General features: G+C 31.9%; 27 protein-coding genes, 1 long non-coding RNA gene, 1 other non-coding gene and 10 pseudogenes across 52 annotated transcripts; 30 read left to right on the plus strand and 9 right to left on the minus strand.

Annotated features, from left to right (window-relative positions):
* Nucleotides 1-14967: 14967 nt before the first annotated feature.
* LOC111308903 (uncharacterized) lies at nucleotides 14968-18496 on the plus strand. Its single transcript, XR_016329288.1, has 4 exons — nucleotides 14968-15225; nucleotides 15316-15362; nucleotides 15456-15583; nucleotides 18232-18496. It is a non-coding gene; the product is annotated as an uncharacterized LOC111308903 (long non-coding RNA).
* LOC111308900 (B3 domain-containing transcription factor VRN1-like) lies at nucleotides 16750-20809 on the minus strand. 3 transcript variants are annotated; one of them, XM_089746521.1, is made up of 5 exons: nucleotides 19918-20809; nucleotides 18060-18687; nucleotides 17776-17984; nucleotides 17379-17685; nucleotides 16750-17005 (listed from the first exon to the last, which is right to left on the minus strand). In XM_089746521.1, exons 1-4 carry the CDS (start codon nucleotides 20065-20067, stop codon nucleotides 17416-17418), a joined length of 1257 nt encoding a protein of 418 aa, XP_089602647.1. In that variant the 5' UTR covers nucleotides 20068-20809; the 3' UTR covers nucleotides 16750-17005; nucleotides 17379-17415. The 3 variants fall into 3 exon arrangements, with proteins under 3 accessions (XP_089602647.1, XP_022763315.2, XP_022763314.2); XM_022907580.2 differs by having other exon boundaries at nucleotides 17776-17978; nucleotides 19918-20789; XM_022907579.2 differs by having other exon boundaries at nucleotides 17776-18687; nucleotides 19918-20794.
* Nucleotides 20810-22183: 1374 nt separating this feature from the next.
* Nucleotides 22184-25557, minus strand: LOC111308901 (B3 domain-containing transcription factor VRN1-like). Of its 2 annotated transcripts, none has more exons than XM_022907584.2 (5): nucleotides 25215-25557; nucleotides 23239-23683; nucleotides 23112-23168; nucleotides 22828-23027; nucleotides 22184-22737 (listed from the first exon to the last, which is right to left on the minus strand). In XM_022907584.2, exons 1-5 carry the CDS (start codon nucleotides 25272-25274, stop codon nucleotides 22465-22467), a joined length of 1035 nt encoding a protein of 344 aa, XP_022763319.1. In that variant the 5' UTR covers nucleotides 25275-25557; the 3' UTR covers nucleotides 22184-22464. The 2 variants fall into 2 exon arrangements, with proteins under 2 accessions (XP_022763319.1, XP_022763318.1); XM_022907583.2 differs by having other exon boundaries at nucleotides 23112-23186.
* Nucleotides 25558-29123: 3566 nt separating this feature from the next.
* LOC111308031 (uncharacterized) lies at nucleotides 29124-31381 on the plus strand (annotated as a pseudogene). Its single transcript, XR_016331904.1, has 4 exons — nucleotides 29124-29541; nucleotides 29805-30146; nucleotides 30849-30956; nucleotides 31041-31381. The product of XR_016331904.1 is annotated as an uncharacterized LOC111308031 (transcript).
* Nucleotides 30717-33503, minus strand: LOC111308032 (uncharacterized). Its single transcript, XM_089746553.1, has 4 exons — nucleotides 32979-33503; nucleotides 32511-32882; nucleotides 32297-32426; nucleotides 30717-32136 (listed from the first exon to the last, which is right to left on the minus strand). The coding sequence occupies exons 2-4, from the start codon at nucleotides 32711-32713 to the stop codon at nucleotides 31855-31857; spliced, it is 615 nt and encodes a 204-aa protein (XP_089602679.1). The 5' UTR covers nucleotides 32714-32882; nucleotides 32979-33503; the 3' UTR covers nucleotides 30717-31854.
* Nucleotides 33504-33640: 137 nt separating this feature from the next.
* LOC111308904 (uncharacterized) lies at nucleotides 33641-41941 on the minus strand. Of its 4 annotated transcripts, XM_089746491.1 has the most exons (16): nucleotides 41404-41790; nucleotides 40644-41046; nucleotides 40375-40552; nucleotides 40137-40276; nucleotides 39138-39730; nucleotides 38875-39011; nucleotides 38587-38687; nucleotides 38259-38403; nucleotides 38110-38178; nucleotides 37968-38013; nucleotides 36359-36825; nucleotides 35865-35944; nucleotides 35118-35253; nucleotides 34698-34890; nucleotides 34264-34346; nucleotides 33641-34154 (listed from the first exon to the last, which is right to left on the minus strand). In XM_089746491.1, the coding sequence occupies exons 1-16, from the start codon at nucleotides 41492-41494 to the stop codon at nucleotides 34041-34043; spliced, it is 2976 nt and encodes a 991-aa protein (XP_089602617.1). In that variant the 5' UTR covers nucleotides 41495-41790; the 3' UTR covers nucleotides 33641-34040. The 4 variants fall into 4 exon arrangements, 2 of the variants coding, with proteins under 2 accessions (XP_089602617.1, XP_022763320.2); XR_016329239.1 differs by having other exon boundaries at nucleotides 35131-35253; nucleotides 38875-39730; nucleotides 41404-41796; XM_022907585.2 differs by having other exon boundaries at nucleotides 38875-39730; nucleotides 41404-41941.
* Nucleotides 41942-42820: 879 nt separating this feature from the next.
* MEE14 (maternal effect embryo arrest 14) lies at nucleotides 42821-44365 on the plus strand. The gene is given in 4 exon segments (XM_022907595.2): nucleotides 42821-43307; nucleotides 43401-43474; nucleotides 43807-44099; nucleotides 44101-44365. Coding segments are annotated over 4 exon segments (624 nt in total). The 5' UTR covers nucleotides 42821-43075; the 3' UTR covers nucleotides 44126-44365.
* Nucleotides 44366-44478: 113 nt separating this feature from the next.
* LOC111308905 (pollen-specific leucine-rich repeat extensin-like protein 4 pseudogene) lies at nucleotides 44479-47931 on the plus strand (annotated as a pseudogene). The gene has a single exon (XR_016329244.1). The product of XR_016329244.1 is annotated as a pollen-specific leucine-rich repeat extensin-like protein 4 pseudogene (transcript).
* Nucleotides 47932-49150: 1219 nt separating this feature from the next.
* On the plus strand, nucleotides 49151-52585 carry LOC111308033 (uncharacterized). The gene is made up of 7 exons (XM_089751463.1): nucleotides 49151-49655; nucleotides 49768-50238; nucleotides 50365-50490; nucleotides 50644-50966; nucleotides 51054-51248; nucleotides 51326-51455; nucleotides 51549-52585. The coding sequence occupies exons 1-7, from the start codon at nucleotides 49151-49153 to the stop codon at nucleotides 52583-52585; spliced, it is 2787 nt and encodes a 928-aa protein (XP_089607589.1).
* Nucleotides 52586-53302: 717 nt separating this feature from the next.
* On the minus strand, nucleotides 53303-55127 carry LOC111308908 (putative inactive receptor kinase At2g26730). The gene is made up of 2 exons (XM_022907594.2): nucleotides 54065-55127; nucleotides 53303-53841 (listed from the first exon to the last, which is right to left on the minus strand). Exons 1-2 carry the CDS (start codon nucleotides 54552-54554, stop codon nucleotides 53303-53305), a joined length of 1029 nt encoding a protein of 342 aa, XP_022763329.2. The 5' UTR covers nucleotides 54555-55127.
* Nucleotides 55128-55153: 26 nt separating this feature from the next.
* Nucleotides 55154-65647, plus strand: LOC111308906 (BAT2 domain protein). Of its 2 annotated transcripts, none has more exons than XM_022907591.2 (10): nucleotides 55154-55243; nucleotides 55395-55645; nucleotides 56997-57188; nucleotides 57415-57512; nucleotides 58026-58110; nucleotides 58184-58387; nucleotides 58469-58725; nucleotides 64634-64724; nucleotides 64826-65042; nucleotides 65194-65647. In XM_022907591.2, exons 2-10 carry the CDS (start codon nucleotides 55409-55411, stop codon nucleotides 65403-65405), a joined length of 1593 nt encoding a protein of 530 aa, XP_022763326.2. In that variant the 5' UTR covers nucleotides 55154-55243; nucleotides 55395-55408; the 3' UTR covers nucleotides 65406-65647. The 2 variants fall into 2 exon arrangements, with proteins under 2 accessions (XP_022763326.2, XP_022763327.2); XM_022907592.2 differs by having other exon boundaries at nucleotides 55402-55645.
* Nucleotides 62724-64124, minus strand: LOC149519895 (uncharacterized). The gene has a single exon (XM_089757364.1). It carries the CDS (start codon nucleotides 63951-63953, stop codon nucleotides 62724-62726), a length of 1230 nt encoding a protein of 409 aa, XP_089613490.1. The 5' UTR covers nucleotides 63954-64124.
* A 448-nt stretch (nucleotides 65648-66095) lies between the features above and the next one.
* On the plus strand, nucleotides 66096-67417 carry LOC111308909 (protein LATERAL BRANCHING OXIDOREDUCTASE 1-like; annotated as a pseudogene).
* Nucleotides 67418-69504: 2087 nt separating this feature from the next.
* LOC111308907 (jasmonate-induced oxygenase 2-like) lies at nucleotides 69505-71365 on the plus strand. The gene is made up of 3 exons (XM_022907593.2): nucleotides 69505-70175; nucleotides 70359-70686; nucleotides 70885-71365. Exons 1-3 carry the CDS (start codon nucleotides 69703-69705, stop codon nucleotides 71179-71181), a joined length of 1098 nt encoding a protein of 365 aa, XP_022763328.1. The 5' UTR covers nucleotides 69505-69702; the 3' UTR covers nucleotides 71182-71365.
* Nucleotides 71366-72695: 1330 nt separating this feature from the next.
* Nucleotides 72696-74404, plus strand: LOC111308034 (methyl jasmonate esterase 1-like). Its single transcript, XM_022906394.2, has 3 exons — nucleotides 72696-73650; nucleotides 73821-73952; nucleotides 74060-74404. The coding sequence occupies exons 1-3, from the start codon at nucleotides 73210-73212 to the stop codon at nucleotides 74354-74356; spliced, it is 870 nt and encodes a 289-aa protein (XP_022762129.2). The 5' UTR covers nucleotides 72696-73209; the 3' UTR covers nucleotides 74357-74404.
* A 10582-nt stretch (nucleotides 74405-84986) lies between these two features.
* On the plus strand, nucleotides 84987-88009 carry EMB1273 (embryo defective 1273). 5 transcript variants are annotated; one of them, XM_089746599.1, is made up of 4 exons: nucleotides 84987-85372; nucleotides 86386-86814; nucleotides 87156-87405; nucleotides 87716-88009. In XM_089746599.1, exons 1-3 carry the CDS (start codon nucleotides 85262-85264, stop codon nucleotides 87381-87383), a joined length of 768 nt encoding a protein of 255 aa, XP_089602725.1. In that variant the 5' UTR covers nucleotides 84987-85261; the 3' UTR covers nucleotides 87384-87405; nucleotides 87716-88009. The 5 variants fall into 5 exon arrangements, with proteins under 5 accessions (XP_089602725.1, XP_022763337.1, XP_022763334.1 ...); XM_022907602.2 differs by having other exon boundaries at nucleotides 87156-87399; XM_022907599.2 differs by having other exon boundaries at nucleotides 85129-85372; nucleotides 86383-86814; nucleotides 87156-87399.
* Nucleotides 88010-88254: 245 nt separating this feature from the next.
* On the minus strand, nucleotides 88255-92648 carry LOC111308912 (serine/threonine-protein kinase SRK2E). 3 transcript variants are annotated; one of them, XM_022907596.2, is made up of 10 exons: nucleotides 92130-92648; nucleotides 91869-92058; nucleotides 91285-91359; nucleotides 91103-91204; nucleotides 90960-91013; nucleotides 90781-90873; nucleotides 90452-90544; nucleotides 89318-89422; nucleotides 89141-89239; nucleotides 88255-88900 (listed from the first exon to the last, which is right to left on the minus strand). In XM_022907596.2, the coding sequence occupies exons 2-10, from the start codon at nucleotides 92043-92045 to the stop codon at nucleotides 88607-88609; spliced, it is 1092 nt and encodes a 363-aa protein (XP_022763331.2). In that variant the 5' UTR covers nucleotides 92046-92058; nucleotides 92130-92648; the 3' UTR covers nucleotides 88255-88606. The 3 variants fall into 3 exon arrangements, with proteins under 3 accessions (XP_022763331.2, XP_022763332.2, XP_089602711.1); XM_022907597.2 differs by having other exon boundaries at nucleotides 91869-92079; nucleotides 92130-92452; XM_089746585.1 differs by having other exon boundaries at nucleotides 91877-92058; nucleotides 92130-92406.
* Nucleotides 92649-94776: 2128 nt separating this feature from the next.
* Nucleotides 94777-97672, plus strand: LOC111308915 (pentatricopeptide repeat-containing protein At2g15820, chloroplastic pseudogene; annotated as a pseudogene).
* A 356-nt stretch (nucleotides 97673-98028) lies between these two features.
* LOC111308914 (SWIB complex BAF60b domain-containing protein) lies at nucleotides 98029-104182 on the plus strand. Its single transcript, XM_089746605.1, has 9 exons — nucleotides 98029-98482; nucleotides 98817-98934; nucleotides 99046-99220; nucleotides 100136-100307; nucleotides 100612-100726; nucleotides 100860-101034; nucleotides 102811-102864; nucleotides 103011-103186; nucleotides 103908-104182. Exons 1-9 carry the CDS (start codon nucleotides 98199-98201, stop codon nucleotides 104025-104027), a joined length of 1389 nt encoding a protein of 462 aa, XP_089602731.1. The 5' UTR covers nucleotides 98029-98198; the 3' UTR covers nucleotides 104028-104182.
* An 11163-nt stretch (nucleotides 104183-115345) lies between these two features.
* Nucleotides 115346-117940, plus strand: LOC111308271 (transcription factor HHO6-like; annotated as a pseudogene). The gene is made up of 5 exons (XR_016329303.1): nucleotides 115346-115687; nucleotides 115941-116200; nucleotides 116308-116683; nucleotides 117161-117237; nucleotides 117396-117940. The product of XR_016329303.1 is annotated as a transcription factor HHO6-like (transcript).
* A 2778-nt stretch (nucleotides 117941-120718) lies between these two features.
* LOC111308272 (la-related protein 6C-like) lies at nucleotides 120719-124159 on the plus strand. Its single transcript, XM_022906588.2, has 10 exons — nucleotides 120719-121457; nucleotides 122142-122223; nucleotides 122305-122399; nucleotides 122512-122583; nucleotides 122684-122763; nucleotides 122855-122933; nucleotides 123030-123077; nucleotides 123186-123254; nucleotides 123365-123490; nucleotides 123618-124159. Exons 1-10 carry the CDS (start codon nucleotides 121083-121085, stop codon nucleotides 123849-123851), a joined length of 1260 nt encoding a protein of 419 aa, XP_022762323.1. The 5' UTR covers nucleotides 120719-121082; the 3' UTR covers nucleotides 123852-124159.
* A 421-nt stretch (nucleotides 124160-124580) lies between these two features.
* TRNAI-AAU (transfer RNA isoleucine (anticodon AAU)) lies at nucleotides 124581-124654 on the plus strand. Its single transcript has one exon. It is a non-coding gene; the product is annotated as a tRNA-Ile (tRNA).
* A 1758-nt stretch (nucleotides 124655-126412) lies between these two features.
* On the plus strand, nucleotides 126413-129959 carry LOC111308273 (peroxidase 10-like). The gene is made up of 4 exons (XM_022906589.2): nucleotides 126413-127102; nucleotides 128135-128326; nucleotides 128442-128607; nucleotides 129017-129959. The coding sequence occupies exons 1-4, from the start codon at nucleotides 126869-126871 to the stop codon at nucleotides 129427-129429; spliced, it is 1005 nt and encodes a 334-aa protein (XP_022762324.1). The 5' UTR covers nucleotides 126413-126868; the 3' UTR covers nucleotides 129430-129959.
* Nucleotides 129960-131462: 1503 nt separating this feature from the next.
* Nucleotides 131463-132334, plus strand: LOC149519896 (uncharacterized). Its single transcript, XM_089742479.1, has one exon. It carries the CDS (start codon nucleotides 131818-131820, stop codon nucleotides 132187-132189), a length of 372 nt encoding a protein of 123 aa, XP_089598605.1. The 5' UTR covers nucleotides 131463-131817; the 3' UTR covers nucleotides 132190-132334.
* Nucleotides 132335-139256: 6922 nt separating this feature from the next.
* Nucleotides 139257-142096, plus strand: LOC111308274 (peptidyl-prolyl cis-trans isomerase CYP40-like; annotated as a pseudogene). The gene is made up of 8 exons (XR_016329306.1): nucleotides 139257-139736; nucleotides 139923-140010; nucleotides 140116-140168; nucleotides 140499-140602; nucleotides 140829-140904; nucleotides 141238-141275; nucleotides 141366-141429; nucleotides 141637-142096. The product of XR_016329306.1 is annotated as a peptidyl-prolyl cis-trans isomerase CYP40-like (transcript).
* A 232-nt stretch (nucleotides 142097-142328) lies between these two features.
* Nucleotides 142329-151087, minus strand: LOC111308035 (RING/U-box superfamily protein). Its single transcript, XM_089751470.1, is given in 6 exon segments — nucleotides 142329-142468; nucleotides 142645-142697; nucleotides 149076-149176; nucleotides 149528-149727; nucleotides 150799-150931; nucleotides 151043-151087. Coding segments are annotated over 6 exon segments (672 nt in total).
* Nucleotides 151088-153671: 2584 nt separating this feature from the next.
* Nucleotides 153672-162926, plus strand: LOC111308036 (alkane hydroxylase MAH1-like; annotated as a pseudogene).
* Nucleotides 162927-167143: 4217 nt separating this feature from the next.
* On the plus strand, nucleotides 167144-168076 carry LOC149519897 (uncharacterized). The gene is made up of 2 exons (XM_089742484.1): nucleotides 167144-167455; nucleotides 167550-168076. Exons 1-2 carry the CDS (start codon nucleotides 167215-167217, stop codon nucleotides 167807-167809), a joined length of 501 nt encoding a protein of 166 aa, XP_089598610.1. The 5' UTR covers nucleotides 167144-167214; the 3' UTR covers nucleotides 167810-168076.
* A 9170-nt stretch (nucleotides 168077-177246) lies between these two features.
* On the plus strand, nucleotides 177247-178323 carry LOC149519898 (GDSL esterase/lipase At1g74460 pseudogene; annotated as a pseudogene).
* Nucleotides 178324-178852: 529 nt separating this feature from the next.
* On the plus strand, nucleotides 178853-179950 carry LOC111308917 (uncharacterized). Its single transcript, XM_089742488.1, has 2 exons — nucleotides 178853-179166; nucleotides 179284-179950. The coding sequence occupies exons 1-2, from the start codon at nucleotides 178908-178910 to the stop codon at nucleotides 179541-179543; spliced, it is 519 nt and encodes a 172-aa protein (XP_089598614.1). The 5' UTR covers nucleotides 178853-178907; the 3' UTR covers nucleotides 179544-179950.
* A 2946-nt stretch (nucleotides 179951-182896) lies between these two features.
* Nucleotides 182897-183832, plus strand: LOC111308916 (uncharacterized). The gene is made up of 2 exons (XM_022907607.2): nucleotides 182897-183221; nucleotides 183338-183832. The coding sequence occupies exons 1-2, from the start codon at nucleotides 182951-182953 to the stop codon at nucleotides 183595-183597; spliced, it is 531 nt and encodes a 176-aa protein (XP_022763342.2). The 5' UTR covers nucleotides 182897-182950; the 3' UTR covers nucleotides 183598-183832.
* A 27488-nt stretch (nucleotides 183833-211320) lies between these two features.
* Nucleotides 211321-212127, plus strand: LOC149519899 (uncharacterized; annotated as a pseudogene). The gene is made up of 2 exons (XR_016326896.1): nucleotides 211321-211640; nucleotides 211769-212127. The product of XR_016326896.1 is annotated as an uncharacterized LOC149519899 (transcript).
* Nucleotides 212128-215468: 3341 nt separating this feature from the next.
* Nucleotides 215469-216389, plus strand: LOC149519900 (noroxomaritidine synthase 2-like; annotated as a pseudogene).
* A 1095-nt stretch (nucleotides 216390-217484) lies between these two features.
* On the plus strand, nucleotides 217485-218420 carry LOC111308275 (uncharacterized). The gene is made up of 2 exons (XM_022906590.2): nucleotides 217485-217798; nucleotides 217909-218420. Exons 1-2 carry the CDS (start codon nucleotides 217546-217548, stop codon nucleotides 218166-218168), a joined length of 513 nt encoding a protein of 170 aa, XP_022762325.1. The 5' UTR covers nucleotides 217485-217545; the 3' UTR covers nucleotides 218169-218420.
* Nucleotides 218421-218801: 381 nt separating this feature from the next.
* LOC111308918 (uncharacterized) lies at nucleotides 218802-221452 on the plus strand. Its single transcript, XM_022907610.2, has 3 exons — nucleotides 218802-219061; nucleotides 219744-220187; nucleotides 220362-221452. Exons 1-3 carry the CDS (start codon nucleotides 218807-218809, stop codon nucleotides 220404-220406), a joined length of 744 nt encoding a protein of 247 aa, XP_022763345.2. The 5' UTR covers nucleotides 218802-218806; the 3' UTR covers nucleotides 220407-221452.
* Nucleotides 221453-225291: 3839 nt separating this feature from the next.
* On the plus strand, nucleotides 225292-231591 carry LOC111308920 (CDPK-related kinase 5-like). Of its 3 annotated transcripts, XM_022907614.2 has the most exons (12): nucleotides 225292-226137; nucleotides 228096-228226; nucleotides 228507-228548; nucleotides 228654-228762; nucleotides 229149-229227; nucleotides 229307-229375; nucleotides 229478-229603; nucleotides 229686-229798; nucleotides 230319-230441; nucleotides 230551-230613; nucleotides 230723-230890; nucleotides 231089-231591. In XM_022907614.2, the coding sequence occupies exons 1-12, from the start codon at nucleotides 225640-225642 to the stop codon at nucleotides 231227-231229; spliced, it is 1662 nt and encodes a 553-aa protein (XP_022763349.2). In that variant the 5' UTR covers nucleotides 225292-225639; the 3' UTR covers nucleotides 231230-231591. The 3 variants fall into 3 exon arrangements, with proteins under 3 accessions (XP_022763349.2, XP_022763347.2, XP_022763348.2); XM_022907612.2 differs by having other exon boundaries at nucleotides 225295-226137; nucleotides 229307-229603; XM_022907613.2 differs by having other exon boundaries at nucleotides 225299-226137; nucleotides 229307-229603; nucleotides 230337-230441.
* A 962-nt stretch (nucleotides 231592-232553) lies between these two features.
* EMB2745 (Tetratricopeptide repeat (TPR)-like superfamily protein) lies at nucleotides 232554-235746 on the plus strand. The gene is made up of 2 exons (XM_089746617.1): nucleotides 232554-235133; nucleotides 235212-235746. The coding sequence occupies exon 1, from the start codon at nucleotides 232658-232660 to the stop codon at nucleotides 234890-234892; it is 2235 nt and encodes a 744-aa protein (XP_089602743.1). The 5' UTR covers nucleotides 232554-232657; the 3' UTR covers nucleotides 234893-235133; nucleotides 235212-235746.
* A 4217-nt stretch (nucleotides 235747-239963) lies between these two features.
* On the plus strand, nucleotides 239964-244576 carry LOC111308923 (C2H2 and C2HC zinc fingers superfamily protein). Of its 4 annotated transcripts, XR_016329326.1 has the most exons (7): nucleotides 239986-240241; nucleotides 240502-240702; nucleotides 240799-240880; nucleotides 242225-242320; nucleotides 242432-242842; nucleotides 243435-243517; nucleotides 244069-244576. XR_016329326.1 is itself a non-coding variant. In XM_089746633.1 (6 exons), exons 1-5 carry the CDS (start codon nucleotides 240233-240235, stop codon nucleotides 242794-242796), a joined length of 753 nt encoding a protein of 250 aa, XP_089602759.1. In that variant the 5' UTR covers nucleotides 239985-240232; the 3' UTR covers nucleotides 242797-242842; nucleotides 243227-243420. The 4 variants fall into 4 exon arrangements, 3 of the variants coding, with proteins under 3 accessions (XP_089602755.1, XP_089602759.1, XP_022763352.2); XM_089746633.1 differs by lacking the exons at nucleotides 243435-243517; nucleotides 244069-244576 and adding an exon at nucleotides 243227-243420 and having other exon boundaries at nucleotides 239985-240241; XM_022907617.2 differs by lacking the exon at nucleotides 244069-244576 and having other exon boundaries at nucleotides 243435-243745.
* Nucleotides 244577-260375: 15799 nt separating this feature from the next.
* Nucleotides 260376-261779, minus strand: LOC111308276 (uncharacterized). Its single transcript, XM_022906591.2, has one exon. The coding sequence runs from the start codon at nucleotides 261668-261670 to the stop codon at nucleotides 260492-260494; it is 1179 nt and encodes a 392-aa protein (XP_022762326.2). The 5' UTR covers nucleotides 261671-261779; the 3' UTR covers nucleotides 260376-260491.
* Between the last annotated feature and the right edge of the window lie 5289 nt (nucleotides 261780-267068).

Below are 267068 nucleotides of genomic sequence, written 5' to 3' on the forward strand. Positions count from 1 at the left end.
TATATTTATTGATATATTTTATTTATTATTTATCTATTCATTTTTTTTTGCTGAGATTAAAGGATATTGATCAGAAAGTTGGAATTTTACCGTGAATTTGGGATTCAATCAGAGTCTAGATTGGATTCAAAGATTAAATCCCAATCCAAGAAGGAATTGAAATTGATCAGAAACTCTTCTGATCAATTCTTATAAATAGGTCTACAAAGATCACACGAAAAACACAACGGGGAGGAAACAAAAGCTAAAAAGGTTTTGGGGCATTAGAAATAACTTTAGGAATTTGTGAAATTTTTTTTTTTCAAAATTTTTGAAGTTTTTTTGAAAAATTTTTTGAAAATTTTTCAGAATTCGATGAATTTTTTTGGCTACATTTGAATTTTTCGATGACTTTTCTAACCAAATTTGAAGTTTCTAGCAAGTTTTTGCCAGATTTCGGTGGAGTTTCAATCGAAATATAGGTTCAGATAGAGAGAGGGAGGAGGAAAAGAAGGGAAAAGAGAGAGAGGGAATAGGAGATCTGGTGAAAAAATAGAGGTATTTGCCTTTTATACCCTGTTAAAACGACATCGTTTTGTGCTTAAGAAAACCTTAGGATCCGCGCGTTCTCATTCGGACGACCCTACCGTAGCGCATCTGATCCAGCGACCCGTTTCTCCACCTGGGTTCGAGCCGAGCCGAAGCCGAGTCGAGCCGAGCTGCGTACTCCCAAGCCGAGCCATTCCAAGGTTTTATTTTTATTTTATTTATTATTATTATTATTTATTGATTAGATTAGAATTACTTAGTATTTATTATTTTATTTATTTTTTTAAATAATTTTCTTTAAATAAAATTTCAAAAAAATATTTATGAGAAAAAGTTGAAAGTATCAATTTTCCTGAAAAATAAAAAGATTTAAAAAATATATATTTTTAAGGAAAAGTTGAAAGTATCAATTTTTTTAAAAAATAAAATTTTTTTTAAAAAAAATTTTAAGAAAAGTTGAAAGTATCAATTTTCCTTGTATGAAAGCAATGAGTTTTTTTTTTTTTTTTTTTAAAGAAAAGACTTATATCAAAGATTGAATCATTATTCTTTTCTTTCTTTTCTTGAAATTTTTTTATGTTAAATAATCCGACGATGGAGCCTCTGCAAGTGAAACAGTAGTTTCTTTGCATACTCCTGAGGTGAGGAAATTTTTTCAATTTTCTGTTAAAAGTATTAGAGTCAATTGAGAATAATTTTTAATAATTAATTACTTGATAAATTTTTAAGGCTTATTGGATAACACAAAATTAAGTTGGTACTATCTTTCGATGGGTATTGTAAGGGTGCTATAACCTTTCTAGCACGTAACCGTACTTTCAAATCTTTTTTTGGTCAACAAACCTGAACCTATTCTTTTAGGGACCTTTAAGTTTATGTGTTCCTTGAAAGGATAGATTCCTTAGGTGGCCAATCGCACATAGATAAAAAAAGATTGGTGGCGACTCCTAAAGCTAATGTCCAGCGATAAATCTCTGGATCTAGACGTTATGATAGTTTGATGACTCCACTGGAGACGTCTGAGAGTCAAGCCAACAAATAAATTTGTGTTATCCAAAAGCCTAATAAAATTGAACCTTTTGTATAGATTTTTTTTCCATTCATGTTAATTTACATTATTAATTATGTCATTCATATGCATGTGCATAACATGAGCTCTATAGCTGAGTTCCGTCCCTCTATGAGGGAGTAAGTACCTATTACTTTCGTGAAGTTTAATGCCTCCGCAGTGGCTAGCGAAATACTCCCACTCAAATTGAACTTTTTTCGCTCGTAGCCTATAATGGGTGAGGATTAGGGTGCCTTACTTGTCTGTAATAGACAATGATGTAAAGTGCAATTTGGGAACCTTTAGACTTTAACCTCAAACCACATATAGTGAACCTTAAGAGTGCCTAACCTATAGACAGAACCATCATCTTTCCCTTTTAGAATTGATCAAAAGTATAGGGTTCATTCCTCTTATTTTGTATGATATTTTAATTTACTCAGTTATTTAATTATTCTTTGTTTTGGGCATACTAACATTTTCTCTCATTCTTTTGCATTGGTTCATGCTCATATCATAAAGTTGCATAAAGAACATTTTCTTGAAAGACGGTCTTCAACAAAAATTTTTCATGGACTCCACAGAACAACTAGTTTGTTCTTTATCTGTATTAGCTCCTTGTGAGTCACCCAACGAAGTAAAGGTCCAGTAAAAAAAGATTCAACTGAAGATGGAAGATTGTTTACCAATCGGCTACGATTCTACCTTTTCTCAAGAAACATCTATCCTTTTCAAACAAAATAATCTAGAAGAATTGGTTGATATATGAAAAAAGATGGGCCCAACTAGACAAGAGAAGTTTTGCCAAAGACACGGGCATATAGCACACCTTCTTATAATAGTTATTGACGATCAACTAATCAGAGCTACAACATAATTTTGAGATCCTGCATACAAGTGTTTCATCTTCAATGAAATTGATATGACACCAATCATTGAAGAATATTCAACTTTATTGGGTTTGCACCTTAAGGCTCCTGATAAGATATATGTCAAAAAATACAAGTTAGGATTTCATAAGGGTTTGGCTCAACTCATGGGAATAGATAAAGAAGTTATGGATTCTTATACAAAGAAGAAACAAGAATAGGTTTACCTACCGTGGAAGTTCTTTCATGAGGTTTTAGTGTAACATGCCAACGAAGAATGGGGGTTAGATGTATTTACCTTAGCCATATACGAAATGATGATATTTCCAAAGGTTTTAGGTTATATTGAAATAGCGATGGTTGACTTCTTTGAGAGTGTGATCAATGACTGTAACCTTTCAACGATAATATTAGCAGAGGCTATAAAATTTTTGAGTTACTGTCGTAGGAATGGAAGACATTTTATAAGTTACATACAGTTATTATACTTATGGATGAAAAGCCACTTCGAATGGAAAAAAGGTGCTTTCTCGAAGCTTTATGTCCGTAATCAAGCTTCGATCAAAGAATTCTGTGAAAGTGGGTGGTCAGAACAAAAGTCTAAAAAGGAATGGATAGCTTTCTTACAAAAATTGACTAGTGCTGAAGTAAGATGGTTGGTTCCATGGATGAATCGTGAACCTCTATTGTATCAGTGTAGGGATAATACAGTGGTCCCACTTTTGGGTTTATGAGGAGTAACAAATTATGCACCACTCCTAGTGAGAAGGTAATTTGGGGCAGAATAGTTCATTCCTATGACCTGTGGGTTCATCAGTTAGATTTCTCTTACAGCAAGCCAAAAATATTTTAGAGGATAAATGAAATGACTAAAGCATGGAAAAATTCATGATGAGTGAGTCCTAAATTGTTTACTGATAAAGTCACTCTAGGGTATTTACCTTGGAGAGTAAAACAAAGATAAAAAATAGTATTCACTTATGAAAGCTTTCAACCACCAACAGGAGGAAAGCTTGAAGAGACACCATCAGAATTAGAGCTTGCGACAAAAGAGTTTGAGTCTGAAAAGGATAAGTTAAAGCAAGAAATTTGAAAGCTTCAAGAAGAAAAATATCAGTGAAAAGATAGAGTTGAAAGACATGAAGCCAGAGTTTACAAGATTGTTAGAGAACGTGATACAACTGTTAAAGACTTAGCAGAGCTACACCAAGAACATAAGAGGTTATGTGTGAGAGAAAGGGTTAAAGAGATAACAATTGTTAAGCTGACTGAAGAGAATGCAAGATTGAAACAAGAATATGTTGAATTGGAAGAAGAAAGTACTTAAGTACAAATAAAAAATAGCATGTTGAATAGCTACCTAAGCAAGTTGAATGAACAAAAAAACCATATTGCTGCATTGGTTAGAGAGCATACCATACCAAGTCTGGTGTGATAAAAGAGAGAACTTAAGAAGATAAAAATACATTGAGCACCTAACAACCTAAATTTGTAAAGGGGTATGCAAAGTAAAAGAGATGGTAGAAGAGACAGAAGCATTAAAACAAGTGGTGGCCTAAGTAAAAAAATATGGGTAGCGTCTATTGAACTTCATTGAAGAAGCAAAGGCCCAATATGAGTAGATCAAATGATTTTATGGTTATAACTCTAGGATGATAAACTCAATGTAAATAAAAGTTTTTTGAAATAAATGAAATCTTTTAGTTAAATACCGTTGTAAGGTAAATGTTCTTTGCATACATGCATTTTCATTCATTACATTCTCATTCATTACACTTAATAAAGTAACCATGAGATAGTCATATAAATTTACTAATTCTAAGATATGGTATTTAAGGTTCAATGATAGCTCCATCTAACGAGAATCTTGTTTATCGATATAACACAAGAGCCAGAGCCAGACAAATGGAGTAAAAAAATTTTCACAGATTTGAAAAGCTGGAGAAAGCACAAAAAAAGATTGAGAATGAGTTAAGCAAGATTTTAGATGCTCTCAATAAGCTGAACAAGAGAAAAAGAATAGAAAAAAATACAAGTCAACAAGGCCTCCCATCACAAGAAGTGGTCGACCCTTTATATCTTCTAGGTTTTGGTCCATAACAAATCCAGTCCACACAGGATATTTCATCCCAATAGTTCACATATCTTGTATACCCCAGAATACCATCAACTTCGAATCCAAGCCATTACCATAGCTATGTAAATCTTGTCTTTACTGAAAAGATAGTAGAATCGATTCTTGATCTAGATGATTTAAAAAAGAAAGAGAAAGAAAAAGTAAAGGTGGTGGAGTCTCAAGAAGATCTAAAGATTAGTATGCTTGAACAAAGATTACGGGCCGTAGAAGAGATTGGATTTTATAGTTCTATTCATGCTATTAGGCTGTGCTTAGTCTCAAATGTAGTCATTCCACCAAAATTTAAAGTACCAAAATTTGAGAAATATGATGGTATGAAGTGCCCAAAAATCCATATCACCATGTATTGTCGGAAGATGGCAGCCCATGCCCATAATGAAAAATTACTAATGCATGTTTTTCAAGATAACCTTACAGGCTCTGCTGCCAGGTGGTATGTCCAGCTGGATAGAACTCGCATTCATTCTTGGAGTGATATGGCTTATGATTTCATCAGTCAATATCGACATATTATAAATCTAGCTCCTGATTGTCTGTCTTTACAAAACTTAAAAAAAAAAGATAAATGAGTCTTTTAAGGAATACACCCAGAGATGGAGAGATATAACTTTTCAGGTACAATCTTCTCTGACTAAGATAAAAACTATAGTGTTATTTGTTAGCACTTTAAAACCTCCATATTATGAAAAGATGATAGGGAATGTAACTTAAAATTTTACTGATATGATAATTTTGAGAGAAATTATTGAGAGTGTCATCAAGAATGGTAAGTTGGAAAAAGGTGAAGCATCCAACAAAAAGCCCCAAAGAAGAAAGAGACTGAAGCTCAGGCTATGAGCTTTGATAGACAGTAATTTGGGCATTATCAATCTTACTCACCATAAGGATACATTCCATATTATCTTGTTGTAAATAACACTTCTCTTTACCCATACCAATCATTCGCACAGTCATCTTATCTCCAAACATATCAACCTCCTCTCAGATCTCAGAATGTCACATACAGTCTCAACATTCAACCTATCTCAAGATTTCAAACTCGTTTAGCCAGCCCAATGAGAGGTTCTTGAGAGCAACGAACCATTCGTGAAAAGCCTGTATTTGACCCAATCCCTATGACCTATACGAAGTTATATCGTGAGCTTTACAACAATCATCTGATTATTCCTAGTAAATTAGAGCCACTCAAGTCACCTTACCTTAATAGTATGATCCCACAGCCCATTGTGACTATCACTATAGGATTGTTGGTCACTCTACTAAAAATTATACTATCTTGAAACATAAAATGCAATGACTGATCAAGGATGAAATTATTAATTTTGATACATGAAGGATAACTGCACCAAATATTAGCGGTAATCATTTGCCTAATCACAATGTGAATACCCTGAGTAATGAACAAAAGTGCTATCTGAAAAGAAAAGTGATAGATATTAAGACACCTCTTAGTCAGTTATTTGATATTTTATGAAAAGTTGATATGATACAACTAGTGAGTTTGTACAGCTATCATGGAGTATATATAGAAGGCACTAGTTGTAAATATCATAATGGGGTAATTGGTCACCCTATCGAAACTTGTGAGCAATTTCTCTAAGAGGTGCAAAAGCTCTTACATTTATACCAGTTGAAAGTCTATGAAGAGGAAAAAGTTTCAAGAAGTGTTGAAGTATCCATGACAGATAAGCTTGCAAAGCTATTTCCAAAATCGGTGACGATTCATTATGGAAATAAGCCAAAGTCAGTCCTAGATAAACTCATTCCCAGGCTGATAACTTTTAAAGTTTCAATTTTATTCCCATATAAGGATGATAAAGTTGTACCTTGGAAATATGACTGTGATACAGTAGTTCAGGGGCAAGAAAGAGATGTCTTTAAAGTTGACGCCTCTAATATAACTAGTGTATGAGGTATTACCCGAAGTAAAAGATGCTACACTCCAGAAATATTAGAGAAAGCTAAAAAAAAGAAAGCCAAGGTAGGAGAAAGATGAAATAACCCTGAAATAGAACCTAAAAAAGATCGTCTGAAGTCAGTGTAAGAAAAAAAAGCTTGTAAGTTTTTGAAGTTGGTAAAATATAGTGAATACTCAATTGTTGAATAGTTAAACAGTTGAACAAAATGCCAGCATGAATCTCATTATTATCACTATTATTGAATTCGAAACCACATCGAAATGCCCTACTGAAAATATTGAACTAGGCATATGTAGCACATAATGTATCTATTGAATATGTGAACCATCTGATTGGAAATCTAGTCATGTCAAATTACATTTCATTCAGTGATGATGAGATTCCCTCGGAGGGAAGAGAAAATGTCAAGGCTTTGCATATCACGGTCAAGTGCAAAAGCCATATCATAGCCAGGATTTTTATTGATAATGGCTCTGCTATCAATGTCAAGCCTATATCAACTTTGGCAAGGCTACCCATGGACTACTTTCATATGAAAGGTAGTCAAATGATCATGAGAGCTTTTGATGGGATTAAAAGAGAAGTCTTAAGAGATATCGAGATGCCCTTACAAATTGAGTCGTGTACTTTTAATGTGAAGTTTCAAGTGATGAATATTTTTCCATCTTACAGCTGTCTACTGAAAAGGCCATGGATTCACATGACAGGTGCTATGCCTTATACCTTGCACCAAAAGATCAAGTTTAATATAAAAGGTCAATTGGTAATGGTAGTTGAAGAGAAAAACATGCTAGTGATCCAACCGTTGAATGCTCCATATGTAAAAGTTATCGAAGAAGTAATAGAATGCTCCTATTGATCTTTTGAACTAGTTAATTCTGTAGGTGAAAGACTTAAATACTAATTTTTTCAAGAATAATGATGAGCCAAGTCATCAATAAGGGCTGGGCAAGAACTTACAAGGAATAAGAGAACCTCCGACAATGGTAGACAATAGTGAAAGGCTAGGTCTAAGATATGAAATAACAAAATGAGAGATCAAGAGAAGGCCAGCAGGTAAAACAGTAAGACTAATGGTTTTCTCATACCTGTACGAAACTTTCAGACTTGGAAGATTCATGTTCTCAGGTACAGAAAAAAGAATGGAAAGAGCTTTTACCCAGTTAACCATTCATGCTATTGAAGATAAAGTGGGGCTTAATCAAGAAGGGTGGATTCATCTTTGTTCGTCAGATTATGAGCTGAACAATTGGAGTGCCATTAAAATGCTTTTGACCTTTGAAACTAATTCAATGTAATTGTACATCCCAATAGTTATTACCTAAGGTATTGGGGTGATCTTTCTTGTTTGAGCCATTTATCTTATATTATTTTAATAAATATTAAGAAGGATGTATTTTCGTTCATTTCCTCTTATGTCTTCATTATTACCATTTTTTCAAACACATCTTGCCAACATATCCCATTTCATTCAATTTCAAGTCTTTAAATGAACATAAAGATAATTATGATAGCAATCAAGAGGTTAGTTTTAAGAAATCAATTAACACGATGAGCTTGACAATGAAGAGAATTCTGAGGAATATGTTATGTCTCCAGACCTAATGAGATTGATTGAACAAGAAAATAAGCCAATTGAATCTCATCAGGAGATAATTGACTTAGTGAATCTAAGAGATAAAGAGAATAAGAAAGATATCAGAATTGGCACTTCACTTTCATCAGGAGATAGGTAACGCTTGGCAGATCTACTTCGAGAATTCGTAAATGTGTTTACTTGGTCGTACCAAGATATGTCAGGGTTGAGCACAAAAATAGTAAAGCATAGATTACCTCTAAAGCCAGAATGTAAGCCAATTCAGCAAAAACTGAGGTGAATGAAGCCTAAAATACTACTAAAGATTAAGGAAGAGGTGAAGAAACAATTTAATGTAAGTTTTCTACAAGTGGCTAAGTATCCAGAGTGGGTAGCTAATATAGTACTAGTTTTTAAAAAAGATGAAAATGTATAAATATGTGTAGACTATCGTAATTTGAATAAGGCTAGTCCAAAGGATAACTTTTCTTTGCCTCATATCAATACACTAGTAGATAACACGGCTAAACATTCAATGTTTTCAATATGGATGGGTTCTCAGGGTATAATCAAATAAAAATAGTTATAGATGATATAGAAAAGACCACTTTCGTGATCATGTGAGGAACCTTTTATTATAAAATCATGCCTTTTGGGTTAAAGAATGCTGAGGTAACATATCAAAGAGCTATGATAACACTCTTCTATGATATGATGCATAAAGAGATTGAAGTGTATGTAGATGATATGATTATAAAATCTCAAGAAGGTGAAGATCATGTCACTAATCTCAAAAAGCTATTTGAGAGGTTGAGGAGATTTCAGCTCAAGTTAAACCCAGCCAAGTGCACTTTTGAAGTAAAGTCAGGAAAGTTACTAAGATTTGTGGTCAGTGAAAAAGGGATTGAAATTGATCCAAACAAGATACGAGCCATTCAAAATTTATCACCTCTGAGTACACCAAAAGAAGTTCAAGGTTTTTTGAAAAGATTGAATTACATTTCTCGGTTCATCTCTCAACTTACCTATAAATGTGATCCCATATTTAAGCTTTTCTATAAGAATAATCCTGAAAAATGAAATGAGGAATGTCAAGTGGCTTTTGATAAAATTAAGCAATACTTGTCAAACCCTCCAGTGTTGGTGTCACTTGTTCTAAGAAAACCTTTAATTCTATACTTGACAGTGTGTAAAAATTTAATGCAATGTGTACTGGGGCAATAAGATGAGTCTAGCTGAAAAGAGAGAGTTATTTACTATCTGAGTAAAAAGTTCACAGAATATGAATTCAAGTATTTCTTATTGGAGAAAATGTGTTGTGCATTAGCGTAGACTGCTAAAAGACTCAAACAGTATATACTCTATCATATCAAATGGCTCATAGCAAAACTGAATCTAATTAAATACATCTTCGAGAAGCCTTTTTTGTCTGAAAAAATTGCTAGATGATAAGTAATGCTTTCAGAATATGATATTATATATGTAAGCTAAAAGATAATAAAATATGGTGCTATAGTGAAGTTCCTTGCAGATCGTGCTACTAAAAAATATGAACCAATAAGGTTGGAATTCTCTAATGAAGATCTAATGACTATTTTTCAACTGAAGAAGAGGAAGCATGAAGAAAAATGTTGGAGAATGTATTTTGATGGAGCTGCCAATGCCTTGGGACATAGAATTGAAGCGATTCTAATCTCTCCAAAAGAACAATACTGTCCTGTAACAGCGATGTTAAATTTTAATTGCACAAATAATATCGCTGAATATGAGGCATGTGTCATAGGCTTACAAGCTGCTATAGATAGAAGAGTGAAAGCATTAAAAGTGTTTGGGGACTCAGCTCTAGTTATATATCAATTGAAAGAAAAATGAGAGATGAGAGATTCAAAACTCATCCTATATCATAAGTATATTTTAGAGTTGATAAAGTAATTTAAAGATATCCAGTTTGACCATTTACCTTGAGAAAATGACAATACTGACATTCAACTTATCAGGCTAGATGTTAAAAATATGTCAGCTCATTGCTCTAATGTAGAAGAGAGAGAGGATGGGAACCCCTGGTGTTATGATATCTTATAGTATATTAAAAATCAATAAAACCTAGTTCAAGCAATAGAGAACGATAAAAGAGTTATCCGAAGATTAACTATGAGGTTTTTCTTGGATGAGGATGTTCTGTACAAAAAAAGTCATGATCAAGTATTACTAAGACGCGTAAGTAAGGTTGAAGCAAAGAAAATCATTGAAGAGATGCATGATGGAATATATGGCGCACATGTCAGTGGACATATGATGGTGAGACAGATCATAAAAGTAGGATACTACTAGTTGACAATGAAGAGTGATTGCATTGACTATGCTCGTAAATGCCATAAATGCCAGATATATGCTGATAAGATCCATGCTCTACCATCTGCTTTACATGTTATGATGCCACCTTGGTCATTTTCAATGTGGGGCATGAATGTCATTGGTCATATCACCCTAAAGGCTTTTAATGGGCATAGGTTTATTTTTGTGATGATAGATTACTTCACAAAATAGGTGGAGACAGCATCATATGCAAATGTAACATGATCTGTGATTTGTAAGTTCATAAAGAGAGAGATTATCTGTAGATATGAACTTTTAGAAAGAATTATTTCAGACAATGTCAAAAATTTAAATAGTAAGATGATGCAAGAAATATGTGCCCAATACAAGATCAAGCATCATAACTCGACACCATACCGTCCGAAAATGATGAGGCAGTTAAGGTAGCCAACAAGAACATAAAAAGAATTCTTGAGAAAATGACCGAGACTTATAAATATTGGCATGAAAAGTTACCATTTGCATTGCATGCATATCGAACATCAGTGCATACCTTTACTGGGGCAACTCTATTTTTTTTTATTTATGGGATGAAAGCTGTACTACCAGTGAAAATGGAGATCCCATCTTTAAGGGTTCTAAAAGAAGTTGGATTGGAAGAAGCTGAAGGAATTAGAGAATGCTATGAATAGTTAAATTTTATAGAAGAAAAGAGATTGACTGTATTGTGCCATAGTCAGCTATATCAAAGAAGAATGATAAGGGCTCATGATAAAAAGGTTCGACCTCGTTACTTTCGAGAATGAGAGTTGGTTTTGAAGAAAATCATCCCAAACTAGCACGGTAATAGAAGAAAATAGACTCCAAATTGGAAATGATCGTATGTGGTGAAATGGACTTTCTTAGGTGGAGCACTGATATTGACTGAGATGGATGGAAATGATTTGTCTCATCCTATAAATTCTGATGCTGTGAAGAAATATTATGCTTAAAAGAAAAAAAAAAGAAAAAAAATGGAATGAAAAAGAAAGACTCAAGGTGAAAACCCTAAAAAGATGGTTTGAGTCATAGGGGGTTTATCTAAGTTAAAAACCTGAAAATGCAGCTTAGATAAGGAAAATACAGCATCAAATCTGAAAATTCATTGACAGGGAGGCTAGCAAATTTAGAGGAGCTCTAAGTTATTAAGTGCATCATATGATTAAGTTTTCAAAAGAATCTTAAAATGTGTTATCATGATTGTCTGATTGTTCATTTTTGGGCATTGTCTCCTTATGCTTATTTTTGTAATTTTTTCTTGGCCAAATTTAGAGGAGCTCTAAGTTATTAAGTGCATCATATGATTAAGTTTTCAAAAGAATCTTAAGATGTGTTATCATGATTGTCTGATTGTTCATTTTTGGGCATTGTCTCATTATGCTTATTTTTGTAATTCTTTCTTGGCCAAAGTTTGCCAACATTTTCACTAATAAAAGACATTCTACTTCACTCTTTGTGTGCCTTTTGTTGACTATTTCCTAACCATTCATATTTTTCTCTCCTTAATACCTTATAATGGAAGAAATGTGCAAATGCATTCTTACTTTTTGAGTTTGAAATAATAAATAATGGCATGAAAGATTTCTACATTACATTGAAGAAGTTAAGAGTGATAAAGGCAAATTTGAGATGTTCAGTTCTTGATAAGGACAGTAAATTTGGAAAGAGATTTTTTACAAAAAAAAATGTGAGAAAAGAGATGATTGAGAGTTACACTGGCTCGATATTGAAAGAATGGCATAACTTGGTCTTTGAAGAATCAAGGGTTCGAGGCCTAAGAAAAGAGCTTGAAAAACTTGAGTACCACAATTAAATGAGAATTAATTAGCCAGCATTTGCATAGCATGCATGCGCACACATTGCACTGCATAACATATACTACATTCAAGAAAATATAATGTATAAATTCAAGAAGCAGGGGTATTCCAAAATCTCACATAAGGAAGATAGATGTGAAGATATTTTTAAATTTGAGAAAAAGCTTGTCAGGTAAGTTTCTAATCCTTGAAATAGGATATTTCTTGGTATCAGGATTGATTTGTAAGACCTTTGAGCATAATCTCCTGAAATTCTTTCAAACACGATTTTTAACTCCTTTGAACATGATCGTCAAGGAGCATTTACTTTTTCAAAGTTGTGATGCCTGTGTTTAGAGGAGCAATTTACTTTCCAAAAGTGGTTGAGCCTCTGATTAGAGGAGCCATTTATTTTTTCAAAGTTGTGGTGCCTCTGTTTAGAGGAGCAATTTACTTTTTAAAAGTAGTTGAGCCTCTAGTTAGAGGAGCCGTTTATTTTTCTAAAGTCGTTAAGCCTTTGACTAAATGAGCCATTTATTTTCAAGGTCATGGAGCCCTTGTTTAGAGAAGCTTTGTTTATTTTTAAAGTTATTGAGTCTCTACTTAAAGGAGCCTTGATCAAAATTTTAACAAAAAAAAAAGCAAAAAAAAAATTGTCAAGTTAACTCTTGAATGGGTGTCTACGTCTTTGCACAATTCATGTTTCATAGAAAATGTGCAAAGAGGGGCAGCTGTAGACATCTAATTTGGTCCAGGCCCGAATCAATTAGGCCTGGTCCAAATGGGTAAGCCCATTTTATTTTATTTTATTTTTTAATTTTTTGTATCTTAGTTATTTATTTATTTATTGCTATTATTATTTATTAATATATTTATTTATTTATTAATATATATTATTATTTATCTATTAATGTATATAAATTTTTATTATTAACTATTATCTATTATTTATCTATTAATATATATATATATATCTTTTATTGATATATTTTATTTATTATTTATCTATTCATTTTTTTTGCTGGGATTAAATGATATTGATTAGAAAGTTGAAATTTTATTGTGAATTTGGGATTCAATCAGAGTTCAGATTGGATTCAAAGATTGAATCCCAATCCAAGAGGGAATTGGGATTGATCAAAAACTCTTCTGATCAATCCCTATAAATAGGTCTATAAAAATCACACGAAAAACACAACAGGGAAGAATCAAAAGCTAAAAAGGTTCTGGGGCATTAGAAATAACTTTAGGAATTTGTGGAATTTTTTTTTTCAAAAATTTTGAAGTTTTTCTGGAAAATTTTTGAAAATTTTTCAGAATCTGGTGAATTTTTTCAATGACATTTGAATTTTTTTATGATTTTTTTGACTAAATTTGAAGTTTTCGGTAAGTTTTTACCAGATTCCAATGAAGTTTCAACCGAAATCTGGGTTCGGGTAGAGAAAGGGAGGAGGAAAAGAATGGAAGAGAGAGAGAGGAAAGGGAGATCTGGTGAAAAAATGAAGGTATTTGCCTTTTATACCCTGTTAAAACGACGTTGATTTGTGCTTAAGAAAACCCAGGATCCGCGCGTTCCCATTTGGGTGACCTGACCCGTAGTGCATCCGATCCAAAGACCCGCTTCTCCACCTGAGTTCAAGCCAAGCCGAGCCGCGAACTCCCAAATCGTGTTCTTTGAGCCATTTTTTTCCTTAAGCCGAGCCGAGCCATTCTAAGGTTTTATTTTTATTTTTATTTTTATTTATTGATTAGATTAGAATTACTTAGTATTCTTTATTTTATTTATTTTATTATTTTATTTTATTTATTTATTTAAATGATTTTCTTTAAATAAAATTTCAAAAAAATATTTTTGAAGAAAAGTTGAAAATATCAATTTTCCTTGAAAATAAATTTTTTAAAAAATATTTTTGAGGAAAAGTTGAAAGTATCAATTTTTTTTGAAAAATAAAAAGATTTAAAATATATATATTTTTAAGAAAAAGTTGAAAGTATCAATTTTCCTTAAAAATAAAATTTTCAAAAAAAAAACAAACATTTTAGGGAAAGTTGAAAGTATTAATTTCCCTTGAAAAAATTTTTCAAATGCTTTAAAGAAAAAGTTGAAAGTATCAATTTTTCTTAAAAATAAAATTTCCAAAAACATTTTAGGGAAAGTTGAAAGTATCAATTTCTCTAGAAAATAAAATTTTCAAATGCTTTAAGAAAAAGTTGAAAGTATCGATTTTTCTTGTATGAAAGCGATGAGTATTTTTTTTTAAAAAAAAAGGAAAGGACTTATATCAAAGATTGAATCATTATTCTTTTCTTTCTTTTCTTGAATTTTTTTATGTTAAATAATCCTATGATGGAGCCTCTGCAAGTGAAACAGTAGTTTTTTTGCATACTCCTAAGGTGAGAAAATTTTTTCAATTTTTTCAATTTTTTGCTAAAAGTATTAGAGTCAATTGAGAATAATTTTCAATAATTAATTAATTGATAAATTTTTAAGGCTTTTGGATAACACAAAATCAAGCTGAAACCATCTTTCGATGGACGTTGTGAGAGTACTATAACTTTTCTCACACGTAACCATACTTTCGAGCTCTATTTTGGTCAACAGACCTGAACCTTTTCTTTTAGGGACCTTTAAGTTTATATGTTCCTTGAAAGGATAGATTCTTTAGGTGGTCAATCGTACTCAGATAAAAAAAGATTAGTGACGATTCCTAAAACTGATGTGTAACGATAAATCTCTAAATCTAGACGTTATGACAGGCATGATTGAGTGGATAATGTTTGGTGATCAATGCTTATCTTGTACTTGGCTGCAATGCTATCTTGATTCACCTAATAGGCTGCAATGCTGTCTTGATTCACCTAGCCTTGACCATTTCCACATTACACTTTTAATGGTAACTCTCTTTTTTTTTTCTTAAGAGAAACAAAAGAAATCACGAAACCAGGATTCTTAGGCTTGGACATGTTGACAGCCCTGATAGCCCTCTCTTGATCTTGGTATGTAAAAGAACTAAAAAATTTCCTACTAACAAATATTTTAATTTCTTCATCTTGCATTGAGCTGTGCTGGCTCTTGTTTTCCTGCAGTTAGGTATTATCGATGAAGAATTAAGAAACAAATTTTCTGTTTTTAGGTAGGCAATATGCAGAGAAGATCATATAACTATGAAATGCTTAGCAGATTTTTTTTTTTTTTTATATTTGCTTATTTGCCTTGTACTTGCAAGCTTTGTTGAATGGCTGCGTTGCAGATTAGCTCTTCCCATCAAACTGCCACTTCAGGTCTTGAAGTTGAACAGATATATCCGGATCATGTAAACCCTCAGCATTCTGATTCATCAGGTGACTCTTCTTGGTACGCAAGCTGCATCTTTCTTTTTCCTTCAAATTAATTTGCTTTGGCTCATTGAAATTATTAACGATCCCTTCAACCTTTGGTCTTTTGCATCTAGTCAATTTGGCATGTTTAACTTCAGAATTCTTGTGTGAAGCAGCATTTCTTTGAGGCTTCCTCACCAAATTCTTCTGATCAGATGATGCATTGTGCTTTCTGCTAATTGCTTCTCGGTTTGCCCTTTCATCCAAATTCGGAGTTTTGGCACCTCAAACCTCAATTTCCTTGTCCTCTTCTGTTTCACTATCTTGGTGAACTGAGTTTTTCTCATCCTCGCCATCGTTGAGCTCTTCATCATCATTTGAACATAACTAGGATAGTCAACCTCAAATCATTCTTACCGAATACTTAAAAACAAATGGAAATTGGAATTTCTTTCATATCTAAAGACCAGAAAATGCCCAGAGAGGATTGAATAATGCTAAGCAAATTCATTTCAACCTCCATCAACCCAAATCACACATCAGCCTTTGTTAATCCTATCTCCCAATTTATTCCATTGGGAACAATGAAAGTAGCAACATTGGGAAGTTCATGCCCAAATTTCCCAGCAAACTTTTTTGGAATTTTCTGCATATACCAAGTTGAGAATAACAGCTATTGTCATAGACATGTCTGACCCATGTCAAAGATGATGAATCCCATATGGAAAAATTAATTTTATTTACCCAACTGTATTATATCAGTCAAAAAACAAACATGCATCAACCCATAGAATAATAGGATTGCTTCAAAGATGTATGCGTTGGTTTCACTTAAAATTATAGTTTCATTTTTTTTTGACAAACTTAAAACAACTATACGTCAATTAATAGAAAACTTCCAATGAATTAGTTCATATACTCGTCTTGATCTGCAACGATGAAGGTGAAATTACATACATAGTTCTTACGTGTCATGTCATGTTTGTTGACTATCAAATTTGTAATCTTTATTTCTTCTTTTTTCTTAATAATTAATTAATATTATTAATTATTTTATATACTTATATTAGACATAAATACCTTTTTAACCATTCTTGCCCCCTTTTCAAATCTCACTTTCTCATTATAAAAAAAAAAAAAAAAATCCTTCTTACTAAAACACATTACTACCTTATTCCAATTCAAGAGGCTGAGCAAGGCTAATAACAGAAAATGGTGCATTAAGAGTACATTGCTGGGAAAATATGAAACATTTACAACACAAACTTCCAAGTATAGCTTTGTACACATTAGGCTACAATCATATACACTCAACCTAGTTCCCCTTTTATCTTCACATTCACACATCAAAAAGCATTCTAAGAGACATAAAAAGGATAATCACTCATCCTAATCTGCTTTTTTTTCAGATTCAAGCACCTATAAAGCATTGATATACTGAGACAAGTACAGCCAGCTCCTGCAAAAACCAGGAAGGCCATTCAATTTCGTTAGATATCATTGAGTATTTCACACTAATGAACTCATATTGCTAAATTGAACATAGAACATAGCAGAGCAGATTTTGGTCAATTGCTTCCAACCAATAATGCAGCCAAAACATATAATATGATAAGTAAAACCTTTAGCCCGATTCCTTCTATCCTTGAAATCTTAGCAAAGTTATTACTTGAATCTCCCCATAAATATACAACAAATTTACACTGTCCCAGTCAAGTTTGATATTGGTCTTATTATTTATTATCATCAATTCACACTTCTCAGTGTCAAAAGTCACCAAAAAAAAATTTACATTCTCCTGCATGCTGTCCACAAGGAAAAGAAAGATGTACCTGATAGCATTTGCTAGTCAAAGAACCAATTACTAGACTATAGCTGTTTCACCGCTACTGCATCGTCAAGAACACGGAATATGGTAACTTTCAGCACAATCTCCTTTGTGTTAATCAGCTCAAATACACAAACATCCCCTTCGTCTAAATTATTATCCAAGACAAATTCAGCCCATCCTTTGCTAAACTTTAAACTTCCATGAGCATAAATACATCGAACAGGCCACTCTTTCCCTTCAGATACCTGAAGTGTGATAGTCCCGTCAACTCCATTCAGATATTTCTGAGCAAAGATGCGTGGAATATGCTGCAGAAACAAAAGGATGACAACCTTAGTCAACGAATATTTTGTAGCTGAATCAACAAATTATATCAAAGCACTATTTTAAGGGCTTACAAGAAGTATTCCCTTGTAGACATAGGATGGTCGCAAGATAATCCGGCAGAAAGGATTATCAGGCTTGAACATTGCAGCTGCACGAAATGCACTCTGTTTTTCTTCTGTTGTCACATCTCTCCACCTCCTGGAAACACTTCTTGGAGAGTTCATGGCTGGAAACTCTTCTTTCACTTCAAATTTGCCTAATGACTCATGTTTGACTATATCTTTCAATGAATTAGGAAGAGTAAAGTCAATTAGGAATACCCTATAAAGAAAGCATTTAAGTTCATGGAGCTTACTCGGTTCAGTTTCTTGTTTTATTTTTTTGGTGATTTGTTGTGTTTCATCCAAGAAAAACAGTCCACCTTCATCTACAGTACTTGTAAGCTCAACCCCACTAAACTGAATGCCTTTGTCTTGAGTAGATTGAAACGTTGCTTGTAAATCATGCACATTGTTTTTCTGGTGCAGGTTTTTCAGATCAGCCCCACATGTAGAGTTCTTATATTTCTTCCTATCATGATCTAGACTTTCATCAAAACCTTTATAACTTAAAAAGTTTGAACTGGAACATGTAAGCTGAGAACCCATAAACTCAGCAATGTCACCATCTTCTATGCCTTTTACATGCTTACCGTGACCAGGTTCTAGCGAATTACTTAGACTACTAGACAGATAATTTATTTCCGAAGTTTTCAGATCATATATATGAACATTGAAATGTGAATTCCCTTCATATCTGAAGATCAAGAAATACCCAATGCAGATGGAATAGTATTCAACAAATACATTCCAACCACAGTCAAACCACATTCTTTTGTTATCTTTTGTCAATTCCACTAGCCAGAGACGACCACTGGGAACAGTAAGTGTAGCAATTGAAGAGAGTTCATCACCAAATTTCTTAACAAACTTATATGGGATCCTCTGTGAGTACAAAAACCAAGTCAAAGTCTGTTTCAACATAGATTAGACTGGAAAAAAAGAGGAAGTTTGCCATGATACAGAACCAAGGAGACAGAACATATTACTGGTTCATCATTCAGTTTTATTGCTACAGAAACAACACAACATGTTCTTATTGCTGGAATATTGCGGCTGAAAAATAAAAAAGTGCCAAGGCTAACTTGTCCTAGTTTATGAAGTTAAAATAAATGGAAAGGCTTAGTAGTTAGAAAAAAAGGTGGCAATATTTGAGAAAGATAATACTAGAGTTTGAGCTGTATAATGCTTGTAACAGTCATTGATGATGATTAAATCAATGCGGCCATTACGATAATCGCAACATGCAAGTCACTTGCATTACTTAAATAAAAATCATTGATGGACAGTACCTAAAGAACAGCTTTCTGCAGGCAAAAAAAAAAAAAGGAAAAATCCCATGTTATGTAGAGGTCCAAAGCCAAAAAATTAAATACAGAGGAAAGGTACAGTGATTATAGACAAAAGGAAAAGAAAATACAGAATAGTCAAGGCCAAAAGCAATTTAAAAAGATTACTAGGAGTCCAACTAAGTGAAGAGATGAATACGATATATATATAAGATAAGCAAGCAAAAGTGAGTCTGTAGTCTGTACCCAAATTATGCCAACTAAAAAGCACAAAAAAGAAACACAATATATATATATATATGTGTGTGTGTGTGTGTGTGTGTATGTATGTATGTATGTATGTATCCCACAGGATATAGGACCCAAGTCACCCCACCCCACACACCCAAAAAACAAAGGTAAAGTAGCAATGTGAACAATTCAATCTTTCAGTTCAGCTTTTTCCAGGAACCAAATAAAGTTTAAACTTTCAAGTATTTTGCTCTTCCTCTTTAATTACAGCCCCCTAGGGAAAATACTAGATGATCCAAGCCATTCTTGAAACTCGGAAATGTATAGGCCAAAATGGGTTCAATTTTAATGCAAAAACCCAAAATTTCTCATCTTTAACTCCCATGCCAACTAAACAAAATTCAACATTTGTTATCAACCAAACAGAAAAGAACCTTCCATGCAAACAAGTCAACATCTTGCCCCAAAACCAATGAAAGAAAATAAGGGAAAATTAAAAAAAAAAAAAAAGGAACAGAAAATAAATTTGTAAAAGATGTAAACTTTCCCAGAGACCAAACAGAAAGTGGAAAGTAGGAAGATAGGAGAACTTAACCAGCTTCTTGTCTTGAAGAATGGAGGCCACCACTAACTTGTAGAAGATGCAGGATTTCTTCTCAGGCAAAGCTGGACCCACCGGCTGTGACATTGTTTTGTTTGGAGTAGCTGGGAATTGTTTGACCATCAGACACTCAGACAATGACATAATTGATCAAATAATTTTGGGAGCGTTCCTTTGATACTTTCTATGCTATGCAGTAGATATTTTTATTTTTTATTTTTTACCAACTCCCAAGCATACCCTGTTGTGGGGTCCAACCACAAGTGAAGCTATAATCAGATACAATCAAATCTAGTTGGGATTTGGGTAGTTCACAATACAATTTTCATATGATAAAAGTTTAGCTAGTTGGCTCTTATTAATCATTAAAATTTTCTGTATACCCTTTTTTCCTTGCCTCCCACCCTATATATTGTTTTTCCTATATTTTTAAAGGGCAAATTACATTCAACTCCTTCAATTTTTCCCCTAGTTACAATCAAATCCAATACTTTAGAAATTCTACATCTTGCCCCGAATGATTGTAGTTGGCTGTAATTAAGGGAAACCGAAAGAGTTGGATGTAATTTTCCCTTTTATAAAATTTATAGCATACTTTATTTAGAATATATGTGCACCCTTTAGTAAATGCATGTTATTCCTAAAATAAATTTTTTTATAGAAAAAAGGGGTAGTTTATAAAAATGAGCTTTAAAAGCAAGGAGAATTGATTAGTAGGGCCAAGTAGAAAAGAAAAGAAGAGAAAGAGGGTAGCCGAAAGGGAAAAAGAAAGACAGCAGGAGAGGGTCCAGGCACAAACCCGTAAAAAATCCCACTTGATGCTCTCACCACATATTAGATTTTAATCTTCCCATGAACAAGAGAAAGCATTTGATCACTTTTTTTTTTTTTTTTGGGTTTCAGTTTATTTAAAAAAATAAATGAACTGCCAAGAGATAGTATATTTCATATAAAGTAGGTACTCAAAAAACGTATAAATTGGAAAAGAGTTTTGATTTTCATGATATCTGTGTCTATCAATTTAACCTGTACTTTCTCTTCTGTTGTGCTTGATATAGAAATTAGAAATGCAGAGTGTAGCTGTCTTGTCTTTCAGCTGGTTATCAAGATCAGTTGCAAGACAAGAGGGGGTCAAAAGGGTTGAAATTGTTCTACAAATGTTGAAAAGGATGGAGAACTTAAATCCCATTAAATCATTATTGCCATTTGGATTGGCTCTGCCACAATCAAAACTCCTGCTCTTCCCAAACATCCCAAAGTTGACTATTTTGATCTGTCATAATGTAACTGGGCTTTCTCTTTCCTACTTGGGTACGATAGTATGGCTTGACTGTCACTAATTCCATAAATCAACTTGATGCAAGAAAGATTCTAGTACAAGTCAAAGATTATGTCAATAATTATATCAAAAGATTCAAAGCCTAACCCTTTGATAAGAATAAGATAATTAAACAAAATAAAAAAGCCAGGAACTCCGTTCTCATGCCAAACCACCCAAGAAGGCCGAGATATGCAATAACCTGATGCTAAACCAGAAGATGATAATTCAGAATTCAATGACAACATGCTTTTTAGTCATATTTTTGCTAAAAAGTCTTGAAATTTCCTGGGTGTAATCGTTGTTCTCGTTTTCCACCTAACTACCAGAAAACATGGAGAAGAAAGTCCTTGCATTTAAGTTTGCAGTGAAGAGAATAAAATGGCAAGGCAACAAAAGCAAGAAATTTGTAGCTCTCAGGCACAATAACCATCTACATCACCTGCAACTCAAAACCCAACAAAAGCAATATGCAATTCAAAACCCAGGGAGATGGAAGTAACCATTTCCGTAGCCATGGTTTTGCTTTCCAACCAAAAGTGTACCTCATGCATAGGTCTATACACAACAAATGCATGACTTCTAATTTCCTTCAATCCAAAAAGCCTAAGATCCTGTGTTGAAATATAGGCAGTAGAACAAGAAAACAAAATGAGAGTTTGCTCCAATTTTTGTAAAACATCTTTTAACATGCAAATGCATATCAATGACAACTATCACAGAAGTACCTGGGAAGATGAATTCAAAGATAGAAACATCTGATTCACATCGATGAAGAGAGGTACTATGTTCTCCACGGTGATGTGAAACAGATGCTGCATGTTTTCTCTTGTAAACTCAGAAGGAAAAACTCAAGGCAATATATAAGACTACAGCAAGAAAGCAGCAAGAGGAATTCAAACCAAGCAGTGAATGAAAAATTCAAACCAATCAAACAGACCATAAAATGAAGTCTCAGACCCATTTTTCCAATCCGGTTCAACATCAACTTCATTGGACAATCTATTTACAGACCTAGTCAAGCCACAAAATTTTTGTATCCTAAAACAGCTCAAAAGTCCCATTAAAGCTTATGGACATCAAAATGGCACAGCAGCTAAATTTCTTATGAAGAACCCAGATCAGTTACACGTCACCTGAAAAGGAAGAGTTACTTAACAGAGTTTTGACATTCCTGAAATTACCAGCCATTATACTATAGCTGGTTTCACTCAGCTGGCATTTTATTGAGACCGGTGCATTAGTCCAGTGCTTTCCATTACACGGAATACAGTAACTTTTAGCACAAATTCCCTCGATCTGAGCAGCTCAAAGACACAGACATCTCCTTCCCCTATATTATTCTCCAAAGTAAATTCATACCATCCCTGGCTGAACTTAGCTCGGCCTCCTTTATAAAGACATCGCACAGGCCACTGTTTCCCATCAGGAAGCTGAAGTTTAATGAATCCTGAAACCCCACTTAGATGCTTCTCAGCAAAGCATGATGGCAAGTACTGCAAGAGAAAAAATCAAAATGTACACTTGAGGCATGCTACAGGATGAAGCCAGAAGGACATGTACGGCACGTCATAATCAATGCTCACCATAATACATCCCCTGTATAGATATGAAGGTCGCAAGACAACCCTACAAAAAGGGTTGGTCGGCTCAAATGCTTTGGCAGCATTAATAGCCCTTTCTCTTTCTTCAGCTGTCACAGTTCTCTTTCTGGCTGAAGCACTTTCATAAAATCTAAAGCGCATTTCCCCATCATCTTCATGTCCAGCAGATGAATCCTGTTCATCTACATTTCATTGGACAACTCATGAAAATTTCCAAATCCTTACACACTGCAAAGCAAACAAAAAACTTGGTTAAGAGGACTTACTAGGATCAAACTTCCGCTTTTTCCTCCCAGGCTTTTTTGGTTTTGGTAGCTCTGCACCTGAAGAATGCAATTTCACTTCATTAGTAGAATTTTTTTAAGTTCAAATGCATTAAATGGAGAGCCATACCTCGAATAGGTTGATTATTCACACCCTTTGATGTGTGAAGGTTGACTTCACCACTCCAGTTTATGCAGTTGTTAAGTTTAGGCGCACCAAACAAATTCTGCAGTGCTGGAGAGATGCATTCATCATCTTCAAGTTCTTCAAATGGATATAGTTTTCCATGGTTGTATTGAGTACCAACAAGAGCATTAGTCTGATAGTTTATTTCAGAGTTGTACAAATTAAATATGCTAACACTGAAACCGGAATTTCCTTCATATCTGAAAATCAATAAGTAGCCAACACGGATATAGTAACGTTCTACAAATTCCTGCCAACCCTCCTGAAACCAAATCTTGTTGTCAGCTTTCTTTATTCCTACACGCCAAACATGACCATCAGGAACGGTGAGAGCAGCAGCAACAGAAAGTTCATCCCTGAATTTCTTAACAAAGTTATCAGGGATCCTCTGCAGACACCCCAAATCAAGTTAGGCTTATTTATGTGATGAATAATAAAATTGGGATTCAAATGGTTTTAGTGAACAATTTGTAGATTTAATAACAAAGGGACATTAAACCTCATGTTAGATGAATAAAACTACTACTCCATCCTCTTAACTAAAGTAATACTAGCATCCAAATGAGAAGTTTGAATCATTTCAAAAATAAGTATATGCATCGGCACATAGTCATCAAATTCCAAATCTAAGTAACATACACCAAGAATGAAGAGTGAAATACAAAACACAACCGGTATTATCTTGCAATTTTCAAAATTAATACAGGTCACCTTCTACAAGCTCATTTCTTCATCTGAAAGTTATGTAAATAATAAAGCCATGTCTGATGGGATCCTTTCAGAATATTTGATATATAGATCCCGTTGCACTCCTAATTTTCTGGTTCTTGTAGATTTCAATTGAAATAGAAACATGCATCTTTTTACCCCAAAAGAATAAAGAAGAGGGAAATAAAGTACTTTATTTCACTGTCATATAGACTTGCTGTGTCTTCCCCACTCCCCGTTTACACTAAACAATGTATACAGGAAGATCAAAGCAAATGTATACCCACTTTAAAACATGGCAGATCAGTCCAACTTTCACTCACATGCAGGGAGATCATGGGAAGGTAAACTAAAATGTTACATGGAGAATTAATTAAAATTACACCATTCAACTTTTTTTTAACGAAGTCCATTAAAATGAATCATAACAACACTTTAAATGAGTGAAAATTTTAAGCAAAACAAAGTAATAACTATTCAGCAAGAAGCATTTCACTCGAATTGTCCAAGACACAGTATTTCCTGCAAAATTGAACCCGGAAAAACATATATTTTCTTCTAGTATAATACAAATACTCTCAGATATCTCAATAGAATTACTAAAATGAGGCAAAAACACATCACGCATCTTTAATTGATTTCAAAAAGTATCTCCATCGCTTCACTATACTACCTATCTGGTAAAAAGACTTTGCATGAAAATTAAGATCTTGTGTTTCTTCCACTTCCTTCTACTTTACCCAGTTCATCCAGTAGCCAAACAATCTTCTAGGATTACTTAATCAAAATCATATCACACAAGCTACTAAACCCTTAAACTAACTTTTCAATTCTTCCTAGTCTTCCTCTAATTCCATCAACCAAACATCTCTAGCAGGTCTGAACATTCAAATTTCATCTCGAAGTGTCAAAAACACACTTCAAAACACAAAAGAAAGAAAGAAAAAAAAGAAACCCACAATCCCAAAAAAGAAAAAAAAACACATAACAAACAAAACCCATAATATATTTCATCATCCTCTGATTTTCCAAGAATAAAACTTTGGCAAAAAAAGAAAAAAAAAAAACTCTTCTTCAAATCATAAATTACCATACCAAAAAAAAAAATTTTTTTGGCTCTCCCTAATTTTGGCCAACAAAAACATAAGCAATGAACAAAATCATAAAAGAAGATGAAGAAGACGAAGAAGATTTGGGTTGTGAGTATTTACCAGTTTCTTGTCCATTAGAGTAGAGGAGAGAATAAGCTTATGAAAGAAAGGGCGTGGCATTTTGGAGAAATGGTCAGATCATATAATATGTTCAATTTGTGAGAGAGGGTTGAGTTTTTTTTTTTTTTTTCTGAGTTTTCAAAGAGTATGTATGTATGTATCTTTCTAATTCTACTCTTTTATGTATCTATAAATCTCTCTCTCACTGATTAAAAGGACAAGACTTTGTTGAGTGCTTAGAGATAGAACAAGACAGTGATAAACAAAAACTAAACTCAACACACAGAGAGAAAGAACAGAGTTTTCAGATCTGGGTCTCCCCTTCCTCTTCTGCTTCCCCACTGGTTTTTTTTAGTCAAATAGTGCTTTTAAAACCTTAAAAAAAGAAACCCCTCAACTTGACCTAAAAGGTGAACTGAGTTTGTTTAACACAGTCACTCACTGAGTTATAATGTAGACTGCTTAAAAACTGAGGCACCCTCCGTGTGTCCCACCGACTCCCCCTTTCGTCCCTTTGTTTTTAAGGGGTTTTGTTTTTGTCCTGACCCACCAACTCACCAACAGGTGAACTCAAGCGCACTTTTACAACAACATTTTAAATCATAATTAATTGAATTTTTTATGCCAATTCTTCAACAACAAACAACAATCAAGCTGTACTAATTCATAGTATATATAAAAAATTGATACTCCTTCTATTTTTTTGTCTTTTTTTAAAGATATCTTAAAATTATGTTATTTTTTAACATCTAAAATTTTTATTTTTTATATTTTAAAATTATATTTTAAAATTTTTTTACATTAACAATAATGAAACTTAAATTTTGTAAAAAAAATTTTAGATTTCAATATTAAATACATTAAAATTAAATTTTTTAAAATTTTCATGAAAATTAATACATAACAAATAATATAAAATGAAAAAAAAAAATTTTTTAAAGAGAGTCCAGCCCATTTTATAGTTATATTTTAAATCTACTCCTAGTATATACTATATAATAAAATTAGGATTTGACAGTATACCATAACCTAATAAATCAATAATAATAATAATAGTAGTAGTAGTAGCATGCAACTTGTACTATATCCCAAAATTTGACAATGACTAAATAATTGATTAATATGTTAGCATATTTTTCCTTTTAAATATGAAAAAGATGGACATTTAAATTATATTAATACTATAAATTAAGTTATTTTTATAAGTTAATTAACTTATATAATTATTTTTAAAATTAATATTTAATTTGATATACAAATTTAACACCTACAATTATGCTTTTATAAAAAAAAAGTCAATCAAATAAAAAAATAATAAGAAAATTATTTAAAACGAATAAAATGCAAAACTCATAATTATCCAAAATTTTTTATTAATGTCAAAGAAAATATGATTTATACTCACTTTTTTTTATTTTTTGTACATAATTTTTTGTATTATATAAGAGAGAATATTACAATCTAATTTAAAAATTATAAAAGAAAAATTATTTTTAACTTTAAAAAAGATGTGTAGTTAAAGATTAAGTTTTTTAAAACAAAAGAAAATTGTTAAAGAAAGATTCTAGACTAATTAAACAACAACAATGGTGAGTTTGGTTAAACTCACTGTGGTCACTGGGTTGAGTCAGTAAATAAAGGAAAGGAAGCACTGAGTCAAAAGGCAAAAGAAGTCGTGACCCCAGCAATTCCCAAAGGATCCTTATATTTATTCCATTCGTTTAGGACAAGGTTTGCGGACACGTGTCAAGCCAGGGTGGATGGGACCACACTCAGAATCACATGCACAGCAAAATGAAGAAATAGAAGAAGCTACCTTTTATTACAACTTCATCACTTCATTGCTCCCTTAATGCTAAAAAATTGTTGGGCTCCAAATAATTCATTCATCTTTGTTTTTTCTGCTCTTCTAATTCAAACCCAAATTTTCTTTTTTTTTTTTTTAACCCATTTGGATAATTGGGTTAATGTTTCATCATATTTTCTATTTACATTTATGTAAAATAGTTTATTATCTTATTATCTTTAAAAAATTATTTTTAATAAATTTAAAATTTAAATTTTAGTATTATAATTTTTTATTAGAAAAATAATTAAATTTATTAATAACTATTTATGTTATCCAAAAGGAAAACAACAATAATGAACTAGGATTGCTAACGTGTAATGTAGGCTCGCATTTTGGACGATTCTGCCTAGCTAGAAGGAAGAGGCTGGATTTTCCTTTAATTTTATCGGTAAAACGGACAGCGGAAGGTCTCAAGTTTCAAAATGTAGCTCAAAATTACCTAAAACAATATGTACTGTAAAACAGAAAAGGAAGGAGAAAGAAAGAAAACTCACAGAGAAAATGTATGCTCCAAAAAAAAAAAAAAAAAGTCTATTATATACATCCATCTTTTTTTTTTTTTTTTGTCAGGAAAAAGTTTAAGAATTACTCATTTTCATTATTAGGAAAAATCATCGATTCACGAAAAATTTTATAAATTTTTAAAGATTTTTAATATACAAATTACTTAACAAAAAAAAATAAAATTCGAATTTGAGTGTTTTGCATCCAAACTATAAATCTTAACCACTTGAGCCAATATCTTTTGGCAATCCATCATCCTCTATTTTCCAAGGCTAAACTTTCCCCCCACCATAATATAATAGAGCAATTCATATTTATAAAAACATGCATGACTGCTTGGTTTGCAACCAAAAGAAAAAGGGACAGAAAAATAACCTAGCATTGCCCTTAAGCTGGATGATCTTGAAGAAGCAAGGCCGGTTGTTATAGTCAGGGAGATAGCTTTCGTCATCCCTTGAGCTCTTTTTCATCTTTTTCTTATTTGACTCCAAATGCCTTTGCATTTGGACAACAAGGGTACTATAACAAAAAGAGTCGCAGAGAGATAGTTGATGGATACATAGCCTTATATCAGCAGCTTAATTTACTTGATATTATCCCTTATAGATTCAAACTTTGTCAAAACAGTTCCTCCTCTCTCTCTGATTTCTAGTTAATTTCAATTATTTCCTCATGTAACAATATTTTCCAAGCTTCAGACAAATAAAAAGTTTTGTCAGAAACATATACAAGTCAGCCTGTAATAATATAATGAATCATCTGGTGATGATAGATCATAGAAGCAATTAATCCAACTTCTTCAATTTCAAGTTCTGAGCATTGACATGAACGTTTGAATGATCTTAACTATTTCAGAACAGCATGCTTATATGGTTCTTCACCAATAACTCCTTTTTGAGGTCCATGCAAAAAGTTCACTAGATTTGGAATAAAGATAGCATTGTTAATATATAAAAAAAGGGATTGAAAGCAACTGGCTACTTGTCATATAGTAGTATAATTATTAATCTTATGGTCAAAATTAGAAATACCGCCCTGCACAAGAAATTGTATAAAAACAATACGGCCCTCCCTGAAATAGGCATGCCATTAAGATACATAATTGACAATTACTTCAAAATACTTTTAACAGTCAAAATTTGCTTAGGCTCAATTTGATGAACCAGGAGGAAAAATAAAGAAATAGTTCATGTTGAATTTTATTTCTGTATCAAATGCATAATTCAGTTTTAATATGAAAGTGTGCAACCTTTAGCATTTATTAACAAATTCTTGAGCTCTTAAAAGATTTTATAAAAGAAACTTTTGTTATGGATTTATCAAAAGACCAAAAAAAAAAGAAAGGAAAAACCAAAGATTTGATTGCTTTATTAATGGTTGTACCTTGTAAGATTTCAGGCAATGACAAAAATGAATAGGACAAAGGAGGAAACATTTTCAAATAATTCGTGGACCAATTGATTTTCACGTCCATTTTTTTGTTTTCAGGCTAAACTGATTTCGTGCACTCAAGGCTTGTGTCTTGCCTGCTTAAAAACAATGGCAAAGGATTGTCCTTTTTTCACGCCCAACTTCCATGTAAGTTATAACCGTTTTCAGGGACAAAGATCCACCAGGCCTGCCGATTTAACCACTTGTACGCGTCCTAGGTTACTTCCCATGAACATCAAAAACCCCATCAATTGTCTCATCCAATTCTTTCACCAAAACAAACACAATCTGATTAACTTTTTTCTTCACCCCATCTCTCTTTTTCCTTCTAATTCACAAAATTTAGAGAAAAAAAATTATAATTGAGTTTTAAGACCATTTTTAGTTCCTCTAAAAATGTTCAGTTTTATACAGACATGCTGATATGGTTTTGGTCTTTGCTATTTCTTTATAAATTTTAATGTTGGTTCCTTCATTAGCTGGAACATGAATTCTATAGTTTCTGGATCCTTAATTTTTGTTAGTCTTTGTATTATTGTCATGGTAAGTTTGGTTTAGAATTTATATAGATTTAATTTGGTTTGATATCTTCTCTCTCCTTTTATTTTTTTTCGTGTTATGATTCCTTCGCATGTAAATTTTCTTTGTTAGTGAAGGGTTTTGTTTTTCTTCTTTGGAATTTAGTATTAGCATTGAGTTTTTGTTTTTTTTTTTCTTTGTTATCATCACCAAACAATGCAATTAATTATTCTCTAGATTAATTGAGTTTCCAAGCCAAAATCTCAAAATTTCCACAATCTTTGCAGAGCTGAGAAGAATTGGGGAAGGTAATTGTGCCCATCATGAGGATTAAAATGATCATGGTAACACAAATGACATTGGTGATAATGATGATGAGGATGATGATTGCTGCAATTGCAGATGATACTAATGGTGTTTTCAGTCCTTGTGAGGATTCAAAAGTACAGAAATCAGATGGATTTACCTTTGGTCTTGCATTTTCAAAGAAGGAATTTTTCTTCTTTGATAATATTCAGCTTTCCCCCTGTGATAATCGCCTTGCCTTAGGTAGTAAAATGGCTCAACTAGCAGTTTTTAGGCCAAAGGTCGACGAGATTTCTCTTCTCACCATCAATGGCAGCATTCCTGTTAAGTATCTACATCTCTTAAAGTTCTTTATTTTTACCCTCTTTTTAGATGGCAAGTGGAAAGAAATTTTCTATTGTATCTTTTACCATAGACAAATGACAGAGATTGTTTAGCACACCGTTTTTATATTGATGTTTTGTCCATTTATAGTTTGATATTTATTGCAACATTTGGCATTTCTTTCTTGGTTCTGCCTTTATATTGTGTTGGACAATGATGTTTGAACCATTACTGATTACTGACATTTTCTTTTATTCACTTTTCATATGCTAATTTTAATCATATTTTATAGAAATCCTCGAAAAAAATCATATCATGTCTTGACTAAAGAAAAATTTTCTGTATGCCTAATGCCCTCCGGCATTTCAAGGGTTTATTTTATCCTTAGGTATCCAAAATTTATGACCTAATATTCTTTTATTTATATTCTATCGTGTATCTCTAGCTTTGAATTTCAAGTAGGGCAAAGAAAATATTTATCCTTACACCTTGTGCTCTTTGAGGAAAGTTGACATTTAACAATCTTCTTGGGTTTATAGAATTGCTAGGACAAGAACAGTGGGAAGCAGTTAAAAGTTTTTAACACTTCTGCTGCTTATTCATACTCAAACTCAATCATAATCTAGTTTTCTGATGAGAAAATTTACAATGTACTTCAACGAAAATGTTAATCTAAACACTTGATATTGAAAAAATTTCAGCTTGCGGCAGGTGGATCCATGGTAGCATTTGCAGGAAGGAAGTATGCAGCGAGGTCATTCCCAGCAATGGTTGCTGATGACCAAAACACCATAACTAGTTTCACTTTGGTATGCTCATTAAAGATTGGCTTATTTCTTCCCTCTTGCTCCGCTGGGATCACAATATGGAGTTTGTATTTTGCTGTTCCATAGGTTCTTGAATTCCAAGAAGGAACTCTACAAAATTTATACCGGAAAAGTTTTGGTTGTGATTCATGTTCTGGGGAATCTGTTGTTTGCCTCAACAAACAAGACTGTGCAATACCAACCCCAAAATGCGGGCCCACAGGCTGCAGCTTGGGCATACAGTTAGCATTTTCTGGCACAGACAAAACCTTGAAGCACTGAATTCATGGTATGAAGTGAACAACCTCCGCCAATATTCTCTCTATAGACTATTCTCAGATCTGCGTGATTCTATTACTGGTTCTATTACTGGTTCTATTCCTGGTTTTGGTCCTGGCTCTTTTCCTGGTTCTGTTCCCGGCCAATAGCAAGCTTTTCTAAGCCTGTTTGCTGGTTCATTCAACAGCAGATCATGTATGACGATGTCCCCCATTTTGCTAGGCCAACAACTATCTAAAGATGATGAAGATACTGCTTAAGCTTGAAAGTTCAGGATTTTACAGGTTCCACACAATCATATGATTATACCATCTAACAGAAATTGGAAATCATGCTAACAATCTTTGGGACTCAAAACCTGTAATACTGTGGCCATTACTTTGTACCCAAAAGACTTTGGTTACATCAAGGCATGCATAAAGACCTTTTTTTTTCTCTCTCAGCAAAATGGACCAACCTTCCAAAAGCTATAATTTACTTCTTGCCCCTGTATACATCTGCAGAAAATTATAACCCTTGCTCGCAAAAGGAACCACTACTCTTGAAAGAAAGAAGTCCCCTGATCTTTGTAGCCTATTCATACTTTAGCTTCATTAAAATTCTATGTTCATCATGCTTCCTTTTATTTTAACTTGCCATCGGTATCAGCACCATCATTATCATTATTGCTATCTAAGCAATGCAGTTCCTTTACCTCCTCTTGCTTGCCATCTTCACATTCCTCACCTAAAGGCCTTGGGGATCCATCAGTGTGCTCGTCAATATCTATAGCTTCATTCAGCAAAGAATGTGGTGATCCTGCATCTGTTAAGAGCTCTGCAGAAACCAAACTTTCCATATTCACTTGACCACAATAAGTCTGGATGAGGTAATGGGCAACAGACTTAAAACCCAGCCTATTAACCTAAAGCATCATCACAATTCACAAGTTCGTAAGCAACTACATGCATTCCCAGATATGCCATGTATATTCTTTTGGCTTTTTATTAGTCCTTCAGAATACTAAACTACAGAACCCATAATCCAAACAAAGGAGCAAAGTTTCAATGTGTTATATATATAACCTTTCTGTAGATAGAACCAGGTGGTCTCCACCCTTTTTGCTGGCAGCAAAGACTGCAGCTGCAAATTCGACGACAAACAGGACAAATCCAGTTGGGATTTTGGTTTACTTCAATCACATTCTCCCCATACCTGTACAAATAGAACCAAATTTGATTAATTCTGAGGAAGTAAACAGTATTACTAAAATGGTATAAAAATAAAATACTTAATTACCTTGTATATAAGCAATCTCCAGAGAGTTGGCCTTGGACCAACTTGCATTGGCTGCAATGTGTATGGAGACCAAGAGTTTTGTATCCGCAAAAAAAGGAAAGAAGGGGTTGAAAATGGAGAAAATGAATTAAATTACCGGCATTGATGACATTTTTATCCATTGACAGGATCAAATATGCGTTTCCCATCACTTCCAAACCCATCTACAAGCAGATTCAAACTCGTTTCACAATCACCGAATAGAATTTCGTGTTCATGGGTATATATCTCCGGTTTCCAACCTTCTTCTAAGTGAATCTCAATTTCATCGTTGTCAAAAGGCTTGCGTTTGGGGTTTTTGTTACATATCTGACTGGAGCCAATGTCTTCAACCTAAAAAAAACGAAAAGATAATTAGTATAATAATAATAACAAAAAAGGACTTCAAACGGTAAAAATAGGAAAAAAAAAAAAAAAAGAAAAAGACACCGAGAAGAGCGTCTTAGGGGGCTGCTGGGAAACGGGAAGAGGAATGTGGGTTTTGTCGTTAGAAGAGTTTCTTGGGATTTTTAAGGAAGGGGATTGGCTTTAGTGTGAGTTTCAGGGAGAGGTTCAAAACGCCAAGGTTCTGCATCCTCTGCTTGTTCTCTTTGATCTTCTGCTCTCTCAACTTCTCGTACCTTCCTCCGTTTCCCTTCTCTGCGCTTCTCTTTCTCTTGCATAACATTGCTCTCTCTCTCTCTCGCCAGGATCGGGACTTCTGACTAGTGAACTGAGAAGTAGTGAATGATTGTGTAGGAAACAATGAGACATTAATCGAGGGCCACAACACCCAATCACCCATAGTGAGCGACACGAAACGCTCCCTTCTAAATTTTCTTTACTTGAATTACCTACCATTTTTTTTTCTGTACTTCCACATTCTTTTATGAACCGAACTTAGCATATTCTGCGTGTTCTAAGTTTTAAGAACTAAACGACTAAAAATTTCAAAACCGCAAACTCTGCTTAAAATAAGATGATTGATACGATCATCTTTAAAATATCAGTAAACATATCAACACATTAGTATTCAAATCTCAATAATTTAACTCCTCTTTCCATCAGGTGGAGTGTCCTGTATACCAAAAAAATTCCAAAACCTCTCGTCGTAAGAATGAATAACAAAATATCACTTACTGTTTCCTTCAATGTCCCAAAACAAATCAACACAAAATTCCTAGCTCCTACTGAATAGCTATACAAACTAAATCTACATTCTCTGTACATTTGGAATGTGAAACGAATACAACATATTTCCTTTTCTCTGAGTACAGGGGGTTCTCTGAGTACAAATCAGCATATATCCTAAATCTCAAAAAAAGATCCCATATGGTACTTGCAGTGATTTGTATAAGTGAATATCACAGGCACAGCCACTGAGACAGATGATGCTTAATGACTATTTCGTTCTTCAGGTTCCTCGAAACAATTTCCTTTCTAAGCCTTCATTGTTCATTCAGACAAAAATCTGCTATCTTAACAGAACCAGAAACCTCAATCCAAAGCTACTTAAATATGTTTCTTGCCATGAAGTTCCATCACAAGATCCCGTAGCTCAGGGAATACTGATATGAGTACAAGTTCTAATATTGCATAAGCAAGTTGCTTTATACATATAGTAGACTGCAATGAATAATGACACATAAACATAATCAGAATTATTGAAATAAAAAAGAAAGTAGGAGAAAAATATCAACGTCATACTACAGGCAGCAAAGGATAAAAACTCAACCTGAGTAAAATAATAAATGTCTCTTGCACACCGTCTGTATTGCTTATGCCCAATTAAGCTAACTAAGGTTGTTGGAGCTCCATCTGACAAAAAGGTCAATCTTTTAGCGATTTTCAGCATTGCTGAAGTACTAGCTCCAAGCAAAATACATGTGTATATACAAATAAATTGATCATGAACTATTTTAACAATAAACATGTTCAATGATTTTCACAACATAAACTATCTTAATAAACAAGTTATTATTGAAAACTAGAAATGGAAGGACTTCAGAATTAGAAATATAATCATAGAACTCTGGACCAAAGGAATTAAACCCTTTGAAGTAATGATCAAGTGAATTACAAGCATGTCAACCATAGTTCAAAAGTCATGGCAGATCTTCACACTGATCTGACAACGACAAGATATCAATAACATAAAAACATACTTACCAAAAAGCATTTTTTTTATGTCACTTGCCCTACGAGTAGCCTCAAGTTGTTGCTCAAAGGACCCAGGTTTAGAGACATTACTCCCACCAAATTGGCTAGAGTTCTGCGAAGGTGTCTGGTCAAGATGAGAATCATCAAATTTGCTCTGAGCGTTCCCTATTTTTGTAAAGAATGTACCACCCGGCCAGAGAACCTAGGAGAAGGAAGAGGCAATTAGAAGAAACAGAAAACTTGTGCATGGCTCTTCAAGAGTCTTTTGACTAGGTGACTAGTGAAAGTGGACCATTGATCTCAAGATTGAGGTACAGCTGACAGCTAAGCCTCAGTTGGTCACAGTTCCCAATCAGAGACTGATTTCAGATGCTGAGCCAGTTAACACTAAAATTAAATTATGATGTTTCTAATGTGTTCAGCCCTTACATCTTGAACCCACCGTATCCCTTGGGCAACAGTGTCCCCACTTCGAAGCCAATAAATCTGCCTTAAAAGCCAGTCATCAATGGCATCTTCCATCACCAGCTGTAATATTTGCTTAGATATCCAAAAGACCTGTCTTCTGCATCAATTAAAACATGCACATGTTTATGCCAAATTATTCTGGAAATAAGTCGTTTAGAACACAACATGCCATTAAAGTTTTAACCGGATCACAAAGTCTGAAAGACCAGACAGTTGCCACTGGCTAAAAGGCAATAAGGAAAAAGGCTTGAAGCAGTAACTGACCACTCACAATACCATGCCAGTAATCTAAAGCCTCTAAACCCATGCTAGATTAGTATTTCATCATGAAACCTTTTTCAGAACTTAAACAGACACAGTAGCCACTAGTCACAATACTACCCGTTTAAAAGATTGAACAACAGAAAACTCAACAAGACATTATATGATTTGCTAGTTCCAAGATAGGTAATCAACTCACTATATCAGCCAATGTATGCTTGGAAAAAACAATGTATACTACTTAAATATATGACCAACTATGCCCTTTTAATAATCAACCTAAACAAAACTCACTGCAAAATTTACTAATCAATCAAAATGATAAGTAAAAAAAATTAGTAACACCAAAGTACACAGTACAAAACAATTTTACAAGAATCTTTCCAAATTATAGTAACGGAATGGTAGAATACAATTAATCAATTCACATAAGGCAAAATAGCTCACCTTAGCCAACCTCTTCTCTTAAGTTGAAACACCTTATCAACTAGATTCAGCAAAGGAACACTCACATTAGGCGGTGTCCACTGCACAAAATTCAATTGTTAAACATTAAAAACAATTCCAAATAGATAACAGGAATGGTCTTCCTAAAATGGAGTGACCTAACTAAACTGAAACTATTCAATCAAAAGTTCATAATAATAGGGATGGATCATGGCCAGAGAGACACCAAAAAAAAGGTCATAGCAGCTAGAGAATATTTGCAACCAACCAAGAAAATCGAATACCTAATAATGATGCTTACCTTTGGTTTACATTCTTATGAATGCAATCCCAAATTTTATTAACAGAGTTGCAAAGTTGTCAGTTTAGAGGAGTGCACTCACAGGAACATACACTAAACTAAATATTGGTCGACAAACAAACAATTTCTATTAGAATATACCAAAATCTTACTAGCAAAAAGAACTAAAAAATACAGAGCTAAAGCATGATACCTCAGGGGGCATTCCAACTGGATCCTCCAAATGGCTGGACGTTGCTGAAAATTTTACTGACTGAGATCCACTATGGCCAACCAATTCAGGTTTCACACCTAAATTATGTTTCTCAGAAACTAAATTGCCAAACTCTCCACCACGCTCTAACACCTGTGGTGGCAAACTCTTTGAATTCAATTCATTGTCTGAATGCCAACCATGACCACCTGAACCAGATCTGTAATCCTCATTAGCACGGCTACCATCTTTGTCACCTTCATTATCAGAAGCGCTATTCACTGTAACTAAGTTACTTTGCCTTGAAATGTCTTTAGCCTTCTCATCTGCATTCCATGACAAGGTCCTGCCAGTGACTGAAGAAGAAGCTTCATTAGGGGAAGAAGATGATACAACTTTGTGAGTTAAGCCATCAGATTCTCCTCTAAATTGGCGCACAATATCGTCCACAGCATCATCCACATTGACTGTTCATAAGCAAGACAATGGAAAGTGTCAGACAGTAATCTGAAATAAAAAAAAAATGTTCATTATATGCAAGAAATTAGCCAAGTTAAAACCAAATCATAAACCATAGCGGTAGAATCAAACCAATAACCAAAAGATCCATGCATGATTTTCAGAAAATTGGACATAGGATATGATCCTTCATCATTTATCATACTAAGATAATATGCCATAAGATCATCAAGTTGACATGACAGCTGTCTTTCCAAAATGAGGGGGAAAAGGAAGTGACCCATATGGGAATGGATGATTTCCTATAAGTATACTTAAGAGTTCACAATGATGCCTGAGCATTTGGAAATATATGTAGGAACTAGGAACGAATAAAACTTCTCGCTGTTAAAAATAATTGAGAAAATAAATTTAAAAAAAAAAAACAAAAAGAAGAAATACCAAGCAAATTCAGCTCAAGTGCACAAAAAATGTAAGGATAATAAACAAAAATAGGTTATCTTTATTTTGAAATCACTTAAAGTTAACAGTAAACCATCTTAACATGTAAAATGGAGAAGACGAACTGCACCCAACAATTGACTAAGGTAGGAGCATGAATCCCTGCTCAAAGAGCGAGGTCAAAATCCTCCTTCCCCAATAAAAAATAAAAAATAATTGACAAAATAAGCCAAAGAAAAAGATGGAAGTAATCCAACTGTGAGGCATTTCCAGAAAAGTAAAATCAAAGAAAAAGGCCAGAGTAATCAGATTAACTGAATACCATGTAAAGCAAGAAAAGATGATGAAGTATTTATAAAAGACTTGGAGATAAAAGAATTTTAAGCAAGTAACAAGATACATAAATCTCTGAAAGCTGGTATAGGTAACACACATCAGTGTAAAAGATGAAACCTGTAATACAGCTAAACATCATGTAACAGACATGTAATGACAGATGGAAAGTTGATGCACGTGAGTGCATCCCTAAACTTATAGTTGCCCATTTGGAGCATCTCTAAACCTTTTTTTCTTCTCTTCTGGAAGATCTTGATGTGTTGAAGTAGTAGCACCACAATGTAAAACATAATCTAATGTTGGCAGCAGCTTACAGCTGGAACCCAAACATATAAAAGCAAGAATGGCATAATAACCAACAGAAACAACATACCAGCAAGTGTTCTCATCACCGATGAAGATTTTCCAAAAGAGTAATTCTTCAAAAGCAAAAGACAACCACAACTAGAATCAGATGTCATTCATCCTACCCATAAAAAATAAAGCAGCACCCAATGTCAAGAAGATATACACACCTTTGAGGAAACGCTTAAAAAATCCCACACTTCATGCTGTTCAGCCACATTGGCTATAGACAACAGATCCTGCAAAAGGGTAGCTTAGTTGATGCAACAGGTTTAAATATAAACATCCTACAAAAAAGACTGACTAGGAAGTAAATTACTTGCAAATACTTGTCAAGCTGAATGCAGCGCTGATGAACAAAAGCGTCTTCGGTGCTTGACGAAAATATCCTTTTGGGAGGCAAATGTAATGTATAATTAGGAATTTCTTTAAGATGTCGATGCAACAGTTCGAAATTCCTGTATCTGCAGATTTCAAAAATTAAATAATTAAAGAAAAAAATAAATCAAATTTTCAGGAGCTTTCAGTTGTTCTGTTGAGATGAATACATAACCTTTAAAACTTTAAAATATCAGAAGGACATTCAGCTAAGTAATGGTTATTAAAAAAAATAATAATTATAAAAAAAAAGTTGGGTGAGATGAAACCTTCTCTTGACAAACCAAGTTCTTTTTTCCGCATCTGTCACAGCAATTGAATAAACTGCAAAAGATTTTGATCTAAGTTTCTCAAAGTATGCTCCGATAACCTGTAGAGGTAGACAGGGAATAGCAAATTCAATTACATTTCACAGAAAATGTCCATGACAACAATTAAACACCACCAAGCTAAAATAGCTGATTTAATCTATATTATATCCCGTCACATATGAATTCAGCTGGCAGTTCAAATTTCAAATTGGCACAACTCGCAGCAAAATTGAAAGGAATGCTCACCCGGCACCTAAGCTTGGGAACATGTGGCCCCTCATTGCGAAGTACTATATTTGAGGCAATCTTACCCCTATATTGTTCACTATGCCTGCCAAAATCAGGGCTGTAGAACTCTGAAATAATAGGCCCTCCGACATCTCCTGTAAGTGCCTTCTTTGTATCAGGTTCAACTTTCAAATCAGAGGTACTACTGGATCTCTTCAGCCTACTTTTATTTCTATCAGCAGCTTGCTCACTAGCATCATTAAATTTGTTAACAAGATTACCTCCTTCAAATGATGATAACTTGTTAAACTCCGGATCTAACTTTGTACCAGTCGTGCTATCATCACATAATTGAGTGTCAAGACTTAAGGCAGGAATTAGCCGCATCACAGTTTGCTCTTCCCCTCCTATATAAGTTCCAATCTTGTTGGTAGAGATTTCACTTCCTGAATTCCCAGTCAATAGAGCACTCTTTGTCACAGAACCCTTTGGAATACATTCTTGAACTCCATATTTTACATATTTTTTCTCCTTCTTTTTGTAGTTTCTTCCTTTTGTCCACATGTTTTCAAGATTTTCAGGAGCAAGAACTTCAGTTCTTCTCTGAGTTGCTGCCTCTAATATTCGAGCCCAATCAGCTTGTTGAGGCTGCACTGATTCTTCTGCGTATTTATTGCAATCTGAATATGTTTCTTTCTGAATGTCAATTCTAGCCAAAGTCAAATCAGTTCCTTGACTGTTTAAGGGTGAAATTTTGCTTGTGGTAGAATCATCAGCATGCACTCCCACTGAAGACTGATCAAAACCTACCATCACCTTATTCATATCATCTTTAATGGCAAGCAGAATATATTCAATCACTTCATTGATATACCTGACAATAAGACATAAATGGGAAAAAAGAAAGAATAAGGAATATTTATTAAGGCAAGAACCAAGCTTGTACTTAGGAAAATTGAAGTGTTTGTAAATTTATTATGAGTAACCTTTCAAACATTCTCCACCTATTCTTTACCTACGTTGGTCAAGAGTAAGATTCTAATCAAGAAGCCACTCCAATTGTTAAAATGCCATTCCATGCAGCATGGCCCATATTGTAATCATTCCACACTTTTTAAGAACCAAATAAACACTAAATAAGAATACATTTCAAATCAACAGCCAAATTCTAAACCTAAAAGTTTAGACTAACTCAAGCCCAAAAGGAACTAAAATTACTTTTTCTTTTTTTTTGCTATCTTAAAATTAAACAAAAAACAAATTGGCACTCAATAACTTACCCAGGGCTTGCCAAATTTAAAAGAGGTTGCACTACTGAGCAAGTTACAATCTCACGAGCAATAGTTCGAACCAAAGGACATTGAGCTTCTCGTGGCCTCAATACTATGGCTAAAACTCCACCAATAAGCCGCTGAATAACCTGAAAAAAAAAAAAAAAAAAAGTATTAAGGAATTGAGAAAAGCAAACCATAAAATGCAAGGGTAAAATGTGTTTTCATCGGAACACTCCTCTCACACCTTGTACTCACTCTCTGGTGAAATCAGCGCAGGATGAAGCTCTTCAGAAACAATAAGATGGTGTTTCAATCTTTCATCCCTCTCCTCAGATGACAATGTTACCATAACATCAACGCCTATTGCAGCTTGGTTTCTTCTAAAAAGATCCAAGTGATCTCCTATCAAATCAACTACATCCCTGAAACATTGGACAACCATTCGAAATCCTTGAGCTTTTAAAAACGTCAAATTTTTTTCAACTAACATACCATCCTAAACTAAAAACCTACCTTGTTAGCAAATCAACAACGTTTATCTCTTTCAGCCTTACTGATATTTCACCAATAGCATCCAAAATCACAGCGCGCATCAACTCAGGGGCCTCCCTATCTGGAGTAATCTCTGAATACCACAAATCAACAACAAAATCCCTAAGAATTTTATCAATAAACTCATTGACAGCAGCCTCCACCATAGGAGAATCAATTTTCCGCTTCCACTTGGGCGGAGGTGGTGAACTAGAAAGCCGAGAATCATTCACTGACAATCGTTTCTTTTCCAAATGAGATAAATAAGTTTGCAGATGAACTGATTTAACTTTCCATTTAAACTCAACCTCATTACTTAAAATTCGCAATGCGGAAACAATAAGAATTGCTATAGGTAAATTCATCCACATAGATGTACTTGTATCTGCATCAATTAACAACAGCAGAAAAACAAAACTTAGTAAAACTTCAAAAAAAAAAAAAAACTTATAATCAGTTCCTATTAGAAGAAATTAAATCACGTTAATGCAAAATACTAATAGAAAAACCCTAACTTAATCAATTAATAAAAATATAAATTCTAATGTTTAATTGATGCCAAATAAACCGGAATTGTCTAAAAAATTCCAAGAAAAAACAATTCCAGGAGAATTAACTATCCAGATGAAGTAAAATCAAAGAATTCACCAAAAAGACTAAAAAAAACCCCAAAATTAAATAGCTAAAAGAAAAACGAACATAGAGCAAATAATTCTTTTTGGAATCTTATCAGTTAACTTACGAGACAAGAAGTAAGTGACGGCAAACAGAGCAATGGCCCACCAAACCGTCCGTACTTTGGCTTCGTCGATCAGATCCTGTATCGTCTCCATCGGCTTCTTTTCTCTTAATTTTTTCTCCCTCGGATTCTTTTTTCTAATTCCCGAATCCAATTTCTTTAATTTCAGAAATTTTCAATTCTTTCTTAACATGGAAGAAAAGTAATCGCCGTAGACGAAACAGAGAATAGTTGAATTTTCCTTTTTTTTTTTTTTTTGTGTTCTTCGATCAGCTTAACTTCAACGGTGTTTAATTTGGAATTACAAAGAAAAAAATAGTGAAACAATAGAGAGGAAAAGAGACTATACGGAATTTGGTTTTTTTTTTTTAAATAAATATAGTACAGTCAAGCCATAAACTTGGTCAAAAAAAAAAAAAAAAAAGAAACAAAAGACAGCAGACAGAGACAGAGTGATAAAAAGCGAGGAAAAAATAAAGAAGTGTTTTTCTTTTGTTATTTATTTTTTAATCAAATCTTGGCAAAAAAAAAGACATTAATCAAACGGAAACGGTAAAACATTCGTCTGAGTGCTTTAAACTGACTTTCTCGTGGGCATTGGGCCCAAAGGCCATATATAAGTGGGCTCAGGACTCTGAATAATTGTGCAAACCTACTCGGTTGACAATGCTGGCGAAGGCTCCAATATGGGTTTGGACTAGACGTGAATCGGATTGATCTACTTATAAAAGCTCTTTTTTTGTTTAAATTTAATATTAAAATATTAAAAATATTTTTATAATAATATTTAATATTAAAACAATCTCACGGTTTGAGTTGAACTGGAAAAATCTTGATCAAAGCTGAATTTGAATCAGACAAATTACTCTAACTAGAAACATTTCAATTTTCAAAAGTAGAATTATTGTGCATAGTTTTAAATTGACATTATTAAAAAAAAAAAAAAAGAAACTTGGGGGTTAATAAATAATATAAAAATTAAAAAGCAAGATTTAGTTAATAGAAAGTATGGATGATATATTTGTCTTTTGCTCTTAAAAGAATTAACCAAAAAATAATAAAAATAAAAAAATATTTTTTTTATATTTTAATTTTATATTTGGATTTATTATATTTCGATTACAATTTTAATTAATTATATTAATTTTATTATTAAATTAAATTAATCAAAAATTAAAAATTTTAAAACTTATTTTTAATAATTTATTAAAATGAATTTAATAATCAATCTGTTAATCAATTATTAATTTGATTTAAACCAATGACGGTATCCTAAGCAAAAATATCTTTTATATATACAAAAATAATTTTTTTTCTTTGTTTATTAGCAGAAGACTCCTCTTTTGACGAGAAGACAACTTATCTACAAAACAAGCGATCCAACAAGTGCAAAACCGGTGGGCGGTCCAGCTGCTGCACCATTCTTCTTTGCCAATCACGAAACATCCCCTCCAACGACTCTCATTTTAAGATGAGACCCAAGCAGACCAAAATCAACGGCTACGATCTGTCTGTCACTCCACATGCACCAAAAATATCATTCCATTAAAATATCCTGGATCCTTATCCAGTTCGGTCCACTATTTAACCACATCGCCAGACCGTCCCAAACGCTGCGAAACAAGTAATTAGCAGAGTTAAAGAATCTCAGTTATTTTGTATACGTTTGGTTACAATGATAAATTCGATCCTACTCCGTTCCTCTTCATCCCCTATTCTTGTGGATGTTAAGGATATCGACCATACGGGATTACCACCGTCGTCGAAAACGAGATTCGCTTCGACGATTCGTTGTTCTTCGAGCAGAGACGTCTACATACCGAAGCTAGCGCCTTTTAACAGCACAAAACTCGAGCGTTACCTTAAAGAGCCTCCCTTGATTGAAAAAACCAAGAACGAGCTCACTGGTACGTAAATTAATTGTACAGCCTTTTTTAAAAAATAAGTGATCAGTAGTCGTAATTTTTATTGATTTTTGTTGGTGATTTTGTTATTTTCAGATTATTGTACGACACTTGAAGGAGACGATTGTTATCGTTGCTGGAGAGCTTATTTCGAACTGAAAGATCTCGAGGCAATTTTTTTTATAGATTTAAATTTTAAATAATTAAGATGGTAGTGTAAATTAAATTGTTTTTTCTTAGTTTGGTTAATATCTGTTTGGTTTCTTAGAAAATAAATTAAGGTGGGAAAAGAATAATTAAACTCAAGCATTTTTTTATGGCATATTTTAAGAAAAATTATCTCATCCATAGCTTTAGCAAGGCCTGACATGTATCCCTTTGCTATATTAAAAATAAAAAATTAATTAAAAAAGTAGGACATGAGACATATTATTGGCAACTTATGAAATTAACAAACCCTAGTATTGTTCTGATATTTTTCTTTTCCATGATTGCATAACAGAGAGAGATGCCGAAAGAAGATTTAGAGAAGTTAATTCTTAAAGCAGAGAGTGTCGAGTCATTGATCGGATTCGTACATGGAGTTGCTTCCATCTACAACAAGGGAAACGACAATTGGCTTTCTAGTATGGCTAAGCCATTGCATTCTGAAGATGAAGGGAAGAAATTCTTTCATATCCCAGATGGGTTGCCTAAATCTGCAGAAGAAATAGAGGAGGAAGAGAGAGCAACAATGCCTGATTCCCCATATACCAGATTTCTTAGAGTTAAAGGCCCATTTCCTGCTTGGTACTCTCGCACCTGACCACGAAACCGATTGATAAATAGAAAGGTTGTAATTATCGAGTAGCATATGCTAGCTTTATTGTAGATAAAATGTGTGGGGAGGTTTTTGAGTCAGTTTGGTTTTTGGCAAAAAGGGTTTTCTTGGTCTTGACATGTGAGGCTATGAGCTGTGTGATACAGGGGTTTGCTTTGAAGAGTTGTTTAAAGTTTGCCTGTATTTCCAGAACAATATTGTTCATTGCTAACTTTTGTAAAAATAGTAAAATTTTCTTTTATTTTGCATTGCCATGTGAACGAGTAGTTTACTACGATTATATTTTCTACTAGGTAGATTTAACAATATGAAAAATGATAAAAAAGTGATATAATAATTATATATAAATTTAATAAAATCAAAAAATAAAAGAAGATATGAGTTTATAAATTTTAATATTTAATAGTTTATATGATATGAAAATACGAATAAATACATCTTCTACTAAAAACTGAAGAAATGTGGGTTCCTTCTCCTCACCCCGTCATTTTGGAACTGAGAAAAGTTTTATAATTTATAATGTTGTCGTTACTTTGAGGCTCACATGATAAAATGGTGTCATTTTGAGATTAATCCCAATAAAATAAGTACATAATATCATAATAAAAATCACTTGTCATCGGCCATTCAAATAAATCATTATGGATCATTCAAATGAATCATTAATCAATTCTTCCATGCTTAGTGCTTATAACTAAGGTCATATGTTGTATTTAACTCCAATTTTCAATAATTGTAAAAGTAATATAAATGGCATTCAGAAGCATTGCAGGAAAATTTTCACATTCTTGAATCCTAGCAGTGTTTGAAGATAAATAGTGAACATGAATCTTGTGAAAGTCGCGTTGGATTACTTCACTGTCATTCTGTTGATTATACATTAATTCTCCTCTGATTACCACAACCATGAAGTTGAAAGAAGGGGAAAAATAGCTAATCCATTGTGTTTGAGAAATAAGTATACTGCCAATTGTCAGGATTTTGCAACATTATGTCCAGACATGAAGTTGATATTCTGGCACGCACGAGTTATACGTTGCAAAGAGGACTTGGTCAATTGTTTGTTTTTAGCTATGCTGTTCTGGTTTCATCCCGCGAAGCAAGAAATCCCACTTTCTAAATTTGTCTCTTAAAATTAGAGGCAAGTCTAAATTTGTGTGGTGTTTAAATGAATCTAACAGATTTTCCGGTGCTAAAACAGGAGCCAACTTCCCACAACTTCTCAATGGCTGTTAAACCGTACCTTCCTTTCCCCTTAATATAATCCTCTCCTCTTCAGTACCCTCTGCATCCTATAAGCAGCCTTGGGCCTACCAAGGTGGTCAGCAATGGCTAAACCTCAAAAATTACAGGCCTTTGGCTGCTTTCTTTTCTTCTTTTGTTTTTTCTCTTCATTATCAACTTCTACTTTTGCATTGTCTGATGCTGAAGTATCGTATATCGCTCATCGCCAGCTCCTAGCCCTTCCTGAAAATGGCGAACTTCCTGAGGATTACGAATATGAAGTCAAAATAATTGAAACTTTTGCAAATCAAAGGCTGAAGAGGGCTTACATTGGCCTTCAGGCCTGGAAAAAGGCTATGTACTCGGATCCGTTGAACACAACTGGCAATTGGGTTGGTCCGAATGTGTGTGCTTACACTGGTGTCTTTTGTGCTCCAGCATTGGATGATCCCAAATTGAGTGTTGTGGCTGGCGTTGATCTTAATCACGCTGACATTGCTGGATACATTCCAGCAGAGTTGGGGTTGATGACTGATCTTGCATTGTTCCACATAAATTCTAACAGGTTTTGCGGGATTATACCCAATAGCTTGTCTAAGCTTACGCTTATGTATGAGTTTGATATCAGCAACAACCGCTTTGTTGGTCCTTTCCCAGATGTTGCTCTATCATGGCCAGGCCTCAAGTACCTTGACGTCAGATTCAATGATTTTGAAGGCAAAATACCCTTTGGGATTTTCGAAAGGAACCTTGATGCATTGTTCTTGAACAACAACAGGTTCACCTCCACCATTCCTGAAACTATTGGCAAATCCACCGTGTCTGTTGTGACATTTGCCAATAACAAATTCCAAGGATGCATTCCACACAGCATTGGCAAGATGGCGAACCTGAATGAGATTGTTTTCATGAACAATGACCTTGGTGGTTGCTTCCCAGCAGAGGTTGGTTTGCTTGGCAACGTTACTGTCTTCGACGCCAGCTTTAACTCATTTACAGGTATCTTGCCACAAAGCTTTTCAGGCTTGAAGAAGCTTGACCTCTTGGATATTTCCCACAACAAGCTGACAGGAATTGTACCCGAAAATGTTTGCAAGTTGTCAAGCTTGTCTAATTTCACATTCTCTCACAACTACTTCAAGGGAGAGGCCAATGCTTGCATACCACATTCAAGGAGGGACGTTGTTTTGGATGACACCAGCAACTGTTTGGCTGGTAGGCCAAAGCAAAAGTCAACCAAGGAATGTCAACCCGTGCTGAGTCGCCCTGTGGATTGTAGCAAGGACAAGTGTGCTGGAGGCTCTTCATCTCCCAAACCACAGCCACCTTCGAAATCTAGCCCATCCAAGCCACAGTCAAAACCACAGGTCACAGCTCCTCCAACGCCAAAGCCACAGCCAAAACCACCGGTCACAGCTCCTCCAACGCCGAAGCCACAGCCAACACCACCGGTCACAGTTCCTCCAACGCCAAAGACGCAATCAAAACCACCTGTCACAGCTCCTACAACACCAAAGCCACAGCCAAAACGTCCAGTCACAGCTCCTCCAACGCCAAAGCCAATACCATCCACACCAGATGACCCATACGGACTGTCTCCAGTAAACCCGCTCCGTAAACCACCAGCACCAGCACCATTACCTGATCCACATCATAAATCTCCAGTGAATCCTACTAGGCCAGCAGCACCTGAGAACCCAACACCGGAGCCACCAAAACCAACGCCAGCAACTAAGAAACCAACTCCCAAGTCACCAAAACCAACAGCAGCACCAGAGAATCCAATTTCCCAACCACCAGAATCAGCTCCAATGCATTCCCCTGACCCACATGGTAGATCTCCTGTTGGAGGGGTTCGCTCACCTCCACCACTAGTTCAATCTCCACCCCCACTCGTCCAGTCACCCTCGCCACCTGTCCATTCACCACCACCCCCTCCACCTGTCTACTCACCACCACCACCTGTCAATTCACCACCTCCCCCAGTCCACTCACCACCACCTCCTGTCTACTCGCCACCACCACCAGTCTACTCCCCTCCACCACCCGTCCATTCTCCACCTCCACCAGTTTTCTCACCACCACCACCCGTCCATTCTCCACCTCCACCAGTTTTCTCACCACCACCACCCGTCTACTCTCCACCTCCACCTCCACCAGTATACTCACCACCACCACCAATCTACTCACCACCTCCACCAGTATATTCACCACCACCACCCGTACAATCCCCACCTCCACCGGTTTACTCACCACCACCACCACCACGATCTCCAACTCCATCTCCTCCTCCTGCTGTTGCTTCTACACCGCCACCTACCGAGGAATTTGTCCTCCCTCCAAACTTAGGATTCCAGTACTCATCGCCACCTCCACCAATGTTCCCAGGCTACTAAATAGTATAATTTTGACATCTTTATATTGTATATTCTCCTTTTTGGGCATAAAAAAGAAGAAAAGAAAAAGAGGCCATGTACACATCCATATTGTTAGCTTAACTTCTCATTGGATTTGGAATTTCCATTCATATTGTGACATGATTGTTTGAGAAGTTCTTATATATAAATGAATCTCCATTACATCCGATCAGTTTCCTCTATCTGTCTCTTTTATTAATAATATTTGAAATCTTTCATGATGTTAGCTTAACTTTTCCATGTTATAAACAGCTATAAATTAACATCAGAAGAATGAAATAATGAGCAAGAACTTTTGTTGCATCCTGTGATATTCTCTTTCTGATGGTACATATTTAGGCTTAGACAGTTCCTGGTATGCCAAATTGTCATTAACTACATCAAGTGAAATCAAAAGTTTCACCATTTTATTGTGATTTCATACGTTTATTACTTTACAAATCAAAGGAAATATATATCCATGCCGGGGATAGCGCATGTTTAGGAAAAGCTCTCCGCTCACGTTAGCAGGCATATCTTGAGCTGAGGATTCTCGTCCAACTGACAATTTTCTCAATTAATCGCTAATTTTCCTGCATTTTCTTTTGCTCACTATTGTTTTTATTGTTACATACTTGAACAAATTCTTTGATTCCTTAATTGTTTGAGTTTGTTGCGATTAGGGATACACAAGCTCTGCTGCAAAGGCTTCAAGGAAGATGCCTACTGGTCAATAATCTTTAACGAATGGAAGATCTGGTCTGATGACTGGTTTCAGAAGGGAGCAAGGCCGTGTAACGGTGATCAAGTCGCAAGGTACGAGGGATGAGGTAGGGACTGAGAGGAAGGAAATTGTAGCAAACTGGAGAAGCTTGTTTGGGGCTCCTACAGATCAGTCCTTACAGTTCTACCTCGCAGAATGACAATGGAAAGATCTTGGTAAAGCCAGCAGATGAGGTGTTTGAAGAAGGGATTCAGCAATGGCAGAATTCACTAGTAGCTCAGTTCATCGGTAGGGTTCCTAATTTTAGTCAATTTCAAAGGCTGGTGAACATGATTCGGGGAAAAGAAGGCCTGGTTGAAATTAAACCTGCGGGAGACAATTTATTCATTTTGCAATTTTCATCGAAACAAAATCGAGACAGAGTATTGGAGTCAGGACCACGGCACATACAAAATAAACCAATTATTGTAAGGAGGTGGGAGCCTGACATGAAATCGTTGGATTTCAAGATGAATTAAATGCCAATTTGTGTACAACTGGGAAATATTCCGTTGGAATTGTTCTCCAAGAAGGGATTGAGCTACATTGTCAGTGCTCTAGGCAATCCCTTATACTTGGACAGAATTAGGCAAAGCAAGAAAGGCTGGCTTATGCCAAAATATGAGTGGAAGTTGATGTGAATATGGATATTCCTCGTTTTATTGATGTAATGCTTCGTAATGGTACTATCACTTCTATTTCTGTAACGGTTCCATGGATGCCACCAAAGTGCCAGCATTGTAAGGTGTATGGTCACAGCGAGAAGACATGCCCGCATAAGGCCTTGGTTGTAGAAACAAAAGTGTGGCTACCAAAGCGGAAGAATGATGGGAAAACATCGAATAACTCTGAAGTGGAAGTCAAAAAGAAGGTGGGAGACGAGATTTCTCCTAAGAGGGTTCGGAGAGGAGTTGTATCTACTAGGGAGTTGAAGCTGGCGGTAACATCTGGATCGACAAACAGATTTGAAGTATTGGATAAGGTTGATGAGGTTAAGGCCAATGCTGAGACGAATCAGAATGATACTGCCAGGCCAGAGTTGCATGAGACAATGTTAGAAGAGGTTGTAGTCAACTCACCAAGGAGGACTCGAGCAGCTTCAGCGGGGGTTGCGGAGTTAATGAAGCAATTGAAGAATAAAAAGAGAGGTCCCATTGATAAAGGAAAAAAAAAAAGCAAGTGAAGGTGGATCATCCTACATCAGGAGGTAATTGTTCCTCTTCTCTTTCATTATGAAGTTACTTAGCTGGAATGTTATAGGACTTAATGCTCCTCTGAAGCAAAAAGAGTTTATAGTTAGGATTAGAACATTACAGGTAGATATTTCTTGTTTGTTGGAAACGAGAGTAAAACAGAATAATATGAATCAAGTATTGAGTAATCATTTTGCTACTTGGTCGGTATTCCATAATTATTCAACAGCCTATAATGGGAGGATTTGGTTCCTATGGAAATCAGAGTTGAATGTGGAACTAGTTGCTGATAAGGATCAGAGTATTACATGTGGTGTACAGTATGGTACTCAGAACGTTTATGTGACTACCATTTATGGGTGTGATAGTGAGAAAGACAGGAGGAGGCTTTGGACGCATCTGCTCACACTCCATAATAGGATTGCTGATGGTGTATGGATTCTAGCTGGAGACTTCAATATTGTGGCCCACCCTTCAGAGAGCTCGGATTTTAATGGTTCCCAGGTTGCGAGCTTAAGTGTCAGAGAATTCCAAAATTGTATGAAAAAGCTGTGAGTTATACATCATCCGTTCACTGGACCTGTGTTTACTTGGGGTAACCACACACTGTCAAAGAAGCTCGAAAGAGTTCTGATAAATGACAATTGGCTTACGCAAATACCAGATTCTACAGTTGAATTTTTGCCTCCTGAAGTGTCAGATCAGTGTTTAGCTTTGATTAACATGAATGTGCCAAGGCAATCTGTGCCCAAGCCATTCAAGTTTTTAACTTCTGGACAAGGCACATACAGTTTTTGAAGATAGTTGAGGAATCTTGGAGGCTGCCAACCCATGGTTCACCAATGGCTATTTTGCATAAAAAGTTTAAAAGGTTGAAAATTGTTTTAAATGAATTCAACTTCGCACATTTTGGTGGATTAAGTGAGAAGGTAAAAGCTAAGAGGGAAGAGGGAAGAGTTGGCAGCTGCACAAATAGCTGCACTAACTCAACCTGCCAGAGGTGATGCTAGAAGGGAGACAAAGCTTATATCGGAGCTCCATGAATTGTTGAAAGCTGAAAAAAGCTTATTGAGGAAGAAGTCAAGGATACAATGGAGCAAAGAAGAAGACATGAACACGGGGTCTTTTCACAGAATGGTGGCAGCTAAGCAGAAGAAAAGCACAATAAAGGTTTTGTATGACGGTGAGGGAAACAGGCTGGATACATTTTCACAAATTTCAGAGGAAGTTGTAGAGTTTTTTAAGCAATTGTTAGGCACTGTAGATGTAAATGTTGAAGGCTGCTCAAAGGAGATACTTGATGATATTCTACAGGATTTTTTGTCTGACGAATAGCAGAATGCATTATCACAGGATATTACAAGAGAGGAAATAAATAAAGCTATATTTTCTCAGCACAGTGGCAAAGCAGTAGGGCCTGCTGGTTACAATGCTCACTTTATTAAGTTTGCATGGAGCATAGTAGGGGAGGATGTTGCTAGAACCATTGCAAATTTCTTTCAAAATGGAGAATTGCTACTAGCTTTCAACTATACTATTATTGCTTTGGTGCCAAAAAGTCAATCTCATCTCCAACCAGCATAACTGATTTCAGACCCATCTCGTGTTGCTCTGTTATTTACAAGAGCATTACAAGGATATTGGTGAGTAGATTGCAACAGGTGCTGCCAACGCTGGTCAGCAAGAATCGAAGTGCCTTCATCAAAGGGAGGAGCATCACAGATAATGTATTACTGGCACAGGAACTGGTGAGAGGTTATAGCAGAACAATGCTTTCTTCAAGATGCGCATTAAAAATAGATTTAAAGAAAGCTTTTGATTCTTTAAATTGGGATTTGCTGATCATAGTGCTTGAGGCTATGAGGTTTCCATGGAGATTTATCAACTGGGTTAAAAGTTGTATCACCATGCCATTATTCTCATTGTCAATTAATGGAGGATTGGTTGGGTATTTTAAGGGAGCTAGAGGAGTAAGGCAAGAGGACCCTATGTTACCCTCCTTATTTGTTGTAGCAATGAATGTTGTCTTGAGGCTTTTGGATACAGCAGCAGCTCATAGAGTCTTTTCTTATCACCCAAAGTGTAAGAAGATCCAACTGACACGCTTGAGCTTTGCAGATGACCTGCTAATCTTCACAAAATGGAACCTGAAGTCCATACAGAAGGTACTAGAGCTATTTTACTCATTTTCAGACCTCCAGCTGAATTTTACAAAGAGTGAGTTATATTGCACAGGAGTTTCAAGGGACAAGATAGATGAAATACTGGTTGCAGCAAGGTTCAAGCATGGTTCTCTTCCAGTTAGATACCTAGGGGTACCACTGGTTACCCGCAGGCTTAGTGTTGGAGACTGTACGCCACTCGTTCAAAAGATCACAGCGAGAATTCAATGTTGGGCAACAAGACACCTGGCTTATGCTGGTCGGTTACAGTTAATCCAGTCTGTTATCTTCAGTCTCCATAATTACTGGTGTAGGCACTTTATTTTGCCTAAACAGATTCTTAAGAAGATTACTCAGCTTTGCCTAAGGTTCTTCTGGAAAGGGCAAACCAGCATAATAAAGGGGGCTCAAGTCATTTGGCAAGTAATTTGTAGGCCCAAGTCTAAGGGAGGGCTTGAATTAAAAGACATAGAGGTATGGCATCAAGTTTGTGTGCTAAGACGTCTTTGGTCTATATTTACACAGGCTGGCTCTCTATGGATAGCATGGATTCAGAGTTATGTGCTAAAAGGGAGAAGCATATGGGAGATTCCAATCTCCCATAGCTGCAGTTGGGGATTGAAAAAGATGCTTAAGCTTAGAAGTATTGCTTCCAAATTCTTAACACACACAGAGAATGGACTAATATGGAAAGTTCCTAACTACTCTACTGCCAGTGTGTGAGAGGAAATACGGAATAAGCAGTTGAAGGTCACTTTGCACGGACTTATCTGGTGCAAATTACATGTCCCTAAACTCTCTATAATAGCTTGGATGGCCATCCTTATCAGGCTTCCTACTAAGGATAGGCTGATCTCATGGGGGATTCCTATGGATGTGGGATGTGTGTTATGTAAGCAGGAAAACGAGAGCAGGAGTCGCATTTTCTTCAGCTGTACATACTCCAAAGCTGTCTGGAAACAGGTGCTACGGTTATGTAATCTGCAGAGGAAGATAACTAACTGGGAAGAAGAGTTCCAATGGGCAGTATGCAAGCTGAAAGGGAAAGCACTAGTTTCAGTTATATTGAGGTTGGCCCGGGGATCATATATTTACTTGATTTGGGCAGAAAGGAATAGAAGACTTTTTAGATCAGAAGAAAGCACATGCGAGCAGATCTTGGAGCAAGTAAAACAAATAGTAAGACTAAGATTAGTAGGATAAAAAATATAGAATATGACCCAATTAATCAAGTGCTAAGTGAGAAATGGGAGCTAGGTAGAGCAATATTTGTATAAAAATTGAACAGTGTTGTACTGGTTACTCGGTAGCAGCGATTGCTGCTTCTTGGATAATAAATTTATTACTTATAAAAAAAAAAAAGATACAAGACAATGTAGCTTTACAATGTAATTGGTTCCTATCTCCAAAGTGAAAACAAAACGCTCAAAAAGGTTGTATTTAGTACAAGGTTTGGATTGTCTGCCCTACATCATCCATGGAAGGCCTATCTTGTGGATTGCGTGACAGACAATGCCTGGCAATTTCAATCATTCCGACCATGTTTTCATTCACCTTTCCCATTTTCTTATCACATATACTATTCAGTCCTTTCCTTTTCTTCTCTAGCATGTACTCTGCCAGGTTGGTCAATGAAGGTCTCTCCCCAGTAATTAGCTCTAACAGCAGTATTCCAAAGCTGTAAACATCAGACTTCTGTGTAAACATTTTTCGATGATTCTTTAGTTCAGGCGCTACACGGCCAGGATTTCTTTTGATTATCATTTCTGGGGGTACTAGGTAAGGCGTTTCGTAGCTAGAAAGACATGCAGAAAAATCCATTCGGATCAAGATGTTTGAAGACTTAATCACCCCACAAACAAGTGCTTCCCCATCATCAGTTACTCGGCTATGAATTGAGGCAACTGCCTGAGCAGCACAGAATGCTATCTGTTTCCTAATTCCCCAGTTTAATGGAGTGAACTGAATCCCTTCGCTGCCTACATATTTGCAACTGATAGTCAATTAAAACTGTCTCTAACATCATCTAAATATTTGTAGCTATTTCAATAAGCTGCCAATAGTATCTGAGTTTCTTCTTCTCTAATAATTCTAACGCACTTTGTTAACATGTTTAAGAGTTCCAAGTAATAGTTCAACAAATATAACCCAGAAAATGGATTTTAAAATAAGGTTAAGATAAAGGAAGAAATCATAGCTTACCATGTAACAGCTCATCCAAACTCCCCAAGATCAAATAGTCGTACAAAATGAAAGCTTCTCCACCATACCAAAAACTGAAATGTATTGGCAAGAGCCAATCATCCCGGATTCCTCCAAAGAAGTTAATCAACAACTCGAGATTAGCTGCATTCATGATCAACCCTTCTCGAATCTTTCGGATTGTGACAACTGAACCACATTTAAGAACAACCTTAAATAATGTCCCCAAGGTACCTTCACCAAGCCTAGTTTTTGGAATTTGAGCCAGTTCTGGTGGATCATATTTCTTGGCTACTGTTATATCCCCAACTATTACCCTCATAGGAAGAGTCACCTTAACTTCCAGCAATGAAACTGGGGTTGTAGTTGTCACTTTTCCATCACTGGATTTGGGCTTCTTTTTTCTAACTCTGGTGCACATCAAAACAACGAGGGCAATAACTGCAAGTACCATGCTCGTATAAATGAACACGTGGAGATTTTCCAACATCCAGAATAGATTAAAAGCAACCCCCGGTGCCGCTTTGTCAGGAAACCTGATAGACTTTGATTTTCAATGTTTTCTTCATGAAATGTTAAAGAATAGAAGTATTATATTTTTTTCCCTGTTTTCAATTTTGTATTATTTTAGCTTATAAATTTGTAATAGTTCATAGTTTTTTTCACCATTGATCTTGGGATCATCAATCAGCCACACGGGACTTGATTAGATTTAGTTGTAAAAAGATTAAAATCAGGGCAATTCTATATCAAAGAAAGCACCCATCAATCAGAATCGTCCATTTTCTTTATTGATTAATCAAGCTGCTGCTGAATCAAGTGCATTGCAATTATATTTAGTCAAAAACACCTTATAAACTTTGACATTTGTGATTATAACTTTATTATGATCAAAAAGTAAAAACAATAGCAAAACTTTGTAAGTAAAATTTAAAACCGACAATGGGTCGAGAATGTGAATAGGTTTGGTCCGTTTGGCAGGAGAGACAGGAGAATTAAAAGTCTGGCCCAATGACCCCCAGCCCCTAATCAACCGCAAAACGTAAGCGTTTAATTTGCTTATAGTTTGACGGTATTGCCTTCGAACGCACGTTGAGTCACGGTTTCATGGTCCATTTTCGACTGAAAACAGCCGCTACCCCATCCTCAAGTCTCAACTCTGAACAACTTGAATTTCCTGTATCCTTATACAGATCTCACTCAATCTTTTCTCTGTTAAAACTTTAAAATACCAGAAAATCAAAACCAAAGATAACCTTTTTTTTAAGATTCTTTCTTTCTATATACAAACTTTTAATTTGTTCTGCATTTTTTTTTTTTTTGATACGAGAACAAAGAAACGAAATGGAAGATACCAAGAACCCACCACCACAACAAACGGAAGATAAAGAAAAACAGGAATCTCCACAAAAGGAAGAACAAGGAAAAGAAGAAGAACCCTTGAAGGAGGAGCGACGACCAGCTTCAACTACAGCACCAAAGAGTGGAGGAGGATGGGGCGGTTGGGGTTTCTCTGCTTTCTCTGTTCTCTCAGATCTTCAAAAGGCTGCCACTGTTGCCGCTGAGGAGATTTCTCGCAATGTATGCTTCATTTTATCTCTTAATATTTGTTTATGTATGTAATCAATTTATAGGATTTGTTTTTTTTTTCTTGTATTGCTTTTCGTATTCCAATTAAAGATTGTTTCTTTTATTATGTTTGGGCATGTGGGTTTGAGTCAATTCAGATCTCGGATTGAAATTTGTTGTTTTGGGGTTTTTTTGGAATAACCATTTTGAAGAAAGAGTCATTTTGTTGTTGAATTTAGTAGGTTTCTTAATACTGTGGAAGCCGTATTCACTATGGGTTTAGTTAGTAGAGAATTTTGGTTTGGTTGAATTAAACCTCTGTCTTTGATATGTGAAGCATTGGAAGTGTAGGAAGGAAAAAATGAAGCTCACTGTTCAAAGACCTAATCTTGTGTGAAAATTCACAATCTAGGTGTTGCGTTTGTATATTCTGAAGGTTGACACTACATCTAAAAAAATTAACTCCATTAGAATTCCTTACTTGCCCCACCTTTTGTTGAATTCCCATATTGATAAAATGTTTTTGATGTACAAAACCCAATTTGATTATGCCAAAGAAAATATGTATTATTTATCTATAATGAACTCTTTTTTTAACTTTTCAGGAGCCTTTTGTGATTTGCTTTAAATGCATTTTCTCAAATATGTAGCTCACTGTTCAAGGACCTAGTCAGTTGCCATTATAGTCTTTTATTCATTATGTTTAGACATGCTTGTAGTTTCCTGCCGGTAGTAGAAAATATCACTAAGTTTCCAATAGATACTAGATACTATAAATATTGCTGAAATTATTGTATGCATTCCTTATGAAGAACTCTCTTCACTATTATTGGTGAAAAGATTGTCCATCTCATCATTTGAAAATGAGTCTTGTCAAACTTGCAACTATTCCATATTTTGCTTAAGAAGTCTGAGTTCAATATTTCCTCTTCCTATTTGGTTTAAGGGATCACTTGCATTTAGCTTATCCTATGCTAACTATTACCATTTTATCCTTCGGGAAGCTGGAAATGTTGAAAAGGACAAAGGTATAACAATATTAAGATCAAAATAAGTGTCCCTTTGAGGTCAATAATTTTTATATTTTATCTTTTGACTGTCCTCTTAGCACTTTCAGTTTGTGCCTTATGAGTGTATGTAGTAAGTGATAGGGCATCTTTAAACATTTCAAATGGTTACTTGAAACTTCCTTGTTTCTAGAAGTGAGAATCCTTGTTACGGTATCCGGTGTTGAGAATTATCTTTCAAGGAACATTCTGAATAACATAAAATGATAATTATAAGAATTACATGCAATAGCTACTTATGTAATGATCATAACAGGCAATTTTCTCTTTTGTTAAGCAGTGGTTTCTGGATGCAGGCTTCTGTGGTTGCAGAGAAGGCTGCCAAGAGCATTGCAGATATGCAACTTGCTGAAGACTCAGAATCTTCTAAGGAGGAAGAAGTAGAAGAATCTCCAACTGAAAAGGAAAGTGAAGACGAGAATGACAAGCTACGAAAGTCTGCTCTGGATAAGTTAGAGAAAGCAAGTGATGATTCTTTCCTTGGCCAGGCAAGTCTTTTTTATCCATTTTGATATTATGTGTACTAGTACTTGCTGCATAAATCTGGGATGATGGTAATCCTGCAGGCTTTGCTTTTTTTGTCTGTGTTTGAATCTCTGTGCTTTATTTCTGCAGACACACCAGTGTGCACTGACAGTTGTATCATATCATTATGATGGACCAGAATCAATATTTGGTTTTTTATTTATTATGTCCTACTTTCATTGTTTGCAGGGTTTGATGGTTTTTGACAACTCTATGGAGAATTTGGCTTCTGGTGCATGGCAGGCACTAGGGAGTGCATGGAAAGGGGGTACCAATCTTGTTCAGAAGTATGTTTCATGGCATTTCAATGTATCCTTTTTTTGGCACTTGTTATTAATTGCACCTGGGAGAAGATTGATCGTTCAAGTTTCAAGCTAGGTAGAGTTTGGTTTTTAAATAATTAGTTGATTCCCCGGAGCTAACCAACAAAAATAGAAAATGAATGATTGATGCTTGTTAATTGCAATGCATCTTCAAAAATTTTGGATGCGAATATTTTTAATTTCTAAACCAATGGGTTCTGGGTTCTATCTTCATAGAATATTTGCTTGTATGTTGGATCTTCCCCACTCCTCTGTGGAAGCCGTGACTATGTTCAAGACAATAACCACTAATGTTTTGCATGAGACTTTTAGAAGTTTCCTAGCATTTAGAATATTCAAATGTCGTGCTTATTGTACGGTTTCCCTCTATTTTCTCCTGATGTAGTACCATTCCACAGTTGTTGTCATGGAACTCAAGAAATGGATACTCTTGAAACATTTATGCACTAATAAGTTTTTCTCTCTTTTGTTGTCTAGGCTTGAGCATTCTGCTGCAAACATTGCGGGTTCTATTCAGCATGGAGGTTTACCAGCTGGTTCAGTTGCACCATCATTAATTGAGGTTTGTCATTGTGCAGTCCTTATATCTTGTTTGGTCATGTCATGATCTCTTGTTTGTCATCTTTATTTTGCAGACTGGAAAAGCATTTACAACAAAGGGAATGCAAGTGCTTGAATATGTGGGGAAGGAGACTATGGATTTACTGATCACTGAAACTGGTATAGAAGTTGAAAAGAACCCTAAGGGCTCTGAACAGCCATTTGACGAGGATCACTTATTTGAGGATGTTAGTTTTGATCGATGCTTCTACATATATGGAGGTCCAGAGCAGTTGGAGGTTAACTTCTTATCCTTGAAATTGATATTTGATGATTGGAATGATTATATCTTTCAAGTTGCTGAACTATAATGCTGTCAGGAACTGGAAGCATTGTCCAGCCATTATGCCCTTCTATTTAATCGAAGAAAAGCAAAATTACCATCAGAACAGAAATCTGTGTATGAGGGAAAGCTTAAACAAATCCAGCAAATATTCAGTTTAGATGCTGAAATGGATGGAAATGGTCCTGAGTTGGCCAAAGGAAAGAAAATAGAGACTGGAACTGAGGGCAGTAATGATGAGATGAAAATTTTACATGATTCAAGTGTCAGCAAGGCTGCTGATATGGCTGCTGGGTAATTTGCTGAACACTGTTTCTTTTCATTTACCCTAGCTTAGAAAATTTCCGCACCTAATTATTACTGGCTAATGGCTATATAATGTGGTTCTCTGATTGTCTTCACTACTTACAGGTATCTTCCATTTGGGCTTTTATTCAGGAGCTGATCTAGTTCTAATTAGTAAATTTGAATTTCCTTTAACTGAGTTGATTTTGTTTGTTTCCATATGGTTAGTGGCCTCTGCTTGATAACTACTCCATTTTCATCCTATCAAATTTAAATCTTACACATGCTTCGGAATACAAAAAAATGGATTAGGTTAATGTTGTGAATGGCCCCTAAACTATAGTGAAATATTCGATGTGGTACTTGAACTTTAAAAATCTTTAATATAGTATCTAAACTATGAATCTGTTAACTGATATGGTATTTGGAGGATTATTTGTCTGCCACTTGTCATCATTTGAAGCTAGCCATGTTGGGGATGAGTACTACTTTAGTTAACAGATTCATAGTTCAGGTACCACATTAAAGATTTTTAAAGTTTAGGTATCACATTGAACATTTCACTATAATTTAGGGACCATGGCATGGTTGTAAGTGTGTTGGGTTTCTTGATCCAGTATGAACTCAGAATGGATATACTGTTATTTGTCATCTTTTTTCTTTTTCTGATAAGCATAGTATTATTTGTAATTGATGCTGCTCTGTTAATAATTCCTGTGGAAAAATGAGAGTATATTGAAAACTTGTATTTTGAATCATACAAACACCATAGATTTAAATACAACTAACTGGAGAGTAAACTAAGAAACTAAATATTCCTAAATCTAATCCCTATAATCAAGGAATTGTTTATCCTGATATTCTGTCATTAATTCTAGAGATACAAATTCTCAATTTTAGGGATACAGATATATACAGATTACAATCAGTAGATTACAAAATACAACCACTTGTAACTAAATGTTTTCCCACACTCCCCCTCAAGCTGGTGAATAGGTGTTTTCCATTCCCAGCTTGGAAATAATTTCCTGAAATGTCGCACTGTTGAGGCCTTTAGTCAACACATCTGCAAGTTGACCCTTGGTTGATACATATGGGGTGCAAATCAATCCACTGTCTAGCTTTTCCTTTATGAAGTGCCGGTCTACTTCAATGTGTTTTGTTCTGTCATGTTGCACAGGATTGTGTGCAATGCTTATTGCAGATTTATTATCACAGTAAAGTCTCATTGGTCCATCCCATTTGATCTTCAAGTCTTCTAGAATAATCTTTAACCATAGTAGTTCACAAATTCCTTGAGCCATTGCCCTAAACTCTGCTTCAGCACTTGATCTTACCACCACATTCTGTTTTTTACTCCTCCAAGTTACAAGATTACCACCTAGAAAAGTGCAGTAGCCTGAGGTAGATCTTCTGTCAGTTACTGAACCTGCATAATCAGCATCTGTATATGCCTCTAGTACCAACCCTGAATTTCTTTTAAACAAGATACCTCTCCCAGGATTGGCCTTCAAATAGTGTGGTACACGGTAGACAGCCTGTAGGTGTATTTTTTTAGGGCTATGCATAAATTGACTTATCACACTCACAGATATGCTATGTCAAGTCTAGTATGTGAGAGATAAATAAGTCTTCCAACTAATCTCTGGTACATCTCCCTATCTACAGCAGTATCTTCATTAGCTTCTCCAAGCTTATGATTAGGATCTATAGGGGTACTTGCAGGTTTACATGCGAGCTTCCCAGTTTCCTTCAAAAGATCCATCACATATTTCTGTTGTGAGATAAAAATACCATGACGTGAGTGGGCTACTTCAATTCCTAGGAAGTACTTCAATCTCCCTAGCTCTTTTATCTCGAATTCTCTGGCCAAACACTGTTTTAGAGACTCTCTTTCTTTTTCATCATCTCCAGTTACAATTATATCATCAACATATACTAATAGAATTGTGACCTTACCCGAATCTGAGTGCTTGATAAACAGTGTGATCCCCTTGACTCTGTTTATATTTCATTTCTAGCATCACTTTGGCAAATCTCCCGAACCAGGCCCTAGGAGACTGTTTAAGGCCATATAAAGCCTTTTTTAGCTTGCATACTTTTTGTGCTTCTAGATGACCCCCAAATCCCGGTGGAACTTTCATATATATTTCTTCTTCCAAATCACCATGTAAAAAGGCATTCTTTACATCAAATTGTTGAAGCTGCCAATTGTAATTTGGCGCCAAGGATAATAAAATCCTAACTGTATTCATCTTGGCAACTGGAGCAAAAGTTTCCTGATAATCCACTCCATAAGTTTGAGTGTAGCCCTTAGCCACCAACCTGGCCTTGTATCTTTCAATAGTACCATCTGCCTTATACTTTACAGTGAAAACCCATTTACACCCAACTGGATGTTTTCCTGCAGGCAACTCTACCAGTTCCCATGTCTTATTTTTCTCTAAGGCCTCCATTTCTGTTTTCATCGCCTGCCTCCATTTCTCATTGGATAATGCCTCAGATAATGTAGTTGGAATAGAAATAGTGTCTAGGTTCACAAGAAAATTTTTATGAGATGGTGAAAACTTTTCAAATGACACAAAATTAGAGATTGGGTATAATGGATGTTTAGTACATTCTCTAGTTCCTTTCCTAATGGCAATAGGTAGATCATAATCACTAATTTTAGGAGAGTCATGCTCATTTTGAGAAATAGAATCAGAAACTGTAATTACCTCATTTCCAGAGTTAGGATCAGGTTCTTGGATTTGCACCGGTTCAGGAGCTGGAACTTTCTTTCTTGAGTACACCTGTAATTCTTTCACAGAATCAAGAATAGTATTATCTTTAGTCACAACTTCTGTGTTTGGAATGGGTTCAAATTTAGAATCAGTGTTTGACTTGGACTCTGAAGAAATGGGTTTAGGTTCAAAAGAATTAATGGGTGAAACTGTTTTGGAGGAGGATGACAAGTCAAGCAAAAAGAAGTCTTTATCCTTATCTTCTATAAATGTTGTCTCCCCCTGAAGATAAGGTTGAATAAAAAATGGTTTACTTTCTTCAAAAGTGACATCTGCAGACACATAGAACTTTTTGGTAGGAGGATGATAGCACTTATACCCTTTCTGAGTTGATGAATACCCCACAAAGATACACTTAATTGCTCTCGGATCCAACTTTCCCCTATTATGACTGTGAACATGAACAAATGATGTACAACTGAATATCCTAGGTGTGAGGCTGTTTGTGGTATTAAGGTTGGGATAGAATTGTGAGAGTAGTTCCATAGGAGTTTTAAATCCCAAAACCCTTGAAGGTAACCTATTTATAATGTGTGTAGCAGTGAGAACAGCTTCCCTCCAGTAAGATTTGGGCACATTTGCTTGAAAAAGGAAGGCTCGGGTTGTGGCTAGTAAATGACTGTTTTTTCTCTCTGCCACTCCATTTTGCTGTGGGTATTAACACAAGATGACTCATGGATAATCCCCTCATTTTGGAAATAGGTGGATAGACTCTGGTTGAAATAGTCTTTTGCATTATCAGATCTAAATCTCTTGACTCTCACTCCAAATTGATTTTGGATCATGTTTTGGAAGCTAAAAAACATACTATTCACATCTGATTTGGATTTAAGTAAAAAAACCCAAGAAACCCTGGTACAATCATCTATGAATGACACAAACCATCTTGCCCCAGAAATATTAGGAACTGTAGAGGGACCCCAAATGTCACTATGAATCAAGTAAAAGGGAGTAGAACTTCTTTTGTTACTAATTGGAAAAGATACACGTCTGTGTTTTGCAAGTTCACAAACATCACAATGAAACTCTTCAACGTTTAATCCTTTGAACAAAGAAGGAAACATGTTTTTCAAAGTTCCAAAAAAAGGGTGTCCAAAACGAAAATGATAAAGCCAGATTATGTCTTTATTAGAAGATTGTTCAGAAAGAAATGACAAAGGTAAACTATTCTTGATATTACTTATGTTGTTGGATGTCTCAAGATAGTATAGTCCATCCTTCTCCTTAGCAAGTCCAATCCTTCTCCTTAGCAAGTCCAATCCTCTTCCCCGAACCCTGGTCCTGAAATTCACAGTAAGAGGGATAAAAAGTCACATTGCAGTTCATGTCTCTAGTAAGTCTTTGTATAGATATCAGATTAGTAGACAATCTAGGAACATGAAGAACATTTTTAAGAATGAATGAGGGATTAATTTGAACATCTCCTAATCCTGCCACTGTAGTAAGTGAACCATCTGCAACAGTAATTTTCTTAGTACCAGGACATAGGGTATATGTACTAAACTTTTGTGAAGAATGTGTCATGTGGTCTGTGGCTCCTGAGTCAATGACCCAAGAACTCTTAATGGACTTATCTGAGACATTTAATCCATGAGAATTAGAGACTTTACCTGCACCAGAGTCCTTACCTGAGTGTGCCAAGGAGCATACACCAGTAGCCTTTTCAAGAGTTCCCAATAGGCTTCTCAGTTTCTCAATCTCTTTTTTATCCAACTCTCCTTGTTCCTGAGACTTCTCCTGGTTTAACTCCATTGCAGTCATGTTAGCTTGTCCTTGATTTCTTGGCTGTCCTCCTTTATAACCCCATTCTTTGCTTGAAGTTGAAGGTTTTCCATGTAGTTTCCAGCAACGATCTCTGGTGTGCCTTGGCTTCTTGCAATAGGTGCACCAAAGATTGTCGCGATTTGAAGTTTTAGCCGAATCACCCTTCCCATTCTCACTGACTGGTAATTGTTCTAAGCTTTGGTTCTTCCCACCATTAGAGACCATAGCAGATCCTTCTACATGCACACTGTCAAGCATCACTCCTCTTCTGCTCTCTTCTGCTCTAACCATGGATATCACTTCATTTAAAGAGGGCAGATCCTGTTTTCCCAGAATTTGGACTCTGACTTGATCAAACTCAACATTCAGTCCAGCAAGAAAATCATAGACTCGATCTTTTTCAATAAATTTCTTCAAAGTTGTTGCATCTTCACTGCACTTCATTTCTATGCACCGGTAGTGATCCATCTCTTGCCAAAGAATTTTAAGAAGAATAGCATACTCTGTGACTGACTTATTCCCTTGTTTGAGAGCTGCAGTCTTGATCTTGACCTCATAGACTTGAGCAGCATCTTTAACTTTGGAATAGGTTTGACGAATTGATTCCCAAATGTCTTTGGCCGTGGACAAAAACATACAAGTGTCACTAATAACTGGCATCATAGAATTCCACAGCCATGACATAACCATAGAATCCTCTTCATCCCAAGCCTCAAATTTTGGATCTCCTTTCTCAGGACCAGTGCCAAGAAGATGGCTCAATTTTCCTTTCCCTTTTAGAAAGGTTTGAACCAACTGAGACCACTTCAAGTAGTTCTTTCCATTCAACCTGTATGCAGCTTGGATATTCTGTAATTCCGCTGTGGTTTGGCCAGTTGTTACTTCTCCAAATCGAGTAGTAGCGGCAGATTCTGCTATTTCTGACATGATTACCTTTCTCAGGACTGAAACAAGTATAGGCAATGAAGGCCAAAAAAAGAGGAACAAAATAAAAGTATGATAGACTTAACAGAATTTGGCTATGAAGGCCTAAAAATTCAGCAATGAAGGCTGAGAAATTTTCTTCCCAAGAAGAGTCTAAAGCTCTGATACCATGTGGAAAAATGAGAGTATATTGAAAACTTGTATTTTGAATCATACAAACACCATAGATTTAAATACAACTAACTGGAGAGTAAACTAAGAAACTAAATATTCCTAAATCTAATCCCTATAATCAAGGAATTGTCTATCCTGATATTCTGTCCTTAATTCTAGAGATACAAATTCTCAATTTTAGGGATACAGATATATACAGATTACAATCAGTAGATTACAAAATACAACCACTTGTAACTAAATGTTTTCCCACAATTCCACAACATTTTCAGGTTCACAAATGCATTGGTAGGATTAGCTGTTAATGATGTAATTCAAAGAACTTCTGGAAGGCTGGAGTCGCTGCACTCAGAGGGGGTTCATGTATTGAGATATCTTTGAATTCTTTTTGGCAATTGTTTTTGGATATAATCTTTATTATGTGTACCTTGGTGAATATAAAACGACCATGCATATCTATGCAGAGGCTTTCAGAAATGTGCTGTTTTGCGGTGTCTCAGCTCCTGATGCTTGGTAAATCTGTCATATCTGGTGCTAACAAAGTTCAAGATGAAGATGCTGATGGTGATATGATGAATACTGACTGGCCTGAAGATTCCATTGAGAAGGCTAAACTAATCAGAGTAAAGGCACAATCAATGACTGGATACATGGAAGCTGTATCCAGCAGCTTTATCACAGGTTAGTTTCCTTGAACTCCTTTCTTAACCCTCCCCCCCCCCCCCCCCCCCTGCATATCCCTTTATTCTTTTCTTAGATCAGTTATATATTTGCATTGGTACATGTGAGTACAGATAACCGAGGGTGATTTTCTTTTAAATGTGTTCTTCAGGCATATCTGATGTAGCTGAAACTTATCTGGCGACTATTAAGAGTGCTGATTCAGATTCACATGAAGCACTTCCTCAGGCATCAATCCAGGAGAAAGCTAATTCCTTCTCTGAACATCTCCGTGGTGATCAGACCATTGCAGTGAGCAAAATCCAGGATGGACTCCAATATTTGTCTTATGTAGTCCTTTCGACCTCAATGGCAGCTGCTTGAAAACTCAAATTCTCTACATTTCTTGTTAGTTTGCACGTAAATAGTTGCACTTTAGATGAGTTCAACCCCCAGTCTCACCAAACTTATTATGGTACACCATTGAAACCAAACTCATTTTTAAGCAGGGGGAAAGAAGTTTCTTTTGTGTAGAATTCTGTGTGTTAAACTTGAATGCTAATCTGGAATGTTGAACAGTCTATTTCCACATTAAGGATAAAAAAAAAAACATGAGTTTTCAGAAATTTTCTTGGTCTTGATTCTATGTTTAGCATTTTGGAAAATCGAACTGGAAATAGCAGAAAGATGTATCCTGCGAGACGCCCAAGCTTGTACGCAATACTGAGCCGCACCCTTGAAAAAGTTTTGAAAAATGTCTTTATTTATATATGTTTGTGTTCAATTTTAAACGCATGGAACAATTTTTCAAAGGGCTTTTAAAGTTTGATTATATATATATATATATATATATATATATATATATATGTAGGGTGGTTTAAAGGTTAGAGCTTTGTACTCGCTTATGCCATGATACCCCCCAATTAAACCACCAACCAATTTGTTTTATATAGGAAAATGGTCCAATGTTCAACGTATAGAAAATATAAAAACAAGTTATTGGTTTAATTGAATAAAATTTATTTTTTTCAATGAAAAATTTTTGAATTTGACTCTTATTGATGACCTTTTGTTGAGTTAATTTCAAATGCACAATTTATAATCACTTGTCTTAAATTATCAAGTACAGCATCTGACTTTAAAAATTGAACAACTTATATATTTCAGATTGATTTGAAAAATTGAATAATCTATTTATATAAGATTTTTTTTAAAAAAAAAAAAAAACATGCCAAGATAAATTATATGGACACTGGCTCTCGTTCCAAAGATAAGACTGCAACTATTATTATGTCAACTATCTAACTACCGCACATACAAGGTATCACCATGGGAGAGATTGATCAAGTTTTTATCCAGGAACCAGAACACAGACCAAAATTAAGTACAATCGAAGTGGAGGAAATCCCAGTAATCGACCTGTCGGTTTCCAACGCTGGAGACACCCAACAGCTTGCTTCTGAGATTGGAAATGCATGCAAAAACTGGGGATTTTTTCAAGTGATCAATCATGGGGTGCCTTGTGAATTACGCCGAAGGGTTGAGAAGGTGGCTAAAACGTTCTTTGATCTGCCCATAGAGGAAAAGTGGAAGGTTAAACGAGATGAATTGAATTTTACAGGGTACCATGATAAGGAGCATACTAAAAATGTCAGAGACTGGAAGGAGGTTTTTGATATGTTGATCCAGGACCCGACGGTTCTCCCAGCAACCCCAGAGCCTGATGATGATGATATGGCTTTCAAGTTGTTGGAACTCATTTCTCCAAGCTTAGGCTTGCCTGCTAATCGGTTGAGTGACTACTTTAAACACCAGACTGATATGTTGAGGCTTAATTATTATCCCCCTTGCCCTTCCCCTGAGTTGGCACTTGGCATTGGTCGACATAGGGACGGTGGTGCGCCTTAACTGTCCTTGCTCAAGATGCTGTTGGAGGGTTACAAATCAAGAGGCAATCAGATGGAGAGTGGGTTCCTGTTAAACCAATCCCAAATGCCTACATCATTAACGTTGCTGATTCTCTTCAGGTACCATGGCTTTTGGTATGTCTTTAATTATACCTACAAATAAACAGCATATCGTAAAACAAATGGTGTTTTTGCAGGTTTTGAGTAACGATCTATTCCATTCTTTTTCTTGCCTTCCCACTATGTCACAGTGAAGCCTCTAGAGGAGCTATTGAATGAGCAAAATCCAGCAAAATATAAAGAATATAACTGGGGAAAGTATTATGTCAATAGAACCAGCAGCAATTACAAGAAACTTGATGCTGTAAACATTCAAATTCATCATTTTAAGACATCAGAGTAACTGTTGCTCTAATCATTTCAGCTTCAAATTGTTATTTTTCATCACATAAACTCATCAATACAATCAATATATTTATATTAAATTTATCCCAACTTAATAGAAAGCTCAATTTTTAGACAAGTGGGATGGGTGATTAAAGTTGGTTTGAGGGGTATTTGCAATAGTAGTTATAATTTTTAGGGTTAAATTTGATTTTTGGTCCATAAATTTGGGGTTAATTAAGTTATGACATCAAAATTTTTTAATTTTCATTTACATTGTTAAGGGTCAAATACAAGTTAATATTATTGACTTTATATTATAGTTGAATATATTATGTATGTAATTTGAAAAAAAATACGGTTTTGTTAAAAGATAATCTCAATTCAAAGTGAGAATCATTTTAAATAATTTTAATTAATTTATTGATGCTTGTGTGTTAATATCTATATTTTTTATATAATTATTATAATTATATTACTTTTTATTTAATTATACATGCATATATTTTATTATTTTTATATTTATATTTTACTTATTTATATATTACATGTTATTGATATAGAATTTTAAAATCAAATGAATATAAAACTTTTGTTTCTGAAATGCAGGCATTCTTCTAGAAAAAAAAAATTAAAACTCTGTTTGGTTTAAGAAAATATTTTTATTTTTATTTTCTAAAAAAATGTAATTAGTAAATAAAAATAAAAATTGTTTTCTAAAACTAGAAAAATAAGGAAATAAATAAAATATTAAATGATATTATTGTTAATGACATTTAATTATAAATATAATAAATATTTATTAATTAATAATATTAAAAAATGTTTAAATATAATAACTTACAAAATACAAAGAAAAAAATAATATAGATATCTTATTTTTACAATTAAAACTATCTTTTTTTGTTTCATATTTCAATTCATTTTTATTTTTATTTTTTTAAAATTTTCTTTTATTTTTAAAATGCAAACACATTTTCACTTATATTTTTTATTTTTCAAAAAATAAAAACAAAATAATAATTTTATTTTCTGAATCCTAAGGTTTTCACTTCCCTCTGGATGGTGTTAATATTGCTTGCTAGTCTAAGCCATGACGGTAGTTTGGTGGTGGTAATTTTGGTAAAGCAGCACTTATGACAAGCGAAGAATTTTCTATTTAGGTGGATAATTATCAAAGCATATTTCATCGTTTAACGTTCATGATTAGTGATCCTTATGGCCTTACTAAATAAAACAGGAAAATCTTATTGCTGGCTGACTAGAGTTTTTATTTATTTATTTATTTATTTAAAAGAAGTCAGTGCCCCTTACATGAAAAAAAGAGAAAAAATAATTTAATTCGAACCCAAATTTTAATATCTTTCTTAACGCTTCTTTGTCATTAAATCAAAAAGCTTTGTCACTAGATCAAAAAACGAAAGACGACTTACTAGAGTTGCATAACAATGAAGGAAAATGCATAATCATCACTAAAAAAAAATATTTTATTATAAGAGGAAGATTTAAATGAATTTTTTTATTAAATTGATTAAATAAAAATTAAAATGATATATTAAAAAATTAATAATTTATTCATTTTTTAAAATTAATATTTTTATTAAAAATTTTAATAAAATTTTAATAATTAAATATGTATTAATTAAATTAAAATTATAAAATGGTATTTTCAATAATTTTTTTTACGAATTATTAATTTTTTCATTAAACTCTATTAATTTATATATTTAGATGTTTTATTAACATTTTTATTTAACTTTTTTAATAAAAATTTAACGAATTTTATCTTTAAAAAAATTCAATCTAATTCTTGTTCTTTAACAAAAACTTTTGAATTAAGATTCTAAAAGTTATTTTTAATTAAACCAACTTTATTAACCCGATTATTGCAATTTTAAATTCTAATTTATTTTCATTAAATTATTGTTTTATTTACTTTACAAAATTTGAGGTAAATAGATTGTTCAATTTCTTAAATTAAAATAAAATATGTTGTACCTAACAACTTAAGGTAAGTAATTGCAGGTCGTGTATTCGATATGATCTTAACAAATGATCATAAACAAGATTCAAATCCAAAATTTTATTATCGAAGAGAACAATTTTAATCGATTGAACCAATCACTTGTTAGACATTAAATAATTAATAGTCCACATCGGCCAATGCAAGCACAAACGTCAGAAGTCACCACTTCCAAGCTCCAAAAGAGAGTTTTATCAAACTTGCCTTTGCCTAGTTACCCTCCTAATTTTTCTTCAAAACCCGTCCAGGTTCAATCTCTGTTAAACTCCAACCTTGTCCGATATAAAAGGCCAATTCCCCTGGCTGTCACAGACAAAACCAATTCATTTACCTTTAGCAATTGAAGAATTATTAACAGGGAAACACAATGGGAGAAGTTGATCCTGCTTTCATCCAAGACCTCGAACACAGGCCTAAACTCTCCATCACACAAGCAGAAGGAATACCCTTAATTGATCTTTCAGTGTTGAATTCACCTGATGCAGTATCAGACCCCAGCACCCTTGACAGCCTTGTTTCTGAGATACGTAACGCTTGCAGGGACTGGGGATTTTTCCAAGTGATCAACCATGGGGTACCATTGGAACAACGTCAGAAACTTGAGAAGGCAGCCAGGAAATTTTTTGCTCAACCTTTGGAGGCGAAGTTGAAGGTCAGGAGAGATGAATTGCAAGTTTCAGGTTATTATGACACTGAGCATACCAAGAATGTTAGAGATTGGAAAGAGGTGTTTGATTTTTCAGTGCACAATCCGACGATAGTCCCCGCTTCAACACGCCCTGATGACAAGGAAGTAGTTGAGTGGCATAATCAATGGCCTGAGTATCCTCCTGAACTAAGGTAATTTTAATCAACATAGAACTATAATGAAATATAAAATCAACCAACATTTATTGAATTTGAAACCACCCTTTTTCCCACTGGATATCTTCATTATTCTGTTTACTTATTGGGGGTTTTAGAATTACTGACATTTCAACTATTAAATTCAAATAATTTTTGGAATTTTAATTTATGTGACAGAGAGGCATGTGAAGAATATGCAGAGGAACTAGAAAAATTAAGTTTCAAGTTGATGGAACTTATTGCCTTGAGCTTAGGCTTGCCAGCAGATAGCTTCTATGGCTACTTCAAGGAGCAAACCAGCTTTATCAGGCTTAACCACTATCCACCTTGCCCTGCTCCTGACCTAGCTCTAGGCGTTGGCCGACACAAGGATGCTGGTGCCCTGACCATTCTTTCTCAAGATGATGTAGGAGGATTGGAAGTGAAGCGAAAATCAGATGGAGAGTGGATCCGCGTCAGGCCTACCCCAGATGCTTTTATCATTAATGTTGGTGACATTATTCAGGTATAGTTTTGAAACTCAAATTAACATGGCTATCGACCTAGCACGGATATAGGACTCTAACCTGTTGGTTCCATATCTTTCCCTTGGAGGCCTAATCTGATGACTGTAAATGGTTCTTTTAGAACTTGTGACCAAATATGTATTCAGTAGTAATATGGAAATCAGTTGTGGCTGATCAATCATTCAATATCCATACAGGTTTGGAGCAATGAGACATATGAGAGTGTGGAGCATAGGGTCATGGTGAATTCCGAGAGGGAAAGGTTTTCGATTCCATTCTTCTTTAACCCCGCTCATTACACCATTGTAAAGCCCTTGGAGCTGTTGACAAGTGAGAAAGATCCCCCTAGATATAAGCCTTACAATTGGGGGAAATTTTTTGTCACTAGGAAGGGCAGTAATTTCAAGAAGCTTGATGTCGAAAACATCCAAATCTACCATTTCAAGATATCCGAGTTAGCAGACCGCTTAGGAGAAACACTATCAGTGAAATAACAAGATGGAGCATTAGCAATTGACAGCATATAAATTAGTAATAATGATTGTAATAAGTTCATCCTGTAAACTTCATGCTGCATTTGCTGAGGATAAGACTTTGAATGTATGGTGTGGTTGATATTTTTATTATGATTAACAAAAATGGAACTTCCTTATAAATATATTAGAGTAACTTTTAATACTTCTTCTCGTTCTTTGTATGCTAATAGACTAATTCTCATCATCTCATATCTTGTCAAATTTGGAAAAAAAAAATTCCAATGATATCCTATATGAAAGGCTACCATAATTTTTTCCAAGCAAATTTAGGATCATTTGGATTAAAATTGAAAAATAATCATTAAAACTATTAAAATAAAATTTATAGTATACATTTATATTTGTAAAATTAATAAATAATTATTAATTATTAATATTATTTTTATGTCAAATAATATTTGAATAAATAAATTTTTAATTTTAATTTTTTTTCTAATTTTAAATTTACTTTCTCCCAAATTAATATATATTTTTATATCGTACATTTAAAATTGAATCTTGATTTATAAAATAAAAAAACTCTTCCTCTTACCAACCAAACTAACTCCAATAGGTATTGTGAATGATTTCTGGCTTCCTGTCTACTTGGTTCACTATAAAATTGAATTTGATAGGGTAAGTAGCATCCACATAAGCCATGTTAGTTTATCTAATTAGGTTGTATTTCATTCATAATTTTTTTGTTATAATATTATAATTATTCAATCATATTAAATAATTATATAAAGATTCACCATTTATAAATGAGATTTCATATTAAATTTAGTAAATTTCATATAATTTTAAATTATAATTAATTAATTAATTATAATACAATATGTTATTATCTATTCGGCACAAACAACGAAACAATGACTGGTAATTAGTTAATATATAATGACTAATCCATTTTCATCTTTCTAAGTGTACTAATTGTCCCAAGATCAACAAAACCAGGACTAATTAAAATATATATCCGAAACAAAAATCTTTGAAATAAGATTGTAAAAAAAATTATTGTTAATTAAAGCATTATTTGAGTAGAATTATTAAAACTCAATAAAATTCTTTGATCTTTTAACTTTAAATTATAATTTATTTCACCAACGTTTATTAATCTGAGTGAGAAAAATTTTAATTTTTTTTAAAAAAAATAAAATTTCGATTTCAAATATTGTAAATAAATAAAACAAATTTAGGAGAGTTTGACTCCTTATGAGGCTCGATCCATTTCGATCTTGATTAATTAGAATTCAAAATGATTATCGAATATTGAGGAGATCCCAAACAAAAAAAAATTATAATTTATTTCCTTTAAGAACTGCCTGAAACGAATCTAACAATTTTCTCGGATTCACCAAAGTATCCAAACTAGGCAACCACGTTAATTGGCCAATGCGAGCAAAAACGTCAAAGGTAACAACACAATGAGAGAAGTTAATTCTAGAACTGGAACACAAGCCTAAACTCTCTGTCATTGAAGCTAAAGGAATACCCATAATTGATCTTTAGAAGAAGCACTATCAGTGATATAACAATATGGAGCATTCACTATTGATAGCATGTAAATTAGTAATAATAATTGTAATAAGTTCATCATGTAAATTTCCTTCTGCATTGCGGAGGATAAGACTTTGAAAATATGGTGTGGTTGATATTTCTATTATGATTAACTTTAGTGGAAGTTCTTTATAAATATATATTAGAAAAACTTCGAAGATTTCTTCTCGGTTTTTGTCTGCTCTTTGACCAATTCACATTATCTCATATCTTGCAACATTATTGTATATCCTTTTAAATTCATCCTTCTGGGTTTTCTTTTCTGTCTCTAAAACATTATTTATGTCGCCTTTGACCTTTGGGGATCAAAGATTTCATTTTATCTGATGCCCTCTAGGTCAGTCAAAAAACAAAACCCATTTCCTTGAAAGTTCGACAATCCTGTCCAAACTTCAACCGATGAGCTTTGTCCATTAGCAGATAGTACCCAAAACCCAACCTAGAAACATGGAACAGAAGCAGAAACTCATGATCTTAGTTTCACTTCTGATTTACTACCTGCCTTCCATGGTGCTCGGAACATCATTAGAACCAGCAAAACACTTTGTGCTTGTACATGGGTCTTGCCATTGTGCTTGGTCATGGTACAAGCTGGTGCCACTGCTAAAATCAGCTGGCCATAATGTCACCGCCATAGACCTGGCAGGGTCAGGAGTTGATCCACAGCAAGTGAACACTCTCAAATCGATTTCTGATTACATCAAGCCACTAAGGGAATTCCTGGCATCTCTACCTGATCAAGGAAAAGTCGTCCTTGTTGGTCACAGTTTAGGCGGTTTGGCTATCTCTCAAGCAATGGAAAGGTTTCCTGAGAAGATTTCTGTAGCTGTTTTTCTCACTGCCTTGATGCCTGGCCCAACCCTCAACATTTCCACTCTCGCACAAAAGGTACTCATACAATGATGCAATAATTGTGAGATTCGAGAATGGTAGTGTTGACCGCTAACCAACCTTGCCTGGCTAGTATGAAAACTGAAAGGCGACCAGCCTGCCCCTAAAAGCGATCATCCTAACAATTTTTTTGAGTTGCTGATATTTTTTCTGTGTCATTGTTAAAGGCATTAATGGAGCAAGATTCCCAAATGGACAACCGGTTTAGCTATGATGATGGTCCCGGCAACCCTCCAACCACCTTCATTTTTGGTCTACTGTACCTCTCTTCCAAAGTCTACCAGCTTAGCCCACCTGAGGTAAGATGATGCAACTATTTTCAACCATGTAGTAAGGGTCGATCAAAGATTCGTAAAATTTTATTTTAAAAAAAACATTATTTTAATTAATTTAATAATAATTACAGGATTGGGCATTGGCAAGTATGTTGATGAGACCAATACGTTTGTATAGTGTAGAAGACATGTCAAGAGAACTAGTACTGTCAAAGAAGAAATACGGGTCAGTTAATCGGGTTTTTATCATTTCGGAAAAAGACATGGTCTCGAAGGAAGATTTAGTACAGTGGATGATCCAGAAAAACCCGCCCCATCAAGCAGGAGAGATCAAAGGATCCGATCATATGGTCATGATGTCAAAACCTATACAACTTTGCAACCTTCTCGTATGCATTGCTCTGAAATACAATTATTTAAAAAAATAAATAAAGTTTGTTACTGTATCAAATCTTGTTTGAGATTTTCTGCTTTAATAAGTGAATATAAAATTCCTGCTTTGCTAGTATTTTGACTATTTTTTAATTGGTTTAAAAAACTTGAATCAATTTTGCCATCTTGAATTTAGATTAATTAATGTTCGGATAATTCAAATTATTTGGATTTAGGTCATTTGAATTTGAGTAATTTTATATTTAATTTATTAATTTTAAAAATAAATTAGATTAATTAAATAGAATTATATTCTATTAAAAGATAAAAAATAAATAATATTTTAAAAATAAACATTATAATTTTTATACTTTAAATTAAAATTTGAATTTGAATTTCTATAAAATGAAAAAAAATGTGATTTTATTTTTTAAATCTAAAATAATTTTATTTAATATTTTGTTGTAATTATTAGTTCACTTTTAATAAAATTAATTCAACAAAATCATCTCAATTCTCAAATTTTTCTATAGATATTTCAATTTTAAAATTTGAAGTTTTCATCATTTTTCTTAAGTTTAATATAATATTTATAGATTACTATCAACTATGGACCATATATGTTCATATCCATATGAACTACGGTATGATTAATGAAATAAAATTATTACTTAATAAGTGAAATACAACAAAATTCATCTCAATTTTATTTTTATTTAATATGTAATGGTCCATATGGATTAGGTCTTAATTAACAGGTTATTAGTTTTTTTAATTAATTGAAACTTACCATACTTATATAAGTATACCAATATAGTTTTACTATACGCTATACTAATGTGATATAATTAGTTTTATCAAATCATTATCAATTATTTTTTGTTTTAAAATTGATTATTATCTATCTATTGAATTATTTTATCAAAATAAAATAATAAAAAACTTGATTTATAATATATAATAAACATTAAAATTAAATTCAATTATAATATTAGACCATAATTTTGCAAATGTTTTTCCACCTCTTTCCCCATGTATTGGAATTTTTTAAAGTTATAAGCATAATAAAATATTATATTAATATAATTAATAATTATACAATAATTAAATTATAATCACTTAATAAATAATTAATAAATTAAAATATAATTTTGGAAGTATTTAATAAAGCAATTGGTAAGAAAAAGGCAAAAATATCTGCCAATATGCGATTCCGTTCAAAACTAGGGACAAAGACATAATCGCATGTCCCCTGCCTACATTATTGTTGTCATGTCATGTAGTGCGTTAAAATTGTCTGCCTCTTTCTCTCTCATTATCGACTCCATATCTGCTTATCCTAAACTTGTTTTTTTCAAGACTTTAAAAACATGTTGAAACTCCATTGTTGAATGAAATATTTTCACAAAACGAACAAGGATTTCCCAATCTATTTTGTAATTTTTAAATTAAAAACTTTAAAAACATGTTGAAACTCCATTGTTGAAATTCAGAAAGAAAGGTGCCTCTTACAAAATATCATACCAGGCTACTCTATATTTACAAACACCATTTCCAAAACATAGTAGCAAAGAAAGAACAAAATTACAAACGGTCCAAACCTGAAAACTTAAACTTAACAAGGATCATATGTTTCCGGCATGGAAAAACCCAGAAACGAAATTCAACGAATAAACCCAAGGAAGGGAGCAGGAGCAGCAAAATACCGGCTAGCCATCATTGCTACCAGCCTGTCGTTTTGGTGGATGACTATCCCAACTGCTTCGGCCACAGCCATGACAAATTCTATGGCTAGTTTCACCAACTTCACGCAAATCTCCAGTCTCTGCATCACCATTGTCGCAAGCTCTCTTTAGACGTCTTTTCCTTTCTTTATTTTCACTTTTTGTTGTGAATTTTCTTTTCCTTTCTATTTCCCTCGTCCCTGTTTATAAATACCACCACAACAAGAAACAGAGTGGCCTACAGGGACAAAAATGATTGCTTACCGTTGATAAATATGGCCTTTGGAAACACCCAAAGGTCGGATCAATTATCATAAAATCAAGTAATTATATGATCTTGAAGTTATATATGATCTTGCAATGTTTGTCCCATGGAATTTGACTGTATATGGGACATAGGGACAGGCTTCAAGCTGTGGATGACCATGACAATATATCATTAATATGGTTGGCAACTTAGCCTTAAAATTCCATTATAAATATCTGACAAAGTTCATAGTTAATTAAATGGGTCCGACTCTTTTTTTATTTATATATATATATATATGTATATGTGTGCGCGCAAAGATATAAATAAAAATGTTCCTTTAAAAGATGAAAAAAAATATGGTCAAGAAGTTTTAAGGAAGATACGATGATTTGGATTGGAATCAAGTCTTTTCACCTCTTTGTAACATGGTTTTTGTTTTTCCATGAAAGAAAATAAAAATATTTTTGACATGGAATACTTATTTTACCCCAACATTATATATTTGTTTATTAAAATCATTTTACGTAATTAAGTTATTAAAATATTATTACGTATTATATATTATATATAATAATTAAATTATAAATACTTATTTTAATAGTTATATACATATGGTATATAATAAATTATTAATATTTTTAAATAATATGATACGATTTGAATAAAAAAATATATGTTAATTTTATAACGTATAAGTTTATAAACATATCGTTAGACATTATATATTATATATTTGTTTATTAAAATCATTTTACGTAATTAAATTATTAAAATATTATTACGTATTATAAATTATATATAATAATTAAATTATAAATACTTATTTCAATAATTATATACATATGGTATATAATACATGATTAATATTTTTAAATAATATGATATGATTTTAATAGAAAAATATATGTTAACTTTATAACGTATAGGTTTATAAACCTATCGTTAGACATTATATATTATATATTTGTTTATTAAAATCATTTTACGTAATTAAATGATTAAAATATTATTATGTATTATATATTATATATAATAATTAAATTATAAATATTTATTTCAATAGCTATATACATATGATATATAATAAATGATTAATGTTTTTAAATAATATGATACGATTTGAATAGAAAAATATATGTTAATTTTATAACGTATAGGTTTGTAAATATATTATTAGACATTGACTTAAAGAGTCGTCATCAATTTTTTTGTTTAGGTGTCATTGGCTATTTAACTAAATATATCATATTTTAAAGAGAAATCTTAAGTTTGACTCAGGTACTTTTAAAAGGTAGATTCAATATCTACAAAACTAAAATTAGGTCTGAGAGTACGGTTACATGTGAGTAAAGTTATAACACCCCCACAACGTCCATTAAAAAATGATACCAGCTTGATTTCGTGTTATCCATTTAGTTTTAAAAATTTTATCAGATAATTAATTATTGAAAATTATTCTTAATTGATTCCAATACTGTTGACAGAAAATTAAAAAAATTCTTTCACCTTAAGAGTATATAAGATAATTACTATTTCTTTTGTAGGAACTTTATCGTCACATTATTTAATATTAAAAAATTTTCAAGAAAAAAATTAATATTTTAACTTTTTTCCTGAAATTTTTTTCCTTATTTTATTTAAAAAATTAATGCCTTTATTTAAGGAAAAATTAATACTTTTAATTTTTTCCCCAAATGAATTTTTTGAAATTGAAAAGATGTTTATTTAAGAAAAATTGATACTTTCATATTTTTCTTAAAAAAGCTTCTTTTGAAATATATTTTTGAAAATTTTTTATTTTCTAAGAAAAATTGATATATTCAACTTTTTCCTTAAAACCTCATTTTTTATTTTTTTTATTTAAGAAAAATTAATATTTTCAACTTTTTCTTAAAAATATTTTTTAAATATAAATTTTTTGAAAAATTTTTACTTTTTAAGAAAATTTGATTCTTTCAATTTTTCCTTAAAACTCTTTTTTATTGTTTTATTTAAGAATTTTTGATTCTTTAACTTTTTCAAAATTTTAAAATTATTTTTATTATTATTTTTTAGAACAAAGATTTATTAAAAAAATAATTAAGTAAATAAATAAAATAACACAAAGAAAATACCAAAAAGTCTAGGCTCAACTTGGCTTAAAAAAGCTTGGCTACAATAGTGCAACTTGATCTTATTCTAATAATCTAAAAGGCTACATTTTGGAAAACATTAACCCTTCAAGCTTTTTTTATTTATTTTATTTTACAATTTCCTTTATATTTCTTTATTTTTACAGAATTAACCACGAAACTCGAGCTTTAAAAAGATCGATAGGTTTTTTCAGATTTCAATGCATCACCAACACTGTTGTTATCTTAGGTCATCATTACCTCCCTCTTTTTTATTTTTTGCTTTTTTTTTTAACATCAAATTTTCAGTCAAAACTTCTGCACTTGAAATTTTACTCTTTGATCGCCGTCGCTCTGATGATGTGAGTCACAACATAATCTTGCACCTAAAACCCTACTCTTTTATTGTTGTTGCTCCATCAATGTGAGTCACAACCACCACTACCTTCTTTACTGCTTATTATGATTGATTTTAGATTGATTGTGATTTTTTTTGTATTTTGATGGTCTATTGAGTTTCGAGTATTATAGGTTTTGGGTCTTGACTAATAGATTTTTGGTAATGGTGATTAGATTACTAGTCATGATAATTTTAGTGGTGGTAGGATTAGGTAGTATGATAGGTTATAGGATTAGCCAATTTGGTGGTGATGGATTTTTGGTCAGTGGCTTTCTTTCTCCCTATGTTTTCTGTTAATTTCTTTTTTATGATTTTTTCTCTGTTTGAATGTGCTATGTTGATTATTGGATAAGGTGGTTTGTGGATTGAGGCTATTAAGGGTTGTAGTTAGGAATGGCACTCATACACGAAAAGGTTAGTGGTTGTGAGTAAATGATGGATTAAAGACTTGTGTGGTGCTTTTGATGATGGTTGCAGTGTGATGGAGAAAAGAACAAAAATAAGGTGGAGCTGCCAGTAGTTGTTGGGTTTTTTTTTTGTAGTTTTCACTTTAATGTGAGTTTTGCTTTGTATTTTTTACTTTGTGTGTTTTTTTTCTCTGTTTTTCTTTTGGTATTTTGAACAATTGTTTAAATAACATGATGAAGATAGGATTTCAATTAAAAAAAATTGAACATCGTATCTCTTATAATCTAAATTTTGAGTTCAAAAACACTAGAATTTCAAAAATTTAATCCAATATTTTAAATTTCAAACTATAATAAAATGGTACTTGAACTATAATAAAATGTTTAATATAATATTTAAAATTTAAAATTTCTAACAGAGTATATAAACTATAAATTTGTTAACTAATATGATATTTACTCTTAACATGATTAGCATTAAAATAATGGTATGTGGCATATAAATAACTTTTAAAGTATCATATTAATCAATAAATTTATAATTTAAATATTATATTATAAAATTTTAAAATTCTAAATATTACATTAAATATTTTATTACAATATGAGATCTCCGATAACATTATCCCTTTAAGATATCATTACTAGTATTCTATTAGGGTTTATGCTAACATTAACTCTTAAAATAGTTGGTGAAATCGTTTTAGTATATTTATTCGTAATTATTTATTTATATGTAAGTAAGGAATTTGCATCATACTAATTGTTTTTTTTATTGACAAAAAAATTTAAGAGTATAGGACATTATCCTATCTCAAGAACAGGTTAAGTCGTTAATCCAAAAAAAAAAAAATTAGAGACATATTAATTGTTTTATCCACTGTAACATTGCTATTTTTGAATTTTACTCAATTATATTATTATATTTTTTATACAAGGTATTTTTATGCTTAATAAAATAAAATGTAGGGACAAGGCCTTCCCATCCTCTCCAAAAAAAAAAAAAAAAAAAAAACTTTAAGTAGACCCACACGCCACAACTCAAAGCCACGTTACTAAAAGTAACCTTTGAAAATTTAAATCCATGTCATAATTACATATGACTAGAAAAACCCTAAACTATTTAATTTTTTTAAATAAGTTATTATATTTTTGTTATATGCAAATAAATTTTTATTTTTTGATTTATATTCAAATAAATCATTATTTCAAACAAAATATTAATTTATATTAATAGTTTATTTAATTATAAATTAAAAGTTAAGAGTTTATTGAAATACTAATTAAAGATTAAAGATTTATTTGTATTCAAATTAAAGGTTAATGACTTATTTAAAAGTAATAAAAAAAGAGATTTATCTAAATCAATACTAAAGTTTAAGAATCCTTTTATTATTTTAGCCAAAACAATAAAGTAATAGACAAAACATAATTACTAAAATAAATTGCAAAATTAACAAATTCTTTTACCTTTAATAAATAGTAATATTTTTTGGATTATAACACTACAAATTTGTAGACCACAAAGAAAAACAATTTTATAATTTAAACAAACAATATAAATAGTAACAAAGTTAGTGTTTGATACCCTGTCACTATAAATTTTTACTCACACAAATTATATTAAAAGCTTAACATATGTCTTATTTTTTACTTAATAAAATAAAATAAAAACAGTTTTCATAAAAAGTATTTATACCGTAAAAATATTAATAGATACAATGTTTTAAAATTTAAAATGAAATACTATTTATAACAATAACGATAAAATGGGTTCACTTGGATGAACAATAAGATTGAAAATAGTGATAACGATAAGATTAATTACTATGATAGTAAAATTCGAATAAGTGACGAGATATATTTTTGGATTCAAAAGTAGTGGTGATGGTTAAGTAAAGTGTAATTAGAAAAGAAAATGATCATTAAGTATATTAAATTAAATTTTGTATATAATAAAATTTTAAATTATTTATTATTTCGTAATATTAAAATAAATAATTAAAAATGAGTAAAAATAGAATATATTGTTTATTTATGTATTTAGTCAATTTTTAGTTATTTTTTTATTAATGATTTTATTATATAATTATAAAAATGCATTTATTATATTAAATTAATAAATATATTTGAAACTTTTAAAAAATAATAATAAAATAATAAAAGGCTAAGCGACTGGGACATTTGTGTTCCTCCACAATACTCTTTTAAGGGAAAGAAGAAAAAAAATAGTAAAGTAAGGATATAAAGGGAAAGAGAGTGGAGGTGAGAACTTCCACTAGAGTCTTCTCATTCCAATTGAAAATTTTGCTATCTAAAATTTACAATCTCATTTATTTATTGTTATCTAAACGATTGTTGTGGTGGGAAGGAAAGCAAAAAGCAAAGAATTTGCGCTGCACCAATGTTAAAAGCAAACTCAAATGCAACCTAAGTAGCTAATACTTGTTGGATTCAAATTTTTAGAAATGATAAATATTATAAATTACTCGGATAATGATGTAATAAAGGGGTAAAAAATTTTTGTATGGAAACTTTTCAATTTAATATATATATATATATATATATATATAGAAAGATGCCCACGCGTTGCAATGAGTAAAATTTTTTTAATGTCATTTTTGTTCACCATATATGTATATTTGTATAAATTTATCTAATTAAAAAATAAAAAATAAAGATAAATAAAGACGATATGTGGATATCTTAATTGATTTATTTTTTCATAAATTTATTTAATAAAATTAATAAATTAAAAAAATAAAAAATAAAAAATAAATTCATAGAGGGTTTTATATTGACTCTTCATTTTGATTTTAAAATATTAATTTCTTAAATTAAGATAAAAATAATTTTATTAATATAATACATATATATGTATAAAATTAAAAAAATAATAAAAAATATTTTTTTTATATATCTCAAAATAAGTAAAAGTAAAATATCCTAAATACGTTTTCGATCCAAGCTTTATTTAAAGAACTTGACCTATCTTAAGTTAATCCTTATTATAAAATAAAAAATTTTAAAAAATAATTTTTTAACCAATAATATCTAATAAGTCTACGTTAAAAAGATTAAAATATTTAAAAAATATAAATATTAAAAAAAAGGGCAAAAAGTAAATTGAAAAAAAATCGATTTTCGAGAAGCCTTTTAGATTGATTTTTGAAAATTTTCATTTTTAAAAATACAGTATAAATTTCAAAAATTAATTTTAAAAAATAAACCATAATTTTTGAAAATAAATTTTAAAAAATTATGCTGTATTTTTAAAAATGAATATTTACAATCATAAAAAAATCAGATTTAATCGGGTATATGGGAAAGAATGATGAAAAAAGAAAAAAAAAGGAAAGAAAAAGAAGAGGATAAAATTATAATTTATTAAAAGATAAATTTGATATTTATAATGTGAGTATTTAAAAAAAAAATTTTGATGAGATGTAAAGGGAAATTTGGAAGATGAAATTAGAAACCCCATAAATCAATCATTGTGTTTCAGTTTAAAAACCTGATTTGCCCAAAGCTTCTGAATGAATTACCATTACTTGGTTTTTTGATAATCCGATGGCACGATTCCCTTGTCTAAATAATTAGCTTTTTTACCTTAGAATTATCCCTAGCCCATTTTTCAACTCTTTGAGCATTGCCTAAACAACCGCCTGATTTTGTTTTGACATATTTTTAGTAGACAACATAGTTGTTCTTTCCTCCTGTAACCTAACCAATAAGTAGAGTTTCTTTAAAAAAAAAATTAAACAAAATCTTTTCAAAGTTATATATGCACAATTTTTTAACAATAAAATTCTTTTTGTTTTTCTCTAGCGCGCCATATAGTATTCATGTACTTTAAATTAGAGGTTTAATCTAGGGTTAGATTTTTTAAGATAGGGGTTTGATTCATAGCACTCAGTAAATTTTTTTTTTCAATTTTTTTAACCATTGTTTTTTTTTTTTACTGATATTTGAATTTGTAAAAAATTAAACTCTAATCACAAAAAATAAAACTACTATTTTATCAATAATAGAACACATGACTGTTAAAAGAAACAATATTCATATATTTTTATCTTTTTTTTTTAAATTTCAGAATTAATAATTGATTAATCACTAACATTAAAATAACAAAAACTTTTTTATTTGTGTGTGTGGGCGTACGTGGGTATGATCTTTTTTAAGTCGATTTTGAGAATATATTAATTAATTGAAATTTCAAGCTTTACAAAATAAAAAGTTATACTTTTTTATATTTTTTAATAATTAATTTCAATAAATTTATAGATAAAAAAGATAATAAAAAATAATTTAATTTCATCACTTTAATTTATTAAATTAATAATTGAAAAAGTATAAAATTAAAAAATTTTGTACTAAAATAAGTTGATTTGTCTCCTTAACTAATTATTAGTACAATTTACTAGTATTGTTATCTATTCCTATGTATACTAATAAATTATAAGGTAGAATATGAATCTTTTTAAATGATCATCAAATTATTAAAAATTTTACTTTAATCACTAGTGTTTGAATAAATATATTTTTTCACTCAACTATTAATTTTTAATAAAATATTGACTAAACATGCATTATTAACTGTCAAATACCACATTAGTTGACTGCATATATAAATCAATATTTTTTACTTTTTCTCTTCTCTCATCCCTATTCTTTCTCTCTTCTTTTTATTTTCTCTCTTTAAAATACAATAATAATTATAAATAACTCAAAAAACTTAGTTTTCGATCCACATTTACTATGCTAATCGTTATTCATCGGTATTAGAAATGCCTTAAAATTTACCTTACTTAATTTCTTTTTTTTCTTCTCTTTTCACTCCTTCAATTAGTTTTTCAAAAAAAAAAAATCTTCAAAAATTTTAGATTTAGGATTTAGTCCTACGACTTTAAAATAAAAAATATATACACATTTGTCACTCCAAACTGAATCACAAATCATATATTAATTTGTTTTTCTTTTATCATTAACTTTTTTCTCCTAATTTTCAAGTTTCAAAACCCCTTGAAACAAGCCAAACTTGACACTTTTTATTTTTTATTGGTTTTTTTTGTACTTTGTTTTTCTTTCTCTTTTAAAAAATGTTGATATTTTATTTTTTTTTTACTTTTTTTTTTGTTTTGATTGTGATTTTTTAAGGTAAAAAAATGAGTGTTTTGTGGAAATAAAAGATGGTTTGGGTGGAGATAATAGTAGATTTTTATAAGGTTTTGATTATTTGGTTTCCTTTTAGAGTTTTAAAAATTATGAATAAACTTGAAATTATTAAAAATTTTGGTTATATGACTATTTGAGTTTTGTTTTGTTTTCTCATAGGTTTTTTCAATTGTTTATTTTATTAATAATGAAAAATGAGAAAAGTGGGTGATTCAAATAATGAAGATGATGGCAATGATCGATTTTATTTGTCTCAATCTTTAGTTTATCTGTTAGAAATAAAAAAAAAAAAATGATTAGAGAGGTACGGATAATGAAATAAAGAAAAAGAAATAAAAATTTTATTATCAGAAATTATTTTTTCATATTTTATTTTAATTTTTACTGTTAACAATAAATTAGTTTTAATGTGTGATATTTTTGATGATATTAACATGTCACACGATAATTGACATTATATGTAATGTGTGCAGTTAAAATTCTGTTGAAAATTAACGGCTTAATGACACAAAAAAAAAAAAAAACTCAAACATTAGTGATTAAATTAAAAAATTTAATAATTTAGTAATAATTTTTAAAAGATCCATATAATTATATGACCATCCATGTATTTTACCCTAAATTATTATCCCATCCAAAGCAAGATTCAAGAATGCGTAAAAGAGCCGCGGCAGTAGCATATCCTGCCTCCTCTTCTTAAACCCTCTGTCAATCGAACCGATTCTTTCTCCTCTAAAAGCTCTAAGAAAAGCAAAGAGCCCCGAGATTAATCTTATCCCTCCCAGTCTCCCACTATAATTTCGTCTATGGCGTCTTGGTTCACTTCATAAAAAACCCACTTTCAAGACATTTTTACACATAAATCTCTAATAAGGGTCTTTGAGGTTATCTAAAATGGCAACAACCACTCCATGTTCCTCTCACCTGTTATCTGCTTCTATCCATTTCCATGGCTGCCCTAAAAATTATCTTAAAATCCATTCCCCTTTTCTTCATCAGCTCAAGGTAAAGCGTATCTCTTTCTCCTTTTGTTCTGTACGTGTTCGTTAGCAATTAATTTTGTTCCGAATCTTGGATTTTACATTTTGCTTTTAATTGGGTTGATTTTTTGTGGGTTTTTGTCCTTTATCTTTCTCTGGATATTTGAAAATTAGATTTTAGAAATGGGTCTTGGATTGTATAATCTTGTTCGATGCATCATCGTTTACTTTTGAGATGACGCGTCTTCCTGTATTCAATATTCTACAGCTGCTTCACGTTCATTCACTCATCTAGCCTGCTTTATTCCCTTGTTACTTTGTCTTTCGACTAGTCTTAATCTTTACAAATGTGCACGGGGTCGTTTAACGAGTTATTTCATGTTATTCCTCTCGTATTAAGCTTTGGTTAGGTGAGTTGCGTCTCATCTGACTGTATTCATTGTAAAGAATGAAGGTGCTGGGATTTGATAACAGTTTGTAATTTGATAGGTAGTCATGGGATTCTTAGTTAGTCAAAAGGAGCATGAAAAGTGATATGTATGTTGCACTTGCACATGTATTCTTCTGTTCATCTAGCAGAAGTATTTCAGTTCTTTAATTGTTTTGCCAATCACTTTAAAGAGTTCTTTGTGGTAGTGCTATATTTTTTATTGTGCTTTGAGGTATGACCTGTTCTTTTTGGCCCTGAGATGAATTTCTCTTTACTTGATTTGTTTGGTGAATTTGCTTATAAAGTTTTGGTTGTACAATCTCTGTAGTAAGAAGCGGGTACTATTCTTCTTTTAAAAATATAATTGGCCATTTGAATGTGCGCTTTAATTCATGTATCCTCTCTTTCCTGGACAAGATTATCTTGGGCCAATGTACTCCATTTGGCTGGATTTGATCTTTATTTATTTATTTTTATCACAAGGGAATAAGATAGTGATGTTTATTCTTAAAGTTCAACTTTTTTTTTTTTTTTTTTGCCTATTTTCTCTTTACCTTGAAGACATTAGTATTTATCATTTTTTATGTGTGCTTACTTTGTTGTAGCAGAATTCAACTCAGTATCTTGAAGCACATAAATTTCGTTTGACCATGAAACAAAACCAAGTCGTTCAGAATTCTAAGCCAAGTATCTGTTCTGCTATAAATATGGCCACAGGCCAGTCTGATGATCCTGAAAAAATAAATTTGGACCATATAATAGAAAAAGCTAGAAGATTGTGGGACAGCACTCCTCAGCCAGTGAAGAGATTCCCTTGGAACAGAGCTTTGGACAACTTTGTTCAACTCATACTTGATCTTATACTGGCAGTGGTCAAATATCTAAGTTTACCTTTACTGGCAGTTTCCTCCCTTAGTGAGATGTCCTACTGTGCACACGAAAGGAAGTTGACTATTATACCTGTTCCCCTTCTTATTGGCTTTGTACTAGCAGGGGTTTTGAAAGAAACTGCCTTGGAGCTTTCTCCTCTTCTCAAGGTATGTATTTTTGTCACTCATGAATAAAGGATGTTGGAAACCTAAAGACACTAGTTGAGCAGACTATAAGGATGCCTTATTAACATTGTACGAAATTTACTTACATCCACTGTGAGGATGCCTTATCTACATCATTTGATGCTTGGTGTTTCTGATAAATTTTGAGTTACAGCAGAGGTTGCTCCACATGGAATCTAGCACAAAGAGAAATGCCTGGACAAGTTTATTGCTGTCATCCTTAATAGAACTTATTCAAATATAGATATTATCAGCTTTGTAAATATTCCTTGGTATAAAATCTTAGTACATAACATATTTTCATCTTTTGGCTTGATTTACAGGATGCGGTAGTTCCCTGGCACCTGATTGCAATTGCAATATTCTTCACATTGATCAAATTGCCAGGCCCATATTACCCATATTGGGGGCGTATTTTCATTCCACACTTTGCAAATGGGGCACTATGGAGGACTCTATGGTTTATGTTTTTGTGGTATAGAAGACCCAAAACATCTGGAGCTGAGTTGCCAAATAGTTTGGTAAATGGCAGTGATTCTGAAATTGAATAAGCTGCAATATCAACGGGTAAAGGTGTTTGGATTTGTACATAATGTCTATCACTTAGAAAGTGAATGGTAGTTTGTGCAGTTGTCTTTTGCTGTTAATCATTATCACATGATCCGCAGTTGTATGATAATTGAATTTGTCCCTCTGAAAACATGATAAATGTCAGTATGCCTTTAATTAATCCATTTTCTGAAGTCTGATTGTCAAGTTAGTTATTTGAACTTGTACCAACCTTTCTTTCCAATTTTCTATTACTATGAGTAATAAATTCTAATTACCAAGGTCATATATGCACTTCTTCATGGCATAGCTAATGTCTCTCATCTTATAGCAGGTTATATTTTGTGACTGAGAAACTGGCCAGAGCGGGCTATTTAGGAGAATTTATCAGAATTGGAGAAGGATTTGGCGGGGAGATCTAACAGGTTGGTACTTGGGATGTTCGGCTTGAAACCTTATTTGTGTTTTCCTTCATTCAACCTTGGGTTTTTGGTAGAGACCCTATGGTCTTCTTGTCTGAACAGAATATCATGAGGATTTGATCCTAACTTTGGTTAAAACCTTGTATGCAATGGCAGTTCTGAGAATTGTTAAATACATAAATTACGCATTCAGTATTTGTGACAAATTAAGCTGCGCATGGAAAATATATATGTTCCTTTTTTGTTGTTGTTATTGTTGTCGTCGTCGTCATCTTTTAAAGGAGAAAGGAAACTCGTGCATAAAACGCACCAGATCAGGGTAAGTTATAACTAGTTTTTGTTTGGCTAATGAGTGCCTAAGAAGCACTTATCTTCATCCTAAATTGCACCGTAAACAATGCCTGAAGGCATTTGTTAGCAGAAGTCATTTATGTTAGCATTTAAAGATTCATTTCATGAACTGTAAGTCGATAAGAAACTTTCTACAAATGTAAACAAAGAAGACGACAGTACAGTAAAAGACAAAGTCAACACTTAATTACATGCGTTACAAGACTACAGAACGGTACATAATGCCACTTCAAAGTGGCAGGACATTTAAGTGATACAGAGAACAGAAACACTTCACTTTGGAAGGCAATAGCAATAAAATGTTGGATTCTCACTGACAGAGAAATCCCCACCTATACCTTCTCCCACTTCCAACAAAATATCATAGCCTCCTCGCTGTCACCCAAATTCCAAAGACAAGCTTGGAAGAGAATTGGATGACCTGCCTTCTCAGCACACTGGTGATGTTACAATCACATTGCATATATTACCTCACCACTACTATCGATGTCAAGTTCAGGATCACTGTCCAGGTCCTCTTCCATATCATCATCAATATCCAGGCTACCAGTCAAATAATGATTCAGACTATTGGTATTAGCTGCAGGAATAGTGGCTTCGGTGATGATCTGCATGATTTCATCTTCACTTTGCATAGGTTGATCAGGTTCTTCAAACTGGTTGTTCATTGTGTTCTCATCCATGAGATCTGTTGGTAGGTTCTTTAAAAACCACTCATGATTCCTAATTTCAGGAATGGATATCCTCTGTTGCAATAAAAATTAAAGTTCTAGACTTAGAATTTATGAATTTAGTACCATGGGAAAATAAAGTTGTACCTTACATGAATTAACCTCTATGATATTTCAGGTAACATAATTCCTTGAGAAATAAAACATAAACCATCAATAGTTGGTGTTTGTGACTTGTGAGGCATAGTAGCACCGACCATGAACTATCACAGAGGCATGAATATTAACTCAGGCGTCAATAAAGAGAGAACTAACCTTTGCTGGGTCAGCCACAAAAATCCTTGAGATCAGATGACGACACTCAGGAGATATATAGACATAGTCAGGTATCGAGTACTGGACATTTAAAATTCGCTGCAAGAACCGATCAATTATGTTAGTCAAGATTATAAAGAAGTTGCCACTTTCAGTAATTAACGAGAATGAATTTACATGTATTGTTTTGTGGAAGTTCTTAGGATCCTCAGGGTCTTCAAAAGGATACGCTCCAACCAACATAACGTATAAGGTTACTCCACAAGACCAGACATCCGCAACCTGACATATTTAATTGGAAAAGAAAATTTTAGCATGTATATTACTTACTAAGAAAGAGTGTGTCTGCATGTGCTTAGGGTGAATGTAACATACTTGATCTTATACCACTGCAATACCATAATACTTTATTAAAGTTAGGTAAGGAAGTCAACCATAAAACCTTGAGCATAGCAAAAATCGAATAATTTACCCATCATTCGAATTTTTTAAAACAATTTGTTATAAGATTCAATTGCTAGAACTGATGACTAAGCAAGTAAGTAGAAAATACCATTCCTGCCAGATTACAGCTCTAATCTGCCTCTCATATCCTACTCCATCCATTCATCCCATCCAATTGCAGCAACTATTGATGATTCAACTTCAAAAGTATTCTTCACTTTTCCTTCTATATTGTATATTTACATCTTCCTTTAGAGTCAACTGAACTAAACTAATGACAGTATTCTTAATCATCCAGAACAGGTAGGATGCATACAGATTGTCTTTTCCCTAGTAGATATTCTTAACCTGTAGCAACTGGTCACGTACACAACATGCATCCTCCCAATGGAACAAGAATGTTTCATAGAAGCATTAGATATATGACACCTGCACTAAAATAAGAGCAGAGAAAGGCATAGGCCAAACTTTTCTTAAGTGGTGCCTGGCAGTTTACATTGCCTAATCCCTGAGATTTGCATTGTTCATCTTCAACCACTTTGTATTAAGGCATGATGTTAGTTAGTTATCAATCTGAATTAACAGGCAGAGAAGTTTTAAACACAAAGTCAGCAAAACAATATAGTACCAGAGTAATTAAGTAAGACAGGAGAATAAGGCAATTAACAACTGAGAAAAGAAGGCTGTTTAATGCTGCTATCAATGGTTTAATATGGGAAAAGAAGGTTTACACACTGAAAGGATATAATAGTTCTTTTAAACAATAAAACAGAAGCTTATTAGTTGAGAACACAACATTCTTGGTTGGACAGATCTTGCACCCCACAAGGATATGAAAGTTTAAATCAGGAAAATAAGAAGCAATACCTTTCCATCATATTCTTTCTTCAGTAAAACTTCAGGAGCTATATAAGCTGGAGTTCCTACTGTTGATTTGGGTTGTGAATGCAATACTGAGGACTGGGAAAAGTATTCTATGTCAACATAAATGTATATGGAAAATCAAAGAAAATGAAACGAAGAAAGGGGATGGGAAAAGTAAAAATGGAAAGAAAGGGGGGACCCCTCATTAAAAGGAAGTAGCATGCGTTGCCAACACCTTTTGATGCACTGATCAATAATATTTGGTTATTAAACACAGTAAAAATTCAAACTCTACAATGGCACAAGCAAATGGTAAAAAGCAGATTTTGTACCTTGGAATACCCAAAGTCACAAATCTTCAAACGAGGAGCCGGACTCCCATCCAGTAATGTGTTCTCCAACTTCAGGTCACGATGGCACACTTGCTTCAGAGAAGAATTCATCAAAAGTTATCTGAGTCAACTTGAATTCTCTTTCAGAAAAGTAAAGGCACAAAACTAAAGTTACTCACCATTGCGTGACAGTAACTGACTCCTGATATAAGCTGTTGAAAGAAAAAGCGTGCCTGCAAAATATACCAAGATACATAAAAGAAAATTCCAGAGCACTAACAGGAAAAACAAAGGGGGGTAGTGGTATCTATTGGACAAGAACCTCATCCTCACTGAACCGGCCTGCATTACATATACGTTCAAATAGCTCTCCTCCGGATGCATATTCCATCACAATAGCCAGATGGGTTGGTGTCAATGTGACCTGTATTGCATCATAGATCACAAGTTAAAAATCTTTCTCAATGGTGACAAAAGATAATAAGCTTTAGTGATGGAACAGACCTCTTTGAATCTGACAATATTCGGATGCCTTAGTAACCTGTGGTTGATAATTTCCCTTTGAACATTTTCGTCTATCTGTTGCACACAACACAAAAAGAGGAAAAACGAAAAAGGAACAAAAAATCAAACTGACAAATTCTTCATAGACGCATTTTGCAAGTGCATATATGCCGTCTCAAATTAATATCTAAACTCAAAACCATTAGTGTAAGATTTCTAAAGTAGAATCAACAGAATGCATGTTCAGATGCAAAATTAAACTTAAACAAAGAGAAACTAAATGACCCATAGCAAAACATTTACTTCTCTATCAATAATACAGCAAAGCATGATTCGCACAAAATAAACACAAACAAGAAATTCAAAGAAGTTTGATCACCAAAACTAGCAATGAACTAAAAAATTCAAATTCCAAAAGCTACATGCAACAAATCACCTAATGCTTCACCAAATTAAAAATCCATTCATTCTCAACCACCAAAAAATATACCATGAATTCCCAAACATGAGAAACCCATAATAAAAAGAAGCACTAAAATGTTTAGAAAATTTTGGTGTTCAAAGTAAAAATAAAAGACACTAACCTTCTCACCTCTCTCGATATACTTAACAGCAACAAGCTCTTCAGTCTGCTTATCTCTCATCAACCTAGCCACCCCGAAGTTCCCTGAACCGATATCTCTAACCAGTTCATAACGATCGTTGTCATGCATGATTGGCATGTCCATCCCTGGTCCCACTGTTATTGCTGATCGATCCATTTCTCTCTTTTCTCTATTCGAACAAAGCTCAAACCTTTAAAACGAGAAACCCCACAGAGGAAAAAAAATGAAACATTATCATACCGTAGTTTCAGAGACAACCCAGTTTGAGATCGAGTTAGGCGGTGATGGTCGTGGAATGACGTGGCAATAAAATAACCGTTTGACGGGTTTTTTCCTTTTTTTATTCTGTTTTGGTTGGTGAAGAAATGGGTTTTTGCTCGTGAAATCTTTACCCACTTGAACTTATTCTTTCCTTTATTTTCTTTTTTGAAGATTTTATCGGGACAGATTTTAGAAAGATACACAGAGGAGAGCTCGTGAAATTTATGGCCTTTTTTTTCTTTGTCTTTCTTATCGCAAATTTTACTTTCCTTTCCTCTGTTTAAAAAAGCTACAATTTCAATCTATTTTTCTTTATAGAAATACAAAATAAAAAGTTTTTACTAACTTTTGATAACTTTGGGTTCCTTTTTTTTTTTTTTTTATCATTTTATGTTCTTTCTCTGTTTCTGTTTTATTCAGCAGAGGAAGAAAGAGGGAAGAATAAGAGGTTTTTTTTTTTTTTTTTTGAGTTTCGGAAATTCTCAGAGCCCAGAGGATGAGAGGTGCACAACGATTGGTCCATGAATCAGTGAAAAAGTGTGTTGAAATGACAGCAATGTCCCGACTACTTTTACCAAAGGACAAGTGATCTTTTCTCTGTGTCTGTCCGGTCTGAATTTTGCCCTTTTTGGTTGGTTACAAAATGACTGATTTGGAGGTTTTATCTGGATAAGGTTTCGCAACTCACGAGGGCAGCTCTTTTCGTTTGGAGTTACGTGAACGGCTTGAAGCCTTGATTTGGTGCGGAACATCACACACTACAAACTACACAGCCTTCACCTTTTGCTTTATCATGTTACTGTTGGAAATTATCTTTTTCGTTGTATAACCTCGATTTATATATTATATCATGGATAAGTAATTAGTTCAATAAATTAATATTTATTTTTTTAATAAAAAATTTTTAAATTTAAATTTTATTGATAATTATTTATTAAAATTATTTTAAATACATAACTTACAATTATTTATTTTAAATTATCAGATACAATACATCATATTTTAATTTAAAAAATTAAACAATTTATTTACTTTCAAATTTTTTTTACCAAAAAAAATATATTATTGATAAATTTTAAATTCCAAGTCATTAATAATGACACAACTAATTTATCAAGTGAACCAACTCTTAGCTTTCACACTAGAAAATTAGGGTATCTAACTAAGTATTAGTCATATAAGATTTTTTTACACAAAAAATTATATAAATCAATTAAATTGTCAAATAAATCATATTAGGGTATCTAATAAAAAAATTATAAAATTTGAAAGAGATATATATTATTATATAGTTGAAGTTGCCTTGTTGCTCCCTTCGTAGTCTTGGAGAAAATTTGGGTACCTTGTCTCAAGGTCAGGCTTGGGAATATATCGATTGCAAACCAATAACAAAATGATTTGAAGTAATTACTAGCTTTCTTCTGCCCTAGTCTAGTCCAGCTAGCTAGCCAAAGATTTTAGATGCAAATAACTTTGGTTTTCAGCCAGGCAATGTCGTGACGAAGCTTGCTCCTAGTTGAGCTTAAATAGTATAGTAGTGACAGATTATTCTCATGTTTAAACGACCAGAGGTAGCTGAATGTTGACTATATATATGCAGATTGCAATAAACATGAAAGAATGATTACAAAACCAATTTATTCATGTGAAGATGTATACATCGTAAAGCTTGAAGTGACCAAGTTGGATAAAATTTGAGTTCCAAAGGTGATCATTGAACCATGAGGAATTCCATACTGAGGCCTGGCAAACTATGGGCGACCCTGGTTTTGAGCATCGGCTATGTGAAATGGGCAATTTGCTAGAAAGTCCACTTCAAGTTCAAGGGACTTGAGAACATGACCTTAACTATGTCTTGTTAAAACGTTAAGTTTTCTATAAATAAATAAAAAGAAAAGGACAACCGATTAAAAGATGGTGTAGTCACAAAAACAATTAAAAAGGAAAAGGCAGATGAGATAGTTTTCCTTGTGACCATTTTAGAGAACTGTCTTTTTCATGCTTTAGTACTGCATTTACAAGTACATCGACAACAAGGACGATACCCTCAATTATTGGTGTTTCTGGAAAGCGTTTCCCTAACAGAAAGGGAAACCCAGGCAGGCATTGATGCTTTGGCGGAAATGAAACCTTTGTGATTCCGTTAATTAAACCCCTCAGAGAAAGAGCTATCCATATTATCCAGAGAAAACTTTCCCCTTATGATCATCTGGAGAGTTTGAACATGTGTCACCAACATGTTGGCTAGTTGTGACAGATGAAAATCAGCCTTGAGCTGATCTTAATGCTAACAGATCAGTTATCAGGATGACAACAACATATGATTGTGACAAAACGCGTTAATCATAAACAGAAATAGAAAGATCTCTAGATTCGAAAATACTTTGCCTGTCTGAACGTTGTTGATTCAGTTTTTGACAGCTGCCAATCGAGAACTCGAGCAAACCAGCAAGATTCTCAATAAATAATAATCTGCAAACCCATAAAGAATTTATAAATGAACCCCAGCTTCGGCATACATGAACTGGTCATATGATAAGTTTGAGTCCATATTGAGCATGGACAGTGAGGCATAACACATATTCTAAAATTTCCTGGAGATATTCTAACAAGGGCCATTAAAAAAATGGGTTATGGCCCAACCAATTATATAATAAGTAAGTGGTGGTGCTTGAGCCCCAAATTTTTGCCCTGGTCAGTGGTCAACGATTAAAAAACAAATCTCAGACAAAAGAGTTTGGCATGTGCAGAAATGCTAGTAGTAAACCCAGCTTAAGAGCTATCCCTAGCTCTTACGACCATCACCACCAATTTCCCTTCCTTAAACCCTAACCCCGCCAAAACCCTATTCGCGCTTACCCTTTCTCTTCTCTCTCTTTTCTCCGCCTTTTCCGTCCTCTTTCTCGCACCCAAGTCCGCTTTTTCCGCCACCTTATCCAGCACCCCACCCCACGACTGCCCCCTTCATTTTGCTGCCACCATTTCTTCGCTTTCTTCCTCTTCCTCGGCCTCTCCCGTTAGTCTCATCGATGAAAAGGAGGGGGAAGAGAACTGGGATTTCTCTAACAATGAAAACGAATCTTTTGCTTTCGAAGATGGTGATGGGGTTTTTGCGGGGAACCATATGAAGAATTTGGTTGCGCCGAAGATGGAAGTGAAGGAGTTGGAAGAGTTGCCTGAACAATGGAGAAGGTCGAAGCTTGTTTGGCTTTGCAAGGAATTGCCTGCTCACAAGGCGGGTACTTTAGTTAGGATTTTGAACGCGCAGAGGAAGTGGATAAGTCAAGAGGATACTACTTACTTGGCAGTTCATTGTATGAGAATTCGCCAAAATGAGAGCGGTTTCAGGGTAATATTTCTTTTTGAATTTTGATGATGTTTTCTTTTGTTAGTTTGATGTTTGAAGTTATAGCTTTTATACTATGATTGCTAAAAAAATTGAGAGAGACAATTACTTGGTTTTACAAATGAATTCATATCATAGTTTAGAGTGAGATGCGGTCAAAAGGTGATATATTGAATTTTTAGTTTATGATAATCTTTCACATTTTGATACTTTAGTTAATTGAGCAAGTTGTGTTGTAATTGAATGATCTTAGAAAAGGAAGAACAAAGATAAAAGACAGTTTAGCTAAAGCAATGGTGGAAATGTTTTAAAGTTTCTTAATTTTGCTAAAGTGAAGATACCAATGTTTTGTTAGAACTTAGTAATTTCTAAAGTTAAGCGGTTTTACTGCATGCCAAAACTATGAAATTTGGATTCCTTCCTGATTCTGCTAAGTTGTATTTTTTATTGCTGAATTCCTGTGTCCTGGATTCCTGCTGAAATGGGGTTTAGTTTTGTTTGTCTACTTTCATTTAAAAGTTGAAGTAAATTATCTTCTCCTATTGTAAGATCGTATATTGTGGGTTTGACTCGCATTTTAAGGTAAAACAGTCTTGTGAATGAAAATCTTTTTCAATGTTGCAGGTCTATTAAGTGGATGATGCAGCAACATTGGTATCGATTTGATTTTGCTCTTGCTACCAAGCTAGCAGAATACATGGGCAAGGAGAGGAAGTTTACAAAATGTCGGGAGATAGTTGATGACATAATCAACCAGGGATGTGTGCCTAGCGAATCTACATTTCATATTTTGATCATTGCATATCTTAGTGCACCTGTTCAGGGTTGCCTGGATGAAGCTTGTAGCATTTACAATTGGATGATTCAGTTAGGTGGTTACCAACCACGTCTTTGCTTGCATAACTCACTTTTCAGAGCTCTTTTAAGCAAACCAGGAGGCTTTTCAAAATATTATCTGAAACAGGCTGAGTTTATCTTTCACAATTTAGAAACAAATGGCTTTGAGATACAAAAGGATATCTATGGTGGTCTAATTTGGTTGCATAGCTATCAGGATACAGTAGATAAAGAAAGGATAAAATCACTAAGGAAAATGATGCGAGAAGCGGGTATAGACGAGGGAGGAGAAGTGCTTGTATCTATCTTGAGAGCTTGTTCAAAGGAAGGGAATCTTGAGGAAGCCGAAAGAACTTGGCTCAAACGACTTGATTCTGATGGCGATACCCCTTCTCAAGCTATTGTATATAAAATGGAAGTTTATGCAAAGATTGGAGAAATTATGAAATCTACCTTGATGGAGAAGCTTGACTATGTCCTTAGCTTGAGTAGGAAAGAGGTTTCTAGCTTGAGTAGGAAAGAGGTCAAGAAACCTGTGAACCTAAAATTAAGCAAAGAAAAACGAGAAATTTTAGTGGGGTTGCTGTTAGGTGGTTTACAGATAGACTCGAAGAGAGGAAGAATCACATGGCACGATTTGAGTTCAATCAGAATTTTGTTACACATTCTATTTTGAAGGGACATTCATGATCAATACCATGAATGGTTACATCCTTCCTGTAAGCCAGCTGACTGTAATGATTAGATCCCATACAAATTCAATACCATCTCCCACTCATATTTTGGTTTCTGTGCATACCAGTTTTGGCCAAAGGGTCAACCAGTGATCCCGAAGTTAATTCATCGGTGGCTGTCTCAACTTGTACTTGCATATTGATATGCGTATGGGGGCTACAGAACATCATCTGGGGATATTCTTCTGAAGCTGAAAGGAAGAACTGAAGGTGTTGAGAATGTTTTAAAAACATTGAAATCAAAATCTCTGAATTGCTGCGTGAAGAGGAAGGGAATAGTGTTTTGGATTGGATTTCTAGGAAGCAACTCTCTGTGGTTTTGGAAACTGGTAGAACCTTATATATTAGATGACTTGAAAGATTTTCTGAAAGGCAGGTAGCCCTACCACAGATGACTATGCAGTCGAATCTGAAGACATCAACGTCGATAGTGCATCTGATTACAGCGAGGACGATGATTCATAGGATTATACAAATAAATTATTTCATTCTTTTGATTGGAATATGGATCAGCACATTCATCAGAATGATTCGCTGTTTAACAATGACTGAGGGTGTAATTATAATTGAGAAAGAATTATTAATAAGAAATTAAATTTATTCAATTAAAATATTAGGATTACGTAAGTAAAGTCGAGACTTCATTACAATTTTTTAATTTCGGGTTTAGGGCCTAAGCTTTAATAAAATTGTAGGTTTGGGCCCAAACCAATGGTTGAGAGTGATCCAAGTCTAAACTCCAGACACTTGGATTCTTGCCCTAAACCCAACAAATTGTCTTGTTTCTTTCCCAAACCGTTTATCTAAGCACGTGAAATTCCCAAGATGCCCCTTACTCGGCTCCCTTTGCCCGTTTCTCCTTGATCAAAGTTGGACCAAATTTAGCATTTATGAAAGTGTAGGGACTAAATTGAAATAAACCTATCGTTTCATATAAGCGGAAGGATGATTTTTACAATTTGACAAATTTCATTGTACAATTTTTTTCGCCTGGCTTAGTTGCATGAGACGCCATTTTTCGAAAAAGACAGTCCCCTTTCTCCTCCGCTCTTTTCAAAAAACCTCTCTCTCTCAATATACTGGCAAATATCACGAACCCTGAAAACCAGATTTTTTTCCTTTTTTTATTTTATGAAAATGGTATCGGATTCGGACCTCGTGGCCCGGCTCCGAGAAATCCTACGGGATTCCGACCTGGACACCGCTACTGCTGGTAGCGTAAGGAGACAACTTGAGGAAGATTTCAGAGTCGACTTATCTGACAGAAAAGGTTTTGTGAGGGACCAAATCGACATTTTCCTCGAAACCCTAAATCAAGAAAATGAAAGAGAAGAACAAGAACCAGAATCTGAAAATTCCCACCTACAGGAAGAAGAAGAAGAAGAAAGCAAGGGAGAGGGAAGCCAAAAAACAAGGCAGGGTTTTTTCTTTTTTCTTTTTATTTGTATTATTGAATTAATATGTTTATATTAGAAATGAAGCGCGTTAACTGTCTTTCCTTTTCATTTCTCAAGTGAACAATTTCTCAAATTTTCATTTTTTTATTTTAGTAATTGTTTTTTTAAAAATAAATTAACAAAAAGATTGTTAATTTGGGTTTTCTTTTTGGTTATAATTGCTTTGCAATGATAAATTGAGTTATATAAGAATGATTTGTCATCTGAAATGCAACCATATATAGTTGTTTTGGGCGGCAAGTTGCTGGTATTAATATTGTGGATGGTTGTTGCCTGTTTTTCTTTTGTGTAGGAGAGCAAGTAAAGCTGATAAACAAGTCAAGAAAAGAGGTGGTGGCTTTCAGAAAGTGTGTAGCCTTTCTCCTCAGCTTCAAAAAGTTGTGGGAGAGTCTGAATTGCCTAGAACTGAGGTAAGGGTATTAGTTTTTTTCCCCTTAATTGTAGTACTTTTTCACGACGGTATTGTTGGAATTTTGAAATCCTAGAGTTGACTTTTGCTTTCTTCTTTACTATGCGTCTAGGTTGTGAAGAAACTTTGGTTGTATATCAGGGAGAACAATTTGCAAGACCCAAAGAACAAGCGGAATATTATATGTGATGAATCACTCCATGCCATTTTTCGCGTAAATTCTATTAATATGTTTCAAATGAATAAAGCCCTGACCAAGCATATCTGGCCGCTAAGTGCTGAAGATGGTATTTTCTTTAGACACACTTCATATTTATCCGCTATGAGTGTTCATTTTCTCTAAATTTTGCCTATGTGACTTACATATTTAACTCTAAGAGGGTAATTTCATTTTCCATTTGCATTAAAGGGATCAGACCCTCTATGTCTACATTGATCATTGCAATCGACCAATTTTACTATGCAAAGACACTTGGACACATGCACACATGGATCTCAAGTTCTAAACTTGCCAAAAGGTTTTCTCTGCATTTACTACTAAAAAATAATGTGAGGGAATCTATCATTCTTTATCACGGTTCCTTTGTGGTAGCTGATTTGAATGATAAGCTTCAGTTGGATTTGTAAAGCACTGTCTTTTTAAATTTAGATTAACACATATAATTTGCTAGTTTTAGTAGAAGATGGTTATAATGGTGAAATAATACTTTCTATGCACTTTTGAGGCGCACCTAAGCCATTAACCTATCTCCAATAGTTGTTTTAGGATATGATAAAATAGAAACATATATAAAAATTAATTGCACGTGAATCATGTAATATACCCAAAAACAAAAAAAATCTGTTGCTGAAAGATGAAGAAAATTTCAATAGTGGGGATTATGTCCTGCCAGCAGTTTGTATGTGTGTTGTTTTCTTTGCTTTCTTAGGTAATTTTTCTTTCTAATGGATGTGATATGTAATATTTCCAATGTGCAAACTAATCTATTTCTTCCGGTCTTGGATTACCTTAGGAAGTTTACATTTTTCTGCAATTTCAACTTCAACTTCCTCAAACAGGCTTCCACATTGAACTTCAGTTTTGTTTCACTAATGGTATATTATAATTTTCTTATGTCTTTCCTCTGAAGGCATTATCGTGAACTTGCAATGAGTTTTGTGGTTGTTTAAGTATTAACTCTGTGCCATCAATGTTAATTCAGAAAATGTAAAGCATGAGACGAAATGCGAAGACAGTGATGATTCTGTATCAGTAGATGCTGAAAATGCAGAGGAAGAAGAGAAAGAAGAGGAAAGGGATGAGCAGATGGAGGAGGAGGAAGAAGAAGAAGACAAAGAACAAGAGGGTAATGCACATGGAAGCAAGCAAAAAAGGTGTTTTTTTTTTTTCCATTTTCTGACTATCATTTTTGTTGATGTTTGCTTGTACCCTGGAAAAATTTCATCAAGTTATGCATTTTCATTGTCAAATTTATTAGCATGCTCAATGTCAACCTACTATATATGCATGTTCCTTGGATCTTGTGGTTTGAGGTTGTCCTTCATTGGTATTATCCTTGTTCCGTTAGATAAATTAAAATAGATGAATGCTGAAATATGTTGTTGTTGAGAATCTACTGGAGCGATTTTCTGTAAGTTACTGGTTGCTAATGTAAGTTTCTTAACAAAATTATTGTAGGCCATCTAAAGTAGATAAAGACGTCAAGAGAAGAGGAGGTGGGTTTACTAAGTTGTGTAGTCTTTCTCCACAACTTCAGGCATTTATTGGAGAACCTGAGCTGGCCAGAACAGAGGTATTGAAAGAATGTTTTAGAAAATTCCATTTCAACTTGTTAATCCATTAACTAAATAAACTTTTTAAACTTAAAATTTTACATTAATTCTCATTAAATGTTATTTTCTTCCTTGTTTTTCCTTTGCTTCTAGGTTGTCAAGAGATTGTGGACCTATATCCGGGAGAAGAATTTGCAAGATCCAAATAACAGACGAAATATATTATGCGACGAATCATTGCATGCTCTTTTTCGCGTAAATAGTATCAACATGTTTCAGATGAACAAGGCTCTGTCCAAACACATATGGCCATTAAATGAGGAAGATGGTATCATCTTAAACATGATTTCCCTTATAGCTCATGAGATTTAGATATAAATATTATAGCTCGTGAGATTTAGATATAAATATTATTCAATCTTTGCTTTCACCTCACATGTCATCTTGTTGGCAAAGCCTAGCATGGCTCTTCTTGCCTGAATAACTTTTATTTTATTGATGCGCTTTAGCAAGGTGGCCGTTTCAAATTATTTTGTATATTTGCAAAGTTGCTAAGTTTCGCCCCTTAAAATTATTTTGTATAAATCCAAAGTTGGAGTTTTCTTTCAAAAGGGATCCATTGACTCTTCTATTCATATTATAGCAACCGATACTTGGAAACTTGTTTTCTCAATTATGTCGCATATGAGGTTGGGATAAAATTGGATAAAAGATTTAAAGTAATTTGTTAATTAGATCTAATTGTAAGTGTTATTGAAGTGTTGATTTCTTCAGCTAATTCCTTCAATGCAATGAAACTAAATTTTAACTTTATCATGTTTGAAGTGTACAATGAACATGTTTCATTCTATGTTCTTTTCTTCTGTCATTGACCGTATGCATGTTAGTCTTACCTAGAAATAGGTTTGTGATGGAGTGTTGTATAGATTCTGTAGAATACTTATTTTAGAGAGAAATTCATAAAGTAGGGATATTAACCGTTTGGGCTTATCTTATAGTGGCTTTATATTTACGGGCATGATATAGGGTTTTCTGCAGCTCATATAAATAGGTTATTGTCATACTATTGGGGGAGCTAGCTTTTTCGGATGATTGACATACTGAAACTTAGGATTTAAGCTTTCAGCAATTGAAATTTCAGTTATATATCAAGTTTTTTTAATTAAATTCTTGGTAGTTTATGTGGGATTGTTAGTGTTGCATCATGGTGTTTCAGACGCTTACTACCTCTCCCTTAATGATGTGTATTAAAATGGTGCTTTAGGTTTTAGAGGTTTTTGTCTAGTATAAACTATGCATTTAGTTTCTGGCCTCAACTGCCTTTGAAGTTCATCAAGCTACTAATATGAGAATCTCTAAGACACATTGTCCATTCAGCCTGGTTTAAGCCGTTCATTTTTGTTTATGTGACTGCTTTTAGTGAATCTCCACATTCTACACTTTAATATCTTTTCCTATATCTGAATCCAATCTCTTTGTATGTGCCATAATTTTAATCAGCTGGAACATATTTCTCTTTCCAAGCTTTTTTTTGGTTATTTCTGTCAGAAGATCCGCAGCCCATGTAAAATTTTGTAAGTAAACTAAAGGACCAGTAGGTTATAATTGAGAAGGCAGGAACAAAACCTAGAAAAATTATGTTAGGGACCGTTTTGTAAAGTAGAAATTTGTACTGTTTCAAATGTCTGCTGAGTGCAAGTTCAATATCCTGTTTACTTTCTTGTATCCTGATCCTTGTTATTTCAGGTTTAACATAGATACCTTATGCTTGAAGGGTGAGTATGTATCTTTAAGGGCTTATATTTTCTTTTGGGTTTTTTTTCGTTGAAATATTTAAATTCTTTCATAGCAAGCATTTGTAATTTGATAGGATCTTCATCAAAAGGGTTTGCTTTTGATATTTGAATCATGCTATCCAAAACCGTTACCCAAATTCTTTTTCTATATTGAACTTTGATAGCTTTAATGTTTGTTGTGTGGATTTGTTCTTGTGCATTACTATTTGAATTACTCTATACTTGGATGTTGCTTCTGTTGAATTATTATTTGTCTACAAAGTATGTCTTCATTGCTTGAATAAAATTTTTTTTCCTTGATGTCGCAGCTCATGCTGACTCAACAAAAATGGAAAGGAAATCTAAGCAAGCAAGAGAGAGGGGTGAGTAAATTTTCAAGTCTTTTAGCTATGAGGTTGCTGGGTCGTGCATGATTTTGGCTGCCCATGTCTAAGGCAATTGATAACATACCTTGGTTTACTGATGATGGGTGTGAGGATATTTATCTAACATTTTTTGAACTGTTCAGGTGCAAATGAGCCAAAACAGAAAGAAAAGAAGCAGAAGAAAGCAGGATCCGGTTTTCTTGCTCCCCTTCCACTTTCAGATGCTCTAGTGAAATTTTTTGGTACTGGTGAAAATGCACTATCTCGTGCTGATGTTGTGAAGAGAATGTGGGAGTACATAAAACAGAATGATCTGCAGGTTTGCCTATGTTGTTTTCTATCATTGGTACTTTGTGGTTCTGATTTTTGGTAACAAGCTTGGATGATAAAATCTCCATTTGATGCTATGAGTAACTGAACCTCTTCCAAAAGTTGTATATGTTTGGCAATTGGAAAGCTTTGGTTCAGACATGTTATTCTGCTGAATATGGCTTGCTGAACTCCCTGATTTATGAATTAATTCCAGGCTACTTACCCCCGTTTCATAAGTTGGGCAGATCTTGGCTCTCAGTACCATACATATATATCCTCTTCACTGTAATGGCGTTGTGATTTCTTTTCTAATGATGATTTTGAAAAACCATTAGCTTATCAGCCCTGTGTTTTTTTTCTTTTTCCCCTCAAAATCTGAAATTGATCCATGGCCAAGTTGATAACCATCAAGCTTACAGAATGTTACTGGCCAGTGTACTTTACTGAATGTTGCTCCATCTCATCTTGATATGGTTGCTTCGAATCATGTCCAATTTGTCGTACAAGTATCACTTGTCAAGATTGTCTCTTTCAGTCTTTTATCTGTGGTTAACTAAGTGCATACAACTGCTGCATTTAATCAATTGTTATAGGATAAATCCTGTAATTGTGGTGCTTCACATTATCTACATGGTTATATTTTCCTTTTTGAAATTTTATCTACATTATTGTCAAATCATTAATGTGAATTCTTAATCTTATTCATGGTTTTCTGTGTGTCTCAAAAGGATCCATCTGATAAGAGGAGAATTTTATGTGATGATAAGCTTAAAGAACTTTTCGAGGTGGACTCCTTCAATGGCTTTACCATCCCAAAGCTTCTGACCACTCATTTCATCAAGATTTAACGGTGAGTTGTATTTCTGTATATAACATAAACCCATAAGAAGTGGGCAATTTTGCTTGGAGATGAAATTAGTGATCTCACTGTTAATTGTTACTGTTTAACATCTTCTAGAAATGGAAGCAGCATCTTTGAGGATGTTGATAAAAACTTTCCTTATTACCCTCTTGATAGCCTATTCCTTTGTTTATCCTTGCCCATTTGTTTTTTCCCCACACCATTTTGCTTGGTTTGAGTTATCAAAAGTTAGCTTTTTGTTTACCTTTTTTATCCCCCTTGGGTTGGATGGGACTTGGGACAGTAGTAGGGTTAGGAGGAGAAAAGGTGTTAGGGTGGGGTTTACCTTCTTTACATGATATGCATAAGAAGGGCACCTCTTGGAAATTGACTTGGACAAATAGAAAGTGGAAAGATGAGATGTGGGGCATCTAGCTAGAAAGCTGGTTTGTTATTCATTCTGGTCTTTCAGGGACCAACAAGGTCAAAAGAAATTTCATAGCCTGTTTGATCCTTTTACAACGAAATTTGTTTTCTGGGATATGCATGGTTTATTTTGTGCCGTCCAACTGGTGTGCTTTAAGCAATTGTCGGAACTAGCGTGTAGCTAATATCATCAAAATGTGTTCAGCAATATTCTTTCTTAAAGTTTACGCTTATCTCGACCCTTAAGGTATGTCATCAAGAATGTGTGATCAATCATTACTGAACATGCAACGATGGATAACGGAAAACTTGAAACATATACTAGTTGCCTCCAAGCCAGTGTTTCAGTTGTACTGGCCTGGCTCTGAAAATTCTAGCATATGCATTTTCTTTGGTGATTGGTTTTTAATGTTGGGAAATGGGAACCATGAATTATGATTATCCTACTAGTACTACCCTGTAAGACAATCGTCCCTAAAACATTTATGAAGCTTTGGTGTGAGAGATGTCTTCACACGCATCTTTTTCACAGTTTTTCTGTATAGCTAGAGAAGTTCACGCCAAATTTGTTTATGTTAGAAATTGTGTACGGACTATGGACACACTACCTTGATCGTCATGCTTGCCATAAGAATTTCCATCTTGGCTCAGAATATCACGTGGATATCATTGCATTATTCCCTTTGGTTTTTTTTTTTCATAGCTGATGAGAGATTGAGAACCATCAAATTGCATAATTTTGGAATCTTTCTCAAGCTTTTGTTTTTTTTAACAAATTGAAGATCAATTAGTAATTTTGTAGATTTTTTTTATCATTTTTGTTTTTTTGGGTATGTTATTTTTTATGAACAATGAGGGGTAATGAGTGAAGGAGTGGAGGGCCAGTGTGGGCGAGAGAGTGATCTCAGTGATTGATGATGTGAAATTAAATTACATAAAAAAGAAAACAGAACAAAAGGAGGGAATCTTTTGAAGTATGGGACCCATCAGTATTCGAAATGTTAAAAGCACCGCCGTCGGTATGCGGCGAGCCGATTCTATGATCTATCAGTTCATGATCTGCCAACCACGCACACCATCCGACTGTGCGCCCACGTTGTGTACCACACTACCATCCCCAAATTGAATTATACGGACCACGACTAGGAGTGAGAAAGAAAATTTTAAAAAATCAGAAATTGATTTAAAATTATAACATTTGAATTAATTTTTTTTAGTTATTTTGGATATTAAATTTATATATTAAATTTGAATCAAATTTTAAATAAAAATAAAATAAAATTGAATTATAAATTTTTAAAATTTTTATAAAATAAAATTATTTATTTTATATTTAAATATATTAAAACTTATATCAAAATAATATATAAAAAATGAAAAATTTAAATTTAAAAATTTGATGGATGGAAGCGATAGAATTCAAATTAAATTATATAAAAGTTCGGTTTAAATTTGGATTAAAATTTAAAATTTTATATATTATAAAAAAAAACTAAATTTAATCTAATATAAATTGTTATCACCCTAACCAAAACAAATAAAAATTGAAATATACATACTAGCAAGCTTTCATTTGTGCACTCTCCTTGTACCCACCTATTTGGGCAACTACATGAAAATTCTAAGCTAGGGATTTAATTTCGACTGCTAGATTGTATACTTTTCCTGTACAATTAAGTGCTTTATGTATGGGAAATTTATTTATTTTTATTTGGTAATGCACTCAAATGTGTCCTCAACCTTTACTTACGTCTAATTCTATCTTAAATCAATTTTAAGAACACACTATTTTACATCGACGACTTGATGTACTTAAAAGTTTTATTTTTTAAAATTTTCTCACAAAAATCAAACCTTAATTGATAAGAAAAAACTTTTCCCTTCACGTTTTTCTTCTTTGAGCCAACTGCCTTCAAATCCTAGTCCATGACTAGTTTGATAATACCTAACACATCAACTCCAATTGTATTGGTTAACAAACGATTTCATAAAAAAAAAAATGAAAATTAGGTTTTTTTTTAATGAATGCTCTAAATAATTCTTTAATGTTGCCATATTAAGTAAATATATTTTTTCCATGCATTAAAATTAATTTTTAGAACACATTAACAAAATCTCAAAAAAAAAAAAAAAAAGCATAGATTTCGATGGGATTTCAAAGGGTTCCAACTTGATGCGGTGGTAAAGTTAATTGAAAGTAACCATTTATACAACCTGGAATTAATCAATGGGGTGAAAAGGGCCAAATTTTAATTATTTTGGAGGGAAGTAAAATTGAGTTGCGGTCCAGTGTGGAACACATGATGGAGTCACAAAGGGGATAGAATAATCACTGTGGGACTGTAGTTGTTGATGCAAATGAAGTAATATTACTTGTACTACTAATCATTTGACTACACTGAAAATTCAATGAATGTAAGGCCAGTTTTAACCACCATTTTCGAGTCAAATCAAAGCGATTATCAATTATCTGTCCATAGGCTTTTTCAAATATGATTTGATGATGTGGTAAAATTTTATATAAATAAAAAATATAAAAATAATAATAATTAAAATTTTAATAAAAATTATTTAAGTTTATAAAAATAAAAAAATATTTTATATTTTTATTTCATATCACGAATATATAAATTTTTAATATTTTAAATAATATAATTACATGAATTATCATATTTCGTTTAAAATAAGATAAAAGTGTAATGAAAGTAAATCAAAATTTTTTATATTTCATAAAATCAATGATGTGTAATGGATTTAAAATTTAAAATTTAAAAAATTTAAATTATGATCTTTCATATAAAAAATACATATAATGAGTGTGGGAAAAAAAACCAATATTCCTTATCTTTCATAGAATTGAAATCCATCTGTTGATGATGAAATTGGGAAGGGGTAAGTTCAGTGAGATGAGAAAAAAGAATCAAGGAGGAAAAAAATGATGATGTTAGGGGAGGGGGCCAGGTTTAAGTGGATTCTAACAAGGACAAAGCACGAATAATAATGCCACTCAACAACTCATTTAAAGTAGACAAAGACACCCAAAACCCTAAATGACAGAAACATCCTTAGAAACCGAGGCAAGAAATTGTTAAATCTTTTGCAACCATCTTTTCATTTCTTTAAAAAAAGATTCCCTCATGAAGAAGGGTCAGAAAAACGCCGTGAATGAAACAATGAGACTTGTCATCACGTGAAAGATGCTTTTGAGGAAGATGGGTTTTGGTTTTTGATAAGGAATTTGAGCGTGTCTTGTTCGAAAAACCCTCTTAAATGAGGTATCTTAAATTGTTGTTTGGATTCAATTTTCTAGTTGGGGTTTGTAACTTTCTTGATGATAGTGAAAGGGAAATGAGCTCATTTCCTTTCAACCAGCTAGTCCTTCCATTGTCAATCACCTCCTATACATGTAGCTTCAATGGCAGAAGATGAGTAGAGATTGACAGATCTGTCTTTCAAAAGTCCAACTCCAAGTAAAAATATCAAAAGAAATTTTCTTAGCTTTTAGATGATTTTATGTACTTAAAATAGTTTGAAAAAAGAAATTAAACTTAAATAATATAGTAGAAAAAAAATAAAGCTAGTCAAATAAGTAGAGAGCTGCATGCCAGTAGTAATGGTCAATCATTTTTTACCCCAACTCATTATGTGTTATAAATGCTTGTAGAGTAGATATTTGGCAAAAACAACTTTGCTAAGCTTGGATTTTTCAGCAACCCAAAACTTAGCCAATTGAATATTTTTGTTAGGTTTCTGTTCATGAAGCCATGAAATATTTGCAAACCAAGATTCACAATTTGGATTTACTTTCATGTTTTCTTCTCCCTTGTTTTCTTATGCTTTTGGACTAGTAGAGCTGGCTCTTTAAACCAAAGAACTCATCTGTTTTCTCTACCACTACTCCTCTTCTTGTCTTTTAATTCCATTGCTAAGCAGGGATTAATTGAGAGAATCTTATTATTCTTTGACCACCCAAATATTCACTTAGATTGAAGAATATTATATAACAAGGAAAACATCATCTATAATCAAACTGATTAAAATACCCTCTACCTTCTTGGAATGTACATAACTAAATTTTTAATTCATGTCTTTCGAGAGTTACCTATTTGTAGGTTTGATCTAATTTTATATTAGGTTTTTCAGTTATGTATTGATTTATTAGTTGGTTTATTTGTATAATTTAATTCAATGATTTCTTATATGAATGTAGTATTTTATCATGATTATAATTTTTTTATATTTTTAACTTTATCATAAAGGATTTCAAGTTTTTTCCTTGATCATTTGTTACTAGCAATTCAATTTTTAAATCGAACAATTTAACACATGATGCATTTTTATTTTTTAAAAACTTATACCTTTAATTTCACGTAATTATTAAAGAATTGCTACATACAATTTAAACATGCAACATGACTTAACCCTTTTAGACCTAAAAGACTCCATATCTCATGACTAAAAAGAAACTTTACTATCTTTAAGCTTTTAGCCTACTGGTTAAAAACATTTGAGAGAATATCAAGAGCCTGATTTCGAATCAGGCTTCCCCTTTTTTGTACTAGGATTTTATTTTCTTGATGTAATAAAAAAAACTTTATTATATGAAAATGGACACTTTTAGGGGAACATATGGAGAAATGGTAGATCATGCTATCTTTATTCATTGACCATTTGCTTCATAATGAACGGGTTTATATATATTTGATGAATCAAAGTGATCGATTTATTAACAAAAAAACGTGGTCAATTATAAATTAATTTTGATAAATAGATTTTCAATTTTAATGCTTCAATATACATTTATATATATATATATATATATATGTATATTCTTGGCTTATAACCAAAATGATTTCACAGTTGTATGGTATGGTAATTACTGTAGTAAACATGTTTCAAAAGAGGATGATAATAGCAAGGCCAAGGAGCAAAACGTGGTATATTTTTAGAATGATTGAATATTATATGTCCATCCATCCAAACTCTAATCATGATCTCGAGGAATCAGATATACATGCCACCATTCACCAATCAATTTTGGAAGTCTTGAGAGAATGCATGGAACCATATTCTACAACAAATTCTTTGCACACCTCCATGAAAAAAATGGAATATTATTGATTAAATTTGTCAGCAACCGTATGATTTATTAGTAAAATATTAAAATTTTAATTTCAATGATCAAATTTTAATTTTTGATAACCTTAGATAAAAAAAAAAAAAAAAGAAAACTAATGAACTTCATGGGTTTTGTTTTTCAAGTCGAAACTCATGATAATTTTGAACCAAAATTGATCAAAAAGTTTTTCACTTATTAATCTATATATCTTTGAGAAAACAAAACGGGAAGTGAGTTTGAAAAGGGATAGACATTTCAATCCTTGTCTCAAGACTCACCAATATGACACATAAAACAATCAATCTTTCTTCAAAGTTTGGATAAAATTTGAAGCGTAACAATGTATACTTTATCTTTATTCATAATTCGACGTTGTAAAAACGAAAAAAAAAAAAAACTCTCAGATCAATATGATTAAACTTTCTTATCTTTAGATCTTGTTTGGAACAAATTTTTTGTTCAAGCAATCTTACAAACTCACTTTTCCATATAAATTTGATATATTTAACATTTTATTTTCAAAATGCTTTCTACAAAGATCAAATAATTTTTTTTTTACTAATTGAGCGATTTCGTTCTCGGTATGAACACAATATCTCATTCTTGTTAGAAAAATTTTTTTGATAATAGAATAAAATCACTCAAAATAATTGTGGTAAATTTTTTTTTATCATTTTACCTTTCAAAGTTGCAATTAATTTTAGGAGAAATTACTTGAGTTGAATACAGTGATTTAATTTTTAATTTGTTTTCCCAAAATGGCTTGACAGTGAATATTACTAGTAGTAAATGAATTTATGTTTAATAATTAAAAAGGTGATAATAGTTGATAAAACGAAGGGCAATATTGGTAACATAAAAACCAGACACAAATAGAATCTTGGTTACAAGCAACTGACAGAACCAATGGAGATGCGAGACATCGGAGTGGATCCAATCCTGACTGCACGTTTCGGATGGAATTGAAAATTCCCAAAAAAAAAAAGAAGAAAAACTCATCAACTTAAATTTGATTATTATAAATAAAATGGGAGTGGATCCAAAAAAAATTTGTAAAGAGGGAGAGAATAATTAAAAATATTTAATTGGGTGAAAGAATTCGGTGGAGGGAGAGAGAGAGATTCTTTTTGGGGGAATCTAATGGCTGGAAAAGCTTGGCCTTTTTAGGGAAAAAAAGCGAGCATCTTTTCTCATCTTTCCTCTCCTTACAACAGCGACTGACATCTCAGGGAATATCAAAGTTGGGTCCCAAACATCTAAAAGATTCCTTATCTCTATGCTTCAAACGAGCCCGGTTTTTGGGTTTTGGTTTTTAATTTTTTAAAATGTCGTTCTTTTTCTTTGGTTTTGACATTTTTCTTTAAGGGAAAGTGTTCAACACCAGCCAATCATGGGTAGTTTGGTGCCCATTTTCCAATCGAAGTTTCAGCTTTGAAATTGCTTCCACCCTCCAACAACTCTACTACCAACCTTTCATGAAAAACTATACCAATTACCAATAATTGTCTATAATAACGGAAATTTTGTTGATAAAATATTAAATTTTTAATTTTAATTATCAAAATTTAAATTTTAATAAATTTAAATAAAAAATACCAATTGCTTTATTATTGTATGGTATATACAAATTTATAATTTATAATATGTATAAGAGAAAAGATGTGAAACTTTTTTTAACTGATAAAATGATCGTGGTTGTTTATTACATTTTAAAATTATTTTTAATTTAATATTTATAACAAAATTAGAAAACAATTAAAAATTTTATTAGGTATTGGTTTTAATTAGCTAAGTTCTAATCCAATTGATATATTAATATTAAATTTGAAATAAAATTGTAGTCTCAATAATATTAACTAGTAATTTTTATTAATACATTTGTATTTTTTTTCTTTTTCATTTTTTATGTTGAAATTCTTTTTAATGTTTTCAATTCTTGAATTTAATATTACGTGGGAATTTGTATGTTGATAATGAATCTTATTTTTAATTTTTTAGAAATATCATATGATGATAATTAAGAATTATTTTCTTTGCAAACAATATATATTTTAAAATAAATAAAATGAAATAGTGTTAGTTAAACTATATAGTGATGGCGGTCGAGATACACCACACTTGACTTTTATATGTAAGTATTATTATTTTTTGGATGTTCAAAATATTATTTTAAAATTTGTAAATAAGCATGAAACACCCAATTTAAACCCTATGAAGTCTTTAATTTTGTAAAAATCATAGGTGGATTGGAAACCACTTTGGATAGATATGATTAAAGCATAATCAATTAGAAAATGGTTTCTTTTCCCTCTTTGTCGTGGCAACAACTGGTTTATGCTAAAACCCCAAAGATAGATTTGGGTGGTTATCGGACCTTTGAGATAAAATCAAATAAATTTAATGATTTATGTATTTATATCATATAAATATTAAAATTTATATATTTATATTATATTTTAAATAAAAATTATATATTATAATTTATGATTATATAAAAATATACATTATATTTTTTATTTTATTAAAATCATATAATTATTATTATTTTTTAAATTATATTTATATTGTATTATTATATCATATTTTAAATTATCAAATATTTAAGTTTTTGATTTTGAAATCAACAAAAAAAAAAAATCCAAACTTTTGTAATCCACCAATTAAACTAGATTAGGTATGAAAGCGGGGATTCCCTCCTCGAAACCTGAAAAATGAAAAGAGAATCTTAAACAACATAAACCCTTTTGTTATTAGTATTTTATTACTAAAATAATGGGTAAATAAATATAATACACGTGTTTGAATCTCTATGGACAAATACTACGCCTTCAAATTCCATATCGCGTGGCTTTTGTTTTGTTTCTCCCACGAACCAAATGGTCCTTGAGTGTTGACCAATCTCTCATCAAAAGTTGGAATTTTTTATTATTTTCAGTACTTTATTTCCACAATTTGATTATTTATATATTATATTTTCTTCCATTTTCCATGACTGCAATTCATTTTATGGCTTCATTTCAATGAATGATAAAATTAATTGTAGTAAAATTAAAAATATTATAAAATTTATTATAGTTATAATTAAAAAAATTATTAAAGTTGATTAAAAAATTAAAAAATTTTAATAAAAAATTTATATTAATTTTATCTTATTAAAATTGATATTTTGATTTAACTGAAAATATAATGAGTTTAACTATATGGCATTGAAAATGCAATGAAATTCAATCAAGGACTTAAAATATTTCTTAATGGTGAATTCAAATTGACCAATTCCATATGTTAGTGTTACAAACGAATTCAATTTTTTTAATGAAATTAGGCATAAGTATTACATTTATATGAAAATTTATTTATTAAAAAAATAAAATATCATATAATTAAATAAATTGTATATAAAATAAAAAAAAAATCATACAAAATGAGATTTGAAAATTAAATTTTACTATATGCTTAGACCATTTTTTCGATGATTGATAATGATTCAATTCATTCCATATGTGAATTCAACAAAGTCAATCAAAAGACATGATGTTTTGACTTGGTTTAGGATTTGAACAACCATTTTCTTCACTAACTTGTCCTTCCAATTTTTTCTTTTAGAGAAAGCTTTGCTTGAGATTAACTATTATAATCACTATTATAAGGACTTATTTTTTTATTAAATTATTATTTTAAAGACTTTTAAATCAAAATTTATTACATAAAATATATGTATATACATTGAATTTTAAGAAATAAATTGGACCATCTAAAAAGAGATAAATGTAAGCATGGAATTATATCAACACTTCACAAAATACTTTTTAGGAAAGTAATTGAATAGTTAATGGTAGTACAAGTTAATTACAATCATAAACATTAATTGAACCAGAAAGAGGTAAGTGACCTAACCAAAGTGGTAATAATTACAATAATGACTTTGGGAAATTCCATTTTCATTTCAACGGGCCTTTCATTTTCAAAACTATTGAAGAATCTTAAAAAGCCGAATGTTTAAAAAAATTGAGCTGGGAATTTCAACAAGCAAAAGGCAAGTTTGGTAAAAAAAAAAGCAGTCATTGTACTATTTGTACCATATAAGAGAGATTCCAATTCCAATTCACAACTGGCTTTGGCTCTGTCGTCTCTTGAGTTCAGCCGCCGTTAATTGGGTTTAGCATTTTCTTAGATAAAATAAAGGATTTAATGGTATAAATGATTTATGAATTATAATAATGTTTAAATTAAAAAAATTTTTAATGTAATATTTGAATTATAAATTTATTAATTAATTAACGTTATTAATTTTAAATAATGATATATAACATATAATTCTTTAAATATTAAATTAGATAATAAATTTATAATTCAAGTATTATATTAAAAATATTTAAAATTCAAATACTATATATATTAAACATTTTATTATAATTCAAAAATTATTTATAACATTAATTTTAAAATAAAATATTAATCCTAAAACAAGCAACCTATGAAAAGAATTTCAAGAACAAAATATTCACAGGAAAGGATAAAATAATAAAGTTACTAATTAATTGAACAGTAATATATCATGTTTAGGTTATGTCTCAAATTTTAATGTAATTTATAAGTATAGAAATTTCCAAATATCATTACAGTTATAAAAGTTTATTAATCTTTTTGTATATTAAAACTTACGAAAGAAATTGTAGATATTAAAATTTAAATTTTGTCTAATTGAAAATTTATTGCTCTAAAGGATGGATGAAATATGGACACCGATAAAAATTCTTTAAAAGACTATTATAATTAAAATAGAGATTTCAATTTTGTTCAAATTTAACAAAAAAATTTATTTTTTGCCCCAATAAAAAAGGATTTATATAAAAAATTTTTTTTGAAGATTGAAGGATTTATAATTCTCATTGGATAAAAAAAATGAAGATAAAAACGAATAATATAAACTTAATCTTGCTTGTTTTCGATACACATAATTATTTATATTATAATTTTTTAAAATATAAATTTGTGTTTAAATGTGAAACGATAAAACTATCCTTTAACTTATGTTAATATAATAAAATAAATTTCAATCTCAATTATAAAAACTAATAATAATTAAATTTAAAAAAATCCTAAAAATAAAAAGTGAGGAACATGGATTCTTTACTCCAACTAAATACTGTGAAAATGGAGAAAAAGTTTTTTCCTTTGTGTCTAGAATGCGGACCGGAAATACACTACCACCTCAATCCTCATATCATCTCGCTTGCATCCTTAAATATTAAAAAGTTAATTAGGCCTTAAACAATCAATTAATCGTAATTATTTTATCAAATAATTAAAGATTTTATACATGCCAACGTGACAATCATTATTAATTACGTATTAGAGTATGATATATCAGATTAATTGACGTGAAAATATGCATTTATTGAGTTTTGAAAGGAAATTACCCAATTATTAGGGAAAAAAAATTTTTTTTTTTATTTAAAAAAATAGCAAAGTAAAAGCCTTATGTTTAACTGGGGTTAAAGGGTGAGTGAACTCGGACCGATGGGCGAGTGATGGATAGGATATGCGACGACGCGAAAGTGACTTTTAAAACCAAAAAACCGCAAACAGAATCTTCGCCTTCCAAATTTCACCACTACCCTCCATGAAATCAAAATTTACTTTTCTTTAATTTTCTCTCTCTCCAAACAACAAACACTTCTCTCTCACTCTACACATACATTATTTATAAATAAATAAATAAATAAATAAATTGATAAATAAATCCCTTTACCCTCTCTATATATTCATTCACAGATCTCAGCGCTTTCCTTCCTCATTTCACCTCCGTTCCTCACAGTTTCAACAGATAAAAAAGAAAAGAAAAGAACCGAAAGGAAGGAGAAGAAAAGGGAGAAGAATTGTGAGAGAAAAAAAGAAGGAATCGAAAATGGGTTCGGTTCCACCAGAACTGAGCTTGGATTTTAGACCAACTTTTGTACCCAAAACGATCAGTAATTTTCTCAAGGAGGTTTCAATAATCGGAAACGTTTCTGACAAGGTTTCAAAACTCGATGCTTTTATCAAAGGATTGGAAGAAGAAATGAGAAAGATCGATGCTTTTAAACGTGAACTTCCTCTTTGCATGCTCCTTTTGAACGATGGTTCGTTTTTTCAATCAATTTAAATCACACATTTTTTTTCTTATTAATGGGTTCTCTTTTGATTTTTTTTTTTGAAAAAAAGCCCCAGCTCTCGATTGAGAGTTTTGATTGAAAAACGTTTATGTATTCAGCTTGGTTTTTGGTTTTTTGATCGTTTTGGTTAAAATAGTAAGTTTCTGTAACTTGGGTTTTGGTCGTTTGGAGATTCTAATCAATTTATTAAATGCAATTTTGATTTTCTGTTTGCTTGCAGCGATTGTAGCTTTGAAAGAGGAGTTAGTGCAATGTATGTCAAGAAATGTGAAACCAGTTTTAGAAGAATTTATTCCATTGAAGAACAAGAAGGAAAATAATCACAGTGAAGAAGATGGGGCGTTAATCACCACCAAAAAAGAAAAAGATTCTAACAACTGCAATAATAATAAGGACAAGAAAAATTGGATGAGTTCCGTTCAGCTTTGGAACACTGATGATGATGATTGTCGCTCCACTGATCACAAACTAGATACTAAGGTACCTCAAAATAAAGAAAAGAAGACACCACATTTAAGCCAAACAAGTGTAGTTTATAATGAAATAAATTCGCTAAAGATTGAATACTGTTTCTTGGTTTACAACAGAGAAACGATGAAGATCCATTCCAAGGACGTAAACACAGGGGAGGAGCGAGAGCGTTTATACCGTTAAAGGCAAATTTGGGTTTTGCAGTGAGGAAAAAAGAGAAAGAGGAGATACCAGGTCATGTACTAACGCTTTTGACTCCTGGAATCAAGAATTTGGAAGAGGAATCGGGTTCTACGGGATCAAGGACAAGTTGTAGCAGAGCAGTTTCTTCATCTGCCCCCAATGCTCAGTCAAATTTTCGGTCTGGACCACAGCCGCTGTCCCATCAGCAGCAGCAACAACAGCAGACTGCTAGGAAGCAAAGGAGGTGCTGGTCACCTGAGTTGCATCGCCGATTTGTCAATGCCTTGCAGCAGTTAGGAGGCTCTCAAGGTGAGGATATGAAGGTCAATTGGTAATGTACTTAGCCAGTGACGATTTGGATTTTGTTGTTCTTGGATCTTCTTTTTCTTGTACTGAGTTGGATTATTTATTGTTCTAGTAGATGAGAATTAAGAAGTTTGGTCAATGGAGGATTGGATTCGCAAGAAGCAGCACCTCTTAATAGCAATTTTCTTTTCTTTTATCACTCAATCTGATTTCTCTTTAGAGAAGGAAAGTATAGATTAGAGTCGAACACGATTTTTTTTTTTTAATCTGGCTAAGAGATATGTGTATGAATTATATATGTATAATTCGTTTGGTTTGAGATCATGGAGGATAAAAGATACTTACAGGAAACTGGAGATTCTGTAGTTTTAATCATTCTGTTGGGATCATTGAATTGCAATGTTCTTTTTCATGGCAATTAACTCTTTGATTCTTTTACTTTCAAGTTTCTAAGTCAAAGTTTTTGAATTTTTTTTGTAGCAGCCACTCCAAAGCAGATTAGGGAACTTATGCAAGTAGAAGGATTGACCAATGATGAAGTTAAGAGTCATTTGCAGGTGGGTTCTTAGATCCACTTCTTTCTTAGTAGTTTGATCTCTGGAAATGAGTGAAAAAAAGAAATGTCCAGTGTCTTACTATTTTCCAGAGATTAATGGTTTTCTGAAGTATTTTTACGGAAGAATATTGATGGGAGAATTTTCCTGTGACTTTCCAGAAATACAGACTTCACACAAGAAGACTTGCACCTTCCACAACCACCCCTGAAAATCAATCAGTCGTTGTTTTGGGGAGTGGTCTGTGGATGTCCCAAGATCAGTATGGAGATTCCTCCAATGGGAGCAGTTCCCAGTCTGGTTCTCCTCAAGGTCCTCTCCAGTTGGCCACAAACACTAGAGGGACCTCCACTACAGGAGGTGACAGCATGGAAGATGATGAAATGCAAAATCTGAGAGCTACAGCGGGAAAAGCCATATTCACAAACCTGTAAAAGATGATGTACAGAGTTTATCCACCATGAATTTTGCAGACAAAAGTATACACGGGAGGAGTTCGTGATCATAAAAATTATAATATAATATTACTATATTATACATAAAGGAGAAGGATCTTGAGAAATGAGAGAGGCTATGAAATTTTGCAGGATTAGCTTTCCTTCGATCTTGAATCGAGTTTTTGTTTTCTTCCGGAACTAGTACAAGAATTCCAACTGTGATCCATGTTTTCATGGAAGAAACATGAGCACTATTCCCATATGATAAAGCTATAGCTTCTCCATTACTTGCTTTATTACATTGAACCTATGTTTGCTAGTGCTTTCTACTACTTTGAGGTTTTAGCTTCTCCATAACTTGCTCTATCACTCTTTCCAGTCCTCTTGAAGTATTAGTTCAAGTATCTGTCCTTTTTCTCTTAAGCTGTTGAGTGATTGCTCTCATAGAGTTTCTAGAAGAGAATGATGAAGCTTGATAAATGCTTCATCTTGTTGCCAGAGACACCAAGAAGAAACCAAAAATGAAAAAAACTTACATAGGTAGCCTCTCATATTTGACAAATCCGGGGCAATTAAGCGGTAAAATAGACACATTCCATCATTAATTTTCAATAGCCGCTTTGGTTGCTCAATTTTTTTTTCAGCTTTCACAAAGAACTTTCTATTGTTAGTTGTTCTGTTCACAGATTGATGGTGTCCACCTTCATTTTCCCATGAAAAGATCCCTATCTTTTATACTAACAGAATAGCAGTCCTATAAATGACCTTGAAGATTAAGCAAAGCAAACATCATCAACCATTAAAGGTATAAAGAGGAAACGACTTTTCCTCACATTTTTCTACTGCCCCATGGGGTAGGCCAGTTGTTTAGCCCCGGGGTAGATGGAATTTAACAGGGTCTTTTCCCTAGTTCATTTTTACTATTTTTGTTTTGGAAATTACCAGTTTTTAGAATATTTGGACTTACAGTTACAGCTCCATCTGTTTTCTTTTGTTACTAATGGTTCATAGTGGTATTCTGGCAATTATTGAGCCTTTTAAGGTCATTATGATACTAATCAGGATGGGAAGAAACATTTTTTGTCATTTAAGATATTCCAAATTTTTAATGTTTAGATTGATGGGTGACAGTGCATTGGTTGTACAAGAAGACAGCAGAAGATCCGGACCTATCTTGGAAAGAAGATTTTAGGGTTCTTATTCCCTAATTTGTCTTATGGTCATGTACAATCTCAATTATTCTAAGATGCAATTTTCTTATATTTAATGAAAACTGAAAAGATAAGAGTGAGAAGCAAACAGTTGGCATATCCTTCCAGACTTAGCTCACCAAAATTCTCAGACTATCATTCCCCGATTGAACTTATTTGATAAATACAATATATTGAAAGGTTCAGATTTATTTATGCTGAACTTATCGAATTCATAAAAATTAATTTCCCACAACTTTCATTTGACCCAAGCAAGCAAAAAAGGAGCAAATTCCTTTTATCACTTGAACCAAACATATGTTCTAACACAGTTGGTTTAATTCTTTCTGTTTTCAGAAATATCAAACATGCATGCACCATTAGGCAAAACATAGGCATGATCAGCCTATCAATTCAATATATAGCTTGAACCAGCTGATGCAATTATGTGGTCTCCAAACAGGCTCTTGATTAGTCAAATTGTTCAAAACACCCAGATTATATCCTTTTACCTAAGCCAGTCATATCCCACTAAACAAACACAATCAGTTGTAATGTTTATCTGAGGAGCATGACAAAACAGTCACTCTCACAAGCAAAATAATGGAGAGAATCTTTGTAGACAAGATGTAATGAAAGGAGCCCACAATGAGAGGTCCACTTTCATAAGTAATATATATATATATATATATATATAGTGTAAATTAGTTTGATGAAAGAAGTGAATGAAAATGATGGAATCTCTCATTAAATTTCCTTTCTAAATAGGGTTAACTTAATTACATTTTGAAATCCGTAATAAGTAATCTGTTTCTTTTTAAGAGAAGAAGATAGTGAATAGTATATATGCAGCAGCTAAGCAGATTAGCTACTCACATGACAAAGATTAACAAAAATATATGCATTTGGTCCCACAAAGGAAACCATTTCTATCAAAGATTCCTCGAAAGACCAGCCATAGATTTTGATCCCTAACATGGGAATAGCATAATCACGAAAGTTTTAAATGGAAAGGAAAGTATTTGGTGAAAATTTTGATTTATATCATTTTTATAATTTTTTATTTAAATTGTGACTAAAATGACTAGATGTATGAAAAATCTTGATAAAAAATCACCGTGTTTTGCTTTTGTACTGGTTTGTGATCATCAAAGTTGAGAATATTTACTTTGTCCACGCCAGAGCAAACAACAATGAGTTCAATCATCACTGTAATCCAAAGCATTTTGTGGTGTGAGTAAAACATTTTATTAATCAAAGTTGTCGTCTAGTGAGATTTTTGTTCTCTTTTTTGGCACAGAATGGTAAACTTTTTTTTCTTTTTAAATTCTCTCAACCAAATTAAGTTCAGGAAACGAAAGAAAAACTTTGATTGTTCCCAAATCAGCCCAAACAGCAGGTATGGAGGTTAGTAGGCTGTCAGCTATCAATCACTGAAAACCCAAAATAACTTTCCAAAATAGTACTGAAATATATATTTTTTAAATGATTTGTCATGTCATAAAATAGTTGAGCGTGCAACACAACACCGTACAAGACAAACAGAATTCCATAAACTAATTGCTAGACCATTAAAAACATAAGGAGTTCCATGTCGACAGCTAAGCCCTAAGCTAGAAATCCAACCTGCCAAATTTGGGCAGAGCAGAGCCATTGACTGTTTAAGCCCTAGTGTCTGAAATCAAATTTCATCTATGTAGGCTAGTTGGGCTTCCCTGGGTTAAGCGACTCTGGAGCCCATTTTGCCTACTCTCTACCAAAATCTTTACAACAAAATTCCTGAAAATTTCTCCAATTGAGTCCAGTCTTTCATTTTAATCAAACAAAGGCACTTTTCAACAAGTGCCAAATCCTCCTGTGCAAATGGCTTAATCAGTCTCGCAAGACACGGGGTATGAGATGAGGGATTGGATGGGCAACTGGCAAAGAAAAAGCAAAGAGAGAGAAAAGTAAGGTTGGTGCTAATGGTGGCAAATTACGAACCTTAAAAAACCGGTCAAACCCCAAAAGCAACGGTCATGTCAGGTGTAAGTAATCCTCTCTCTCCGTATTTGGGCGCCAAACGTGGATTTCATTCAATATCAAACTTAACAGTTACTAAACTTCAGGAGAGAAAGAGTGATCAAATCTAAGTTTCAAAGACATTAACCAAACCAAACAAAGACACAGAGAGGGAGAACAAAACAAACAGAGAACAAAGAGATCAAAAGAAACAAAAAACATGGCACAAACAAAACCTGAGGAAAAGCCTAAAGAAGAACCCCAAGAAAACTTTCAAATGAAAGATGCCATGGCAGCAGCAAAAACAACGACCAATTGTAGTAGTGGTAGTAGCAGTGGCAGCAGCAACGGTGTAACGTTCAAATTCAATGCACATGCACCAGAATTCGTGCCAAGATCGCATACCCAAATGCCCATTTCGGGTTATTATTACCCATGTTTCCACTATCTTGGTGGTGCTGCTGGGTCTGATTGGTTCTTTGTTGGTGATCAAGAACCTGCTGCTTATTTGATCTCTAATCCTAATCTCTCAATCTCCAATTGTTCTTCCAAGAATTTGCTCACAGATGATCTCCGCCAAAAGATCATCAAACAGGTCATCTTTTATCTTTTTTTTTTATTATATCAATTGGTTTCTTGATTTGCTTAGTTTATCGATGTGATTGATCATGTTCAAGAATGATAGGATTTGCCATATCCTGTCCGTCATATTTCCTTTAACAAAATGGATCGACCCACGTAATTGATTTAGATTCTTTTGCATCTTTCTCTTGCTTATATTGCCAATTTTTCTTTCTGATTCTAGTACAAAAGGGAAGTAACAAAAGTGCATAGCCCAATTAGTGCTTAGTCAGTTTTGCTTTGTGTTTAGAAGTAGCCTGTTTGTTTGGCTTTCCAGTTTTCCAGATTTAATAAAGATTCAAATCATTTGTGCAACAAGCGCACAGTCTAATTTCTGGTTCTGGAAAAGACAAGTTCTTGAAAATTTTCTTTTAATCAAAGAGAAGCTCTTTCTACTGCTCTTCATTCATCCTCAGAACATGTTTTAAATATCATCTGAGCATAGCTTAAGATGAACTGTCGTTCCTATCACCGAAATATTCACTGTAAACTGATGAAAATGAAAGTTTGTATGCCTTTTTCTTGTGGGAATCTTTAATGAATTTCCCTAGAGTGCTAGATTTTCCACATTGCATGTGCAATGGTTATAGCCCCCATTTGTTTCCTCTATTCAGGCTGCGAAAATAGAAGTACGATCCTAATACTTTGCATAAAACAGGTGGAATACCAGTTCAGTGACATGAGTCTTCTATCGAATGAATCCTTGTCAAAGCAAATAAATAAAGATCCTGAAGGTTATGGTAAGGAAATTTCTGGTTCTAGCAGTGGTTATGATATTCAATTGAAACAGTTTTAACTGATTAGTATTGGCTGTGCTTTAGTGCCCATATCTTTTATTACTTCTACAAAGAAAATCAAGTCCCTCATCACTAACAACCAGTTGCTGGCCCAAGCACTTCGGTCCTCCTCAAAGCTTGTAAGTTCTTTAGTTTCATTATTCTTTTTGAACATACGAAAAGTAAAAGTAATCTACAGCATTCTTTAGTTTCATTGAAGTAATAGCTTTGTTCTTCTGTTGTGCCTGAAAGGTTGTGAGTGATGATGGTAAGAAGGTTAGACGTAAACACCCTTTCACTGAAAAAGAAAGAGAGGAAGTGCAGGTAAAATATGGGAAATTTCTTAAATGACATGCTGTTTTCCTTTAGTTTTTTGGTCACTTTTTGCATGATGCAACCTTAATTCCTTGTCTTTTTCTTTCAGTCTCGTACTGTTGTTGTAGAGAATTTGCCTGAAGATCATTCTCATCAAAACCTTGACAAAATTTTCAATGTCGTAGGGAGGTTGTTTTTTATCACTTCTATTTCAATTTCTAGTATGTTGTATGTCCAGAAGGGTTCTGTTGCAGCCCATACTCATAGTGTTCTGATACAGTGTGAAGAACATCCGAATATGTCATCCCCAGGAATCCAATCCTTCCCGCTCTAAAAGCGATTTTTTTATGTGTAACAAGGTATGAAGTTCAGAATCAAACCTGTATTCTTATTTAAGCCTAGAGATTATTGGACGATTTCCCTCATAATTCCTTTTTCTTTCCATTTTGTTTAAGCTACATGCACTTGTGGAGTATGATTCAACAGAGAGTGCTGAGAAAGCGGTATGTTAATGCAGTAATGCTGCTAGAACTTCCAGGTTCTAATGACTTGTTTCCATACCTTAATTCCGGTTTTCCAATGCCATTCAGAGCTTATTTATTTGCCCCCAGGTTGAGAAGTTAAATGATGAAAGGAATTGGAGAAAGGGCCTCCGAGTAAGGTTGCTGCTTAGACTCACGGTATGTCTAAACTAGATCTTCATAATATTGAGTCTTTCATATATGATCTATTTTCATGATTCAGCTTTATGAAAACCATTGACGGCTTTTATTTTGGAATGAACATACAGCCAAAATCTGTTCTGAAAACCAGAAAATCAGAATTTGATGGCATATTAGACGAGGATGATTCACCACTCACTGAAAACTCTGAAGATTCCTCTCGACCAAACAATATTGAATCAATTGAGAATAATGTAAGCATCAATGTTGTTTAACCATTTCCATTATGGTTTCTAACTATAGATCAAGAGTCATATTTGAAACCATATTTTTGTTAGACTATTGCGTTACAAGCTCACATGGAAAATTATATTCTGGCAGGCTGAGGATAATGCAGTGGGATCGAAAAAGGGGGGGGCCAAAGGCCGTGGAAAAGGCCGTGGGCGTGTTCAAAACCACAGTGGACGTAGCCTGCTTGCTGCATCTCCTCAACCAAGCAACGCAGTCCAGTGTGAGGCATCTGCGAAACAGACGTCAAAGGGCCCAAGAATGCCAGATGGAACCAGGGGCTTCACCATAGGGCGAGGCAAGCCATTAAGTTCATCTGTGGAGTAATGGATGCTACATTCTTTCCTCTTTTCCTTTTTGTCTCCAATCTTATATTAACCAACTATTATTTTGAATGGCTCTGCATATCCTGAAAGCAGGAAATGATTTAGTAGCCATGCATAGTCTGGCCTATAATATGTTATCAATAATAATTCAAGGTGTATAGTTTAGTACTGTTTCTTTTAGCTATTTGATAGCAATTTCCTCCTGGCACACCATTTTTCTGGGTTATGTTAAGTATGGGTTGGGATTCATTTTTCTGTTTTGAATTTGTAATCTATCTGAATAATGCAATTGAAAGGTTACATTTGTTTCACTCTTTCCCTATTTGTGAAGCCTGTGAATGTGAATTAGCACCATATGTGCAGGACTGTAACCCCTTATTCTAAAAAATAAAAATGGTGCATTTTCAAAGTTCAAACACGATTTAAACAGAAAAATAACATGGGATATCTGTGCATGAGATTCAATTTAAAAAATAAGAACACTACAAGGGAGTATTAATGAAAGGGTCCATAATGGAGTATTCAAAGGTTTTAAGCCATTCATGAAGTAAGTTATTATTTATAAGGATATATATTTAAGCATGAAATAACCTCACAACATGATTTACATTAATTATCTCAGTAAATTTATTAAAAAAAAAATTGATTAATTATATTGCCAACTAAGAAAGAGTGTTATGCACACATACATAATTCAATAAATATTAACATTTTCGAAAACAAATCAAATGGCCTATTAGCTCAGTTGGTTAGAGCGTCGTGCTAATAACGCGAAGGTCGCAGGTTCGAAACCTGCATGGGCCAATTGTGAATTTAATATTTTTTGTCGTTATTATATTTTTTATTGTTTTTTTCTTGAAGGAAAAGTATCTTTTGTCATCGTTATTTTTTTACTTTGTTTTTGTTTTTTCTTGAAGGAAGTTTAATATTTTATGACTTTTATTTTCCATATATTTTTACTTTGTTTTTTTTTTTTCTTGAAGGTTTGAATCAAATTCAACTTTCTTTTGTCTGTCATTTTCTCAGGTCATGGCCTTCTGATCCTGCGATTTTGCAGCAAAAAAAAAGTGGATGATGAAGCCACAAACATAAATTGTCTGATATGATGATAACATGTTCGAAAGATTGGTCTCAAATTGGATCAATTTCCTAAGGTAAATATAAAAACCTTTCGTTGCCTTTTAACGTCGGCATGGGTTTGTCCTCTTGTTCAAAGAAAGCAACTGTTTCTGCTAACTGTTTTCCATGTGCAATATTTGCTGTAACACAAAAATTTACTTCTGAAAGCAAATTTAACGGAGTTAACATGTTACATGAAAAGAAAAAGAGAACCCAGATTTAGTGATGAACCAAAGTTTTCTACGGGTTGTTTCATTAGCCTGATCTATGTATCGTAGATTACCCATTTTGTTTATTTACCCTTTACAAACATGTTTATGCAAAACATATTAGTAATAAATGTCAGATTTGGGGCCTTTATTTAGTCAACTCCACTAGCTTTTTGAGTAGGAAAAACATGCACCTATAATAGTTTTAATAAATGCCACAGGAGGTGTTTATTATAAGATTTCACATATTCTTTTTGCTCCACTTACTAGTTTCTTCCCCTAATAATTAGTTCTTTTCCATTGTAGAATCTTCCTTCCTCCAAAAGAAACAAAATAACAAATGCCGCATTGATCTTTACACTAATCTATAAATTCTTGCTACATAAGAATCCTTCCTTGGTAAACCAATGTGGTTATGGTTTTGTGGTTTCTGCACCTTGGGTAGATTAAGACTATCCACTCGCCAGCCATATAAATTCATGGAAAGAAACAGCTTTCTTTGGTTTCTACTTTTCATCTCTTTCCTTTTGAATGAAAGATAGTAGTAATTAAATCAAAGATCCATGTTATGAGGTAGCAGTATTTCATATAGAAGTGGTGCTCCTGCTCCTTCAATTTATTTATATGGGATGATCTATTGAATTAGTACAACCTAATTATATTTATGCAAAGTGCTTGTGGAAATATCTTATTATTGTACTGCTTCACAGTTCACCAGTGACACTTGTACTTCCACTGTTACTAAGCTGATAAAAAGGCTTAATAAAGCATCAATTAATGGTGCCTTATCTTTTTTAAGTTGACTCGTGCAGAATTCTCTGGCATGCTTTCTAAATATGAGCTCCTAGTCATATGATCGTATTTTGGAATTTCCTGAGCACGTGTATGAATATTTTCCTCGACTACTTAATTATTTTCTTTATATCTACCAAACAACAAAATTTTATGTATAAGTGCGCCTATTAGATAGATCATTAATTTGAATGTAAAAAAATGTACTTCATTTACAAAGTTATTTATTATTATCTCTTTATCTGCTTTCTGGAATTAACCCTTCTTATATTTTGTCCTGCCACTTCCTGCATATTGCAGCTGACCTAGTTATGTTACCTTTGCCTTCCAGTGAAAAGGGGAGATTAAATTTTGTGAATGGAACCAGATGAATCAATAAGGGGGAAAAGAAGGAATGAACACAGACTAAACTGCTTCAGGTTAGGTGAACTCTGAAATGGATGAATTTGGACATTCATATCTCTGGTTTATAGTTAACATTAGGGTGGTCGTGATCAGTTAGGGTACGCCAAATAACATATCTAGCTCCAAGTTTGGACTCCCCTTGTTTGAACCATTAATTTCGAAGTAGAAGTAAGCCTTGGTGCTTTTAATCATTTATGTTTCATGTTGGAAATTTCCTATGAAAGGCATTCCTATGTCATCTCAATATAAAATATGATTAATTAGCTGAAAAAAAGTAACAATAAGTTAAATAGATTATGTCATTAGGTATTTATAGTTATAACCTTTAAAGAACTAGGAGATGATGCTTTTGTTCCGGTGTGGCCATTAGGAATAAACCAACGTAGTGTCATAGCCACTTTCAAAACTTAACCAATAAACTCATTGCTACCTTCTGCATATAAATCTCCACTAGCCTACCGTATCATCAGAAATATTCATTGTATCTTCGGCCATGGGTCACAAACTCTTCTCTTACTTCACTTTGCTCTTCCTTTTAGGCTACTGCCTCTTCGCCTTTGTCCTTCTTTTTCCCTTTGCGTATGGCCAGCTTGATTACCATTTTTATGGGAGATCATGTCCCCACTTGTCAAATATTGTTAGGTACGGTGTCTGGGCAGCCTACAAGAATGATACCAGGATAGCTGCATCTCTCCTGCGGTTGCACTTTCATGATTGTTTTGTAAATGTAACCACCTATGAATCTGTTACCTTTTACTTGTCTGTCTTTAACTTGTATAACTCAATCTCTTATCAATCTTATTGAAACCAAAGATAAAAGGTGCCATTTTCATTGGTAGGAAAAAGAAACTAAAACCGTTGTCATTTACTTACTTCATGTTTCACTATCAGGAAAATGAGTGAGCCCTACCATAGACTGCTTTTCTGGCAGGAAGCTCTTTCTTCTATATCCTCATCATACAATTATAGTACCAAATTTAAGAGTAAAATAGCAAAGTTCATTCTTCTTTTGCTTGAAGTCTTATCTTATATTTGGTGAAACAGGCATGGAATCCCCAGCTTATTACATTCAGATGGGATTCACTTATAGGACCTATAAGCTGGTTCTTAAATTCAAGAGACAGAGAGAAGGTGTTAGGAGGGGGGAAGTTGAATGCCATCATAGTAGTATTATATCTACAATCTTTTCTTAGAAACCAAGGGCTTGCAGAATTATCTTTTTCCTTTATTCTTCTTTTTCCTCCTTTTACTTCACTTATTTCGTGATTTCTTTTTCCCCATTACAACTTCCTCAACAATCAAACGAGAGCCTAAGGTTATCTTTCGAGTTACCTGGTAAATACAACAGTTTCTCTCAATTGCTAAGAAAACATGAAAAACATACAAAATTAAGATGCTTAAGACACAAAAATCATTAGTCAAACATATCATTCATGTTACAAGATTTTTCAGTGTGTAACATATTTTCATGGCATGACATAATATAGGTAGACGATTCTTTTAGGAATGGTATGTTACATAAATGCTTCACTTAGCTTTATATCATAGAAAAAAAGGGGATTTTTATTAGATTGTTGGATGAGTCCTACATCCCAGGTTCTTTAAGTTGATGAATATAATGCAAGGGGACATTGAAGGAGAAGTAATCTATCCTTTAATAGTCTTCTACTTACACCTTATATTTTGAACATGTCAATTTGGGCTCTACTTCGTTGTCTAGTGTTTACTAAATCTACTAAGAGTTTTCCTTCTGGCATAGGGCTGTGACGCATCAGTGCTTCTTGATGACACAGAAGATTTCAAGGGCGAGAAGAATGCCTTTCCAAACCGTAACTCTGTTCGAGGTTATGATGTCATTGACAATATAAAAACGGATGTTGAAAGGTTTTGCCCATCAACTGTTTCATGTGTTGATATATTGACTCTTGCAGCAAGGGAAGCTGTTGTCTTGGTAATTGGCATTTTTATGTTTATAGCTTCTATAAACTTTCTGAGTCAATTCTCATATTCATTAATTATAATTATATTCCTTTTCCTTTTTCATTTCTACTATTTTTATTGGTTAGTCAGGAGGGCCTTCCTGGCCAGTAATGCTTGGGCGACGAGATGGAACAACTGCTAGTCAGCAGGCGGCTAATGAACAATTGCCATCACCTTTTGAGCCTCTGGAGAATATCATTGCCAAATTCACATCAAAGGGTCTTGACCTTAAGGATGTTGTAGTTCTCTCAGGTTCTTTTTCTTAACAAATTGCTCTGAATCATTTTGGCTTATACTTTCATGCTTGACTTCTTTTTCTTTTTCCTTTTTCCTTTTCAAATTGGAGGATAGTCCTTATTCCTTACCAAATTGATTTCCTTTCTGTTTCCATGACATTTGAAAGTGAGAAGGTTCCTGCAAAGTGCAAAGTGGTGGTCCTGTGGACCATTACAGATAATAAAGCATCACCAAAAATGATAGTCAAACATTTATGATCCTTAATACTGCCACATACATACAGCATTAAATGGCCCCATTTCTGCTATAAATCAGAAAATTTGACTCATTTTAATGTTTAAATAAGGTCTCCAAAGATATCTAATAAAGTGGTATGGCAAATGAAATTGATATAGATGCCTTATCTTTTTTATGTTTATTGCAGGAGCTCATACCATAGGTTATGCTCAATGTTTAACCTTCAAGAGAAGACTTTTCAACTTCCAGGGCTCTGGTAAGCCTGACCCCACGCTCGATGCTTCAGCCCTCGATGGCTTGCAAAGAATGTGTCCAAACATGGACACCTCAAACAGCAATCTCGCTCCCCTCGATTCTGCAAGTGCCTATAGATTTGACAATATGTATTACACAAACCTTGTCAACAATAAGGGGCTTCTTGAATCTGATCAAGCACTAATGGGAGATCCAAAAACTGCTGACATGGTTAATTCCTATAGCTCCAAGTATTTTCTTTTCTGGAATGATTTTGCTAAATCAATGGCCAGGCTTGGCAATCTTGGTGTACTCACGGGGGAAAAGGGACAAATCAGAAAGAACTGTGGGTCTGTGAACTTATAATGCTGGTCTATGTACGAAGCTTATGTAGTTTGATCAAAGCACCAAGATTGTCAATAAACTATAATAATTTGGTGTTCCTGTGTTAGATGTATGATTAATCATTCTCCAAGAACTCTGTAGTCCACCCAGCTCAGCTACATATTTTATTTTATGCTTTTTTTTTAACACCTCCTTTGGCTTTCCACTTTCACTTGGGATAAATGTCAGGTTTCTTTTGAGTTTTGAGGAGAAGATTTAGGCTCAAACGCATATAGATTCAATAAAGAAGCCGAAAAGGAGTGATTGGGTTCAAAGAGGAAAATATAAAGGAAACCTGTTGGATGCCTGACCAACCTTTGTACAAACCCCCATTGGGATCTCTGTCCTTGTCTTTCAAAAACACCCATCTTTTCTCTCAAATATCCATCTTTGTCTGTCTTTAGTTTGTATATTAAGATGCCTCAAAACTATTGTATATCATGAACAATCATCATCATCATCATCATCACTCATGGATGTATTCTCTGATTTCAAACATTAAGGATTTAACCATTTTGCTGGATTTAAAGAATTTTATATCTTTTTTTAACTGGTTTTTTATTATGTCCCTTTCATTATTCATCATTCAATCATTTTCAATGAACATTGCTTTCATCTTTGAAATGCAGCTTAATATTGTTTGTTCATCACCAGCCCCTTTATGATTAGGTGATTCTCTGATGGTTTACGGTTGGCAGCATTAAACCTGTAGAACCATGATTGCAACATTTTTGGAAATTACTATTTGTGCCCAAGATTTGTATAAGTCATATAATTCCTTTCTTTCTCTTTTACAATAAACTCAAATTCCAACAGAAACTATATATATGATTTGAGTTAATATTCATATGACACTGATCAAGTATATCAAACATACTATTTAAAAGGAGATTTTTCATTTAATACATTATTTTCACTAAATTTAAATAATTTTCTTTGCATTCAAAATATTACCAAAATACACCATTTGTTGCTAACATTAACTTCCCCATCTTTAATTAGAGAGATTTTCGGAGAAAAAATTAATCATTTGATACAAGTGTATGCACATATGTCTGGTCTAGAGATAGTAATCTAATTTGAATTTGATGAGTTTTGATATGATCAAACCTTTTAGGATTAATTTTTTTTAAAATCAGATATCGGATCAGATCGGATAATATAAAAAAAAATTCGAGATCGAGTTGGGATCGAGTTTTAGGCAAATAAGATCTTACTTAACTCGATATATATAAAAATTATTTTTTAATTAATTATTTAATTTTGTATATATATTATATATTTAATTTTATATTTATATTAAAAATAATATTTTATATTAAAAAATATTTTATTATTTTGAGATCAAATCAAATAAAATATAACTTTGTATAATATCAAATTAAATTTAAATTCGAATATAATAAATAAAAAAAATTATCGAATCAGATCCGATATGACCGTTACCATCACTCGTCTGGCCATCTCTGAGGCTCCAGCTACTCATGGTTGGGAAATGGGTGTAAAAGAAAGAGATGGACCAATTGGCCTAATGTTTGAACATTATTTTCAACTTTTTCGGTAATTCAAAATATAAAAATAATATCCCATAATTTTGTTTTGACTTTTTGACCTTTAAGAAAGGCAGAGCCATCCATATCCAATGCCCCTTTAAAAATGAAAACAACTTTGAAGAAACTAAAAATGAGCTGCCTTGTCTCATCGAGCAAAGCAGCTAAGGCTACATCCAAAAAGCAATTCCTCGTTGAAACTAGAGAAAGCAAAGGAAAAGAAGAATACAAATTTCTATGCTTTTTTTATTTATTAAAAGTCACAGAAACTGTATAATAAAAACTGCATGTGAGCTCTTTGTGGTCAAAGAATTTTGTAGATTCAGCAAACTGGAGGAAGGGGAAAATCTTCAACTATAGTAATGGACATAATCCAAAACTAATGTTTTGGCATGCATTTGAACTGCAGAATTCATGGTCATATATGGAGAAATGTAGTTGAAAATAGTCTCTTTTCCAATTATATTTCTTTTACAAAGTTTTCCAACAGCTTATTTTGGACATTCACTCATTAAAGTTGTTTGGGACTTTTCGATGTTTATCAAATAAGTCAAAAGTAACTTTTGATTAGGTTTTCACTATTTCTTGCAGCACACTTGTCAGAATTCAAAGAGAAAAGCTCTTTCATTTGAAAAGGGTTTCCTTTTGCCACTCCCCCTTCCCCAACTTTTTTTTTTGTCATTTCCTTCTTTAGCACAACACTTTTCTCTCTTCTAAACCCTTTAAAAACCCCACTAATTTTTTTTCCTCTTTTCTTTTTCATGATCCAAACTTGATAAAAAACAAAACCGCACTTCTCACTTTCCATTTTTCTTTGGTGATGTCTACACCATTAGAGCAGCAGCAGCAACCACCAGTAGGAGTGAACCAACAAGCCTACACGGCCCATACGGGTCATTGGTCGGTTGGACCCGTAATAGCCGTTCTCGCAGTGATCACAATCCTCGGAGTCATAGCTGGCATGATTGGAAGGCTATGTTCAGGGCGTCCTATCATGGGCCATGGTCAGTACGATTTTGAAGGTTGGGTTGAGAGGAAATGCTCCTCTTGCCTGGACGGTCGGGTCGACCAGCCTCCGCCGCTGTCCGCGGAGGAGGTGCCTGTAGAGGAGACACAACAAGAAATCAAAGAGGAGCACCATCAAGCTGAAGTTCAAGTACAAAAGCAACATGGAAGTAGCGGTGAATCTTAATCATTAATTCTTTTTTTTTTTTTTTTGCATTTATGGTTATACGCTCATTGTACGTGAAAAATTGGATTCTCTCCTTTTTTTTAATTAGACTTTTGTTAACTTTTAATGTTAATGCCATTGTTCTCCTGTGTTCTTTTATGATTCATTCATGAGAATAATTAGATTATAAAAAAGAAACAATTTTTTTAACTAAAATATACTATATGTGATATGTTAGGGAAACACAATTATTTCTTTAAAATTTGTTTGTAATTACTATTATTTTGTTATGATTATGATATTTATATTCAAAAAAAGATTTTCAATTATTAAATTTAAAATTTTAACTTAGAAAGTTTCGAGTTCTAAATAGAGATTTATCATATGAACTAATGATTGTCTTATGCTGATTAGTCCAATAGCAAATGAGTTTGCATGATTAGGTTAGAAAATACTATCTATCACTGTGCAATATTATATCATATATATATGTAATTATGATAATTATTATGAATATTCAATCAGGAATGTAAAAAATGTGAATTGGGGTATTAATGATTTGCATTGATGGCAAGCTTGAGTGTGTTTTTGTAGTTAGTTGGGTCTTTCAGCTTTTGGTTGCTTTATTTGAATACCTCAATATTATTGTCTTCATTTATTTTATGTTAGGGTTTCCATAGGATTCTCTTCTCTCTTTCTTCTTGTTTTCTATATTAAACATTCTTAAGTTGGCAGTCTCAACAGTGATTGCATATTTAATGTTCACATTCCTTTGTTAGCAACATGAGACAGTATAACTTTTGGCTGTCATGCCACTTTTGGGATTATTCTGGGCACCCTTACCAAGACAGATAGAGCCATTAATAAACAGCGGTGAAAATGGTGTTGCCAATGCTGTTTAGAAAATAGAAAACTTTTTATTCCAATGCAAACTGGCTGAATGCTTTATTCTTTCTAAAATGTGAATTTTAGCAGTTTTAGCAATTTTGAACTGAAACAGAACGAAATCACACATTCATCAGTTCACTTTTCAACATGAAGTAGCTGAATCTGATCATGAAAATCTGAAAATCACAAGCAAAACCTGAATCCTGCTTTTCCTGCTTTTTTTTTTTTATAATAAGAGAAAGATAAATAAGCAAAAAAATACTAACTTCTATACTCAATATCCCTAATTACCTTTCCAAGTTTCAGTATACTTTGAACTCCCAAGTCACTTTGATCTTCCGAGTTGAAGTATGCAACCATGAACATAATTGACTAACAATCTTTAGTTCTTAAAAAGGTAATATGTTTAGCTTCTGCTTCGTTTTTTTTTTTTTTATTGGTACATGTTTCTACTTTTGTTTTTCTTTAATCTAACTATTATCATTTGTGTAACTGTTATTATAAAACTTTTCATTATCGTTGGCATGTGAAACCTGCTTATAGCAAAGCAATAATGGCTTTTGCTTCACATGAAACAGTAACTTTTAAGAGGAAGTCGGTTTTAAAGTTTGAATGCAATCACCAAATTCACTGATGTGTATTTTTCTTATCAAACAAGAGGATAAAAAATAGTGCAAGACAAATGGAAAAGTGGGTTTCAAAGTTGGGGCACAAATAAATTGTCTTGCCCTATTTCCAGTCAAAATTTTTGCCAAAACAAAGAAAAAATTCATGGCAAATTTGACTTGCATAAACCCATTTTGTAGGATGGCAATATCAGTCGAACATCACTTGGCTATGGGGGTCACACCAAAAAAAAATGGATATTGAAAAAAGCATGCGATGGGAAGCTTTTTGTCTCAGCTACCTCCATCCATCATCAACTATAAACTCATTGGTGAAAAAGGTAAAGTCTCTCCCTCCCTAGAACAGTTACTGGGTACAAATCTGTACCGTGCTTTCTTCAGTTCGTGCCCAGCTCCTGGATTCTGGTGTCAGTCAAATCTCGCAGTGGAAACTTCTTCAAAAAACAAACCCAATAATGAACCCTCCGATGGGCAATAGTCCAAAAGAAAATTGAAAATGGACTACAAATCTTGTTGATGGTTTGATGGCCTCCAAGGAAGGAAAATTGGGCTTCCTTGGCTGTTGGCTGCTTTTTTCTTATCAAGCCCATATCAACATCCAAAAGACGGTTTCATTGCATCAATATCTTAGAAAATAGGCAGTAAGGTCAAGAAGGAATGGTGGCAAACTGACAATTAGGATTTCATGGGCTGTGGCCTGTGTGGCTATGCTTAAAATAGAGAAATGATCTTTGTTTTCCTTTATTCCCCAAATTTTTGCACTAGGACTTTGTCAATATCGGATCTGATCACTGATCTATCACGATAAATCGACGTTAAAATCGGTCTAATTTTGTAATTAGATTTATTTTATAATTAAATCACTTTAAATTATTATAAATTAGTAATTTACATAATAAATCAATAAATCAAATAATTTTTTTTTATAAAATCAGGCTGATTCAATATCAATTAACACGTTTAGGTAAAATATAAAACAAATCTTTTAAGTATTCAAAATAATTTAATTAAACTCTTATACTATTATTTCATTTAAATAACTCTTAATTCTTATTTTCTACTATTAAAGCTCTTGCATCCTTATATTAATTATATATTGGCATATTTTGACACGTAGATAATAATATTATAAAAAATTTATACATGTATAAAAATAAGTAATTTTCAAAAAAATATGATCTATCAAAAAATTTTATTAATTGATATCATAATTAAAAATAATTTTAAAAATAATAATATATAAAATTAATAAAAATAAAATATTAATAAAAATGATTAATTATTTGACCATGATCGAAAATAATTAATAAAAGAAAATGTATATATGTAAAATTAAAAAAAAATTACATTCATATAAAAAATATAAAAATGATTTGAATTTCTTTTTTACTAATTTTCATATAAATATAAATATTTCCTTTTTATTAATTTTGTATATAGATATTTCTTTTTTTATTACATAAAGATTAATTATCATATATTAATAAATAATATTTATATTTTAATCAGTATAAATAATAATTATTTTTAATTATTTATTACTTATTATTTATTATATTTATTAAAATATAAATATTATTTCTAACAATTCAAATATAAAATATGATTTTACTAAAATGTTAAGTAATTTAGTATTTAATTGTTCTATGAATTTTATATTTTAAAATTTGTTATTTATGATATACCTTAAAATTTGTAGTTTTATGATTGAATTATTAAACTATAATTTTAGTTAAAAGTTTGAACTTTTAAAATATTTATATTTTATATAATATTTTTTATTGAATCAACAATTGATCTATTGACTTGATGGTTAAATCATTGATTTGGTAATCCAAAACCTTGAATGGTTTAATATTTGATCCGATTTTAATAACTATAACTAGTACTATTTTTCCTTTATAAATGCTTCACATTTAGGTTGCCTTATCCGATGCTTAATTCTCTCTGTTAAATGGTTTCATTTAACTAAAAGTTTCTCTTCTGTTTAGTACTGTAAACAAATTGAATATAAACAAATGAATATATGTTTATAATTTATTCATTTTTTTTTAGAGATATTCAGACTTAGTTTGTGTTTTGAAAAAAATTATTGTGTTCATCCGAACTTAGTTTGTTAAAATAGTAAGATGTTCGTGTTCACTTTATATTTAATTTAATTAAATTAAATAAGTTCATTTGTAAATACTAACTGAACATATTTATAAACATATATAAATGAATATGTTCATGAATAATAAATAAATCATAATCAAATAAATTTAAATAAATAAACTTTAAACTAATATAAAAAATTTTTAAAATAAGATTATGATTAAAAAGTAATTTTATTAGTATTATTATAAACAAATAACAAATGAATAACAAATAAATAATAAACAAATAAAATTTAAATAAATTTATTTATAAATATATACGAATCAAATGAAACTTTATTCATGTGTAAATCATTTAATAAACTAATATAAAAATACTAATCAAGATCAATATAAACAAATAAAAACTGAACATATTTGCAAATGATTTATTGAAAATTCTGTGCGTCATACCCCTACTTCTTCTGTTGTAGTTTCATGGATTTTTTTTTTTCTCTTTGGTGGTCAACTCTTTAGATATCATAAAGAATATCAGCAAAAACATTATCACGTGTATAAATATCATTTTCATTGTATAATCTGATTACCTTTCTTTTTCTCTCTATTTTAATGGTTTAGAACAAAATAAACTAATCAATCAATCCTTCGAAGGTGCATCCTTGGGTGGGGGTTGATGCAAGCTCTCCAATCTAATCCATTTTGTTTTTTCATGAAAACTTGGAGTTTTTCATTATAGCTTCCATCATCCTTTCATTCTCAAAACCTCACAAATTTTCTCTACTCAAAGAAGTGATCCAATAAAAGCATCAATATACAAATTGTATTTGCCCTGTTTTTTTACAAAAGAAATCATAATCTAATGATAAATAAAAAAATTACAAATACTAATTTAAATCACAAAATTATTAATTATCATATTTAAAAATGAAAGAATAAACCAACTGACGTGTTTGCTTGATTTGCCAATGAAAGTGAAAAGATCCCTCTCTTCTGAAAAAATAGCTATGCCTGAGTCAAGCTTGCGTGGACTCAATATTCTAATATTCAGATCCAAAAACAGGCCATGATCATTGTTAAAGAAATTGGGTTAGATTAGATCCCTAGGAAAATAGTAGGAGAAGTGTTATAGTGGCAGTGATATCTTCAACAATGATAGCCTCAAATCCTGGTCGTTTATTTCAATCAAATATAGTAGCAAACTTGACGTACAAAATCAAAGTGTTTAGATAGGCAATCTCGTCATTGTTTATAGAGTTATATTGGCAAAGAAAATAGGGAATCTCGTTAAGAAATGTTTTTGTCAAAGCATATATGTTTCTTGTAAACTGACGATTATAACAAAGAAACAAAAATCCAACATGGGGCGGGCTTCCATGTTTTTTAGAATATATAATAAAAAAGGGGTTGTTTTATTTTTCAAAGTGAAGATTTGGGTACCTAAATTCATAATCTAAATCATGTTGGTTGAAGCAATTATTTTAAAAAAATTTTAAAATTTATGTCTTATTTTACAATTATGATTTCTTCTATAAAAAAAATTCATAACTTAAATCATGTTTTTTAGAGAAATAATATTATAATTCATGATCCAAACCATTATCATTTGTTTTTTTTTTTTTTGTTTGGGATTTTTATTATTTTTTGTCTTAATTAATTTAAAATTGAATTATCAAATCTCACAAAAAAAATTTCTTCAAACGTTTATTTTTTTATTTATAAAATTTAAAATCAAAATTTTATTTTAAAAAAATCAAACTTTTTAAACACTCCGACAGGGATTGGTCACTATCATTTGTTGTCAACCCTTACATGATCTACAATAAATAACCCATGTGGAAAATAAAAATACTACTTTATGTAGGAAGTTCCTTACAAAGGATTTATCTAGTTTGACCAATGACTTCAAAGATAAAGTAGAGGGTAAAACTATAAAACCCACAAAATCAATGTCCTGATAAGAAAGTACAGAGAAATAAGAGGGTTATCAATGCAAAAAAGTACTGTATTGTACAATTTTATAGGGGAAGAGGGGGCGAGCTGGCTGGTTCCTGCCAAACTCCAATGGGTCAGTGACCCATTTTTGTAATTCTAAATATAAATAAATTAAATGAAAAAAAGCGGGACTGGGGTTTTACAGAGAAGGAAGAGAAGTCTAGAGAGAAGGAAAAGAGCGCAGGTGATTTTCTGTCTTTCTATATATATATATATGTTATTATTATTACAAACATAAAACTGTATAGGAACAGAGAGAAAGAGAAAAAGAAAGAAAAGGAAAAGAAAAGGCTGATTAGGAATATGATGATGAGGCAACGGTGTTATTTGGATATAAGCCTTGGAGAAAAGCTTGAAGGAAGGATAATAGTGGAACTTTTCAATGATGTAGTACCCAAAACTGCTGAGAATTTTAGGGCTCTTTGCACTCGTGAAAAGGGCATTGGTCCTAACACTGGGGTCCCTCTTCACTATAAGGTCCCTTTCTCTTTTCCTCCCTTTTCATTTGTTTTAATTTAGGGGGTTTGCTTTTCTGGGTTTATGTTGGTTTTGTTTGTGGTTTATATAAAATGACTTTTATGTCATTGAACTTGTCCAAAGTCATGGGATATATATATTTATAATTCAAAGAATATATATAGATATATTTATATATATATATATATAAATATATCTATAGATATTCTTTGAATTAGTTGGGGTAGGAAGAGTCTGAGTAGGGTGAAACCATGGAGATATTTAAATTGTTTATGTAATTCATGTTGGTATTATTATCAACCTTGAATGGATATTCCTACTTGATTTTGCTAGTGGATCTTTTGAATAAGAATATTCGGAAATACTTGGAATTTTGATTTTTTTTTTCCTTTTTAACTTGTGGTAGGCTCCAAGATTTAAAGTTTATCTATGATTCTTTCTACATACTATGGTCTAAGCTTCAATCTTTTATCTGTCCCAACAACAAAGAAATGTAAGACTTATTAACATTTCCTGACTGATAGTTTTGGCAAACAGCATGCTAGCAGGATTCAATTGTTCTTTTTTTTCCCCTTAAGTAATGCCATGTAAACCATATCTGTTATCATATGGGAAAAATTAGAAATGTCATCTAACTATTTGTGATGCTACAAGTGGTCTGTCTATGAAATGCTGGCACACGGTAGTGGTGTCTTCTTACACCCATAAATAGAAAAACTTAGGTGGTGCTTGACTTTGACTTAAATCATTAACATGATCTTGGTTTTAATTTCTTTTTTTCAGAAAAGATATTCTGTATTCATTCTTTGACTTAAAAATATGATATAAGCATGTCTTTGTGGTTTCCAACATTGGTTATGCCAATGTGAGTAGCATTGTGCTGCAAAACATGTATCAATTTGAATTTAATTGATTAATGATTATACATGCCTTTGGATGGGAATTTCATTTTTGCTGAGTTTGAATGATATATGTCATTTTAGTGCTGGGAGTTCATTTTCATCGAGTTATCAAAGGATTTATGGTACAAGGTGGAGATATATCTGCTGGAGATGGTACTGGAGGAGAGTCAATTTATGGTTTGAAATTTGAAGATGAAAATTTTGAATTGAAACATGAAAGGAAAGGAATGTTATCTATGGCCAACCCTGGTCCTAACACAAACGGGTCTCAGTTCTTCATCACCACAACTTGCACTTCTCATTTAGATGGGAAACATGTTGTATTTGGCTAGGTTGTCAAAGGAATGGGAGTTGTTCGTTCAATTGAACATGTAACAACTGGTGAAGCTGATTGTCCCACTGTCGATGTTAGAATTGCTGATTGCGGAGAAATCCTTGAGGGGGCAGATGATGGGATATCCAATTTTTTCAATGATGGTGATTTTTATGCCAATTGGCCAGCTGACCTTGATGAGAGTCCTGATGAGCTCTCTTGGTGGATGAATGCTGTGGATTCTATTAAGGCTTACAGAAATGAACATTATAAGGTAATGGGCTTATGCATGTTTATTAATGCAGTCATGGGTTCATTGCCACAAGGGATTGTGCTTGTAAACCTTCTTGCTACACTTGATATTTCAAGATGTTGCTTCCTGGATTTATTGTTCATTCTTTCTCTCCCTTGTTTCCTGTTCCTTTTTAGTTTCTCCTTTAAGGTCTCATTTCCTTAACAGAAACAAGATTATAAGATGGCTCTCAGAAAGTACAGGAAGGCTCTCCTCTATTTAGATATCTGCTGGGAGAAAGAAGGGATGGATGAAGGTGACAACGTTTCTTTGCTGTACATGGTATAATCTTTCAGTGATAAATAAAGTAGTATGATTCTTAATTTCCCGTGGGTGTTCTGCATGTGTTGTGGCTTTGCAGAGAAGAGTTCAAGTTTGAGAAAGACGAAATCCCAGATATTCACTAATAGCTCTGTAAGCTTCATTCTTCACACTTTGACTGACTATCAACTGTTGAGCACTATAGGTTTGAATAATTTTGCAACCTAGCAGCACTAATTTGCTGCCTAGATTCCATGTCAGAAAATAAACCTTTTATCTTTTATATCCTGGAGGTGATTAAACATTGACTATTATTGTTTTATGTTAACTTGCTCTTTGTTTTTTGTTCTGTTTATCTTTTAATATCTTTTATCATTGTCTTGTCTATCAACTTGTTGTTTGGACTAATCTTAGTTATCTGTTTGGACTAATCTTAGTTATCTTACATAGTATTCTATTACTTGATGGGTGATGTGGCTTTAGGCCTGTAAACAGAAACTAGGGGATCTGAAAGGAGCACTGTTGGACAAGAATTTGCTACGCGTGATGGAGATAACAATGTGAAAGCCTTGTTTCGCCGAGGTCAGGTTAGTATCTCCCATTGGTAATAATTTTAATCTCTTGGATGCTGGCAGCTTGGGCTTTTTGGTCTGAGCTAGTCATTTCATAAAGGAAAATTTTGTTGAGATTCATACCATAGACCTTTCATAGAAGTTGCCTTTACAATTTGCCTTTTGGTTATCTTCTTTATTCTGCACTTTCTGTCCATTCAAGCACATTCTGGTCCTAATGATTGTGATACTTATGTGCCAGGCACACATGGCACTTAATGATGTTGATGCTGCTGTTGAAAGCTTCAAGAAAGCTTTGCAATTGGAGCCAAATGATGGTTAGTGATGAACTTTGACTTGACAACGATGAACTTAATATTGGATCATTCACCTTTTAGAAGTTTTTGAGCTCTATGCCTTTTTAAGTGCTTGGCAAGGTGTCAAATGGAAAAATGACCCTCTGAAATTGGGATCTTCAAAAGTGTATTTAACTTTATCTCCGCTTGGACATATTTTATTTCCTACATATAATTGGGCCAGGGATATATCTTCTTATATTTCATGAAACCTACCTGCTACATATGCGGGATGACTATATCAAGGCAGTGTATATTGTCAACATGTTAATCTGTGGAACTTATCGATACTTTTTGTAATATATTGTTTTTCAGGTGGAATAAAGAAAGAACTTGCTACTGCTATTAAAATGGTTAGTAGATAAAATTGAATTGGTAGTATCTTGTGGCATTACATATTATTTATAAACAAATGTGTATATGCAAATAAATGTGTTGAGCAGATCAATGATCGGCTCAATGAGGAGAGAAGGCGATACCGTAAGATGTTCGAAGCACACTCAACTGGTATGTCGTGTGCGTTTGTTTTGTGCATGCTTTTATTCTTTTATTTCTTTAGATGGATACTTGGTATTATTGGGAATGTGAAATGCAGGTGCTGAAAACCATGATAGTTAAGAGCTTCAATTGTTTTTTGCTGTAGCATAGTGAGATCATATCATCCGGTTCAGGCTTTCTTGATTAGGATCTCTTACCGTTTTGACAAAATACTAGGTATATGCATGTTCAGCCTCTGGTTTTGGTGCAACGGTTTGATGCTAATTTTCCTAGCCACTGATGAGCACTTGCATGCTAATGGACACAAATGTTGTGTTCATTCTGGAAACAATGAAGCCGTAGCTTTATCTTAAATAGTACTGTGTCGTTGATTTTACTAATCTGCTTCAGGTTTCAATGGAAGCAGAGGAAGCATTCCAGCAAGTTCAACTGTACAAATCTGAGGGTTGAACCAATTCTTGTTTCTAATGAGAGTTTTGATATAATTTAATAGGGAACTAGGAAATTTAGACCAAGACTGATCAATTCCTTGATGAAATTTTAGTCCAGACAATCCTTCTTTCTTTCTGACAAAAATTGGTATAAAATGTACAATTTTGTCTCTCAATTTCTTTGTTTTGCTAAAACTTCATTTCCTTGGATTATTTAACTTGACAAAAATATAATATTACAAGTGAAAAAGGGCTGCAAAGAGTTGCCACGTTTCTATGTACATGAGATTGGCTACTAGACACAAAACTCGACTCAATCATCTACTCCTTTGAATTTCGAAACCACCTCGCTCTCTTTTTTATTAATTCTTCTGAAACAGTGAAATGTATAACCTAATGTAATTGGACAATTTACAGGTATTTACAGTCACCGGGAATAGAAAGACATAACATAGCATGTGTTAGAACCATAGAAGTTCATTCCTGTAAAAGTTCCATGGCTGCTTGGTGTCTCACACACTGCATAAGTCATCTTCTGCGATAGATGACCACCAAACGAAGGACCAGTACCAGAGTAATAGCAGAAAAATCTAACACTCTTCCAATTCCCAGACTCCCTGCAAAGCAGAAAAACAACAATAATTTACCTGATTGGCTTAGCATACGTCCTATGGTGCATTAGCTCTCTAGCATCAAAATGTTAAAAAAAAAATAAAATCAAATGGACGCATACTACAATCATCTTCCAATTGCCCCTACGAGTGACAAATATTGCTTAAGAAAGAAAACATACCTGCTGGAACAAAATCAAATGGTGTAGCTCTGTAGATGAAACTTAGCACCATTTGCAACATGTAAGATAGTATGACTTTAACAGAGGTAAACAGTCATGAAGCCATTTTTCAATGACATGAGCAATTCCTTCAACATAAATACACATGGTACGTAAATGATTCCTCATTGAATTACTACTAATTCTATCCAAGGCATGCAAAAAAGAAACAGAAATTTCACACCTAACTTCAACTATTAGCATCTTTACATCTTATTCTTTATTGCCTCAACCATTATAGCAGCCTATTACTTTGCTATACTTCAAGCTTTTGGCGATGGCTGCATATGGTTATAAGAGAATTAAAAAAATGCCACCACACAACATTAGAAGTGAATCGTAACATGCCATGTTTTCCAGGTACTGGAAAAAAAAAAGAGCTATACAAATGAAGATATTAACATGTCTAGCCTTCTCATCTGTTTTTTACCCAGCATTTTGAACCTTTGTTTTCTCTCATTCTGAACCATTGTTTACGCTTGTTAAGCAGATTATCCTACTCTTTTTTTTTTTTTTATCTCTTTTTCCTTTTAAATGGATAAAATGCGATATACGTATCCCATCATACTTTCCATGCTTCAAAATGAATCTATCAAATGGTTCTTGTTAGGAAAATGGGGTCCAGTCCCATGTAAGTGGTTTTGGACCAAGTAAAGGCCATGGGCCTTGATCTTTTATTTTACACAGAGCCCTAGCTACTTAATAAAAAAAAGAGGTGGGGTTGTTTTGTGTGTGTGTCGACAACCAAGCAGAGAAAGAAGAAAAGCCAGGAAAAGCAGAGAGAGAAAAAAGGAGAAGGGAGAGTTGATTAAACGGAAGTCGATCCGTGGTCCGATTGAGTTGGAACCTTGTCAGGAGGTTTATGATTCAGAGTTATACATTCTGAACGGTGAAGATCGGGTTTGAAGCTCTCTAGGAACAAATCCAGGGTGTATTTGTTGAGTCACTTATTTGGTGAGATTTCTCCAATTATTTCTCTAGTTGTTGATTAGCTCTAGTTTTAGCTAGAGAAGAACTTTGTATAACTATTATTTGATAGTGAAGATTTTTCTGGTGGCCCGTGGTTTTTCCCTCTACACTGGAGGGTTTTCCACGTAAATCTTGGTGTGCTTTATTTTTCCTGCGCATTTGATTATTGATTGTTGTCTATTGCTTCTGTATTGTTGTGATTATTGCTTCAGGCGCAACAAGTGGTATCAGAGCGAGGGTTATTTTGAGACATCGATACAGAAGCAACCCAGGATAGAAGTAAATTCTGTTTGAGATCATGGAGGGTGATACAGGTTCCATGATAAAATTGACAGCATCGAATTATTCAATTTGGAAGCCTATGATGGAGGATCATCTATACTGTAAAGATTTGTATGAGCCAGTATTGGGTGATTCGGCTAAACCAGCAGATATGAAAGATGAAAGCTGGAAGAAGCTAGGTAGAAAGACGCTGGTTACAATCAGAAAATGGGTTGATATCAGCGTGTTCCATCATGTAGCGCAGGAGTCAGATGCTCACATTGTTTGGGAAAAATTGGCAGCATTGTATGAGAGAAAAACAGGTATGAATAAAGTTATGCTTGTTAAAAAGATTGCAACTTTACAGTACAGGGATGGACGATCTGTTACAGAGCACTTGAGTGATTTTCAAGATATATTTAATCGGATGACTACTATGGAACTTAAGATGGATGATGAAATGAAGGCATTATTTCTTTTGGGTTCATTGCCAGACAGCTGGAATACTCTAGTTGTGACTGTTCTTAATTCAGTTCCTGATTATAAGGTGACATTGGAGATGGTAAAGGACAGTATGCTTAATGAAGAAGCGAGGCGAAAAGATGTAGACCCTGGGAATCAAGCTTTGGTCACAGAGAACAGGGGTAGAAACATCGACAGAGGTCAGGACTCAAAAGGCCGTGGTAAGTCTAAACATAGATCCAAGTCTAGAGGTAAAGTGAAGTGTTTCCATTGTGGTAAGGCGGGTCATATAAAACGAAACTGTAGAATCTTAAAGCAAGAGCGAAAAGATGAGAAAGGCAAGAGTTCAGATGATGACAATGTTGCAGCAGTGAATTCAGATAGTGATTCAGTTACTTTGATTTGTACACATGGTGATTGTAATCATGTTAGTGATCCCGGCATTGAGTGGATAGTTGACACAGGAGCGGCATATCATTGTATTCCTAAGAGAGAGTTGTTTACAACTTACAAAGCAGGAGACTTTGGTTGTACCAAGATGGGAAACAAGAGTGTGTCGCAGATTGTTGGGATTGGTGATATTGTTGTACAAACTAGTACAGGCTGCATGTTGACTTTGAGAGATGTCAGACACATTCCAGATATGAGAATGAACTTGCTTGCTATTAATGTCCTTGATAAGGAGGGATATGAAAGCCGACAAAAGAATGGACAGTGGAAGCTTCTCAAAGGATCTATGGTAGTTGCAAGGGGAAAATTATGCTGCACAATGTATAAGACATGGATGCAATTGAACGGTAACCAGGTAAATACCGTTGAAAATGATGTTTCAGCAAACTTGTGGCACAGGAGGCTGGCACACATGAGTGAAAAAGGGTTACAGGTTTTGGCAAGGCACTCTCTCATTCCCTTGACCAAAGGTATGTCTCTCGATTCATGTGATTATTGTTTGTTTGGTAAGCATCATAGAGTTTCTTTTCGTAAAAGTTCTCAGAGAAAAGAAAATAGATTGGAATTAATTTATTCGGACGTATGTGGTCCCATTGAGGTTGAGTCATTAGGTGGTAGCAGATATTTTGTTACTTTTATTGATGATGCTTCACGTAAGATTTGGGTGTATATGTTGAAATATAAAAGTCAGGTACTGCAGTATTTTCAAAAATTTCATGCCATGGTTGAAAGGATGACAGGGTTACCCTTGAAGTGTATTCGAACTGATAATGGTGGGGAATACACATCTAAAAGCTTTGAAGAGTATTGCTCAAAGCATGGGATCAGGCATGAGAGGACAGAACCTGGAACACCGCAGCATAATGGTATAGCTGAAAGAATGAATCGCACCATTGTGGAAAAAGTCAGATGTATGTTGAGGATGGCAAAATTACCAAAGCCATTTTGGGGTGAAGCAGTCAACACAGCTTGTTATTTACTTAACAGGTCACCATCAGTTCCTTTAGGCTTTGACATTCCAGAAAGAGTGTGGACAGGAAAAGATGCTTCATACTCTCACTTGAAAATTTTTGGGTGTAAAGCATTCATGCATGTACCAAAAGAGCAGAGATCAAAGCTTGACAGTAAAGCTACACAGTGTGTGTTTGTAGGATATGGTGATGAGGAATTTGGCTACAGGGTATGGGATCCAGTAAAGAGAAAGACAGTCAGAAGCAGAGATGTGGTCTTTCATGAAAAAGAAACCATAGCAGATCTTGAAAAAAATGAGAAGACTACACGAGTTACTGTTGAGTGTGATGTTTCAACACCGACAGGGATTTCACAGGAAAGAGCCACAGATGGTGAAAATGAGCCAGAAACAGAACTTGGGGATATGAATGAGCCAGCCATAGTTGGTGATGAGCCAGATGCTATTAGTTTTGAGCAGGGGGAGCAATCCTCTCTACCTGAGAGTGTTGAGCAGGGGGAGCTACCTTCAGCATCAAGTGATGTAGAGTCTCAGCTCAGGAGATCTACTAGAAAGCGCAGGCCATCTACCAGGTATCCAAGTTCAGATTTTATTTTAGTTACCAGTGAAGGGGAGCCAGAAAGCTTTCAAGATGTGCAGGCTACTCCGGATAGAGAGCACTGGTTAAAAGCAATGAAAGAAGAGATGGAGTCATTGCGAAAGAATGGTACTTATGATCTTGTTAAACTTCCAACAGGGAAGAGGCCATTAAAGAATAAATGGGTGTTCAAGTTGAAAAAGGATGGTGACAAACTAGTGAGGTACAAAGCTCGATTGGTAGTAAAAGGTTTTTCTCAGAAACCAGGCATCGATTTTGATGAGATTTTTGCTCCAGTTGTAAAAATGAGTTCTATTCGAGTGGTACTGGGATTGACAGCTAGTTTGAATCTTGAGCTTGAGCAACTTGATGTTAAAACTGCATTTTTGCATGGTGATTTGCAGGAGGACATTTATATGAATCAGCCTGAGGGTTTTGAAGTGAAAGGGAAAGAGCACTTAGTTTGCAAATTGAAGAAAAGCTTGTATGGCTTGAAACAAGCTCCGCGACAGTGGTACAAGAAGTTTGATTCTTTTATGATGAGTCATAGCTATAAAAGAACAGCAGCAGATTCTTGTGTGTATATTAAACAATTCCCTAATGGTAACTTCATTATCCTATTATTATATGTTGATGATATGTTGATTGTAGGACAAGATGCTAGTATGGTTTGCAGGTTGAAAGAACAATTGTCTAAGTCCTTTGATATGAAGGATTTAGGTCCAGCAAAGCAGATTCTTGGTATGGACATTATCCGAGATAGGAGAGCTGGAAAGCTGTGGTTGTCACAGGAAAAGTATGTTGAACGAGTGCTTGGTAGATTCAACATGCAACATGCTAAATCAGTTAGCAGTTCACTTGCCAACCATTTTCATCTAAGTAAGAAATCTTGTCCAGTGTCTAAGGAAGAGCAACTAGCTATGTCTAGTATTCCTTATTCTTCTGCAGTCGGTTCTTTAATGTATCTTATGGTTTGTACAAGGCCTGACATTGCTCATGCAGTTGGTGTAGTGAGCAGATTTCTTTCTAATCCAGGGAAGGTTCACTGGGAAGCAGTAAAATGGATTTTTAGATATTTGAGGGGTACCTCAAAAATGTGTTTGACTTATGGAGTTTCACAACCAATTCTAGAAGGGTTTACTGATGCTGACATGGCAGGCGATCTTGATGGTAGGAAATCTACTTCAGGGTATTTGTTCACTTTTGCAGGAGGAGCTGTATCTTGGCAGTCTAAGTTGCAGAAGTGTGTTGCTTTGTCAACTACAGAAGCTGAGTATATTGCAGCAACTGAAGCATGTAAAGAAATGCTTTGGATGAAACGTTTTCTTTTTGAATTGGGGTTGAATCAGAAAGAGTATGTGGTATTTTGTGATAGCCAGAGTGCTTTAGATTTGAGTAAGAATACCATGTACCATGCTAGAACAAAGCACATTGATGTTAGATATCATTGGTTACGTTCAGTGATTGAAGAACAGCAGATGCTATTGAAGAAAGTCCATACTGATAAAAATGTGGCAGATATGTTGACTAAGATACTTCCTAGGGAAAAGCTTGAGCTTTGCAGTAACTTGGCCGGAATGAGTTCCCTGGCCAAGGTAAGTTCCAAATGAAATTGCTATGGTGATGAATCTCCTTCTAATGGGACTGGAGGGGGAGATTGTTAGGAAAATGGGGTCCAGTCCCATGTAAGTGGTTTTGGACCAAGTAAAGGCCATGGGCCTTGATCTTTTATTTTACACAGAGCCCTAGCTACTTAATAAAAAAAAGAGGTGGGGTTGTTTTGTGTGTGTGTCGACAACCAAGCAGAGAAAGAAGAAAAGCCAGGAAAAGCAGAGAGAGAAAAAAAGAGAAGGGAGAGTTGATTAAACGGAAGTCGATCCGTGGTCCGATTGAGTTGGAACCTTGTCAGGAGGTTTATGATTCAGAGTTATACATTCTGAACGGTGAAGATCGGGTTTGAAGCTCTCTAGGAACAAATCCAGGGTGTATTTGTTGAGTCACTTATTTGGTGAGATTTCTCCAATTATTTCTCTAGTTGTTGATTAGCTCTAGTTTTAGCTAGAGAAGAACTTTGTATAACTATTATTTGATAGTGAAGATTTTTCTGGTGGCCCGTGGTTTTTCCCTCTACACTGGAGGGTTTTTCACGTAAATCTTGGTGTGCTTTATTTTTCCTGCGCATTTGATTATTGATTGTTGTCTATTGCTTCTGTATTGTTGTGATTATTGCTTCAGGCGCAACAGTTCTTAACTATCCCTCCCACATCAATAGCATACTAACATTTTTTTTATATGAAGCATACCGACATTTTGAAATGCTAAAATGTCTCTCCTCAGTCTCCTTTCAACATCCCTTCCATTCCGTAAGTAGAAATGCAAAGTACTTTACTAGAACCCTCCAAAGTTCTACCTATTTTCTTTTGAATTGAAGATATAAAGTTCAGGTATATGACATACATCAGATGAAAATAGCAGATATTGAAATGGTCTGGAAATTGAAGGAAAATACTAAATAATCTAATTGCATATGGTAACAAGTAACATTAACATGAAATCAAGAAGACAAGCACATGCACACCACCAGACATGCATATGCATGCTAGTCTGTGCACACGTCTGTTTGTAAACATGATTGCTATATATATATTAGTTAGTACACATGTATATATGCCTTCACAGTGCAAATGTTGAACAAACATAACTGCAAAAAGGCGCATCTTAGCAATATATGTATCATTTGCATCAGAATCCATCAATCCCTGGAACATTCTCTTGATAAAGAATGGTAACTTGTGCACTTTCTGCTAAGAAAAGAAGGAAGAAAATGTTCATGTCCTGCTTGCAACAGAACAAAAGATTCATATGTTACAGCTGTAAGATAAACGAAGCAATAATCAAGAAGCAAGTATGAGGATTGTTAGGATTAACAACACAAAATGGCACTCTTCTCTAACTCACCTCAGAGGTAACGTCTTATGGTATAGTAAAATATACGAAACATTTAGAAAACAGCGCAGTATGCCTAAAAAGATTACCAAATTAAGGCCATCGATTTTAAGGTCTTATGTGTCAAAGGGAAAAGAAAGAAAGAAACAACAAAAATCACTTTGCATATATGTTTTCCAGTCTAGAAAAGGCTATATTAGCACACATACCTGAACAAATCCACGCACACCTCCAACAAAGAGAAGGTTATACCTCTGTACAGTTTTAAGCAGTTCAGTAACTTCCTGGTCCTGTTGTTGTTGCAATGATGCCTCTGGCATCAAATTAACAATCTTGCAAGTACACATGGGACACTTGCATCGCTTAGATACTGAGGAATAGTTCCAGAATTACAAAATAAAACTGCCTGCTGAAACCAAAAAGGAGGAGGGGAAAAAAGAACCAATTTGAGGATACTTGATTTAAGGTCAAACATGTAACCCTGTTCCCCAATTGGGAGGTGGGGAGTATTAACAGACTATAAATCACTAAAACTCCATCCTTTGCACCAAAGGCAAGTTAAAATTTTAACTGAACTCAAGTTTTGGCAATCCGCGGCATAGGATACGCAAGGAAAAAGAAATCGTTTATCAATAATTTTAGTAAAAAAATAAGCTTTCGTCGAGAAATGACAGCAATGACAAACAAACAATGCACAGAATAAGTTGCAAACAGCACAAACATCCCTTTGTCCTTTGACGAGAGAAAAAGCTTAAAAGTACTCAACAACGTTCTTTACATGAACATTTAGCCGGTCAGGAATCCATAAGTCTAGGTAAATATCTAATTCATGTTCCTGTTTACATAACTCAATAATAATCTCATTAAATTACCAGCAAATAAAGAGAAAAGGAATATAGTAAAAAAACCAAAACCGAATTAAAAATATTTGTACATTGTAATTTGTAAAAAAATGATACGGATTAAAAAAAAAGGTCCCATAAGAAAGCCTCCAGCTTCTTTATCATTTTCATTATAAAGTAAAAGATAGAAAAAAACAATGATGCAAAGAGACTCGCATCTTAGTAATATAAATTCTTTTCTTCAAGCAATGTACCACACCCTATTTAAGCTGCCAAGAAAACATAAAGTCTCGCATATAAACAATAAACCAAAAACTTTAATACTCAAATTACATTTAAAACATAATACACGAATGGTTTTCAAGGGATATTTTGAATGAATCAATAAATTCTTGTTAACAAGTAATAATTTTTTAATAATTTCAAATATATTCTGTTGTAAAAAAGTTAAATCTAAAATTTTATTCGTATTTGTAATTAAATTCAATATTTAATTTAAAGTTTTTCGAAAAAAAAAATTATATTTTTCACTTTTGATTCTATCTTAAATTTTTTTCACCAATTAAATAAAATCAAACTTAAAATTACAATAACGAAATAAATCGATAAATAAAAAAAAAATTTAAAAGAATTTTCACAATACCAATGACCGCGATTGGATCGACAAGGAACAGTGAAGGAGCCAAAGCAAATTGGGCAGCAATCGTCATTGGGAGGGCTTTCACTTAACCTCTTACTCTCTCTAGATTCCTCCACCTCTTTTTTTTTTTCCTATCTCTTCTCCGTTTCCATTTCCCCTCTTTCTCTTTTCGCTTCAAAATGTATCGCTAAAGGTCTTTTCCATCAATTTCTCAGGAAAATACGTGGCCACCAATTCCTTACCAATTGAGGACAGCAACCAAGCGAGACATCCTTCCAAGTAGCCATCAGGTCAATCCACAAACGGTATTTATACTAGCCATACATGCAATGGGAAGGATGAAATGGTTGTGGGGAGAAGGTTGCCATGAATTCAAGCTCGAGAGGAGGATCACTAAGGAAGGAAAGCTTAAACGTGAACCGCCAAGTAAATTCTTTGCCTTCCTTTCAGGACCAAGGATTTTTCCAGGAAAAAATTATCTTTTATTTTTTTTTTCTCTAATGAAAGCCACAACATCAGCTATAATCCATAACTATGATGTGCATGTAACGGTAGACCAGAATGTGAATCCCAAAAACAGTGCTTTGCTTCACATGAAGCATGGCTTAATGGTTAGGATTAAGATTAGATGGACATTAGTCCTTCAATCTTAGTCCAAAGTGCAAACTATAGCTCGTGTTTGCAATTTACATAGATCTTACATTTTAGGGACTAATAAATTATACCAGAAAACCATTTAGAATAGATTAAAGCTCTGTTGGACTTTTATTCATGAAGATGACTTTTTGAAAGAAAAATATCGTTCTTAGGAACCATAGTTTCCTTTGTTCTTGGGGACTTATTAGTTAAAGTGTTTTTTTTTTTTTTTTTAATGTCTTAGATTTTAACAAGTTGTTTTAGATTTAGTCTACTTCTTTGAATCAATAAAATGCATTATCCAAAAAAAATTTTTTTTCTTGCACCAACCGAACAAAATCCAAATAATTTTGATCGTTAAATTTGAATGTGTACATTTTACCTTAATTACTCCATAAATGTTGTTTTTATATAAAAGGGAATCTAATAATATCCTCAAATATTAAAGAATTTGGTATTGTCTGCTATGATTTTGGTCGGTTGTTTGAACAATTCTCCTCTAATACCATACATATATATATACACCACAAATAATAAATGTGTATGTAATTTCCTCTAATATCATTTCAGCAACATTAATTAAATGGAACAACTTTGAGTTGGGCAAGCTGATAAGCATGTTAGTGGGAGTCCTTCACCAAACTTTTTGTCTTCACAATCTAATCTAAGGTCAACTTGATTAAATTTCAATTACAATAACTAATATATAAATTCTCAACCACATGGCATTTATGATATCTATACTAGAATTAAGATTAGCAAACATATATGTTTGACTTGGATGAACAATTGCCAAAATTGTTTTTTCGATAAAAAAAGGAATTAATTCCGTTAAAAGTAATGTCTGGGTAGTAGCCGACTAAAGTGTGATCATATGCTTATCAAACATACCGTCAATTGAAGGATTAATTGGATGAGGACCACATGTGACAAAAATCAAAGGAGGGGTGGACCAGTTTCTGCATTCAGAATTATGGAAAATAAGCTGACGCTTTAATTTGCAGTCTTCATGCATCGTAGGAATGGGCCGCAGTTTCTGACAGGAATTGGTTGGTAGGCGGCGGAAGCAATGGAGAGTTAAAGTGGTTAGTTGGCGGTGGAGATGGTAAATGCAAATGGAGGACAGGACAGTACTCTTTCTATCTCTAACTCTATTTTAGGTAAAAAAAAAACCCTCTAATTCAATTAAATAAGTGAAAATAAAATCAATTAATCAATTAATTATATTAGATATAATAATTTAATATGATTTGATTTAATGGACTTACATTAACAAATAAAAAAAATTATTAATTATAGAAAACTATAAACATACAATCAAATCAAGTACTCATATTAATACTCATAGATTCTCTTAATTTCTTTCAATTTTATAAAATATTTTCAACTTAAATAAATATATAACTATATGCACCCTTTTAATATAAATAAATATATATCCATATACACTCACCCATTATAACTATGTAGACTTTTTCACTTTCTTCTAGTCCACTTATAAATATTTAAATATAGATATTCATAAGATGTAAATCTTCAGTAATCTTATGAGTTGTCTATTCCACAAAACTTCATAATTCTTTTACATGTTTTTTTCATATATAATTCTATAGAGACTTCACATATTTATAAGCATATAAACTTGTCTATTAAGAATCTTTTTTTTTTTAGAATTCTTCTTCTGCAAGTCAAACTTATTTATTGAAAATTTTTTTCTTTTAGAATTCTTTTTCTGCAAGTATTTTTATCCATAAGATAATATCTTATTAATTTCAAATAAATATTTTATGAGATTTAAATCATTATTCTTTAACAAATATCTTTTTCCCTTTTTGGATTGACTTATATTGCTTTTTTCGCTAAAAAATGCGTACGCGTTGCATAAAAGCCTGATATTGATATATGTATATATATATATATATGTATATAATATGCATAAAAGATCGAATATGAGTACGAAACTAATACACTTTAAGAAATTACAATCTCAATGTTTACAATATTTTCTTTTATCTTCAAACTATGTGACCTCCTAGAAAAAAGATGGGGTTCCATTTTGGGTCATTACTAATCATGGCAACTTGGCAAAGTGGATATATGGAAACCTCTCATTTACAGCTAAATGCAAGCGGCTTTGATTGTGACTTATTGAAGAGCAAGGCTACACCTATATAATGTGCCCTAACTGAGGATATGTTCGTCTAAGCAACTTAAGTTTTATAGCTCTCTAAAAGCATGATGGCAGTGTCTGGCTATCTCGGATGCATGATCTTGGGAATTGTTTTTATTCGTTTTCTCTATCGCTTCATTGACAACAATGGTCTTCCTCGAAACTGGCCATTTGTTGGGATGATTCCAACATTACTTCTCAACTTGCATAGGCCTCATGACAAAGTTGCCGAAGTCCTGAAAAGAAGCAATGTCACCTTTCTTTATACGGGAATTTGGCTTACTAACACAAGTTTCCTGGCCACCTCCGATCCTGAGAATGTGCGTTATATATTAAACACAAACAATTCAGTTTATTTGAAGGGTTCCGAATGGTTGGAGCAGTTTGATATATTCGGAGAAGCACTTTTCAATTCCGATGGTGAGGCATGGAAACGTCATAGGAAAGTTTTTCATGCTTTCTTGAATCACCAATAATTCCGCCAATCCCTTTCCAAGGTTCTTCAGGAACGAATAGAGCAAGGGCTTGTTAAAGTGCTAGAGTATGTTTCTAAACGTGAGCTAGTGGTGGACTTGCAAGATTTGTTTGTAAGGCATGCATTTGATATTGGTTACATAATGGCAACTGGCTGTAACCCTGGCGTACTCTCCATTGAATTCCCAGAAAATCGATTCCACAAAGCCACAAGTGATACTCTGGAGGCAGTGTTTTACAGATATGTCATGCCTGACAGCCGCTGGAAGTTGCAGAGTTGGCTTCAGATTGGGAAAGAGAAGAGACGAAGCGATGCTTGGAAGGCTTTTGACGATCTTTTGGCAGAATATATATCGACCCAACGCGACAAATAGTCCAACAAAGCAATGGCATCAAATGGAGATGAAGACAATATTGATTTCGATTTTTTAAAGTGTTACTTGACAGGACATGAGGTGACAGGCCCGATAACACCAAGGGACAGTCTTATAAGGGACAACATTATACATTTTTTGTTCGCCAGTGACGATACTTACAGTTTAACTGACTTGGTTCTTCTATCTCCTCTCCAAGAATCCCTTGGTTGAAAATAAGATCAGAGAAGAAGTGAAGAGAAACTTATCACTGAAACAAGTAGGTGGATTGCAAATACCATCGTGCTTCAAAGAGTTGAGCAAACTAACAGATCTCCATGCAGCATTTTGTGAAAAACTAAGACTATGTCCATCTATTCCTTTCGAATTCCGGACATGTACTGAACCAGACATGCTTCCGAGTGGGCATCGCGTCCTTAAAAATACGAGAATCATAATAGCAAAACATGTTAGAAAATTTAAGAAAAATAAAAATAATATGAAAAAAGAAAATATGGCTTTGAGGTATGAAGAACACTATCTTAGAAGTAATTATACCTATAGGATACAACAAAACCTTAAAAACTCTCTAAATAAAAAATAGTGAAATTGGTTAGATAGAAAAATCTATTTATAACAAATGAACAGTCACCAATCAAGCTAATTTAAAAAGTCATAATATTCTGTATAGTCATATTTTTTTATTTAAATAAATTTTATTTAAACAATCATATTTTCTCTATTCAAAACATGTTTATTCAAAATTGATAATATTTCAAAATAAATAAATAATAAAAAATTAAAATATTTAAAAATTAAATTAATTTGCCAAACAAGTGCCTTAAGTGCCTATTTTTTTATTTTTAAAATTATCTGACCCATTAGAAAAAGTCCTAGCAAGCCTAAATAACTTGGTCCACTCCAACACTTAACTTAATTATTTAATTAACATAAATAATCTCTTTTAAACCATATATAAATGATGTTTCTACTTAATGTGGGATACACCACATTCTCAACTACCAATAATCCCCTACTAGTTTGGAATGTGGTGCTTAATCTTTAACTTTTCATACAAATAAATATTACGAATACAAAAATATATTTTTTGATTTAAACCTTCAATTAGCATATATACATTAGAATTCTAACAAAATTGATGGTGTTCATAAATACCTCAACTCTTAGTATTAAAATTGAAGATATAACATACATATACTTATTTAATATTATGTTAGAGGTTTATAACCGCTTTAGTACTATTATGGCCATATGCTTATCCTTATTCATAAACATTTACAAGAAAGTTTTCAATTTTCTTATTGAAGCGGCACCACTTCTATGTTTATATAGGTGGAGTTTCTTGTTTATGTCTCCATTGCTATAGACATTAAATTGTAAACTCCATTAAGAATTCAATCTCATCCTTCATTTACGCAATAGCTTACAATAGTATTCTCAATATTTAGAATGGGTTGACTAGTATTTATAGACACATAACAATAACTTATTATTACCTATTAAACTTTATAATTAAAGGTTACTAATTCAAAGTTAGGTTCTCATTATTGGTGTCTAAAAGGAATTTTAAACCCATTCCACTTGTTGCACTTTTTACCAAATTTTTAGGTAGCACATTCGTAAGAGGATCTACTAAGTTGTTAGTAGATTTAACTTATATTATGGTAATTACCCTATTTTTTTTTATCAATTCTCTTATATAAGCATGTTTTAGACTGATATGTCTATATTTTTCATTATAAATTTCATTGTAAGCTCTAGATTGTATATACCCTATTTGGTCCGAGCTTGAACCAATTGAGCCTAGTTCAATGGGTCTAGGTTATTAGGTCTAATTAGCTATTTTTTTTTCATTCATTTTTTATTATTATTTTGGTTGTTATCTTTTGTTAATTATTTATTATTTGATTTATCTTTGATATTTTTCATTTTTTTTTGCTTGATTTATCTTTCTGTTAAGTGTTCAATGAAATAAAACAAAAAAAATGGTTAAAAAAAATTCTACTATGAATTGGGGATGGTACATTCATAGAAGGATTTAATTTGTATAAGATAAATAAAATGTTTTTTGATCCTGTCAGAGGATGAGTTATAGCTAATCAGGAATTCTTTTAATTTTTTTTATTATAAATATGCACTGATTAAATAGAGAGAAAAAGCACATAAAAACACAAATCACAGATTAGAAACAAAAAAAAGTAGAAAGTAATTAAAAAAAAATTTTCAGAGTTTTTTTTGGGTTAAAAAAAGGGATTTTTTGGAAAAATCTAGAAAATTCTCATATTCAAACTAAAATTTTTAGTTTTATGTGAATTTTTCAATACCAGTTGAATTTTTTGATAGGTTTTCTAGAATTTTGTAAAAGATTCTAGTGACATTTTTTAGAACCCAACGAAGATTCAATTGGAGTTCATCCGATTCTAGAGAAAGAGAAAGAAAAAAAAAAGGGAAGAGAGAGAAAGAAAAGGAGAAATATTAGAAAAAAGATCAAGTTTAGACTTTTATATTGCTCCAAAAACAACGTTGTTTTGGCGTTAAGAAAATCATTAAGATCCTCATATTTTTGTTTGAGCGACCCAACCCGAGCGCAACCTACTCTGTCGATCAGCGTCCCAAACTAAATCCTTTAGCCGAGTCAAGCCAAGTCGATCCTTCGAGTTTAGTCTTCGAGCCTTATTCTGTGCTTGGAGCCGAGCCACCAAAGTTGCCGAATCGAGCTGTTTCCTTATTTTGGTATTTATTTATTTATTAAGTTTTTTTGCATGAATAAATTTTGAGAAAAATTAAAAAAATATATAAAAAGAATAAAATATTTTTTTGAGAATAAATATTAACTATCTAATGATGAAATTTTTAAAAATTTTTAATGGCAAATTTCTATAAAATTTTTAGGTGAGAAATTTTTGTTTAAATTTATCCTAAATAGTGAAATAATTTAGATAAAATTTTAATAACAATAATTAATATTTATTTTTAATAAAAAAACTAAAAAAAATATTTGGTTGAAAATAGTGACAATTATCCAAAGATGAAATTCTTAAAAATTTTAAATGGTAAATTTTTTAAGAAATCTCTAGGTGAAAAATCTCTTTAAATTTGTCCAAATGGTGGAAGAATTTAAATGAAATTTCAAGAAAATAATTGTTATATTATTTTATTTTCAAAGAAAAAAAAGAAGAAAATTTTTAAAAAAATTTCTAAATTGACCCAAATGGTGAAAAATTTAGAAATTAAAAGAAATAAAAAAAATTTCTATATAAGCCCAAATGGTGGAAAATTTAGAAATTTAAAAAAAGAAAATATTTTTAATTTGACCCAAATGGTGGAATAACTAGATGTATTTTCAATAAAAAATAATTAAATCTTTTTTTTTTTTACTATGGAACCTCTTTAAGAAAATAAATGAGATTTTTGAATACTTTTGAAGTGAGAAAATATTTTTAAGAGTTCTACTAGATTGATGAAAAAATTTTATGAATTATTTTTAATATTTAACATAAAAATTTAAGACCATTAGAATCAAGACCTTAGGATAAATTTAAAATAAAATGATACCATCATTTGGATGGGCATGTAGGGGTGCTATAACCTTCTCCATATGTAACCAAACTTCTTAACCCTGTTCTAGTTTGTAAACTCGAATTTATTTTTTTTAAGGACCCTTAGTTAAGCTTAGGAGCTCCTTAAAATGATAGATTCCTTAGTTGACCAATCACACATAGATAAAAAAGATTGGTGGTGACTTCATTTATTAAATCTAACTATAGATTTATATATTTATATGTTATAACATATATATAGTAGCTTTACTATCACAGTATAAGGAAATGGCTATCATTGGTTGTCGCCATAACTCTATATCCATTAATAAATTTTTTAACCACTTAGCTTCCTTGCATGCTGCAACTAAAGCTACAAATTCAGATTCAATAGTTGAATATGAAATGTAAGTTTGTTTCTTAGATGCCCAATTAATTGCACCACTTTCAGGGGTAAACATCCATCATGAAGTGGATTTATTATCACTTATACTAGTGAACCAACTTGTATCTGAATATCTTTCTAAAATAGCTGGATATCCAGAATAAAATAAGCCAAAATTTTTAGTTCTTTTAAGATAACCTAGAACTCTTCCTATAACTTTTCAATGACTTATACTAGGCTTACTTGTATATCTTGATAACTTGTAAACAACAAAGCTATATCTGGCCTAGTACAATACGAAGCATACGTAACATTTCCAATAGTACTAGTATATTCAAGTTGTGCAATTGTATAACCTTGATTTTCTGTTAGTTTTATATTTTATCATATGAAGTATTGGCTTCTTTTATATTAAGATACTTAAACTTATTAAGTAGTTTCTCAATATAATGACTTTGATTAAGTATGAAACTCTTATTATATCCCTTAATTTTAATTCCCAAAATGGTATCAACCTCATTCAAATCTTTTATTTTGAAATTAGAAATTAGATACATTTTGGTTTCATTTATGCCTATCATAATAGTACTAAAAATTAGCATATCATCTATATAGAGACATATTATAATTCTATATTCTTTAGTAAATTTTAAGTAAATACATTTATCTGCTCCATTATGTTTAAAATCATTGGCTACTATGATTGAATCAATTTTTTTATGCTATTGTTTAGGAGCTTGCTTTAGCCCATAAAGTGACTTAATTAATTTACAAACTTTATTCTCATTACTTGAAAGAATAAAACCTTTTGGTTGTTCCATGTATACTTTTTTCTTTAAGTCACCATTTAAAAAGACTGTGTTAACATCCATTTGATGCACATGTAATTTATAAGCCAAAGCTATAAAACTCTAATGGATGTTATTCTAGCTACTAGAGCATATGTATCAAAATAATCTATGCCTTCTTTTTATTTAAAACCTTTTGCAACTAATCTTGGTTTAAAGGTTTGTACAGAACCATCTGTATTATATTTTTTTCTAAACGCCCATTTACATCCTATAAGTTTAGAACTTGGAGGTAAATATACCAAGACCCATGTATTATTGGACATAATTGAGTCTATTTCATCATTAATAGCTTCTTCTAAAAAGTAACATCTCTTGAAGTCATAGCTTCAGTAAATGTTTTAAGGTCTTCATCTACATTTAGTAGAATTGATGTTTTATTAAGCACTTTGGTTTTATTTCCTTCTACTAGGAATACTATAAAATCTGAAGAAACAAAATCGAAAGGCAAAAGAATTTTTTTTCTAGTTTTTTTACTCCTTCTAAGTTTAACAGAATTATTATGTTCTTTTCTTTTATTTTTAATCATAAGAATCATTTCAACTTGTTTTTCCATTTCAGTATCATATATAAACTTATTTTCAAAAAATTCTACATGAATAGATTCGACAATAACATTAATATTTAAATAAAAAAGTCTATATACTTTTGAATTCTGTGCATAACCAACAAAAATACTTTTAATACCTCTAGGTAATAGTTTTGATTTATGAGAATTATGTATTTTATAAAATACAATGCACCCCCACACTTTAAAATAATCTAAATTTGATTTTCTGCCATGATTTCAAAGTTCATATAGTGTATTCAAGAATTTCTTTGAAAGAATTCTATTATGTATATGGCATGCTATTAAAGTGCTTCTCCCTAAAGATTTAGAGGTAATTTAGCATTTAACAACATACTATTTACCATATCAACTAAGGTTCTATTTTTCTTTTTCGCTAAACCATTCTGTTGAGGTGCAACAAGGGTGTCTTTTAATGAATAATTCCATTATTTTCACAAAAAAGAGAAAATGAATCTAAAAAATATTCACCACCCCTATCAATTCGAAAAATTTTGATTTTCTTCTCCTTTTGACTTTTAACAACTAATTTATATTCTTTGAATTTATCAAAAGCTTCATCTTTTGTTCTTATTAGATACACAAAAGTATAATGAGAATTATTATCTATAAATGTTATAAAATATCTTTTTCCCTCTCTTGTTAATAAACCATTTAACTCACAAATATAAAAATGTATGAGTTCTAACAATTTTGTATTTCTTTCAGCTTTAAGAAGAGGTTTCTTGGTCATTTTTGCTTTGACACATATTTCACATTTAATGTCATGATTTTTTTGGTATGTTATATAACCATGCTTAGTCATATGATTCATATATTTGATAATTTAAATGTCCTAATCTAGCATGCCATAAAAAAGAAGAGTGTTTAACAATATAAGTAGAAACATTATTTATTTCATCAATACTTAGGTTAAACATACCATCATTGGAATATCTTTTTCCAATAAATACACTATTTTTAGACACTATAACTTTATTAGACTCTAGTACAATCTTAAAGCCTTTCTTACACAATAGATTTACAGATACAAGGTTCTTTTTAATCTTAAGATCATGACAAACATTAAGTAAAGTTAATTTTTGTCCTAAGGTGAATTTTAATTCAACCATTCTTTTTCCAATCACTTTGGCAAGAACATGATTTCCTATAAGGATGTTTTCTGGTCTTTTGCATTTTTCATAAATCTTCAACTGCTCTTTGTTGTTGCAAACATGAATTATTGCATCAAAATCTAGCCACCAATTAGATGACTTATTTGCAATAGCCATATGAACTTCAATGATCATTTCGATCTGTATGTCAGTCACTATAGCAACAAATTCATTAATTTCTTACTCAACCAAATATGTTTTTTTTCAAAACTAGAACCAATCTTAATTCTAGCTTTTTTAAATTTATAATATTTAATCAAATGTCCTTTCTTTCCACAATGGAAACACATTTTATTCTTATTAAATTTGGATTTCTTAAATTTATTCTTCTTGACTTTAAAATTATTTTGAAATTTACCAAAAAACTTGTAAGTTTTTCTAAAATTTTGTCCACTCACATGGTTCGCATTGGAACTTCTAAGAAAGAGTGCATCTCTTGCATGATTTTTTACTTCAATCTGTATGTGAGTTTGAAATTCTTTAATAGTGAAAGTATTTATTGAATGTAAAACTTTTTTCCTATATCCATTCCAATAAGGAGGAAGTTTGACAAAATAGCTCCAACTTAAACTGAATTAGGAACCTTAATTTCTAGCTCACTTAACTTAGAAACTAGAATTTGCAACTCGTGCACTTGGTCCATGAGTGGTTTGTCATTAGTTATTAAAAATTCAAAGTATTTCAAAGTCAGAAACTTATCAATACCCTTTTTTTTTCATTCATATATTTGTGTTCAAGAGCAGTACATATATCTTTTGGCGTTTTCATATTTCTCTATAGGTTACATCGATGATCAAATAATGAATTCAAAATATAACATCGACAAACTAGTTCATCTTCTTTACATTTGCTTTTTATTACTTTAACAACATTAAGAGTTGGTTTTAAAATTGGTTCCAAATTTGGATCAAATACATAAAAGATTTCAATGTAGTTAACAGAAAAATCATTTTGTCTTCCATCTAGTGTAGTTTGATCCATTAAAATGATTAAGTTTAATTACATTTTAATTTTAAAAATGAACCTTCATGCTTGATTCCAAATCTATAGCAGCAGTAGGGACAACAATAGATGTAGTATCCATAATTATTTTTAAATTGTTAGAAAATTTAAAAAAAATAAAAAAAATAAAAAAATATGAAAGAAGAAAATATGGTTTTGAAGCGTGACGAACAGTATTTTAAAGACAATTATGCTTATATGTTACAACAAAGGTTTAAAATATCTCTAAATTAGAAGTAGTGAAATTAATCAGGTAGTAAGACTATTTATTACAAATAAACAGTCACCAATCAAGCCAATTTAAAAAGTCATGACATTCTGTATAGTCATATTTTCTTGTTTAAATAAACTTTATTTAAACAGTCATGTTTTCTTTGTTCAAAACATATTTATTCAGAATTTGTAATATTTTAAAATAAATAAATAAACAAAAAAATTTAAAAAAATTTAAAAATTAAATTTATTTACCAAATAAGCATAAGTGCCCAAGTGCCTATCTTTTAACTTTTATAATTATCTGACCCACTAGAAAAACTCCTAGCATGCCCAAATGACTTGGCAAACTCAAGCACTTAGCTTAACTTTTTAATTAATATAAGTAATTTCTTTTAAACCACATATAAATTATCTTTCGACTCAATGTGGGGTATATCACATTCTAAACTACTAACAAAACATGCAATGGGAATGATTGAAGGTTTATTGGGAGAAGACTACCATGAATTCAAGCTAGAGAGGTGGATCATAAAAGTGGAAGGAAAGATTAAACGAGAGCCACCGTGTAAATTTTGCGCTTTCTTTGCAGGACGAAGGATTTGTCCAAGGAAATATGTCATTTTTTCTAATGAAGGCTACTGCAACAGCAATAAATCAGAATTACAATGTTTATGTAATTGAAGGCCAAAATATTGCTCCAAAAAATAATGTATTTTATTAGATGAAAAAGGGCTTAATGATTAGGATTAAGAACAGATAGAGTTGAGCAATTTGCACGGTTCGTTGGCTTTACATTTTAAGAATTAAAGAGTTTCCACAGACATGGTCAATTCCATCCATGAAATCGATGTAGAAATATAAAATGTTTTCTCATGTATTATGTGCCCCACCCTTTTTTTAAGAATTGTGGTGTTATTTATATCCATATCTATACTTATATTATGTATAAAAATGCTAACTCTAAAATTGAAAATAGTGAACTATACACTTGATAATATATTAAATTAAGGTCAAATTATGCTATTAATTCTTATGCTTATATTGAATTTGAACTTTAATCCTTATACAATAATTTGAAGAAATCAAATCATCATATTAATTTGATTTAATAATGTTGGTTTAATTGATAATAGTGTTAGTTGATCTCCATTAAGTTAGCTGACATAGACGTTAATCATGTTGACCTGATGTTGATTTCATGACGTGGTATTTAGTTTAATTATGTATTGACTTGTTGATGTGGCAATTGAGATTTATAAAATCAGTTGTTAAATAATGCAAATGGTTCCTGTACTCATACAAAATTTAAAATTTAGTCTCTATACTCGTACGAAATTTTAAAATTTAGTCCCTCCAATACAAAAAAATATTTTAAATTTTTAGAAAATTTCTAGCTTTTTAAAACATTAAATTTTAAAAATTGCTACAATATTCTCTCATAAGATTATACCACAATATTAAAAAATCTATTACAATATTAGTCACAATATTCATATATTTTCACTAAATCTATTACAATTTTTTATCACCCTTATGAAATACTATTATTAATTCTATCATTATTTCTTATTACATTCTGTCATAAAATATAAATATGTTACTAATTTTATCACACTTTTCTATTACAATTGTATCATATTGTGGTTATATGAAAAAAAATCTTAAACCAATCTATTTAAAATCTATTATAAATTTGTCAATATATGATACAAATCTATCACTAACTAATTTTAATAAAATTATTATTTTTAGATATTCATAAAGGTGATCCAAAAATCAATCCATGTTTAATGTTGTTAAAAAGAGGAAGAAAATTAAGAAAAGTCCTGAAGAAATCACATTAATTGTTGAGAAAGTAATTACTAAACTTGAGATCGTTGTTGAAAATGATGCACAACTCGATAAAATGGGCCAACTTGCCACCAACAAACTCTAGAAACTGCCTTTTCTTATTGACATTTTGTCTAAGAAAAGTTTTCAAAAATGATTCTTGGATCGTGGGGTTTTGACAATCCTGAAGAATTGGCTCGAACCTTTCCCTGATGAAAGCTTACCAAACACAAATTCGTGACATGGTTTTGAACATCTTGACATATTTTCCACCAAATTTACAACAAAAAGATCAATGAAAACATTTCAAGCAAAATTGTATCGGAAAGATGATTATGTTTTTATCAACATTTGAAGAGGAAACAAGTTCCAAAAAGAAACTTACTAAGGATTTGGTTAATAAATGGAGCTAAATCATATTTAACAAGAGTATGAGGTTCTTTGATTTGAGAAACATTAATAATGTTCATGTTCCCATGAAAAAAATGTTTGTGAACAAACCTACAATCATGGAATATAGAGAGGCTGATTTGGACTTCAATGGTTCAAAGGAGTACAAGCTAAGTTCTCGATCATCTTCTTCAAGCCAATGTGTTGTAAGGTCTAAACCAACTTCATTTGTTTATATAGTAAATCCTCCATCCAACTAACCTAGAGATGGCCAAAGCTTATGTTGATCAACAACAAATGTTAGAAGTCTCTCGACTAAGGATTGCTAAGAGGATAAATCAATTGAAAGCGTAAAAAAAGATGCTAGCTGAAAAGCCTAGTGCTCAGGGTCATTAGATGCTATTAAGCATTTGATGTTATTTGACATTTTTTGCACTTGTTGTAAATTTTTTAGTAGTTATATTAATGAAGTTTAATTTTTGCATCATTGTCTAAAGGTAAAATTATGCAATTAGTGACAGATTTGTACTATATATTTAGAAATTTGTGATAAATTTTTAATAAATTGGTTTAATATTTTTTTTCATATGGCCATAATATGCTAAAATTGTGATAGAAAAGTGTGATAAAATTAGTAATAGATTTATATTTTATGACATAATGTAACAAGAAATAGTGATAGAATTAGTAATAGTATTTTACATGAGTGACAAAAAATTGTGACAGATTAAGTGACAATAGATGAAAATCATGACTAAATATTATGATAGATTTTTCAATATTGAGATAAAATATCATGAGAGAATATTGTAGCAAAAATTTAATGTTTTAAAAAACTAATTTTTTTAAAAAAATTTAAAATATTTTTTGCATGAGAGAGATTAAATTTTAAATTTCATACGAATATAGAAACTAAATTTCAAATTTCATGCAAGTATAATGATTAAATTTTAAATTTTGTAAGAATACATAGACTATTTGTATAATTTACCAATTGATTTTATCAATCTCAATTATCATGTCAACAAATCAATACTATGTCGTTGAAGTCAATGCCACATCAACGTGGTTAATGGCCACGTCAACTAACTTAATTGAGATAAACTAATATTGTTATCAATTAAATCAACATTGTTAAATTAAACTAATATGATAATTTGATTTCTTCAGATTATTGTATAGGGACTAAAGCTCAAATTCAGTATAAGTATAGAAACTAATAGCATAATTTGACCTTAAGTTAACTATTTTTTATTAAATTAAAATATGACTAATTTTTATTTATTGCAACATTAAAGTTTATATTAAAGTAAACTTTACATAATTGATAATTGATAATTATATTTTCTTAATTATACATGTTTTGTTTTGGTTAATTAGAATTATATTGTCAAAATTGAAATTAAAGTATGAACTCTTATTTTATACTGTCATACAAATTAATCACCAGCAAATCCTAATCTATTTGATTTTTTTATTGGAACGATGGCTTTGTGTTTCTGCCGGCTATAAATTTCAAGAAGAAAGGTTTTTTTGCCTAATGAAATTCTATTGATATTTAATTACTTAATTTTTTTGAAATTTTTTTTTTTTTTGAAAATTTTTATCAACAAATATCCACGTGTTGATATTGGCAGATAAAGATCTTGTTCACTAAGGCAGTAGAGATTTTCATTATTTATCAAATAGTGATTAATTCACTTTGAAATTAATATGTTATTGAAATTTGATGATGTTAAATTAAATATGAAAATAAATAAAAAATAATTTAAGTAACTATTAATTTTAAATTTAATTAAACGTGTTAAGAATAATGAAAATTTTTACTATTTTAATATGTTTCATTTATCAGATCTGCCAAGGACATATATCCATGTTGTACCCAAAGTAATTAATGTTATTACATCATATAGGACGTGTATATGATGATATTTTTTTAATCATAATGGTGGCATTAAATGTTAGACTAAATCACTCTCCATTTTAGTTAGATATCCACTCTCCATTTAACCGTTAACTTCGGACATTCTTTTTGGGGGGGGGCCTACGTTTACTATGACAACTTTGTTTTGGTGAAGTAGCATAAGTCGAAAAAAAAATAAGAAAAGAAAGAAAATGGATGAAGGATGCAGAAAGTGTAACTTTTTTTTTAGAAAAAATAGAATAAAACTTAAAAGAAAATAACACATATTTATATAATATATATATAATTATATTTATATATACATACAATAAATTAATTTATATAATTATTTTTTAGAGTTGACATTTAATAAATTTAAATTTTAAAATTTATTTTTAAACTGCAGTTTTGTAAAATATATATATTACACATACCTATGTAGGACTCCCATATGTGCATTATATCATAAATACTCGTTTTAGAAAAAAAAATTGTTTTAACATATTTCATCATTGAATAACAGAAGTCCAAACCTTATCAATTTTTATAAATTTCTTTCACTTAATTAATAGGAAAAATTCACATGATAATAAAAACTGCTAACATTAGATTATTGCCAAGCATGTTATGAAGTTGAAAAACAAGAACTCAAGAAATGTAGAAACAAAAAAAAAAACCGTATAGAAATGTGAATGACTTGACCGAAAATGTCAATATAACCTTCTGCATCACTGTTCAGTTTCCAAAATTTTGCCTACCATTGTTGAAAAAGGTTATTTGGCAGATTCATTCGCACTGCTCCAAATTCTCATTCTCTCTCTTAGTCTCCCCCTATAAGAACCTGTCTACTCATCCCTTCCATTGCCAACAACAGCAACATCCAATTTTTACACTTTCCTTTACTCTTTAAAACTTGATTGACAAAATGGGTTTCACATTTGCTCAAGGACTTGTTCTAGTGCTGGCTGCTGCTTCCATGCTGGGAGTAGGCTTCGCCAACAAGGACTGGGGCTCTGGCTTTAACCACACCGGCGCCTGGGGCTCCTACAATCATACCAATGCCCCCAAAAAAGTCATTGTTGGGGGATCACAGAATTGGCAATTTGGCGTCAACTACACTGATTGGTCACTAAAAAATGCTCCCTTCTACCTCAATGATACTCTAGGTAATTAAGTTAAATCTAAACATTCTTTTTTAAGTCTCAAATTTCTTGATTAATACTCTTGTTTATTTTGGAATGACGGTTGGCAATTTGACAGTGTTCAAATATGATCCACCAAGCAACACCACATTTCCTCACAGTGTCTACTTGCTACCCAACCTGAGGAGCTTCCTGAATTGCGACTTAAGAAAAGCTAAGATGATTGCAAACCCAAGTCAAGGAGGTGGAAATGGGTTTGAGTTTGTCTTGAAGAGGAAGAAACCCTACTACTTTGCTTGTGCTGAACGTAATGGCTTCCATTGCAAGGTTGGCCAGATGAAATTCGCTGTGGTACCGCTGCTCCGTTTGCGCTACTGATGGAAAACCAGGACTTGAAATCCAGGGAAGATGCAGTGCTTGTGCTCCATACCGTTTTTGTTCACAATAATGTATCCAGACTGTTTTCTTTTTCCTGTTTTAGTGTGATTAAAGAACGAACTGAGATGTAATGTTCAATAAAATTAGAAGTTTTAGGTTTTAATCCCTTTCAGTCGGCTCTGGCCATGCATGTTCTTCTATCTAATATGTTGTAATTTCTTTTATGCAGTAGCTTTTGTTAAAAGAAATATGTTTTGGATTTTGCTACATTGGTTTCCGTTTTGTGCTTCTTTTCCTTCCAATTTGTCTCGTTCGGGAAGTTTCAAATGTGAGTCTTGCAACATTCTTGACGCCTAAAGCGGCCTAAAGCGGCCTAAAGCTGCCTAAAGCTGCCTAAATTTGTATCAATTCCACTATCATTCCTTGACAACTTGTCGTCTGAATTGGAAAAATGAAACCCTTCGTAATTTCTCCCAAAAACATAATTTTTTTTAATTCTTAATTTATCTTGAATTATTACTCTTATACTTATATGTCTCAAAAAATATTAAAAAAATATTATATGTATAAATATTTTTAAAACTCATAACCTCCTATTATTAATTTTAATATCGTATCAATTGATTCAAAAATCGAAAAAAAAACTCTCATAACATATATAAAAAAAACCAACCTCATTTCAGTAGAAAATAAAGCATTATCAAAAATAAAAACTAATCAACACCATAAAAGTCAGCGATTTTCGTGAAAGTCAAAAGTCGGGACTTATAAAAACCAATGAGAGTCAAAATTGGGATCTTCCAGCACAAAAGACAAAAACAAGGTCAATATCTTTAATTGGTTATTGCATTTTATGCTATTTGTCCAATAACAAATTGTAAGGATTCAAAAGTACTTGAACCACGAGATAAAGAACGTTGAGATTCACCAAAACTTCTTTGTTTCCCACCTAAAAGGGCAAAATGGCGTTGAACTAAGATAACCAATTTTCTCCCCCAAATCCCTCTCACTACTTCTATCTTTGACTCTGTTTGGCAGAAGGGATAAAAATAAGTTAGGATAAAAAATTTACTAATTTAATAACTACTTTTTTATTTTGTAATTTAATTATTAAATTAATAAATATTTCATCTTCAATCTTTTCCATCCTCTCCACCAAATAAATCGCAAGTACTAAGTTAGACCATGATTATCGGCATTAGATGGTAAGCAAAAGCAAACATGAACAAACTACAATATCGTAACTAGTTGTAAAGGTGTCCATGTGTAGATCAAATTAGATTACGCTTAATTGAGACTTTCAAAATCTTACACAAAATTTGAACTTGATCCGTTCATTTTGAGTCTGTTACATATGTTGACTAGTTAAATAATAGTAAATTATTAAAATTTATTTTAATATTAATTTTTAAATATATTAAATGTATTTTAAAATTAAATATAAAAATAAAATTTTATTTATAAAATAATAATTTAAGACATACATAAATTAAACAACTCAACCAATAGATAGATATAGTTTGTTGTAGATCATTCCCCATTATTATTATTATTATTATTATTATTATTATTATTATTATTATTATTATTATTATTTGTGGATTTGATTTTCATTGCATTAATTACTTAAGTGAAATTTAATTCGAAGAAAATTTTCATTAGATATGAAAAAAAACAAGAATAAGCTAATTGAATTGAATTTGAATGGTTTAATTAAGAGGGAACTTAAATATAGAAATTTTAAGTTTGAGAATTATTAGCACTTCACTCCCCTTGAATATGTTTTTTATTTTTTTATTATTTCATAAAAACAAAAAGTTATTATATTCTTTTTCCTAGAATATTTATTAGACGAAATTGGATAAAATGTTTCTCCATTCCTCCTTTGAGAATTTCAGTAATGTATTATAAGTATAAAAAAATGGTAGAATTATTTTTCTTTATATTATTTAATTTGTGAAATAGTTCCTCTGAACGTTTAAGCATTTTGCTATTAAACGGTCATTATTACATCGTATAAACGTAATCTTGTAAGTGAAATAGTATACCTTTGACTTTTTTATGCTTAATGCTTAATGCTTATGGTGTGTTCCTTTGACTTCATCACTTTTTTCACAAACCACACTTCTTTGTAACAAAAAATGGAATTACAAAGAATCAACTTTCATCAAGCAATGATTACACTATCTTTTAAGTAATTGCCTTCCAATTCCTTAAGTTTGTGTGAATATTAAGAGTTGTTTAGTTATAATATTTTATCTCATTTTCTAACTTTAATTATGTCAAAATACTCAACATCATAACTGATATTGTTAAGTACTCAATAAAAATAAAGTAACGAAGGGTGAAGAAATTGAATTTGAATAAAAAAAATTTAAAATTTAATAGATGTGAAATAATCATTTTAGTAGGTTTTCATTACTTGTAAGTGATGAGATTATCAAGTGATTAATTCAATAAAGTTATAAAACAAGAATACAAAATAAATAGCTCTTATATCTATACAAATATATAAAAATAGTCCCCAAATTGGGATTGTATGTCAAGGATTTCCAATTTTGCATTATATGTTACACAACACTTGGATCTTCATTTAGGGGCTTTTCAATTTTTTTGACATGCCTTGTTGTGAAAAAAGAACGAATAAAAGAAAAAAGAGAGGAGAAAGAGAGAATTCTAAAAACTTTTGGAGATAAGAGATACTACAGACTCCAAAGATAAATGAAAAAAATAAGTAAAGTGGAAAGAAGAGAAAGAAAAATGGAAAGAGAGAGAGAGGGCCTGAGATGAGAGAAGATAGTTTACTACTGGAGGTTTTCTCAGGTTCATCACCATCATAATAGTTTTGAGGCCACCCGATGAATTTGGAAACGAAAAAAAAAAAAAAAAAAGCGGAGTTACCACAAATCTTTTTTAGCTAGGTGCGATTGACCACCTATTAAAACATATCCTTTTAATAAAATTTTAAAATTAATTAAAAAAATAATTTTAGAGTCTGAGAAACTATTTGAATTCTGGAGACGATTACACATAAGGAAAGATTAGTACTCTTACAGTGTCTGTTTAAAACGGTACCAATTAATTACATATTATCCATTAATCTTAATAAAAACAATCTTAGTTTCAATGTTTAAAAAAATAATTTCCTTAACTTCATTCGTTTATTGGAATTTGGTTTTTTTTTGTTTTTTATTAAAATTTTATTATTTTTTGTTAGTCCATTTTATTTAAGAAAAATAAATTTGAACATTTTTATTAAAATAATTTTTAAATTATTTCAGTACATTGGTAACATTAAAAGAACTCTTTTTCACATATAGATTTCTTAGATATCGTTTCTTGGAATACCTTAAAATCTCATCCTTGAGACTCAGATTTATTTTTTGTAAAAAACTATGTTGTGCATGCAATGCAAATGATAATATGTTGATGCACATATTTTATTTTCTTCTTTAGAAAATTTATTGAATTTATTTATTTATTTATTTAAATTTTTTTTAAAATTTTTTTTTATCATATTGAAATTTTCTATAAATACTCAAATACATTAGTAATATTTAACAAAAAATCTTCTCACATAAGGATTTCGTAAAGCATCACTACACGAAATACTTTTAGAATTCTGTCATCGAAAAAAAAAAATTTCTCATTTTTTATCATTTTATTTTTAACAAATTTGTTAATTTTTATTTTATTATTTTATAGCAAAATTTTTTTATTGTATTTAAAACATTTTATAAATACTCAAATACACTGGTGGTATTTAAAAAAAAAATTTCACCTAAAGATTTTGTAAGTAACACTACTCAAAGTACATTTGAATCTCATTGTCGAATAAAAATTTTTTTCTCTTATTTTTTATTATTTTTTATTATTTCATATTTTTCAAATTAAAAAAAATTAAAATTTAAAAATAATTTTTTTTAATGTTAGTATTATAATCCTTATTATTATTTTTATTATGATTATAATGTTTTATAAAGTTTATTTTAACTTTTAGTAGAAAAAGAGAAAAAAATAGACTTTGTTTTTCATTATTTATTGTTATTTATTTTTTTCTTAATTTGATATTATAAAAACAACAAATATTCATCCTGAGAAATTTAGAAAATTTTAACATATATAAATATTAATAATAAAATTCAAAATAACAAAAATAATATATATATAAATAAGTTAGAAAATTAAAAAAAAAATTTTATACCTAAATCGAACAGATCAACGATCCAATCAACAATTCTAACGCCTGTTCAATGGTCTGAGCCAGTTAATGTAGGTTTGGGATTGGTTCAACTAGATTGATTTGGGGTAGAAAAGGGCTGGGAGGATCTCAAGTCGAGTTGCTGGCTGGCACGCAAATTCTAAGGGTTTAAAATAATGTCGTTTTGACCCCTAGCTACCTATATAAAAGCTTAAAAAAAAATTTTGCTCATTTTCTCCCTATTTCAAAAAAAAAAAAAAAGTCCTAAAAATTCTTTAAACCCAAGGGTTGGTTGATTGCCAGAAGCTGGCAGCCGTCCGTTGTGCTAGCCGTCGTGTCGGTCATCGTTATCGATTGTTGCCAATGATTGAAAAATGTAGAAAACACCCAAAACATACCTCTCGCCTCCCTCTTTACAAATTCGATCCCCTTTTCACCAAAAAGAGTCTCAAATGACCTAGATCTGCTTTTCAATTTCGACAAAAAAATTTTTTTTTGGTGAATCTAGCACAAAGTTTTTTCACCAAAGGGATTGTGTTCTTTTTTTTGCTTCATGTTTGTTTTTTGCTCTCTTTTTTTCTTTGGTAGTGGTTTTTTGTTTTTTTTTTTTTGGCAAAGTTTTTTTTTATGGTTTTTCTGGAAAGGCATTTGGGCATGATTTATGGATTTATATTTTTATGGTGATTTTTTGAGTTTTTTTTTTTTCTAGGGTCCTCTCCATAGTTAGCCATCACGAAGCTCTATTCATAGAGCTCCGATCACGGTACTCTACTTGGGTAGGTGGTCTCTAGGACATGGGTTTGGTTGTTGAACATGAGGGTTGGTGAATTTAGGTCGAGTGCAGGGGATAGGCGCCACAGGTCTTTGGGTAGGCTGGTGGTACTACAGTGGAGGTTCAAGGTATATGTAGGTGACTACTAGGAGTATGGTGCACAGGTCTCAAGAGATTTGGGCGTGGGAGGCAACAGGTTGCATAGGGGCATGGGGATAGGTGGTAAGTAGTGCTGTGCATGACACTTACTAGCATCAACTCCCTGCTTTTTTGTTTTTTCATGTTTTGTTTCTTTTGTATTTTTTTTTGTATTTTATTATTATTATTATTATTATTTAATATTAATGTATTTTAAAATTAAGAATACAATAAAAATAAAAATAAAAGACTAAACTTGGGCTTAAAAAAATGAAACTGGACCCTAGGCTCGATTGAATGAAAATCGGGCTTCGTCCTGAGAATTCGATAAATCAGATGAATTCTAAACTGTGACCCAATTAAAATCTTGGACAAATTTGGTTTCTAAGCCAGTTTGAGAAAATAAACTTTGAATCCAAGATGGATTTCATTACTTTTGCCAAGTTTGCATTGATATGCTTTGATGTTCTTGCATGGTAATTTTTTTTCCTTTGATTAACGTACAGGAAGGTTGGTGAAGGAGTGAAAATTGTCTGCATTTTTTTTTTTTTTTTGCATTTTATTGCTCTCGGGAAGTTGATCTTTAGCTAGATCTCTTCTATTTTCTTTCCTAAGTGTTTTTTTTTTTTTTTTTTTTGTGGAATAGTTTTCATTTATGTGATGAGATCATGGTTTTCTTTCTCATTTTCGTCCATTGTTTGCAGGCCTGTCTTTGCTTTGTATATATAAAAACTGTCCCCATTTCATTTTATATATCCATCTCAGTAATGTCTTAAAAAGAAATTGGAGCTTAAATTTGGGTGTAACTTCATAGCTGTTGTTGTCTCCTGTCTACAGCTATTTGTTTTAAGGGTTTGAAAACTCTCAGATTCAATTTTTTCTCTTTTCCTGTCTTTCTTTCTTTGGTGGCACCTCTTTCCATTCTTCATCCTCTTCCTTCCTCTGTTAGAGGTGTTATGATTACCTCTTCCACTGTCATGGCTACCGTTTGCCAATGTGACTCTTCTTCATTAATCTTTGCTAAAAAAACTTCAAAAATAACCTTGGGATTGATTGTTTCTGTTAAAGGCTTCAAATATGCCAAAAGGGAGAAGGAGATTGAGAGAAGGAGCCGAGGAATCCAAGGTAAGATCGAAAACCGTTTGGTTTATTAAATAAAATGTAATTTAAGAAAACTGTTTGGTTTACATTTTTTGGGTTTATTAAATGTGAATTATTAAAAAAAATTTATTGGTTTTTTAGTTTAATTTTATAGCGGTTTTCTTTTCTTTTTTCGAGAAAATTGAGGGAGAAAACGTAGAAAGATGAAGGATTGGGTTACATGTAGATGAGATCATGAGAGTCCAGATCGGTCAAAACTTGTGGTTTGATATTTTAGGACCAGGGCTTTAAGTCACATGGTACAAGAGTTGCTTGAGCCAGAGATGCTAACCTGCCTGGTTTAGAACATTGAGATGGCATGCATTGGATGGACAAAATTTTTCTATGTGAAGCACTAAAATAGTATCTTCTATGCTTCATAACAAAAACATGGCCAAAATTGAAGGTTAAGTAAGTTACTTCCCTTCGATTGTGTTGTTTTCTTGATGTCTTCACTTATTTTCTCAATTGTAAAACAGGCGAGGTTGAACTAACAAACATGCAACTGAAGCCAGATGCATTTAATGCATTAAAGTTGCCTGTAAAGGTCAAGGCATGATTTCTTGGATCAATTAAACTCGAGGTTTGTTGTGTAAAATATTGTAGTCACAGACTTTGGTTGACTTTTGGGGCCATTCTCTATGTTTTAAATTTCTAGGATTTGCTTGTGGGTGTTTGATAAAATATAGCATGTAGGCGAACACATTATAATTCTAATTTCATAAGTGTAACATTTATGAAGTTTGAAAACTAATAGAATCATGAAGTTTGTGTTGAAAATGGCTGTGTATCGCTTCCATCATTGGCAACAAAGTAATTGATTTTGCATTTTTTATTTGAAATTTATTTTGTGATTTTGAGATCTTTTTAATAAACTTGCTATACTTGTTTTTGATTGAGAAAGTCGAGAATGTTAAGAAGGAGATGAAAGGGGACAAATCTTCCTTTGTTCTTGAATTGGTTGTTTGCTGGTTGCTTGCGAAGAACGTTAGTGCTCAGAAGCTCTTCATTAAGATGGACTGATTTAAGTGAAATTTAGTTTTGACATATTTATAATTGGATTAAGCAAAGCAAAATTCATATTTACATTTGAAATATTTGTTAAAATAATCTAGTTTTGTTTATGGAATTTCCTTTGTTTTTAGTTGATTTGCCTTTGTTTTCTGTTTCCTGATCTAAAGATCAAATTTTAAATGTTTTCTGTTAAGCCATAGCTTCGGTGGCTTATTTTCTTCTTCATTTCTTCTTGGTTAGATCACTTAAATGGTATTATTTTAATATGATACCTGCAAAAATAATATTGTGATTAACTGTCCTTTGCCACATGTTCCTTAAATCTTTTCTGGTCATTCTAATTGTTGCTGATTTGGTCAGTGTAAGAAACAAATCCAGTCTTTCAATGAGTGAACTAAATGTCCTATTGACATTATTTGTTTTACTTGATTCTTTCATATTTTCATATTAGAAACTAGAAGTTTCTTGAACTACCTTATTAGAATTTTTTTTTTCAACCTTTTCACAAAAAGAAATAATTCTATTTTTTTATTGATATCACTAAACTTTTACTTATATTTTCAAAATTTTAAACTAGATAAATAAATTTTGAAATGATTTTTCATTTATTTTAAATTTGTTTGCTTTTTAATTGTCTTTATTCCACTACTCTTTCTGTCCTATGTTGTGGAATTTAGGGCACAAAAAAACATGTTTTTCATCATTTGAATGTTCTCCTTAATGGGTTTGTATAGTATGAGGATTTAGGACAACTGTGCAATGATCCAAGAGTAAGGAATGTTGTTCTCGCTGAGATGGATAATATCAGAAGGGAGGCATAGGTAAATTATTTTAATCAATGGTTTTTAACCATTCCATCTATTAGTGAGGCCTGTTAATTTATTTGAAGTCCTTTTTATTTTTGCAGTTAAGAGGCTTTGAATTTGCAAAAGCTGTAACTTTGGTACCAGAGTCATTCACCATGGAGAATGGCCTTCTTACTCCAACATTCAAGGTAAGCTGCCATTCTTTGTTTACCGGCCATATTGCAGGTGCAACAAGACGAAATCAAAACAAAACTTAAGGCCTGAATAATCTTATCATGATGTCACAAATTAGCATGAATGGAACTTTTAATGCATGTGATCTCAACAAGAAATTGAAGCCTCAGAATTTTCTTTGACGGCTATGCATAGTTGCATACCTCATTGTAAAGTGAATTTTACTATAGATTGAGATATATTATCCTATAGATGAAAGAAGGTAAATGGATTATTCCGAGTTGAATGAAAGTTTAAAACATTTAAAAAATAGTTAGAAAATAGATTACAATAATTACATCTGCGTTAGAAGATTTTTTTTTTTAACTAACATAGTTAGAAATTGTCACATACCTTACGATATATTTAACATAATTAATAAATTTAAATAAAAAATGAATAAATCAATATGATAAATAAAATAATATCTAATAATATTTTTATCCTGTTTGTAAAATTTAAAGACTTCATGAATAATGTTTAAAATAATAACCCTTTTAATTCCATTGTTTGAGTTTTTCTTCAAATGACCTTATTATATTCTTCAATAGCTTTTGTTGGCGGTCTTATTTTTTTATCATTATTATTTTTAATCCACGAAGTCTAACTTTATTTAGATACTTAAATTCTAATGAATCCATGCTATTTTTTAGCAAAACATGATTAAAATTCCCAAGATGCAATTATTTTCTTTCCATCACAAAATATTCAAATTTGAACCCACCAAAACCTCTTGAATCCATATAATCTGGTAGCGCAAATGCATTAGTCTAGCTGGTGAGCCAGAGCATATTTGGCCAACATGACAAATATGATCCATTTATAACAAATTGAGTGGTTTTACATCTTTTTTTGACAAAATGAGGGAAATGATTCAAAGGCAAACAACTTGGAGGAGAGTTGTGGGATTGGCTATCTCTGCTGTCCGATGTTTTTACTTTTGTGTCTTTTTATAGCTGGATCCTAAAACATACACCTTCAATAGAGAAAAAGCATACATCTTCAATAGAGTAAAAGCTTCCATGTCTGATGTCTTTTTACTTTTGTGTCTTTCTATAGCTGGATCCTACTTGGTTGTGCTTTTGTCATCCTTGCCTCGCCATAAGGTTCATCATTATCAATCCTCTTATTGTTTCTGAAAGCAGAGCAACCGATGACTAGGAGGATAAGCAAAACTATGTTGATCACTGAGACCTTCCTCCAGCTCTTCTTGAGGCTGCCAAGCACACCAGCTTGCATGAATCACATTGATAGCACAGCTGCTCTTGGTCATTGCTCCATTTTTTTTAACAGGGAAATTCACGTAGGTTTAAAACCCAAACTTTATAGTATCATTTCTTGAACTTATAACTTTTTTAGAGGTCTTGGAATGCACTGCATGCCCTGCCTGTCAAATATGAAGTTCAATATGGCATTAACTTTACTAATTGTGAGCCTTGTGGGAATTGCCATTTAGGGTTGCCATGGCAAGGTTGTGCAGTTTATTTTCGGGGATTCCTTATCTGATGTTGGTAATAACAGGTACCTTTCTAGGAGCCTGGCTCAGGCCACCTTGCCTTATTATGGTATTGATTTTGGCAATGGTCTGTCTAATGGAAGGTTCACCAATGGCTGAACTGTTGCTGATATAATAGGTAATTCATTAACCTGTAGCAGTTAAATTTAAAAGTTTAAGCTCATAAATGGTAGTACTGATTTGTCTTTGAGAATTCTGACCACTTTCATGTTACTTCTGTTCTTCATCTACATCAGGCGACAACACTGGTCTCCCAAGGCCACTAGCTTTCTTGGATCCATCTTTGACTGAGGATGTGATATTGGAAAATGGGGTAAATTATGCCTCTTGAGGTGGTAGAAATTTGAATGAAACAGAAGGTTACTTTGTAAGTTGCATCATCTCAAGTTTCTTGCATTTTGTTCCTAGAAAAAATTATTGGATGTCTCACCAGCTCAGAGGCTGCCCTTTTGGAAGAAAATTGAGCTGTTTTGCTAACAGGGGGCAAGCATCTCGGCAAGAAGGGATACTACATTGAGCCTACCATATTTACTGATTGAGACCCAAATGTTATGCAAACTTAGTGCTTTTGTTGCTGAATTTGTTCGAAATGTGTTTTGAAATATTTATGCAAACTCTAATATAAGAACATTTGAATGGTTGTAATCATAAGACTTTTACAAAATAGATTGTATAATTTATGAAATTTATACTTCTAATTTATATTTTACATTGTATGAGCTATTTTTAAATTTCCTTTTTTTCATTTTTGTTTGTGTGAATTTTTTTACTTTTTTGTGTTTTTCCTTTTGTTTATGCTATTTTATTATTTTTTATTAATTAATAAAAATATAATATTTTTAAGTTATTTGTAAAATAAAAATTCATAACTCCGGACGAAATAAAAATTCATAACTCTAGACGAAATGAGGGATGTCAAACTAGTTATGTTAATATTCAATTTAAAATTAATTAATAATAGTTGCATGTATTTAATTTGAATAAAAAATTTAAAAGTTAAAAAATGTGAATAATATTACTTTAATATATTTTATTCTCCCATGCATGGAGATCACCAATTGAACAAGGGTGGACGACTTAGAGAACACGTGAATATCATAAAAAGACCAGTTGCACCGTTATTTCCATCGCCTACCCAAAGAAGAAAAAGGGTCAATTTGGCAGATTAGCACCCATTTTCGACTTCCTTTCTCCCCTATATAAACCTGTTCCCCTATCTTGCCAATGCCAAAAACATAGCATTGATCTACGTACGTCTCTTGTTTTTGAGTAATTAGTCTTGAAATTTGGCTGTGAACATGGGTTTCACATATGGACATGGACTAGTCCTAGTTATGGCAGCAGCTGCTTCCATGTTGGAAGTAAGCATAGCCAATAAGGACTGGGGCTTTAAGTCTAACAACACTGGCTGGGTCTGGAGCTCCAATAACCGTCCCCTGCATGAAACAGAAGGAACCAACAAGATCATTGTTGGTGGATCAGAAAATTGGCAGTTCGGCTTCAACTACTCCGAATGGGCATTCCAAAATGCACCCTTTTACTTTAACGATGCTCTAGGTGAGTTAACATTATCATTCTTATCCATTTTCTTCACCCAAAATGAAAAAAGAAAGAGGAAAGCTTACTATATTTTTGTTCAAATTAACTAATGGATGGTTAAATATTGGTTTGCAGTGTTCAAGTATGACCCACCAAGCAACACCACATTTCCTCACAGCGTTTACTTGTTCCCTGACCTATGGAGCTACTGGAATTGTGACTTGAAGAGAGCAAAGATGATTGCAAATGCAACCCAAGGAGGAGGGGATGGGTTCGAGCTTGTGCTTAACAGGTGGAGAACCTATTACTTTGCTTGTGGTGAACGTAATGGCTTCCATTGTAAGGTGGGCGGCATGAGGTTCATGGTGATGCCACTATTTCGTTGGCACTACTAAATCCATGCATGGAGCTGATCGTAAAGAATATCGATATCCAATATTAAGTGTGTTGTTTTACCTTTTTTTACAAAATTAATGTAATAACGAATAATTGTAATTGTTGTGTTTAATCTGTTTGAATTACTAGTTTTTTTTTTTTTTAATGATTACAAAAATGACATAAAGATGTACGTAGTGCATGTCTTCGTACGACAATATGATGAATAAAATTCTGGGTTTGGTTCTACTTATTTGGTCATTTTGACTTTTCTTTTGTTTCTTGCAAATTGGTTTTAATAAAATACATTTTACAAAATATTGATATTTTTTTAAATATAAAATATTTGATATTTTTTCAGAAAAGCAGATTCTTTTTCAGCTAAATTTTGGAAAAATAAAGATTTTTTTGTTGTTATGTAGTTTTTTGAAAATTTTATCAACATCATTTTTGTTGACATTTAAAAAAATAATAAATAAAGATGAAAATAAATAAAATTGATTCCAGGATTATCCCAAAATTTTGGAGAAATTAAAAAAAATTATTTAGAATAATTAAGGAAAATAAAACTTTTTCAATTTTCTTTAAAATTTTCATTCAAAATATTTATTCAAATAAACTTTATTATTTATTTATTTATTTTGGTTATTTAAATAAATCTTTATTTTAATAAAAACAATTTTTAGATTATCTCAACTCTTTGGTAAAATCTAAAAATATTCTTACTTGTAATAATTAAAGAAAATTGAACTTTTTCAATTTCTTTTAAAAATTGCATTTCAAAAGATTTATCCAAATAATTCATTATTTTTATTTTTTTTCTAAAAAATTTTATTCCTAGCAAAAATAATTTCTTAAATTATTAATACTTAGGTGAAGTTTAAGAAATATTTTTCATCTGCAAAAATTAAAAAAAAAAAAAGAACTTTTTCATTTTTTCTTAATAATTATATTTTAGGATATCATCATCTTTTTCATTTTTTAAAAATTTTAATAAAACTTAATTTTTATTTTTATTTTTTTATTAAAATTATTACTCATTTCTTTTAGACAAGCAATAATTATTTATTTTTGTTAATTTTTTAAATAATTACAAAAATAAACTAAAATAAAATAAAAAAATCAACAAAAAAATAAAAAAAGAAAAGAAAAAAACTTATAAATGGGTTAGGCCAGAGCACTGGTCAGCTCGTGAGTGACGGGTGGGTTTACGAGTCAAAAACACCCAAAACGATGTCATTTTGGCGACCTATTTAAAGTCCTAATCAATTTTTTTTTGTTTTTTTTTACTCTTTACTTCGTCTCTCTCTTCCTTCAAGACTTCTTTCTCTAAAATATCTCCTCCCTTCATCGCCTGTCGTAAAAACCCGATTTTTAATCAGTTACAGTCATGATGTCATTGGAAACTTTCACCGACGTTGAAAAAATAAAAATTTTTATATTGCAGTGGTCGAAAAATTCAAATGTCTCACTTTTTCAAAATTTGGGAGCTGAATTTATAAGATTGAATGGGAAACCAAGTCTTAGAAAATTTGGGATTGAGGGAAATTTTTTTTTAAAGCCATCATAAGTTTTTTTACAAATTTTGAAAAAATTTGGTATTGGCATGTGATTGGAAATGTAAAATGGGGTGGCAAATGGATGGAACTTGAACTTTAGTTTCTTATTGATTTTGTTATTTCCATAGCACCTCTTTTTTTGACCTTTTTTAATGATTAATTAATAAAATAATATGTGTAATTGACAATATGCAATAAATATGATCAAAATACTTGAATGAATTTAAATTAAACACATCAAAATCACAAAGACAATTTGAGATTCAATTCAATCAATTTAGATAAAATTAAGTGTGGACAAAAGTGTCCATGCATGGGTTAAATTAGGTTAGGTTTAGTTGATATTTTCAAAATCTTGCACAAAATTTGATTCATTCATTTGAGTCCGTTATGTGTATTGACTAGTTAAATAATATTATATTATTAAAAATTAATTTAATGTTAATTTTAAAGTATATTAAATACATTTTAAAATTAAATTTAAAAATAAAATTTTATTTATAAAATAATAATTCAAGACATACTCGAATTAATCAAATTTTTATTCAAGACCCAACTCTATTGAATTTGGACAAACAATCCGATTAGTAGATAGATCTAGCTTGTTGTCGGTCACTCCCATTATTTTTTCTTTTTATGGTGGATTTGATTTTCATCACATTGATTACTTGAGTGAAATTTAATCCAAAGGAAATTTTCAATATATATGAAAATAAACAAGGATAAGCTAATTGAACTTAGTTTGAATGGTTTAATTAAGAGGGAACTTAAATATAGAAATTTTAAGTTTGAGAATTATTTAGCAATTCACTTCCCTTTAATATTTTTTTTTTATTTCAGGAAAACAAAAGGTAATTATATTCGTTTTCCCAAAATTTGTTAGACGAAATTGGATAAAATGTTTTTCCATTCCTCCTTTGAGAATTTCAGTAATGAATTATTAAGTATAAAAAAAATGGTAGAATTATTTTTCTTTATATTATTTAATTTATGAAATAGTTTCCCTAAACGATTAAGCATTTTGCTATTAAACGGTCATTGTTACATCATATAACGTAATCTTGTAAGTGGAATAGTAAACCTTGACTTTCTTACGCTTAAAGCTTATCGTATGTACCTTTGACCTCATCACTTGTCACAAATCACACTTTCTGGCAACAAAAAATGGAATTACAAAGAATCAACATTCATCAAGTAATGATTACGCTATCTTTTGACTAGTTTCCTTTAAAGTTTGCGTGAATATTAAGAGTTATTTAGTTATTCTAATTTTATATACTATTCTATCTCATTTTTCTAACTTTAATTGTGTTAAAAGATCCAATGTGTAAACGACAATAATTAAATATTCAACCAAAAATCAATTAATTATAAATAAAAAAATTAATTTTTAATTAAAAAATTTAAAATTTAACAAACGTAAAAAAATGTCATTTTAATACACCTTCATTATTTATAAATAAGACTATTACATGACTAATTCAATAAAAATATAAAATAAAAAGAATACAAAATAAAAAACCTTAATATCATGTTAATATTCAATTTAAAATTAATTAATAATAGTTAAAAATGTCTAATTGGAATAAAAAATTAAAAAATTAAAAAAGATGAATAATATCACTTTTAATATATTTTATTCTGCCATATATGGAGAAACACCAATTGAACGACTTTGCATCATTATTTCAAATTCCACGCTCGCCTACCCAAAGAAGAAAAAGGGTCAATTTGGCAGATTAGCACCATTTTCTACTTCCTTTCTTCCCTACATAAACCTGTTCCCCTAACTTGCCAATGCCAAAAACATTGCATTGATCTACACTCTCTTTTATTCGAGTAATTAGTCTTGAAATTTCCCTTTGAACATGGGTTTCACATATGCACATGGACTGGTCCTAGTTATGGCAGCAGCTGCTTCCATGTTGGAAGTGAGCATGGCCAATAAGGACTGGGTCTCCAAGTCTAACTACACTGGCTGGGGTTGGGGTTGGGGCTGGAGCTCCAATAACAATCCCCTGAATGAAACCGAAGGACCCAACAAGATCATTGTTGGTGGATCAGAAAATTGGCGCTTTGGCTTCAACTACTCCGAATGGGCATTCCAAAATGCACCCTTTTACTTTAACGATACTCTAGGTGAGTTAACAATATCATTCTTATCCATTTTCTTCACCCAAAATGAAAAAAGAAAGAAGAAAGCTTATTATATTTTTGTTCAAATTAACTAATGGATGGTTAAATATTGGTTTCAGTGTTCAAGTATGATCCACCAAGCAACAACACATTTCCTCACAGCGTTTACTTATTCCCTGACCTATGGAGCTACTGGAATTGTGACTTGAAGAGAGCAAAGATGATTGCAAATGCAACCCAAGGAGGAGGGGATGGGTTCGAGCTTGCGCTTAATAGGTGGAGAACCTATTACTTTGCTTGTGGTGAACGTAATGGCTTCCATTGTAAGGTGGGCGGCATGAGGTTCATGGTGATGCCACTATTTCGTTGGCACTACTAAAATCCATGCATGGAGCTGATCGTAAAGAATATCGATATCCAATATTAAGTGTGTTGTTTTACCTTTTTTACAAAATTAATGTAATAACGAATAATTGTAATTGTGGTGTTTAATCTGTTTGAATAGCTAGTTTTTTTTTTTTTTTTAATGATTACAAAATTGAGATAAATAAAGATGAACGTAGTGCATATCTTCGTAAGACAATATGATCAATAAAATTTTGGGTTTGGTTCTATTTATTTGGCCATTTTGACCTTTTTTTTGTTTCTTGAAAATTGGTTTTAATAAAATACTTTTTACAAAATACTGATATTTTATGAAAAATAAAATATTTGATAATTTTTTCAGTTCAGCAAAATTTTTGAAAAATAAAGATTTGTTTGTTATGTAGTTTTTTGAAAATTTTGTCAATATCATTTTCGTTGACATTTTTTGAAAAAATAAATAAAGATGAAAATTCTTGTTAACATTTTCGAAAAATAATTTTTGAAAAAGGATAGATTACATATGAAAACTACCAAACACTTAATTTTGAGCCTAAAATTTTATGCCTAAAGTTTGACTTAGGTTGAACTAAACTAAGGAGTTTGTCAAGTTTTCTTTTAAAAATTATTTCTTTTTTACAAATCGATTTTAAAAAAAGGCCTTATATTTTATAAACAAATAAGTTATTTTTTGTTGATTGAATAATTTTTTATCTAACAAATATAAAAATAAAATTTTTTTTTAAAAATCAATTTATGCTAAAAAAACAAAACTTAGTTTTTAAACAGAATTGATGATTAATAAAAATTTTGGACATAATCAAGGGGAACATGCTTGTTTGCTGCTGTAAATGCCTTGTCAGTGCCCAGTAGCTTGGACTTCGGCACTGATAATTAATGAAGCTCTATTTGGTAAATTAAAAATAAATTTTAAATATGATTTTATAAAGAATTAACATATAGTAGGTTGAAAAAAAGTAAAAAAAATCCTCTCAAAAATAATAAAAAATAAAGTTTCGATTAAAATGGTTTTTCTCTCTCTTTGATTTCATTTGCTTGATAAAAAGAAAAATAAATAAATTTACACATTTTTATATCAAAATCCAATTCTACCAAAAATAAAAAGATAACTCATTACATCATTTTATAATGATTTTGACCTCAAATCTTTTCTTTCCTTCCATTTTCTATAAAATTCTTTCCACTCCTTTCATATTTTTACTTTTTTTTTTTTTTCTATTTTGATTTCAAGCCCGTGTAAAGGAGGTGGAAATGGGTTTGAGTTTGTGTTGAAGAGAAAGAAGCCCTGCCACTTTGCTTGTGGTGAACGTAATGGCTTTCATTGCAAGGCTGGCCTGATGAAATTCGTCGTGGTACCGCTGCTCCGTTGGCGCTATTGATGGAACACCAGGCCTAGAAATCCAAGGAAGATGCAATGTATTATGAGCCAACCTTGTATAAGATCATGATCAGGTTTAGATTGTCATGAGCCATCTATGAATAGGATCATGACCAAGTAGAAGTGTCAAAGAAGAGGATAGATCTTTTGTGTTAGGAAAAATGTTTTCATTTTAAACATTGTAACGGTTAGTGGTAGTATAGCTCTAAAATCTTATTTGCTTTTCAGAGGAGGTGAGCAATCGACGTATCGTTGAGCTGTCTCACTGATTAAGATAGGTGCTAGGTCACCCGTCAATGGCTGTCTCTCTGACTCCGACGATGGTGAAAAATTTTGATGTACTATTTTCAATATTAATAAAATATTTTTTTATTTAGAAGTCTCGAATGTTGTCTCGATGTACTTTTCTTTCTTCTGATATGAACGTGTCTACTTGTGTATACTTGAGATTAACTCGTGGTTTGTTGTTGCTTATTCAGATATCGAGTTGTCCTTGACTGATTTTGGTGGAAACGTCCATTCAAGTTTCACACAGTTTATCACTTCATTGAGAGAAAGCTTAGTCCGTGACAGAATGCCTATGCTCCATACCATTTTTGTTAACAAGAATGTATCTACACTGTTTTCTTTTTCCTGCTTTAGTATGATTAAAGAACGAGCTGAGATGTATTGGAAGTTTAGGGTTGAATCCCTTTCAGTCGTCTCTGGCCATGCATGTTCTTCTATCTAATATGTTGTAATTTCTTTTATCAATAGCTTTTGTCCAAAGAAAAATGTTTTGCATTTGCTACATTGGTTTCTGTTTTGTACTTGTTTTCCTTTCAATTTGTCTCGATTGGGAAGTTTCACCTGTGAGTCTTGCAACATTCTTTATCAAAAATAAAAATTAATTTACAACGTAAAAGTCAGTGATTTTCGTGAAAAACCAATGAGAGTCAAAATTAAGATCTTTCAGCATAAAATACAAAAAAAAAAAAAAAATAGTCATGGAACTCAGATATCAATTTTCTCCCCCAAATTCCTCTCATTATGTTGGAGCTTAGGTTTACTAGGCAGTAAAGATAAAAATAGCTAGGAAAAAATGAAAATTTTATTAATTTAATAGTTATAATTCATAATATATATTTTTATTTTGTAACTTTATCATTAGATTTATAAATTTTTTTATCCCCAATCGTTTTCGTCGTCTCTCTTGAGTAAATCCTAAAAACTGAGTTAACCATGATTATTGGTATTAGATAGTAAGCAAAAACAAACATTAACAAACACCAATATCATAGCTAGTTGTAAAGGTCGTCGTAATGATTTTTCATCTAAGAATTTAATCATTAAATTAGAAAAAAATTACAGAGTTGTTATTAATTTTTTTTATAATTAATTGTAATTGATCATCTAAAATCATTTAATAAAAAACCTTAAAATTAATTAAAATTTACTAAAAATTGCTTTGATCTTTGAAATCAAATTTGGATCCGAGAGTAGAGTTACAAATGAAAAAATATTAACAACTCATATTATCCATTCAAATAACGGTATCAATTAAACATTTGTTATCATTTTATCTTGATAATATGTTTTTTTTTATATATTTATATTTAATTCTCTAAAATTTTATTTATATAAAATTTTTTTTTTCATTTTATAAAATTTTATTATTTACACATTCTATAATTTCTTCAATACTTTAGTGAAATTTATAGTAAATATCTTTATTTAAGAAATAATAAAGAATAACAAACAAAAATAAAATTAAAAAAAAACTTACAAATAGGTTAGATCAAAACACAGGTCAACTCACGAGCAATAAATTGGTCCGCGAGTCAAGAACACCAAACGGTGTCACTTTGACAACCTATTTAAAAGCCTAATCTTTTTTTTTTTTACTTTTTATTTTTCTCTCTCGTCCCTTAGAGCTTCTCCCTCTAGAATATTCCCTCCCCTTACCAACCATCATGTAAACCTAGTTTTCGACTAGTTACTATTGTGTCCTCACAACGCTCAAAAAATTAAAAATAATTTAGATTTTAATGATCAAAAAATTCAATTGATTGTTGAAAAATTTAAAATTTTTTTAAAAAAATCTCAAAACACCCCTCTCAAATTCCTAAACACATTTTTTCAATTATTTTTCTTTTAAATCTCAAATGGCCTAGATCAAAATTTTTGTTTTTGGATTTTTTTTCTAATTTTTTTTTAAAAGTTTGTGATGGTTCCCCTCAAGGATATGGATGTTGGATTTCCTTCTCTTATGTACTAATAGGTCTCCAATAGATTTAGGTAGAATGGCAGGATAGCAAAATGGTAGTATGTTTCTGTCAATTGTCTCCTTTTTCCAATTTTTGGGAGCTGAATTCATAAGGTTGAATAGGAAATCAAATCTCAAAAAAATTGGGATTAAGGGGTTTTTTTTTTTTTTTCAAAGCCATCAAAATTTTGCTAGAAAATTTGACAAATTTTGTATTGAAATGTGATTGGAAATGAAAAATGGGGTGGCAGACGGATGAAACTTGAACTTTAGGTCCTTATTGATTTTGTCATTTCCATAGTACCTCTTTTTTTGACTTTTTTTTTGTGATTAATTAATAAAATAATATATATAATTGAACCCAATACGCAATAAATATGATTAAAGTACCCTAGTGAATTTAAATTGGATATATTAAAATCACAAATGCAATTTGAGACCTATTTCGATTAATTCAAATAAAATTAAATATTTATAAAAGTTTCCATGTTTAGGTCAGATTAGGTCAGGTTTGGTTGCTATTTTCAAAGTCTTGCACAAAATTTGATTCATTCATTTGGGTCCATTACGTATATTGACTAGTTAAATAATATTAAATTATTAAAAATCAATTTAATATTACTTTTGAAATATATTAAATGTATTTTAAAATTAAATTTAAAAATAAAAATTCAAGGCATACTCGAATTAAAAAATTTTTATTTAAGACCCAACTTGATCGAATTTGGACAGACAACCCTATTAGGAGATAGATCTAGCTTGTTGTAGATCACTCCCATTATTTTTTTTTTCTTTTTTTGGTGGATTTGATTTTCATCACATTAATTACATGAGTGAAATTTACTCCAAAGGAAATTTTCAGTAGATACGAAAATAAATAAAGATAAGCTAATTGAATTCAGTTTGAATGGTTTAATTAGGAAAGAACTTAAATATAGAAATTTTAAATTAATTTGAGAATTATTAGCAAGTCACTTCCCTTTAATATGTTTTCTTATTTCAGGAAGAAAATAATTTATTCTTTTTCCTAGAATTTATTAGACGAAATTGGGTAAAATGATTTTCCATTCCTCCTTTGAGAATTTCAGTAATGTATTATAAGTACAAAAAAAATGGGCGAATTATTTTTCTTTATATTATTTAATTTATGAAGTAGTCTCTCTAGACGATTAAGCATTTTGCTATTAAACGGTCATTATTACGTCATATAAACGTAATCTTGTAAGTGGAATAGTATACCTTTCATTTTTTTTATGCTCAAAGCTGATGTTATGTCCTTTGACCTCATCACTTTTTTCACAAACCACACTTTCTCGTAACAAAAATGGAATTAGAAAGAATCAACAGTCATCGTGCAATGATTACACTATCTTTTTACTAATTTCCTTCCAATTCCTTAAGTTTGCGTGAATATTAAGAGTTGTTTAGTTATTCTAATTTTATATACTATTTTATCTCATTTTTCTAACTTTAATCTTGTCAAAAGATTCAGTATCATAAATGATAATTGTAAACATCTATTTTATTATTTTTTTATTATTTTCTTTTTTAGTTTCATTTTTGTCAAATCTCTTAGTGCATTAAATACATTTTTTTTTCTAATTTCAAAATTTCAGCCATCGTTAGTCGTCAGTAACTGTCTCACACTCTTATCTAATTTGGTAGCATAGAATTTGACCACAAAAAATTTGGTGATGTTGAAAAAACAATAAAAATTTTGAAAATTTGGTATCTCAATCTCAAAAAATCTAATATTTAAATCTCAAAAAAACTTTATAAATAGACTTTTATTCCTACAAATGAAAAAGGATGAAGAACCCACACACAGAAATAAACACCTTGAAAAAAATAAAAAAAAACCCAAAAAAAGAGAAACCCTATTAGTATACCCAAAAAAAATCATTGCCAAAACAAAAAAGAAACTCAAACAAGACAACACAGTCCCTCTGGTAAGGGAACCCAACATCGTCCTACAAAAAATCAATAAAAAAATCAACATAAGAAAAAAAAAAAGCTTAAAACCAAAAGGTTTCTTTTTAGATCTAAGGGGTTTGGAAATTTTTTTGGTGAAAGGGAGGTTGGAAATAAGAAGAGAGGAAGAGTAGTGTTTAGGTGTTTCTCTGGGCTTTTTTGACGTCAGTGTAGTGGTCGACGATCATTGAAGGTAAAGACTAGGGCGACCATCGTAAAGAATGGCGATCGACCCCTGGGTTTGTTGAAGAGGAAGGGGAAAGAGTTTTCTTGAGGTTTTTTTTTTTTTTTTTTTTTTTTTAAAGGTGAAAAATGAAGTAAAAAAATAGGTTTATATATAAATAATTGGGGATCAAAATGACGTTGTTTAGGGTTGGGAGGATCCACATGTGACCCGACTACTTAACCCAAGATTCACGCAATCGACCTATGACCCAGTTCCCTTTTTACCTTTGATCGAACTAGTTGAACCACCCTAGATTGGTCCGGTTTAAGTAAAATTTTTTTTTAAATTTTTTGAATTATTTTTTAACATTATTTTTGTTATTTTGAATTTTATCATTAATATTTATGCATGCTAAAATATTTAAATTTATTAGAATAAATTTTGTTGTTTTTATAATAATAATTAGTAAAAATGAAAACAAAAAAATAAAAATAAATAATGAAATATGTAGTTAAATTTTTTTATAATTTTGTTAAAATTTGAAATAAATCTTACAAAATAATAATAAAAATAATTAATAATTAATGATTATGATCTACTACTAATAATAATAAATGGTTTCTAACCTTTGATAATTTGAAAAAATTAAAAATAGAAAAAATAAGAATAAAAATAATTAATAAAAATAAGAAAAAAATATAAGAAAAGAAAATTTTTATCCAACGATGAGATTCAATGGTATTTCGAGTAGTAATATCTACGAAATCTCTAAGTGAAAAGATTTTTTTTCTTAAATAGTACCAATATATTAGATTATTTATAAAATGTTTTCAATACAAAAATTTTTTTCCTTTTTTTTTTGCTATAAATAGTAAATAAAAGTTAACTAATTTGTTAAAAAATAAAATGAGGAAAAAAATTTTATCCGATGACAAGATTCTAAAATATTTTAAGTAGTGATGCTTTACAAATCTCTAGATGAAAACATTTTCTTAAATATTACTAGTATATTGGTGTTATTATAAAATTTTTTTCAATATGATAAAAATTTCCCTTTTCTTCAAAATAATAACAATAAAAATAAAAACTAATATTTTTTTAAACAAAATAAAATGTATGCATTAACATATTATCATTTGCATTGCATGCATAATTTTGTTTTTATGGAAAGTAAATATAAACCGCCGATGATAAGATTCTAAGGTATTTCGAGAAGCAATACCTAAAAAATCTTTAGATGAGAAAAAAATTCTTCTAATGATACCAACGTACTGAAATATTTTAAGAATTATTTTAATAAAATAGTTCTAATTTTTTTCTTGAATAAAACGAAACAACAACAACAACAACAACAACAATAATAATAACAAAAGAAATAACTAAAATTTCAATAAACAAAAGAAGTCAAGGAAATTATTGTTTTTGTCAATATCAAAAGATAACATGTCTTTAATTAGTATTGTTTTAAACGGGCATTGTGAGGGTGCTAATCTTTCCCTAACTTTCAGACCTAAACTATTTTACAAACCCTAAAATTATTATTTTTAATATATTTTAATTAATCTTAAATTTTTGTTAAAAGAATTTATTTTAATAGGAGGCCAATCACACCTAGCCAAAAAAAGATTTGTGGCAATTCTATTTTTTTTATTTTTTTTATTTCGTTTTCAAATTCACTAGGTGGCTTCAAAACCGTTATGACAGTTTAACGACTTTGCTAAGGACACCATTTTTTTGAGATTCAAGCCAAAATTAACTACGTTTTTTTTCTTAAATTTGCTTTAAACAATCTTAATCAATATTTAATTTTAAGTTCCTAGATTTTGATTCCTTTTCACTAAAAAAAATCAAAAATAAAAAATAAATTAAAAACAAAAAAGAAATTTCATATGTATTTTTTGTGCCTTTTGTTCATTTTTATTTATCTGTATATATTATTCTCAATAAATTAGGAAATATTTGCACACACAATGACACGTTGCACTTCATGCATGAGCTCTATACTCATGCTCTGTCCCTTATAAGAGGAAGTAAAGTATTCATGCTCTCGTGAGGTAATAACCTTTACAATAATAAGCTAGATACTTTCAATCAAATTGAACCATTTTCATTTGTAGCCTATAATTAGTGAGAATCGGGGTGTCTTACTAGTTCAACATAGATGATAGTAAAGAATAATTTAAGAACCTCTAGATATGTGTCAAATCCAAACTAAGTATGTAATAAGTCGTAGAAAGCCGATCTTAGGTAAAGCTTCACTTACCTAGTTGTAGAAAATACCTAAAACCAAAACGTGTAGGAATAAAAGTCGTGTGTAATAAAAACAAAAAACAAAAAATCTCACCAAAAACAAAAAAAATATATATATTTTTTTCAATGTCAAACAACATCTTCACACTAACTTAATTTTGTTTTCTTTTTTCTTTTACATAAATCATATCATATTATTTTGCATCGGATATTTTCTCCAGGACATCTTTCCCTTGAAAAGTTGTTCATGGATTCCTTAGAACTATAGATTTACTTATCCTTCATCAATGTCCCGTGAGGATCATATAATGAAGTATATATTTGGTAAAAAAAAGCCTAATAAAAGAATGGAGATTGCTTACCTACCAGTTATATGTCTAAGTTACCTAATAAAGTACATTTAGATCTCACATAAAATAATTTAGAAGATTTAGTCATCATCTAAAGTCAGTTAAGTGAAGAAAGAAAAGAAAGCTTTTGTAAGAAGTACGAGCATACTGTATCCCTCATTCTAGAAGTGATAGAGGAATAGTTGGTCAGGGTAGCTATATAGTTTTAGGACCCGTCCTATAGATGCTTTACTTTTAATCATAAAGATTTAGTGCTAACCATTGAGGTGTAGTCGATTTTGCTTGGGATAAAATTACAGTGTTTGGATAAAGTGTTTACCCAAAAGCCAAAATCAAGTTATTGCAAAAAATTGGCCAAGCTTATGGAGGTCAAAGTGGAAACTATAGATTCCTTCACAAAGCCTAAAGGTGAACATCTCGATATATATTGAGACTTTTTTCATAATTTTGTTCAATGACATCTAGATGATGATCAAGGTATGGTTGTGTTTACCTTAGCATTGTATCGCATGGTGATTTTTTTGAAGACTTTGGGTTATATCAAGATAATGGTAGACCTTTTTGAGCAAATTAAAACTTAAGCAATTAATCTTATACTAGCATTCCTATCTGAAACCATCAGGTCATTGAATTTCTATTGACAAAATAAAAAAGGATGATTCATAGGGTATGCACTATTGTTATTTATATGGGTCAGAAGTCATTTCAAGTGTAGAAAAAGTGCATTCTCAAAGCTATATCTTCAAAACAAGGCACCAATTGAAAAGTTTCGTAAAAGTCAATGGCCAACATCGAAGACTAAAGAAAAATGGGTTTTATTCTTGTGAAGGTTTATTAGGGATGAAATAGAATAGATGGTGCTATGGATGCTCTGTGTGCCCATGTTTTATCGAGAAGGAAATGAATTATGGATACCATTATTAGGACTATGAGGTGTTGTAAGTTATGCTCCATTAATGGTGCTTAGGCAATTCGATGCAAAGTAATTTGTTCCTACCACTTATGACCTGATTCAAATAGAATTCACTAACGGAGAGCCTAATCCACCAAGCATGGAAGAAAACACAAAGGATGAGATTAGGGTCTTCCTCTATAAAATCACTCATAATTACCAAATTTGAAAAACAAAGTGACTCAGAGATATAGTGTTCCATCATAATAGCAACTCACATCAATTAACCTTTGACAGAAATGTAATTATAATAAGTCAAGCTTGTCAAAAAAATAGAAGCTAAAAAAGAGAAAATTTAAGACTTCACGAGAAGATGAAACAATTAAAAAATAAAAAAAAGTATAATAAAGCAAATTAGAGGTCATAAAAGAATGGGATGTAGCCAACAATGATTTAAAATATCCGCACTAAGAAAATAAGAGATTACAAGTCTAATTCAAGATTGAAAAAGTTACCAAGTCTTACTTTAGTTGACAACATAAAATAGATGAATTTCGAGAGAAAATGAACCTGTGGAAAGGCAAAGCTCAAGAAAAACAAGAAGAGGTCACTAGAATTTCTCAAGAATGTCAGAATTGAAAAGGATTATACTTTACAGCTTTAGTAAGATTGGTTAAATGCCAAAAAGAAAAAGAAAGATTGAAGGTTATGCTCACAAAAAAAAAAGAAAAAAATAGCTTGAAGTACTAAAGAAAAAAGAATTACTTCACCAGGTGATCTAAGGATTAAAGCTGCAATTACAGGACCATAAAAACCATATTTCAGCAATAATAAATGAGTGTCAAATAAGGGAAAAAGATTAAATTTCACATGTGATTCAAAAAGAGATGCCCGAATGAGATTGAGGTTAAAAAGCTTAGGAAAACAATAGTACATAAAATACCTGACTAGTCAAGTTTGCAAGATAGTGAAGAAAGTATGAAACATGGTTAAAAAAGTAAATGCGTTAAGGCAAGAAATCAATCCCATAGAAAAATATGGACAACGCCTAGTGAACTTTCTAGTTAAGGCGAAGAATCATTATGAGCAAGTCAAATATTTCTATGGATATAATTCTAAGATGATAAATCTCATGTAACAAAAGCTATATGGAATCAATTAAAATTTCTAGTGTTAAAATTCATCAAAGAGTAAATATCTCTCACTTGTATTCATGTATCATGTGCACCATTTTTAATAACATTATTCTTTTAAAAATATCACAAAATAAACAAAAAATAAAATTTTCAACCCATGGTATTTTGATTTTTAAAAATTTATGGTAATAACAGTTCAAGAACCTGCCCATAAAAAATTTTGACTCAACCTACTCGTCATTTGTACAACACCAGAGCTTAGATAAGGATCATAGAACAAGAACATGCCAGTTAATTTGAAAGGATTGAAAAGTTTTAAGAAAAACTAAAAAAGGATCTTAGTAAGATAATGGACATACTCAAGAATCTTGAAAAAAGAAAAGCATTAGAGGGAGATCTTAACTTTTAAGAGCAATTGCTAAACACGGGGGATCCTATATACCCTTTAGAGTTTGAGCCACGATTGACCCAACTTTCTCAAGGAGCCAAAGTGTAAATTCTTACTGCTAAAAGATATTCTTATCCTTATCCAAGAATGACATCCACACCTACTTTAGGATAATTTTAAAATTTAATTAATCTCGTTATGGTGAAAAAATCATCTAAGCCAATCCTAATTTCAGACTTGGATAATCCTAGAGAGAAAGAAAAGATGATGAAAATATTTGAAAAAGTAAAAGATACCAATGCTTATCAAAAGATGAAATTATTAGAAGAAAGATTTAAGGCAATATCATAACGTATAGATCCATAGACTTATAGCTACAGATAAATTAAGGAGTCACCACCAATCTTTTTTATCTAGGTGTAATTGATCATCTAATGAATCTATCTTTTTAATAAGCTCCTAAGCTTAATTAAATGTCTCTAAATCGACACACGAATCTCTAAAATACAAGAACATAGCATAATTCTATTGCTTCAACACAAGCATGCCTTGGCCTAATATATGATCATTCAATTCGAGTATTCATATTTAATCAAAATAGATTTTTACGGGTTATAATGTAGGCTATGGTGATGGGTCATGAAAAAAATGGGTAAAATAGACTCAAAATATATCTTTAAAAGGTTCAAACCGAATGATCATTTCTATCATGTGATACAACTTGGCATTTTACCCCATTCTACATCATTTCACTATTTTTTTCATTCATCTTAATCCTCACAAAAAGACCCTCATTACTTTGACCCAATTCATTTATGGCATTCATTTTTCTTTTTTTCTTTTTGTAAGAGGTTTTTCTTCCCATTCTTTTTTTTTTACTATCTATCTTTGAGGTCTTTTACAATCTTTTATCTCTTTCCTTTTTCAAATAGGTTTTTCCCAAAATTTATCCCTCAATATAGAGGGTGATCCTTGGTTGAGGTTCTTTTAGTAAAAAAAAAACTCATAATAGGCTCAAAATAGGTTGCAATGGATGGTTTTATGAATAGTAAAAGAAATATAATCATTTTCCATTTCAAACATAAATGTTTTCTTTAAATATTATATATTGGACAAAGATAAACTTATGGATCATTATAAGGGATTGTATATCTTCATGACATATCTATTTCATATCTGCTAACATTTTTTTCTCAAAGAATCTCTACAGATCAATATGAATGAGCTTCCAAAATTAAATCCCAAAATTATTGTTTATTATTATCTAAACATTCATCATTTGAAATTTGAGAATGGAAAAACAAAGAATGAAATAATAGTTTGAATGAAAGAGAAAATGTAACGAAATGCATCAACTTGCCTTTTAGTAAAATGATAAAAAATAAAATCCTATCACGTAAAAAAAATCTTAACATTACTCTGAAAGAAATCTTAAAATGATAAGCAACATCCAACCAGCCTTAACATCCTTATTTTTTTTAAATTATGCCTTCGTGTGATCAGGCAAAAAATTTTTATTGACATCTAACCCCTTGATTCATCGAAACTCACCAAGCCTTTTTAGATCAAACTTTGAACTTTGTGTTTCAAAGCAGTGTAAATTTCAATATAATGACCTATGTTTCTATTATGGTAATGCATGTGGCATTAGCATCATAAAAATTTATGATAGGGTGGCTTCAGTAGTTTTAGAATAACTAGAGATACCAAGTTACTTTTGACTAGTTTTATAAATATCTTAGTGTAAGTCATGAGGATATAATTGATGTGAGCTTTTTCTTGGTTATTCTAAGATATTCTCAAATCACTTGATTGGTTGTTAGGCCTAGACTTATATACAGGTTTTTGAAAGGTTGGTTAGTAGATTGATGGGTAAGCTAGTTGTGGATATAGTTGGTAAAGGGCTTGCACAATACCATTAACTGTGGGATAATAAGCAGGATGAATAGATGGTGGATATAAAGTATTACTTCTGAATTATTGCCCATCAAAATTCATAACTTGGATTCAATTTTTTTTTTAGGCAAGTTTTTTTTTTGGTACTGATAGTCTCTTATTCCTTAAGCTTATCCTTCTTGATAGCATTTTCAATAATTGTTTTTGAAATCACCATATCAATGAAGTTTTTCATTACATTCTCTATCATCTTTTTATAGTAAAAAGATTTTAAAGTACTTACAAATAGCATCATAGTCTCTTTCTTAATCAAAGGTGGTTGAACTCGAGCAGTCATATCCTTTCACTTTTAGACATATTTCTTAAATGATTCAGTCTCTTTTTTTTCTATATCTTACAAATAAATGATTAAAGCTAGATCTATTATATACCGATACTGACTGATAAAGTCACAGGTCAACTCACTTCAATAATGAATGCAAGTCTTATCCAATTGGACATATTATCTAGTAGCAAAGCTAGTGAAGCTATCTTAGAATATATGCATTTGCAACTTTCATTATTAGCATAGACAGCTATTTTTTTATGGTACATGGTAATGTGGGTTATTAGATACTTTGTACCATCATCTTTTCAAACTTTAGTACTTTAAACTTTGGAGGAATAATGACATCTAGAACTAAACAGTGCCTAGCAACATCCACAAAACTATAAAAACTAATTTTCTCCATTACTTGTAACCTTTCTTTAAGCATATTTATCTTCTTTTCAGCTATTGAGTTCTTCAATGACTCACCATTTTTATTTTTAATTTCTCTTTTTCCTTGAAACTATCTAAGTTAAAGACTTGGACTGGCTTTACTACCTTTTCAATAAAGATAGAATTTACATAACTCTAGTAATGCCTTGAATTTTAAACTGATAGCATTTCGAGGTATGTATACGTTATAGGGTATGTGAATTGTTACGTAAGAATGCCTTGTGTGGACTGGGCCTAAGATGGGCCATAACTAGGAGGATAAAGCAAATCAGTAACATCTTGTGAATGATGGTCTTGCGGGCTACCATTTTCCTCTACACTCTTTCCCTTATTCAATTTATTCAAGGCTTTCAGAATCTTATCAACTCTTCTTCAAATTTATCTTGAGATTTCTCTATATTCTCAAAATGATTGGCATTATCATGTTTCATTTGTCTAGCTCTTATTTTGGTGTTGTATTGATGGTGAATGGGTTGAACTAGATTCTTAGACGGTGGAGCTATCTGTGAACCTTGTATATCATGATTAATATGCTAATGTTATTGATTTAACCTTTTTAATAATATTATTTACATGAATGAATGAATGCATAAACAATGTATGAATGCATGTACTGACATGTCACATTATAATGCATGGATGAATATATATTAGGGATACTAGAATAAGAATACAACATATAACAACTTAATTAAAAAGGATCAAATAACATTAGTCATAAAGGTGATATGAATGAAGCTCAAAAGATCCACTCATATGTCTTAATTAGGGTTACATTCTAATGATGGTAGATATGGCTCTAACCTAAGGTTAACTTCTTATGTTTCATTACATATGGTTTGGGTTAAATTTGAAGGTTCCAAAATTGTTTTCACATCATTGTCCATCATAAACTAGTAAGACCTTCCAATCCTTGTCAATTATAGGCTATAATGGAAAGGATTCAAATTGAGTAAGAGTATTTCATTAGCTATTGCAGAGATTATCATTTCACAAGAATGTAAGTACTATACTCCCTTCTAAAAAAGATAAAATTTGGGTATAAAATTCATATGATGCACATGCTTGTGATAATGTGTGTGAAAGAATACATATATCTTGATTCGCAATTTTCACAAGCCAAGCCAAAAAATAAAAAATAATAAAAATAAATGCAAACAAAAACAATGAATAATTTAAGACCAAGCAAACAAAAAATTAGGATAATTCAAAATTAACAAATGGCCTGACTCCAGAGTCTCCAATGGAGTCGTTAAATTATCATAACGTATAAATCCGTAGACCTATAGCTAGACACAAACTAAAGAGTAGTCGTTAATCTTTTTTATCTAGGTGTGATTGGTCACCGAATTAATCTATCATTTTAAGGAACTCCTAAGCTTGATTAAAGGTCTTTAAAGAATAGGTTCTGATCTACCAATTAGAATAGAGTTTGAGAGTTATGTTACATATGGAGAAGGTCATAGTACCCTTACATATCCATCTGAAGGATAGTAACATTTTATTTTAAATTATCCTAACGTCTTAATTTTAATGGTCTTAAATTTAATATTGAAAATAATTTTTAAGATTTCTCGATCAACCTAGTAAAATTCTTAAAAATATTTTTTCATCTCAAAAGTATTCAAGAATCTTATTTGTTTTCTTAAAGAGACATTGTCGTCGAAAAGCTTAATCAATTTTATTTTTTTAATTTTATTTTAATTGAAAATATATCTAATTCTTTCACCATTTGAGCTAAAATTAGAAATATTTTTTCACTTAAAAATATCTTAGATAATCACCCATTTATGATTACTAAGAATTTCATCATCGAAACTTATTTTTATTTTTATTTTTATTTTTAAATTTTTCACCATTTTTGTTTATTTAAAAAATTTTATTTATTTATTTCAAAAAATTTCACTATTTAAGTCTATTTAGAAAATTTTCTTTTTAATTTCCTAATCCTTTGAAAGAAAATAAAATGACAATTATTTTTTTTTTAAGTCTCATTTAAATTCTTTCACCATTTGAGTTGAATCTAAAGAAATTTTTTACCTAAAGATTTCTTAAAAAATTTATCATTTAAAATTTCTAAGATTCTCATCATTGGATAATTGTCAAATATTTTCAACCAAATTTTTAAATTATATTTTTTATTTTTTATTTTTAACTGTTTTTTGGAAAAGAATACAAATACGTTTATTAAAATTTTATCTGAATTATTTCATAATTTAGGTAAAGTTTAGAGAAATTCATCACTTAGAGATTTATTAAAAAATGTACTATTTGAAATTTTTAAAAATCTCATCATTGGATAATAAGTATTTTAATTTCAAAATTTTTATTAAATTTATGCTTTTTTATTTTTTAAAAAAGAATAAATATTAATTATTGATGTTGAAATTTTATCTAAATTTTTTCTCCATTCAGATTAAATTTAGAAAATTCTCTCTTTTAAAAATTTCTAAAAAAATCATTCATTCATGATTTTTTAGAATTTCATTATCAAATCAATATTCTTGAATTTTAAGTTTTCATCCCTAAAAAAATAATAATAAATTTTTTATAATTTAAAAGAAAATTATTTAAACTTTTATAATTACTATTATATACTTTATCCATGTCAACTATGAAAATACTTTTCTAAAACTATGCATCAAAATAAAATGACTAACCAAGAAATGATAGAATCACAAAATAAGTAGGAAAAGACAAATAAGTACCAAAAGTGGGAATTGGAGTTTGTAAGCATGTGGGCTTTTGAACTAAAATCTCTCAAAAATCTATTTGTTGGCTCTATCAAATATTTTTACTTTTCTTGTTTGCTCCTTTCTTTTTCTCGTTTGCTTATCTCTTTTTTAGACTTTCAGTCAAGGCACTTCTTTCCTTGCTTCTTCCCACAAGCTGGTAACTCTACACGATGGTTTGTTGCATGTCACTACTATAAACACAAGCTGTGCTAATTTTTTCCCCAAGTTTCGCTGAGTATTTTCTCTATTTCACTAATGATTTCTTATGTGTCCTTTCGCTAATGATTAATAGGTTTATTTATAGGTGAAAATTTCAATCCAAATAGTGCTTCAACTCATATTGAACTCTTTATAAAGTCTATCTGATAGTTGATTATGACTAAATTTAATTTTTTTAAAAAACTTTTTATTTAATCAAACAATCCTTTTTCAACTAAGTCCCTATCATTTTTTATTTTTTTATTAAAAATAATAAATAAAATAAAATAAACTTTAAACCTCAAACAAAATAGGGTGTCTACAGGCCAATAAGGAAATGAATTTTTATGGTTTCATGGACGTAGCCAAGCTTTGTTTGGTCTCGAACATAGTCATTCCACCCAAATTCAAAGTCCCTAAGTTTGAAAAAAATGATTGCTCAAAATGCCTATTGACTCATATCACCATATATTGTCATAAGAAGATGGCATATGCTCATGACGAAAAACTACTAATGCACATATTTCAGGATAATCTTATGGGTTCTACAACTAGATGGTATGTTCAACTAGACATGACTTGTATCCATTATTGGAAAAAGCTCACAGGGGCATTCTTTACACAATATTGGCATATCATAGATCTAGCCTTAGATCATCTGTCATGAAAAAAAAGGTAACAGAAAACTTTAAAGAGTACACACAAAAAATGAAGAAATGTAGTTGTACAAGTATAACCTTTCGTCACTTAGAAAGAGACAACTATCCTATTGTGAATACTTTAAAAGTATCTTACTATGAAAGATTGATTGACAATGCAACCAAGAATTTTACAGATTTGATGATATTAGGTGAGATTATTGAAAAAGCCATAAAATATGGTAAGCTCGATATAAGAGAGACAAACGAAGCAAAAAAAAGATAGAGTTCCTAAGAAAAAAAATAAAGCCCAATCAATGAACTACATGAGGCAACAGTTAAGAGGTTTCACTTCATACCTTGCACCAGTATACAAAACTTATTACCCTCTCATAAATAATATTACAACCACATCTCACTCATATCAACCATATCAGTTGATACAATAACCAGTTTATCCACTTTATTTTTAACCATCCTTTTAGACACTTACCTATGCATACAACTATCCTCTTGTACCTACTAAACTATAATGGAGACCTAATCGAAGTAATGGTCTAAAAGCCCCAAGAAATACGTAAGAAAAAATCACTTTTAACCCTATTTCTATAACATACATAGATATGTACCTTTGACTTGTTGAGAAACATTTGTTAGCCCTTATTATTGTTGAACTTTTGAAACCTCTATTTCATAAATGATATGATCCCAATGCACATTATAATTATCATTATGAAAACCCAGGCCATTTTACTAAGAATTGTATTACTTTGAAGTGTAAAGTGCAAGGGTTAATTAATGAATGGGTGTTAAACTTTGATACCAGCCAAAGAGGGACCCCAAATGTTAATGAAAACTTTTTATCAATCATGTTAGGCCGTCAATAAATGCTTTGATTAATAGGCAAACATGCCATGTGAAGCAGGGGATAAATGAAGTCAAAACTCTAATAGCTAATGTGTTTAAAGCCCTAGTCAAGGTTGATATGTTGAAGTTAATAAAGCCTCACAATTGCTCCAGAATGATTAACTCAACCAAGAGTTGCAATTATCACAAAGGTATTTTGGGATATTCTATTGAGAATTGTGACTAATTCTATCAAGAGGTGTAAAAGTTGATGGATAGGGGTTAGATAAATTTTTACAAAGAAAAAAATTTTGATGAAAGCTGAAATATCTACTATTGATTTAAAGAATAAGTTTATGCATAGATCAGTGACTATCTATTATGATGAAAAGTCGATCCCAAGATCAAAAAAGCCCATCTCCTGATCAATAGTGACAATTAAAATCTCTAGCCTTTTTTATATCAGAATGATAAAGCAGTATCATGAAAGTATGATTGTGATGTTGTAGTAAATTCAAATACTACAAACATAATGGATGTAAAAGGTATGACCTAAAATGGGAGATGTTACACTCCAAAAATGCTAGAGAAAGATAAGAAATAAAAAGCAAATGTTAAAAAAAAATAAAAAAATCAAAGTAATCTTGTAGCATTCCCTGATAAAGAATATCATAAGCCAGTCTCTAAGAATGAAGCTAGTAAATTTTTAAAACTAGTAAAACATAATGAATATAGCATGGTTGAATAGTTGAACAAGATACCAGTCAAAATTTTGCTATTATCGCTATTGCTAAGCTTAGAGTCACACCATAATGCTTTACTTAAGGTATTGAATCAAGTATATGTGTCCCACAATATATCTATTGAGTACATAAAACAACTTGTTAGCAATCTAACAATTTCAAACTACATCTCTTTTAGTGATGAAGAGATTCATCTAAAGAAAAAAGAAATACTAAGGCTTTTCACATTACTGTGAAGTGTAAAAGTCATATAATGTCTAAAGTTCTTATCAATAATGGCTCATTAATTAATGTCATGGCTATGACTACTTTAGTAAAACTACTTGTTGATGGATCTTACATGAAACCTAGTCATATAGTAGTTTGAGCCTTTGATGGGACTTGAAAAAAGGTGTTGAAAAATATAAAAATGTCATTATAAATTGGTCCTTGCACCTTCGATGTAAAATTCTAAGTTATGGATATCTTCCCCTAATATAATTGCTTGTTGGGTAAATCATGGATTCATATAACAAATGTTGTTCCACCCTCATTGCATTAGAAAGTTAAATTCATTATTGATGAAAAGCTTACGTGTGTAGCAAGAAAAAAAAAGATTTACTAGTAATTCAACTAATAAATACTCCTTATATAAAAGCAACAGATGAAGTCCTGAGTACTCTTATAAATCTTTCGAGATTGTTAACGTAATATATATGGCTAAAAGATCTAAATTATATTTACTGAACTTATTTATGACTACTAAAATGGTCATTAAGTAGCTTACCGGGATGAGATGACAACTTGGAGCTAAACTTGAAAAAAAATCTATAAGGAATCACGAAGCCGCCAGCAATGTATGATAAGAAAAATATATTCGACTTGGCTTATAAATTGACAAAAAAAGATAGAATGAAAATGATGAATAAGAAGAAAAAAAATAGCTAATCTTAAGGGATATAACCTAAAGTCAGAGCTAATGGTCATTCCTTACTTCTATGACTTTTTCCATTTGAAAGGTTATATTTAACCAAATCCATTTGAAGCCCTAAATGTAGAGTTAATTGAAGTTTTTTTTTAGTTAGCCATTCAAATGGTGGATATGAAAATAAAAAATGATCAAGATGAAGAGCTGTTCGTGCGCTTTTACCCTTCAAATTTCTAGTTGAACAATTAGAAAATCATGAAGCTACTTGTTGTCTTTAAAACTTTTAAAAAGTAATCTACTATGAAACTTTAAATCTCTAATTACTCTCTATGAGCATTAGGAGATCTTTTGTGGTGCGTTTATGTTTATTGTTTTAATAAAAGACTTAGAAGATGCATTTGTATTTCTTCTCTTTGCTTTCACTTTCATTCATTCAATCCGTTTCTTTTTTCGTTCTACTTTAATCATATTCTTATTATCCACTTTTATATGTCAATATTCTTTTCATCTCACCCCTTGTAGGATCCTGAATAATAAATTCAAAAATAATCATGATAATAACCTTGAATTTGATTTTAAAAACCCAATTCATGTTAATGAACTTAATAACGAAGAAGATTCAGATAATTACAAATTGCCTCTTGATTTGTTGAAATTAATAAAACATGAAGATAAACCAATCGAGCCCTACCAAAAAATTATCAAATTAGTGAATTTGAAGGATGATGAAAATAAAAGAAAGATTAAATTTGGTATGTCTTTTTCACCAGCTAATAGGCAAAGGCTAAAAGAACTACTTCAAGAATATGTAGATGTATTCGCATAGTCTTACTAAGAGATGCTAGGACTCAATATTGATATTATAGATCATAAATTACCTTTAAAATCAAAATGCAAGCCAATACAACAAAAGCTAAGGCGCTTGAAGCCAAAAATGCTGTTAAAAATTAAAAATGAGATGAAAAAGTAATTTGACATTAGATTTTTGAAGGTGACAAAATATCTCAAATGGGTAACCAATATAATGCAATTTTCAAAAAGGATAGAAAGGTGAGAATGTGTATCGATTATCGAGATCTAAATAGGGTGAGTCTCAAGGATAATTTTCCTCTACCTTATATCGATACCCTAGTTAATAACATTGCTAGGTATTCCATATTTTCCTTTATAGATGGCTTCTCAGGCTATAATTAGACTAAGATAGCTCAAAAGAATATAGAGAAAATAATATTTATGATCATGTGAAGGACATTCTATTACAAAGTCATACATTTTAGGTTAAAAAATGCTAGTACTATTTATTAAAGAGCAATGATAACTCTTTTTCATGACATAATGCATAAAGAGATAAAAGTGTATATAGATGATATGATTACAAAATCTCGTGAAGGAGAAAACTATGTAGTTAATCTCAAAAAATTGTTTGATAAGTTGAAAAGATTCTAGCTGAAGTCAAACCTTGTCAAGTATACATTCATGCTAAATTAAAAAAACTGTTAAGCTTTGTGGCTAACGAAAGGAGAATAGAAGTGGATCCAAACAAAATATGTGGTATTTAGAACTTATCCCTTTCGTATGCCTCAAAATAAGTGAGGGGCTTTATGGGATTTTAACTATATTGCTTATTTCATCTCTCAACTCACTTATAAGTGCGATCTCATTTTCAAACTTCTTAAAAAACATGAACCAAAAGAATGGAATGATGAATGTTAAAAAGCTTTTGATAAAGTCAAAAAATACTTATCAAATTCACCCATGTTGATACTACCAATTCTAGGAAAGCCTTTAATTTTATACTTAACAGTATATGAAAATTCAATAGGATGTGTGTTAGGACAAAGAGATGAAACTAATAAGAAAAAACTAGCAATCTACTACTTGAGTAAAAAGTTCACTGATTATGAGTCTAAGTATTTATCATTAGAGAAGATATGTTATGCACTAACTTAAACAGCTTGAAAACTTAAGCAATACATGCTTTATCACACTATTTGGCTAATAGCAAAGTTAGATCATATCAAGTATATCTTCGAAAAGCCTTTATTGATAGGGAGAATAATGCGATGACAAGTTATACTTTCAAAATATGATATTATTTATGTAACTCAAAAGGCAATTAAAGAAAGTGAAATAGTCAAGTTTTTTGTTGATAATGCAGTCAAAGATTATAAATCAATAAAGCTAGATTTTTTTGATGAAGAAGTGATAGTCATTGAAAAGAATGAACTTATTAGGAAGTTTTAGAGGATGTATTTTGATGAAGCTACTAATCTTTTAGGTCATAGTATTGGGGTAATTGTGATATATCGTGATGGACACTATTATCCCATCATAGCTAGATTGAATTTCAATTGCATCAATAATATGGTTGATATGAGGCTTGTGTTATGGGTTGGCAAGTAAAAACTGAAAGAAAGATCAAAGAGTTAAATGTGTTTAGAGATTCAGTATTGGTCATTTATCAGTTACGAAGTAAATGGAAAATGAGACATTTGAAGTTGATCCAATACCATAAATATATTTCTAAGTTAGTTAAGCAATTTGAATAAGTTTAGTTCGAGTATCTGCCTAGAGAGAAGAATCAGATTGTTAATGCACTAGCTACTTTGGCTATAATGGTCAAGATAAATATAAATATTGAGATCCAACCCATCAAGTTGGACATAAAGAATGTACCAGCATATTGCTCAAGTGTCAAAGAAGAAGTTGATGGGAAGTCATGGTATCATGACATTATGCAATACATCAAAAGTCAATAACACTTAAAATATATAACAAAAAATGATTAAAAAATTATCAAAAGGCTAGCTATGAGTTTTTTCCTTGATGAAAATATCTTTTACAAAAGAAATTGAGATCAGGTACTTTAAAATATATAGATACAATTGAAGCAAAAAAATTCTTGAAGAAATACATAATGAGGTTTACAGGGCACATACGAATGATCACAAGATGGCTAGATAAATTATGAGAGTTAACTATTATTAGTTGACAATAAAGAGTGACTGTATTGATTATGCTAAAAGATGTCATAAATGTCAGATTTATGCTAATAAGATTCATACTCTTTAATAAGCTTTACACATTTTGTCTTTTCCATGGCCATTCTTTATGTGGGGCATGGATGTCGTCAGTCTGATCACTCCAAAGGTTTCAAATAGGTATAGATGCATATTTGTAATGACTGATTATTTTATGAAGTGGGTAGAAGTTGCATCATATGCTAGCATAACCCAATCAATGGTATGTAAGTTCATGAAAAAGAAAATAATATGTAGATATGAGCGTTCAAAAATGATTATTTTTTATAATGTCAATAACTTGAATAGTAAAACAATGAATAAAGTGTGCACTCCATTCAAGATCCATCATCATAATTTGGTATCATATCATCCAAAGATAAATAGGATGGTAGAAACCGTACATAAGAATATTAAAAAGATCTTGGAGAAAATGATTGATACTCATAAAAACTGACATAAGAAGTTGTTTTTTGTCTGGTATGCTTATAGAACATCAATCAGAACCTCTACCGAGGCTATTAATTTTTGTTGGTCTATGAAATAAAAGCTGTGTTACCAGTTGAAGTGAAGATTTCTTCATTGAGAGTTTTGATGAAAGTAGAGCTAGAAGAAGCAAAACGGATTCGGAATCACTACGAACAATTAAACTTCATTAAATAAAAGAGACTTACAACACATTGTCATGGTCAACTGTATCAGAAAATGATGATAAAAGTACATGATAAGAAAATTTACCTTTTATCACTTTTGAAAAAAGGACTTAGTGCTAAAAAAAATCTTTCTAAGTCAATATAATAATTGAAAAAAATGGATACCAAATTGGGAAGGTTCATAGTGGTAAAAAAGGCCTTTCTCGGTAAGGCATTAATCTTGGCAAAAATGGATGAAAACAATTTGCTTACTCCTATAAACTCAAATAGTGTAAAAAGATATTTTGCTTAAAAAAAAAAAGTAAGGGAAAATGACATATCTAAATTGAAAACTTGAAAAGATAGCTTTAGATATAAAGAAGAAGTATCATCAAGAGATAACCTCATAATAAAAGGGCAAATGTAATTTAACGAACTTTGAAGAATCAAGAATGTCATCTAACTGAGTTTTGGAGAAAGAAGTCAAGAATATTTTGTTCATATGATTATCTTGTAATCATTACTTGGGTACCTTTATTCCTATCTAAACACTTTTGTTTTCATGCACTTTATTGATTGGATTAAATATGCTTTCTTTCATTTGAAAATAATGCCTATCCATTCCTCTATCTCATTTGCTAACTTTGTCCACCCTACAAATGAGTAAGAGAAATGTGATGCATTTTATTTGTCTTGAACTTAAAGTGATAAAAAAGTAACCAATAACGTAGAAGATCCTAGCATTACTTTTTTAAAATTGATAAAAATAGGTAGAAAATGACAAGAAAAGCATGACAGGACATTGATATTATAGAAAGAGGAAAAGATATTGTTAAAAATGATATGACCAAACATTAAGGACAATTTGGTACAATGGTAATTATTGAGAATTTTAATGACTAAAGTAAAAAAGGTGAGAGATTCTAAGAAACCTTTTACCACAAGTGAAAGTCAATAATTTGATTGCATTACATGCATTGCATTTAATGCATTTGGTACATGCATTCATGAAAGGTTAATATCACAAGTTGTAAAGATTTTTCATTTCTTACTGGAAAATAGATTTTTGGCCTTTGTAAAAGATAACAATCCAATATAAGACTTCAATCCTCAGAAGAAGGAAATTTGCTTTTTCAAAGATGAGATCTTAGTTTCAAGAAAAGATGAAATTTTTAAAGTGGTTGAGCTTTTGCTTAGAGAAGCTTTTCTAAAATAAAATTTTTAAAATTGTTGACCCTTTGCATATAGGAGCTTTCATTGTCAAGATTCGTAAGTCATTCAGGCAGAATATTTTAAATTGTCAAAAGTTATAAAGCATTTTCTTAAAGGAGGTTTTTTAAAGATCGAATTTTTAAAATGGTTAAGCCTTTGCTTAGAGGAATTTTTTCAAGATAAAATTTTTAAAGTCGTTAAGCTTCTGCATAAAAGAATTTTCATTATCAAGATTATAAATTTTTCAAGCATAATATTTTAAATTTTCAAAAAAGTTATCGAGCGTTTATTTAGAAAGGCCTTTTAAATTTTTCAAAAAATCATCGAGCCTCTATTTAGAGGAGTTTTTCAAATTATTAAAAATAAAAAAAAAATTTGTACTCAATGTTTCACCTTTTCAAACAAAATGCTAAAAATAAGCAAAAAAGGACAGCTGTAAATGCCCATTTTATTATTATTATTATTAGTAAAGAGAGACAGTTATAAACACCCATTTATTATTATTATTATTATTATTATTATATTGTTTTTTTTTTTTTTTTCTTTTTGGTTTCTTATTTGCCAAAAGTCCTAGTGCATTAAATGCACCCTTACTCAAAGTCCAAAATCTCAGTCATCACCAATCGCCAACAATCACCTGATACTTTTACCTAACTTGGTAGCATGGAATCTAGCCACCAAAAGTCTAGTGGCATTGAAAAACAATATAACTTTTGAAATTCTAAGATTTCAATCTTAAAAAAGCTTTATAAATAAAACTTCCTTCCTATAAATGAAAAATGAGGAAAAACCCACACATAAAAAGAAACACTAAAAAAAATAAAAATAAAAAACCCAAAAAATGAAAAACCCTGCCAGTATGCCTAAAAAAAAAAACTCACCGCAAAACTAAAAAAGAAACCTAAACAATACAAAACAATCCCTTCAGTGAAGGAACTCAGTGCCTGCCTACAAAAAAATCAATAAAAAAAATCAACAAAACAAAAAAATGGCTTAGAAACCAAAGGTTTCTTTTCAGATCTAGGGGGTTAAAAAAAATTTGTTGTAAAAGAAAGGTTAGAAATAGGAAGAGAAGAGGAAGAAGAGTGTTTAGGTGTTTTTTTAGGCTTTTCTAGTGCCAGCACAATGGTCGACGATCATTGAGAACAAGAAGCACAGCGGTCATGGCGATAGACAACAACTGGGGCTTAGGTCTATTAAAAGGGAAAATGAGAGTTTTCTGGAGGTTTTTTTTTTTAAAGAAGGGTGAAAATTGAAGTAAAAACATATATATTTATATATGAGCAATTAAGAATCAAAATAACGTCATTTAAGCTTGAGATGATCTGCGTGTAACTCAATAACCCAACCCGAAGTCTGTGTAACCAACCCATGACCTAACTCTCCTTTGACCTCAATAGTTTTAATTGAACTGACCTAGACTAGCATTGACCAGATTGTTGACTGGTTTGCTTCAGGTAAAATTTTTTTTAATTTTTTAATATTATTTTTGTTATTTTGAATTTTATCATTAATATATATGCATGTAAAATGTTTAAATTTGTTAGAATAAACTTTTGTTATTTTTATAATAATAATTAGTAAAAATGAATATAAAAAATAAAAATAAATAATGAAATATGTAGTTAAAATTTTTTATAATTTTGTTAAAATTTGAAATAAACCTTACAAAATAATAATAAAAATAATTAATGATTAATGATTATGATACTAATAATAATAAAAATGGTTTCTAACCTTTGACAATTTTTTTTTGAAAAAATTTAAATATAGGAAATAAAACCAAAAAAATAATTAAAAAATGCAAAGAAGGAAATTTTTATCTGATGTTGAGATCCAAAAGTATTTCAAGTAGTGATATTTACGAAATTTCTAGGTAAGAAGATTTTTTTTTCTTAAACACTACCAACATATTGAAATATTTTCAAAAAGTTTTAAATACAATAAAAATTTTCCTTTTTTTGGTGTAAAATAGTAAATAAAAATTAACTAATTTATTAAAAAATAGAATGATATAAAATGAGAAAAAATAAAATTTTATCCGATAATAAAATTCTAAAGTATTTTGAATAGGGATACTTTACGAAATTTTTAGTTGAGAATGTTTACTTAAATACTATCAGTGTATTGAAGTATATATAAAAATTTTTCAATATGATAAAAATTTCTATTTTCTTCAAAACAATAACAATAAAAATAAAACTAATATTTTTTTAAACAAAATAAAATATTTGCATCAACATTTTGTCATTTGTATTGTATGTATAATTTTGTTTTTACGAAAAGTAACCCAATGATAAGATTCTAAAATATTATTAAAAGTTATGCTTAAGAAATCTCTAAGTAAGAAAAAAATTTTCTAATGTTACTAATGTATTAAAACATTTTAAGAATTATTTCAATAAAAGAATTTTAACTTATTTTTCTCGAATAAAACATAACAACAACAACAATAACAATAATAATAATAATAATAATAAAAGAAAAAAAACCAAAACTTCAATAAACAAAAAAAGTCAAGAATATTATTTTTCAAACACCGAAACTAAGATTGTTTTTGTCAAAATCAAAGGATAACGTGTCTTTAATTTATACCATTTTAAACGGACACTATGGGGTGTTAATTTTTTTTCATACATAATCAACTCCTAGACCTAAACTGTCTCATAAACCTTAAAATTATATTTTTAATAAATTTTAATTAATCTTAAAAATTTTTTTAAATGATTTATTTTAATAGGTGATCAATCTCACTTAACAAAGAAAAATTAGTAGTGACTTTGTTTTTTTTTTTTAATTTCATTTTTAAATTCGTCAAACAGCTTCAAAACCATTACGACAATAATATTTAAGTATTCAATCAAAAATAAAAAATCAATTAATTATAGGTGAAGAGATCAAATTTAAATAAAAAATTAAAATTTAACAAATATAATATAATATCATTTTGACATACTTTCATTACTTGTAAGTGAGATTATCACATGAGTAATTCAATTAAGATATAAAACAAAAAGAACATAGAACAGTTTTGATATCACATTAATATTCAACTTAAAATTAATTAGTAGTTGGTAATAAATGAAAATGTGTAACATGAATAAAAAATTAAAATTTAAAAATGTGAATAATATCTCTTTAATATATTTTATTCTCCCATTTATGGAGAATCAGCAATTGAACAAAGGTGGACGACTTAGAGAAAACGTGAGCCTTGCATCGTTATTTCCATCGCCTACCCAAAGAAGAAAAAGGGTCAATTTGGCAGATTAGCACCATTTTCTACTTCCTTTCTCCCCTATATAAACCTGTTCCCCGAACTTACCAATGCCAAAAACATTGCATTGATCTACAATCTCTTTTATTTAAGTAATTAGTCTTGAAATTTGGCTGTAAACATGGGTTTCACATATGCTCATGGACTAGTCCTAGTTATGGCAGCAGCTGCTTCCATGTTGGAAGTGAGCATGGCTAATAATGACTGGGGCTCTAAGTCTAACTACACTGGCTGGGGTTGGGGTTAGGGTTGGGGCTGGAGCTCCAATAACAATCCCCTGAATGAAACAGAAGGACCCAACAAGATCATTGTTGGTGGATCAGAAAATTGGCACTTCGGCTTCAACTACTCCGAATGGGCATTCCAGAATGCACCCTTTTACTTTAACGATACTCTAGGTGAGTTAACAATATCATTCTTATCCATTTTCTCCACCCAAAACAAACCCTAAAAAGAAAAAAGAAAGAGGAAAGCTTATTATATTTTTGTTCAAATTAACTAATGGATGGTTAAATATTGGTTTCAGTGTTCAAGTATGATCCACCAAGCAACATTACATTTCCTCACAGCGTTTACTTATTCCCTGACCTATGGAGCTACTTGAATTGTAACTTGAAGAGAGCAAAGATGATCGCAAATGCAACCCAAGGAGGAGGGGATGGGTTCGAGTTTGCGCTTAATAGGTGGAGAACTTATTACTTTGCTTGTGGTGAACGTAATGGCTTCCATTGTAAGGTAGGCGGCATGAGGTTCATGGTGGTGCCACTATTTCGTTGGCACTACTAAATCCTTAGAGCTGATCGTAGAAAGTATCGATATCCAATAAGTGTTTTATTTTACTTTTTAACAAAATCAATGTAATAAGTCCAGGATTTAAATAAAGATATCTACCGTAATTAGAATATGAGTTACATTCACATATTTAACGGTCCGTTGTGGCTGCAAAATAACGTGATTGCAAAATATAATAGGCATAGCGGAACATTACAGCCGCTATTGTTTCTTTTTTTTCAAATAAAGATTGGATTATATCAAGCACCAAAACATTTACAGAACAAAGAAAAATCTTATATCTAAACCAATTCAACAAATTAAGGTATGTTAACTTTGTTATTAATGCGTTGTTTTTGTATATGTTTAATTAAAATTAGATTGCAAGTTGAATTATTTTTTGTAATTAACAAATAAAATTTATATTCATAATAATTCATAATATTTATAATCACAACAATTCATTATATGTTAATGGATCATTTTTAAAGGTGTACATTTAGCTTTATATATAGGGGGTTTTTTTAACTAAAATGTAAATAATCTATTTAATTAAATAAAAAAATAATAAAATGTCATATACTACTCTAAATATCATAAAATAAAATTTTGTATGATTACTGTCGTATTCAATTAATTTATAATAAAGTGTGCAATTATAAAAAAATTCATGACAAAAAAAATCATTGCAATTGTTATTTAATCTTTTATATTCGTAATCGATATAAATATGATGTAATCGAAAATATAATTATGATCATAATTTAAATCCTTTAATAACAAATAATTGTAACTGGTGTATTTTTTTTTTTGGCTAAAAATTACAAAATGAGATAATTAAAGATGTACGAAGTGCATGCCTCCCTTGACAATGTTGATGAATAAAATTTTGGGTTTCGTTCTATTTATTTGGCTGGTTCATGTTATTTGATTTTGACTTCTTCTTTTGTTTCATGAAAATTGGTTTTAGTAAAATATTTTTTACAAAATGTTGCTATTTTTTGAAAAAATAAAAATAAAAATATTTGATAGTTTTTCAGAAAAGTAGATTCTTTTTCCAAAATTTTTTTTGATAAATAAAGATTTTTTGTTTGTTCTAAAGTTTTTTGAAATTCCTGTCAATATCTTTTTTTATGACATTTTTAAAAATAAATAAATAAAAATTATGTTAATATTTTTGAAAAAATAGAGACTAAAATGAGAAATACCAAATACTTAAGTTTGTGCGTAAAAATTGATGTCTAAGATTTGACTTAAATTGAACTAAATTATAGGAGCTTGTCAATTTTTTTATAAAAAAATTATCTTCTCTTTGAAAAGTCAATTTAAAAAAAAAAAAAAGAGTTCTTATATTTGATAAATAAATAAGTTATTTTTTGTTGATAGAATAATTTTTTATCAAATAAATATGAAAGAATTATTTTTTAAAATCAATTTTCGTTACACAAACAAAACTTAGTTTTTAAACTCAATTGATGATTAATGAAATTTTCAATTAAATATGATTTTATAAAGAATTGACATATAGTCTAAGTTGAAAAAAATTAAAAAAAAAAATTCTTCTCAAAAGATGAAAATAACAAAAAAAAAGTTATTGTTTTCATTTTCTTGATAAAAAGAAAAATAAATAAATTTACACATTTTTATCTCAAAATTCAATTCTCCCAAAAATAAAAAGAAAACTTATAACTTCATTTTATAATGATTTTTCCGCCAAATCTTTTCTTTCCGGCCGTTTTCTATACAATTCGTTCCTCTCCTTTCATAAATTTTTTTTTTTTTCTATTTTGATTTCTCTCTTTTTAACTTGTTTGAGGAACTGCCCGAATAGCCCGCAGCGTAGCTTAATTCAAGTTGAATCTTGGATAATATTTTTTAATCTCAGCCCAAATATTATTTTATTATTAAATATATTTTTATTTAATTTTAATTTTATAAAATATTTTTAATATTTTAAAATAAATAAATATAATTAAATGAACTTAAATAACTTGAATTCAAATTGAAATTTAAAAATACTAAATGTGTCTAACGATACTTTTATTCCCAATTTAATAAATTTGATAATTTTAAACATGATAAAATGATACAATATAAAAATAATGCAAAAAATAATACCCAAAAAAATAATTTAAAATTTTAATAAAAATTATGCATAAATTTAAAAAATTAAAACTATATATTTGTATTTAATGTAATCACATGAATTATAACATTATAATTTATATATTTTATATATATATCAAATGTAAAATTAACAAACACAAATACATAAATTATTATAAGTATTAAATATAAAATAAATAAACACAAATATATAAATCACAAAATTACTACCCCGTATAAAGAGAGAAACAAGCCCAATTTTCCAAGTCAATGCCAACCGCATATTTATGCCTTGAGAGAGTGCTTTTGTACGGGGTGCTCCGTTAAAAAACTTATGATCTATACTCAGTAATTATCTCACATTGTTTAATAACAACTTAAAAATTTACGTGATAGTGGTTTTAAATTATTAAAGTGATAAAATTATTGTTTTAAAAAAATGATCTAATTTTTAATTTAAAAAATAAAAAAAAATTTATCATCGTGAAAAAATAATTTTTAATATTATTTTTAATTAATTTATCCTCACAATTACTCTAAAAAACTAGCCACTAAAATTTTAAAAAAATTAATTTTTTAATCATTTATTTTAAAAAGATTTTATGTTATAAATTTATATTGATTAGAAAATGATAATAAAGTTATTTAATAATTTTTTAAAAAATTATTTTTATCAAAATTAATTTATATTTTATAATTTTCTACAACATGGTATTTAAGTATTTTATAAATTGTTAATTTAATAAGTATTTAATATTTTACTTTTTTTGCAATGTTATTTTGGATATTTTATATAATATGATTTATTTTTTCATATAATATCAAACACTATGATTTAAAAATAATAATGATTCATAATATTATACTAAATATAATAATTTAAAATCACTAATGATCATTATGGTAATTAGATCAATGCGATAATTTTAAAAATGATATCAAATATTACTTAAATGTTTGTATTAATGAACAACCCATTTGGCACATTAATTTTTTTAGTTCATTTATCAATTCATAAATTGCACTTGCAATTTGTTATTATAAGACACATCTCAATACAATTTTTTATTATAATTTTATAATTATTTAATTATAATAAAAAATTATATAATTTTTACTGTTCATAAATATAAATTTTATATAAAATTTTAAAAATATCACATAATTTTAAATTATGATCGATAAATTGTATTTGTAAATGATACGTTTATATTTTATATATATATATATATATATATATATATATATCAAGCAGAAAAGGACAATTCAATACGTGATTTGATAAGATCAACAACCTCTGTTCTTCTTTTGGCCAATAAAAACCTCCCTGCCCTACAACAGTAAACATCATGCCTGACAACCCGTGGAAATGGAAACTACAAAGTTGGCTTCATATTGGAAAAGAGGAGACGAAGCAGAGCTTGGAAAGCTCTTGACGATCTTTTAGCAGAATATATATCAATTCAACGTGAAAAATCGAACAAAGCAATGACATCTAGCGAAGATGATGAAGAGAATTTCAATTTTTGAAAGTGTTACTTGACAGGAAATGAGGTGACAGGGCAGGACCAGCGCCCTGTGATAGCCTTATTAAAAGGGACAACCTATATATGTTTGCCACTGAAGACACCGACAGTACAGTTCTCTCTTGGTTCTTTTATCTCCTCTCCAAGAATCCTATGGTTGAAACTAAAATCAGAGAAGAATTGAAGAAAAACTTGTCGTTAAAAAAGTGGGGGCAATGTCAAGTTCCATCATGCTTAAACGTGATGAATAAGCAGGCGTATCTCCATGCAGCTTTATGTGAAACACTAGGGCTATATCCCCTGTTCCTTCTGTATTCAGGATGGCTACGCAAAAGAACATTCTTCCAAGTGGTCATTGCGTCGACAAAGGCACGAGAGTTGCAATGCCCATACATGCAATGGAAGGATGACATCTGTATGGGGAAAGGATTGCAATGAATTCAAACCAGAGAGTTGGATCATAAAGGAAGGAAAGGTTAAAAGTGAGCTGCCAAGCAAATTCTTAGCCTTCAAGGTTGGACCATGGATTTGTCTGGGAAAAGACTTGGCTTTCATTGTAATGAAGGCTACGGCAGCAACAATAATTCACAACTATAATATTAATTTGTGTGCTTGAAGGTCAGAAAGTGACCCCAGAAAAATAGTATAACTCTACATATGAAGAATGGTTTTAGGGTTAGAATCAAGATAAGATGGATCCATTCTGTTTGCAAAGTTTGGTGTTCTTACATCAAGGGGGTCTGATGAATTGTCACAATCATGTGTAAAAATAAGACCAAGGGTGTTATTTTCTATGGATCAGACGGCTGTAAACTCACGCACTTCGCCTCTTGTTCATTAGTTTGTTGGAACTCATCACCTGCTGGATGCAGTACCAGCCATCTGAAGCATGGAAAGAGTGGTTCAGTATCTCCTGTTTGGTACTTTAATGTCTTTTATTTATTGGTGAGTTAATTTGATGTTTGGGCTCTGCATAATTTGCTTGTTCCCCAAATAAAGTTACTACTATCAGATCACAAACTCAAAACGTTACCGTTTCACAAACAAAATATCAATCAGAATCTGCTGCTAAACCGTCATTCTTACATCACATAAACGTATGACCAGTTGTGTCCGCGTGAGGTTAATGTGTATACCCTTGGACTTTCACAATCTGTTTTGGGTCAACTGGCAAATTTGTAGTGGAGAAGAGAAGACAAAAGACTCAGCGAATATTAAATGATTTTACTTTTATTTTATGCAAACAAATTATGTTCATCCTTTCTTGGTTAATCAAAGAGATTTTACCCATTCTCCACCAACCCATTACCCAGCATGCCTCCACACTCTACTTCTAAAATAAGTCTTTTTATCTCAATTTCTTGATTTTGCAGCCTACAGCTTCTGTTAGTTTATAATTTGTGAGTTAAGATAAAATGTAATCTATTCTTAGATTCAAGTATAAATCGTAAAAAAAAAAAAAAATCAAGATTAATCAAAATGATTTAAAAAAATGGTTGTCTCCTTCATTGCCATGATAATAAGGACAAATTTTGTACATTTGTCTTAGATTTTACTCAATTATACATTTGATATTTCTGCATAAAGCACATGTCATTTAGATTATAGGTAATGATTTTGAACAAAGAATTAATGGAAGGAAAGAAGAAAATGATTTTGAACAAGTGTCATGGTGGATGGGTGACTACTTTGGCAAACGTGATTTTGTAGGAAGACCTTTGTGTCATATTTTCCATTTCCTGCCTACCATTTGAAAAAGGGTGAATTTAATTTGGCAAATTAGCACCATGGTCATCATCGTCAGAATTCTCTTTCTTCTATATAAGCAATTCCACTCGTCCTTTCATTCACAAAAGCATTTAATTTTTCACTTGATCGGTTACAAAACTTGATTACCAACATGGATTTTACAGGTTCAGGAAGACTCATGCTAGTAATGATGGCAGCTTCCCTGTGGGGAATGAGTATGGCCAACAGGGATTGGGGCTCAGGCTCTAACCAAACTGGCTGGGGCTGGGGCCCTTATCATCCCCCAAATCAAACAGAAGGCCCCAACATCATCAATGTTGGTGGGTCGGAAAATTGGCACTTCGGCTTCAATTACACTGAATGGGCATTCCAAAATGGTCCATTCTACTACAATGATACTCTAGGTGAGTCAAACATGATTCTCTTTCTCTTTCTCTCTCCAAAATAGTACAAGAAAGAGGAACATGGTTAAACCTTTTTATACATATGCTAATTGATAAAATGATGGTTGCAGTGTTCAAATATGATCCACCAAGCAACACCACATTTCCTCACAGCGTTTACTTGCTACCAAACCTATGGAGCTTCCTGACTTGTGACTTGAGAAGAGCAAAGAAGATTGCAGATCCAACCCAAGGAGGCGGAGACGGCTTCCACTTTGTGCTCAATAGGTGGAGGCCCTATTACTTTGCTTGTGGTGAACGTAACGGTTTCCATTGCAATGTTGGTCGTATGAAGTTTATGGTGGTGCCATTTTTTCGTTGGCACCATTGATCGACGGAGATGAGAGCAGGGAAGATGCAGTGCTGCTTTATACAAGGTTTTTAATTAGCGAACAAGATAATTGTAAGGATTGATAGTTTGGTTTGTCAGTTTTGTTTTTATACTTTTCATTCGAGATTACAAGCTGAGCTTAGAATAAACCAAAGCTTCGCTTGGTACAGATTGTGTTCCAAGGGAAGATAATATCCTTCCGATTTTGTGTCTTTCTTTTCAAGTTAAAAACGGTGTCTTTATATATTTCAATTATTGTCTACAAGTTATGAATTTTAGTTTAATGAGAAGTTTTTTCATTTGTGTTAGATTTAAAAAATTCATATGATATTACTTTCTCACAACAAATTTGAATTCAAATCAATAAAAAAAAAAATCTCTTGACATTTGAGCCAAATGTAGAATTCGTGTGATTAATAACATGTCTTATTTACCCATCACCGCAAAAAAGTACTGAAAAAGGATAGAAAAATACATTGTTGGAAATTGGATGATTATTGGACTTTTTTGGCCAATAATTGAAAAAAAAATCGTAAGCATGTTTAGGATTAAAAAGTTAAAAGGCTAAAAGATCTAAGCTTAGGCCCAATGGACTTGAGACAAAGGCCTAAGCGGCGGACAATCCGTCCATTCGCCGAATGCTGCTTAACCCGGATGAAGAGGCAGTGTTGAAACTGAAACAAAAGGGAAGGGTGGAACGTGAAAGGGGAAGAAAGATGAGTGTGTTCGGAGGGGATAGTTGGGGAAGAGAAGCACAATACAGAAAGAGAAGAATAGATGAAGTTGTTATAGAGGGGGTTGATGACTCATCTTACAAGAAGCTGTCTTCCGGCAAATACGCTTGTCTTGTCTGCCCTCACAATCCCATCTTCGATACACCTCTCATGCTTTCTGTACGCAATCATTCTATTCATTCTCTTCCTCTCAGCTTTCTTAATCAAATTGCATAATCATATCTTGGTATCTAATAAAAATCCAAAATATTGGAAACCCATGTCTATAATCATTAATTAGAAAGAAAGAAAAAAGAGAGGTGTTTTAGTTATTGGGGTAGCTTAATTCTTTGAATTGATTACAAGGCTTTTTGTTGCCTACTTTCATGAACTTGGAATGTAAATGTGCTGAATATATGACCCATAATTTTTTTCCTTCTTTTTAGAGATTAGTCCATTGAGAGCTTCCTGATTTTAGGCAATTTAGATGGAAGCCAGGAAATCATCTCATGGTTATACTATGTCACCTCCTTTCTGTATTGCAGCTAGCCATTTCATAAGGCAATTTTACATCTTTCGATTTTCCTTATTAGCTTGAATTTGTTGCCTGTTTGTATGAGTTAGGACTATTAATATAGAACTTAAAACTTTTGTTTTTTTCCCTAGGATTTTTAGTGGAGGAGGTTGTTTTCAAGGCTGTTAAGTCATCAATTTTAAGTTGTATAATTCTATCATATAATTGACAGTATTAATATTTTAGTTGTTTCCTGTCTGCTTGTAAGATATTGCTTGTTTTGTTTTGTTGGTTCTAAGGATTTTCCTCCAACAACTAGTTGTTGATTGTTGAAAATTTGTTTTGCAGATGCATTGCAAAGGATCACGTCATCGGGCTGCAGAGTCCAAGATGAAGGAAAAAGAACTTATGAGACTGGATGAAATAAACAAGAGAATAGCTTTGTCAAACACTCCTACTTCCTCTGTTAACTCTAGTGCTACCAAGCAAAATGCTCATTTAGCTAGCAAACCATTGATTCAAATGGCTCAGAAGGCTGCTTCTGAGATACTTAGTGATAAAACGCCTAAGCACAATTTGAGAAATGAAAACCATGACATGGTGCTGAGGCAGAATGATATTAAATATGTGACACCCGACTTTTGTCAGAGTCAGTCTTTCCCTGCAAATGAAACATCCAACGAGTTATTACAGAAGCAACTGGATTTTCAGGAACGTAGAGAGAGAGAACTCAAGTTTACATCTGCTGGTTGGAAACGTGACGGCCATGGTAAATGGTACAAAGATGAAAATGTGAGCTTCTTTTCCACTAATGTAGTGTAAACGTGCTGTTGATTGCTTCAATGTTTGTGTGTTGTCAATTTGCAGAATTTAGAAGCTAATTCAAGTTCAAGAAGAAGGAAAAGAAAAGAATAAAAGTCTATGAATGTTGACTAATTACCATTTATGCCTATAACTTGCTTGCAGGTTGAATTTGACTCAGATGAAGAAGATCCGAACTCCTCAGTTTGAATAAAGATTCAGTGGGAAGTAGGAACCCATTGGAAAACCAGTGCTTATTGATAATCAGTCACATTTATAAGTCCACTACTTGTGGACTTGGGATGCAAAATTGAGTGCTTGCTTTGTTACTCAATACTCAATAACCCTTCTCAAACCTTTTTTCTATGCTAATGCCTCCATGGAGCAGCAAGAGCAATGTACTGGAGATAGATATTGAATCATGCTCTGCATTTTCACAATGCAGTTGTCTGATGGATCTACTCCCAAGTTCCAAGATCCGGTGCATTGTACTTCACTGTTGATTGGCAGGATGTATTAGAGGCAAATGAGAGGCAAACAGCTGAGTTTAAAATTCTGATGTATTTGTCCCAAGGACCATATAAATACCCATGGTTTTTCCATTTGGACACAGCATGATTAGAACTCTGTTCATACTTCATATGGAGGGTTGGCTGAGAATGCCATAACTTGGAAGCAATATTGAGATTTTGAGCCTAATGAAAACTCCTAATGAAGCACACAAATAACCCCACAAACGACATATGAAAAGGTTCTGCTCTGTATCTATCAGAATCTCTTTATTTTCATTGTTGCAAAATGTTTAGGACCATTTGGAAGTTTCTCTTTACGTTTGCTTGAGTGATCAGTTAGTAGTTCTCTTTGGTTAGCGTTCACCCATATGATTTGCATTAGCTATTTAAGATTTGATGGAGCTTTGAGCATCGGATGGATACTGATATGCCAAGGACCACGGTCAATGAGCTGTCAAGTTCAGCTTTGCAATAGCTGTTCACTGGCCCAACAAAAGTAGTCATTCCGATGAAAAATCATTGTATCACCCCCACCCCACTTCCAACCCTAAATCTGGTTTGTCTTTATCCGTTTGTTATCAATCATTCCTAGCCTTGTTTTCTAACATTGCGTTTATCCCTTCTTTCCTTGACAGACTCTGAAAGTTCTGTTTCATATGTAGTTCCAAAGGTACAAACAAAACAACTAGAATTATATTTATGCCATCTTTCTGAATAGCATCAGTAACCAAATGAACATCTCTTTACATCTGCCTGACATGCTTGTTTTATGCTAACTTGTGCAAAAAGAATAAACTAATTAAGGGTAATCGATGAAATCTGAAAAGAACTGAAACTGAAATGAATGCAATAAGGTGATAGCAGTCGCAGTGATGTGCTAAGACTATGATGCATAGTTTAGCTGTGCCAAACACAAAAAAAAAAAAAAAAAAAGTGTTAGATTTTTTGCTCTAGTGATCAACGTTTAAAAGAATTTGCTTTTATAATTAAGCAGACATTTAGGAATGGCTATCATCATCTATGGAGTTATAATTAGGCAGATGTGGACTTGGGGCTTTGTTTTTATAGTTTTCTTCTAGTCAGTCATCCATTGTGCATGGTGCTGGTTGCTTTCAAAAGGGTTTGAAGTCCTGAGCAATAGACAGTGAGTAAATCTTAAAAGCATACATATGAATCATTTCTGTAGATAATAGCTTTCTTATTTTCTTGTATTGCCAAAGAACTGATAATTCATCATATCACTTTTAGAATTGTTGGGAGCATACCAAGAAACTACCGTTACCAATATGGTTTGGAATCTCCATTTCTTGGTGATCTTGCCTCATACACTTTGATTTAAAAAAAAATTGCCAAAAAAAAAAAACTGATAAAGAAAAGCCAAGTGGTGCCTGTAAAATTGTAAATGGGACCAAAGCACAGTAAGGAGAGAAAATATATATCTTTAATCAAATGCATTGATTAAGTGAAAAGATACATTCATAGTTACCCTTTAATGGTCAAAAAAATGGTGCCCCCATTTGTCAAAAACATCTTGATGAGAAAGAGAGAAGGAATTTAATTGGTTTATTTTCTAATAATGACATTTTCTGTTAGCCATTTAGTGGGGATCCCACTTGTTCTTTTGATTCACAATGATGACCTTGAGACTAAGGGAATATAGTTGAGGAATGAGGACTCTTTAAGGAACCAAAAAAAAAAAAAAAAGTGTGAGAGACTATCCAAGATTTTTTTATCTCACGACTTGATTTGATGAGAATTATTGTGAAATCTTAATGAGATTTAATTGCAATTGCAAAACCCTAATTCATAAAAAATAAACAAATTTTATTTTAAATCTTTCAATTGGAAAATCTTTTTTTTAATATTAAATTTAATTTCAGTTAAAATTTTGTGACTGAATTTAAGTCGTGTTTCATTATAATCTCATAAATTTAAGATTACTAAATTAAAATTAGACTTTTCAATTTTGTGATCTCTTAATTAAATATTGGATAAGTTTTCTTTTTCTTTGACTTATTACTACATGTGAAAGATTCAACACCATCCAAAAGAAAAATGATGTATACTATGCAATTTAATTTTGTGGAAATTTATTTTTCTAAATTTACAATGAAATATTTTTAATTAAAATCTAATGTTTCAAATAATACTTGATTGATAATTTATTTAGATGAGTTTTAAGTTCAATGTTACAAATTATTACACAACCTGACAACCATCTCCTAACAGATTTTATTTTCAATGTTTAAAATTAATAAAATTAAAAATATTAATTTTATATAAAAATCATTAACATTTAACAATTGAAAATTATTTTTTTCTTAAAAACGTGTTACTCACGTTATATATTATTTCAATGAAGAATTTTCACATAATATCAATTAAATTTGATCCAATTAGATTCGATTCATGAGTATTTTTTACGGGCAAATGTCAAATGTATTAACATCAAAGAAACGTATTTCTTTTGACTATGGGATCTATTAAGACGGTTCTAATACTAGGTGTAGTTATTGTCTTTAATTTTGCATTAATATGTGTTCTTCTCTCTTTCAATAGGGAATAGCATTAAGGTTTGATTTATATAAGTGGTTACTTGTTACATCATGAAATAAATAAAAACGTGATTGATTTGGTGCTATAATTGTAAGAAACTTCACATTTGACTTGATTTTAATTGTACCAAAGTTTCGACCAAAAATATTTTATACCCAAAGTAATAAAAATTCAATTAAAAACATCAACCGGTATGAAAGACAGGAAAATTATGTAACAATTAAAAGTCTTGCAATTGTACTCGTTTAAAGTGTTAAAATCAAATCAAATCGGATAAAATTTGATTGATGAATGATATATTTAAATGTTTATTTAAATTTTTGATCAATTCTTTTAATAAAATTTATTTAAATTTGTTGAATTTAATTTTCTTATTAAAAATTTTAAAATAATATACAGTATTATATTTTAATATTTAAAAACACATTTTAAAATTAAAATTAAATAAAATGTTAAGACTGACTATATATGTAGAATATGATTTTTTTTTTTTTTGCTTATTATTAAAAATAGCTGGTTGGTCCAAAAATTAAATATCCTTGGAACAAAACCCATGGACTCCATGTGAGTTTGTTTATGGTGCTTGCTTCTGTAAGCCTCAAGAAGGGTTTCTTTTTTAGTGTTGATTCGAATCTTTCAACTCTACATTTTTAATCCATTATTTTTCTAAATATTTTAATGACAATATCCATCCTTGATCTATATTACCGGAACAATCAATGATGATTTTTTTTTTATTTTAATTTTTACCAAAGAGAAGGAAAAATACAATGAAATTATTATTCTTTTAGTACTTGTTAGGGTTACATGAGTCATTATTATAATTTACATATCTATGTTATATATTTTTTATATCAAATATGTGAAAATATGAAAATCAATGTGTTAAATTCGTATCGACATGTTAAATAAAAATATATTTTTTAATTTTTTAAATTTATATATAATTTTGATTAAAATTTTAATTTTTTTTTTCATATTATTTTTATGTTGTATTGTATTTTTTATTTAAAATGATCAGCTCTCTATATATATAGAGGATGAAAATAAATATGAGAAAATTATTTAATCCCACAAATCAAAATTTGAATTTGTTATACTATTTTTCTTTTGACCTTGATTAGATTGAGGAAAAGTAAACTTTCAAGTTCCATGAAATGAAAGGCATCCATTGTCTCCTATAATGGGAGAGGAATTTACAAGAAAAGGTCTGAAAAACAAAATAAAAAGTGATGGAAAAAATATACAAAAAGACATAGAAAATTACAATGTATATTTTCTTTCTAGACAAGTAACATTATAATTTTGACAATGAACTAAAAGATCTTAATTAGAACCAGAAATTCCAGTGGTCCCAATGCATGTCAAGAAGCTACTATTAAGTGTTACCAACCCTTAAAATCCAAGGCACAAATGCTACAAACCCCAAAGCAGAAAGTGAAAGATGAATCATTTTTACCTCACTTTGTCTCACATAAAATTTAATCATGAGCTGTGTTGCACCCCAAAGATTTGATTAATGTAAAATGATCTTTCAACTTCCCAACTAAGTTATGTAATTGTTAAGTTTGTTCATTTAACAAAATAGGCAAAAACTTGTAAAGATATCAAGTTCAATAATCGATCATATGATTGTGCCTTTAACTAAACAATAAGATTAAGGCAATTTCAAACATCAAGCTATAGAAGCATACCCAATCTATAAAAAGTAACCACAATATTTTAAACACTTCAATAATTACCTTCATCATCATTTTAATATAGTTTTATCAATTTTGATGACACTTGTTACGAGTAAAAATATTTTTATTTATCATTAAAATTTTAATGTAAGATATCAATATAAAAGAGGGTATCTTTGAATTTAAATAAAATTTAAAAAATATTTCAATATATTATTAAAAATTATGATTTTTAAGCTTAAGAAAGAGAAGTAGGAAAGAAAACAAAACAAGATTAACCTCCATGATTACAAGAAATCATAGGAAACAGAACAATAAACAACCTAATTGGAACTGTTCTATTGAGTACAAAGTGAATTAGTAGTATTTACAAAAACAAAAATTTTGTTTGAGGTTTATAGTGCAAAATTTTTTTTGGACAATGAACCTTGGGGGGGGCATTGCCGGCCATTACCAATCCACTTCCAAATCTCTTACACACTGCTCAAGGAACAGTAAAAAAAAGTCATGTGCATGCCACGTGGATAGCGGCTTGTACGGCTTTACTTTAATGACTTTCACTTATTTCTTCCTCCTCTTCTTACGTTAACAAGCAACGGCAAGGTCTCTCCGTGATTCTTTCTTACAAAAAGCTAAATCTCAAAAATCTCTCAAATGCAAGTAGGAACAGCAGTTTCTTGATCTTCCTCGACAATGGGAAGCTGCACTTCGAAGCCTTCAAAGCCAAACCCATATGCCTCAAGAGAGAACCAGCAGAATGACTATCCTGCCCCTACTCAACCACCCAAATCTCCTCCTCCTCTTCTCCCTCCAACCACACCTTTCCTCCCCATGTACACCCCAAGCCCTGCCCACCCAAACAAACCCAAGACTCCTTCAACTCCTCTTCGGCTTTTTCGGAGATCCTTTCCTCCTCCTTCTCCCGCCAAGCACATCCGAGCAGTGCTGAGGCGGCGGAAGGCTAACAAGAAAGCGGAAAATGAGGCTAGAATTGCGGAGGGAGAGGAGGATGAGGACGAGGAAGGGGTTGAGTTGGATAAAAGATTTGGGTTTTCAAAGGAGTTGAGGAGTAGGATGGAAGTCGGAGAGGAAGTTGGCAGAGGGCATTTTGGGTACACTTGTTCTGCAAAGTTCAAGAAAGGTGAGTTCAAAGGCCAGCAGGTTGCTGTTAAAGTCATCCCCAAGTCCAAGGTTGGTCCTTTATCCTTTTCTCTTTTTAAAGTTTATACATTTACAATGTCCATATACATATATATATATATGTATGTATACATACATATACGTATGTATATATATATATATATATTAAATCTATGTATTTGTAAATGTTGATTTTTACATGATATGCAAAATTGTTTTTTCTTTCCAAGATTGAATTCAAGGGCCGCGTGCTTTACTTTTTTATTAAGTGTTAGATTTTGAATTCTGGCTGAAATTGGGCTTCCTTTTTGTTTATGGTGATTTCTTATTTCCTTCTGCCAAGAAGGGCTATTTTGATTTCTGTTATATATATATATATATATAGACACACACACACATACAAAATTTTCATTCTTGTATTTTGCTTCCATTTCCTGTTAAAGTGTTAATTTCAAGGTAAGTGGGCTGAAGACTTTAGCTTAACTATGGCATGAAGAAAATCTTGAAGGAAGAAGAAATCTTGGGAGAATTTACTGTTTCAGAATCCTTCTAGATGGAGAAAATGCGGGGTTAAATTCAGTTCTTTACGTCTCTATTTCTTGAGTGTAAAACAACATAAAGTGACCAACTTGTTTGTTTATTGATTTTTCTGGGGTCAGTGGTTGGGATTGATAATTTATTACTTCGGACCACCTGAACCCCTTGGATTATTTGATGTGTCAAGCTTACCACATCTTACTTGGATATTTTAGGTCTAAATCACATCTTGGCCCTAAAAAATGCATATTTGCATCATTAGGTTGTATGGCTCGATGCTGGTGGAAGTGAATATTGTATGATAAGAAAATGTTGAGATTCTCTAGTGAACTTATTGACATGTCACTTTCTCTGCACCTCAGAATTGACAGCTGCTATTGAAGCACCATTATCCAATGGTTATGAATTGACTGAATTATTGAAAAGATCAGGTCTCAAATGGGATCTTAGCTTTGGACCCGTAATTTACGTTGTGTCATGTAGAACCAGTCAACTAATACCCGATTGTCTTTTACCAGCTTATACTTACAGCCCAGCTGAAAAAACAAATGGTTGTAGCTGGATTACACAACATTATCTGGATTTGCTATATTGTTGGGCCCTAAACTTTATTTGGTCAAATTACCTTGAAGAGGTTCTTTGAATCTTTACGTGGGGGATAGAAAAATTGCATCATTTCATTCTTATGCTTCAATTTATACCGAACAGAAGATGATACATGATTAGAGTTGTTTTCGACTGAGAAAGAGCTGAGCATGTCTTAGCTGCAGGTCAAGATCTTATGACGAGGACAATTTAATTTAGTTTACCCCTTGCAAGCTTGAGATGTTATAACAACTAATAAATTGCTAAGTAACCTGCTTTCCTAATCTCGTGTGTGAATCTTTGATTTCTGATATTGATGGCCCCTTGTGAAAGGGAAAAAGGAAAATATTGGAGGAAGAGATAGGGATGGATTTCCTTTATGACTTGCAATAGAATAGAGCTGATGAATTGTTCTTCAGATAGACCTTTTTTTCCCTCCACTATGACTTGCTTTGACAAAGGAAAGTTTTTCAGTTTAAGTCATTTCTGTAAAATTTTTCTTTTCATACTCAAAGTATTGTTTTTTTGCTATCCAAGTATCCACTTTTTCTTGGAAAATAGGGAAGGACTATGAAAATTAATAATATTGTGAGTATTTACCATTTGTCAGTATTTATTTGTCAACAATTAAAATTTTAATGACAACGGAATGAAGATACAGGTGGCTTCTATCATTCGTCTATAGCTTTTTCAACCGAAATAACAAATAAAGTGTGAAGAGAATGCTTTATGTCAAGTTATATTAGATGCATTTGTGTTTGTCGGGAAGAAAAGTTCTGGGTAATGAAGGTTTAATGAAGTGAGATTTTGATTGTGTTGTATTTTGCTTTTTCCCTTGGTTTGTCTTCTATGTTATATTCTCCTGACAGTTTATTCTATGTTGTCAGATGACAACAGCTATTGCAGTTGAGGATGTGAGAAGGGAGGTGAAGATATTGCGAGCCTTGACAGGACATAACAATCTAGTGAAATTCTATGATGCATTTGAAGATCATGATAATGTCTATATAGCAATGGAGTAAGCTTGAAACGTGCACTGCTGTTTATATGATCTTATTTTAATTTTGCATCGCAATTAATTTATTGTGGAAAACTCAATAAGAACCTTTAGAATTTCTTTTTTATCTGGGCAATATTTACAAACTATTAATATTCAGTTTTGGCTTTCTTGCATTTATAAATGTTTTCAAGTATTTAATTCTCTGGCACTTGGCCATTTCTTACTTGCCGCTTCAGTACAAGTTGTTATTGATCTCTAATCTGAGGTAAAATTTTGAGTAACAAAATTGAAATTACAGGTTGTGTGAAGGAGGGGAACTTTTGGATAGAATACTTGCAAGGTGATTGTTGTAGTAATAGACAGCTCAAATTTTGAGAATTTGTTTATTTTAGCTCTCATATCCACCTAATTGTTGCCTTAACTTGAAGGTCTATAATGCTTGTAGGGGTGGAAAATACTCAGAAGATGATGCAAAGGCTGTAATGGTCCAGATACTAAATGTTGTTGCCTTTTGTCATCTTCAGGGTGTGGTGCATCGAGATCTTAAACCAGAGGTGGAGCAAATTCCCTTTTCCTTACTCAATAGTTAAAAGCATAAATGCATTAGTAGGTCGTGATCCTCAATAGATGCAAGATTAAACACATGCTAGGTATTTTTCTATAAACACAGCATAATACTATGTAACGGGAGTTATGTTTGCGATTCCTATACTGAAAATTGACTTTATGAGGGGCTTTGGGGGAAATTCTTGAACTGGGCAAGGCTGTGTCTAATGTCTACTACCTGCTAAAAATTCTGTGACCCTTCTCATGCTACAACATAATGCCTTAGTCTGTTACCATCATTCGGTGGTAGATATTATCTAAATAACATATGACCTTTTCTGTTTTTTTTTTTTTTTTGGTATTGCAATCTAAATTTAGCACTTTTCTGGACCAGAACTTTCTATATACATCCAAGGAAGAGAACTCTTTGCTGAAAGCCATAGACTTTGGCTTGTCAGATTTTGTCAGACCAGGTTTGTACTCTTCTCACTCAGCTTCCTCCTGCTCAGCCTTGGGATTCTTCTAAATTTCTAATGCTTATGTTGTTTTTAGATGAAAGACTTAATGACATTGTGGGAAGTGCATACTATGTGGCCCCCGAAGTTCTACATAGATCATATGGTACAGAAGCTGATGTTTGGAGTATAGGAGTGATAGCATATATTCTTTTATGCGGTAGTCGTCCATTTTGGGCTAGGACTGAATCTGGAATTTTTCGAGCAGTCTTAAAAGCTGATCCAAATTTTAACGAGGCACCTTGGCCTACCTTGTCTTCAGAAGCTAAGGACTTTGTGAGGCGCCTCCTGAATAAGGACCCTAGGAAAAGAATGACAGCAGCTCAGGCTCTGAGTGCGTTCATCAATTTTACTCATAATGGTAGGTTGCTAACATCATTAAGCTAGAGCAACTGACCTTAGTCTTCTGTTCACAGGTCATCCTTGGATTCAGAATCATAATGATGTTAAGGTCCCTCTCGATATTTTAATATTTAGACTTATGAAGGCATATCTGCGATCATCTACTTTGCGCAAGTCTGCTTTAAAGGTGTGTATGCTACATGGAAAAATCCTCTTCTTCTTGTACCCTACCTATGCCACCATGTAGTATCTGGTCTTGTAACCGTTATGGTCATGGACCAATCATTGTCTGCACAATTGTATTTTTTTTTTTTTTTAATTTTGTTGGCCTCTGAATTTAAGATTTTCAACTTTGATTTTCTCTGCTCATTATTATTTGTTCTCTCAGTAATTTGCAATTCAAATTATGTAAAGCTTGAGTCATTGATGATTTTAACACCTAAGTGAAACCTGTTAGTCTGATGTAAGAAGCTGTAAATGATCTCTTATGCATGTCCTTTACCAAATGTAAAGGCTATTGAGAATCAAAGAGCTTTAAAAAAAATCACTACCAAGAAATAAGCCTTTAAATCAACTCTTGACTTGAGAGTACTTTTTCTTAGTTTCTTGTCCCATAAGTATGTCATTTAAGATTCTATGTTGGAAAGATCTGATACATGGATTCTACTTAATAGAAATCATCAATTTTTATGTTTTATTTCCTTTAGCAATTTTGTTTCCTACAGGCATTGTCTAAGACATTGACTGTGGATGAGCTGTTTTACCTGAGAGAGCAATTTGCATTATTAGAGCCCAAAAATGGTAGCATAACCTTGGAGAATATTAAGACGGTTAGTCTCCTTCATCCCCTCTCCTTTCTCCAAAAGAAAGAAAAAAGAAGGGGTTTGAGATAGTGTTAGATAAGGCACTTGAACTCATTATTTATTTTCTTGCAAACAGGCCCTTATGAAAAATGCGACAGAAGCAATGAAGGAGTCTCACATTCTTGATTATCTTTTATTGGTATGACCTCAGTTGTTATTCTTTCTTTTATGTAACCATTCCTTGACTATATGGTCATAGAGAAGTCGCTTATCCAAGTACCTTTCATTTAATTTCCATTGCATGACAGCTAAATACACTTCAATACAGAAGAATGGATTTTGAAGAATTTTGTGCAGCTGCATTAAGTGTCCATCAGCTTGAGGCACTTGATCGCTGGGAACAACATGCCCGCCGTGCATATGAGCTTTTTGAGAAGGATGGAAACAGGGCTATTGTCATTGAGGAGCTCGCCTCGGTAAGCTTGAAATTCTTTTTTTATATGAAATAATAGCTTGTGGTCTGTACTATGATACTAAAATTAGAAAATGAATCATCATATGCAATCTAAAGTAGCCATTTTGTACTTTTAAGTGACAAAAGCTTGTGAAATTAGTTCTAGGAAGAAATTAGACTTACTAAATGGTATTGTCCCTTCTGAAAATCAATTTTTCAGGAACTTGGTCTTGGACCCTCTATTCCAGTTCATGCTGTTCTTAATGACTGGGTGAGGCATACTGATGGGAAGTTGAGTTTCCTTGGGTTCGTGAAATTGTTGCGCGGCCCATCCAGTCGAGCCCTTGCGAAGCCACAATGATTTCACAAGGGATGTTGACTGTAGGAAATACTAATCATGTCACCATGGTCGATTACAATTCAATGAGACGTGGGATCAGCGCACTTTAAAAATGGATTGATCTTTCTAATAATTTTGGGAGAGTCGGGAAGCTGGGGAAGCATGCTCCCTGTATCCAGCTTCAGCTCAGATTATGAGGCATCAACTTTATGCTAATTCTTTGAGAAGTTTGAAAGTTATGGGATGATTTGAAAGGCAGCAAAAGTATCATTGGCAACAAAATGTAAAACTAAATATAGTTTTAGCTTGCCTGAATGGGGCAATAAGTTTGTCTCGTTACACTTTTTTATTATTTATATATGTTCGATTTATTATTTCCCCAACTTTTAGCTATCCAGTCTGGGAGGATTTGTTTCCTATCAAATAGGAATTGGACTCAAATTTAATTCAATTGAATTACGTAATGATCAGGAATTTCACCATATGCAATTGCCTCGGGTTACGGCTTTCATGATTTAGTATTACATGAAGTAGTAAATGGCTAGATAATTGTTCACAGCCCAACAAAAAGAAAAGAAATGGCAATAAATTAATTAAAAGTAGGCAATATAAAAATGAAAAATACATAGAAAGTAGAAGGTTAAATTATAAAAAACTGTCATTGAATTATAATTAATAATAATTTAAAATTTTATTATTTTATTATAAATAAAATTTTAATTTTTTATTTAAATTGAATTAAATAATTAAATAAACAAAATTTAATTAATTGATCCTTTAATTATAATCAATTAAATCTTTAGAGAGATTTAAGACAAAAATAAATAAAAAATTATTTTATTTAATTTATATATATATTAATTATATTACATGATAAATTTTTATTTATTTTAATAATGTCATTGAATTATAATTGTCATTGAATTATAATTAATAATAATTTAAAATTTTATTATTTTATTATAAATAAAATTTTAATTTTTTATTTAAATTGAATTAAATAATTAAAAAAATTAATTAACTAATCCTTTAATTATAATCAATTGAATCTTTAGAGAGATTTTAGACAAAAATAAATAAAAAATTATTGTATTTAATTTATATATATTAATTATATTACATGATAAATTTTTATTTATTTTAATAATGTCATATAAAATTTTATTTTAATTAATAAAAAAAAATTAATGATATTAATTTTTCATATAAATAAAAATTTAATTGAATGTTAATTAATATTAAAATGATTGATTAATTATAATAAAAATAAAAATTTGGGTAATTTTTAGTTATGGTGCGGACTTTTTATACCCCCGACTAATGCAAAATGAGAGGAAAAGGAAAAAGGGCAAAACTTGAAAGAGCAAATAACCCAGCAAAAGAGAACTTTCAACTTCAACGGCTCCTCTGGTTCAGAACCACTGATAAACCCTAGCTTTCTTGCCCGAAATGCCCTTCCTGAACCTCTATATTCACCGATCACTCTCTTCCCTCTCATCTTCCTCCAACGCCCTCTTAGCAGACAAAGCCCTAACTTTCCTCAAACGCCACCCTTACCAGCTAAATTCCCTCTCTTCCAATTTCACCCCTGAAGCAGCTTCATTTTTACTCCTCAAGTCCCAAAATGACCGAAGCCTAATCCTAAAATTCCTCAAATGGGCCCAACCCCACCCGTTCTTCACCCCTCGCTGCAAATGCCTCGCCCTCCACATCCTCACCAAATTCAAACTCTATAAATCAGCACAGTCCCTAGCAGAGGACCTCGCCGTCATTGCATCCGATGAAAGGGGCGATTTCGTCTTTGAGTGCCTCAAGGAAACCTACCATTCGTGTGCTTCAAGCTCCTCTGTTTTTGACTTGGTGGTAAAATCTTATGCCCATTTGAAATTAATCGATAAGGCTCTTAATATTGTTAATTTAGCTAAATCTAATGGTTTTATGCCTGGGGTTTTATCTTACAATGCTATTTTAGACGCCGTGATTAGGTGTAAAAGGCCAGTTAGATTTGCTGAGGATGTTTTTCGGGAGATGATTACAAATGGGGTTTCACCAAATGTGTTTACTTATAACATTTTGATTAGGGGTTTTTGCTCAGCGGGGAATTTGGATATGGGTTTGGGGTTTTTCAGTGAAATGGAGAGAAAGGGTTGTTTGCCTAATGTGGTTACTTATAATACGTTAATCGATGCACACTGCAAGTCGAAGAAGATTGATGATGCGTTTAAGTTTTTGAGGACAATGGCATTGAAGGGTTTGGAGCCAAATTTGATTTCTTACAATGTAATCATCAATGGGTTATGTAGGGAAGGTCGGATGAAGGAGACGAGTGAGGTGCTTCGGGAGATGAGTCAAAAGGGTTTTGTTCCTGATGAGGTTACTTATAATACACTTGTAAATGGGTATTGTAAAGATGGTAATGTTCATCAAGCATTGCTTTTGCATGCGGAGATGGTGAGGAGCGGCTTGACTCCAAATGTCATTACTTATACTTCGTTGATTAATAGCATGTGCAAGGCTGGGAATATGAACAGAGCAATGGAGTTTTTTGACCAGATGCATGTTAGAGGACTTCATCCAAATGAGAGAACATATACTACTTTGATTAATGGGTTCTGCCAGCAAGGACTTTTAAATGAAGCTTTTCGGGTACTAAATGAAATGGGTAGAAACGGATTTTCACCTTCACTAGTTACTTATAATACTCTTATTAATGGACACTGTATGCTTGGAAGGGTAGAAGAGGCCTTAAAAATGCTACAAGATATGGTGGGAAAAGGGCTGGCTCCAGATTTAGTAAGTTATAGTACAATTGTTTCTGGATTTTGTAAACGCCAGGATTTGGAGAAGGCATTCCAAATGAAGCAGGAGATGGCTGAGAAAGGAGTTAAACCAGATGCAGTTACATTTTCTTCACTGATTCAAGGTCTGTGTGAGCAGAGTAGACTTACTGAAGCTTGTGATCTTTTCCAGGAGATGCTGAATGTGGGTGTGACTCCTGATGAATTTACATATACTACGTTAATTTGTGCTTATTGCAGAGAGGGGGATATAAAGGAGGCTTTTCTTTTGCATGATGAAATGGTTCAGAAGGGATCCCTTCCTGATGTTGTTACCTATAGTGTGCTTATCAATGGTCTTAATAAACAAGCTAGGACAAGGGAAGCAAAGAGGCTTTTGCTCAAGTTGTTTTATGATGAGTCTGTTCCAAGTGATGTCACATATAATACGCTGATACAGAACTGTAGTAATACTGAATTTAAAAGTGCGGTAGCTCTTATAAAGGGCTTTTGTATGAAGGGTTTGATGAATGAAGCTGATCAAGTTTTTGAGTCGATGCTTCAGAGAAACTATAAGCCTGATGAAGCTGTATATAATGTTATTATACATGGTCATTGTAGAGGTGGAAATATTCACAAGGCATATGATCTGTACAAGGAAATGGTAAATTCTGGTTTTGTGCCTCATACTGTGACTGTTATTGGTCTGGTTAAAGCACTATTCATGGTTGGTAAGACTGATGAGTTAAGTCAAGTCATAGCAAACATACTTAGAAGCTGTAAGCTAACTGACGCTGAGCTTGCTAAAGTACTTGTTGAGATAAACCATAAAGAAGGGAACATGGATGCAGCTTTCGATGTGCTTACACAAATGGCCATGGATGGTCTCCTTCCAAACAGTGGCTGAACTGCATATTCTGGGGGCACAATGAACTATAAACCCATGAGCCCTTCATAAATGGTAATAGCCGTGCGTGCTATTATATTTAGAGGACATTAAGGAGGAAGCAGGTTGAATGGCATAGCTTTCCTGGTAATCTTAAAATACGAATGAAACTTGTCGTGTTTGCTACTAACTGTCATCATGATTATGCCGGGATAACTTTTTTGGGGACTAAACACCTCCATTACTTACGGCAGCTCAATAGGTATTCATTCCATACTTATACATGCTTAAGTTGTATGTAACAACGAAACTTGTGGTAATTCTACTGCATGTTGTTTAGACTACTTTCTGCGCCATTTTCATCAGTGGCACTCCACGCTATTCTTGAAGCTCCTTTGAGAAGATTGATTCAATTGTTACGATAACTTGACCGGTGTTATTATTGAGTTGGTAAAGAAGAGCATCATTGATCTGCACCACAAATGGGGGGACTTTGATAAGTGATGGCCGCACCCATTGTGTAGGACTCCAAAGCCATGAGCTGAAGCACGGGTTTCTTGAGGGAAACGTCACTACTGAATTTCTCGTAAATCTATCCGTTAAATGAAAAATGTTGGTGATTCTCAAAAAGGCAAAAATTACACGCTTTCTCGTGGAATCCAGTTTCTTATTCATTGAGGAAAGTTCAATGCGGTGAAAGCATCAAGAGCTGCCGAACGTTTAAACTTGTCTGCACTTCAAACTTGTGAAGTGCTTGCATCGCATGTTCATTTGCAGCTTTTATTTTTAATGAAAAAAATGTAATTTTTATTTTTGATTCAAAAATAATAATACTGTAAAAGGGTAAAGGATAAACATTATTTTCCATTTTTTCATTAGAGAGATTTTTTGGAAAATTCAAACCTTGTTAAATGAACTGAGCTCGTTAGTCCTTATGCACTTATATTTTGCCATGTCTATATTTAATTGAATTATTAGACCAAGACACATTCATATAATACCAAAAAAAAAAAAAGAAATTTTTTTTAAAAATTTTAATAAAAATCATATATAAATTTAATAAAAATAAAACAAAATTTTCGTATTTGATATATTGATACAATTTGTAATATGATAATTCGTGTTTTACATGTAATTAACATGAAGTAAACACTGAACAAATATATGAATTATCACATCTAGCTTTTATTAGCATTGGTCCTCGTAATAGGTTCAACTATTCAAAAGGTCCTGAATAATACAAACTTCCAAAGACTTGCTGTATAAAGAATTAAGGAAAACATCTATAGAAAAGATATCATTGCCATTCAGGCAACAAAGATTTGAAGAAGGGAGAGGAAAAGTGTTGGACGAATTTTACTTCTTCTAGCCCAACCTTAGAGAAAAGAAAGATCTCATTGACTGTCCGAAATTTCTCAAGTAATTTATTAAGAAATCAGAATGCATCTCCTTACAAAAAGACAGAAAGGAACACCTACCTACCACAATTTTCCTACCAACATGCTTAGGATACGTTCGATTTCAATGAAGCTCCATTGCCTTGCCAATATACTTGAGCATGTATTCCACTACCTCTACACCTCATCCAGATGAATCACTCATGGGTTTTTATATTAGGGTCTAGAAGACTAGGTTCTCTCTCCAACATCCTACAGGACCATAACTAGGCAGATGCTACTCCAGCTCAATTCAAGTTAAAAGACATCGATAAGCTTCTACTCTAGCACAGCATTTCCTCAACCTACCAGAGACCTTAAACCTTCAGGGAAAATGTGAGAAAAACGAAGGGATTGGATAGGAGCAGGAAGGCATGATACCATTTATTTATGCTGAAAAACGAAAGGGCTCTCAAAAAGAAGGTATGGGCAAGAAAAAGCTTACAAAGTCCCTCTTACAGAACCTAAGAAAATATATGTGCCTACTGTACTATGTAGCTCTCAATTGAAGACCTCGTGTAGGAGGAAAACAAAGGGGAAAAAAGTCTTAAACCCCAAGAACAGTAGGGAAAAAAAAATTATTCGTGAAAACCAAGGCTTGGTTTTTTTTCCTAAATTCACCAGGCTGTTGGAACTCACAATCATGATATTCATAATTTCTGTCAATCAAAGAGCCATACAAAAAACCATTGAAATAGAAAATGACTCATAACTATTGCTTGCCAAACTTGTTTCCTTTACCAGCGATTTCTATATAACATGGTAGAATCAGCAACCAAACCCATATTTCACTTGCAACCATTGAAATAAAAAATGAGCCATAAATTTAGCCTCAAACACATTTTCTTTACCGGTGAAATCTATAACATGGAGCTTTCAGCAACCAGACCCATCTCATAAAGATTTATTCCAAAAATCAGCATTTCATACTAAACAGCAAGATAGAGAAAGAAAGCAAAGGCAAGGGCAGCACAGGTAGATACGGACAGATAGAAGACAAAAAAAGCTAATGCAGATCTCAAAACTATCACTCGAGAGAAATACAAAAGATTCTTTCTATCAAATGCTATAGACTCAATTTAATATGGTATTCACAACTATGAATATACAGAACATCAAAGCAATACTAACTTACCAAGCAAACCATAACAAAAGCATTAACACCACAATTTATAAGATGAAATTAATAAGAGCAATAATAGTTTTAGTAGTCAGTTTCTTAAACTCAGAACTTTCTTATTTTCAACTTTCAATACCAGGTTAGTTTGCCACAACAGTTAATAATAAAGTCTTACATATCAAGTATCAACTTTAATGCACCACAAAATCTACTTCTACTGCTTACTAAAAAAGGACGATAAATAGTGAGAGTGAAATCACACATGTTATCTCAACCATGCTAGAAAAACTCAAAAAAAAAAACATATTCTTACAGATAAGACAAGGTTAAAAAAAATCAACCTCTTCTCAAAAGTGCGTATCTTATAAGGAGGAAAGCCTTTGGTGCAAATCATCCGCCAATGCCTGTCTTAAACTTTCCCCAAAATAATAAAACTGCTTCTCACTCTCAAGCACCCTTGCTGGAGCCCCAGTTTCATCAGGATCCTTCCGAATCTCAGGCTCAGGCTCTCTTGCAATCTGACACAAATTATGCAACACACAACAAGCTACAATTGTTTGCGGTGCATGATTAAGTCCGACATTCAAATCTTGAAGAATCTTCCACCTAGCTTTAAGTAACCCTATTGCTTCCACCACCACAGACCTCCCTTTCATCAGCATCCCATCAAACAAATTTTGTGCCGGCGTCCCAGCACCATCTGGAGAAAAGGGTGTCATCAAAAATGACAATAAAGGATAACACCAATCTCCAACAATATAAGGCCTAACACGATGACCCCTCACATTGATCACCTTATCCCAAACAATATCCCCTGAAGTAAGCCTATTATACAACAAACTATCCCTAAAATGAGTAGCATCATCTGACCCACCAGGAGCTTTAACACAAACATCCCAGAAAATTTTTCTATGGTCAGCAACAACCTGAAGCAAAACTGAATCATACCCGTATTTGCATTTATAAGAATTCATCAAATTCCTATCAAGTTTCAACCCACGGACCTTTATCGGGCACCCATCAATAGCTCCACAAATGTTTGGCAGTGAACTAAGTTCTTCGAAGCCCTGGGTAGTTTCAGTCAATCTTCTACGAGAAACTGGGATCTTGATGAACTCTGGGTAGAGCTTAGTCGCCAAGAGACGAGTCACCATATTGGTGATTTTGGAAACGAGGTAAGGGTCCAGGGAAGAGTGTGAAGCGACGGTTTTAGCGGAGTAGCCATGGGAGAGACGAGAAAGAACCATGGCTACGGCGTAATCAGAGGGAAGGGAAAGATTTGAGGCGGTTATAAAAGGTTTGAGCTTCTCAACCACGGTGGTGAAAACGGGATAGGAGAGTCCATACAAGGACCGCCATTGGGCATCACGGATTGGGGCGTCCAGAGACCAGATGTGGTCAGTAGAGAGAGCACGAAAAGCTGCGACGGAGAAGTGAGAGGGAGAAGAGGGAGGAGGAGAAGGGGAGGAATTGGGTTGTCTTTTGTTTGACAAAGGTGAAGAATTTTGAGGTCCTTTCTTAGAAGAAGACGTGGCGAGGAAGGAAAGGAGGGAGGCGAGAGTGAAGAAGAGGAGAGGGGCAGGGGAAGAGGAGGAGAGGAGAGAGGAAGGAGAGGAAGGGGAAGGGGAGGAAGTGGGAGGAGGGGAAGAGGAGGCAGGGGAAAAGAGGGAAGTGGCTGGGTCAAGGGAATTATGGAGGTGGAGGAGATTTGATAACATTAGCAACAAAGTTTCATCCATTCTGAAAGAACAAGTTTCAGATTTTGGAGGGTTAGGGTTTATGTGTTTTGGCAAAGAAAGATAAAAAGGAAGTTTGGGATTGTTTTGTTTTCAATTGATTGTGGAGAAAAAAATTAGCTTTGACACCATTAGCAAAGTGAAGAGATTGAAGGAAAAGGAATTTGGTATTAGTGGAAGCAACAATTGTTGGGAAAGAAAAGGGTTGTTTGTTTCTGGGTCCAATTTTGATGCCGAATAATTTTTCAGAACTGTTTTTTTCTTTTTTAGAGTAAAAAGAGAATAATCTTGTTGTAGTTTGGATCATTGGACTGAGTGTTTAAATCTAAGCAAGTTGTAAAAATTCAATTAGCGCTTCTCATCTATTTCTAACAAAAATTAAATTTTTTTTTTATTTTGATTTGAAGCCAAATTGTTGTAATAGTCTGGTCTTCTTCTTTGCTTTGTTTTTTTAATTAAATAACTAATTTATACATATCATTTTAAGAATTTAAATTTTAATTATGAAAATAATGTATTATTTTTTTGTCTTCGAGTGTTTTTGATTTTTATGAAATATAAAATTAAAATTTTATAATTTTTAATATTAAATATTAAATATTAATATATAAAAAATAATTTTAAAATATAAAAAATAAAAATTTTAAATGTTAAAAAAATAAGTCATAATTTTAAAATATCAAAAAAAATTAACAAAGAATATAAATTTATAAATATCAAGACATAATTTATGATAGAGAATTCCAAAAATAGATATCAATCAATAATACTTGGTACTACATTAGCTAACTTTATAAATTTCGAAATACAAAAAAGAAAAAGGGCCCGGTCCAATGAACCAACATTCAGGGTCGGGTAAACCGAGAGTCCGCGATTTCCGCGTTTCGTCGGTTTTGGATCCAGTTTCCTTTGCAAAATAGGAAGGGAAACCCGCTTGATAAAATTATTTCAATCCCCCTTTTAAACAAGAAAGAAAAGATTTTAGGGTTTAAACCAATTCCTAAAATCACTCGTAATTAGCACCCAAATTTTGAATAATTATCCTCCTAACGATCAGATTTTCGCAGCCATGACTGAGGTAATCTCCAAAGCTTTATTCCTCTATTTTTATTCTTTTTCAATCAATCAAGAAATTAAAAAACCTAAACTTTTCACTCCTTCTCCAGCAATGCTTGATATTATCGATGAATCCCCTTGATTTTTTGTAACATTGTTTAAGTTGGTTATTTTACAGTAAAATTTTCAATGAATTAGGTTTTTCTTTTTTTTTCCCCAGTTATTCGGCTATATATGCACTAATTCATTCCTTTTTTTTTTCTTTTTCTGTCATGTGTTCAGTATTGGGTGAGTCAGGGGAATAAATGGTGTGATTTCTGCAAAATTTACATATCGAATAACCCGTCAAGTATTCGAAACCATGAGCTTGGTCAACGGCACAAAGAAAATGTTGCTAAGAGGCTTACTACTATGCGAAAAGAGAGCGCAGCCAAAGAGAAGGAACAAAAGGAAGCTGCTCGCGCTCTCGAACAGATTGAAACTGTAAGTATTAAGTAACCCTTCAATAATGTTTTGCTTTTCATGCTTCATTTATTCTTGTTTTAACGACTATTAGTATTACTTAACAATGTTTTCCAGAAAGCTAAGCGGAGTTATCAGAAGGACGTTGCTAGTTTTGCGGCAAGAGATTCTAATGATCAAGAATTAGATGGTCAAGAAGGTAACTACAAGTCATCTTCAACTTCCCTTTTTTTAAATAGTACAGGTTATGGTAGTAATACAAGTTTTTTTAAATATAATAAGCATATAATTATGTTGATCTGCACCATGGATAGTGAGCTTTCCTTTAAATTTTGGGTTGTTGTTAACTGCCCAATTGTAAAATCTTAGGTCATGTTTGATACACAACATCATAATAGGATAGGATAAGATGATATTATTAATAGGATTAGATTAAATAATGTCATCTTTTCTTATATTTGATGTGTGCAAGGATTAAGATAGGATAATTTATTTATTGGTCAAAATTATCCTTCCTCAAAGTTTATATAATTTAAATTATTTATGTAATTTTTAAGTGTATAATAGGACATGTAAGTTTAATCTCATGGATTAAAAGTAATCCTTTCCACTTTGGGAGGATTGAATTATCCTATACCAAGAGGATGGTAATCCTCCTTGTAATCCTATCCTTTTCAATTAGATACAAATCAAACATAATATAGAATGATTATCATATTATCCTATCCATCATCCTCTGCGCCAAACATGACCTTAAAGTCATTTCTTTCAGCTTATGGCTATTAAAGCAACTGAGTTAATGATAGACATCTTATCTGCACAAGCATTAGTGACTTACTGAGAAGTTAGAAATTTATTTAATTCAGTATTATAATCCATTTAAATAGGAGAATGTAAAACCTAAGTTATAGGCTGCCAATTTAGGTTGAGATTAGCAGGTCTGCTTGAGTTTTTACATGACAGCGAGGCTGGCTTCATGCAGCTATATTCCTATTGCTAAATTTCATTGGTTAATATTGAAGCTTTTGAGTTTGGAGTGTAGCAGAAAAATGAATGTCTAACCAAAATTTTAAAACACTTATTAGAATGATGAGAATGAGTATTGTTAAACACATTTGATTGTGGAAATACTTTAATAGTAGACATGATTCATGACATCTGAGCCCTAAGAATCAACTACTTTCCTTGGTTGCATTATGGTCCAAGGTCATTTTGACTGTTTCTTTGTCTTTGGTGGTTTGCCACTTTTTTTTCAAAACTTGCTTTAGATTTTTGGTTTAATCTTCTATCGCATTGCAAAAGCTGCCAGGCAAACCCTGCTGAAAGTTTTTTGTTTCTTTCTGCTAACTTGGTAGTTGATGCCAAGGAGCTGGCCTGATGGATATGTGGCCTTAATCTCTATCAGGCCCAATGTCTTATCTTTGATTTACAAATGAGGCATTTTTTTTTATTATTAATATCTAAATGCATATGATGTCGTTTGGTCTATCTATCATTTTTATATTGAGGTTAGTACTATTCTAACTTATACAGCTTGATGCAGACTGGGACTACGACAGTAGTTCAGGTTATTACTACAATCAAAGCAATGGGTTATACTATGATCCAAAGTCAGGCTTTTACTATTCTGATGCTATAGGTACGGATCCGCAATTGTACTTTAAAATTTTTTGTCCTTTCTTTCTTCTGTAAGATAATCTATTAGATTAAATGTTGCTCGTGGTATATTTACTTAGAGGGAATGCAACAGGCAGGTGGGTGACGCGGGAAGAGGCATACTCCAAGGCTCAAGCTTCATCAAATCCTAAATCAAGAGATCCTAGCTTGAAAAAGCCATTTCCAACTTCGGTGGTGGACCCAGTTGCAGATAGCAAAAGTGCTATTAAAAGTCAAAAGGAGACTGCACCTGGGCCTGTCATTTCAGCTTCTTTAAATCCCATGAGATCTGTTAAAGGTGCTCCATCCTCACTTGCGGTTAAGAGGAAAAGACAAGATGAGAAGCCCAAGGCTATATCTAAAGAAGAGGTAGCTGCACTCAAAGCAAGGGAAGCAGCAAAGAAGAGAGTTGAAGAGAGAGAGAAACCATTACTTGGCCTGTACAATGGATCTCGCTGATTGACAGTGGCTCAAGCAAGCATCTTGCCTCTTCTTGATTCAAGGGGTATGCTTCAGCATACTATTCAACTTTTTTTTTCTTCTCCCAGGTTGGGGAGTGGGGAAACTTAATTTGACCACATTCTATATGGATATTGGACGGGCTATAGTTGAAGTCTTTACTCTAATATCTCTTGCCGCTAGATGGCTACTATGACCCTTGTGTGTTTTTTTATTATAACTGAAGTCTTTATTCTAATCTCTCTTACTATGGAAAGATGTCTTAAGGAGTAGATGACACAAATTGTGCTGTAGTATAGCCAAGTAATTGACTGTCTGAGCTGTTTGTCTTAGTGTGTTGATTGTATGATATTTTAAGCTGGAAATCTGGAGTCAATATTAAGAGTGTGTTTGAGTTAGCTAAATTCAAATGCCTTTGTTTGTCTTATAGCACTAGCTGCTAATAAATTGTGCTTCAGCAGAAAAAACACTGAGATCAGCTCCCTGGGCCTTAGATTTTTGTGTGAGAAGAATGGGATGGAAAGAAAGTGATCATTGATTTCTTCAACATGGTTTTTTATAATCTCTTTGTTACATTTAGAAATACCAAACTGGATTATGGCCTTAGATTGATTTACTTTAATTGTATTTCATTGCAGATACTGAGAACATGACATAGCAGGTCACAGATTTATTGCATAGCATGTATGCTGTATGGCTGCGTAAAGAATGAACCAATATGGTAGCTTTCATTACATCCCTTTTATTGTAGAATATTGATCTTAATAGGAGCTTGTGTTGTGTTAAAAGTCTTTAATCTCTGCAAGTGTTTGTGATCTATTGAGGAATTTTATCAATTTCTTCTTAATTGATAGAAAGTCCAGTGATTTGAAATTTGCAACTATAGTACAATCGTGTACATGTAATATTCATGCCTTCTATCTACTTTTGCTTTTATTTTGGAGTTTAAGTTATGCCTTTATTTCAAATTTGGTGAAATTTTTTTAGACATTAACCTAGAAAGTTTGAGCCGGATTATTGTATGTATGGTTCTTGGGATTTAATTTCCATGTAGTTTTTGTTCGAAAGACAGTGTAGAACCTCACTCAAGATTATGACATTTAGTGCCATCTAAACATTAGCAAATACATGAATGAGGTTCCGTATTCCCTTGAAGACCGGAGTTAAGTATGTTGCTTTTGGAAAAATAGTAGATACTGTGTGGTCCCTATTACTGGAAAATGGGTGAAAAAGATTGTGATTAAGCAGAGGCTAGTTGTGTATCTTATTCAGGGCCATTGGAAAAGGAAGAAAACCAGAATGGAGATCCTGGCTAGCCAGATGGTTGTGATTCACAGGAACCCTAACCTGACCGGATTGCTGATGAATGATGTTTTCTGCTGCTTCAGTATGCTGTTGGGCTTATGTTACCTGGCCGGCAGTCATGTGGCATGGCATTGGCTTCTCAATTCAAGGCACTAATAGCAATAGAATGTGAAAACATCATTTCTGTTTCTCCCAGCGTCTACAAAGTGGCGATTGCTCTTTCAAAACGTGCCCTCTCCGTCAGTCTTATCCGCGAGCAATTGAGCCGTAAATGAACGTTGTTTCTGCTTCTTCGACCGTTAATAAAGTTGAGCGTCGACAAAGTAACAAAGTAAATGCAGTAACCATACTGCTCTTTTTGCTTGACCCTTTTAAAATATTTTGGCTCGTAAAGCCTTCAAATTAACACTGAAAAACGTTGTGACGATTAAAGTTTTTACTGCACCCCCCCAGCCTATAATAAACATGGTGTCTGTTCAAGGAAGCTTTACCACTTCCTTTATGGTCTAATACATTGTGACCAAATAGAAAAATTTAAACTAAATACTAGAAAATTTTTATCAAACTCAAGAATTAAAAACTTTAGTAGATCACTTTTGCCTCTTGACTTTTATTTTTATTTGGATAAACGTCACTGACAATAGATGTTACGTGTACATTTTAATAGATACTAGTGTTAAATCTTGGTTTCGTCTAATGTATTAAATTAATTTTTAGTATTTTATTTAATTAATATTTAATTGAATTAAAATTTAAAATAATTTAATATAAAATTAATATTGTTAAGCGCACAATCTTCTGTTAAAATAATTGACAAAAGAAAATTACTGCAAAACTAAATAAAAAATATTATGTGTATATGTTAAAATTATAAAATTCCTAAAAGGAGCAGTTGCTGAACAGAAATTATAATAAAACACTTAATTTGTAGCTACATCTGATTATTAATAAATTTATACATAATCAAGATAAATAATAACTTTAAAAATATCATGTGCTATAATAACAAATAAACAGTAATCACTTATTTTTAATTGATTATCAATGACAAATTTTTTCATTCTCTTGAGAATAATTTGTTTTTGATGTTACAGTTTACGGTCCAAAATTTATTTTTTCTTAGGATCTAATAGAGTGATAAAAAAATATTTATCTAACAAAAGCTTATGGAAATAATTTGGAATATATTATAGAAATAATGTGATAAAAGATTGTTAAGAAAAATTTTAAATGTATATTTTGTTATATTATATGTAAATAATATAAATACAATTATTTACCAAGACAGAATGACCATCGACTTTCATCAAAGAATGAAAAGTAAAACTGTCAAAATAACCGTAAGTTCTCTTAAAAATAACAGAAACTTCCAAATATTAAAAAAAAAAAAAATTAAACTCAAAATTTAACAGCCCACGCTCATAAGGCTTAGAATGAAATAACACAACGGTGAAGAAAATCCATGAAGCAGCCCACCATAAAAGACAACTGTCAAGCTATCAATATACTCGGGATTATATAGATTTGTTGATAAATTTTTTTAAAATAACATAATAATATGTCATGTATAATCTTTCAATTAGAAAATGATTATCAATATCGGTTAACAGCATTAAGAACAGGTAACATATTAATGAACAAAATCATAATATAAAAAAACACATTAAACAATTTTTAAAATTGTATCATGTTAGACAATTGACTCTATAAGAGTCAAAGTATGACATTAACTTATCTTTAATTTTTGATGCAAGTGCACTGATTGATCTCTTTCAACGTTGATTTGGTCCATTCTCCACTCGTGAAGTCAAAGAAATCAGCCCACTCAGTTAGGTAACATTAAATATACATTCACATCTACCACGTGGCGTACAATCGCATTCTTTTTTTGGTTTACACGACAAACACGTTTGGGCCGCCCCTTAGTCAAAATATAGTGCCTTGAGTCAACCACCGTGAGAGCAAAATATACACAATTTATGATTTAATTTCTATAACAAAACAAAATTGATCTAATTGACACTGATCATTACCAAAAATGAAATTTCCCTTTTTTTTTTCTAACTGCTACATAATTGGCACCGTTGATTCATAATTTTATACATTGTCACTATGAATTGTACTTTATTTATTGATTATATGTATTTAAAAATTAATGTTCGAATTTCTTTTTTTTTCCTAAGAAAAAGGAAAATGATGTTAACTGGGTCAGGGTATTTCAATTCATGTCTTGTTTCTCTTTGATTTCTCCAATTTTGCATCATATAACTGCTTTTGACTGGTTTTTTTTTTTTTTTTAAGTTCCCATATCTTTTTTTTCTTTCTTTCTCCCTCCTCCGAGAAGAACATCCATACCCAATCTTTGAAGTTCAATATTTTTTAAGAAAGTTACCCAAGAAATTCAGTCAAAAGATTGTATTCGACGCCAAACCAAGTAAATTGATCGTGAAATATTTGATGAAAGTAAAGGCTAAGCCTAGTCTAGTGAACGTAATCGTTAGTCAAGCAAGAATTTGGTGCGAATTAAATGCCATTAATTTTAAAATATTAAAATTTAAACTTTAATATATATTTAAAATATTAAAATTTAAACTTTAAATTTATTAAATATCATATTTTAAAATTACCTAACTAACTTAATTCGATGGTGCTATAATAAATTAAATTAAGTTATGATCAGCTTTAGTTAAGAGTGGCCAAATTTTCAGCATTGACTAAAGTTTGCCATTAGTACTTTTGACTGATGTCCCTTATCATTGACCTGGTGTGAGGAAATTTTCTTGGAAATTTAGTATTCACTTGATAAACTTAAACACGATTCTCTCTTTCCTTGGAAAAACAATGCTTGAAAACGACCACTATGCTAGAGAATACGAAAATTTCCATGTTTAAATACTATTCAAACTATCAGGGTGGCATACTTTAGCAAGTAAATCAAATAAGAAACGTTCCTTCTTGATGAACAATAAATGCAGAATGATACTACTGCCATTTAGAAATATATGTCAGGAAACTCCTTGAAATAGTTTAGTTATCCCATGATTTTCAATTTCAAAGGAAACAAGAAGAATTTCCATTAATCAGTAGCTCTAGGAAGTGATCAGGCTATTAAGCTTCAGTACTGCCTGAGATCAAAGACCATCGGCTGCCTGTACATGAAATGGTGATACACATACAAAATTGTTAGCCCCTATCAGACTTGAAACAAGTACTCGAGCGGTCACCAGTAATCATGAATGTATATATCATTATATCACAAACTTGCAATGCAAAACCAAGAACTCAGAAGTCTGAACAAAAATAGGCTCCAATTTTAACCTCAGTATCATTGTCATTATCATTGTCATAAATGAGACAAGCTTTTTCGTTTTTTTTTCTCTTTTGCTAATGTAGAAAATTATGCATATGTATTAATGTGAAGTAGGATTAGAGCCATTATTGCATCATATCATAGGCCGTGGCCAATCCTACAGCTCTCCTTTTTTTTTTCACCTTTTCCACTCTAAATCGCCTTCAAATAATTAAAAAAGGATAAAGGAAAGTGGCCATGAATTATGATTGCAGGATTTCTTGAGGGTCTCCTATGTAATCGACATGGCTAGACTTTCTGTAAAGCTAGCATTATATGCATTTCTGCTTGCTCCTTCTTTTTCCTACAGGAAGATATAAATGACTTACAAAAGTATGGCATTGTAGACTAATCGTCTACCTCTGATCTCTCTTTAATTTTCTTTTGCCCATTTCCCTTATGGTAATTGATTACATCAGGCTGTAAGAAGAAGCAAAATTGAAGTTATAGCAGTCAGTAGTGTACACTATGATTTTTGTACCAGTTATAATTACTAGGCTGCATGCTACATTGGTTAAGGACCCTTTGCTAAATGTGAACTATCGTCAACTTAATTGTATGTACATCTGATAAAATTAAAACGATGCATAATGATCATGAATTATCTAATAAGAGTAATGTCACGAACAACCCATAAATTATAATAAAATATTTAATATGGTATTTAATTTTAAAATTTTTTTATGTGAAACATAAACTATGAAACCATATTATTTAATTAATTTATAATTTAAATATTAAATTAAAGATTTTTAAAGTTCAAATATAAAATTAAATATTTTACTTAGTTTAAGGATGATTCTTAATATTAACACAAGATAAAGGATAAAAAAAACCCTCAAATAAAAGCTTAATAATCATCCAAGCTTTTATTATTTTATTACAATCAATTAAATCTCAAGCTTATATTTTTATCTATTGAGCTTTTATTAGATTAAAATTGATTAATTATTAATATCTATTTTTATCCAATTGTGAATTCAATTAGAGTGAAAAAAAATATTTAAAAATTTAATTGATCCGAAATAAAAAATTTAAAATTTAATTGATTATAATAAAATATTAAAAACTTAAATAATTATTAAATTTTTATCCGATGATTTGTTTTTAACCTTTTGCCTTTAATTCAATAAATAAATTCAATTGCTCCCCAGTACCTCATAAATGATATTACATTTGTGTTCAAAGGTTGGTGCAACCGGAATTCTTCCTGTACTTCTAATACAAAATGCTTGAAATGTCCATTTGCATTTTTTTTTAATTATCTAATTTTCATTCTTCTTTTCATTCCTAGTTTTAAAACAGAGATTTGGTACGGATTGAAAGCATTTACAACAGAATATAAACACATCACCATCATTAGGGCACATGGAGATAAACCTGTGAAATTTTTAATTGCCCACTTTACCATTCTTTGCTCTTGTTTGCCTGTTAAACTTTCGTATTTCTTTGAAACTTTAAAGCACAAGACGACAGCTGGTTAGATTGGTTGAATTTTGAAGGCAATGCACAAAAGTGCAGCTGAGCCAACCAAGGATTTTTAAATTTAAGAGGCCGTTTTGGGCAACAGTTCATCATTGAGCTTGGAGTGATGGAAAAATCATGGTCACAAAATGAAGGAAAAAGGCAGGTTATGTTAGTTTGGATTATCTGTTTTTGATTGATTCTTTCCACCTTTAATTTGACTGCAAAACCCTCAATCGCACCACTTTACACTGTTTAAGCATATCATTACCATCATTATTCCACAAACCTAATCATTATGTTATAGAACTAGCTTTTCCAATCCCATGTGTGGCGCAAATATTCCTTTTTTTTTCCCTCTTTTCCCCCTTTTCTTTTGGCTAAACCATGCGTTGTGACATTATTCTCTAACATTTCTACTTTTTGAGGTCTAACTTGGAATGTGTAAACTAATGTTTTTATTAAAGAGCAAAACGGATCAAGCAAACCATTTTCCCTGTAGATTGATTAATCTGAATTGAAAGTTCACTGGCACGGTGGCACCAGATAAGATGCAATTTGGAACCAACTTAACTCAACCAAACCAGCTTGTTTTCTACGTGATGGAGTCGAGCTCTAACTTTGAAGTATTCCTCAAAAGACAGAAGAAAAGACGGTTAAAGATAAAAGTAAAGTATATTTTTTGTGTTTGCACTCCGACTTGAAAATAAAAAAAATTCAAGTCCAAAAGGAAATAAAAAGGAGAAAAAGATAATAGAATGGATTTACTTTAATGGTGCCTGAATCTTTATATTTATAGGTAAGTTAGAGGGGACCATCAAAGGATAATAAGAATAATGCCAAATCGATGTGACACTAAACATGTCAAATTGATTTGACATATCAGATCAACACAAATGATAAAAATACCTTTAGTTATCTACTGAAGGATTCTAATAAGAAAAAAGATCACTTATCCTTTTGACCATCAAATGCTTTTACCATTCTATCATTCCATCTGACAGTTTGAGTATCAGATCTGAACGTATCATCGATGCCCCCAATATAGGGCAAATTGGCTAAAATAGATAACCTAGAAGTTTGCTTCCTCGAAGCCAACATTATAAAAAGAGGTCGGTATTAGGGGATAACTAGCTTTGAGCCATGGTCCAACCTTATGGTTATCTAATCTTGTGTGTGTGTATCTTGGGTTAAATGCATTACCGGCTTAAAAGTTTTTGAGGTGATAATTGTTCGAAATGATTCGAGGTTAGTGCTGGAGTTCATCTAGTCATCGTGAAACATGTATTTTATTTCAAAAGCTTGGATTTGAGCCTCTAATTTAAACTTTGATGGTGGACTGGGCTCTCAATTTGCCTCAATGAATCATCTAGTTTAATTGGTCTAAACTAAAGTTCATCCAATTAGATCGGTCTGACAGTAATTAAATGTGGAGAGAGGCTGTTTAAATGAAAAAAATTAAAGGGAAAAGATGAAAAGATGTTTTCCCACCTTTGCTTTGACACGTGGCACAACCTATGTCATTTATCTTATTTGCAATACATCTATATAAAGAGCCGTTGAGGCTTTAATTTTGTACCTTTCTATTTTTTCAAAAGCTTTTTGACATTTAAAGTTTTTTCACACCTTCTTCGATATGTATTTTTAACCATGTCTTCTAGTACGAGTTTCAAAGAGGTTAGGAATTACCGGATAGAACCTAAGAAAGATCAGCGTGAGCAACAAGATGATAATCTAATTCCACCAATTATCAAATGTCATAATTAAAAGAGGATGGTTTACTGTTCAATCCAATGTCCAAGGAAAGACAATAACGAAATGAAGAGAATGCTCAGGTAAAAAGAGAATGGGTCATGAGCACGTAAGAGCTATGTGCTTAGATTAACTTCTAACTACAAAATCCACCACCCTTCTTTATCTCTCAGGTCAGTCCATCTTTTATAGCTAACCTTTTTTCATCATTGGTTATTCCCTTTTTTTTTGGTTCAATCTCATTAATTCTCTTTATCTTCTACTCTCCTCCATATGATTGCTCTTGTTGAGATCTTTTCCTCTTCTAAGGGGTCTCTACCTCATTTTTCTTCTTTCGAAATTAAATTACTCTCAGCCATTGTTCCACTTTAAAATTTTACTTTTACTTAATAGTCAGAGTCTACTGGCAATGAAGATTCTGATGATGAGGGTTTTAAGAAAGAACAAGAAAAAGGGAGTACCTTGGTCAAGAAAAATGACGACGGGGAAGAAAACCCTGTGTTATAGGACAAACTAGTCAAGGTCCCTATATATAGTCTTTATGACCTTGGAATGATCTCCAAAGACATGATGAGTAAACTAAAGTGTAAGATAAATCCTGAAGATGTCCTAACATGTGTTTAGCTCATCACGTCCGTGCTTTGGCTATAACTTTCCTTTTTTTCATAGAAGGGTATAGTATAATAACGATGAACTCCTTAAACCATATTACTGATAGACTAGAGCCACATTGGCTCTATATATATTGAGATTCTTTTATGCCTGATTTGAGGTTTTCACTTTATCATTTAGTTGTTTCAATTTTTAATTCTTATAATTTGACTATCACTTAGTTCACTCCTAACTCTATATGGTACATAGTTGCCTTCATCATTCTTTGTCAATATTTAAATATTTTTCCTTTTCTCCTTCTATTTAGAGAGTTTTTTTCTCTAAAAAAGAATCCCAATGATAGTAGGTAGTACTACATAACAACTCAACTTAATAAAAAATTACTTGCGGATTGCTCGAGCTTAATAAAAAATTAAAAGTTATTTTTTCTTTGCCTCGAAAAGCAAAAAATAAATAAAGATGGTAAGCATGAGGTAAAGGCTACTCTTAAGATTAAAGCTTAAGAAATAAAGAATATGCTTAACACTTTCGTAGATGTACTAGTGGCCCTTTTTATCATAGATCTATTAAATTAGGATAAAAATTTGGAATATACTTGTAAGGGGAGGTCATCATTGATGCTCACAAGCTGTCTTCCCCAAAAGTAATAAATAAGACAAAGTATTAAGGTAGGTTTAAGGTAACCTCATAAGATTTTATTTTAAATTGATTTTTATTAAACTGTTAGCTTGATTTTACATATATGGCAAGCGATGATGACTTTGATTTTGGATTGTACCAACCTAATCCCAATTCCAAAAGGGGTAAAAAAATTCAGTTTGGGGCCTCGTCTTGCAAGAGAGACAAGATCGTCAATACCTCACTACACTGTTTTCCTGCAGACTGAAAAAGAAAAGCTAGGGGTGGCTAAGATCTATCCTCAATATTGGTACCAACACTTCTTTTTCTTGCCAAAAAGCCACGGGTAGAGGCCTCATCTTCTACTTTTGAAAACCCCAAGGCTAGGTTATTAAAGCCCAGCTCAAAGAAAATCTCCTTCAACTTCGAGTACACTCCTGCTGATGACCCATCACTAATTTGATTGTGGTAAAAAATTTCAACAAAGTCACAGTCTTTCATCTTGATAAGCAATGACTAATTTCAACTCGATTTTATTAGTATTTTTTTATTTTGTTCAAATTGAGGGCATTTTTCACAGTCAAACAAAAATTTCTCCCTCAACTCCTAAAGAACACTAATGAAACCTTCCACCACACTTACCTAGTAATAGTCCACTTATTGAAGGTCGATAAGGACATGGCTAGCTTGACTGAGGAGTACAAAAAGAGCTCAGACACGCTGGACAATGTTCGATTTAGCCTCAGCTTGTCTCATAGGAAAGAAGCTGAGTAAAAAAAAAATTGATGAGCTAACAGCAAAGCTGTAGGCAGTTTTGTTTAACAAAACCTCATCTAACTCAATGAAAGAGCAAGCTAAACTCAAGCTCAATAACACTCAGGCTGAGATAACAAATGTGAGGTTCATGCCTGAGGCTAGGGAAAAGGGGGAAAAAACTTTAAAAAGAAGGCAATGACGAAGTTCAAGGCTTCCAATGAGTGCTTTCAAATGAAAGTGGAGTTCTTCAAGAAAAACATGTTCAATGCTTTCCAATTGGCCAATAATGAGGTACAGTTTAAATTTGTGCCCTTAACCTCGACCTTTCTAATATTGATATCAACAATATTAGATTAAAACTCGTCCAAATCAGCCCAAGAAATATGAGAATGAGGAATAGGATAATGATGATGAACCCTAAAAGTTGAACTAGAGGTAGTTTTAGGGCCTGAGCATGAGGTGGAGGAGATTGAAAAATGTGAGGTTGTCACTACTACTCCTACTGATGAGGATGCTGCTCCTACTACTATTGCTACTCCTATTGATGTTGTTGATGCATTATTTTTTTAACTTTTTATTTTTATTTTTATTTGTTATAAATTTTTGTTAATTTATAAGATCAATTTTTTGTAATGACCTTAGGTAGGGTTGATCGCTGACATCATCTGTTGATGATTTTTATAACAATTAATCAATACAATTTTTGTTCAAATTAGTCTAGACTTTAGCTCAGTTTAGTTTTATTATCATAATTTTTTCTTTATTCACACGAGTTTTAACACAGTTAATCAAAGAAGTTTCAGCCCAGTTAATTGAATTATGGATTTACATAATCTCTTAAATTAAATTTACTTGAGAATCCATCAAAGTTTTAGATCAAATTTGTTAGATCGGTATATGTGAACTCCTTAAACATAATTTGATTTTTATATTTGAGTACAAATACAAGTGTGAGATTGATTTGGATCGAGCTACTGATAATAGATCTTTAAATTATTTATGTTTCATGTTCTTATGATGATGTCACCATTTAAGTCTTGTAGTTTGTAGGTCGTGTCATGGACAATCTATTTAACAATATATGATTCTTCTCAGGTCAAAGCTAATTTGTCACCTTGATCATATACTTATGAAACTTTTACTTTTCTAAGTACTAGGTCATCCTTCTCGATATACTTATGTCAAACCCTTTTATTGCAATAATTGGCCATTTTTTGTTGATAAGCTACTATCCATATTAAGGTTATATCCCTCTATTCTTTGATAAGGTCGATGTTGGCCCTAAGCGCTTCTTCATTTTTCTCTTTTGACCCTAATTTAACTCTCAAGCTAGGAAGGTCAATCTCGATGGTAACATAACCTTTGTTTCAAATGCCAAATGGAATAGGGTTTCACTAATGGATACTTTCATGGTCATATTCAGAGCCCATAGCACTTTTAGTAGCTTGTTAACCTATTTTCCCTTTATTGTATCGAGTTTCTTCTTTAGAGCTTTTAATATTGTCTTGTTCGCAGCTTCGATCTACCCATTAGACTGAGGGTAGGCAATTGACATGAACCTAAGGTCAATGTGAAGGTTTGAACATCATTTCTTACATCTTAGATTTTTAAATTATTTGTCATTATCTGTTATTAGAGACCAAAGTAAACCAAATCTACAGATTATATTTTTTCATATAAATTTCTTGACTTAGGCTTCTATAATGGTAGCTAAAGCCTCAGCCTTAAGCCATTTTGTAAAGTAATCTACTGCCATTAAAATAAATCTCCTTTGATCTATAGCCAGAGTGAACGATCTGAGGACATCCATTTCTCACTATATGAAAAGCCATGGACTGATGATAAGAAGAGGCTTGATCAAGAAAAGATGTTACATGTGAGTGAATCTCTGACACTTGTCACACCTCTTTACCAATTTGGTTGTATCCCTTTTAATGGTATGCCAACAATAGTCTTACCTAAACACTTTATAGGCCAACAATCGAGATCTGAAATAACTTTCACATATTTCTTTATGGATTTCTCACAGGATGTAGTCTGCCTCTTCTTCATCAACATATCTTAAATAAGGTAAGCTAAAAGATCTTTTGTATAAATTTTTTTCAATTATTGTATACCAAGAGACTTTTTTCATCAATGTCTTAGCTTGAATTCTTTCATCAGGTAATGCTCCCTTGGTCAAGTACTCCTTGATTAATGTCATCCAGATTTCTTTCTCTATGATCAGTCTTACAAGCTTGTCCTTAATGTTTTTATGTGTTAGCTATTCTATCAAAATTTGATCTAAGCTTTCTATTATTATTCTTGAAACCAACTTAGATAAGAAGTTTGTTAGTGAATTATTTGACCTCGATATCTTTTTTACCTCGACTTTCTTGAAGCTAGCCACCAAAGCCAGTGCTTTGTTAAGATACTTTCGAATCCTATCTTTTCAAGCTCTGAACTCTCTATTTACTAATCGCCTACCAATTAGGAATGGCTATACATGATTATATGTTGAATGTTTAGCTCGATTGCCAACTTTAAACTAGCTGTTAATACTTTATATTTTACTTCATTGTTGGATACCCTAAACTTGAATCTCAAGACGTATAGGTGCTATAGTCTTCATAAGCTTATCAAAATAAGTTCAGCTCCTCTATTATGGCTCATGATCGATCCATTAACATAGAGTTTTCAATCATCTTTATCTAGGATTTTTTTTCTTCGAATTATCTCTCAGGGTGTATCGAGGTAAGTTCTGTAACAAAGTCTACCATCACCTATGATTTTAAGGTCGACTTAGGTAATATGTGTAGGTCAAACTCGTTGAGCTCCACCACTCATTTAATTAGCCTTTATGATATTTCAAACTTCTATAAGACTTATCTCAGTGGTTAGTCGATCAATACGTGAATTGTGTAGGCTTAAAAATATAACTTGAGTTTTTTTATTGAAGTGACAATGGCATAAGCCAGCTTCTCTATATGTAGTTAGTCTCTGGCCCCATTAGTATCTTACTTACAAAATAGATTGGTCTTTGTTTCCCTTCTTTTTTTCATATTAGGACTAAGCTGATGGCCTGGTCTGTGCTGGCTACGTATAAGTATAAAATTTCACCAGGTCTCAACTTGGATAAAATTGGAGAGGATAAAAATTCTTTGAATCTTTCAAAAGTTTTTTAGCACTGAGGAGTCCACTTGAAGTCAAAAATGTTCTTGAGGATTTTGAAAAATGGTAGACATTATTATGTTAATTTGGACATAAATTAGCTTAGGGCAACTATTCTATCAATTAACCTCTATTTTTTTATTGAAGTCAGTGCCTTCATGTTCAAGATCGCCTGAACCTTTTCTGGGTTCATCTTTATCTTTTTTTTTTTTGATCATATAATCGAAGAACTTACCCAATGTGACTTAAAAAACATATTTGTTTAGGTTAAGTCTCATAGTATACTTTTTTAAAGTGTTGAAGGTCTCTTTAAGGTTTTTCAGATGCTCGATCAAGCTCTTACTCTTGACAATCATGTCATCCATGTATACTTTTATGTTACGATTGATCTAGTTTTTAAACACCTTGTTTAGTAGCCTTTGGTAGATCGTCCCTGTGTTCTTCAATTCAAAGGGCATTACTTTGTAATAGTAAAGGCCTTTCTTAGTAATAAAAATTATCTTTTCTTCATCATCCTATAGCATCTTGATTTGATTATAATCAAAATAAGCATCCATAAAACTAAGAAAGCCATATTCAACATTATCATCCACCAACCGATCTACACTAGGAAAAAAAAAGCTATCTTTCGAGCAAGCTTTGTTCAGGTCAGTAAAGTCAACGCATATCTTCTATTTTTCACTTTGCTTTTTAACCGTGACCATGTTGGCTATTCATTCAAGGTAGTAGACCTTTCTAATGAAGCCTACTCACAATAATTTGTTAATCTCTTCCTCGTAACCTGTTGTCTTTTTGGGTAAAGATTCTCTTCTTTTATCAAACTGGTTTTACCTTGGGATTAGCGTACAGCCTATAAACGATCATCTCAATATCAATCCTAGGTATATCGGATGGTGTCCAAGTGAATAAGTTAGCATTATCTTTTAAGAGTTGAATTAACTGATCCTTATGTTAAAGTTTAGCTTCGATCTATATATGTTTTCCAAGGATGTTATCCCAGAACAAAACTATTACAAGATCTTTAATCAACTTAGATTAGTTTTTGTCTGAATCTAGTCTTTGATTAATTATATCTTTTTATTCAATTAAGTTGAGACCATTTTCTATGAAAACAGTTTCTGATGAGATGATCAATAGATCATGGGTAACTTATTGAATATGTATATAATGAAATTGGTATGTATTTTTCATTTTATATTGTATTTTAACCGATGCATTAGCTCGGTCCAAATGACATGTGATTATGTGCGTCAGCTTAAAAGCTTAATTGTGTTTATAGTTACCTTAAAAAATTTTAAAAATAGAATAAAAACTTTTTTTTTGTTAGAGCTTAAAGTGACTTAAAAATGCGTTTCTATCAAGTCGGTCTTAATTTTATGCTCTTGTTGGTGACTTCATGCTTCTTGTTAATTTCTGATGATTGTCTTTCTTTATTTTTTACCTCAGTTTTTATCGAATTATACATCGGTTTCCCTGTTTTACCCTTTATTATTATAACATAACACTACTATACTATAGACTGGTCTCTTTGGACCTTTCCAACCCTATTAGATATTGGGAATTTCACTTTCAAATTATGAACTGAGCATATAAGCCACATAATAGACTGGCTAGATTAATCTAATATCATGTTATAAACTTATGGGATGTCTACCTCCATGAATTTTATAACCGAGGTGATAGTCTTCAGTTTAATCCCCAAGAAAATCGAAAGCTTAATGATTATTTTTAATGGTACCTGCTCATTCTCGAACACCAAAAGTGTTGTGGTAATTAGTTTCAACTAATTTTCACTAATTTTCATTTTTTTTATGCAATTGTAGTTCATGACGTGAGCTAAACTCCCATTATTTGACAACATAGTTATACATTACGGTTGTGATTATTATAGCATCATTGTATAAGTGTTAGATTTCTTCAAGATATTTCAAGCTAAATAAGATTGGCTCATCTCTTTAATTTTTTTCTCTTTTTATCGAGGTACCTACTGTCATAATCATACCTGGGTTAAACTTTCCCTTGACAAAAGTAGAGCTACCTCTATTGATCACATTAATCACTTTAGTAATTGATTTATTATTATTTGTTTGGATCTTTTCTTAAATTAACTTATCTCCTCAGGTTTTCTTTTTTCATGTTTTACGCATCTCTTTCTGCTTCGGATGGACCCTCTTCGGTATTGTTTGTAGTTTATTCTAGGTTGGTCTTATCTTATCTATCTCACCAATCTCTTCAGTTGGCCTCTTCTTATCAAAGCTTCAATTTTATTTTTTAGATCGATATAATCTTTAGTGTTATGACCTATATATCTGTAAAAGGCATATCTTTTGATCAAATCCATCATCATGTTCTATCTCAATGGCTTTAACCATATAAGGTCAGGGTTTCTTTCAATTTACATCATAATCCTTTATCATAAGGTATTTAGTGTAATGTAGCTTCTTTCTCTACCAGGGCTTCTAGCCCTATGTCATCTCTTTCTTAGGAGAGAATCATAAAAATTTTTATCTTTCTTATGATCGAAAAAAGGGATGAGCCTTTCTAACCTCAGTTAGTTTTTATTGTAGTTTCAGCATTTATGTATTTTTCAATTATAAGTAGGACATCGATCAAGGTTTTAGGTGATTCTAGCGATAATATTAACTTCATATGGTACTTTTTGTAATAGAGTCCACTATTAAGGTGGTTATGGCCTCCATCTACTCCAAATCTTTAACCTGCAAAGCTTTTACATTAAGAAGCGTGACATAGCTCTTCAAAGTTTCATTTCATCCTTTATGCATTGACATCAAACTTAAAGTCATCTTTTTCGCTCTTTGACTACTCATAAACTTGGATAAGAAAAAGTGGTTAAGCTTCTTAAATGTCGTGATTGACCTCAATTCCAAGTTGTTGTACCAAGATCGAGCTGCACCCTTCAGTGTAATAGCTAAGTTTTTGTACATTAGAGCCTCATCTACTTTTTGTATCATCATGTTAGTTCTATAAAGTTTTAAATAATTAAAAGGGTCAGAAGTACCATCGTAGGTTTCCAAATTTGGCATTTTAAACCCTTTAGGGGCATGGGTCTATCAATCTCTTTAGTGAAGGGCAAGGTCTTCAAAAACTTGAGCTCATCCTCAAAGGCTACCGCTTTCGTTTTTAGCTTTTTTTTAATGATATGCATATGAGCTTTTATATCTCTGTTTAGCTAGGTTTGGGGTTTGTTTGTTTGGATTTTTAGGTCATAGCCTATGTTGAGTTGTGGCTAAAGTAATAGTAGGCTGGAGTTCTGTGCTTTTCATCTCTGAAGGCCAAGCAGGCTTCTATCTTTTCATAGCTTGATTATCTGATAGTAGTTCATCGGTCAAAAATGATTAAGTCAGACACTTTTAAAACTTAGGATGGGGTTATGGTTTGTAATATCTGCTTGAAAGCCTTTATCTATTCGATCAGGACTTGAAATTATTCTACGGTCAGCCTCAGCTATGGTTGGGCTGATTAGATGGAATGCTAACTATGATGGGTTTCTGTTCCAGCCAGAATAGCTGTCTCTCTTTCTTCTAAGGTTTTCTTTTTTGGCAACATTGCTTTACACTCGACTAATGAAAGAAAAAGGGCCTTTACCTAGCGTACCGAATATTAGTGTCAAGCTCCGATCTTGGGGTGTTCTTAAAAAGGTAAAAAAGAAAGGCAGTTAGAGGCAAAGATAAGGTATGTTCCCTACGTTTGCACTTTAACGCGCAAGTAAGAAAGATTCAAGTCGAAAAAGAAAAGGAAAAAGAGAAATATAGTAGAATGGACTTCTCTTTTTGGTGCCTAAACCTTCATATTTATAGGTAAGCTGTAAGAACCCATCAAGAGATAGGACAATGCCAAGTTAAGGTAGTATTGAGCATGTCAGACCAACTTGACATGATAGATTAACACAAATGACAAAAATACCTTTGTTTATCTGTTAAAATATTTCAAAAAAAAATATCATTATATTTTTTTACCATCAAATGCCCATAACTCTATGCATTGACAATCTACTTATTTGGCTTTAAAACATTAGTAATTCCCATCATTTGATCATTTCAGAAAGTGCTAATATTGTTGGCTGTGTTTGGAAATACTATGAGCTGCTAGTTGACGTTAATGAAGAAATTAATGTTATTGGCTATGGCAGGCCGTCAATTTAGTTGATAAACAGTTAAGAACAAGGTAGTTGCCTTTTGTTTAAACATAATGGCATAATGCTTAACTAGAAAATAATTTTCCCAAATAAACCCTACAAAAAGGTAGTTTAAAGTAGCTCCATTAATTTTAAACATTATACTATAATATAATATAAAAATAAATGATACAATTTAAATTTTAACGAAATTTATGTTTCATAAAAAGTTAAAAAATATATTTTTTTCACATATAGATAAAAATTATGATATAATAACTTTTATATTTATCCATATTTGATTCAAAATAATTAGAATATAAATTATTAAATTATTAAATTTAGTTTTAAAAAATCTAATTATAGATGTAATTTTATCAGTGATGTAATTTCGAACAATTTTGAGTTTGAATTCATTTCATGGATAAACACACGATATACAAAGCAACGAATAGATTTTGATTTATAATCATATATAATTTCTTTTCGTCTTGGAAAGAGATTTTGAAAACTATACGTTAAAAAAAAAGAGACACCAGATCAGGAAATCTTGATCATCTACGTGTCAAAGACCCAATACCCCTGGAAATCTCGTGCAGTCCGGGATTGAACCCCAAGCATCCAAGGAGGCCGTGCTTGTAAGGTAAAAAAGTCTTCCTCCTCAGCTCCTCTGAGACAGCCCGGTTGGCAGTGTAATGCAACTCGTGAGCCGAAACTGGTGCTCTCCTCCTGGAACTGGACACCGAACCAACACTCTCAGTGGACCGGAAGCTTGCATTTTTAACATCCTCTGGCTCTCTCTTAGACAAGAGAGCATATTTTCTAAGGGGATCTTTGCTTGTTGCTCTGCCTTCTGATGCACTCCTAAACAATAAAAGGTCTTTCAATTTCCATTTTCTGTTACCTTTTGAAAACGAAATAGCTGACAGGATTGAAGAAACATAAGATTTAGGATAGCTTGTTGTGACAGCAATGGTTTTTTCGGATTGTGATGAACATTCTTCTTGCTCGAACATAACGTCAGATACTCTTAAAGGAGACAAAGATCTGCTTTTTTTGTGAACATAGTTGTAGCTTGATGATGATGTTGAGGAAGAAGAACCAGAAGTTCTTTCTCTCCCTCGTTGTTGTGATTGTAATTGTGTTTTCTTTTGATCATGTTCTGGCTTCTGTTGTGGTGGTTGTTTCAGTAGTACTACGCTTTTACGACTCTTCTCGATCGCTGCTTCAAATGGATCAAAATCTTTATGCCGAAAAGCTCTTGATTTTGGAGATCTTGGAGAAGAAACGGTACTTGAAAACTGTTCATAACCAGGCGGGGGTTTCAAAGGTCGAATCTTTCCACCATCGAAAAGCTCCTCAGCAGACAAAGAAGTTCTCTCTAACTGGCCACTAAAGTTGAACTCGAAATCTTCACACCCATCACCGTCACCATCACCATCATCATCGTTGCTCTTATGTCCTCTGTCGACTCTGCCATCAAAACCTGTTCTTTTGGGGGTACCAGGCTTTTCCTCCCATTGGAAGGGGACTGCAGATGAAGAATTGTTGACATGAGACAAGTCGATAAGCTCACGACGGAAAGAAGAAACACAAGTAGGACTGGTTGGAGCACTGAGGAAGAAATTGCCAAAGCGTTGAGGACTTGAAGGAGCAGTCATGTATGGAGATGAACATGTACTATCGAAGTTGAAGTCCACTGCAGGGACCGGAACCACCACTTCCATCTCCATTGACTTCTTGGGTCTGAAGATTCGAGTATAGGAATCAGGATCAAGATAGAAATAAGAGGGTTTTATAAGGAAGAAAGGGAGGAAGGAGAGGGCAAGGAGAGTAAAATTGACTAAGGCCCAAGGGGAAATTGGTTTATGACTCCCGAGGAGCCGCCTTTATAAATACCTACTGTAATATGTGACATAAATCCGGAGTTGCAGTTTTTCTTCGTTTTATAACTTATACCATTCATATTTTAGCATCCTTAATTTTCCTTCTTTTTTTTTTTTTTTTAGTAGGAGTTTATTAAGATTTTTTTATAAAAAAATCGTAATTTAAAAATAAAAAATATTATAAATATTTTAATTAAAATCTTACACTTACGGATTTTGAAGGGTGGCTGCAACGTAATTGAGTTTCGAATTTTAATTTAGATTCTGTTTCAAGTACAAGATAATGCATCATTTTCAATATTGGGATTATATTTTTGTGTTTTACTTTCAATTGTACCATTAGTAATTAATAGAATTACCATCAAGAATTTCTTAGGTCATGGTTTTTTTGAATCAACGTATAGAAACATTTAGCCTATTGATATTTAAAATTAAAATCAATTAGATTTTTTTAAAAAAAAATTATTAATATAATAAGTGTTACATTCATATCATGAACTAAATACTTAGTATATTATAAAAGAATTACAATAATAAATAATCAATTAATAAATTAAAAAGTTATTATATAATCAAACTTATACATAATAAAATTTAAACTTAATATCTTAAGATTCTAAAATTTCTTCTTTTTATTAAATCAAAATCTCATTAACAAATTCAATTACATCTTAATTGCTTATACTACATGAAATGGGAAAAAAAAATACTATCACTCACATATATATAAAATATTAATAAAAAATGTAATGAAAGGGGCCTTGCCCAAATTGAAATATCAAGTTTTTTATTTAAAAAAAAAAAAAGACCTTCCTTCTATAAAAAAAAATGAAAGCTACCAAAATGGCTGCAGAATATTTCTTTGTTTATTTTTCCCTTAAATCTTTATTTGGATTTAATGAAAGGATAAATTCTGATGATTAATTTGATTGCAATACATTTAAAAAGTAGCCAGTCATGTATAAAGCCAGCCCTAGGTATTAAATTTAAAATACTGATTTGGTATAATGAAATGAGTACTTCTTACTTTCACAGGTTATGTCAATTCATCATTGTGCAATGTATGTGAATCACAAGTATAATTGTCTTCGAAATCTTTTCTTTTCTTTTTTTTTTTTTTTTTGTTGTGAAAGATTGAAAAGAGAAACTGAAAGTCTATGCTAGCCAGGGCATCACTGCATGATTTGGTTGGAATGGGGCTCATTAGGTTTGACAAAATGAGTGGCGCAAGTGCTTTTTTTGGCACAACTTGATTGATCCAAGGATAAAAATTGCGACAAAAAGAGTTTCATCGGTAGTTCAGGTTCTAACAGAGTTTAATAGACCATAGCCAAGAGCACTGATGAAAAAAAGTACATGTCACCTCCAAATTTTTCTTTGTAAATACATCAAATTAAAATTTGATCTCATGATAATTGTAGTTAAGCAAAGCAGGTATATTTTTTCCTCTTATATGCTGCAACCAAGGAAGAACAAGATGTTCCTCAATGAACAGTTGAATCATGCATATTTTTACGGTCTAAATGACTAAGGAGAGTAAATTCTCATATTGATTTTATTAAAATTTGTTTAAATATATAAATGTTTACATCGCTTTTAATTTGTAAAAGATTTATTGAAAAATAAAATTACGAAATCAAACCAATAGATCTAAAAAATATATTAATATCAATCGTGATTCATATCTTGTTAGATTTTAATTTGCTTTCAAGCTTTATGAATATAAATTACTCACAAAAATCTTATCTGTTTAATGATTTTATAATTTTTTTCCGTTTAATTTTTTTGACATATTTGCTGAAATACATATACTTCTTTGGCAAATTGTTTAATGTTTTGGTAATGAACTTGAATGTCGTTAAAATCTCAATTCGATCTTTAATGCACGCAGCTTAGACAATACCAGAGACATTTTCGAGCAGATTTCTCATTTATGACTTTTTCTTCTTTTTTTTTTTTTTTTTTGACTTTAAGGTCTTATTGGGTTGTTGGGTAATGGAGTCAAGTCATTTACAACCATTCCCTTTTCCCTTCTCACAAGATTTATCACCATGTTCACCTTTTGCCAACCACATGCTCAGAGTCCACCAGGCCACAACTGTTAGTAGAGATAGATTTTATATTTTGCATGTTCTACCAACATTGTTTACCAATTGTGCTTGAAAAAACTTTTTTGGGTACTTGGGCTGCCAGGTTCTGCATGAAAATTTTGTATTTTGAAGTGAATAACCAAAATTTTATATGCTTCCAATTGGATTTGTCAAAGCTATAACCTGTTAGAACTGTAACTTGTAAAAATTGAACAATAAAAAATAACTTTAAATTTTAAATCTTCAATATCATCTCTTAAAAATTATGACATGAATCCACTAAATTAAATATTGAATTTAGTCATTTTAACTTTACCTTTCATTTACTTTAAATTCCGTTTATATATAGGCTGATGCAATCTTTGTTTTACCATTACAAAACTATCCTATCAATGAATTATTCTCCTTTTTAACATTTTTCCACATGCATTATACGGACCCAAAACAAAAAATAGGAATTCCACATTACGGCTAACCCATTTCATACCTTCCTGGCTGTCCAATTTTAATATTTTCCAGCAACTTAACTTCCTGCTAATCTAGAACATGAGGAAATATCAAAAAAAGATGGCAGCATTGAAGGATTCTTTGCCCTGTTATCGACAGGAGGGTTTTCTTTTTCTTGTCTTGGGCCAGAAGTTAGAAATTGCTGTAATAATAGACAAGAAATTCGGATGTGCTAGTGCCATACAAATTCCACCCAAATGCCAAATGATTCTTTCTGTTCCTGCTTATTAATTTGATTTTTTTGGTACCGCTCTCAACATGCTGAGGGTGGCATCTAGAAGCTAAAGTATATGATTTTGACACCCAACTTGTAATTCTTTCTCTTTTTATATATATTTTATCCTACTTTACAGTTACAAGGTTTTCGAATGTTATGACACAAACAATAATAATAATAATAACAATAATAATAATAATAATAATAATATTTGATGGTTAACTCGAGAGTCGAGATGATGTTTGTGCTCCAAAATGACATTTTTGCTAGCTCAAGAAGATTCAACATTTGTGTATTTGAATAGTACAAATAATTTAGATAATTTAGAAAATTAATGTTGTTTTGGCGGCTGCTGCCGCTGCTTCTAAACACATGGCTTTCATTTTTCTTCTTTGATGACGATATTTGTGAGCGAATAATTCAATTAAGCAAACCCTAATCTAATGATTAAAAATCAATTGAAAATTATATAAGATGTGAATTCTATCATACCATCCCTTTTTTCTTCTTATAAGGGCATTAATTTTTTTTTGTAACAAAAAAATAATAATATTAAAAATTCATTTGTAACATGTGATTCAATGTTTATGTCAAATTTGATCAACTATTTAAATATTTATATATTTTAAAGAACAACAGTTGTAGTAGTTTCAAGTATCTGAGCCTTGTCTAACAAGATATTAATTGGTAAAACTAGCAAAAATATCTCTACTCCCTCTGTTATATTCAACACCATACTTCAACACTTCTAGTTTCCTTTTCACGTAGAATGTTCACTTAACTGTATATTTATTACTAGTTAATTTATTTTTTTCTGAATAAGTGGTAATAAGGTTTGAAATTAATTCAAGAACAGAGCTGGTTCATTGCTTGGAACATAATGCCCTGCATCTCTTACAGTCAGATTTTCATAACAAAACTGAGGAAAATGAGTTCAAACATTGCTCCATTGCCAAATGAAGAACAAACAGGTCCTGAACATTACCAAAAGCATTGATTTGGACGATTTTACCAGAGTCAGAACAAGTCTTCCAGGCCATTCTAACCAAAGTAAATACAGTCATTTATAAAGCATTTTCTTTACCTCCCTTTAGCCACAATATAAGAGGTTTAGTGTCAGAATTCTTGTTAGTCTCAACAAAATAATAGAAGTGTGCTCTCCCGGCTCAACAGTCACATACCCCGAGAACCGATTGAAATTAAATCCATCATGTTGCCCTGGCAAAACATTAATTTTGTCGGCATCCTTCAAGCAATCTTGACGTCCGACACGAGTTTGAAAATTATGTGTTCTTCGACACAGAAGAAACGTACACCCCTATTTGGTTGAGCCTTCATAAGTTTATCAAGGGGATCAAATCTTCTCCCCCCCCCCAAAAGCGTATCCAGATGGGCACAAAGCACAAAAAAGGCTAGACAAAGGGTTAGACTTCATTTTCCTGTGACTGCTGGTGCATGCTTCTTTATTGTATTGAACGTTATTTATTGTATAGGTGGCAAAACATGATCAAATCGCAGTTTCAGTGGTAACTGTTTTTTTTTTCCTAGTGCTTGTGATGGCATCAAATCATGATGCCCGCGTTTGAATAATGAATATGCAGCCTATCGAATTTTAATTGAAACGGATGGCTACGAATTTTTTATTCTAGTCTCTTCTCATCTTTTTTATCAAAGCAAGTAAAAAGGTGTTCTTTATCTCTTTTCATCCTTTTTATCAAGCATAAGCAAAGTACAAAGGTTGTGCACGATACACAGACAACCTATAACATGGTCGTGGAGCATATTGAAGAAAACAATTGGTGACTCGAACAAATGACAGCTGCGGCTCCGCAGAGACACCAGGTCCCAGACCCTTCAATGAAGCAATAAAAGTAACGTAAAGTTTAGATAAATATTAATAAAAAAAATTTTGTTTAAATACATGTAATCCTTATTTAAATGATTAAAATTAATAAAAAAAATTTAATAATCACTATTTGAATAAAAAGTAAAAAAAAAATTTTAGTATAATAATATTTTTTATTTATAACTTTCATTGTTTGTAATTTTAAAACATTTCTCTCCAAAAATATTCAATCATTATCTCATTTCTTTGTTTATCTATTTATACAATAAAATATTAACAATAATTATTATTATCATAAAAATAAATACACTAATACTTGTATGAAAGAAAATAATATTAAAATAAAATTGAATTAAAAAATTTTGAGATACAAGACATTTAACAATAAATCATACATACTACAAATAATAATACTAATATTTATCAATTACTCACGTATATTAATTATTATAATACTAATATTTATTAATTAAGTTTATGTAAATAATGTACTGATATATTTATAATCATAACCAAGTTAATTGTGTCTCAATGAAACATTTTCATTTTTTCACTTTTTTTTTTAATGTTTTGAAATTATTGACA

This window comes from Durio zibethinus, chromosome 2 (assembly GCF_047325235.1).
Source record: "Durio zibethinus cultivar Kanyao isolate XHJ-2024 chromosome 2, ASM4732523v1, whole genome shotgun sequence".
NCBI lineage: Eukaryota > Viridiplantae > Streptophyta > Magnoliopsida > Malvales > Malvaceae > Durio > Durio zibethinus.

Excerpts from the sequence above, each read along its gene's own strand:
- LOC111308900 (XM_022907579.2), bottom strand. The coding sequence starts at position 20,067 with ATGTCATTGTCTGAGTGTCTGATGGTCAAACAATTCCCAGCTACTCCA. Across the intron at positions 18,688-19,917 it reads TTCTTCAAGACAAGAAGCTG|AGGATCCCATATAAGTTTGT; the intron begins GTTAAGTTCTCC and ends TTGTACTCACAG. Across the intron at positions 17,686-17,775 it reads TCTACAAGGGAATACTTCTT|CATATTCCACGCATCTTTGC; the intron begins GTAAGCCCTTAA and ends TTGTTTCTGCAG.
- LOC111308901 (XM_022907583.2), bottom strand. The coding sequence starts at position 25,274 with ATGCCACGCCCTTTCTTTCATAAGCTTATTCTCTCCTCTACTCTAATG. Across the intron at positions 23,684-25,214 it reads CTCTAATGGACAAGAAACTG|AGGATCCCTGATAACTTTGT; the intron begins GTAAATACTCAC and ends GGGTGTCTGCAG. Across the intron at positions 23,028-23,111 it reads AAAGCGGAAGTTTGATCCTA|ATGAACAGGATTCATCTGCT; the intron begins GTAAGTCCTCTT and ends AATGAAATGTAG.
- LOC111308032 (XM_089746553.1), bottom strand. The coding sequence starts at position 32,713 with ATGGGTTTGGAAGTGATGGGAAACGCATATTTGATCCTGTCAATGGAT. Across the intron at positions 32,427-32,510 it reads GGAGATTGCTTATATACAAG|GTATGGGGAGAATGTGATTG; the intron begins GTAATTAAGTAT and ends CTATTTGTACAG. Across the intron at positions 32,137-32,296 it reads CTGGTTCTATCTACAGAAAG|GTTAATAGGCTGGGTTTTAA; the intron begins GTTATATATATA and ends ATGATGCTTTAG.
- LOC111308904 (XM_022907585.2), bottom strand. The coding sequence starts at position 41,494 with ATGGAGACGATACAGGATCTGATCGACGAAGCCAAAGTACGGACGGTT. Across the intron at positions 38,688-38,874 it reads TTCCCAAGCTTAGGTGCCGG|GTTATCGGAGCATACTTTGA; the intron begins GTGAGCATTCCT and ends CTACCTCTACAG. Across the intron at positions 38,404-38,586 it reads ACTTGGTTTGTCAAGAGAAG|ATACAGGAATTTCGAACTGT; the intron begins GTTTCATCTCAC and ends TGAAATCTGCAG.
- LOC111308033 (XM_089751463.1), top strand. The coding sequence starts at position 49,151 with ATGGATATTCCTCGTTTTATTGATGTAATGCTTCGTAATGGTACTATC. Across the intron at positions 49,656-49,767 it reads ATTGAAGAATAAAAAGAGAG|GACTTAATGCTCCTCTGAAG; the intron begins GTCCCATTGATA and ends GGAATGTTATAG. Across the intron at positions 50,967-51,053 it reads AATTGTTAGGCACTGTAGAT|GATATTACAAGAGAGGAAAT; the intron begins GTAAATGTTGAA and ends GCATTATCACAG.
- LOC111308908 (XM_022907594.2), bottom strand. The coding sequence starts at position 54,554 with ATGTTGGAAAATCTCCACGTGTTCATTTATACGAGCATGGTACTTGCA. Across the intron at positions 53,842-54,064 it reads TTTGGATGAGCTGTTACATG|GCAGCGAAGGGATTCAGTTC; the intron begins GTAAGCTATGAT and ends GCAAATATGTAG.
- LOC111308906 (XM_022907591.2), top strand. The coding sequence starts at position 55,409 with ATGGAAGATACCAAGAACCCACCACCACAACAAACGGAAGATAAAGAA. Across the intron at positions 64,725-64,825 it reads TGCACTCAGAGGGGGTTCAT|AGGCTTTCAGAAATGTGCTG; the intron begins GTATTGAGATAT and ends ATATCTATGCAG. Across the intron at positions 65,043-65,193 it reads ATCCAGCAGCTTTATCACAG|GCATATCTGATGTAGCTGAA; the intron begins GTTAGTTTCCTT and ends TGTGTTCTTCAG.
- LOC149519895 (XM_089757364.1), bottom strand. The coding sequence starts at position 63,953 with ATGGTTATGTCATGGCTGTGGAATTCTATGATGCCAGTTATTAGTGAC.
- LOC111308907 (XM_022907593.2), top strand. The coding sequence starts at position 69,703 with ATGGGAGAAGTTGATCCTGCTTTCATCCAAGACCTCGAACACAGGCCT. Across the intron at positions 70,176-70,358 it reads GAGTATCCTCCTGAACTAAG|AGAGGCATGTGAAGAATATG; the intron begins GTAATTTTAATC and ends TTTATGTGACAG. Across the intron at positions 70,687-70,884 it reads ATGTTGGTGACATTATTCAG|GTTTGGAGCAATGAGACATA; the intron begins GTATAGTTTTGA and ends ATATCCATACAG.
- LOC111308034 (XM_022906394.2), top strand. The coding sequence starts at position 73,210 with ATGGAACAGAAGCAGAAACTCATGATCTTAGTTTCACTTCTGATTTAC. Across the intron at positions 73,651-73,820 it reads TTTCCACTCTCGCACAAAAG|GCATTAATGGAGCAAGATTC; the intron begins GTACTCATACAA and ends TCATTGTTAAAG. Across the intron at positions 73,953-74,059 it reads ACCAGCTTAGCCCACCTGAG|GATTGGGCATTGGCAAGTAT; the intron begins GTAAGATGATGC and ends TAATAATTACAG.
- EMB1273 (XM_022907599.2), top strand. The coding sequence starts at position 85,262 with ATGGCAACAACCACTCCATGTTCCTCTCACCTGTTATCTGCTTCTATC. Across the intron at positions 85,373-86,382 it reads CTTTTCTTCATCAGCTCAAG|CAGAATTCAACTCAGTATCT; the intron begins GTAAAGCGTATC and ends ACTTTGTTGTAG. Across the intron at positions 86,815-87,155 it reads AGCTTTCTCCTCTTCTCAAG|GATGCGGTAGTTCCCTGGCA; the intron begins GTATGTATTTTT and ends CTTGATTTACAG.
- LOC111308912 (XM_022907596.2), bottom strand. The coding sequence starts at position 92,045 with ATGGATCGATCAGCAATAACAGTGGGACCAGGGATGGACATGCCAATC. Across the intron at positions 91,360-91,868 it reads ATATCGAGAGAGGTGAGAAG|ATAGACGAAAATGTTCAAAG; the intron begins GTTAGTGTCTTT and ends TGTGTGCAACAG. Across the intron at positions 89,240-89,317 it reads ACTTCCACAAAACAATACAT|CGAATTTTAAATGTCCAGTA; the intron begins GTAAATTCATTC and ends CGGTTCTTGCAG.
- LOC111308914 (XM_089746605.1), top strand. The coding sequence starts at position 98,199 with ATGAAAATGGTATCGGATTCGGACCTCGTGGCCCGGCTCCGAGAAATC. Across the intron at positions 98,935-99,045 it reads CTGAATTGCCTAGAACTGAG|GTTGTGAAGAAACTTTGGTT; the intron begins GTAAGGGTATTA and ends CTATGCGTCTAG. Across the intron at positions 102,865-103,010 it reads TAAGCAAGCAAGAGAGAGGG|GTGCAAATGAGCCAAAACAG; the intron begins GTGAGTAAATTT and ends TGAACTGTTCAG.
- LOC111308272 (XM_022906588.2), top strand. The coding sequence starts at position 121,083 with ATGGCACAAACAAAACCTGAGGAAAAGCCTAAAGAAGAACCCCAAGAA. Across the intron at positions 122,764-122,854 it reads ATTTTCAATGTCGTAGGGAG|TGTGAAGAACATCCGAATAT; the intron begins GTTGTTTTTTAT and ends GTTCTGATACAG. Across the intron at positions 123,078-123,185 it reads CAGAGAGTGCTGAGAAAGCG|GTTGAGAAGTTAAATGATGA; the intron begins GTATGTTAATGC and ends ATTTGCCCCCAG.
- LOC111308273 (XM_022906589.2), top strand. The coding sequence starts at position 126,869 with ATGGGTCACAAACTCTTCTCTTACTTCACTTTGCTCTTCCTTTTAGGC. Across the intron at positions 127,103-128,134 it reads TTCATGATTGTTTTGTAAAT|GGCTGTGACGCATCAGTGCT; the intron begins GTAACCACCTAT and ends CTTCTGGCATAG. Across the intron at positions 128,327-128,441 it reads CAAGGGAAGCTGTTGTCTTG|TCAGGAGGGCCTTCCTGGCC; the intron begins GTAATTGGCATT and ends TTTATTGGTTAG.
- LOC149519896 (XM_089742479.1), top strand. The coding sequence starts at position 131,818 with ATGTCTACACCATTAGAGCAGCAGCAGCAACCACCAGTAGGAGTGAAC.
- LOC149519897 (XM_089742484.1), top strand. The coding sequence starts at position 167,215 with ATGGGTTTCACATTTGCTCAAGGACTTGTTCTAGTGCTGGCTGCTGCT. Across the intron at positions 167,456-167,549 it reads CTACCTCAATGATACTCTAG|TGTTCAAATATGATCCACCA; the intron begins GTAATTAAGTTA and ends GCAATTTGACAG.
- LOC111308917 (XM_089742488.1), top strand. The coding sequence starts at position 178,908 with ATGGGTTTCACATATGGACATGGACTAGTCCTAGTTATGGCAGCAGCT. Across the intron at positions 179,167-179,283 it reads TTACTTTAACGATGCTCTAG|TGTTCAAGTATGACCCACCA; the intron begins GTGAGTTAACAT and ends ATTGGTTTGCAG.
- LOC111308916 (XM_022907607.2), top strand. The coding sequence starts at position 182,951 with ATGGGTTTCACATATGCACATGGACTGGTCCTAGTTATGGCAGCAGCT. Across the intron at positions 183,222-183,337 it reads TTACTTTAACGATACTCTAG|TGTTCAAGTATGATCCACCA; the intron begins GTGAGTTAACAA and ends TATTGGTTTCAG.
- LOC111308275 (XM_022906590.2), top strand. The coding sequence starts at position 217,546 with ATGGATTTTACAGGTTCAGGAAGACTCATGCTAGTAATGATGGCAGCT. Across the intron at positions 217,799-217,908 it reads CTACTACAATGATACTCTAG|TGTTCAAATATGATCCACCA; the intron begins GTGAGTCAAACA and ends TGATGGTTGCAG.
- LOC111308918 (XM_022907610.2), top strand. The coding sequence starts at position 218,807 with ATGCTGCTTAACCCGGATGAAGAGGCAGTGTTGAAACTGAAACAAAAG. Across the intron at positions 219,062-219,743 it reads ATACACCTCTCATGCTTTCT|ATGCATTGCAAAGGATCACG; the intron begins GTACGCAATCAT and ends TTTGTTTTGCAG. Across the intron at positions 220,188-220,361 it reads AATGGTACAAAGATGAAAAT|GTTGAATTTGACTCAGATGA; the intron begins GTGAGCTTCTTT and ends ACTTGCTTGCAG.
- LOC111308920 (XM_022907612.2), top strand. The coding sequence starts at position 225,640 with ATGGGAAGCTGCACTTCGAAGCCTTCAAAGCCAAACCCATATGCCTCA. Across the intron at positions 228,549-228,653 it reads TTGGATAGAATACTTGCAAG|GGGTGGAAAATACTCAGAAG; the intron begins GTGATTGTTGTA and ends TAATGCTTGTAG. Across the intron at positions 230,614-230,722 it reads TTCTTGATTATCTTTTATTG|CTAAATACACTTCAATACAG; the intron begins GTATGACCTCAG and ends ATTGCATGACAG.
- EMB2745 (XM_089746617.1), top strand. The coding sequence starts at position 232,658 with ATGCCCTTCCTGAACCTCTATATTCACCGATCACTCTCTTCCCTCTCA.
- LOC111308923 (XM_089746629.1), top strand. Across the intron at positions 240,703-240,798 it reads CTCTCGAACAGATTGAAACT|AAAGCTAAGCGGAGTTATCA; the intron begins GTAAGTATTAAG and ends AATGTTTTCCAG. Across the intron at positions 240,881-242,224 it reads AGAATTAGATGGTCAAGAAG|ACTGGGACTACGACAGTAGT; the intron begins GTAACTACAAGT and ends AGCTTGATGCAG.
- LOC111308276 (XM_022906591.2), bottom strand. The coding sequence starts at position 261,670 with ATGGAGATGGAAGTGGTGGTTCCGGTCCCTGCAGTGGACTTCAACTTC.